The sequence below is a fragment of the Schistocerca nitens genome, chromosome 2 (assembly GCF_023898315.1).
Source record: "Schistocerca nitens isolate TAMUIC-IGC-003100 chromosome 2, iqSchNite1.1, whole genome shotgun sequence".
Lineage (NCBI taxonomy): Eukaryota > Metazoa > Arthropoda > Insecta > Orthoptera > Acrididae > Schistocerca > Schistocerca nitens.
The window spans coordinates 491,162,930-491,451,287 of record NC_064615.1 but is presented as its reverse complement, the minus strand read 5'-3'; the positions used below and the strand labels follow the sequence as shown (position 1 = coordinate 491,451,287).

Below are 288,358 nucleotides of genomic sequence, written 5' to 3'. Positions count from 1 at the left end.
AGTCGCAGATAGGCACAAAAAAAAAGACTGTCACTAATAAGCTTTTGGCCAGTATGGCCTTCATCAAAACTACACACACACACACACACACACACTCACACACACACATATAATACATTAGGATACTATAGGCCTATGTTAATATATGTTAACAATGTTAAATGATATTTTCCGACATCTGCAACACACTGTGTATCATCAGATCACATGGAATAAATAAATAAACTATTACACACACACACACACACACACACACACACACACACACACATACAAGCAAGTGAGTTGTAGTTGTGTGAAAAAGAGAGAGAGAGAGAGAGAGAGAGAGAGAGAGAGAGAGAGAGTGTGTAGTCTACTTTAGCAGTAGGACTTTTAGTGAAAAGCTCATTTTTTTAGCAGCTTTTTGTTGTGCCTGTCTGTGACTCAACATCTCCACTACATGGTGAGTTGAAATTTTGCCCTTTCATAAAATGTCATTATTCTATCCTGAATTTTCTACATAAAACAGGTGTCACAAACTTATTTAATCTAAGTCTCTCAGACCAATCTTGCTCTTGTCGTTGAAGAGAATCTGACAGAGTGGACCCAGTTTCCATTTTAAATGTTCCCTTTCCCATCTTCTTTGTGCACAGTGATGCTGAAAAGGGGGGGAGGGAATGTGTTTTTTTTCATAATGGATGTCGAGTGGCCAAATAGATCTTGTATAGACAGCTGTTTACTGCCTGAGTTGACACTGCACTCTCAGTTGCTTCCAAAAGAGCAGTGCAGAATTCTATTGCATTCACTTTGGGGTACTTATAAGCCATAATTAGTAGGCACTAATTATCATTGGTGTTGTTGTCCATGGGAGACCACAATGGGAAAATCTTCAATGCTTTGTGTCTTACAAGAGTAGTTAAATATCTATTATATGCCATTTTCGATGGGCAACTCTTCTTGCTGTAAAGTGACAATGTATGTGCAGTCTAAACTTGATTCTTTGAGGCTTGTTGACAAATTGAACACTGTACACAAGCCACATTGTCCTACAATATTATGAAAGGAAAGCTGCTACTCACCATATAGCGGAGATGCTGAATACACACACACACACACACACACACACACACACATACACACAAAGACGTGCGCGTATTCGGGCACACGAGTGCATAAATGCAACTCACACACATGGTGTCTATCGCTGACGAAGGCCTTAATGGCTGAAAGCTTTAATTGAGAGAGTCTTTTTGTTGTGCCTATCTATGACTCAGCATCTCCACTATATGGTGAGTTGCAACTTTCCTTTTCACAATATTGTTACATCACATCTGGGATTTTCCACATTGTCCTACTCGCGATAAGAGACATAATGTGATTTACTGAACTGCACTGACAGCTTTCACATCCGGAACACTTGTAGGTGTATGTTGTGATTATTTGTGGTTTTTGAGTGTTGAGAAAAGGCCTCTCATCAAAATACATAAACTATGAAAGTCATGAGGTTGGTACAAAACTTTTTTCAACAGTTTATTTTGAAGGAAGCAAGAGGGAGATACATGTAGAGAGCATGGGGCTCAAAATCTATCTTCTCGCTAAGGATGCAATAGGCAGCAAGACCTACCAGGCTGTTGCCCATAAGGTCCTTGTCACAGATAACTACACAATATTAACAAAATTTCATCCTGTAATCTCCATATATTGTTAACTAGCTGTAAACTGGAAGAAGAAAAGGATAATAATAATAAAAAATTATACTAGTGCATAAAACTAGATGGAAAATTCAATGTGATTTCTGTTCTGAAGAATTCCGAGATGCCATATTACAAAAAGCTGTGCACAAAATGTACTAATGGTGATGCTGGATTTGCAGACTACACTAAAAGACTACTGCCATGACATGACTGCAGAATTTACCTATGGAGAAATGTCATACCTGCCAAAGGTCTTTCTCTCCGAAACATCAAAAAATACCACAAGAGTTTCAATCTTTGTTCAACTTTTGTAGCCTTATACCAGAATGTAACAACCAACAATATTAAAGAATCATGCTACAAAATGGCTCATCATCTTCCATGATATTTGGTCAGATGAACAAATTTTTGTTTGTCATAATGCTTTTTGAAAGCTGTTACTGCTACCGTATAATGTCCCATTCATGGTGATTACACACTGCAAAACTCGCAATATTGATGAACATGAGACCTTGCAAGTACTTCTTTAAACATTCGCAAATGGCAGTGCTGGTTTAGTATTGCCTCACGTGTTCCAACATTTCTGCGAAATCCAAACTGATCTTCGCCAAGGTCGGCTCCCACCAGTTTTTCCATTCGTCTGTAAAGAATTCGCATTAGTACTTTGCAGCTGTGACTTATTAAACTGATAGTTCGGTAATTTTCACATCTGTCAACACCTGCTTTCTTTGGGATTGGAATTATTATATTCTTCTTGAATTCTGAGGGAATTTCGCCTGTCCCATACATCTTGCTCACCAGGTGGTAGAGTTTTGTCAGGACTGGCTCTCCCACGGCTGTCAGTAGTTCCAATGGAGTGTTGTCTACTCCCGGGGCCTTGTTTCGACTTAGGTCTTTCAGAGCTCTGCCTTACTGAATAGAATTGGGGAGAAGAGGAGTTTGTTGCACAATTTGACTAGAAGAAGGGATTGGTTGGTAGGACATGTTCTGAGGCATCAAGGGATCACCAATTTAGTGGTGGTGGTGGTGGTTAGTGTTTAACGTCCCGTCGACAACAGGGTCATTAGAGACGGAGCGCAAGCTCAGGTTAGGGAAGGATTAGGAAGGAAATCGGCCGTGCCCTTTCAAAGGAACCATCCCGGCATTTGCCTGAAACAATTTAGGGAAATCACGGAAAACCTAAATCAGGATGGCTGGAGACGGGATTGAACCGTCGTCCTCCTGAATGTGAGTCCAGTGTGCTAACCACTGCGCCACCTCGCTCGGTACCAATTTAGTATTGGAGGGCAGCGTGGAGGGTAAAAATCGTAGAGGGAGACCAAGAGAAGAATCCACTAAGCAGATTCAGAAGGATGTAGGTTGCTGTAGGCAGTTTCTATCTTACCCATCGTGAGATAAGCCTCTACATCCTTACATTTGTCCTCTAGCCATCCCTGCTTAGCCATTTTGTACTTCCTGTCGATCTCATTTTTGAGAAATCTGTATTCCTTTTTGACTGCTTCAATTACTGCATTTTTGTATTTTCTCCTTTCATCAAATAAATTCAGTATCTCTTCTGTTACCCAAGGATTTCTACTAGCCCTCATCTTTTTACCTACTTGATCCTCTGATGCCTTCACTATTTCATTCCTCAAAGCTACCCATTCTTCTTCTACTGTATTTCTTTCCCCATTCCTGTCAATCGTTCCCTTATGCTCTCCCTGAAACTCTGTACAACCTCTCGTTTAATCAGTTTATCCAGGTCCCATCTCCTTAAATTCCCACCTTTTTGCAGTTTCTTCAGTTTTTATCTACAGTTCATAACCAATAGATTGTGGTCAGAGTCCACATCTGCCCCTGGAAATGTCTTACAATTTAAAACCAGGTTCCTAAATCTCTGTCGTACCATTACATAATCTATCTGTAACCTGCTAGTATCTCCAGGGTGCTTCCATGTATACAACCTTCTTTCATGATTCTTGAACCAAGTAAGTGTTAGCTATGATTAAGTTATGCTCTGTGCAAAATTCTACCAGGCGGCTTCCTCTTTCATTTCTTAGCCCTAATCCATATTCACCTACTACGCTTCCTTCTCTTTCTTTTCCAACTGTTGAATTCCAGTCACCCATGACTATTAAATTTTCATCTTCCTTCACTACCTGACTAATTTCTTTTGTCTCATCATACATTTCATCAATTTCTTCTTCATCTGCAGTGCTAGTTGGCATATAAACTTGTACTACTGTAGTAGGTGTGGGCTTCGTGTCTATCTTGGCCACAATAATGCATTCACTAAGCTGTTTGTAGTAGCTTACCCGCACTCCTATTTTTTTTTTTTATTCATTATTACACCTACTCCAGCATTACCCCTATTTGATTTTGTATTTATAACCCTGTATTCACCTGACCAAAAGTCTTGTTCCTCCTGCCACTGAACTTCACTAATTCCCACTATATCTAACTTCAACCTATCCATTTCCATTTTTAAATTTTCTAACCTACCTGCCCGATTAAGGGATCTGACATTCCATGCTCCGATCCGTAGAATGCCAGTTTTCTTTCTCTTGATAACGACGTCCTCTTGAGTAGTCCCCACCCGGAGATCCAAATGGGGGACTATTTTACCTCCGGAATATTTTATCCAAAAGGACGCCATCATCATTTAACCATACAGTAAAGCAGCATGCCCTCAGGAAAAATTACGGCTGTAGTTTCCCCTTGCTTTCAGCCGTTCGCAGTACCACAACAGCAAGGCCATTCTGGTTAGCGTTACAAGGCCAGATCAGTCAATCACCCAGACTGTTGCCCCTGCAACTACTGAAAAGGCTGCTGCCCCCCCTCAGGAACCACATGTTTGTCTGGCCTCTCAACAGATACCCCTCCGTTGTGGTTGCACCTACGGTGCGGCTATCTGTATTGTTGACGCACGCAAGTCTCCCCACCAACGGCAAGGTCCATGGTTCATTTCCATTACTTTACATAAGAAAGCGTTTCTTTTTTGGTTGCAGAGTGATGTCCACACAGATATTATTCTGTTTTTGTTTGCACTGATTATTCTTTTAAATACCATCATAATTATTTTGCTGACCTACATTAGTATTCACATACCACCATCTGAAAACCAATGCCTAATCCCAGTCCTGCAAACTTTCTACTGCAGTTGCAACCTTTCGAAACACTAGGTGCCACAGGGATGTCTCTCATCATTTAGCCAGTGCAAACCATGCAGTTCATGAAAGAAAATAGAGAACACTCACACGTCAAAATCTGGTCTTGTTGGTAGGGAGGGAAAACCATAACATGTTAGCACAAAAAATAAATAAATAAATAATTAAAATAAAAAAAATAACAGTAACTGCAAGCAGGAAATATTGGTCCCTCACAACCTCCAACAATGGGCTAAAGCTAAGTTTCATGGCATAAGAACTTACAACACATAATAACAAATGAGGAAAACTTCTGAGACATGACAGGCTGCTGTTGAGAACACCAGTGACTCAAAAGTACACTACAATAATTATTAATTTTGGATATTACATCCACTTTATTCCAACATATTATTGACACTGGGGGTGAGGGGATTGAAGTTTTTGCACTATATTAAATCACTGATCTTCAAATATCATTGAAACGAATCGTTGATACACATCACCGTAAACTGACGTTCATTGATTTGTATAATTTCTCACAGTACATTACTGTGATTGCAACAACAAATAATTGCAAGCTATTTAGAACTAGGTGTAGAATCAAGTCAAAACTATCATGAATACTGTTATGAGGATAATCTAGAGATTCAAGAAGTTAGGAGGATAGTCTAGAGATTTGAGAAATTAAACAAAGTTTCAGGGAAAGAGCAAATGAAATTTCAGATGGAAATCAACAAGATGGCTTCGAACAGCACCAGTTAAAATCTGGAACTATAAAGGTTGTAGGCAAGGTCACACACAAACCCAAACTACGGCTATGAAACACTGGATAATAGAATTGAAACTGGATGTTTTACAAACCAGAAACAATGTTAGGACGGAGAGTAGCCTGGAACCTTACATGAAAATAAAAAAAAAAAAAAATCATATAAGCAGAATGTGCAACAATGCTAAGGAAAAGTGGACACTTAGCATTATAGAGGATACTGAATATGACAGAAATAAAATTAATACAGTAGAAAATAAAACCAAAATCACCAACTGTAAAGGGAAGAAATGGGAAATTGATAACAAATAGTGAAAAAGTACGTGAGAATGCTGGAAATACTGCATAGAAGATCATATAATTATAAAGATATCACAAATTAAAGGAAAAAATGTAGAAGCATCAAAACTAAATAATAATTAACTGGTAATATTATGAGAACGAAAGTAACTCAGTACCACCCAGGACTGAAGCAACTGAATTACATTCTCCACCAGGATTTCAATTACCTCTCTTCGTGCCCTGAAATGAGAAATGTCCTGTCCACTATCCTTCCCACCCCTCCCACAGTGGTATTCTGCCGTCCATTGAACATACACAATATACTTGTCTATCCTTACATAGCCCCTGTTCCCAATCCCTTACCTCATGGCTCATATCCCTCTAATAGACTAGATGCAAGACCTGTCCCATATATCCGCTCACCACCACCTACTCCAGTCTGGTCACTAACATCACCTATACCCTCAAAGGCAGGGCTAAGTGTGAAACCAGTCATGTGGTCTACAAGCTAAGCTACAACCAACGTGCTGCATTCTATGTAGGCATGACAACCAACAAACTGCCTGCCTGCATGAAAGGCCACCGACAAACTGTGGCTAAGAAACAAGTGGACCACCCTGTTGCTCAACACGCTGCCAAACATGCTATCCTTCATTTCAGTGACTGCATCACAGCCTGTGCCATATGGATCCTTCCCACCAACACCAGCTTAATTGCGCAGGTGGGAACTTTCCCTGCAATACGTCCTATGTTACCATAACCCTCCTGGCCTCAACCTTTGTTAGTCACTGTTCTCACCCATCCAGCCCCTTCCCTGTTCCCATTCCAGCACTACACAGACATCATTCCATCACCACACCCAGTCTTTTTATTTCTCTCATTTTCCGCTACTTCCTCCCCTACCATCCCCACCTCTCCCCTGCCCTCCATCTAACCTGCAGCACTTCACTGTCCGCCATCCGCACCATACTATCCCTCCCCCTTTCCGCCCCAGCCTCCTCTGTTGGTGCCACTGCTCACAGTGTGGTTTCAGATGCCTTGAGACTGCAGTCATGTGTGTGTGTGTGTGTGTGTGTGTGTGTGTGTGTGTGTGTGTGTGTGTGTGTGTTTGTGGTTGAAAGCTTTTATTGTGAGAGTCTTTTTGTTAAGCCTGCGTGGGACCCAGCATTTCCGCTATATGTTGAGTAGCAACTTTCTTTCTCATAATATTGTTACATTCCATCCTGGATTTTGCATTGTTTGATTTTTGCTTGATGGCTTTCCTTCAATCCTAACCAGTGCTGTTTTCCTTTGTTACTATTTTCTTTTGCATCACTATACTTCTTTATATTCTTTCCTGTGTTTCTTTTGTTGCCTTACAAACCACACTGCACACTCTACTTACGAGCCACACTGTAACAACTGTCTCAGCAGCGCACAACAGACGGCTACAGGACCACGCTGATTGTTGGTGCAGCATCCAATGTCCCAAATTACTCCCACTGTTATAATTAATCCTGTACTTTCAAACTGATCACTCTCCTTGCCTCATTACCCTTATTTTTGCGTGTTAACTCCCACAATTTTTTGACCCCTCCCCATCCCCCGTACTTTCTCCATTCTATCCCAGTTCGCACCCACCAATTCCAGCATTCAGTCTCACCTGCCCTCCCCCTTCTTCACATTTATCCACTCTCAAACCTGCTACACATAGTAATATATATTTTTTTATTAGTTATTCTTTACTTTGGTCCTTGTAGCTTCTCGCTAATTTTAGTGAGTTTTTGCCTTTTGCTATTGTCGGCTTCCTCAGTTTTAATCTTTTTTTCCCTCTTTGCATCCATTTCATTGTTTTCATGAATTTCCACATATATTTGGGTGTACTTTGGTAAATTTTTCGGATGTAATTCTACATTATTTACATAATATATCACATTTTTCTACCACCGTGGATCCTTGCTCCTTCCATTTGTGTCAATACAGAAAAATTTCCTCATTTCCTCATCCCTAGCCAAATCCCAGTCCCACATACTGTTCCTGGTTGGGGACATGGAATCCAACCCCCCCCCCCCCCCCCAAATGGCCTTACCATCAAATTACCCATTTCTGGCTGCCAACCCTCCTTCCACAATGACCTCCACCTGTTCAGATTCTGTCAATCCTTAATCCTAACCAACACAGTCCTGCAAAACCATATCAGCCAAGTCCAAACCTCCTGCAGGACCTTCTCTCCATCCACAAAATTCTCCTGCTATACAATCCCAAATTCCTGGAACCTATAACACACATTGAAACTATTGTCCTGCAGAAACTTGAGCAACATGCACAATGCCACCTCAAAAATCTCTGTATCCTGCTCACTTCCCACTCCCACCTTGGAATACCACTGTCAGCCACCTCTACAACAACCTCCAAACCTGCCCTACGACTCTTCATAGCTGACAAACCTAGTCTCGCAGACCTACTACATTCACTCCACCCTCCAAAACTCCCTCCCACCACCACACAGAATCCAGAACCTAAACAGACCCGCAACACAGTAATGAATCTTTCCTCCAGAAGCCTTAGCCCCACAGATATGTCAGGCCTTTCAAAAGACTTCACCTTTCGCCCCATTCCCGAAATCAGTCAAGCAGGACTTGTTAAAGACCTTCTCTCCTTCTCCCGGTCCCTGCAGTGGGAACACTTTTTCACCACCAACCCAACCAGTCAAACTCAACCAAAGACCAATATTGAACCTTGGCTAACTCAGTTCACTCCTCCATCCAACCGTGATCCATCCCCACTACCCTCAAACCACCCCCTGTGAACTTTCCAGAAATTCTTAATCTCGAACCTTGCCTCACCATCTTTCTCCAAATCCCTCAACATGCAAACTAATCTTACATCCACAGAAGAATTGCAGTCCACCATCTGAAAACTGATCCTAACCTTATAATCTTACCTGTGGACAAAGACTCCACCACTGTAGTTTTGAACCGCAAGGATGACCTGGCAGAAGGACTCCACCAGCTGTCAGATACTTCCACCTACAAACCTTGCCACACTGACCCCATCCCAGTAATCCAGCAGGATCTGGAGTTGCTACTCAAATCCTTAGGCCCATCTTGGTACCTCTCACTGAGGTCCATCTCTCTACTCACCCCTACCACTCCCACATTCCTACCTTCTACATTCTTCCTAAAGTCCATAAACCTAACCACCCAGATGCCCCATTGTGGCCGGTTACTGTTCTCCCACTGAGAGAATCTCTGCTCTCGTAGACCAACACCTTCAACCTGTTACACGGAACCTATCCTCCTATATAAAAGATACCAACCATTTCCTCCACTGACTTTCCACAGTTCCTGTCCCTTTACCACACGGCACCATGCTCGTCATTATTGATGACACCTCCCTGTACACTAACATTCCTAATATGCATGGCCTTACCACTATTGAACACTACGTTCCCCAATGCCTGACGTATTCCAAACCAACAACCTCCTTCCTAGACACCATGACCAACTACATCCTCACACACAATTACTTCTCCTTTGAAGGCATTACCTGCAAAAAAAATCTGGGGTATGACTACGGGCACCAGCATGGCACCATCATATGCCAAACTATTCATGGACCATCTAGAGGAATCCTTCCTAAAAACCCAGACTCCTAAACCCCTCACCTGGTTCAGATTCACTGATGACATCTTTGCTCTCTGGATCGAAGGTGAGGACACACTATCCACATTCCTCCAGAACCTCAGCAACCTCACCCCCATTTGCTTGACCTGGTCCTACTCAACCCTACAAGCCACCTTCCTAGATGTTGACCTCCACCTCAAAGATGGCTACATCAGTACCTCTGTCCGTATCAGACTTACTAACCACCAGCAATACCTCCACTTCGACAGCTGCCACCCGTTCGATACCAAGAAGTACCTTCCGTACAGCCTAGCCACCTGTGGTTATTTCATCTGCAGTGACGAGCACTCCCTCTTGAAATATACCAAGAGTCTCACTGAAGCCTTCAATGACCGTTATTATCCTCCCAACCTTGTACAAAAACAAATCTCCCGTCCCTTATCTTTGCAGTCTCCCACCACCTCACAACGTCCCACCATCTGGTCACAGAGGAGCATGCCTCTCATAACTCAGTACTACACAGGACTGCAGCAACTGAATTACATTCCCAATCAGGCTTTCGATTACCTCTCGTCATACCCTGAAATGAGAAATGTCCTGCCCACTATCCTTCCCACCCCTCCCACAGTGGTACTCTGCTGTCTACCAAACCTACACAATACACTCGTCCATCCCTACATAACCCCTGTTCCCAATCCCTTACCCCATGGCTCATCCCTGCAATAGACCTAGATGCAAGACCTATCCCATATATCTGCCCACCACCGCCTACTCCAGTCCGGTCACTAACATCACCTATCCCATCAAAGGCAGGGCTACCTGTGAAACCAGTCATGTGGTCTACAAGCTAAACTGCAACCACTGTGCTGCATTCTATGTAGGCATGACAACCAACGAGCTGTCTGTCCACATGAATGTCCACTGACAAATTGTGGCCAAGAAACAGTTGGACCATCCTGTTGTTGAACACATTATCGAGCACAGTATCCTTCATTTCAGTGACTGCTTCATAGCCTGTGACATATGGATCCTTCCCACCAATACCAGCTTTTCTTATCTGCGGAAGTGGGAACTTTCCCTGCAGTAAATCCTATGTTCCCATAACCCTCCTGGCCTCAACCTTTGTTAGTCACTGTCCTCACCCACCCAGCTCATTCCCTGTTCCCATTCCAGCACTATACAGATACAGCCATCATTCCATCACCACACCCAGTCTTTTTATTTCTCTCCTTTTCTGCTACCCCCTCCCCCCCTCCCACCTCTCCCCTGCCCTCCGTCCAACCTGCAGCACTTCACTGTCTGCCACCCCACCATACTATCCCTCCCCCTCTCTGCTCCAGCCTCCTCCTTAGCCCGACCCATTTGCCACTCCTATCATGCACTGGTGAGGTTTCAGTTGCCTTGAGACTGCAGTCGTGTGTGTGAGATGCGTGAGCGCTCGCGCACGGGTGTGTGTGTGTGTGTGTGTGTGTGTGTGTGTGTGTGTGTGTGTGTGTGTGTTACTGACAAAGGCCTTAACGGCTGAAAGCTTTAATTGTGAGAGTCTTTTTGTTGAGTCTATCTGTGACTCAGCATCTTCACTATATGGTAACAACTTTCCTTCTCATAATATCATTACATTCCATCCTGGATTTTCCATTGTTTGATAATAATGAACTGGAGGCCACATTCAAGATGGATTTAAACAAATTATGTAGAATTCAAGGGACAGAAAAGTGGAGGACATTGACGACTTAGCAAAATTTCCGAAGAATTTTAAGGAAATTATGATAACTTTATAGTTCACATAATATCTCAGAGCTACAACTGACTGAGGCAATGTAAACGTTCAAGAAAGTTTCTAATCCTTCCTGTCTGGTGCCCTTTATACGTCCAATTGAGTTGGGACTATTAAGGTACGTCTCCTATTTCACAGAGAACCAACCATACTCTTATGTAGGCTGTTATTATGACACAGCTACTGTCAAAGTCCCCAGGGAAGAATCCATTTATCTCTTCTGCATCTAATCGCATGGTCAAATATGACAACATTTTACAAACTATTTGGAAATTGTGTATCTGAGGTCGCATGTGGAAACCAGCCCAGTACTTATCTAGGCGTATGTGGAAAACTGCCTGAAAACTACAACCAGGCTGGCCAGCACACCAGATCCCATTGTTAGGGGCTGGTGCAACTCCCAGTGAGCAGGAAGTGGGCACTTTAACGTGCTTAGCTATCCAGACAGGTGTCAAGGAAACTTCTAATATTTGCTGAAAATGTGCACCATCAGATATTTTGCCAGTTTGTTTGTGGTTGTGGAAATATTACTATTAGTCCAAAGTGAGTTCTCAGTGAATATACGGGGGAAGTGTATACATCACGTTCATGTCTCCAATGAGTAAGCTGAGAGCATTATGTGGGTGTGCATTTCATAGAATAATAGCATAGTAAAGAAAAACCAATACATGTTATAGTAAGTGTTTGACATTAAACTTGCCTGTCAACAGAGATGAGCCACCAACAATACTTTACATTATGGTTCGAGCTCATACAGCAAGCAGAATTAACTTACAGCAACTAGGGCACTCATCAAAATATTGTGCACAAGAATAAAGTCAACTTAGATGGAAACGCAAGAGTAATCATCATTACTGTCATTTTTGTTTTTGTATTTTACAGCCCCAAATTTATATTTTTAAATTTATATTTTTTGGATTTGTAATGACATGCTCAACAAAACTGTATCACAGGTAAAGAAATCAAACAGAATAACAATAAAATGAAATAAATATAAATGGGTGGTCTTACAAAATCAAATCAGAGGTCTAGTTTCAAGGTGAAGCCTTGAAAGATGATCTCATGAAAATAACAATAAACAAGAGTGTGTTATCATCTAGCCTCTTCAACTCAAGAAAAGATCATCAGAAAGGAATAAAAGCTCTCAAAGAAAATGACATAAAAATTGACTCAATACCAGACTGCCCAAAGTCAGACTGAAGATGGTGTTTTTTAACTTGCATCTTCAGCCAAAGTAACTAAATAAGAGGCAGAACTGCTATACAAATTATCACTTGAAATATTATTCAGAATTTTAAGCAAAAGAACAGTGTCAATGACCACCATTAAGCCTAGACTGATTAAAATAAAATTTAAATAAAGTTATGCATGGTAATTTTCAATATGATTACATCGTCACTAGATAATAGTGTGGCTAGAAATGAGGAATATTAAGGTACAAGATATCAGACAATGGAAAAACCAGGATGGAATAATGACAGTATTATGAAAAGGATAGATTGCTACTCACCATATGGTAGAGGTGTTGAGTCACTGACAGGCACAACAAAAAGACTGTTAAACAAAAAAGCTATTGGCCAAAAGGCCTTCTTCTGAATTAGACACACACACACACACACACACACACACACATATATATATATATATATATATATATATATATATATATATATATATATATATATATATTCATGCAAACACAACTCACACACATATGAGCACTGTCTCCGGCTGCCAAGGCCAGACTCTCCTCTATTTGGTGAGCAGCAATTTATCATTTTCATATTACTGTTATTCCATCCTGGATTTTCCATTGTTTGATACTTGTAAATTATGTACCCTTTGTCACACAATACACAGTGGCTTGCAGCATACAGATGTAAGTGCTGATAGAATATACTGTTCTGAAAAACTTAAAGATGACTAGTTAAAGTAACATATTAACTTCCCAGTGGAAATGAATGAAAGTACGGGAACATGTTACTAGAGATCTTCTACTAATGCACAGAAAATTGGATGTCATGTAGCATGAGGGCAGCATGACTATAGTGCTCAATAGGGCTGGCCTCACAACATAAGGCAGTTGAAGGAACTGGGAGAGATGGTATGAGTGAACCAGTTAGCCATTATGGTGCACAGGGAGGAGATGGTTGACCACTGTCAACTACAGCAGATGGTGATTGCTACAGTGTACAACAGGCAAGAAGGGACTCACATCAAACAGTAGGTGCAACTGCAACAACATTTAACAAGACTGCATGGCAAGCAATCTAACGCTCTTCAGTGGCACAGTGACTGCAGGGGACAGTCTCTTTGTCCAATGCCGAGTATGTTGTGCTCTGTTGACATCACACATTGACAATACTCTGTTGACATCACACATTGACAATACAAGACAAACGTGTGGTTCCTGAAGAGGGGTAGCAGCCTTTTCAGTAGTTGCAGGGTCAGCAGTCTGGATGAATGTGTGATTTGACCTTATAACATTAGCCAACAAGGCCTTGCTTTGTTGGTGTTGTGAACAGCTGAAACAAGGAGAAACTGCAGTCATTATTCTGCGCAAGAGCTGGTAGCTTTTCTGTATGCTTAAATGAAGATAACATGCTCTTGGGTAAAATATTCTAGAGGTTAAATAGTCCCTGATTTGGATCTCTGGGCAAGGAGTACTATGGAGGATATTGTCATCCAGAAAAACAAAACTAGTGATCTCCAAGTCAGAGTGTTGTGTTAGATCATTTATTTGGGGAGGCAGGTTAGATAATTTGAAAAGGGAAACAGTTAGGGTGCTGTTATAGTGGGAAGTAGTGAAGTGCACTGACAGAAAGAACTCCTGTTTAGGTAAGCACAGTGTTATAATTACAAAATCAAACAGGGATAATGCAGATGTACAGGTAATGAATACAAAAATAGGAATGCGGGTAAGCTACTTAGTGAACACATACTCATAGCCAAGACAGACACCATACCAAAACTCACAACAGTACAACAAGTTTCCATGCCAACTAGCTCCACAGATGACAAAGAGAGTGAAGAAATATATTATGAGATAAAAAAAATTATTTAGACAGTTAAGGAAGATGAAAATTTAATTGTGATGGAGGACTGGAATTTGATAGGTGGAAAAAGAAGAGAAGGAAAGACAGTAGGTGAATAAGGAATGGGGGAAAGGAATGAAAGAAATAGCTGCCTGGTAGAATTATGCACAGAGTATTACATAATCACTGCTAATAGGTGGTTTATGAATCATGAAAGACAGTTTTGTATGTGAAAGACAGATGGAGACACAGGAAGGTTTAGGACTGATTACATAATGCCATGACAAAGATTTTGGATCCAAATTTTAAAATGTTGAGCATTTCCAGGGGCAAATATGGACTCTGATCACAATTTATTAATTATTAACTGTAGATCAAAACTGAAGAAATTGCAAAAGAGAAGGAAATTAAGGAGATGGGACCTGGATAAGTCGACAGAACCGAGGTTATTGAGAGTTTCAGAGGGAGCATTAGGCTATGACTCACTACAATAGGGCAAAGGAATACAGTATAAGATGAATGGGTAACTTTGAAAGTTCAAATAGTGAAGGCAGAAAGTATCGAATAGGTAAAAACGACAGGGCCTAGTACAAATTCTTATATATCACAGGAGATATTTAATTTAATTGGTGAAAGGAGGAAAAATAATAATGCAGCAAATGAAACAGGTGAAAGGGAATATAAATGTCTAAAAAATGACATTGTCAGGAAGTGGAAAAAGGCTAAGCAGAAATGGCTAGAGGGCAAGTTTAAGGATATAGAACCATATATCACGAGGGGAAAGATGGATACTGCCTACAGGAAAATTAAAGAGGCCTTCGGAGACAGGAGAAGGAGCTCTATCAATATCGACAGCTCAGATGGGAAACCAATACTAAGTATAGAAAGGAGAACTGAATGGCGGAAGGAGTTTATAGGCGGGCTACACAAGGAAAATGAACTTCAACACAATATCTTAGAAAAGGAAACAAGATGTAGATAAAGCTGAGGTGAGTGATATGATACTGCAAGAGGAATTTGACATGGAATTCAAAGACCTAAGTCAAAACAAGGCCCAAGAAGTAGATGACATTCTGTCAGAGCTACTTATATCTATGGGAGAGCCAGCCATTACAAAACTATTCCACCTGGTGTACAAGATGTATGAGATGGGCAAAATACCCTCAGACTTCAAGAATAGTGTAATAACTCCAATTTCAAAGAAAGCTGGTGCTGTCAGGTGACAATATTACCAAACTATCAGTTTATACTTGAGGATTAAAGGAGACCATTCCGCAAAAAGCAGAAATGTTGACTTGTCGATAGTCACACATGAAAAAAAGGAAAACTTGCTAGATTTCAGAGTTATCCTTAGGTACCACAAGAGTGACAGTGCCAATGCTGTTTTGAAGTAGGTGGACTGGTTGTGGTGAGGTTAGTTTCGAGTAGGGTGGTTGAAGGGAGAGGCAATTGGGAAGCAGGGAGAGGGACTGGGGTCGGGTGGCTACCAGCTTGAAGGGAGACTGCCAATTTTCTGGCTAGAAAAGTGGGAGGGAGGGATGGCAGGTATGTGAGCTGGCACAGTCATAGTGACCGATGGGGAAGGGCACATGCTGAAGGTGACATGTGGGAATGAGCCAGGAGGGGGTGACAGAACAGAGGAAGGGGAATCATTGGGTGGAGGGAGCAGGGACTGTGTGTTACCTGAGAGTGAGGCCCAGGACAATTATGGGAGTGGAGGATGTGTTGTAAGGATAACTCCCATCTGCGTAGTTCATAGAAGCTGATGGTGCAGTAAAGAATCCAGACGACTCGGCTTGTGACGTAGCCACTGAAACTGAGCATGTTGTGCTCAGCTGCATTTTGTGCCACTTGATGGTCAACGTCGTTCCTGACAATAGTTTGGCAGCACCCATTGACCCTGGTGGATAGCTAGTTGATTATACCAAAAAAAAAGGGTTGTGCAGTGTTTGCAGCAGAGCTGGTATATGACGTAGCTGCTTTCACAGGTGGCCTGGCCTCTGATGGCGTGGGATAAGCCTATGACAGGACTGGGCAGGAGATGATGATAAAAACACACACACACACACGCCTTGTACCACAAGAGTGACCAGTGGGTGGGTCTTGCATCTTGGCCTGCCACAGGAAAATGATTCCTGCGGCAGGGGGTTGGGTGTGGGAGCGGCACGAGGATGGACTAGGATATTGTGTAGGTTAGATGGGAGTTAGAACACCACTAAAGAAGGGTTGGGAAAGATCTTGGGTAAGATGTTCCTCATTTCAGTGCAGGATGAGAGATAATCAAAGCTCTGGTGAAGGATATGGTCCAGTTGTTCCCATCCAGGGTGATATTGGGTGACAAGGGAGGTGCTCCTTTGTAGCTGTTTTTAGGGGTAGTGGGAGGATTAGGGTTGCTTGAGAATATTGCATCGAAATCTGTTTGTGGACTAGGTTTGCAGGATATTGCCAGTTTGTGAATGCCTTTATGAGTTCTTAGCCGTATCTGGCAAGGGAGTTCTTGTCACTGTAGATATGTCATCCTCAGTGGCTAGGCTCTAAGGGCATGGGAGAGATGTCAGCTATTAAAATGCAAGTACTGATGGTGGTTAGTGGGTTCAGTGTGGACTTAGGTGTGGATGGTGCCATCAGGAAGGTAGAGGTCAATGTTCAGGAAGGTGGCACATTGTTTACAGTAAGATCAGGTGGAGCCATGGGGGAAGAGGTGTTGAGGGTGTGAAAGAATGAGGATGGGGTGTCTTGGCACTGATCCCCACTGGCTGCTACAATTGTGCCAGCCTCTACACCTGCCCCCCCCCACCCCCCCCTTTCCCCACATTCCTAGCTAGCAACCATGTAGGGGCATATGTGTGTGTGTGTGTGTGTGTGTGTGTGTGTGTGTGTGTGTGTGCGTGTGCGCATTTTGCTCTAGCTCGTCAAAGGATAACTCCAAAGGCAAGCAAGTTCCTTCTTTCGTGTGTGCCCATCAACAACTTAATGCTTCTGCTTTTTGGTAAATGGTCTCCTTTAATCTTACAATATTTACATTCTGCAAGAACTTTCCTATAACATTTATGAACTACCAGTTTAATAAGACATTGTTGCAAATCACTAACATGAATTCTATACAGACAAATGGAAAAGCTGATTGAAACCATCCTTGGGAAAGATCAGTTTGGATTCCAGAAAAATGTAGGACCATGCGAGGCAACACTGATCCTACGACTTTTCTTAAATGATAGTTTGAGGAAAGGTAGACCAATGTTTATACAGAGTGTATACGTGGACGACGAAAAAAAATTCCCGGATTTACCGGTTAAAAATACACTTTCTCCCGGATGAAAATACATTTTTTCCGTGTTAAGTAACAGTACCCTATACTTTTCCTCGAAAGTGTAAAACTTATCAATCCTTTAAATGGTTGTGGTTTTATACACCGGCGTAGAATCTCCCTGCACTTTAGAAAACGAAACTCAGGGGAAAAAACACGTTTTAGAAAGATGTCTGATGTGCAGCAACATGTACACTTCATATTTTCGTATTACGAAAGTATAAATTCGAACTCCACCGAACACCCTATGTTACTTTCCAAAGGAATGAAATCGAGATTGCGATGTGCTTTTGTAAGCCAGTTGTAGCTCATGTCAAGCGATCTCGCTAGCCGATGACAGCGGATATTCAGATCATAGGACACGTGATGTAGTCAGCTAATAACATCACTGTAAAGTAGCGCGAACACACAAATAGGAAAAGGTAATGGTTTAAATTAATATACATATATACATAGTGTTGATGCAAGAAAAGAAAAGCTTTAGATTAGATTAGATTAGATTAGATTAATACTAGTTCCATGGATCATGAATACGATATTTCGTAATGATGTGGAACGAGTCGAATTTTCCAATACATGACATAATTAGGTTAATTTAACAACATACTTAAGTTAATATAACAACTTTATTTTTTTGTGTTTTTTGTTTTTCTTTATTTTTTATTTTTATTTTTTTAATATTTTTTCTTTTTTTTCTTAATTTATATCTAAAAATTCCTCTATGGAGTAGAAGGAGTTGTCATTCAGAAATTCTTTTAATTTCTTCTTAAATACTTGTTGGTTATCTGTCAGACTTTTGATACTATTTGGTAAGTGACCAAAGACTTTAGTGCCAGTATAATTCACCCCTTTCTGTGCCAAAGTTAGATTTAATCTTGAATAGTGAAGATCATCCTTTCTCCTAGTATTGTGCACACTGCTATTACTTTTGAATTGGGTTTGGTTGTTAATAACAAATTTCATAAGAGAGTATATATACTGAGAAGCTACTGTGAATATCCCTAGATCCTTAAATAAATGTCTGCAGGATGATCTTGGGTGGACTCCAGCTATTATTCTGATTACACGCTTTTGTGCAATAAATACTTTATTCCTCAGTGATGAATTACCCCAAAATATGATGCCATATGAAAGCAATGAGTGAAAATAGGCGTAGTAAGCTAATTTACTAAGATGTTTATCACCAAAATTTGCAATGACCCTTATTGCATAAGTAGCTGAACTCAAACGTTTCAGCAGATCATCAATGTGTTTCTTCCAATTTAATCTCTCATCAATGGACACACCTAAAAATTTGGAATATTCTACCTTAGCTATATGCTTCTGATTAAGGTCTATATTTATTAATGGCGTCATATCATTCACTGTACGGAACTGTATGTACTGTGTCTTATCAAAATTCAGTAAGAGTCCATTTACAAGGAACCACTTAGTAATTTTCTGAAAGACAGTATTGACAATTTCATCAGTTAATTCTTGTTTGTCAGGTGTGATTAATATACTTGTATCATCAGCAAAGAGAACTAACTTTGCCTCTTCATGAATATAGAATGACAAGTCATTAATATATATTAAGAACAACAAAGGACCCAAGACTGACCCTTGTGGAACCCCATTCTTGATAGTTCCCCAGTTTGAGGAATGTGCTGATCTTTGCATGTTATGAGAACTACATATTTCAACTTTCTGCACTCTTCCAGTTAGGTACGAATTAAACCATTTGTGCACTATCCCACTCATGCCACAATACTTGAGCTTGTCTAGCAGAATTTCATGATTTACACAATCAAAAGCCTTTGAGAGATCACAAAAAATCCCAATGGGTGGTGTTCGGTTATTCAGATCATTCAAAATTTGATTGGTGAAAGCATATATGGCATTTTCTGTTGAAAAACCTTTCTGGAAACCAAACTGACATTTTGTTAGTACTTCATTTTTACAGATATGTGAAGCTACTTTTGAATACATTACTTTCTCAGATATTTGGATAAAGCTGTTAGAAGGGAGATTGGACGGTAATTGTTGACATCAGATCTATCCCCCTTTTTATGCAAAGGTATAACAATAGCATATTTCAGTCTATCAGGGAAAATGCCCTGTTCCAGAGAGCTATTACACAGGTGGCTGAGAATCTTACTTATCTGTTGAGAACAAGCTTTTAGTATTTTGCTGGAAATGCCATCAATTCCATGTGAGTTTTTGCTTTTAAGCAAGTTTATTATTTTCCTAATTTCAGAGGGAGAAGTGGGTGAGATTTCAATTGTATCAAATTGCATAGGTATGGCCTCTTCCAGTAACAGCCTAGCATCTTCTAATGAACACCTGGATCCTACTATATCCACAACATTTAGAAAATGATTATTAAAAATATTTTCAACTTCTGACTTTTTGTTCGTAAAGTTTTCATTCAATTTTATGGTAATACTGTCTTCCTCTGCTCTTGGTTGACCTGTTTCTCTTTTAATAATATTCCAAATTGTTTTAATTTTATTATCAGAGTTGCTGATTTCAGACATGATACACATACTCCTGGATTTTTTAATAACTTTTCTTAATGTAACACAGTAGTTTTTATAATGTTTGATAGTTTCTGGGTCACTACTCTTTCTTGCTGTCAGATACATTTCCCTTTTCCGGTTACAAGATATGTTTATACCCTTAGTAAGCCATGGTTTGTTACAAGGTTTCTTACGAGTATATTTAACTATTTTCTTGGGGAAGCAGTTTTCAAATGCATTTAGAAAAATGTCATGAAATAAATTATATTTTAAATTGGCATCAGGTTCACGGTACACCTCATCCCAGTCTAACTGCTGTAGGCTTTCCCTGAAATTTGCAATTGTTAAATCGTTGACTGAACGAACTACTTTGGAGGACTGTTTAGTATTGCTGAATGGAGCTATGTCATATATTGTAACTAGCTGTGCACCATGATCAGAAAGACCATTCTCAACAGGCTGAGCATTTATCTGGTTAAACTTATCTTGGTCTATAAAGAAGTTATGTATCAGTGAGCTGCTGTCTTTTACCACCCGAGTAGGAAAATCAATAACGGGTGTCAAATTGAAAGTACCGAGTAATACTTCAAGGTCATTTTTCCTATTACCCTCTTTCAGAGAATCTACATTGAAGTCCCCACAAATAATAATATGCTTCCCCCTGTCTGACAGATAGCACAACAAGGAGTCCAAATTTTTCAGAAATAGATGAAAATTTTCTGATGGGGACCTATATACAGTTACAATTATAAATGTGCCTTTCTTTAATTTAAGCTCACAGGCACATGCTTCTGTATGTTTCTCTACACAAAACTTTTTTGTTTCTATACTTTTTGCACAATGATAACTTTTGACATATATGGCAACTCCTCCTTTCTCCATATTTTCTCTCATTACATGTGCAGAGAGCTTATATCCACTTACATTTACCTTTTCCATATCAGTAACAATGTGATGCTCAGACAGGCATAGTATATCTATTTCACCCTCAGCTTCTAAATCTTCTAAACAAACCAGAAGCTCATCTATTTTATTCTTTAAACTCCCGATATTTTGATGAAATATACTTACATTATTTTTAATTATACTTTTATGAGAACATTTCCTTATTCTAACATTTGCAGTACTCTCCTGTCTGAGTTTCTCATTGTGCTTAGGCCTAGTTCCTATACCAGTGGTCACATGGTGTTCAGAGAGGCAGATTATGTCAACTGGGTTGGGTGACTTTAATTCATCAATGCAATTACCTAGGACTGAGATACAACTTGGTGGAGATAAAATTTCTGGTGATTGGTGAAAATTTATAATTGACAGCTGTGATTGGTGATAAAATGTGCTAGAATTGTGCGGTTTAATTTCTTTCCTAAACTGAAGATTTGTTTCAATCCTGACCTCTCGTAGAACTTGACATCTTTCTGTCTTACCTATCCTAAAAAAGGTGCTGCTCCAACACCTGTAACCACTGGTATTTTACCATTCATGGCAGTGCCTCCCCCCCTTAAATTTCCTGCGATTACCCCAGCCAGCTTCCCCTTCCCTTTCCTGTTGAGATGTAGGCCATGCCTGGTATAGTCCCACCTACTGAGAGAATCAACAGGAACCACACCAATATGAGCCCTCGCACCCAACCCAAGCAGCCGTTCCAACTCCAAATTAACTCTCCCAACAGAAGAGGTCAAATGAGGCCGGTCATGGCGTCTCAGGACAGATACAAATTCAACACTGGTGTGTCTCGATGCCGACGCAATCTTTACCAGGTCACACTCTATACTGTACCCAGGATCTCTGTCGATGCTGTTCCCTGGCCCTCCCACAATAACCACGGTGTCTTCCCTGGTAAATCCTTTACAGAGTGAACCTAAATCCTCTGTCACCTGATCCAGACTAGCACTTGGTTTGAAAAAATTTGTGACCTGGTATTCTGGTCCTAATTCCTCCTGCAGAAGTTGGCCTACACCTCTGGCATGAGAACTGCCTAACAACAAAACTTTCTTCCTTTTCGATGACTTTCCTACATTCTTTTTCAATTTCCTATTGAAAGTTTGTTGTGTCCTGTCTACACCTACCTCTGCTTGAGGCTCATCAGTTTCTAACTGAAGCAACAGGTCAAACTTATTTTTGACATTCACCACAAAACTGTCAGACTTAGTTCTAGGCCTGTTCCTTCTGCTACCTGTTGCCACTTCCCACCTCTCTTTGCCCTTCTCCCTCCTTAACCTGTCCAGATCTTCCCTAGCCTGATCTAGCTCAGCCTGAAGGGCAGCAATTTTCCCCTCCTGTTCCACTATCTTCCTATCTCTGCTACAAATCCTACATAACCATTGATGAGCCTGATCCACTTTCCCAACACCCACGCCACTACAGTCCCCCCCGTGAAAAAAGCTACGGCATCCATCACACCAAACCCCGGAACTAACAATTCTACGGCAAGTCAGGCACTTCTCACTCACGGCAAAAATAATACTTTAGCTAGAATAAATCAATTAAATTACCGAAAATCAAAAAAGACGTTACAAGAATTAAGCCTATTCACAAATGTATATAAGCAAGTTTCTGATTTAAAATTCCGCTGTTTTTCTGAGATCTGTATTAAAACAATGAAGGTATACGCCATTTATTATACATTTCACTCGATGGAATGAAAAAAAGGACAATTAAACGAGATACTTTAACTTTGATTCTCCAAAAACGTTTCGAGAATTAGGCCTATTTACATTTAATATTGGCCACTAAGATTAATAAGCTGCAAGAGAAGCTAAGCTTTAACACATAATGATCATTTTTGCGCGTGTTACACTGTAAAGATACATCACAAAAGTGTGCCAGTAAATTTTTTAACAAAGACGCAAATGTCCGATCTCCGCTCGAAAATCTAAATGGTCGCCCTCAAACACTTGATTTTTGAATGAGAGTAAAATGCTCTGTGACTTAAGAAATTCATCGGAGATTCGCGCGCACAGCGTTCATCTTACGTAAAAGGAAATTTACTTTGAAAGTAACGCTTTCCAAACAACCATCCGCAATATTTTCCCGCGACCTGTTAGAATCGTTTCAGCAGTTGCTAGAGCGCGCCAAATAACAGACGTCGCAGCGCTTGCGCAGCTACGATGACGCAGGAAGCCCGTACGTTCGTACGTGTAAAACATTAAAAGATCTTACATTATCTCATAAAAGAAACAAAACATTAGAGGACACTCCAAGAGCATGGGAATTTTGTGAACTATACTCAAATGCATCATTCGGCTTAAAGTGCACATTCGTATGTCCAGATTCAGATGCAAATTTTCTTGGAGTACCTGTACTGTATTAACCCATGTTTGGTTCTTTATTAAGGCATAATGCCATACATGCTAGAAGATGAAAACGTGAACTTGAAATGCAGCGAACGGTTGAAACTAGCCAATAGTGTGGAATTAAACACTTAGTTTCAAATAAATTGACTGCCTCAGCAGAAAAGATTAGTAAAAGTCAAATTTCTTTAAAAAACCGACAAAAATAACTTCAGTGTTCTGCAAGGCGATTAACGCCTGACTGTCAGAAAGGTGGAAACAAAATAAAATCTGAAACTAATTACATATTTTAGCCTTCCGTAATTACGTGAATGTATTTTAATTCACTTGATAGTTCCCGGCCACAGAAATTCGTTTTGTTTTCATTTGAAGTGGGAGCAATAAACGAAGAGGAAACGGCAAAATCACTTAACGAAATACGGGTCACGTGAAGACTACCACCTCCCCCTGCAACTCAGACTGCTCTGTAAATCAGGTCCGGGTCTAGGATATTTCCGAACCGGGGCGATATTAGATAGTGGCGCTCCCCCCTCCCTTGAGCATTTGAGGTAGGAGGCCAAAAATTTAAAAATCGACTTTTCAAAAATATCTGCATTTTGTTGCACACATCCTTCTGAAGAGTCTGATACACAAAACATATATATTCGAGGGAACGTAAGACATGTTATTTGGTGGCAAAGTACAGCCATGCCTCTCCAAACAGCATTCTTCCATCGCACGTCTCTTGTATTTCGCTCTGTGGAATTCAAACATGTAATATTTTGTAATGGAATGGGTGCCATCAAACTATATTCACGCCAGTGGAAATTAAAATGTCCTGTGGTGCCTCTCCTGCTCCCAGTCGACCCGTTAGACGTCCTGCTCCTCTTTATTTACATCAGTCTTCACTGCCTATTAGCTAATAACTTGCTGATTTGTGTAACATAAAATGAAATATAGGATACATAAAACGACTAAAGACAAGAGAAAAGCAAGACAGTACACGTTTCTTCAACCGTTAAGTCTTAGCTTCTTTTCTCTCTAATCTTGCCACAGCTTTATATGTTGTACTTTCCTTTCTGGGAAAGAAAGGAAAGCTTTTTTGTCGGGAAACAGTTTCACATTTCATTCATAATCTCTAGCTTCTCAAGCGTGAGATCGAAAAGTAGTAGTACAAAAATTTTAAATAAATTTCGAATCGTCATCTTCTCCCGTAATTTGTGTGAGTCCCCATTTCTTCTCCTTCCTCGTTCTAACAAACAATCTTATCACTAATTCTGTAACTATTCCTGCCAGTGTCAAAACTTATTCTCTGGTTAATATAGTCACCGGTTTAGTTATCCGGTTGGGCGTTATTACGTGTTCGTACAACGCGTTTTCCACGATACTCCCAGAATAGAACTTTAGCGGCTGCTAGCCGGGGACTGTATAACTGGTCCTTAGCAGTGTAGCGGTCTGGCCAAAAATTTTCTGTCAAAATTTCATTTTCTTGGACACACGGAGACAATACGCAATCTTTGTTGCCTGTTATTCCTGTAAGTCGTTTTTTTCCACTCCGGTAGTCTGAATCTATGGAATTCGCTAGTAGTTATAGCAACGCTGATCATTTGCAAACCCAGTCAACCACATAAACAGCGACTGGCATTCATCCGTTCGGCTTTATTCCGTTCAGCTCGTATAGACCCGTCCCCATTTGTCTGCAGGAAAGTTTATTTCTAGATGCGACGGGGATTCCCCTGGCAGAGACATCACGTACACTATGCACGCATTCAAAAATCAACTTACGATTCTTTCAGAAATCGACTTAGAATCTGTTCAAAAATATTCAAAAAAATGGTTCAAATGGCTCTGAGCACTATGGGACTCAACTGCTGAGGTTATTAGTCCCCTAGAACTTAGAACTAGTTAAACCTAACTAACCTAAAGACATCACAAACATCCATGCCCGAGGCAGGATTCGAACCTGCGACCGTAGCGGTCTTGCGGTTCCAGACTGCAGCGCCTTTAACCGCACGGCCACTTCGGCCGGCTCAAAAGCCAACAGGGATGCGTTCAAAATCATATGAGAAATCGATAGACCAACGTGCGATGGGTGCTAGGGGCTATGTGAAACAAGGTCTCTTTCATCAATAATATGAATTTGCCCCCCCCTGAAACTATCGCCCGGGCGGATAACCCGGTTTGCCCCCGCCCCCTAGTTCCGGGCCTATTGCGCACCAGTAAAATTTTTCCGGATAGCATCTGGCTGTTTGCTGCTATTGCCTATACAGCAAACTATCACACTTCTGTAGCCAGAAGCAGGAGATGGTACTACTCATACAAGACTCAAATGCACATGCGGATAAGCTTGCTCGCAACCGCTCAAACGAATCTAATGTAAAGTTGTGACGTCACGCCCATCGGAGTCAATTTGTTGTTATGAAACATTGCATAGTCTTCCTAAAGCCTTTGACACATTTTGCTGTTGGCAGACGCTTGTAAGAGCACTGTGTTTTGTTGTTGTATATGGTGAATTGCCTTTGCAACCTAAATTTTATTTTCGTTTCTTTTTCTCTCGTTCGTTTATTATTGCTGCAGTAACGAGATACAGTAATATTCTTTGTGAAAGTGTTGGTTCTTACCAGTCAAAGTTACAAAAATTTAACTGATAACTAAAACAATGAAAAATTCCCGGAATTCTACAAAATTCCCGGGTTTTTCCCAGTTTTCTCCCGGATGAAAAAATTCCCGGGTTTTTCCCGAATCTCCCGGTTGTCCCGGGTCGTATACACCCTGTTTATAGCATTTGTAGACTTAGAGAAAGCTTTTGAAAATGTTGAGTGACTACACTCTTTGAAACTCTGAAGGCAGCAGGGGTAAAATACAGGGAGCAAAAGGCTCTTTACAACTTGCCCAGAAACTAGATGGCAGTTATAAGAGTTGAGGGGCATGAAAGCAAAACAATGACTGAGAATGGAGTGAGACAGGGTTGTAGTCTATCCCCAATTCATTCGAGCTGTACACTGAGTGTGCATTAAGGGGACCAATGAAAAATATGCAGAAAGAATTAAGAGTTCAGTGCAAAGAAATACAAACTTTGAAGTTTCTGATGACATTATAATTCTGACAGAGACAGCAAAGGACTTGGAAGATCAGTTGAATGGAATGAACACTGTCTTGAAAGGAGGATAAATGACCAACATCAACAAAAGCAAAAGAAGGGTAATGGAATGTGGTTGAATTATATCAGGTGATGCAGGGGGAATTAGATTACGAAATGAGACATTAGAAGTGGTAGATGTGTTTTGTTATTTGGGCAGTAATGTAAGTGATGATGGCTGTAGTAGAGAGGATATAAAATGTAGACTGGCAATTCCAAGAAATGTACTTCTGAAGAGGAGAAATTTGTTAACTTTGATATAGATTTTAGCATTAGGAGGTCTTTCCTGTAGGTATTTGTCTGGAGTTCTTGTGTGGAGGTGAGACATGGATTACAAACAGTTTAGACAAGAAGGGAATACAGGCTTTTGAAATGTGGTGCTACAGAAGAATGCTGAAGATCAGATGGGTGGATCATGTAAATAATGAGGAGGCACTGTATAGAACTGGGGAGTAAAGAAATGTGTGGTGCAACTTGACTGAAGAAGAGATCAGTTGACAGGATGCATTCTGAGCACATTATGAGACATCAAGGGATCACCAGTTTAGTATTAGAGGGAAATGTGGTAGTAAAAACTGTAGAGGGAGACCAAGAGATGAATATGGTAAGCAGTTCGTAAAAATATAGGTTGCACTATTGTGTAGTATAAGAGAGCTGCATCAAACCAGTGTTTCGACTGAAATCACAACAACAGTGATTCTGGATGCACTCTTATACGGCAAGAGGTGGGAACACCTAAAGCATCTATGAAAATTTTTGAACATGATCATTTTGGTAGTCCAGGTGTTATAGTGTGGAAAGCATAATGATGCATGGGCGTACAAACCTGCAAATCTTTGACACTCTACACTCACTGGTCAACATCATCAAGACACTGTACTCCTTCCTCATGTGTGTGTGTCTTTTCAGGGTTGCATTTGGCACTGACTACATTTTTATGGACGACAATTTATGACCAATCAGTGCAACTGGAGCTGCTCTTGGAATAAGATATAACCGAATGGACTGGCCTGCTCATGGCCCCTCCTCCCCAGACTTAAATTCCATTGAGTGCATGTGGGATTTGTTGGGGAGACATATAGCAGTACTACACACCAATAACCATCCAGCAGTTGTGAACTGTGCAGGTGGAGGAATGGAATGCCCTACCACAAGAACTCCTCACCAATCTTATGGCTAGCATAGCAGCACATTGTAGAGCATGCATTGCCATCCGTGGTGCTCACCTTACTAAGAACCACGTCATGTCCTTTGTAATGTCCAGAAAACCATCTATAAATGCAATGACTTCATTGTAAATATTGTCCTTGAATAACAGTGCCCTTTCTGTTCATCTCACTGTGTATATCTCTCAGTTACCTTCTGTACTATACTGTAGGAGTTCTTTCTATGTTTGATTCAAGTTTTGTCAAGTCACAACAATATTATGAAAAGGATAGTTGCTACTCACCATATAGTGGAGGTGCTGAGCCACAGCAACAAAACGACTGTCAGAAAGTGAACACACACACACACACACACACACACACACACACACACACGACCACGTCTGTGTGTGTCTGTTGTCTATCTTTAACAAAGGCCTTGTTGGCCAAAAGCTCACTTTCAATAGTTTTTTTGTTGTACCTACCTGTGACTCAGCATCTCTGCTATATGGTGAGTAGCAATTACCCTTTTCATAATATTATTACAATCCATACTGGATTTTTCATTGTTTGATTTCATCAAGTTGTGTTACTTGGCTGCAACACATCATGCAAAAGTTACTTTCAAGTTATGCACACCAGTGTAACTATTAATTTGCTAAACATACCAGAGTGGAAGAATTTCTGTAGATAAAGAAATTTAAAATAATATCTAATATAGATTATTGATGATGTTGGGCATAATGAGAATGCAGAGACTGAGGTAGAATAGAAAGAAAGGACAAATGACAAATCAGCTGACTGACTGGTGACAGTGTTTGTCCTCAAGAGTTTGATTTGAAAATGACATTTGATCAGATTGTGTATATTTCATGTGTTAACAACTAAGGTAATTAGATAATACGATAGCCAAGTTTAGTACTTGCAGTGAATCAAAGAAATCAGTAAAATTACTCAAGTTTAAAATTTGCTTAGATGAGCAAAGAAATACTCTTGTCAGTAAATTCAGTGGTTTTTCCAATGTATGGTGGAGAGTAACGGAATTTTTCTTATTTAACAAGAACTTTTTATGTTGCAACAACACATTTTATCACATGGCATTAATTGTAACATTCAAGCTTATGGCTATAATTTAACTTTTGTAAAACATGTGCTGTTATTATCATATTTAAAAACTAAATCTGTACGTTATGGCACATTGCAGTTTGTATTTTGCACAGGGTGGTATGTTCATGAATTTGGCCAATCCTCCTCCTTATGATGGAATCATGACTCTGGATGACTTGGACAAATCTGGGCAACCAGTTATTGTGAGAGATATTGACAAGATGGATGTTTTCGATAATGTCAACATTTCTTCATGGAAGAATTTACAAAGGAAATTGGTATTCAGGCCACAGCTTGATGAATTGGAAGTAATTAACTGGATTATATATGAAAGAAATGTGTCCTACATCATTGCTGAAGCACACATAGAAATTTATAGGAAAATAATCCCTAACAGAATCAGAAGAATCCATGTGTTGTCTGAAACATTAAAAGTATTTTTTCGAACATATGTTCTCACGAAAAACTCACATTTCGAGGAGAAAATTAATAAAGTCATTGCTAAAATTTCTGAAGCTGGTCTATTTGACAAATGGGACAGTGACACAACATATGCAATGAATGGCAGTGTAGTGATGTATGATGACATTGCCTTGGAAGTGGGTGAGTTGCTTTCTTTCTCAATCTTAGACCTCTCTCTGGCTTTTGGTACATATATTCTTGGAAATTTATTTTCTATATCAGTTTTGATTTGTGAATTACAATATAATAAAAAATGCAATAATAGACAATAATCAACCTGTGTTGCAGATCGGCTGAATGCCGAGAGATGATGTAGTAATCAGCTTCATATCTACAGTAGATAAGAAAATGAATAACAAAAAGTTTCACATTATGAAAAAGATTATTTTCTGTTAACACTGCTGCTTTTATTTAGAAATATTAATCATTTATGATTGCACTAACACAATAAATCTTTATAATGAAAGCTTTAAGAAATACAACTGCATAACTCATGCTAGTTTACCAGTGTCCGTCCATTCTGTTTAAGAGGAAAGCTTACAGAAGATTTTCAAGTGACAGTGTAGTCCTCTCCTTTCTTTCCCTTAAGAGAGACATAAAGACTTTATTAAATTGGATCTTTATATTGCACAAAAATTAGTAGAAGAGTCAGACTTTATTAGAAATTATTTTTGTAATGGTCTATAACTGTTGTTATGGGTTATAAATTCTTTCATTTTGTATGACATCTGACACATATCACATGCAAATCTACAGACCTCCATATTTTCTATCTGGGCTCTATAATGTTATTGAGGGAGTCAAATTTGAAAAGCGTCTAGTTTACCAAATAAAAATAAATTAGTATTTTAAACATAGCTGCACAACAGCAATGGTTCCACGTAATAAAATTATAAACAGCCGACCAGTTGCAATGGATAAAGAATTCTTTACCTAGGTTTCAACAAATTTAAATTTGTCTTCTTCAGAAGGTGGCAATTTTACATTAGTAAGGACTAATGTAACATCGCCGTTTTTACAAATGTCGGCATAGATCCATTTGTCAAAATTAAAATATAGCCCTAGAAGTAGGGTTTGTCATGTAAATATAAATTAGTACATGGATCTTGCAGAGCTCACAACCGACTCATAAATTACTTGCTACTGATCTGATTTGTTAAAGTAAAATCAGACCCTTTGATCTGGCCAACAAAGATCTATTGCCTATGAAACTAAGCTTCTCGAGGGATTTTAAGTCCTATCTTCCTGAGTCTACAGCAGGTAGAAATATGAATTGAGTTTCTCAGCGTATAATAATTTCATTTATGGAGAACCTAAATGGCCCTTTATTGCGATTCTTGTCATTAGTGGTGATTACAAATAATTAACTTTATCACTTAATAACAGCAGAGGCACTATTGGTAGTTATGAATGATACTACTAGCTTCATTGACAGATACATTACATTTGACTTACAACAAATTGTAAGGAAAGGAGAAAGTTGGTTTAGGGATAGCCAATAGCTTGTAAATGACAAGTAAAAAGTCCTCAAAAACTGGTGGGGAAGAATGCAGCTATTGAGATAAACTAAAATAAAGAAGCAATATAACATAAGATTTGTGAAATTTTAGTATTGAGCAAATATCTTACACCAGATTTAAAACATCAGTACAAAAAAGGTTCTTTAAAAAGATTGGAACTGTTCATCAAAAGATTCAGCAAATGTGGTTCTAAGAAGACTGCAGTACCAGAACTGTATTACATGTTTACTACTGCAATTCACACAGTTTGCTACAATATGGGAAAACACAAGTTTTGTGCACCAATTATAATCTTTAGATGACAGTACCAATGATAGTATCTAGTTACATACCATTACGATATAAGTTATTCATAGTCTTTAGGCATATTTGTGTCTTGTGTTAACTTTAATAAACAAATGTTTTATTATAAATGCCAGATTTCATACCTGATTATAATTTGATGAAATCCATGGAATTGTGCAAGAAAATTGAAGGATAAAAACAAATAATAACAACATGTAAGTGTAAATAACAAAAAAAGATGATACTATGTGAAATAAGGTGCATCCTTCATATTAAATACATGATTCCATTTATTTTTTGTAGATCTGAAGCAATTTCAACAACTTGACTGTTAGTTTACATTTAAGTTTCAAATAAATGGCTTCATGAATGATACCAAAAAAGCACTGCAATGTAAGATATGTGAATATGTTTTTGAGGCCAAATATATCTATATCTCTATATATAGAGGTGGCAAGCAGTGTAGAGCTTTCTGAACTAAGTGAGATTGTAAAATTACCCAGACACAGCTCTGCACACATACACACACAACCTGTGTAGGATAATATGGGATTTCATACCAGTGCAAAGAGTGGGACACCATGTTCCTGTTCAGTGTTTAAGTTCTTATAGCTAACTGTCAAAAAAATTTACAAGTCCTACAATTCTGTTCAAGTGTTAAAAGCTCATCATACTAGCTGTCAAAGCATCTGTAAGTCCAGTTGGGTTTTAGCTCAGTGCTAGAGTGCACAACTAACTATTAAAGCTACGTTTTTATAACTCCTGCACAAAATTTTACAAGTCCATGAAACTGTCGCTCAAAACCTTTCAGTGATAGAGACACTGTTCATACAACCACACATCTGTTCTTAGCCAAATCTGAAAGTAAGCTCCTTACAGCCAATATGGCCACCATCCTTAGTACATGCGCTCAGCTGCAATGAAATTCTCAAATTTACACTTAAGTTATTGATATTACACATATCACATATAAAAAAAGGAAGGAAGATTACTGTTTAACATACCATCCACAACAAGGTCTTTAGAGACAGAGCACAATTTCAGATTAGGAAATATTGAAGAAGAAAATTGGCCACACCATTTCAAAGGAACCATTCCGGCATTTGCTTAAAACAATCCAGGGAAATCATGGGAAATCTAAATCTGGATGTCATTTTGAACCTGGTTTTCATTAGCTTTCTCTTGGTGTCCACAGATTTTAACTGGACTCCTTAGTTTTCTTGTTATTTACATAATATTCAGTGAGACAGTTTACTTCCCTTATTACCTATTAATCATTATTAAATTCACATGACTCTAAACAGCTACTGATGTGGCCTGGTATAGACTCACACAGAAAGAACAAACTTCCAGGTGGATAAATTATTTCTTAGCAATAACATAAACAGAGACATTTCTTATTAACAACAAGGGTTGCTTAAATCAGTCACATTGGTAACTGTCTTACAACTTGATAATCAGGGACCAGTCTTACTGCAATATAACATAACAAACTATCACTGCAAGTCTAACAGAATAAATTTCTTTGCTGAGATGGATCCCAGTTTGGACAGCTGTCTGAAATGCACAATCATGGAAAAAAATCTAAGACCATTAGATACCAGGTCCTGGCATTAGAGTCCACAGAGAAAAGGTCACAGTGTATCGATCATGTTGGACAGCTGGTGAATCCTAGGGGACTCCGAAGGCACTGGCATCCAGAAAGAGCATCAGCTTCAGCTGGATCCTGGTTTAGAGCTGGAAATGATGGCTGTGTGGACACTTCATAGAGGAGATCCTTGTTCAATTCAGGCAACTGAACTGTCCTCATAGCAGACAGATGGCACCCTAAATACCTACCCAGCAGAAAGGGATCCAACTTGTGGAGGAAAAGTAATGCTCGTGATTGCAGCGCTGTTGACGGTGATACCAGTGCTGCTGGTGGCGAGGCTGATGACTCTCGTGGTGAGTCCAGCGCCACACTTTTCTGTGACATCTGCACGAGGTTCTTTTGACAACAAACTGGACTGCTGATATTGATGTCCAGAACGTGTCCATATTCGCAGTGCTAGTGCCAGCTGTATTTATATTCCTGGTACATGTGATGGCTCCAGGAGGAGACACTTGCAATACTGTGCTACCTGCCGGTTGCGGGTGTGTGCCAGGTAGCTGTAGTGGCACATAAATAGTCATGATGCAGCAGCTGCTGCAGTCTACTTTCTCTTACTCACCACTACTTTTACTGATTTATAAACTATTTTGTGTTAAGATAAGATTTTTAGTTCTTGGAATGAACATTCCGACTCATAATTCAAAACGTATTACATGAATAAAAATTCTAACACTATATTTTGATAGTACTGTTCAAGTGTTATCTTCAGACACGTGCTTCTTTAAATCACTTAAGGTATTTGGAAGTTATTAATTTCTTAAGTTCATAGTATTTTAAAATCTTACATCTACAATATCTTAAGTACCATTCTGTACACCAAATGGATGTTTAAAGTCACTGTCTTGTCTCATTTTTCTTTTTCATTTGGTGTTCTTGCTTAACTTGTAACTGTTACGTACGACTTTGTACACAATGCTGAGGAGAGGTGGGCTACTGAATGGTGCTGCTGCTGTCATCATAGGAAAGCTGCACAGGAGCAGGAATGATGAACGAACAAGAAATTACAGTAAACAAAATATTTACTTACTGATGGCTTTCACCTATTGTATGAAGGTTCATTACACACAATGCAGCAAGGAATAGAGTACAGCTAATACAACAGCAATAAGGATAGGGCTCTCTGAACTAAAGCATGAATGATGGTGTCAGAGCCATGCTACGTGGCATCTGCATAGTTTTATTTTGAGTCTGCCAGTCGTCCTATATCGTGACAGCAGAGGGTGCTCATGGTATGGAGCTGCTGGAGGCGTGACAGAGGTGTGGTTCAGAGAGCACGCATAATTGGGTCCACCAGATCCTGCATGACCACTATTGGCATGTAACAGAAACTTGTGTTGCTGTTGCCAACTTATAATGCCCGTGGGGTGGTATCTATTTGTGAGACCACTGTAACTATAATGGTTTAGATTTTATTTATTTTGTGGCCACGAAATGAATTTTGAACCTCTGAGTCTGTGCCACAGTTCCATCTCAACCACCAGTGTCCTGTAACAACCAAGTGTCCAAGTTTTACACATTCGTGGCATTAATTTTCCGGGTTCCCTGCTACCCTACTGTTAGGTGGTTTACTTCACGGTCTCTCATTCCACCAGTTGCGGAGTCTGAAAATGTTGTCTGCTGCCAGCAGAAAGTTCCTGTGTTTAATGTCTCAAATCACTCTCATTACTGCTCCACGAATGCTGGAAGTGGAGTCGCAAGTAGCACCATTTGCACTTAGAATTCCATGCCTGGCAACAATTGTACTTAGAATTCCATGCCTGGCAAACATAATTAATCAAAAGGAACACAAATCTCAGAAGTTACAGTACCACAAAAGATTTAAGTCTATAACTCTTGCAGTTCATTTTTATATTGTCTGGTTATTAGTTTGTTTTGCATTAGACGTGAGATTAAGTTTCATAGCACAATTAAGTGTTTCTCATTGCAGGAATATGCTTTTCCACTACACCCTTCATCATCTTTCTGGCAACTCTTGTACTCATTACATGGATGCAGCTTAATCATCAGTACATTTGGAGTCTCTCCTGCCAGCCATGCAATTTGGTCACTAGCAATAATTGAACAGATAACCAAATGAATTACCTGCAAAATGTGAATCTGAATAAGAGAACAACCAGTTAGATTGAAATTCATCACCTACCCAGAAATGTAACAATCAAAACAAAATTTTATGGACAGACATGACACAAACAGACTGATAATGTTCACATGGTATTGGTTAATACAGACTTTTCATTTGCTTTCCAACTTGTGACTTTCAATGAAAGAAATAACCCAAGCCATTGATACTGTACAGCACTCACACAAAGCCTCTCCGGTCAAAATGAGATAAAAACATGACATGGTCAAAGGTCAAAATATATAGATTTTACATGATCAAAGTCATGAGCAAGTGTTCAACTCAATAATCCAACTCTCTCGTTTTTAAAAAGACAATTGCAAAGCCAGTCCTGACCACAAGTTGATATAAAGTTAAACATAAAAAATTGTAGCACTGGACTTTAAAAAAATGAATTAGTATTAATCCAGAAAAGCAAGTAGATCTGACAAAACAAATTCAATACTGAACCTAGCTTCCTATGATGACAAATCTCTGAAAAATCCCACTCACAATCAAAAATCATAAAATTAGCTTTCAAGCTGACATTCAATCTGTTGCATAGGACAATCCCCACATACCAAAGCTTTGGCATATAACCAAAAGAAGAACCTCATCACAACGAAATTATCCCACATCACAACAAAATTATCCCACAAAATTGACTAAACTTGTACACAATAAGTCATTAGCTTCGTATCTAACATCTAAAATTATCACGTCCCTGACTTAGTGTACTTGCTGCTTGTACTGATCAATTCATCAACAAAGATTTCCACCTAAATATAATTCAAGAATATAGCTGAAAATGCATCTACAAATTAATAACTAAGCTACATTACAGGTACTCATCACTGATATGCTTACCCTAACCTTTCTCTCTTCACTTTTGCACTTACTTGTTAAATTTCCTTCAACTCATCCCTGTTACATTGTTCTACATACAAACTAGCCACTAAATTCTCCCCAGTGAATGTACTCTTCAATGTCAATTTCTTTCCACTGCCTAAAGCATTCAGTTCTAGTGTTTTGTCTTCACAACACATGCTGCCTTCTGTTTCCCCTAAAAGCTGTTTTTGATTTATGTAAGTGACATAAAATATTGCACCCAAAGCTACAAAGTAGTTCTTTATGTGGATCATACACCCATCTGTGTAAAAAGGAATCATTTAATGAACTAAAGATCCATTGTAATAATGTAACAAATGAAACAGTTCAATAATTTAAAGAAAGCCACTGAAATGTAAGGACCAGTAAAACATGTCTCATGTATTTCAACAACAGTAGTATTATGATGAAATTGAGTTATACATAGGCAATGAATTAGTAAAAAAAGAGTTTAGTGTGAAATTCATTTTTTAACAATTCAAAGCAATCTAAAATGGAACATACATGTTGACACTCTAGCATGTATGTTGTCTATGAATATATTTGCGCTTACAATATTATGAAAAGGATAGTTGCTGCTCAACATATAACAGAGATGCTGAGTTGCAGATCGGCGCAACAAAAAGATTATCACAAAATGAGCTTTCAGCGAACAAGGCCTTTGTCAAAAAAACAACACACACATACGCACGCACACACACACACACACACACACACACACACACACACACACACACACACACACAAATGACCCGTCTCTGGCAGCTGAAGCCAGACTACTACAAGCAGCAGCACATGATGGGAGGCAAGCCTGGTGGGAGTAAGGAGGATGCTGGTGTGGGGAGGGGGAAGGATAGCAGCATAGGGGTGAGGCACAGTAAAGTGCTGCTAGTGGGAGCATGCAGGGATAAGGTGGAGAGAGGGTGGAGCAGCTAGGTGAGTTGGGAGGCTAGACGCTGGGTGGGGGAGAGAGGAGGTAGCGGAAAAGTAGAGAAGTTAAAACACTGAGTGCAATGGTGGCTGTGTAGTGCTGGAATGGGAACAGGGAAGGTGCTGATGGGTAAGGATAATGGCTAATGAAGGTTGAGGCCAGGAGGGTTACAGGAATGTGGTATATACTGCAGGGAGAGTTCCCACTTGTGCAATTCAGAAATGGTGGTGTTGGTGGGAAGGGTCCATATGGTACAGGCAGTGAAGCAGTCACTGAAATGAAGGATATAATGTTTGACAGCGTGTTCAGCAACAGGGTGATCCACTTGTTTCTTGGCCACAGTTTGTCGGTAGCCATTCATGCGTACAGACAGCTTGTTGGTTGTCATGCCTACATAGAATGCAGCACAGTGGTTGCAGCTTAGCTTGTAGACTGGTTCCACAGGTAGCCCTGCCTTTGATGGAATAGGTGATGTTCATGACCGGACTGGAGTAGGTGGTGGTGGGCAGCCGTATGGGACAGGTTATGCATCTAGGTCTATTACAGCCATATGAGCCATGAGGCAAGGGGTTGGGAGCAGGGGTTGTGTGGGGGTTGATGAGGGTATCGTTTAGGTTCGGTGGGCAGCAGAATACCACTGTGGGAGGGATGGGAAGGATAGTGGATAGGACATTTCTCATTTAAGGGCATGAGAGGTAGTCAGAAACATGGTGAAGAATGTAATTCATTTGCTCCAATCCTGGGTGGTACTGAATGACGAGGGGAATGCTCCTCTGTGGCAATTAGGGAGGAGGTTGTTGGTTTGGAATCTGTCGGGCATTGGGAAAGGTAGTGTTCAGTGGCGGTAAGGCCATGGGCATTATAGACTTTAGTGTAAAGGAAGGTATCATCAGTAGTGATGAGCAGAGAGCACTGTGTGGTAAAGGAACAAGAACTGTGGAGAGTCGATGGAGGAAATGGTTGGTATCTTTTATATAGGAGATATAGGAGGGTAGGTTGCGGGTAATAGGTTGAAGGTGTTGGTCTGTGAGAGCAGTGACTCTCTCAGTGGAGGCACAGTAACTGGCCACAATAGGGTGACCTGGATGCTTGAGATTATGGGCTTCAGGAAGCATGTAGAAGGTAGGAGTGCGGGGAGTGGTAGGGGTGAAGAGAGAAATGGACTCTAAGGAGAGGTTCTGAGATGGGCCATAGGATCTGGGAAGAGACTGGAGATCCTGCTGGATTTCTGGAATGGCAGTTTTTTATGTGGATGAATCTGACAGCAGAGTCCGTCTGCCAGATAATCCTTGTAGTTCAAAACAACAGTGGTGCAGCCTTTGCAACAGATAGGATTATGAGGTCGGAATCAGTTTTTAAGTGGTGGATTGTGGTTCTTTCTGCAGATTTAAGGTTAGTTTGCATGTTGAGGAATTTGGTGAATGATGGCGAAGCCAGGTTTGAGGTTAAGAAATTCTGGAAAGTTAACATGTGGTGATTTGGGGACAGTGGGAGTGGATCACAGTTGGAGGAGGAATGTACTGAGTCAGGCAGTGTTCAACATTGGTTTTTGGTTGAGTCTGATCGGTAGAGATAGTGGCAAAAAAGTGTTTCCATTGTAGGGATCAGGAGAAGGAGAGGAGATATTTACTAAGTCCAGTCCTGCAGGATTGAATTTCGGAGTGGGGCAAAAGGTGAGACTTTTGGAAATGGCTGATTTTCTGTGGGGCTAAGGCTTTTGGAGGAAATGTTCATGACTGTGTTTCAGGTCTGTTTAGGTTCTGGATTCTGTTTGGTTTTGCAACCCCAGACATTACTCTGAACAGTACTAAGAAACCCAGACTGTCTGGGCTAACCCCAGATGTATGGTAAGCCTATCACTCTTCAAACCACCCATAGAATCATCCAGATCTTTTTTTTTTTTTTTTTTCAAATCATCTTTCAAATCTCTAATCGTAACACTTAGTTGACTTAACACTAAAAGAAACAGTGACGACTCTTGTAAAATTTTACCAATGTGCTATAGTGTGGTGGCCTATGGCCTTTTCACTTACAAGGGTAATAATTGTAACTATATTAAATATATTATACATACATAAATTGAACTGCTTAAATCTACTTAAATTTAATAAGTAATAATTTAACATAGCGAGGAATAAAATAAAGGAGAAAATGGAAATAGTGGGAATCAAACACAGTCCGCTGAAGCAGAAGTATGCAAGTCGCACTCTTAACCACTCAGCTACCTCGCCTGTCTGACATCTGTCAGTTCAGTTTTCTTCATACTCTACACATAAATCTTTAGAGAGCATTTTACCTTTTCCTATAGCTCAATCAGGTGAAATATATCAAGGAACTTGAAATGGGCATCTACCTGCTTGTATTAACATAGTTTGAGCCAAATTGGAGAGCCTCGACTGACATGCACCTGCTGTTAGATTTACATTTGGAGAAGATGCTATTTAAATTGCACTTACTCTTCATAAGATCTACTGGAAAAGGGCCTCTTTAACAGATCATCTAAAGAAAAGACTTTCATTCTAAAAGAAGGTGGCATTTTCCACTTTTGTTGCATTAATTATATTTGTTCACCACTAGTTTCAGCCTTCTGTGCATCTCAAGTGACTTTGTGGTTCTGCATGAGGAAACTATGCTTTACATGTTGAAAGATCAGTGACTTTAAAATTTAGTGTTTTCTGTTCATTTTGGTTCACAAATGCTGTCTTGTTGCTTTGAAAGCTTGACATTTGCAGAGGCATATAATACCTTTGTAAATGGCAAGCTGTCAAAACAACAAGAAAGCACTTGTGAACCAATAAGAAACAAAAATATAAGGACCCTGACATTTCAGTATGTAAGGCATAGTCTTCTACTGTAGAACCACAAAATCACTTCAGTACACCCTAGAAGGATGAAACTAGTCCTGAACAAATAAAATTAATACAGCAAAAGTGGGAAATGCCACCTTCTTTTAAGAAATTCATTGCTGTGGTACACACTATAGAAAAGAAAACAACTTTCATTTTAAGTTTGTTACTATATTCACCTTTTTTAACAACCATCCATAGCCTTTTGACTTACAAGGGCAGTAATTGTAACTAAACTGAAAATATTATTTATGTGAATTGAACAGTTTAAATATATTTAAATTTTATAATAATTATTTAACACTGTGAGGAATAAAATAAAATATGTTACATGCAATTTCAAAGAAAGATATAGACCTATTGCTGTGAGCAATGTAGCATTCATAGTGCCGGAAGGGGTGACATCATATAAGAGAATACGCAATCAAAAACACACAACAGCATCTCTTCTCTGAGCTGATTGTAGTGCGGTTGACCATTATGTCAGCACTCAACACTGGTTTCTAGTTACCACAGAGAGTGCACTTGAAATAAGTTTTTATCCATTTTATTTGCATATCAACACACAATCAAAGAGAAATTGTGTAATTTTAGCATGATTTTGGCTTACATTCAAAAGAAATGGAGTAATTTTAGTGTGATTTTTGGACTGCATTAGAACAGGAATGGCATGTTTTTAGTGGGATATTTACAGTATTGGCAAACAATAACCAGCCGCCACTGAACAGAACATACAGCTAACTGAATTTTTGCCTACTGCATCCTAACTCCGTGCGCTTCTAGGCTTGCTTCCACTAGTGACCAACTTGCAATCATTGCGTGATTTCTTAATTCCTTGCTGTGTCACTGGGTGATAAGAGAACTGAAAACCAGGAGTTATTCAGAAAACCTCAACTCTGTTCCACTGTCACAACTCATGGTGATGAGACGAGATGCCCATGCATACCAGCTGTTACTGCCACCATTGCCAACCGCTTGCTTTTCTGTGATGGTTTGATTCTGCTTCCAGAAACTGTCAAATGCTGCCACCATCTGCCAGATGCTCAGGAACTATTGCTTGCTGACTACTAATACCACTGCACCTTTCTCTTGTTACCTTAACACACTCCTTCACTATTTAGCCAGTTTGTAAAACAAACAAATCCCAGAAATGCGAGTAAACCCGTGTTAAATATCGGGTGATCAAAAAGTCAGTATAAATTTGAAAACTGAATAAATCACGGAATAATGTAGATAGAGAGGTACAAATTGACACACATGCTTGGAATGACATGGGGTTTTATTAGAACCAAAAAAATACAAACGTTCAAAAAATGTCCGACAGATGGCGCTTCATCTGATCAGAATAGCAATAATTAGCATAACAAAGTAAGACAAAGCAAAGATGATGTTATTTACAGGAAATGCTCAATATGTCCACCATCATTCCCCAACAATAGTTGTAGTCCAGGAATAATGTTGTGAACAGCACCGTAAAGCATGTCCGGAGTTATGGTGAGGCATTGGCATCGGATGTGGTCTTTCAGCATCCCTAGAGATGTCGGTCAATCACGATACACTTGCGACTTCAGGTAACCCCAAAGCCAATAATCGTACGGGCTCAGGTCTGGGGACCTGGGAGGCCAAGCATGACGAAAGTGGCAGCTGAGCACACGATCATCACCAAACGACGTGCGCAAGACATCTTTCACGCGTCTAGCAATATGGGGTGGTTTTTTTTTTTTTTTTTTTTCTAATAAAACCCCATGTCATTCGAAGCATGTGTGTCAATTTTTACCTATCTATCTACATTATTCTGTGGTTTATTAAGTTTTCAAATTTATACTGACTTTTTGACCACCCAGTACTTGCCTTCCTTAAAAACTTTTCGGTATTCTGTCGATTCAATGGCCTTAAGTGCATGACCGATTTAATGTTCATTAGTTATGATGGTGTCTAGGTGATAGTCACACACCTGTCATGTGCCCCAGTACATAGTTAAGTTTAAAAAAATTTTAAAAATTCTATCAAACACCAGATGGTCAATATTAAGAAATAAAATATTTATTTAAACTTTAATAATGGCAGACAAATTTCCTTGCAATTATTAACGTAATAAGTGCAGCACACCTCACTACAGTTCAGTGTTAAAAGTCCTTGAAGCTTACTGATAAAAATTTTTACAAGTCCAGTGGTTCTGCTCAAAAGTTAAAGTTCACTATGCTAGCTACAGAAACCTTTACATGACCGAATGCATAGCTGCTCAGTGTTAGATCCACAACAAACTATTAAGACTTACATATGGTTTCAGAGCTCCTGCACAAAATTTTACAAGTGCACAAAACTCTCGTTCAAAAATTTCAATCACCTTAATCTGTGATGGACACACGGCTTATGCAACATACATCTATCATAAGTCAAATCTCAAAGTGAACTGCCAACAGTCATTATGGAAACCACCCTTAAGTAGACACGATCTGTCATAAAGAAATTCCAAAATTCACATTTAATTTCTTGCTACTACAGATATTTTACTCATGAAAAAAGGAAGGAATATTAGTGTTTAACACTCCATCAACAACAAGGTCGTTAGAGATGGAGGCATTTGTTTTAAGTAATTTACAAAAGTCACATAAATACTAAAACTTGATGGTTGGATGGGGATTTGAACCATTGTCCTCCTGAATGCAAATCCATATTGCATAGAAATTAGGACCTGAATTTCACCAGCTTTCCCTCACTGTCCATGTATCTTAGCTGGGTTCCTTAGTTTTATTGATATTTTCATAATAATCAGTGAGCTACCTTTATTTACTCTTATTTGCTATTAATTATTATTAAATGTAATGAAATATGCATGACTATATGGAGCTACTATATTCTGGTGTCTCATACTGCCATTACTTTTACTGATTTATAAACCATTTGCAATAAGATAGATTTTTTAGTTCTCAGATTGAATGCTCCAACTCATAATTCAAAATGTATCTCATTAAGAGAAATTTTAAGATTATATTTTGATGACACTGTCCAAGTGCTAGCGGTGCACATTTGGTTCTTTAAAACTGATTAAGGCATTTAGAAGTTATTAATTTACTGAGTTTGTAGATATTTTCAAACCTCACGTGTATAATGCTGTTCTGTCTACAAAGCGAATGTTTAGACTCATTTTCTTGTCTCATTTTTCTCTATTATTCAGTGTTCCTGCAAAAGTTATAAATATAAAGGTTTAGATTTTATGTATTTTGTGACTGTGAAATGAATTTTCAGCCTCTGAGACTGCGCCATGTTTGCACCTCACTCCACCAGATTTCTGCAATGACCAAACAGCCAGGTTTTATCTGCTGTTGTTAATTCTCCATTTATTAATTAATGCTGCCCTCCTGTTAAGGTGGTTTACTTCACAGCCTCTCATACAGCCAATTGTAGAGTATGAAAGTGTCATCTGTTGGCAGCAGAAAGCTACAGTTTCAAGCAATGCTTGCCTGTGTCAGAAATCGCATGCCACATCCTGGCATGTGTCAAACCAGTGAGCATCTAGGTTCATCAGTGTCTCAATTGGGAATAAACATCCTGACCACTGTGTTGCAGAGAGTGCTACAAAGTAAAAAACTGGCCTGCTGTTTCTTTCATCAAAACTGTGACTGGGCTCTTGGCACTGTGAACCTTTCAAGTAATAACTTGCTCTTAATGTGTGCTCAGATCCCACAACAAAAAGAACCTTAACTTTCGCCAAGAAGCATATACAGGGTGACCCGTTCAGCTTTACCATCCCAAATAACTTTTTGTCCAGAGGGAAAAAAAAGAAAAAAAAAGTATCAAGCAAATGTTATTTAGCTACCAGAAGGACATTACCCAGCGTGACTGCTTTCTTGTAACTTTGTTCATTATCCCCCCCCCCCCCCCCCAAAAAAAAAAAAAAAAAAAAAAAAAAAAAAAAAAAAAAAAAAAAAGGAACCTTAACTTTCGCCAAGAAGCAAATACAGGGTGTCCCGTTCAGCTTGACCATCCCAAAAACTTTTTGTCCTGAGGAAAAATAAAAAAAATGTATCAAGCAAAGGTTATTTAGCTACCAGGACATTACCCAGCATGACTGCTTTTCTTGTAACTTTGGTCATTATCATTATCAAGAACTGAATAGCAATATGTGTTTTTTTTTAAATAGCATCCTATTTTTTCTTTTGCTAATACACTCCCTCTCCTCAACAACTGTTCAGTAATGTAGCTCAATGTACCATTCATGTAAAAATAATGTTATTAATAATGTAACCCCAAACTGACCTTTGACTGTCTTGTACTACACACAGTGCTGATAATCAGGGTAAGACAACACATCTCCTTGCTGCAGTTGACAATAAACAAATGGAAATACATGGAAAATGCACATTGGTCATTCAGTCAACCTTCATTTGAATGTTTATGTGAGTACAATGTACAATTGTGAACTATTACTGATCACAAGAGTAGTAAGTACACAAATATAGTGCAAGGAGCAATGAAACATTCAGGCGGTAATAGACCACTAACTCCAAAGTTAACAGCAGTAAAGTAAAGGGGCCTTATTAGCAAAATAGAATGTACTGTCTTGTTTAGCCTAAGGTCTTTACAGAGAGCATGGTGACATGAATACTACAGTAAACTTGCAGGTTTTTCTTAAATTTTCTTATTGAATGATAACAAATAGTTTTATACAGAGATATGTATACTTTACAGTGATGATTGATTAAACATGTGGTTGGGTTGGTACATAATTTTTAAGGGCGATAAGTGTAACCAGGAATGGAGTATACTCACTACCTACATATCTGTCTTACTTGTAGGAAACCAGAAGCAAGTAAGAGGTCAGTAGGATTTTTGTAGTTTGAAGGTATCATGGAAACGTAATTGGAAGTAAACATGTAGCCCCTGGAGCGAGCAGAAAAAGTTGAAGAGTAAAAGTTCAATTTTCTATATTCAATTCGATACGTCCTGGATCATGACCCTTTGACCAGGACGTCAATCATTTTCTGTTGCTAAAATTGTTTGGGTTGACGTAAAGGGATGTACAATTGTAGCTGCTTCTTTCTTGTCAGCCTTGGGCTGTGTGCTGGTATGTTATACTTAACCTCATGCACCAAATACTTAAATAAGTTGCCATCTGAACACTCCTTTTATATATAATGAATGTTTATTACTATATGTTCAATCGCTGTTAAGTATTATTAATTGGGGTCCAGCTTGTCTGTGTCCTGAATCTGTGTGCTGCTTCCTCCAACCTGGCTCAGACTTTGTATCCTTACAGGCTGCAGATAAAGCTGCTGAAAATTAACTTCTCATTCTCATTTACTCCACTACATAAATAAGAAGTGAGTTTCAATTCACTTTGTTATATTAACTTCAAAATTACAAGTCAATATATGACAAATGAGGACCGCTACCAACTTGTATACTGCCTCTCTGTACTACATATGTAACAGATCTGATATTCAACTTGATAATTAACAATTAAAATACATTTCTTGTCTTTGATGTTTCTTGCTCTTAGATTTCATGGAGCTCTTTCTTCTGCACCACCCGGTCTGTGGAACTCCTATCTCCACCTCAGCAGGTAGGGTTGTCTGACTGCGACCCACTGCCATACAGTCACTGGATAGTTAGCTGTGGTATGAGCATCTATGATTTAAAACACCTCCCAACAGTGAGGTGATCACCACTTATCAACTACTCTTAATCAAGAACATCTTTTCTCTGACATTTGTATTTCAGGAGGTGATGCCTCTCATTCAAGAAATGGGATGTGTCACTACAGTGTTTGTATGAATGGTATGCTGTGATACACTACAGAACAGTTCTTGGGTAGAGGAAGTACCAGGATGCTACTTTAAAAAGACTTGTTGTATGTTATATGTTAACCGGGGACCTAGAAATGACGGAGAGGCTCCATCTCCGCCACAGCTGCAGCGGTCCACAACCCCACGACGACTACCGCAGTCCACTTCACTCCTCTGCCGCCCCACACCAAACCCAGGGTTATTGTGGGGTTCGGTCCCCTGTGAACCCCCCCCCCTCCCTCCCCCCAGGGTACATCTCACACCAGACGAGTGTAGCCCCTATGTTTGTGTGGTGGAGTAATGGTGGTGTAGGTGTACGTGGAGAACTGGTGGCGCACCAATCACCGACATAGTGTAGCTCAGGCGGAATAAGGAGAACCAGCCCACATTCGCCGAGGCAGATGGAAAGCACCTAAAAACCATCCACAGACTGGCCAGCTCACCGGACCTCGATACAAGTCCGCTGGGTGGATTCGTGCCGGGGACCAGGCGCTCCTTCCTACTCCAGAAAGCCATGCGTTACATCGCTCGGCTAACCGGGCAGACCTTAAAAAGACTTACTGCTGTTCATACCTTTCCAATGAAAATAGTTATAAGAAAGACAACCCTGGTGCTTAATGGTCTTCTGGTAGCTAAACAACATTTGCTTGATACATTTTTTAAAATTTTACTTTTGGACAAAAAGTTATTCGAGGTGCCAAGATAAATGGGATACCCCACACAAAAGTGATGATATTATCCTAGCTTTTGAAACTATTAGTTTCTTCCTTGGGGTCAGGTTGGGGAAGGTTAAAAACGAAGGTATGTCCCTTGCCCATTATTCTCCTTACTCATGGCATTGCACTGATTCCCTTAACATTTCGAGTCTGGTGTGCACGTGCACTTAAGAGATCATTGGCCTTCCTTGCTGTGTGTGTGTGTGTGTGTGTGTGTGTGTGTGTGTGTGTGTGTGTGTGTGTGTGTGTGTGTTCTTTCGGATGCGTCCAAAAGAACAGACACCACATATATACAATTACAGTGAAGACAGCCAATGATCTCTTCAGTGCGGATGCACACCAAGCGAGATTCCTTCCTGTCCGAGATTCCTTCAATGCCTGCAATGTATTTTACAAGTGTTTGTTAACAGTAAAGCTTTTGCTGAATTTCCTTACTGTTCTGGTGACAGAACTCCATTAAATTCTGGTACTGTATTAGAAAATGCAACTTTTAAATTGATCCATAAATTTTGTGCTAGCCAACCCTAATCACATTAACCGAATATCCATAGCCAATCACTGCAATGATTGGATTGTTCAGGTACAACTTTAGTTTAATGTCCCTCACACAGACAACACAATAGCTCAAATAATGCTGAACATATGCATAACCTTAGGGATGAAGTAACTTATCCACCTGGAAGTCTTTTCTTCCAATATTTCTATTTCATATAGGATTTTCCACTATTATATTTTCATATTAAGTTTTCTTTTTCTCAAAAGTATTATTGCTGATTGCCTCTGTTTAAAATTATGTTGCATCTTACTATCATTAATGTATCTTTCTGGAACCAGAAATTTCTCTCACAATTCCAGAATTCTAGACATTTTATAACAGTCCACACTGTGATATCAGTGGAATAATGAATACCGGTACACCTGGTACACTGAATTTTCTCATTGGGTAATGTAGATGCTCTGAAGAGTTTCTGTTAGTCATTGAGGACACTATATATGTGATGTTGGGGTTGTTTAAGGAACATATCACATGGCAGAACCCATTAAATAAAAAATTCTGATTAAAGTACTGAAACACACACTAACCCTTACTCCTTCCTTTCTTTCCTATGTGAATATGCAAAATCTAATATGGGAAATTAGAAAATAAAAATTGATGAGTAAAAAATAAAAGTTCATTTTTATTTAAGATAATTTTTCATATAACTACTTTCTAATTTCACAAAGTAGAAATGGCAAAATGCAGAAATAGCGGACTCAGGGTCAAAGGGTAACAAATATTTTTTTTAAAAAAATAACTTCCTATACAGTCAATAAATATCTGCATGAAACAAAATGAGAGATTCATATAAAAACTATATAAAGAGCTAGATTTTCCAATAAACTGATTTTTTTACGTAAGTTAGAGCTGTACATAAAACAGTAATAAATAACAAATTTTGCATGTAAAAAGCTCAAACTTAATTCAATACTATGCCTTTTACAGCAATTTTTCAAGATCAACTGTTTCTGGAACATTATGATTAACACTATTATAACAACAAATATTCTCTCTGCAAATATATAACAATAATAACAACCAGTCTGAAATATAAATGCTTCCAAAACTTTGGTGTGTAGGTACTTGTCAACAAAATAAACGTAAACTGATACTCATCCAAATGGCAAGGAACTATAGTATTTAATTATATGACAGCAAATGCAAAAGAACATTGTTTTCACATCATCTGAGTATTGTTTTGCATGGAAAATGCAACACTCCTGATTACCTTTCAAAGGTACATTTGTAGTCACCAGCAACAAAATGAGCAGTCTCAGAAAGTGGAATGTTTCATTCAATATACTTGTGATATTTATTTTTCCATAGGTTGAGGTGACAGCTCTCCAGTCAGGCATTCAGGAAAGAGCTCTAAAGCAACAATATCCAGAAGAGTATATGCAAGCTGCAATAAAATAATAGTTTATTATTTAACACACTGTAGACTGACAGAGAGGACATAAACAATGGTTTTTTAATTTAAAAAAAGGGGGAGTGGACATATGGACACACATATCTACAAAAGTGATTGAGCAGAAAATGAATGTTAGTAGTGGAATGAATAAAAGGGGAGAGAAAAATGTCTGCAGGTAAACTGTGAAAACAGTGTTCTGGAAAAATTTAATGCAAAGTAAAAGAGGAAAGAATCAAAGCTGGCAAACCAAGAGAAGTACAACAAACAGAAGGAATCCCATGTAAAAGCAAGTAATGATGAAACGAAAAGATTTTGGAAAAAGCAAGTAATGATAAAACGAAAAGATTTTGGAGTTAACACACTAGGAACTCCAACAAGAGAAAATTGAGGAACTTATATATAATGGGCATATGAAGAGAATGGGGGAGACAAGGAACAAGTAGCTAAAAGGAGTGGAAGGCAACATTCAGAAGAGAGGAGAAGACTAGTCCAGAGTAGTAACAGAGGGGTGGTGTGCAAACTGGGGAAGATAGAGAGGCTTGTGTTCCAATAATATGAATAAAAGGATGAAGAAGAAGAAGAAGAACATGAAAAAGAAGGTGGTGGTGGTGGTGGTGATTATGATTATTGTCAGCTTTCAGCATAAAGGTGTGCCCCACTGTTAGTGAAATATATCTGGGATTATTGATCAACACAAAACAGTTTCAGTATAGTACATTAATTTATTGATTTATGCGCTTGCTTTGTACATGACACGTTAACAAGCAGAAGACCTGTTACTGAGTATTCACAGTTTTATGCTTTGCTTTGAAGCATTAAGTTTTAATATATGCAAAAAATCACAATTTTTATTATACTTATTGGTGTTAACATATTTGTAAGAGGTGCAGAAACATTGTCTACTTCTACGTACAGATTCTATTGTTCACAACTCTAGTGTACGAAAATATGGAAATATGTTAATTTTCTAGATTGTGTGAGAAGCTGATGTGAAAAATTAGTTAGGTGGAAAAATGACTTGGCTACATATATACTTGGGAATTGACCAAAGACTTATTACTAATCATAAATTCATGAACAATTAGATAAAAACTTCTGCTCTGCAGTGATGAGGGACTTTAAGTAAAGCTGGATGAGAAGTTAAAACTGTCTGTCGGTCTAGGACTTGAATCTGGTATCTGCCTTTAACAGGTAGTATGTTACTGCCTCAACCACTAGAGAGGTAACTGAGGAATGAGACTTTGAGTTGGTCCTTGAAGTATTCCCGGACTTGATTCTGGCAAGAGGCAAAGGTCTGGGTTTCTGCCCCAGTCCAGTACACCATTTTAACTTCTCAGGAAGGTTAACTTCAAGAACTCTGTAAAGAGTTGTATCTTTCTAATAAATTAAAGCTTTGTTTTTGGGCAGGATTTCTGCTTGATCTCGGTTCTTCACAATTTATGCACTGTGAATTTGGAAAGCATGACTAGTAAAATACAACTTCAAAAGTACTTTGGTCCCAATTCAGTGCACAGTTAGAATTTTTAAGAAAAGTACATTCTTTAAACATTCCCTTAGGCCAGTATTAAACTATAAAATTTCTCTGAGAAAGACATTTGATTGAATGTTTATCATATTTCTTTTACAAAGATCTTTGTAATGGAGCAAAAAGGGGTATTACGTTGTTATCAAATATTTTGTCATATTTCTTTCAGAATGGCCAATGAAGACTTGTTACCATACTTTGCAGTTGTATTCACTACAGCTACACTGTGATTATACCAGGGGGGGGGGGGGGGGCGCAGAAAGCACTGTGCAGAAGCAAGTATGTTTCTGTCATTGTGCCCATACTTGTAGGTTGGAGGCTGTGCTTTTTTGTGAGTGCTGTAGTTTTTGTGTTGTTACTTTCATCTAGGGAGTGATTTGCAACTGGAAGTGTTTTTAGTGTGTGCACACAATGCCAGGTTGTACTGTCATTGGCTGTAATTCTAACAACTGCAACACAAAAGGATGGAACCTATGCTTCATGTATTTCAACAGCATGCTTCATGCTGTTGAAACGCCACAGAAAAGATGCTGTGAATGTTGCATATGATAGAATATGTTCTCATCAGTTTAAAGACACTGATTATGACACAGAATTGTGTTTGGAACTGCTAAATTTACCGTGGAAATAAATGTTGAAGAGTGATGCATTTCCATCATGTAATTTGCCTTGCAGTAGTAGTGCCGATTTTGAAGGATGTTTTAGTGATGATGAAATTGCAGGCTGGAATACTGATTGACAGGGAATGTATTTGTGTATTGTCATTTGATGAAATAAACACTGATAGCAGAATTTGTTATGATCAGCAAGATGACAGGATACTTGGACCCCACAGAAATGTCCTCATTTTACGGTGCGAGTGTTGTTTGCAACCTGGAAGCATCCTATCAACTTCAATTTTGATATTCAAATGACAGTGGCACTCTAGACCAAAATAATTGTTTCCTTGGCCAGTATTTTCTTTGATGTCATGGCTGTAGTAGCAGACATGGGTGCAAAAAATACTTCTGTCTGGAAAGAGTTTGGCATTACTCACAAGAACACTTGTTTTCTGCACCCAAGTGATCCTCTGAAGTGTTTGTGGGTCTTTGCTGGAATCCCACACTTGCTAAAACTCTTGAGGATCCATTTATTTGATCAAGGCAGTACGCTGGAAAACAAGGCAGTTACAAAAGCCATGTTCGAGAAACTGTTAATTTTGGATAGTGGCGAGATAAAAATATAACCTTAGTTATCTTAGTAACAAATTACAGTGAAGGGCAGAGAACAACAGCAAGTGTGCCCAGCAGCTCAATTACTATCTCAAACAACTGAACAGGCAATTCTCTATTTAATGCCTGAAGAAGGACACACCAGTGATTTCATACTGATGGCAGATGAGTTCTTCAGTGTGCTCAGTTCAAGGACTCACAAAAGTAATAAACCACTAGCCTGTGGATTTGGTACAGGCCCAAGAACAACAATGCCTACATAAATTTTATAAATGCTATGAGAACTTGCATGTTGGCTCTTCAAAGCATCTTCAAAACTGTTCGGTTACTTCTGGGCCTGTCTGGAGAATTTTTCCCTTCCAAGAGGCCCTGAACATTTTTATGATCATCCATCGCCAGTTGTGCTAAAGAGCTGGATAAGACCGTTGTTGGGAGCAGACACTTGCTGTATACCTCTTTCAAATGCATTGTCTGTTGAGCCAGGTGAGGAAGGAAGATTTGTGGCTGCAACAGTGTTTGGCAGCATCCAGCCAGATATGTCTGAGGCGTTGGCAATGGCTGAAGGACAGAAGGAGAGCAAAGACCTAGATCTCACAGTTGCAGATTGGCTTCTGACTGCAGTGTCGAAGGATCAATTATCTTACTGGATACATAGCATATTGGAGCAGACAGCATGACAGATCACTGGCCACATCCACTGGTAAATTACTCATGAAGCCCGAGGACACATTAAGTGGATGGCTGGGCATAATTTCTTGCACGGATTTCTTTGTACCCTCAAAAAATTGGCTTGAAACAGCTAGCAAACTTGAAGTAATTTTTTCCCAGATCCATGGACACAACAATTTGTCCAGGAAAAGTGGCACCATTAAGAACCTGTGTGCTATACTTTCTGAGCATTTCCCCACTATTCACCCAGAAATAATAAAAATTTATGCCAGAATGAAAATTTTTATTTGACTATTCTGGCTGTCATCAAAAGACAAGGCAAAGAAGACAGGGGCAGCTCACCATTGCAAAGCAAAGAAGTGGCACTTGTTATCACCTTAGGGTACAAATCAACAGTATTTTCAGAAATTAAGTTTGCATGAACCTAGATTAGAGACATAAGTGAAGGTCCTCTGACAGCATTTGTTTGACAACTACCTAGCAAGATTCCAAGACTGATGGTGCCAAGGTTTGACTTATTTCCTAGCTTTGTTGAATAGTAGGCGTGGTAAGTAAAATCGTATTTAGCAGTGCTATCATAAAGGTCTTGATCTAATGTACACGACAGTGTCTACCTATTAATTGAAGTTGTTTTAAGCTTGTGATGCATACAAAATGAAAATGAGCATTAGTTGTACAGCTCTGTTTATTTGTTAAAACTTTTCCTCTGAGGCAACTTGGAAAATTGCATTTATTTTGACAGAAAACTTTAAAATAGAGTATACTGTGCACTTATTTTCGGATAGTTTGATTCGATAGGGGCTTGAATCTTTTTAAGTCAGTAGTGTCTGTTTAAAATTTGTAGAAGTTACAGACTGTAGCAATAATGTTCTAGCAATATGGGAATAGCAATTTACATTTCATTATTCCAGTAGAGACTAAAACATACCACAAATACATTGCATACATGCACGGCCTGCATGCTATAGCACTGTTTTTGAGGCAGACACTGTTCCATATTGGTGTCACAGCATCAGTCAGCATCCCAGCTTCCCAGAATGCTTACTGCCTAACCTTATTTTTCTATGGACCTTGCATTTACATTTGGAAGAAGAATGGAAAAAAAGGAAACATACTTGAGTGAAGCCTTGGGTGTCACAGTGAGATGATAAAAGCACTCAACAAATTTGTTAGTGGGGTTCAACATTGAGAATGTAAAGTTGTATAAAAATTATCTGCATATGGCAAGAGCACATTCCACTATGGACTCAGCAAAGTGGTTCCTCATATTATGAAGCAGGATAAGCACCTCAGAAATGCTATATCCATGTTCATAAACAGTACATTAAACCTATGGTAAAATATCTTATGTGGGTGTCAATCAACAGCGAGCTTCTGAAGCCCTTTGTTGTATTACTATTATGTCTTGAATTTATGTTTTGTACTGCATGTACATTTAGCTGGCTAAATGGCCATTAGCTGCTGGAGGCAAAATAAACAAATAAATAATAACATTTAACTAATGAAGTTAAGTTTGTCCTTGCAGTATACAGAAGACGATCACTTTCTTTGATCAAATCTGAAGTCAGAAGACAGATTTAATTAAATAATATTAGAGAGGGAAAGTTGTTACTCACCACATAGCAGAGACGCTGAGCTGTGATAGGCACAACAAAAAGATTCACACAATTATAGCTTTTCGCCATTACGACCTTTGTCAACAGCAGACACATATACACACACACGCACACACACACTCACACAAACGCAACAAGCACACACATCTGCTGTCTCAGGCAACTGAAACCACACTGCGCAAATGCAACTCGCACACACGTCTGCAGTCTCAGGCAACTGAAACCACACAGCTGTGTGGTTTCAGTTGCCTGAGACTGCAGACGTGTGTGTAAGTTGTGCACACGTGTGTGTATATGTGTCTACTGCTGACTTAATGGCTGAAAGCTATAATTGTGAGAATCTTTTTGTTGTGGCTATCGTGACTCAGCCATGATATCTATGGTGAGTAACAACTTTCCTTCTCTAATATTGTTATATTCCATTCTGGATTTTCCACTGTTTGATTTAATTAAATAAATTTGACAAAAGGCAACATTTGACAGAAGTTTCCTATTATGTTAAGTCAAATATACTGGGTAAACCAACATTGTCAAAAAATTTGATAGTGTAATACTGGCTTTAAGTAAAAAAGCGTAATTTCGTACTTTCTACACATAGCGCTTATTTTAGTAATTATCAAAGTAGTTATTCCCAAGTATTCAATTCATATGCTACAAAAGTTTCTGCTCATTCTAGAGCTGGTGGCACACACAATTTTTTTTTTTTTTTTTTTTTTTCCCATCACACATTCTTCTTCATAATGAGGATGGTTGTCTGCCACACACTACAGCTTTCACAAATTAGCAAGGGGGACTGGAATGAACCTCCCTGACAAGATACAGCTGAATGCTGGTTCAGATTTTATCATTAGTTCTAATGTTGAGTATCAACTTTGATCTGTCAGAATAAAACCTATGAAAAATCAGTTGAGTGAGCAACAAACAGTGCACATCTTCTCCCTACCAACTGCAGCTTTTCCCACCACCTCCAATTTTTAATGGTCTTAGAAACAGCTGCCGATCTCATGTCCGTACTGAATATGGCAGCAGGTGTTATATGAGCCCCCTTCAATCATTCTCTGAAAGCTAATCACATTTTCTTATTGGGCACACACAAAGATTTCCACTATGTGGAAAATTTCTTTAACTTCGATATTTGTTGAAATAATAATAATAAGACTATGGCCATGGAAGAAGGAGGAATCTCTATTGCCAAACACATTTTTGATTCACTTAATTACACTGAACTCCTGCTCGAAATTGTACAAATTAGTGATGCAGGAATGATCTCGTTTCAGCTTCAAATATGTAAATAAGAAAACTCTATGATAGGTGAGATAAAGGATATTTTTTTTACTTCATAGAAATTTGAAACACTGATGTTGGTGTCATTCTCTGAAGGTGGCAATAAGTCATTCTGAATAATCTCAATTTCAACTTCATACATAAATATAATGCTATCATCTGAGATATGCAGTATTCACAGTGAGTTGTTGTTGTTGTTGTTGTTGATGATGATGATAATATCTTCAGTCTGAAGACTGGTTTGAGGCACCTCTCCATGCTAATCTATCCTGTACAATCCACTTACAGTTAGCTACATCCATTTGAATCTGTTTATCCTATTCGTCTCTCAGTCTGCCTTTACAATATTTTAGCCCCCATGCTTCCCTCCAGAACCAAATTGATGATTCCTTGGTGTCTCAGAATGTGTCCTATCAACTAATCTTTTCTTTTAGTCAAGTTGTGCCATACACTTATTTACTCCCAAATTAAATTCAGTGCCTCCTCATTAGTTATGCAAGCTATTCCTTTAATTTTCAGAATTCTTCAATTGCACCACATTTCAAAATCTTCTATTCTCTTCTTGTCTGAACTGCTAATCATTCACTTTTCACGTTTAAACAAGGCTGCACTCCAAACAAATAACTTCATGGAAGACTTCCTACTAATTAAATGCATTGATGATGCGAACAGGATTCTCTCATCCAGTTGTCAACCTCACCTGCACAGGGTGTACACTGCCTAGCAGGTGAGGCTCTGTTGACCAAGTATTGGTCATATAACCATAGCATCAAGTGCACAGCAATGCTGTACCATACTCACCCAGTTGAGTTAAAAGCAGTGGCCGGTAAAGTTCAGAGATAGCAGCCTCCTCACCAGTCTTATATGTGATGGGCCAATGTCCCATTCAGGGACTCAATAAACATATTTACAGCACTCAATTAGCCTCAGAAACAGGAGACAGATTACTGTGATATGACATGGGCAATAATGGGAATAAGAGGAAATGGTTTAATGAAACTTGGAAAGTTGCAGCTGGAACATTAGGAGAATTGCTCTTAAGGACAAAAAAATGTGTGTGAAATCTTATGGGACTTAACTGCTAAGGTCATCAGTCCCTAAGCTTGCACACTACTTAACCTAAATTATCCTAAGGACAAACACACATACCCATGCCCGAGGGAGGACTCGAACCTCCACCGGGACCAGCCGCACAGTCCATGACTGTGGCGCCTTAGACCGCTCGGCTAATCCCACGCAGCTCGTAAGGACAGGACACTGAATTAGATAAACATTTGAATGAAAAGGAAACAGATTTTTTGGCAATTACAGACACAAAGGAGAAAATGTGGAAATATGTAGATGACTATATAATGACCTACAGTGGAGCACAACAGGAGCAAAGAGCAAGTAAAGGTGTTGCCATCTATATTCAAATAAAATTGTAAGGTGAAATACTAAATAATGAATAAGTGAATGAAAGCGGGTTGCTGGTAGGAATGAAAGGTCCAAGAGGATTCTTAACAATAATAGTGTCACATGTCCCTGAAGAGAGCAAAACTTACAAGTGCAAAACCTTGGATAAACAATCACAAATGACATTAAACAGATACAATAAAAATCAATTGTACTCATGAGATATCTCAATGCTCAATAATAAATGAGAAATTTCCTAAAAAGGTTAGAGATACCACAGTTTACCAAGAAGAAGATATTGAATTAGATTACTTCTTATCAGTGTCAATAACTGACATCTACATGAAGTGGAGAAAATCAAAGAAAGCAACTAGGGAACTAAAGGAGCAACAAGTTTTTAAGGTGTATCTTTTGGAAGATAGCAGTATGAGAGATCTATACCAAGCTCAGATGATAAAAACGTTAGCAAATTTTGAAATGGTACAAGACTTGGAAGAGGAATCAAAAAACTTAAAACAACTGTAACTAATGAGGCACAGGGGAAGAAATGGAAATGCAGGAAATAATGAGTAGTAAGGATTTGGAAACAAGAAATGGAATCGGCAATAAAAGAAAAACAAGAAGCTTTCAACCTGTACATAAATAATCTCACAAATGAAAGCTATAATGCATATAAGGAGGAAAGACGTAATGTGAAACACTTAACCTGTAAACTATACGTAGAATCATGGGAATGCATTTTTAGCAAGACAATTGGTTTAAAGTGATTAACAAACTCAGTGCACAAGAAAAGGATAGTACATTTGTCAATAATACATGAGATGAGGGATGGATAGACCACTATAAAAAAAATTATGGTGTGATAATAGTGCAATTCAGACATTAGCTGAACTAAATGACATGAAAGACCTGGATGATGGTGATATAAGTTAACTGACGGAAGCTCTAAAAGTTACAGAGAAGAAGAAAGGCACTGGTTTATACTGTATTAAAATAGAACTGTGGAAATATAGAGTGTTATTTCTACATGATGAGACAGAGTGTTATTTCTACGTGATGACAGATGAAATAGTAAAGACAGCAGAGATCAAATAGGGAAAAAGACTAGGCCTAGTAGCAATTGTTGCATATCAAAGGAGATATTGAATTTAATTGATTAAAGGAGAAAATACAAAAAGGAGCAAAAGAAGCAGGCAAAAATGAACAGAAATGTCTAAATAAGGAGAGTGATAGGAAGTGCACAATGGTTACACAGGAATGGCTAGAGAACAAATGTATTGTTGTAGATATGTGCCTGACTAGGGAAAGGCAGATGCTGCCTTTAGGAAAATTAGAGAGATCTTTGGGGAAAAGAGAAGCAGCTGTATGAATATCAAGATGCTGAGATGGAAAACCAGTACTAAGCAAAGAATGGAAGCTGCAAGGTGGAATGAATATTGTAACTTCAAGAAGAATGTAGTAATTCTCATTCCAAAGGAGGCAGGTGTTGACCCGTGTGAATACTACCAACTATCAGTTTAATAAGCCATGGTTGCAAACCACAGACACAGTTTATTTACAGAAGAATGGAGAAACTGGTAAAGGGTAGAAGCCAACTTTCTACAGTATTTATAGGTTTGGAGAAAACTTTTGACAATGTTGACTGACATATAATCTTTAAATATTTGAAGGCAGCAGGGGTAAAATACAGGGAGCAAAAGGCTGTTTGCAACTTTTAAAGAAGCTGAATGGCAGTTATAAGTATTAAAGGACATGAAAGGGAAGCAATGGTTAACAAGGAAGTGAGGCAGTGTTGTAGCCTATCCTCAATATTATTAAATCTGTACATTGAGCTAGCTGTGGAGAAAAGCGATGAGAAATTTGGAAGTGGAATTTTTAACTTCAGGAAGAAGAAATAAATATTTTGAGGTTTGCTGTTGACATTGTAATTGTGGCAGAGACAACAAAAGACTTGGAAATGTAATTAAATGGAATGTACAGAGTATTGAAAGGAGGATATAAGCTCAACATAAACAAAAGCAAAACAAAGGTAATGGAATGTAGGCGTAGTAGAATTAAATCACATGATGCTGAGGTAATTAGATTAAGAAATGAGAAACTACAAGTTGTAGATGTGTTCTGCTATTTGCGTAGTAAAACAACTTATGATGGCTGATGTAGAGAGGACATAAAATGTAGAATGACAATCCAAGAAAATTGTTTCTAAAGAAGAGAAATTTGTTAGCGCAGAATTAAAATTTAAGTGTTATGAAGTCTTTTCTGAAGGCATTTGTCTGGAGTGCAGCTTTGCATGTAAATGAAACATGGACAATAAGCAGCTCAGACAAGACGAGAATAGAAGCTTTTGAAATATGGCCACAAAAAAAAAGCTGAGTAGCATGTGGTGTAGTGGTTATGATACTAAACTGTTGTAAGGAGGGTCGCGAGTTCAGAACTCACCTGGGCTGTACAATTTTAATTTCTATATTCAGTTCACATTCTATAAGTATCCACAAATGTCAAGAACCATTGTACTAGAATGTTCTGTAGCTGTATACATACTGTAAGTGTTCTGGCCGAAGGCAGTTCGCTCGCGCTCTTATATGTGCAAGTGCTGAATAAACCTTCGTTAAGTGAAGTTAGTGTTCATCATTCATCGAATTACACCTTTTTCTATGCTACAATATGGTGTTACAGAAGAACACAGAAGATGGGTAGATGATGTAACTAATGAAGAGGGGCTGAACGGAACTGCGGAGAAAAAAAATCTACGACATAACTTGACTGAAAGAATGGATCAGATGATACGATGCATTCTGAAAGGTCAAGGAATTTTCAGTTTAGTATTAGAAGGAAGTGTGGAGGGTAAAAATTGCAAAAGGAGACCAAGAAATGATTACAGTAAGTAGGTTCAAATAGATATGGGTTGCAGTAGTTATAAGGAGATGAAGAGGTTTGTACAGGATAGAATAGTGTGAGGAACTACAGCCAACCAGTCTTCAGACTGAAGACCACAACAACAGCGATAACAACAATATTCCTAAAAACAACAATATAGGAAACGTGAGTCTGTCTTGATGTAAAACACTTTTTGTTATTTATTTACTTATTTATTTCCCAAACATGGACCAAATGGGAGAGTTCCAAAATAAAACAATATTCCTACACCTGAGGCTTCTTAACATTTTTAACAAATGTTGGAGAAGCATGAAGGTACAAAAAGACTGGCTAAAAGACAAAAATCCATCTTTAAAAGTAGCAATACAATGTATGTAATAACTGTAGAGCTATAAGCCTTCTGTACTCAGACTATAAATTACATGCCAAAATCCTGAATGCAAGACTAAAAAATATCATGGAAAAACTAATATCTGAAGCACATTCAGGTTTTAAAAAGGGACAATCAACTATTAGCTTTTATACTACAAAAAGTTATGGAGAAGAACCGAGAATTCAATAGGGAAACCCATCTTGCTTTTATAGTTTTCGAAAATTAAATTTCATAATGCGAACAGAGAAATACTATGGAATATATGGCTGAATGATATTATAAATCTCATCTCTATATGTTATTAAGGGTCTTTACTCAAACACTGAAACTGTTACTGATATGGGAAACAATCACAAAGCTAATAAACACAACAAAGGGGAAAGACAAGGATGCTGTATTTCACTAACACTCCTCAGTATATACATATATGAAGTGATCAGCAAGTGGGAAAAGTGACCAAAAAAGCAATATTTTCAGATGGTGACATTAGAATAGACACAATCCTATATGCAGATGATATAATACTGATTACAGGGAATGTAGATGACTTAAAGATGGGTTCTATAAAGTTATTTATGGATTCTTCCATTACTTCTTGGTAGAACAATTCCATATTTACAGTTGAATAACAAGTACACTGTTTTTGTTCAACAGCAGAACAAAAACAGTGTATTTGTTACTCAACCTTAAATACAGAATTCTATAAGCTGCAACAGACAGTCTCAGAATATAATCTAAAAATGTTTGTAGATAGAATTCAGAACACATAATCAGCAAGATCAAAAATTGTCTTTAATAATAAGTTAAATATTTTAAATAGCTAGCACCCAACATCAAATATGAATATAACCATGCTGTGACTCAAAAATTATATAAATTTACTTCCATATGTCAAATGTTTGTAAGAAATTTGCAGAATAAAGTCAGGAAAGAAACTCAGCTCAAGTTTTACAAAATCACAGCGGTACCAACACTTACCGGTGGAAGTGAAGCATGAGTAACAAACAAGACACCAAGAAAGTAGAATCCAGGTTCAAGAAATGAGCTTTCTAAGGTGAGTTGAAAGACGTGCAAGAGAAGATCAGAAAAGAAATGAGGATATAAGGAAACGTTTACGAATATATAACCTAAAAAAAAGAACGTAGTAGAAAAGGCAAGGAATTTATAGGTCGTATGGGCGGAGACAGACTCACAGTAAGGGCTCTCGTTTATAAATTCACTGGAAGAAGAAATCTAAGGAGGTCATACAAGAAAGGAAAGAAGATAGATAGACTTGAGTCCCGTTGACAGTGAGGTCACTAAAGAATGAGCACAAGCTCACATAACAAAATGATAGTGATGGAAATCGGCATCTGTCTGGACCAATTTAGGGAAATCACAGAAATCCTAAATCCGGATGGGGATTTGAACCACTGTCCTCCCAGCTGTAAAACAGTTGGAGTACATAATAGGCAATTTGCCTAATACACAGAGAGGAGAAGAAGAAGAAGAAGAAACGCTTAAATTTATTTTCAATGTTCATAAATTTATCTCTTTCAAAAACAATTTCTTTGCTACAGCCAGTCTGCATTTTAATATAACTTTCCTATTTTGACCATAATCAGTTATTTTGCTGTCCAAATAACAAATCTCTTGTACTACTATTGGCATCTCATTTCCTAATTGAATGCCCTCAGCAATGCCCGATTTAATTTGACTACATTCCATTTCCCTTGTTTTACTTTTGCTGATACTCATCTTATTAACTCTTTTCAAAACACTGTCCATTCCTGCACATCAAAGTCCTTTGCTGTCCTTGGCAGAATTAGTGTGTCATAGGAAAACCTCAATGATTTTATTTATTCTCCCTGAATTTTAATTCCTTCTTCAAATTTTCTTTGTTTCCTTTACTACTTGCTCAATGCACAGATTAACCCTAGAATCACCAAGCATGAGCAAAAATTGCCCGTACATTTTTATTTTTTAAAAATGTCTTGGCAAATATCCTTCTATGTTTTTGGGTCTTTTTCTATTTGTCTGTTACCTTGTAATACACTATGCTGTACATTTCTACGGTTAAATTTTTATAATTGCAAGTAGAAAATAGGAATTTTATGCCCAAGGGCACATTTTGCCGGGGTTGGTACTCCATGCGACCATAATTCTTATTATCTTCCCTACAACCACCAAGCATGGGCAAAATTTGCCCGTACGTTTTTCTTTCTTTTATTCAATTGGCAACCTCGAACATGTTTTACAGTGGTTTGTTGAGTGTCTAATTGTTGAGTTTCACTTTCATTGTTGATTTTAGGCTTGCCATTATTACTATTAGCAGTTTGTCACAGTAGAGCGACGCCTTTATTGTAAAGTAGATTTTGTAAGATGAGTTACAGAAGCTTAAACGCCGCAGAAGTTCTTGCAGAACTGTTACTCGATGACGAATTATCAGATTTAAGTGATTTTGAGTCAGATCATACAGAAGTAGAAAAGGTTTCCAGTGAAGAAGTGGAGGACAATGAAGAAGAAACAAAACATGCAGGTAACACTCCAAATAAATATGTTACAAGTCCTGGCAGAGTGTATCTTGCAGAAGCTCTGAGACATAGTAAAAGGGATTTTGGTAACATAGTCCGTGAACGTCAAGGAGTAACCAGCGCTGGGAAAGTAACAAGCATATGTGAATCATTTAAAAAAATTTTCACTCCTGAATTAGTACGGAAAATACTTTACCATACAAATGAAGAAGTGATTCTGAAATATGTGCATTGATGGGAATTTTTATTCTAATGGGAGTTTACCAGGACACCAATATTTCTTTATCTGATTTATGGTCAAATTTATTGGGAAGAGCGATTTATAAAGGAGCTATGGGTAAGACAAGAGCATATCAGCTATTGAAATTTCTTTGCTTTGATGATAAAGGCACCAGGTCAGAAAGACGTGTACGTGACAAACATGCGCCGCTGCATGAAGTATTGAATGGAATATTCTCACGTACTTCAGAAGTGGACCTGACAATACAATTGATGAAATGTTGTGTCTTTTCAGAGGTCGTTGTCCTTTGAAAGTTTTTCTCAAAGACAAACCTGGAAAGTATGGAATATTAGTCTGAATGCTTTGTAGTGCAACTGAACGATACATAATAAAAATGGAAGTGTATGCTGGAAAAGACAGTAGACCTGCCAGTGAACGACGTCCTCTTGAGATTGTGAAGAGACTGGTGGAGCCAATAAAGAATACAGGCTGCAATGTCACAACTGACCGCTTCTACACATCTGTGGGGTAGGCGGAGATTCTCTATCAAGACTACAAACTTAGATTGGTTGGGACACTCAAATCAAACAGAAAACATGTACTGCAGGAACTTAAAGATGACAGCAGGCAGAGAGCTGTATTCCTCCAAATTCGCATCTTCTAAGAAGCCACCAGTAATAATTGTCTCTTACATCACAAAGGAAAAACCAAAGAAAAATCTGTTGATGTTGTGTGCGCAACATCGTAATGCAGGAGTAGAAGTTGATACACCAAAAAAGAAAACACACATAAACCTGTACTATAATTCCACTAAGAGAGGAGTGGATGCCATAGGTCAAATGGTTAGGACATACTATACAAAAAGGGGTACAAGAAGATGGCCACTGTCAATGTTCTACAGCCTACTTGATATAGCTGCAGTTAACTCATACACACTGTTCAAGATGAATGCGCCTAAATGGAACGAAGGGAAACCAAACGCCAGAAAACAGTATCTCCATGAATTAGGCTACGAACTTTTGAAACCATAGAAGAGCGATCCATGGATTTGAAAGGACTCCAGTTGCCTATTATTTGCACGATGGGAGAGATCCTAGGAAAGAAACTAGAGGTAAGCAAAATTGCTGCAAATGAAGAACCAACTAGGAAAGCAAGGTGCTACTTATGCTTGAAGAATGCAAGTAACCAGAGAGCAAGAGACAACATCACAAAAACCAAGTTAACATGTGGAAGCTGTGGGCGGCATCTGTGTAAGACTCATTCAGAATCAACCATTTTGTGTGCAGGAGGTAAATGTCATCTGTAAGTGAAAATATTCTCTCCAAGTGAAAAGAGTTTTCCGAGAGTTTTCAATGTACAATAACATGTATTTAGCAAGTGGTTTCATTTCTGTTTTTGAAACTTTTTCTCAATAACAAAGCTGTATTATTCAGTTAATAGATCAAAGAGTGCATAGAAACTTTAGACAGCCTTTGTATTTAATTACAAACCTTCTTATCTCGTTTACACAAACTTTCATTGACCAAGATTTGACCATTCTTGATTGTTATATTCACCCTATGAGTGTTAAAAAATTAAGCTTTCAATTATGTTGTCACTATTTCCTGTTAAACTAATATCTCAATGGAAACAGAATTACATAAAATAAATACATATTACAACAAATTACAAGATTTACAACTTATTGTAACACGGGCAAAATATGCCCTTGGTTGGTGCTCCGTGTAACCTAAAATACCTTGGTGTTTCTAGGGTTAAATAATGTTAGCAACAGGCTGCAGCCATATTTAAAACCCTTGCCAATGCCATATTTCAAACCCTTGCCAACTACTGCTTCCCTTCTCAGGCCCCTGTACTCTCGTAACTGCAGTCTAGTTTCTGTACAACGTGTATTAACATTTCGCTCCCTGTATTTTATCCTTGCTACCTTCAGAATTTCTTGAATGTCTTCCAGTAAAAACTGTCAAAAGCTTTCTTTAAATCTACAAATGCTGTAAATGTAGATTTGGATTTCTTTAACGTATTTTCTGAGAAAGGTAATAGGGTCACTATTGCTTCGTGTGTTCCTACATTTCTCCAGAACCCACAATTAAGGTTCCCCAAGGCCAGCTTCTACCAGATTTTCCATTACTCTGTACATAAAATGTGTCATTATTTTGCAACCAGGACTTATTAAACAAATATTCACATCTGTCAACACCTGCTTTCTTTGGAATTGGAATTATAACATTCTTCTTGAAGTCTGAGGGTATTTTGGCTGTCTCAGATATCCAGAGTTGGTGGAATAGTTTTGTCATGGCTGGCTCTCCCAAAGATCTCAATATGTATGATGGAATCTTATCCACTTCACGGGCCTTATTTTGACTTAAATCTTCCAGTGCTCTGTCGAATTCTTCTCTCAGTATCACATCTCCCATTTCATCTTTGTCTACTTCCTCTACCATTTCTATAATATTGTCTTAAATTAATCACTTTTGTTGATGCCCTCTATACACTCCTTCTACCTTCCAGCTTTCCCTTTTCTGCTTAGTGCTAGCTTTCCATCAGAGTTCTTGATATTCATAAAATTGCTTCTCATTTCCCCAGAGGTATCTTTAACTTTCCTTTGCATGGTATCTATGTTTCCCAGAATCATATATGCTCCTGCACCAGTGGTCGTCAAACTTTTTTGCTCAAGAGCCAACACCGACATTGTGCAGCAGCACCTTGGGCTGCTTGTGTATTCATCTTATTATTAACTAGTAACCTACATAAACTGGAGTGTTATGAACCCCAACAGACTAGTATCGTAAGGAAGTGATAAGCTGGCCGTTGGCCCTCAAGTACTGATTGTTAAAAGTCGTCACCATTCAAAACACTTCGTATCAACTGTTCCCTGACCCCAAAGTTGTGACACTGTTATTGCCTGATGAAATGTTGTGGTGTTGGCTGCGTGAGCAAATGATTAATAACAATAATTGTTCTTATATTCAAATGCATTATGCAACATGAAACATGATCACAAATATTTACTAAGCATCTTGAATGTGTTTTCTTGTACTCATTGTGTTATATTACAACAGCCTTAACTTAATTTCACATTTCTTGCATTTGAGGGTGATTGTGTAATGCACATTCACAATTCCATGTTATTTTCGTGTGAAAATTTATACCACACCAGCTCCTCAGTACGAGTTGACAGTACTGGAAGACAAGCATTCCCATTCTCACATTCTCTAACCCAGCAGTGGTCATGCTACACATCCCTCTGACCCTGAGGTAAGCAGCCAACTTCACTTAACTCAGGACAGAATTCACCAAAAATTAAGCCCATCTTTAAAAGTTACTGTCTCATTAAGTGCTTTCATTCATATGTTACAAGGGTGGTTCATAAACGTGCAACGAGTCGTTCACATGATATTCATTGGACTGTTGCCTGTGAACACGAGCCACGCCAGTGCTCTTGGAAGAGACGTGGATCTGTTGCTGTTCTCGTGTAGTGATTTGTGAAGATGGAAAGAATAGAGTGATTAAGTAGTGCAAGGTACGAAAGCAAAGGACACTCATGCTGATTTCCAGAATACACCGGTGGACTCTGCTCCTTCATATTCAACTGTTGTCAAGTGGACAAATGAATTTAAATTTGGTCGGGAGAGCTTAGATGATGATCCAAGCAGTGGTCAGCCAAGATGTGTCACTACTCCAGAAATCATTGCAAAAGTGCACAAAATGGTCATGGAGGATCGCCGACTGAAAGTGAGTGAAATTGGTCACGCTTAGCAGATGTCATCTGAAAAGACATGTCACATTTTAACAAAAGAATTACAAATGAAAAAATTATCCTCAAGATGGGTGCTGCGGCTCTTGATGCTGGATCAAAAACACAGGAGAATGGACAAAGCAGAATTACACGAACTAAGGCATGGATTGTTGCCACACCTGCCTTATTCACTTGACATGACTCCATCAGACTTTCATCTCTTCCCAAAACTGAAATTTTTTTTTGGTGGACAGATTTACTTCAAACAAAGAACTGATAGCTGGAGTTGACAATCATCTTACAGGCCTGGAGGAAAGTCATTTTCGGTATGGCATCAAGGCACTGGAACACTGTTGGACCAAGTGCATTAATCTACAAGGAGACTACATTGAAAAATAAAAAAAAGTTTCAGTGATGTAAGTGCATTTTTTTCTATTCCATTCTGAGAACTTTTCAAACCACACTTTTATTTAATGATTTCTACTAGGCTATGGCTTTTTACCTAATTGATTCTCTGTTGCCTCTCAAAGCTGTCCATCCACCTTCTACTGTTTTCCCTTCCTCTGTTTCAGTCAAACTTTGCCTAATGTTCCCTCTGAAACTCTCATATCTGTCCTACCATAAAACAACCAATCTAAAACCTTCCAGTATCCACAGGGTCTCTTCCATATGCAAACAACCTTCTTGCATAATTCGAAAATTAAGTGTCAACAATGATTAAATTCTGCTCTGCACAAAGTAGTGCCAGTGAGGTTTCTCTTTCATTTCTTTCCTCAGTCGACATTCTCCACTATTTTTCCTTCTCTTCCTATCAAATTTCAGTCCCCCATCACAGTTAAGTTTTCTTATCTATTAACTATCTGAATAATTCCTTTATAGCATCATAATTCTTTCAATCTCTTCAGCTAGTTGGCATATAAACTTGGTGTGAGTTGGTTTTATGTCTATCTTGGCTATGATAGTGCATTCACTATGCTGTTTATAACAACTTACTTGTATTCCTATTTTCTTATTCATTATTAGACCTACTCCTGCATTACCTCTACTTAATTTGTATTTATAACACTTATCTGATCAGAAGTGCCATTCTTACTGCCATCACACTTCACTAATTCCCTCTATATCTGTCAGCCTATCAATTACACTTTTTAAATTCTCTAACCTCCATACCCCAGTAAGTGATCTGTTCTGGCTTGTGGAATGCCACTTTTGTTTTTCCTGATGCCAATATCCTCCTGCCAAGAGATCTAAATGAGGGACTATTTTCTCTGGAAAATTTTACCCAAGAGGACATCATCATCATTTAACCATAAAGAAAAACTACACACACTTGAACAAAAAACGATGACTAGTTTACCCTCACTTTCAGCTGTTCACAGGTCCAGCACAGCAAGCCCATGTTGGCTAATTTTATAAAGCAAGTTCAGGCAATCATCCAGACTGCTGTCCTTGCAAATACTGATGAAGACTGTTGCTTCTCTTCAGGAACCACATGTTTATCTGGCCTCCCTGCAGACACCTCTTCATTGTTGTTACGCCTATGGTATGGGTATCTGAATCTCTGAGGTACCTGAGCCACCCCACCTCAGCACAGTCTATGGGGGGTGGGGGTCAAAATATGAGTAATAAACGCTTTCTCTACCCCCATGAACCATGGACCTTGCTGTTGGTGGGGACGCTTGCGTGCCTCAGTGATACAGATGGCCGTACCGTAGGTGCAACCACAACGGAGGGGTATTTGTTGAGAGGCCAGACAAACGTGTGGAACGTGTGGTTCCTTTTCAGTAGTTGCAGGGGCAACAGACTGGATGATTGACTGATTTGGCCTTGCAACACTAACCAAAACGGCCTTGCTGTGCTGGTACTGCGAACGGCTGAAAGCAAGGGGAAACTACAGCCGTAATTTTTCCCGAGGGCATGCAGCTTTACTGTATGGTTGAATGATGATGGCGTCCTCTTGGATAAAATATTCTGGAGGTAAAATAGTCCCCCATTCGGATCTCCAGGCGGGGACTACTCCAGAGGACGTCGTTATCAGGAGAAAGAAAACTAGCGTTCTATGGATCGGAGCGTGGAATGTCAGATCCCTTAATCGGGCAGGTAGGTTAGAAAATTTAAAAAGGGAAATGGATAGGTTGAAGTTAGATATAGTGGGAAAAGTGAAGTTCGGTGGCAGGAGGAACAAGACTTTTGGTCAGATGAATACAGGGTTATAAATACAAAATCAAATAGTTGGGTAATGCAGGGTAATGCAGGAGTAGGTTTAATAATGAATAGAAAAATAGGAGTGCAGGTAAGCTACTACCAACAGCATAGTGAACGCATTATTGTGCCCAAGATAGTCACGAAGCCCATGCCTACTACAGTAGTACAAGTTTATATGCCAACTAGTTCTGCAGATGATGAAGAAATTGATGAAGTGTATGATGAGATAAAAGAAATTATTCAGGTAGTGAAGGGAGCCGAAAATTTAATAGTCATGGGTGACTGGAATTCGAGAGTAGGAAAAGGGAGAAAAGGAAACATAGTGGGTGAATATGGATTGGGGGAGAGAAATAAAAGAGGAAGCCGTTTGGTAGAATTTTGCACAGAGCATAACTTAATCATAGCTAACACTTGGTTCAAGAATCATAAAAGAAGGTTGTATATGTGGAAGAATTCTGGAGATACTAGAAGGTATCAAATAGATTATATAATGGTAAGACAGAGATTTAGGAACCAGGTTTTAAATTGTAAGACATTTTCAGGGGCAGATGTGGACTCTGACCATAATCTATTGGTTATGAAGTGTAGATTAAAACTGAAAACACTGCAAAAAGGTGGGAATTTAAGGAGATGGGACCTGGATAAACTGACTAAACGAGAGGTTGTACAGAGTTTCAGGGAGAGCATAAGGGAACAATTGACAGGAATGGGGGAAAGAAATACAGTAGAAGAAGAATGGGTAGCTCTGAGGGATAAAGTAGTGAAGGCAGCAGAGGATCAAGAGTAGTGAAGGCAGCAGAGGATCAAGTAGGTAAAAAGACGAGGGCTAGTAGAAATCCTTGGGTAACAGAAGAAATATTGAATTTAATTGATGAAAGGAGAAAATATAAAAACGCAGTAAATTAAGCAGGCGAAAGGGAATACAAACATCTCAAAAATGAGATCGACAGGAAGTGCAAAATGGCTAAGCAGGGATGGCTAGAGGACAAATGAAAGGATGTAGAGGCTTATCTCATGAGGGGTAAGATAGATACTGCCTACAGGAAAATTAAAGAGACCTTTGGAGAAAAAAGAGCCACTTGTATGAATATCAAGAGCTCAGATGGAAACCCAGTTCTAAGCAAAGAAGGGAAAGCAGAAAGGTGGAAGGAGTACATAGAGGGTCTATACAAGGGCGATGTACTTGAGGACAATATTATGGAAATGGAAGAGGATGTAGATGAAGATGAAATGGGAGATATGATACTGCGTGAAGAGTTTGACAGAGCACTGAAAGACCTGAGGTGAAAAAACAAGGCCCCGGGAGTAGACAACATTCCATTGGAACTACTGACGGCCTTGGGAGAGCCAGTCCTGACAAAACTCTACCATCTGGTGAGCAAGATGTATGAGACAGGCGAAATTCCCTCAGACGTCAAGAAGAATATAATAATTGCAATACCAAAGAAAGCAGGTGTTGACAGATGTGAAAATTACCGTACTATCAGTTTAATAAGTCACAGCTGCAAAATACTAAAGCGATTTCTTTACAGACGAATGGAAAAACTAGTAGAAGCCGACCTCGGGGAAGATCAGTTTGGATTCCGTAGAAATGTTGGAACACGTGAGGCAATACTGACCCTACGACTTATCTTAGAAAATAGGTTAAGGAAAGGAAAACCTACATTTCTAGCATTTGTAGACTTAGAGAAAGCTTTTGACAATGTTGACTGGAATACTCTCTTTCAAATTCTAAAGGTGGCAGGGGTAAAATACAGGGAGCGAAAGGCTATTGACACTTTCTACAGAAATCAGATGGCAGTTACAAGAGTCAAGGGGCATGAAAGGGAAGCAGCGGTTGGGAAGGGAGTGAGACAGGGTTGTAGCCTCTCCCCAATGTTATTCAATCTGTATATTGAGCAAGCAGTAAAGGAAACAAAAGAAAAATTTGGAGTAGGTATTAAAGTCCATGGAGAAGAAATAAAAACGTTGAGGTTCGCTGATGACATTGTAATTCTGTCAGAGACAGCAAAGGACTTGGAAGAGCAGTTGAACGGAATGGACAGTGTCTTGAAAGGAGGATAGAAGATGAACATCAACAAAAGCAAAACGAGGATAATGGAATGTAGTCAAATTAAATCGGGTGATGCTGAGGGAATTAAATTAGGAAATGAGACACTTAAAGTAGTAAAGGAGTTTTGCTACTTGGGGAGCAAAATAATTGATGATGGTCGAAGTAGAGAGGATATAAAATGTAGACTGGCAATGGCAAGGAAAGCGTTTCTGAAGAAGAGAAATTTGTTAACATCGAGTATAGATTTAAGTGTCAGGATGTCGTTTCCGAAAGTATTTGTATGGAGTGTAGCCATGTATGGAAGTGAAACAAGGACGATAAATAATTTGGACAAGAAGAGAATAGAAGCTTTCGAAATGTGGTGCTACAGAAGAATGCTGAAGATTAGATGGGTAGATCTCATAACTAATGAGGAGGTATTGAATAGAATTGGGGAGAAGAGGAGTTTGTGGCACAACTTGACAAGAAGAAGGGACCAGTTGGTAGGACATGTTCTGAGGCATCAAGGGATCACAAGTTTAGCATTTGAGGGCAGCGTGGAGGGTAAAAATCGTAGAGGGAGACCACGAAATGAATACACTAAGCAGATTCAGAAGGATGTAGGTTGCAGTAAGTACTGGGAGATGAAGAAGCTTGCACAGGATAGAGTAGCATGGAGAGCTGCATCAAACCAGTCTCAGGACTGAAGACACAACAACAACAAATGCTTTCTACGACACAGTATGTCTGTAGTAATTCAAAGCGCATTATGTTAACATTAAGTTATTAGCTTCTGTTTTGAGCACGAGTAAGAAAGATCCTTTCTTTTACTGACATCTCAATTCGACCACAAACTGATTATTAAAAAGACAGTTGAATTCTGATTGGCTCACTGTCATTTCTGTTGTTAAAGTATCTGAGATATACCTATCAATAACATAAAGTGATAGTGTTTTGAAGCAAAACTAATAGATTTAATAATGAAATCTACACTAGTCGAAGAAAAGACACAATAGTGACTAAAGTCTGGTTCAGAGTCACTATGTAATGTTTCAGTTCTTCTTCATCTTATATGCAATTGGAAATCACACTGACGTGATGTGAAAGCACTTATTCAGATTTGACAGCACACATTTGCATGTATCATCATCATCATCACATCATCATCATCATTGCCATCATCATCTGCTGCAATGAAGAGTTACAGGTAGCTGCTAAGCATAACACAAAGTTTAGAAGTGCTCTCCCTTTCTTGCTCAACCACTCTTCATTCTGCACTATTCCCCATTCCAGGTGTCTACATCTCTCTTTCGCATCTTAAGACCGTGAACGCAGTTTGAACCACACTGTCTGTCAAGCTTATCATCAGGCATGAGCCAAAAAATTGACTGACAGCTTAGGCGTAGTAAATCCAACATCCTTTTCTAGACATTAATGGACTGGATGGCACAATGATTTTGTGTTTAGAAGTAAGCCCTGACAAAACAGTGAGTTATTTTGAGCATTCATACATATTTTGTAGTGTGCATGAACATATCTACATAAGAAATATCCTTAAATCTGCATATTATAATTACAAAAAGTACTTCTCTGTCTACCTTCAAGTCATAGTTGAGGGCAGCTATACATTTATAACAGTCGATGAAGGAGCATATGGAAGGTGGAATGACAGCAGTGTCTTTGAGGGTGCTGCCATCTTATTTACTCCTAGGCATTACAGCCCATGTAAGGCCTTGACCCCTCTGATGGTTGCAACTCATACTTTATGACCTTCTGCTCATTTCCTCCATCTTCTTGCTCCCACCTTTCTCAAGTCATTCTCTACATCATCCAACCATCATTTCTGTGGTCTCCCTTTCCACCTTCTGCCACCTGAATTTCCTCTGTAGACCTTGACAATCTATCCTTTGACATCTGTTCTACATGGCCCAACCATCTTAATATTTTGCCCCTCCAATTCCTTATTTTTCTGTATTCTCCACTGCTCTGCTTCGCTCACTCCTCCAAAAATCTTTCTTAATAGTTTCCTCTCCCAACTTCTCAGAATTTCTCTTCTGTCACAGTCACTGTCCATGTTTCTGAGCTATACATTACCACCAGTCTTATAACCATTCGATTAACAGTCACCTCTGATTTTCTGGTTATTCAGTCATCTTGGAGAGCACATGAAAAATGTGAAATATTTACATATCAAAATCAGTGCTGCAGACTTTGTTGTGATTGCATAATTGTGCTTGTCACTGACAAATTAAACTGGTTTTTGAAATCATATACTAGTCACATTTAAACTGTGTGCAAGACTGTGACTTGAACCTAGAACTTTGTATTTTGTGGGCAACACAGTTACTAATTGAGCTATCTGGGTACTATTCATGGCCTGCCCTCATGGCTGTACTTCCACCAGTATCCCTGTCCTACCTCCCAATTTTGTAGATGTTCTCCTGAATATCTTTTGAGACTAGCACTGCTGCTGGAAAGAAGGATAGTACTGAAAGGAATACAGGAGACCTTCCATGATGTCTGGATGGGAGGACAGGGATACTGGTACAAGTACAGCTGCAAAGCTGGGTTGTGAGTAGTACATGGGTAGTTCTATCAGTAAGAGCATGTCCACAAAAGGGCAGGGTTCAAGTCCCACTTCAGTACACAGTTTTAATCTGTCAGAGAGTTTCAAAACAGTGCAAACCTGCAGCAGCATGGAAGATTTATTCTGGATACAAAACTTAACTTTCTTTAATTACAAAAACCTTTAGAACGAAAAAAAAAAAAAAAAGTTCAAAATGGTACACTCCTGCAAAATTAACAGCCCCTAATTAACATTTTAGAGCATATGTTGCAAGTCTTTGAAACGTGCAAAAAATTGTGAACCGTTTAATATTCTGACTGACAGGTGTCACATATAGGCAGTCTTCATTGCATGGAATGTACATGAACCCATGTTGTGCTTCTGGAAAGGTATTGGTGGAAATCTTTTGCTGCTGAATTTCCCTGAGATGTGTCAATAACCATCAGATGTAACACTGCATAGTATACATTAGCAGAACGAATGCTTCTGAAGAGCAGTGGTTTGTTTCTGTTTATATAGATGAATGTCTGCCGCTCGTGGTCTCGCAGTAGCGTTCTTGCTTCCCGAGCACGGGGTCCCAAATTCAATTCCCGGCGGGGTCAAGGATTTTCACCTGCCCTGAGATGACAGGGTGTTGTTAGGTCATCTTCATCATCATCATTCATCTCCATTATGGTCAGAGGAAGGCAACGGCAAAACACCTCCATTAGGAGCTTGCCTAGTACGATGGTGCGGGTCTCCCGCATCGTTCCCCTATGCTCTGTCAAGAAGCATGGGACTTCATCATCATCATACAGATGAAAATGGAAAAGAAGTAGACGATGTAGGTGAGACACACTGCTAAGCTTGTCATCTCCCTCTGACACATCATAAGCTTCAAAAATGTTTTGAATGTATCTTAACACAAAGCACTGATACATAATGTACTACAAGAAACTGAATTATTTTTTGGCCTGTCTTCTGATATCTAAAATAGGACAGCAATTTTAAAATTCAATATTTAAGAAATGTAAGTTTTTCAGAAGTCATTTATGTAATTCACTGAGAACTTTATGATTTTTTATCATTTTGAACAATGTCTACTTTAATCTCAGATGTAATTATTCTTTAATTTATAATTCATGAGATTACAGCACATAACATTCTTATTAACAATTACCCTACTGAAAAGTCTGATATGATCATTAAATATTTATGTTTATTATGCATAAATATTGGTTGTGTTCATTATAATTCACCACTATGACAAGATTATAACTTCAAGTTTTTGATCTTAATGTCCTTTTTACATTACCTGTTTGTTGAGAAGTGGGCTCTGAAGTGCAGTGAAAATTGTCAAAATCCCATCCTTGTATCTGCTGCCAAGCCATGAGTTGAGAACCCCTGGCAACAATGACTGAAGCTGACTAAGAGTAAAGGCGGCTCGTGCTTTTAATTCCAGTGCTGTCGGTGATGAAGCTTTATGGCCAAATACAGCTCCTGTAAGTGAATATTCTATATCTAAGAGACAAAATGAAATATGGGCTAAAAGGTAATGACTGAAAGAACAGAACGACACATCAATATACACAGATTACATTGGCAACAGCAAAATGTATCTGAACTAAAAATAATAGTACTTTCGTGCTTAACAACCACAAGTAATTCTGCACTTATCTTGCATCTTATAGTGTTGTATCTTTTGGTGGTCAGTCCATGAAATCTAGAAGATTGTGAGGTGACAAAATCGTTGTAGCACACCACAGGCAAGTGAATTGCCTAAACCTATTATGTATCATCAGTTAGATATCAACCTGGACTTTTCATAGTTTTGTCTGTTAGATAGGTAATGATGGATAGTACTTTGAATTATTATTGTTTTATTGATTTCGTGCACGAAAAAATGTTGTTGTAGAAAGACGATGTACACTGGGACTGCAGTCTGAGAGTGTACATATGTTCTCCAGCCAGGCAGAGTTTTACAGTGCTGCACACCAGGGAGCAAGCAGCAAGAGTGGGCTGGCCACCAGAAACATTAAACAACGGTTGAATAATTGTTAAAAGAAGTAATGATACCGTTCATTCGTACCTTTTAATGGTTCAGGATGATTTTAAAATGGTCTTATTGGACAGTATTAGTTTGACTGAGAAGTGGATTAGAGGTAGCACCAGTCTGGACAAATGGCTGAGAGAGAGCTGTTTGCTCCATGGATAGCCATGTGCAAGAAAGACTATGAGGTGGTAAGTCAACTATCTGGTTTGACTTTGTGTAGTTTAACATCGAAATTCCAGAGAAGGTGCAATTTGTTGGATAAAGTTATCCAAGGTTCTAACTAATACTATTATTGAATCGAGGTTCCCTGACAGATGATGTATTGTGGAAAATTTGGTAACTTTGTTAAGAGCTATTAAATGTTGGGGCATAAAGAGCTGGTTTGTGGTCTGGTGGAATTCAGCCACAGATTGTTGGTTTGATGAAATGCCTTTGGATGCATTACTGTCTGACCTTGATGACTGATTAGAAATCAGCATGGCTTTGACTTGTTTCTGTAGCACGAGAATCATACTACTGCTCAGTGAACACTAAGGTGAGTGAGTGGTTTCTGGTGTTTTTGCAGGATATTAAAATGAGTCTTGAGTACATTACTCAGCTTGAAGGAAGCTTATTGTTTAGCAGTATCCATTTTGTTGCAATTACGGAATGTAATAGTGGTGTGGGAGTTTTGGTTTGTCCCAGCAGAGAATGAAATCAAGGTCGAGGTGAGTAGTAAAAGTTGGTTACAGGAGGAGCTATTAATTGAAGCATGAATGTGTCATTCTCTTCAGAAAACCAGAACCTGATTGGCCCAATCTGCAACAACATCAGTGGGATTTTGTGCAAACAGAGGCCAATGTCTGAAGCAGCTCAGCTTTGTTTTCCCATGTTAAATACAGGTATAAAGTGATGGTAGCACTGTTGTTGTTGTGGTCTTCAGTCCTGAGACTGGTTTGATGCAGCTCTCCATGCTATTCTATCCTGTGCAAGCTCCTTCATCTCCCAGTACCTACTGCAACGTACATCCTTCTGAATCTGCTTAGTGTATTCATCTCATGGTCTCCCTCTACGATTTTTACCCTCCACACTGCCCTCCAATGCTAAATTTGTGATCCCTTGATGCCTCAGGACATGTCCCACCAACCGATCCCTTCTTCTAGTCAAGTTGTGCCACAAACTTCTCTTCTCCCCAATCCTATTCAATACCTCCTCACTAGTTACGTGATCTACCCACCTAATCTTCAACATTCTTCTGTAGCACCACATTTCGAAAGCTTCTATTCTCTTCTTGTCCAAAATATTTATCATCCATGTTTCACTTCCATACATGGCTACACTCCATACAACTACTTTCAGAAATGACTTACTGACACTTAAATCTATACTCGATGTTAACAAATTTCTCTTCTTCAGAAACGCTTTCCTTGCCATTGCGTCTACATTTTATATCCTCTCTACTTCGACCATCATCAGTTATTTTGCTCCCCAAATAGCAAAACTCATTTACTACTTTAAGTGTCTCATTTCCTAATCTAATTCCCTCAGCATCACCCGACTTAATTCGACTACATTCCATTATCCTTGTTTTGCTTTTGTTGATGTTCATCTTATACCCTCCTTTCAAGACTCTGTTCATTCCATTCAACTGCTCTTCCAAGTCCTTTGCTGTCTCTGACACAATTACAATGTCATCGGCGAACCTCAAAGTTTTTATTTCTTCTCCCTGAATTTTAATACCTACTCCGAATTTTTCTTTTGTTTCCTTTACTGCTTGCTCAATATACAGATTGAATAACATCGGGGAGAGGCTACAACCCTGTCTTACTTCCTTCCCAACCACTGCTTCCCTTTCATGCCCCTCGACTCTTTATAACTGCCATCTGCTTTCTGTACAAATTGTAAATAGCCTTACGCTCCCTGTATTTTACCCCTGCCACCTTCAGAATTTGAAAGAGAGTATTTCAGTCAACATTGTCAGAAGCTTTCTCTAAGTCTACAAATGCTAGAAACATAGGTTTGCCTTTTCTTAATCAATCTTCTAAGATAAGTCGTAAGGTTAGTATTGGCTCACGTGTTCCAACATTTCTACGGAATCCAAACTGATCTTCCCCGAGGTCCGCTTCTACCAGTTTTTCCATTCGTCTGTAAAGAATTCGTGTTAGTATTTTGCAGCTGTGACTTATTAAACTGATAGTTCGGTAATTTTCACATCTGTCAACACCTGCTTTCTTTGGGATTGGAATTATCATATTCTTCTTGAAGTCTGAGGGTATTTCGCCTGTCTCGTACATCTTGCTCACCAGGTGGTAGAGTTTTGTCAGGACTGGCTCTCCCAAGGCCATCAGTAGTTCTAATGGAATGTTGTCTACTCCCGGGGCCTTGTTTCGACTCAGGTCTTTCAGTGCTCTGCATCTAGAGGAATTATTTCTAACCACCCAGAATTGCAAACCTCTCACCTGGTTCACATTCATGCAAGTGGCTCTCTTTCCTCCAAAGGTCTCTTTAATTTTCCTGTAAGCTGTATCTAGCACTAGCTGTTTATTTTTGAATAGGCCACATTAGTTATGGTGTCTTGGGGAACCTGGGACTTTGAACAAAACATCTTGTATTATAGACAAGCTTTTCTCAACAGAGCATCATATGTGATTAACAAAAGCAAAATTAAAACTGGTTTTTTTTCAGGCTTTTGATCTTCTCTTGTCTAATGTTCAGTTTGACCAAAAAATCTTAAGATCATAGTAATAGGAAAGAAAATGTAATCTAAGTAGTAAGTAAAGTGTCAAGCAAAAGACTAAGTGATCAGAGATTATAGTCAGCTTCCATAAATGACTAAATGTGTTTGATATTAATCTCCAAAACAGATAATGAAGCACAGAAGTAATGAATTTGCCCTATAAAAATTATATTAATTTTAGTTATTGTATTGAAGGGTGAAAAGAAGTAAGCAATACAAATAAAGCACAAGAAAAGTTCTTGTGTAATATGCTAAGCAATAGGCAATAGAATGGATTATATCTCTCACTCTGTAATAGAAATATCTTTGTCCAGTTTGGCAGTAAATTTAAAAGAGAAGGCAGTGCAGTGAAGCCTATTTAATATTAACACAAACCAGATAAATGCATTAAACGGTAAATTAGAGGTTGAAAGTACAAATACATTTTTTTTTAATTTTTTTTTTATTTTTTTTTTTTTTTTTTTTTTTTTTTTAGTATCAGTGGTAATATACAGTAGAGTTAGCTCAAAATGGGTAAGTCTCTTCTTTATTCTTGCTCAGTGAGACAGTAATATGACAGTTATTTAATATTCATGGTAGCTAGCAAAATATGTCTCTTCTTATATTCACAGGCAATTTGCATGAAATCAGAACTCAACATTAATAATCATGTTATTAACATTAATAAACTATGTTATTAATATTAATAAAGTATGTAGATCAGCCATATCTAGTGCTGAGCTTTTGTGAAGTGGCAGTAGTAAATAGCTATTTTAGTGTCATACTGAACTGATCAAAACTAAAAGCAAATACTGTATCTTTACAAACCTATACTAAGTTATCTTAGACCGAAATATGCAAACAGTTGAATAGAAAATTTGTTGGTTTATAAAGCAGGGTGTGATTAACTACATTCACATAGAAGTTGGACCGAAATATGTTAGTCGAACGATACCGAGTTACATTGTTATTCTCTTTCTATTGCAACTGAACAGCACATTTTCTTTAGTAGCTAGAGGATAATGTGATACTATTAGATTAAACATTATCCATAAGGATGCTCTATATAGTTCACGCAGAAACAAGCCTGTACTTGTTACTTGATCTAAGTTATTTTAGATGTGTCAATACTGTTGCAAGGCTAATCTAACGGAGCCTGGAATTTTTGCAAAATCAGATATGTAAGGCAGATAACGGCATATTTAAGATTACTGATACGAGTGATTGACACAAAGTAATAACAGAAATAAAATATTAGTATTGGGACAAAGGACAGGTTTTCCAAGTACAGGGCTAGACAAGATGGATACAAACAATACATCCTCTCTGGGCAAAATAAATTAACAAATAAATTATTTTAAAAATATTCAGAACTGTTGATAACTATTTATAACTGTCTGTAGAATCCAAATAGCATAACATCTGAAACACAATGAACTGTTGGAAAATTACTTATGTGTCCTGAAAGGAAACTGTTACTAACAAATACCACTTTCTTTGAACAAATAAAGCTGTGCTATCTATACTGATCTATTTGCAGGGCAGAAAATACAGCCAAACAGGAGGAAACTAGCATTTATGTTCACCTTAACAAGAAAAAGTAGCATAAATCAGAGGAGAATGTAAATGAAATGAACCTTAAATCCCCATGTAATGGCGAAGCTCTAAGACAATAATTTACACAGTGATGAGGGAAACTGAAACCAGACTGAAAAGTGAACTAATTCTCACACAAACCAGTCAATAATGTAACCAAGCAAAGTATGTTCATGGAAGGATAGCAAACCACTACTTGAGATACACTATGTCCACGTATCTTTGAGACAAAAATAACAAAAAATGAAACAGAGAGAAATGCAAAGGATGATGGATGTTAAACTGAGAAGAAAAATTACCAGACAAATCAAATACACTGCATTATCTACACTAACAACATAAATATATCAAAGGTCATCTGTGCAGTACTTTGATTCTCTCTCACTCCTCTGTTTTACAATGACAAGATAAAAGCATACAAAAAGCATCTAAAATCTTTGTTTTACTGATGTTCACCTGTTTCCCATGATATTTAATCAACAAGTGAAAAACATCCTGTAGAAACTCCAAATGATGCAAACTCTCACAGCTCTCAGGTGATTGCGCAAAGAAGCCCTCAACAAAAACTAATCACTTCACTATGTCTTCAGATGAGCTCAATTAACTACACATAGGGCCTCAGAAGGCCATTATCTGAGTTTTTCAGGCATTTACCAAGTTGTTTTGACATTTCTGATGATTGCGTAGGTGTATTACCTGTACGGTGCATCCTATCTGTTCGAGGCTATGCACCAAATAGCACAAATATCTGCGAAATGACTTACATTAATGGAAATACTATAAGGTATGCTACAGTTTTAGGGAACTAAACTGCTATGTCATCAGTACAATTACATAAAACACAGATGAGTGTTGTTAAAACTGATTAAAACAATGACATTCTGTAAAACTAAGCAAAAACAACAAATGAATGATGAAAAAGGATTAAAATACAATACTGGTGTAAAAAAGGCCATAAAAGACAACTATATGAAACACAGGTAAAATCGGCACTGAATAACTGCTGATAAAACATATTATGAAACAGCAGGACCAAAGAATTTAAAAAGAAATGAGAGCACTGTGACTAGATGCATGCTTAACCTTCCTGCCACACAGTCAAATATCAGGATACATGTCACAAAGTCATGTCATAACGACACTTAGCTAAAAAACTGTTTTTACCTTTTAACTCTTTGAGGGGCAGTGGCTATCACCAGGCATTATCTCTTTCAAGGACGGTGGTTATCAATGTTAACCACCTATTTTACGACACCTGGTGACCGAATGGGGCAGCAGTTGTCTCTGCGAGTCACTCAGTTAGTAGAGGGAGTTCTCCCTAGATGGCATGGCATTGGATATCACGCATTTTGCTTTCCTATTGTTGTTACAGCACAATTTGTTTGTTGCCTTGCAGCAGCTTTGTGCCGTTTAGCTAGTGTACGTTTTGAAGAACAAATTTGGCCCATATATACTACTTTCATTTCCAAGTAAGTATTTTCATATGTAAATTTAGTTTATGCTAATGACCTCCAGTGCAATAGTTACGTGAAACAAGTTTACTTATTTCATATTTTTGTTACTTTAATCTAGTTTAGGGCTGCTAACCACCGTGCAACTGGGATACAGCTTTCATTCAGTATGGCTAGGAGGTGTCTTAGTGATGATGAAATACGAAAACTGCTTTTCGAGGACCTTCCATCAGACTCAGATAGTGAAATAAGTTTGTTAGAAGACTCTGACATTGATCCTACATATGAACCTGACTGTGATAACATTGTGTTATCATGTTCTGAAGAGAGTAGCAATGAAGCAGATGATAATTTACCAGAAAGTAATCATCACTTGTGTGATAATAAACAACCTTGCATGGCTACAATTCCATCAAATGATGATTCATCTGCCTCTGAATCAGTTTCTCTGTCCATGCCTAGACATTCGAGATCACCACCACTGGCTAAAGCAACGACATCTGTGACAGTTAATTCTTCACATATACAGCCAAACATCCCAAATCATTCTGGTACCTCTGGTGGATCTGGAAGTGTACCCATTGTTCAGGATGATCCTCCACAATGGAGCCAAAATTTCAGAGTTGAAGCACTGCCTAATTTTGTGGAAAAAATTGGCCCTACAGCTGTTTTTACACAGATGTCAAATCCATCACCACATAAAATATTTTGTGAATTTTTTACTGATGAAATGGTAAAACATATTACATTTCACACCAATTTGTACGCCACACAAAAAGGAAAGCCTTTCATCCTAACTACTGAAAATGAGATAAGGGTTTTCTTAGGCATCAATTTATTTATGAGTGTCAAAAATTACCCAGTTATCGAGATTATTGGTCTTTATCTCCAGATTTAAATGAGTGACATATATGTGACTTGATGACTGTAAAACGATTCAGTTTTCTCCTCAGTTATATCCATTCAAATGACAACTTGATGATGCCTAAAAGGGGACAGGCCAATTTTGACAAGCTATTTAAAATAAGGCCTCTTGTTGAAATGTTGAATAAAAGGTTTGAACAATGGTATCAGCCTCATCAAAAAGTAGCAATTGATGAGTCAATGGCGAAATTTAAAGGCAGAAGCTCAATGAAGCAATACATGAGGGACAAGCCTGTGAAAAGAGGCTATAAAATATGAATGCTGTGTGATGAATCTGCATATAATTTGAAGTTCCAAATTTATACTGGAAGATTAGCTACAGAGAACTGGGACTGGGTGCACGGGTAGTAACAGATTTATGTGAAGAACTTTATGGCAAAAATCATATTGTTTTCATGGATAATTTCTTCACATCTTATAATCTTTTTGTCCTACTAAAAGTCCAGAAAACATTTGCAGATGGAACTGTGAACCCTGCACGTAAATTCCTCCCAAAACTGAAGGAAAATAAAAAGATGAAACGAGGGGACTTTGACAGCAAAGTCAGCAATCATGGTGTAGCATTTTACAAGTGGATGGACAAATGAGCTGTGAATTTGATCTCTACTATGCATGATCGTAGTGACACCACAAGTGTAAATAGGAAGGAAGAAGATGGATCAACTACTGTAGTGGCATGTCCCCGTGTATTGAGTGACTATAACAGGAGCATGAATTTTGTTGACAATTTTGATCGTCAAAAAGGAGACTATGGTTGTGATCGCAAAAGTAAAAAATGGTGGCATAGGCTTTTTTTCCACTTTATTGATATGTGTGTAGTGAATGCGTTTATCATACACAAAGAAATTGAAATGGAACAATTCACGAATAAAGACTTCCGAAGGAAAGTGTACAAAGGACTGCTTGCCAAGGCCATTGCAGTGGCCTAAGTCAAAAAGGGAAGAGCATAACTCTCAGTAAACATAAACCACACATGGACAAACAAATCAGATTGGAAGGTAGTGCACATCAGCCAAAACAGGCCATCTCAAGACGATGTGCAGTATGCAGCACACGTGCTGTTCCTGTTAGAACAGTGTGGTGGTGGTGGTGGTGGTGGTGGGAGGATGTATGGGACATGTCTTGCATCTAGGTCTGTTACAGGGATATGAGCCATGAGGAAAAGGGCAGGGAGCACGAGTTGTGTAGGGATGGACGAGGATATTGTGTAGGCTTGGTGGCCAGTGGAATACCACTGTGGGAGGAGAGGGAAGGATGGTTGGTAGGATACTCCTCATTTCAGGCCACAACGAGAGGTAGTTGAAACCACAGTGGAGAATATGATTCCGTTGCTCCAGTCATGGGTGTTACTAAGTTACTACGTCCTGAGGCGAATGCTCCTCTGTGGCGTTCTTAGTACAGAACAGGTGGCAGCTGTCGAAGTGGAGGGGATTGGTGATGGTTGCTAGGTTTGATTTGGGTGGACGTACTGATGTGGCTATCTTTGAAATGGAGGTCAATATTGAGGTAGGTGGCTCGATGGGTGGAGGAGGACCAGGTGACGTGAATGGTGGAGAGGGTGTTGAGGTTCTGGAGGAATGTGGGCAGGGTATCCTCACCCTTGATCCAGATCACAAAGATGTCATAAGTGAATGTGAACCAGGTGAGAGGTTTGCAATTCTGGGTGGTTAGAAATAATTCCTCTAGATGATCCATGAATAGGTTGGCACAGGGTGGTGCTATGCGGAAGCCCATTGCCATAACCTACCTGTATTTGTTTATGTCTTCAAAGGAGAAGATATTGTGGGTGAGCATATAGTTGGTCATGGTTATTTGGTTTACATACGTAATACATACTAGTGCATACTAACACTATTTTCTATGCATACGAAAACAATAAGATGTGCTTGATCTGACACCATCTTGTGGTAGGAATGTTAACAGTAATGGATAACCCACTTACTATACAGCACATCAAAATATAACATTAAATATTTTGGGAAGGCAGCTAGACAACACACAGAACTATAAAACCAGTACCACATGCTTCTCATTGTCATTTGAAACAATGGGAAGGCACACACCAGCCCTCAGGACAGAAATTAAAACATGCTCATTTCAAATAGGGTGTATCAACACTTATGTTTTAGGTGCCCTCCTTCTCTATTTGGAAGACAAGGAGAGCATCAAGGATATTCTACATGATACAGTTTGCTTGATACAACTGTCCAGTGAAAAGATAGGCACTCTGAAAATGAGAGAAAATGAAGAATTTCTTGCCAACATGTCTGATTTGCTCCAGTGCCTACATGACAGCAAAATAATTATAGACAGCAGATAGGAAACTTCTGGGAGCCCCAGCATGAGAATATATTCGATGAAGCAACAGAGATCCCAATGGCCCACGCGCCTGTAGGGGTGGTTGTTTATAAAGATTCTAGTGGTGTTCAGCATACAAAGATGGACACTGACAATTTGGGAACAAACTCTGCCCTACATGCAGTGGTATAACTATGGTAACTGGCACCCAGAGCACTCTTTGAATTTGCAAGCCCCTTCCTCCTGCCAACAACTCCCGACTATTTTTTTTTTAGATCTCATTGCCACTTGGCCCATTTACTAAGATCAGCATGACCTTTCTGTTAAGTAAAAGGTGCACATTTTGATAATATTGATAAACTATAGCTGACATATTCATCCCAAGAGAATCAGCAACTGTATTGATATTTAAAACAATTCTCACTTATTCTTCATTCTTAATAGCACGTTTTTAATTACAGATGTGTTTCAGTCTCTCTGGTTTTTCTTCAGATCTAAAACAAAGTAAAACTTAATAATGAAACAAGTCAAAGCATAAAACAACACAGAATCAAAAGTAGCATCAAAAGTAGCACTGCTTGCAAGAGTATTGCAGTTCATTTTTGATTGTTTCAAAATAAAGCAATAAAAAAGCAAACTTAAAAAATATAATCTTTACTCCTTGCTCCTTTGGCATAATGAAAGTGGCTCTATCTAGCACTCAGAAAGAAGAAACAAGCAGCTCTGAACCAGGGAGAGGTATGTACTATGGAACCTTTGCTCAACACAGTCCACTTCAGGTATGCTCTTGATTTCCTTTAGTACATCCATTCCCTTTCCCATTTTAGTGGCTTAAAAAACAACCATTCCCTTCTCCACCTTCTTCTCCCTCCCTCTTCCAGTGGCAGCCCCATGGAAACAGTGCCCAATTTACGTATCCCAGTTACCATACTCTAGTTCTATCATTGCTTATATGCTTGCCAAACCATGGAAAGAATCCACTGTGAGAATAGTGATGGCTTCCAAGAGCGCTAGTTCCACAAAGTAAGCAGAATTTCTGTGGAGTCTGGAAAGTAGAATAGAGGTACCTGCAGAAGTAAAGCTGTAAGTGCAACTCAGAGCAGTGTCTGAAATGATCAGTAGGTAGAGTACTGCCCATGAAAGGCAAAGTTCCCTGTTCAGTTCCAAGTCCGGCACATTGGTTTAATCTGCCAGGACTGCCAGTTTCAAAACAGCAGACACCCCTTGGCAGAGTGAAAGATTCATTCAGGAAATATCTTATATGATGGAAGGGAGAGAAACTAATTATTAATGCCTAAAGTACTTCACAAATGATAAGTAAAATAAAATATTATCAAATAGTACTTACCCTGAAGAAGTCGTATTAAATGCGCAACACGAGGGGGCACAAGAAGATTCCGAAGCTTGGAATCCAGGTACACACAACATAAAGAATTAATGGTATTGTGGCATAAGGAACGTACGCCTAATGCAAGTCGCAGTACAGACTGCGAGGCTCCAAACACACGTACAACTGAAACATATGATTTCATTTCTGTATTTCTTTCTTACTGAGTTTAGAAAGACTATACAAACAAATTCTGTGAACAAAACTTCATTAAAATATAACATATTTTCAAGAAATACACATCTAGAATAGTCGTCCATTTCAACCTTCAGATTTGCTCATAAGCTCATTGCAATGACAACACAGTCATAAGGTGCAAAGGGAAAAAGGCCACCGACTGACATACCGTGCAGCAAGCCTGCGAGTTCCCACTGTTCTTGTAAGACTCGTGAGACTCATTGACACACAAATGCTGTTTGTCACAATGTTATTACAATGAAGAAGAAAGTTCTATAAAAGTTAACAGTCTGGATGTACATTCTACTGGAGAGACCCAGAATACACCGGTATATTTCCAGATTGGACAATTTCAAGCTAGTAGTTGTTTAACTTTGTTAGAAATTTGTAACATTTAATGTCAGATGAATGAGGTACACAAGCCAATGTTATCAAATTTTTTCTACAATTTTCCTTGTTCACCCTATCACCCATTTGAAATGAAAGTTTGTTTTCACAACTCTTGCAGTTTCTGAACATAGGCTTGTTAAAGTAATGAAGACTGACGAATTTCTTTTGACCGTCAACTTTAAGTTATTTCAGTTCCATGTAACACTAAAAATCTCAATTGCAAAGGTTTGGAGATATTGCCAGATTATCACATTGAAAAAATAAGGTAAAACACAAGCTGAAACATAAAGTAAGTTTTGCTACAGGATTTAGGAAAAGTTTTCTTTACTTCACCAGAAAATGTGAATAATTTTCTTATTTACCAAAGCAACTGTCCACCACATTTCAGCATGTAACCATGTCGCCAACAATCAGCATAATATTAACGATATTACTGTGTCTGCTTTTTTCTTGCCCTTTAGTTTTGAAAAGTTGCTTTTTATTTTGAAGTGGTAAGAGAATGAGATAGGGAATTGTATTTGACAGAATAAATATTTTATTATTATTTTTAATTGCAGATCAAGATGAAAGAATATTGTGTTTTATTGGTTAGAACATTAGAAAGGTTTTACATTAAAGGTATCCCCATCAGACTGTCAAAGTTGATTTTTGGGAGAGAAGAACTTAAGTTTCATGACCACTTGGTAGGCATAAATGGAATAAAAGCATCTCCACACAGGATATGAGCCATAAGAGAATGTCCAGAAACTAAAAGTACAAAACAATTGAAAGCATTTCTGGGATTAGCAGGATACTATAGGAAATATATCCAACGTCAACCTAAGAATAATCCAAAGTTACTAAACTTATTGAAGAAAAACACTAAATGGATTTGGGGTAACGAGAAGAGTCAGGCCTTTAATCAGATTAAAGTAGCCCTAGTAGAGGCACCCATTTAAAAATGCCCACAGATGGCCAAACTTTTTAAGTTAAGTACTGACACCTCAGAGTATGGAATAGCGTGTGCATTGTTCCAGGGACAGTGGGACTACAAAGCAACAGACAAATAAATTACTTGCTGTAGTGTAGAGTATTAAAAAAATGGGGCGAGAATGATTAGGTACAAACAGAAGGATGTGGAGTTCCCTTCAACATTAATTTTTTACCAATAAGTAATACTAATAATGAAGTATGAAACCTAGCCTTAAGAATAAAGAAAGATGTCACTGACGATCCATATTTTGGAGATAAGAGAAAAACCTTAGGCCAAGGAGGAACAATAGATAATGGTATGGTAGAATTGGCTAGGGTAAATCATATTTTGTTTTGGAGAGTACAGAAAATTAGACTCAAATGGAGACTGTGTGTACCGAAACCCATACGACTTCATTTAGTTACATTTGTTCATCATGGTTATGGATGCTTAGGGGTAGAAAATGTGTTCAGTGTATGGTAAAATTTTACTGCTTTAAGAATTTAAGTAAAAATGTACTGTCTGTACTACATACATGAGAAACTTGCCAAAAGCTGAAAGACAACAATCAAGCAATAATATATAAGTTATATCCGCTAATACCTAAATGTTTACATGGCTTCATGGCTGCTGATTTCTTTGGCCAATTATCAACGAGTAGAGAAGGGGTAACTTTTGTATTTGTATGAGTTGAGTGTTTGTCTAAGTATATTAAACTCTATCCTATTAAGTATACCAACACAGAGGTGGTGATTAGAACAAGAATATTCCTCAGAGATAGGAAAGCCATATAGATTGTTGACCGTCAATGGCCCAGAGTTTGTGAGTAAAGTCTTTAACGAGTTTCTAACATGGGAAAATGTTAGACACACTGTATCTTGAAATACCACCCACAAAGTAACCCTTGTGAACTTACCATAAAGAAATTGATAGGTTATGTAGGAAGTACTGTTCAGACAGACATACAACATGGGCACAGAAAATACCACAGTTACGAGTAAAACTTAATGAACAATATCTATGGTTTGTTTCTCCTAAAAAAATGCCAGATAAATTCATAGTCTAGTGTTGAAACTGTTTAAATAGTCAGACAATGATAATAATGTACATGTAGACAACTTAAATGATGTTATAAAAGAAAATTTACAATGAACAGTAGATAAAGGCTGCATCAATATTATTAAAAAGCTATGACACCTACTTTTGATGTGGATGACTTGGTACTAATCAAGGAAGTACACCACAGCTCAAATTTGAAAAAGGAAACACACAAGTTTTCCCCTCAGAATATTGGTCCTTACAGTTTTAAATGTACTACATCCCAAAGCAGTTTTCTTGGTCAATCCAGAAACTGGTCAAGGAAAGGGATTATATAATAATAATAATAATAATAATAATAATAATAATAATAATAATAATAATAATATACAATACTGATATGTTACAGCAGTATACAACACCATTAAATTAAAGTTGGGAAAGAAAGACAGTAGCAAAAAGATAGTTCCTAATGGTGAAAGTGTGTAATCAAATACTGTCAACTGTTATTTAATCAGCTGTTAAGTATTTCTTTCATGCAAGATTGCTGACCAAAGAGCCAAGTTGCTGGGGCCCCCCCTGTTCCTTATTTATATAAATGATATGTCCTCTAGCATTACAAGTAACTCCAAAATATTTCTGTTTGCTTATGACACTAGCTTAGTAGTAAGACGTGTTGTGTGCAACATTGATTCAGTTTCAAATAGTGCAGTTCATGACCTAAGTTCATGGCTTGTACAAAATAAACTAAAGCTAAATCACAGTAAGACTCAGTTTTTACAGTTTCTAGCGTACAATTCAACAAAACCTCACATTTTAATTTCACAGAATGGGCATATGATTAGTGAAACTGAACAGTTCAAACTTCTAGGTGTTCAGATAGATAGAAAACTGTTGTGGAAAGTCCACATTCAGGATCCTGTTCAAAGACTTTTACTATTCGAACGGTATCTGCAGTCAGTGATCGTTCGACATGAAAATTAGTCTACTTTGCTTATTTTCATTTGCTTATGTCATATGGTATTATATTTTGGGGTAACTCTTCCCATTTTAAAAGGATATTTTTGGCTCAGAAATGAGCAGTTCGGGCAATAAGTAGTGTGAGTTCACAAACCTCTTGTCGACCCCTGTTCACGAGACTGGGTATTTTGGCATTGGCCTCTCAATGTATATATCCCTTACTGTCATTTCTTGTTAATAATATTAGCTTATTCCCAAGAATAAGCAGCTTTCACTCAGTTAATACTCAGCAGAAATCAAACCTGCATTTGGATCGGACTTCCTTAACTCTTGCGTAGAAAGGTGTGCAGTATACTGCTGCATCCATTTTCAATAAGCTACCATTTGAACTCAAAAATCTTAGCAATAATCCACGAGCTCTGAAATTGAAACTGAAGAGTTTCCTCATGGGTCACTCCTATTCTGTCAAGGAGTTCCTTGAAAGATTAAGCTGATTCTTGTTGTATTGTTGACTGTGTTTACTTAAATTTATGAGCTGACTTTTTGGGTTCATAAACATTTTATTTTTATCTGTTATTCCTTTTATGTTGTAGTTTTATGTACTGACACATTCCATGACATTGGAGCTTTGCTCCTCAATTTGGTCCTACGGAATTTGACGTGTCAATAAAATAAAAATAAAACAGGATTGCATGGGAAGGGCGATTTCACATATAATGACTACAATGGCCTACTCTCGACACAATGTCATGATTATCAAGGACATCATGATGATTTTCTTTTAACCGTGTAGTAGTTTGATGCATTGGGGGTGGGTTTATAGGGGAGGCGTGGGATTTGTGCGTACTACATGTCACACAAGTGTGTCTCCCCCCCCCCCCCCCAAACACACACACACACACACACACACACACACACACACAGACAGACCATGCACAAACAACGCTAAGTTTGGGGTTTCTTTTGCTAGGCTTGTCACTGTTTCAAGGGGAGGGAGGAATAGGACAGGGTGTCCCACTAATGAGTTTGCTATAGAAATGATAAGCAAACGCTAAAAAGGAAAAGGGGTTTTGGAGGAAGGAAAATAGACAAGAGAACTCGTGGGAGAAAAGTAGGAGCTAGCTGGAGTTCCATGGAGGGTGCAGCCTTAAGATGAGGTGAAGTTACAGGGGAGAAGTACTGAAGTACTCAAAGTAGTAGACAAGGAGGATGACGTACTTCAAACTGGGAGTTTTGGGTAAGTAATCCCCAAAGACAGGAGCTTTTGCCATGTTTGGGAGGACCCACAGAAGGGAGGACTCCAACCACTTTAGGAGAAAGGAGAAGCACATCACACCGACCAGCCTACAAAATAAGAGAAAAAGAGTAACGAATCCCTGGAAAGATAGCCTTCAATGAGGGAGAAATGCTTAAGGGTAATATTCATGAAGAAAAGGAATACCGACCCTGGTTTAGGAAACATCTCCTCCAAACTGGATAGTAAACTGAGAAAGTAAAAATTAGCTAAACCTGTAGTTTACCATGAGTATTTAAGTCTCTGCATAATCTGATGTTTGATTCTAAAATGATGTACAACAAGTGCTTCATCCAAAGACAAGAATACAAATTAATGGTTAAAGAGGTGAAAGTACTCTAAAAGAAAGCAATGTAATTATGGTTCGCTCTATGTCAATATGCTACAAAAAAGAGGAGCTTATGATGAAACAGGCGCTGTATCATTGGAGAAATACAGAGGCGAACGAGTATGCCGGGATTTACCCCAGTGCACTGCTAGTAGCGCCACGTCACCACAACACATCTGTGCATAGCACACAAGTATTGCACCATAATTTAAGAATGGAATTAAATGTTAAAGTTGCATTTACAAACTTTATTAGCATGTGCTTTAGTATATTAATTTGTAAACTGTCAAATCTCAGGATGATCAGATCAATATTTTTCCCTAAATACGTCATTTTAAGAAAAAAATAAGTGGCACTAAATAATAAAGCTAGAAACTCAAAAATTGATCATAATGTGCAGATGTATGTCAAAATTAACTGGTACAAGACTCAACGTGATAAAAGAAATATTTCGCCCAGAATCCGCACTTTTAAGAAAAATTGAAGGTGCTAAATATTTGACTTAGAAATATGAAAATTTGTATGAAGCTTCAGTTCAACACAGAAACATTAATTATGTAACCTCATTGAGCTAACTCTAACAATTTTCGTGTAATTTGCAGAAAACTAAATTTGGAACTAAAATGTCCTTATTTGTAGTAGATTAAGTATCTGCTATATTAATGTTAGAATGTTTCGGTTACAGCATGTGATGAAACCTAGTAAATAATAGAGCTATAACAAGTTTCAAGACCTGGATGTAAATCATAACAATACAAGGTCTCTTAAATTTGTAGTTCAGAGGTGAGGTTCTACTGTCAGTTCTGCGTGGGCATAGGGCGGATGACAGCAGGTGTTCCCTTGGCCATCTGCTGCGCTACATATATAAATACAGTCCAAGATGCAAGACTAGGCTTCACTTCGCACCCAGCTACTGTACGATCCGCATCAGTCAAATGCCGGAGCGCGCACTGCCTCGGATGATGTCAGAGACAGGCAGTTACTAAACATATATTTTCAGTAATAACAGAAAGTGAACTCGCGAGGACTGTACACCATCCTGGATCACTTGGATTTCACAGAAGTAACTGTTAGTGTGCTGCCCGCAAAATTAACAAATCCACGTGGCAAAAGGTGATACTTATTTTCCAGCTTTGTGTCGAGCAATTAATTTGAGTATCAAAAGTCCCCTAGGGCGAAAGACAACCTAGTAGGAACTTACTGTAGAGGTCGCCTCTGAACTGCTCATAGAGCTTTTTAGGATAGAGAGATTTATTGTGGACATTAACATTATGAATATTACAATGTTGAGCGTGTGAAACTTTACCAAATACAGCTATCAATTAGAACTCAAAATCTTCATTTACAATCATAGTCCTGATCCCGCTGAGCAAACAGAGAATAGAAACATATCTTTCAGTGGACTGGACAAGAATGTGGACTTGCAGACTGGTAACTATGGTCAGTATGTTCTCCATTGCTTTCTGGTTGACCACAGAAATAGTTTCCAGGCTCTCGTAAAATATGGCGAACAATATTCTAATATTTCCAATATTATTTCCTATCACTTGTGAATTATTATTACTAGAAACCTACCGCCCCAAAAGCTATTAAATACAAAACCAAGTTACTGAAAATTCTAATTAGAGGATATGTATGTTTGTAGTGATTGCTTGTTAAGTGTATGATCACATCTTTTATCTTGGTAGAGGAATATGTAGTGATCCATACCATTCATGGAAGGGCATATATCATGTATGTTAAATATAGAGCTCAGAGTAGTTTGTAAACATCAGGCCCATACTGTGGAAAAGTGTTACTCAACAGGTGCAGAGTCTATCGATTGGGGAACATTTGTAATCTCCGTGGAGCAACGAGGAACAAATATGCTCTGGAACCATGGAAGATCTCCAGCACCAAGGAAGATGAATGTGATGTACATAAGTGATTGTCGTTGTACACTATTCACAGAATGTTAATGAGAGGTCCTTGAGACAATAAAGTTAGTTGGTTCCCATGTAACGAGTAACCTTTTTGTGAAAGTTTGTGACAATATACAGAGGTAAATTGGAACCAATCTAAATTTATTTAAACAGGAAAGCAGTGTTTATTTTATAACCACTTCACTTATAGAAATCTGCACAGAAGAAAGAAGATCGCTCCTGAGGAAGAACAGGGCACAGCATGGCAGGGCCCTTAGGTAAATCACAAGAGTTGCAAGGCTGAATATCTACACCAATCTAATAAGGGACTGGTAAGGCAGCAGTGATAGGTGTAGCTGCATAGAGTAATAGGTCTAGAGCAGATGTTGCTCCAGCAGTCAAAACAACACCACAATAGCTAAATGCAGCAGTCATCATCCACTAATAAACACTCTTTATCAAAGTGCACTCTTCCATACACTGCTAATTGCAGATCCAATGGCTCTATTTAAGTTTTTATCACGCAGTTTAATTTCCACTGCTTGTCTAACCATAGAGTTCCAACAGCACGTAACTGCTGCCACACTCATCAGGAGTATTATAAATCCATGGTACTCTCAGGCTGAGATTATCTTTAACAGGTTGCAACATATCCTTAACTTTATTGGGTGGGTGAAAGACTGGTCTGAATAATTGCCTGTTTAGATCTCGAGCTACATTGCACAATGACAGCTGCATTGTGTGTTGGTTCTCTTGACTTTGTTGAATAGCGTTGCATCTTGGGCTTCCTCAACAGAGTCGACATAATACCACGAACTGAATACCTGATCCTTCTGAACAGCAACATCACATAAATAATCACAGAACAGGTCCTGGCTCTGTGTATTAGGGTGTTCGGCTTAGCTCTCTGTAAGTTAGATGGTGAAAGCAATGCTCATTTTGATGCAAGTCTATATGCATTGGTTTTTGTACAAAGAATGGCTTAGCCATCTATCTGCTTCGCATTCGACCAACACATCTGAGAAAGGCAACTTTCTGTCTGTCTCCATCTCTGTCATAAATCTTATGTTTGGATGCATATTGTCCATATGGTCAATGAAATGTTGCAGCAACTCACTGCCATGCAACCAGATGAAAAATTTATATGGTAGAAGCAAGATGGATGGAGGGGGCATTATTCAACACTTGTTCCTTAAAATGGTCCATGAAAAAAATTAGCTGTGGTTGGTGTCGGCAGCAGAGCACAGCCTGTTAAATTAACATATGATTATGTTTCAGAATATGAGAATTCTGGCCCATGCATCATACTACTGGAGCTCCATACATAGAAAAGCAGTGGAAATTAGGCTATTTGATAAAAACTTCAATAGACACACCAGTTACGCACTTAATAATGCATGACAGATGCATGCACTTTATGAAGAAAGAGCGCAGAGGGAGAATTCTCATAGTTTACGACCTGACACTAGTGGTGGTGCTGCAAGTTATGCAGAGCACAGGTGAATGTACACAGGGTCACCTACCTCAGTATGTGCCATTTCCATGATATTTACATTTACATACATACTCTGCAAGTTACTATACAGTTCGTGACAGAGTGCACCCTGTACCACTACTAGACATTCCCTTGACCATTCACTCACGAATGTAGCAAACGAAAAACAACTGTCTATATGTCTCCACATGTGCCCTTCTTTTCATCTTCATGGTCCTTAATTGAAACATACATTGGTGGCAATAGAATCATATTACAGTCAGTGGTATTTGTTGGTTCTCTAAACTTTCTCTATAGTGTTTTGTAAAAAGAACATCCTCTTCCCTCCAGGTATTCCCATTTGAGTTCACAAAGCATCTCCATAACATCTGTATTCCCGTCGAACCTATGGGTAACAAATCTAGCAGTACACATTTGAATTGCTTAGATGTCTTCCAATAATCTGACCTGGCAGGGATCCTAAATGCTTGTGCAGTAATCAAGAATGAGTTGTACCAGTGTTCTATAGTGACATCCTTTATAGATAGGCTACATTATCCTTATATCTCCCAGTAAACTGAAGTAGACCATTCGCCTTTCCTACTGCTTATCTTACAATCTCATTCCATTTCATGTCACTTTGCAATGGTATGGCTAGATATTTAATCAACATGACTGTGTCAAGCAGTAAACCACTAATTCTGCATTTGACACAACAGAATTGTTTTTCCTACTCACTCATTTCAACTTAGATTTTCCTACATTTTGAGCAAGTCGCCACTCATCACACCAAATATAAATTCTTTCAAAGTCAATCTGTATCCTCCTACAACCATTATATGACAACACACTCCCACACACTAAAGCTTCATCAGCAAACAGTCACAGATTGCTGCTCACCCTACCTGTTAGATGGTTTATGTGTATAGAGAACAACAGTGATTCTATCACACTTCCCTAGAACAACCCAGTTAATACCCTTGTCTCTGATGAACACTCACTGTCAAGGACAACACACTAGAGTCTATTACTTATGAAGTCTATGAGCCGCTCACATATCTGGGAACCTATTATGCATGTTCGGACCTTCATTAACAGCCTGCATTGGTGCACTGTGTCAAATGCTTCCCTGAAATCTAGGAACATTGAATCTGCCTGCTGCCCTTCATCCATGGTTTGCAGGCTACTGTACAAGAAAAGGGGAAATTACACAAGAGATGCTTTCAGAATCCACTCCGATTTGCGGACAGAAGTTTTTCCATCTGAAGCACATTTATTATATTCAAACTTAGAATATGCTCAAGAATTCTATAATAAACTGACGTTAAGGATATTAGTCTGTAATTATGTGGGTTCATTCTTTTACACTTCTAATATCCAAGCACTTTTTTCCAGTTGCTTGGGACCTGGTGCTGGGTGAGAGATATGCAATAAATGCAAGCTAAGTAAGGCACCAATGCCAAAGAATACTGTCTGTAAAAGTGAACTGGGAGTACATTTGTACCTGGTAACTTGTTTTCAACTCTTTCTGTCGCTTCTCAATGCCAGGGATGCCTATTTCTATGTTCTCCATAAGGCAGCCTATGCAATGATTATGACTGTGGAAGTTGTACGATTTGCACATCGATTTATAGACACACGATCTATATTAGCTTTTGTCTGTTAACATTTCCGCATTCTATTTTGAATTGAGAGTGTAACAATCTCTGCTTCCTTAGCATTTTCTGAATTTTGTTATTGAACAATGGTGGGCCTTTTCCATCCTTAATCCATTTACTTGGCACAAACTCCACCAGTGAGCAATTTACAATCAGTTTAACTTCGGCCACATTTCTGCTATATCTGCTATCCGAATTAATTGATCTCCATTCAGTGTTTAAGTGGGAGGCTAACTACTGCTTCTCTGCTCTTCTGAACATAAAATCCCTCCTAACATTCTTGATGGACTGATTAATTTTGGTAACCAATGTGGATACAATGACATCATGATCATTAATTCCTGTCTCCAACCTGACACTGTCAATATGTCCTGCACTTTTGTAACTACAAGATCTAAAATTCTTCCACTGCATGTGTGTTGTCAAACTAGCTGCTCAAGATAGTTTTCAAAAAATGTCTTCATAACTACTTCACAAAACTGTCTGCCCACACCACATGCAATGAATCCATAGGTGCCCCTGGTCTATACTCTGTAGATTGAAGTCACCTGCGACTAATGTTGCATGATCATTGTATTTCCATGTTACTGAGTGTAAACTTTGTTTGGATGATTCTACAACTATTATGGCACAATAGGGTGACCAGCATAAACGTTTCATTACTAACTTGAGTCCACACAGGCTGGTTACTACAGTCAAACTTAATTTCAACTTCTATACACAAATTATTTTTGTTGGCTGCAATGAACTCTTCTCCTCCTATGGCATTTAACCTACCTTTTCAAAATATGTTGCATGCATGCCTTGTTAAATATTTTGAAGCTTTCTATTTCAAATTTCCTGGAGAGCGATAAATTCAGGAACTCGATTATAAATGATTTGACAATTTATTGCTAAGATTTTGACATTCAAAGTGTCTTTATTTTGCACATAGTCTGATTTTGCCCTCCACATATCTACACTCCTGGAAATTGAAATAAGAACACCGTGAATTCATTGTCCCAGGAAGGGGAAACTTTATTGACACATTCCTTGGGTCAGATACATCACATGATCACACTGACAGAACCACAGGCACATAGACACAGGCAACAGAGCACGCACAATGTCGGCACTAGTACAGTGTATATCCACCTTTCGCAGCAATGCAGGCTGCTATTCTCCCATGGAGACGATCGTAGAGATGCTGGATGTAGTCCTGTGGAACGGCTTGCCATGCCATTTCCACCTGGCGCCTCAGTTGGACCAGCGTTCGTGCTGGACGTGCAGACCGCGTGAGACGACGCTTCATCCATTCCCAAACATGCTCAATGGGGGACAGATCCGGAGATCTTGCTGGCCAGGGTAGTTGACTTACACCTTCTAGAGCACGTTGGGTGGCACGGGATACATGCGGACGTGCATTGTCCTGTTGGAACAGCAAGTTCCCTTGCCGGTCTAGGAATGGTAGAACGATGGGTTCGATGACGGTTTGGATGTACCGTGCACTATTCAGTGTCCCCTCGACGATCACCAGTGGTGTACGGCCAGTGTAGGAGATCGCTCCCCACACCATGATGCCGGGTGTTGGCCCTGTGTGCCTCGGTCGTATGCAGTCCTGATTGTGGCGCTCACCTGCACGGCGCCAAACACGCATACGACCATCATTGGCACCAAGGCAGAAGCGACTCTCATCGCTGAAGACGACACGTCTCCATTCGTCCCTCCATTCACGCCGGTCGCGACACCACTGGAGGCGGGCTGCACGATGTTGGGGCGTGAGCGGAAGACGGCCTAACGGTGTGCGGGACCGTAGCCCAGCTTCATGGAGACGGTTGCGAATGGTCCTCGCCGATACCCCAGGAGCAACAGTGTCCCTAATTTGCTGGGAGTGGCGGTGCGGTCCCCCACGGCACTGCGTAGGATCCTACGGTCTTGGCGTGCATCCGTGCGTCGCTGCGGTCCGGTCCCAGGTCGATGGGCACGTGCACCTTCCGCCGACCACTGGCGACAACATCGATGTACTGTGGAGACCTCACGCCCCACGTGTTGAGCAATTCGGCGGTACGTCCACCCGGCCTCCCGCATGCCCACTATACGCCCTCGCTCAAAGTCCGTCAACTGCACATACGGTTCACGTCCACACTGTCGCGGCATGCTACCAGTGTTAAAGACTGCGATGGAGCTCCGTATGCCACGGCAAACTGGCTGACACTGACGGCGGCGGTGCACAAATGCTGCGCAGCTAGCGCCATTCGACGGCCAACACCGCGGTTCCTGGTGTGTCCGCTGTGCCGTGCGTGTGATCATTGCTTGTACAGCCCTCTCGCAATGTCCGGAGCAAGTATGGTGGGTCTGACACACCGGTGTCAATGTGTTCTTTTTTCCATTTCCAGGAGTGTATTAGCAAATATTGATCAGACAACCTCAAGCAAATGCATGGCCTAAAAAGACCCTATGTGCACTCTGCAAGTACTTTTCTACCCCAATAGTTGCTTCCTTTGAGTAGTACACTGCTGACCTATTGAAGGGAGTCCTACAATTCTCCAGCTCATACAGAAAAAATTTGAGGGTACAACCATCCCAGAATCAATGGAGCCTCTGGTTGAGACCTTCCACTTGGCTTCAAACCAAAATACTCCAATCCCTTAAGGGTACAATACTGCAAATAGTGAGCTCTGCTTGCATCCTGCGCATGAGGCCAGCTGTCTTTCCCACTTCCATCAGCACCCCATATGAACTGAGAATGGCCTCAGAACCCAAGCAACATGGTTCATTGGTGCCAACATGAGCCACAGTAAGACAATGACTACCCTCTGCAACCTCGATAGCCACAGGCAGGACCACCTTTAAACCTTGGATGAGGTTCCCTGGCAGACATTAGCACATACTGGACTTCTTTCCACCCTTGGACATTATTTTCCTAAAGTGCTCGTTAATACACCTAACACTGGAGCTCCCAATAACTAGTAAACCCCCTCTCTCCATGTGCCTACTCAAACTCTGCTGAAGGAGCATCCATTTGTTCACACACAGGGTGAATGGCTGGGGCAGTGAAAACAGTTGTAAATCTCAGATAGCAGGCTGTGTAGTCAGTTTAGCGTCCCCAGTCCTACTGAAGTTTACGAATGGTGCGAACTGACATTGACAGTGGTGATGACTCACTATCTACTGGCAATATGTGATCTACATTAATGGTGGCAATCTATAGCATAATGGGCTGAGTGACTATAATGTCTAAGTGTCACTGGCAGGTGACAAATCAACAACTGAGCTACTTGCTGACAGAAAGACTATAAGATACAAAAGGAACATTCAAAAAGAAATGAGCCGGAGGCATAATTACGGACACCAGTACCTGTATGTTAGAAGTATTGACCCTGGCTGTTGAGACACTTGTCCCACTGTGACACAAGGCGGTGAATGGCTGTCTCATAAAATTCCCGGGACTGCGATGTTAACCAATTCCGCACATACTACTGTACGTCGTCGTCCGAGGTGAATCGTTTGCCCCTCAGAGCCTTTTTAAGGGGACAAATAATAGCATAATCACAAGAAGAGAGGTCCGGATTGTATGGAGGGTTGCCGAGAACCTCCCATTTGAATTTCTGCAGGAGTGCCGCAACTGTGTTTGCAATATGAGGCTTTGCATTGCCGTGGAGCTGAATGACCCTACAGGTGAGATTGCCTGGTTGTTTTGACTTGACTGCTTGACGAAGGGTGGTCAAGGTTTGTGGGTAACACTGGGCATTCACTGTTGTCCCGTGCTGCAGGAAGTGAATCAGAATGGGCCATCGTGGTTCAAAAAAGAACGTTAGCAAAATCTTTCCTGCACTCATTTGGATGGCCTTGGCTTTTATTTTTTGTTGGTGGTGATCCTGGATGCTTCCACTGGAGACTTTGTCATTTTGATTCTGGTTCAAAATGATGACACCATGACTCATCTCCAGCCACCACTCGTGCCAGGAATGCATTCCCTTCCTGAGCGTAGCGCTGCAGATGAGCAAGACAGTGGGCCATTCGACATGCTTCCTGGTGTGATTGAAGTCTGTGGGGCACCCATTGGGCACACACTCTGTGCATGTGCAGTCTTTCCTTCATGATGGCGTGAACACTTCCAATGCTCAACCCGACCATGGCGCCTATGGCTTTCACTGTCACTTGGCTGTCCCGGGTAATGATTGCATCCACCGGCTGGACGATTCCATTGGTAATGTAGTGTGGTGCTCCAGACTGTGCATCATTGGCTAACGACACCTGTCCTTCCCTGAAGCGCTTGTGCCGCACCTTGACCCTTGAAAGGGACATGCAGTGTTCGCCGTACACTTGCGAGATTCATCGATGAATGTTCGTTCCTCCTACTTCTTCACCTGTCAGAAAACGAACAAAACCTCTTTGCTCTTCTGCTGATGCCTCTATGTCACTGTTTGCAATGCGACTGGCAGCGTTGGACGATTTATGCATGCTGCTGCTGGCTCTGTATAGTTACGTGATGTGCACACGTGCCCTCTAGTGATGGGCTGTGAACTTCCATGCTCTGGTTGGAACCACACCTCATTACTCACGCCATGATATTGGCTTCCCATCACTGGTTTGCACATTCCCGACTCTGGTACATTTCTTTTTGAACGTCCCTTATAATTTGGTGCCAGGATGAAGCAGCATACAGAACTGTGTCTGTATAAAAAGCTCAAGTTCAGAGGAAGGTACCAGTTAGATTGTTGGTTACTTTTATGCATCATAAATTATGATCATTAACTTGTGATACCATGTGAAATGTATCATTGGGATTTAAAGAAATTATTGTTTCTTACCAAAAATATCAGCTCATGTTTGATCAATTGTAAGAATAATGGAATAATGCTCTCTCTCTCTCTCTCTCTCTCTCTCTCTCTCTCTCTCTCTCTCTCTCTCACACACACACACACACACGATATTTATTCAAAAAATATTATATGACATAGGAGGTGGGAAGCAAACGTGATTTCAGTTTGGATGAAAAGTTCTCAATGAACTTGCCGCATTTCATTCAGATAAAATCCCAAGCTTTCTATGACTGCCTCCATCATCATCACAGTCATCATCAGGGGCCACGGCTGACTCATGAGTCATGAAACTGAGGCTCCCACTTTTATGCCAGAGGATGGCATCTGATTGGCTACATTAAGTAGAAAGCTCAGTCGGATGCCACATGCAGTTCGAGAACCAACAGGAGAGCATATATCACTCGCTCCTTGGTAGAAGAGAGTTTACTTATATAGCTTTTTCTATGCCATTCTGTAGTTGTATTCTCAAATTCCTTGCATGCTTCTGTGTTTCAGAGGTGTAGTCTTGTGTTTTAGTAATGGTGTGGTATACATTTTCACCATCCACATTGCCAATGTCGTGTTTTGTTTGAACAGCCAGTGACTACTGTAGAAATCTCAGTGAGGTGCCAGTCTCCATTCAAGAACCAGCAAGAGAATAGACTGTTTGTGTCTGTCATTGTGGAGTGAACTAGCATTAGCTGACAGGCTCACTGTTTTTCTAGTGCCTTGTATTTGTGTTCTTGTCAAGTGTGGTAGTGCAAATCTTTGCCTAAAAGCCAACAAGGCTCATTTTCATCTTTTTTTTTATTTGCCTCTTGTTTCCAATATAATTTTAGTAATAGGATGGATAGGGAGGGTGCAAGCAGTTGTGGATGCAGGAGGAGTTGTCCACAATTTACGAGCAGCTGAAAATGCTGTCGGTTGTGGTCAGCCTTGGGGTGCAGCAGTGGCAGAGAAACTGCTGTGTTGCATGGAGCAACTCAGGTTGCATTTGTTTTTTTTACAGGCTCTGTTGCTGAGACATGTACCAGCATACCAGACATAGGGCAACCACTCTCACAGCAGAGTGTGTGGCATGTTTTAATGTGCTCGCATTGCTTGAAGCAGAGATTCAATGTGGGCAGAGATTCAACTTGCACTTAGAATCGTTGCAAATATTTGGGAGAGACAAATCAGTAAGTTTACATATTTTGCACATTTTCATTCAATAAAGTCATATAGAATAATGTTCCGGGATGACTCATCTTTAAGAAAGAAAGTCTTCATTGCGCAAAATTGTGCTGTGACACTAACATCTTGTAGACTGCATCAGAGTACCTTTATTCCCTCATGAAGTTTGTTGTTAATAGCCCACTGCAGTTCAAGAGGAACAATGAGGCATGTAATTACAATACCAGAAGGACAAATGACATTCATTACTCCACATTAAGGTTGTCTTTAGCACAGAAAGGGATGCACAATGCTGCAACAAAAATTTTTGATCATTTACGCAGTGATATAAAATACCTGACAGACAGCAAAGTAAAATTTGATAACAAACCGAGAAAGTTTCTGCTTGACAATTCCATCTATTCTGTACAAAAATTTCTGTTATGGTAATGTGTAAAAAGAGGTGAGTAGGAATTATTAACCCACATGTGTCTAATTTTTTTCTATTTGTAAATTATATGTTCAGAATGTAACAGTATGTACATATTAATTTGCGATGTGAAATGTATAATGACTTGTTCTGCATCATTAGGATCTATCGTGCAAAATGATCCATGAAACATGTTACTAGCTAACTGTTGTTGTTGTTGTTGTGGTCTTCAGTCCTGAGACTGGTTTGATGCAGCTCTCCATGCTACTGTATCCTGTGCAGGCTTCTTCATCTCCCAGTACCTACTGCAGCCTACATCCTTCTGAATCTGCTTAGTGTATTCACCTCTTGGTCTCCCTCTACGATTTTTACCCTCCACGCTGCCCTCCAGTACTAAATTGGTGATCCCTTGATGCCTCAGGACATGTCCTACCAACCGATCCCTTCTTCTAGTCAAGTTGTACCACAAACTCCTCTTCTCCCTGATTCTATTCAATACCTCCTCATTAGTTATGTAATCTACCTATCTAATCTTCAGCATTCTTCTGTAGCACCACATTTCAAAAGCTTCTATTCTCTTCTTGTCTAAACTGTTTATCGTCCATGTTTCACTTCTATACATGGCTACACTCCATTCAAATACTTTCAGAAACTACTTCCTGACACTTAAATCAATACTCTTCTTCAGAAACGCTTTCCCTGCCATTGCCACTCTACATTTTATATCCTCTCTACTTCGACCATCATCATTTATTTGGTCCCCAAATAGCAAAACTCCTTTACTACTTTAAATGTCTCATTTCCTAATCTAATTCCCTCAGCATCACCCGACTTAATTCGACTACATTCCATTATCCTTGTTTTGCTTTTGTTGATGTTCATCTTATACCCTCCTTTCAAGACACTGTCCATTCCGTTCAACTGCTCTTCGAAGTCCTTTTCTGTCTTTGACAGAATTCCAATGTCACTGGTGAACCTCAAAGTTTTTATTTCTTCCCCATGGATTTTAATACCTACTCGGAACTTTTCTTTTGTTTCCTTTAGTGCTTGCTCAATATACAGATTGAATAGCATTGGGGAGAGGCTACAAACCTGTCTCACTCCCTTCCCAACCGCTGCTTCCCTTTCATGTCCTCCGACTCTTATAACTGCCATCTGCTTTCTGTACAAATTGTAAATAGCCTTTTGCTCCCTGTATTTTACCCCTAACACCTTCAGAATTTGAAAGAGAGTATTTCAGTCAACATTGTCAGAAGCTTTCTCTAAGTCTATAAATGGTAGAAATGTAGGTTTGCCTTTCCTTAATCTATTTTCTAAGATAAGTCGTAGGGTCAGTATTGCCTCACGTGTTCCAACATTTCTACGGAATCCAAACTGATCTTCCCCGAGGTCGGCTTCTAGCAGTTTTTCCATTCGTCTGTAAAGAATTCGCGTTAGTATTTTGCAGCAGTGACTTATTAAACTGATAGTTCGGTAATTTTCACACCGGTCAACACCTGCTTTCTTTGGGATTGGAATTATTATATTCTTCTTGAAGTCTGAGGGAATTTCGCCTGTCTCATACATCTTGCTCACCAGATGGTAGAGTTTTGTCAGGACTGACTCTCACAAGGCTGTCAGTAGTTCCAATGGAATGTTGTCTACTCCCGGGGCCTTGTTTCAACTTAGGTCTTTCAGTGCTCTGTCAAACTCTTCACGCAGTATCATATCTCCCATTTCATCTTCATCTACATCCTCTTCCATTTCCATAATATTGTCCTCAAGTACATCGCCCTTGTATAGACCCTCTATGTACTCCTTCCACCTTTCTGCTTTCCCTTCTTTGCTTAGAACTGGGTTTCCATCTGAGCTCAAGTGGTTCTCTTTTCTCCAAAGGTCTCTTTAATTTTCCTGTAGGCAGTATCTATCTTACCCCTAGTGAGATAAGCCTCTACATCCTTACATTTGTCCTCTAGCCATCCCTGGTTAGCCATTTTGCACTTCCTGTCGATCTCATTTTTGAGACGTTTGTATTCCTTTTTGCCTGCTTCATTTACTAGCTAACTAATTAACTCAGAAAATATCCTTGAACAACCTATGAAATTTTGTCATTGTATTTTAGGCTCATTACATAAATTTTTAAAGGCTTCTTCATGAACTGAAGGATGAAGTTACAAAGCACAAGTTTTCAAGCAGATGTTGAAGATGTTTGTTACGAAAACTCCATCTATTATTTGCAGTAATACTTACAGCCCATGTCACTGCAATTTTTGTTACTTTACCATATTAAACTGAAAGGATTGCTGCTAATACTATTGTTACATAGCCGCACCAGCAATGTTACATGGTCCAGCCACTCTTATTTGAGTTTTATACAGCATTCTCAAATCACTGACTATTAGTAACCTTACACTCATGTACTACACACACACACACACACACACACAAAACCACCACCACCATCACAACACCATAATAATAATAATAATAATCATTAACAACAACAATATTAACAACAACTCAATGTATTTACGGTTTTTTGTTTTGCTTCATGTAATGCCGTGTTCCAACATTATAAGATAATATTATAAATGTCTCAATGGGTAAAAAATAAAATAAAAGCAATGAATGTCATATGATATCAATTGCTGACTTGCTTTTTCAAGTTATTTAATCACTCATTCACACATTGTGCTCCATATATCCCACCACGACAGAGATGCAGAATGGATCAAGTTATATACTAACAGCAGAAGTAGGCAGTGCTGACTTCTTCTGTAAAATATATCAACAGATTATGACTAGTACTAATCTGCTCATATGACAATTATTGGAATTACTTTTAGTGCAAATATGTATATTAGGAAACAAATTGCTATTTTATTTACTTTTTTTTTTAAGGCACTGCTCCTCTGCTTTCACTACTCAGCTACTGTTTTCACCCAATACTTCAAGCAAAGCATTAACCTTACACAGAACACTATCAGCTGGCTATCTACTGAATGTTTCAAGTTCTGTTTAATAGAAATTACATCTAGAAAAAATTCCTTCTATTTCTGTCAATGATCACAAAACGTTTGGTCCTGAAACTAATGATTTTGGTCAGCAATGACCATCTTCAGATCTGTTTTACAATGTGTCCTAAAATTCTCCTGAATCCCCCAGGATCACTCTTTTAATCAGCGACAATGTCTCGGCTTTGGAAATTATATTTACATTCTTGAGTCCCACTTTTCCAATAAATTGTTAAAGGAGTGGCTAATGAGATATTCTAACAATGGAAAATCCAGGATGGAGTGTAACAATATTATGAGAAGGGAAGTTGCCACTCACCATGTAGCGGAGATGGTGATTCACAGGTAGAGATAACACAAAGACTCTCACAATTAAAGCTTTTGGCCATAGGACTTCGTCAACAATACACACGCATACGCACACGTGCACGTGCACATGCACACGCACACACACACACTCACGCAAACACAACACACACACGATTGCAGACTCAGGCAGAGGCCTGCAGCCTATGGCCGAAACCACACTGGTTTCAGTTGCCTGAGACTGCAGTCGTGTGTGTGAGTTATGTTGTGTGATTTTGTGTGTGTGCGTATGTGTGTCTATTGCTGATGAAGGTCTATGGCCGAAAGCTTTAATTGTGAGAGTCTTTGTGTTGTGCCTATCTGCGACTTAGCATCTCCGCTATATGGCGAGTGGCAACGTTCCTTCTCATAATAATGAAATATTCTTTTATTCTGTTTTTGAATATCTGGAGATTTTCAATTTCCAATTTGACATCTAACTGCAAACAAATACAGACTTTTGCACAAGAGTATAAAGCTCCATTATGACCTGTATATGGTGATGTGCAGTATTTATTGTTATTCTAGTATTGCAGCCCTGTCATTTTTATTTCTTTGGAATTGCCCAATATGAATTTTTGTAAGCTCAAGGGAAAAATCATGCACATGTTAATAGGAGAGAAAGCTAATGCATTGTATGTGGTAGAGATGATGGAGGTAGGTGGGGGGGGGGGGGGGGGGGATAGACAGGTCAGAAAATAAATGTATAGAAATTGAAAAGGGAGTGAAGAATGGAAACTGAAACTGAAGAAACTAACGTAAATTAAGACCAGGTGGGTGGTGAGAACCAAGGACATGCTGTAATGCCAGTTCCCACCTGCAGAGTTATGTGGAACTGGTCTCTGGGGGAAGAATCTAGATGGCACTTACGGTGGAACAGGCACCGAGGTCATGAAAGTCATGTTGTATTACATTTTGTTCAACAGGATATTGTGTGTTGCCAGTGTACACCATCTGCCTATGCCCATTCATTGTAACTGATAACTTGGTGGTAGTGATGCCAATGTAAAAAGCTGAACAGAACATTGTTTACAAAACAGTTGCTACATAACCTATCATTTCACAGGTTGCTCTCCCTCTAATAGTATTACTGTATATACTCAAATAATCCGCGCATATTTTTTACCGAATTTTAGGACGAAAAACTGGGGTGCGCGGATTATTCGAAACATTGTTGGTGCTGCTCCACCTTCAACAATACATCCCATTATACTATTGCATTGTTGCGGCCTCAGTCTGTGACGCATCAGTAGCACGTTAGGAGTGAAGTATTAACGTCTTCAAACTTGTTAATTATGGATACAAGTTCTCGTTATCACTCGTACACTGCTAAAGAAAAAGTGAAAATTATTGAAGAAGCCCAGAATATTGGAAACCGTGCAGCAGGAAGAAAGTACGATGTGAGTGACAGTTGCATTCGCGACTGGCGAAAAAATAAAACACAGCTTCAAGAAACTAATAGTAATCGCTGGGCATTTCGCAGCCAAAAAGCGAAGCATCCGGACCTCGAGAAAAGGCTCTGCGATTATATAGATGAGAAGTGACAATATGGATGCGCGGTGATGAGTGAAATGTGCCAACTTAAAGCATTGTCTTTAGCCAAAGAACTAGGCATTACCAGTTTCAAAGCTAGCCGGGGCTGGCTATCAAGATTTTTCAACCGAAATGGTTTAGAATTCCGGAGGAAAACAACTATTGCTCAGCAGCTTCCATGTGATTACAAGGCAAAAATAGTGAATTTTCATCATTATGTGATAAATCTGCGCCGTAAACAGTCCTATATATTATCGCAAATTGGTAATGAGGATCAAACACCAGTCTATTTTGAGATGCTGCTCAACAACACAGTGAACAGGAAAGGAGAATCCAGCATCATGAAACAAACTGGTGGCATGAGAAACAAAGATGTACAGTGATGTTGTGTGTAACTGGCGATGGACGAAAGCTACCACCTTACATGATATTTAAAAGGAAAACTATTTCGAAAATATCAGTAAAAGGCGTACCGGTATTAGTGAGAGCGAATCCGAAAGGGTGGATGGACAATGAACTTATAATTGACTGGGTGACACATGTTTGGCAACGTCGTCCTGGACAGTTTCTGCGGACATACAACTAAGGAAGTGCGAGACAAATTACAAAAAGGGAAAACTGACTTGGTCATTATCCCTGAAGGCCTAACATCCAACCTACAACCACTAGATGTGTGTATAAATCAGCCATTCAAAGCTGCACTTAAACAGCGATATACGCAATGGATGGCTGATGAAAACCATAAGTTCACACCTAGTGGAAAAATCAAACTGCCAGATTTGTCCCAGATTTGCGAATGGGTGAAAGGTGCATGGAACTTCATTCCACAACCACTGGTGGAAAAATCCTTCAAAAATGTGGAATCACAAGTTCATTGGATGGAAAAGAGGATGACGCTCTATGGGAAGATAGTGAAGACGACAATGGTTCTCCCGCTAGTGATGACGATGAAAGTGATGAACTGAGTAGTAAAAGAGGAAACGTACCGGTATTGACTAAAATATTTTATTGAACATAGCTTATTAACAAATTCTTAAACAAGATAATTCACATTTCTTTTTTTCTTTTTTTTTTTTTTTTGTAGGTATGCGTAGAGTCCCGGCTGGCAGTGATAATGTTCCCTGGCTGCCCGCCCGTCTAATGGGCCAGCCGGCCAGCTGCACGCTGCTGGCCGCCCGCCCGCCAGCTGGCCAGCTGCACGCCGCTGAATTGGTTGCGTTTTAACAATGTATCAACCTGTACAGCAGCGTTGCTTCAAACCAATAGTTATTATACATACTTTTGAATACATCATAACGTTGGAACAACTTTTTTTGTAAATAAAACAAATTAAAGCAAAAAATAGATTTTTTTTTCCTCTTCCTCAAAATTTGGGTGCGTGGATTATTCGAGGGCGTGGATTATTCGAGTATATACGGTATACGTTTTGCCATTTACAGAACTGGTATAGGTGGTGGTAGGAGGGTGCATAGTGCATGTCTTACAGTGGGAACGGTCACAAGGGTAAGGAATTTGGGTGCAGAAGGAGCATAGGATATTATGGAGATGGGGAGGCTAGCAAAGAGCTATTCCAGGCCTGCTGGGCAAAATCCCGTACCGAATGGACCTCCTTTGAAGGCATGATTTTAGGAATCACAGCCTTATCGATGTAGCTGATTAACGCTTTCAAAATCAGGGTAATACTGAGTGAGTAACATGAGGTGTACTCTTAAGTTGTTTTTTTGTGGGATCACCAGTACCAGGGCCACCACATCCAATCCTAGTACTGCTGAGCCTTCCCAAAAACTAACTTTGGAGTACATCTTTTGTCAATCAGTATTATTTTCATCTTGAATGTACTAATCAGTTATGTCGGCAAGGCTGTGACTTCCTAAAATCATGCCCTGAAATGAGGTCCACTCTGTACGATATTTTGCCCACAACACCTGGAATAGCTTTTCGTCCCCTTTCCAACCTCTACAATATCCTTATCAGACACTATGCTCCTACTGCACCCATTTCCTACCCTACAGAGCCCATCCCTGTGATTGAAGACTTGCTCTACGCACCCTCCTACCATTGCCTATACGAGCCCTGTAACTGGCAAAACATATACTATCAAAAGGAGAGCCACCTGTAAATGACACACAATGTACCAGCACTGTTAGCTTTGTAAATTGGCATGATTACCACCAAGTTATCAATTAGCATGAATGGGCATAGTGTAGTGTTACCTTTTATTATCTTCTCCTCATTAGCTATTGAAACAACCTCGCTTTGTAATGTAATTTTAATTTTCACCAAAAGCACATTCAACACATCGCGGAAAAGAGACACGTCTTTCGTATCAAGACAAGAGAGAGAGAGAGAGACATCCATTAGTTCTTAAAAAACAAAAAAAACTACGCAAAAGTAAAAAAAAGAACAAAATTATTTATAAAATCGGTCGCTGGCGCAGCGCTCTTCTGCGTGCGCGATCGTAAATTATAACTTTGCGGAAGTCAAAGTACCATTACAATAGGCTGAGGGTATACACCTGCAACACACAAAATCCTGTTGAAGAGCATATTCTACACGAAGACAATCATGACCTTGGTGTCTGTTTCTCCGTAAGTGCCATCTGGATTCTTCCCCCAAACACCAGTTTCTTGCAACTCTGCATCTGGTAACCAGTATTACAACATGCCCTTGGTTCTCACCACCCACCTGGCCTTAACCTTGGTTCTCACCACCCACCTGGCCTTAATTTATGTTAATACTTCCGTCTCAGCATTCCATTCTTCACTTCCTTTTAGTTTTCTACAGCTTTTCTGACCTGTCTATTCACCTCCCCCTCCTACCCCCCCCTCTCCAACCTGTACCACATACAATGTACTTAGCTTTCTGCTCTTATTAAATCATATATGACTTTTTGTCAGTAATCTTTGTATTGCATATTTCCCTATCTTCCACCTTTAAGCTCTCCAATTTTCAAATCTTGTCAATTGCAGTCTTTCCTTCTCATCCTGTCTAGTATGTCTCCTTGAACTGGTTCTGGAAGATTTTTTCCAAAGTCTCTCCATTTCCTAAACTTGACCAGGCCTTTTCCTTAACCCCTCTTCCTTCCCCTTCGACCCTTCTGCCAAAGAAGTAGCTACCGGCTCTGAAATCTTGCAAATTTCTGTACCTTTATATGTGGGTTCTCCTCTTGCTGCTTGGTCGGTAGATCTTACATATATTTCCTAAGAGACTTTGAAATAGTTTGACTACCTGAAAAGTAATGTTACAACTCAGAAGATTGTGTCTTCACTTTTTGTCAAGCTTTCTAAAAGATCAATGACAACATCTTATTTTCGACGTGTCATCTTCGGCCCCTCTCATTCCTTCACTTCTTTCTCACGATGCCATGTATCTCACATAGAATAGTGCTTACTTCAGCAAACTATAAAATGTACTCAATCTCCATCAGAGGAATATGACAGACCACTTGGAGTTGCACAATTCACTTCATACATAAACTGATATAACATTTAAATTTTGTGAGGTGAAGAGCAATACATCTTTTGAGAGTCCACCAGTAATTACTACTTTTTATTTACTTGTCTGACAATCAGCACTTCATTGTAAAGATGAGGTGTGGTCTGTCATTTCAAATACCATTCATCTCTGAGTTTATGGATTTTATTTGACGAGCCAATGGCAGAAGAGAACAAATGTGTGTCACAGCACGTGAAAAAGATGTGAGCAGTATGAATAAACATAGTTAGTTTTGTATATATCCAACAGCAAAGTGGCAGTCAATCAATTATATAACACAATGACCTTAAGTTACACTTCACAAATCACATTAGCTGCAAATGCAGCAACTTACGAAGATAGAGCACACAGTCATAGAATCCTTGAATAGGCAGTGCACTTCCACCCATTCCTGCCCCTGCCAGAGCAAATAGTGGTTGATGACGGTCTAACCCAAAGTTGTCTCCAAATACAGGATGAGTGAGACAACGTACTTTCTGAGGCTCTTTAGCATTAACATCTTTCCATTCGTACTTGCTGAAACAGGAAATACAGGCTTACACAATGTCAATCGAAAAAGCTTACTAATTTGCATTTAACACTGAATAAATTAAGACTTGGGTGAATGAAACACACACAAAATACATCAAATATGTAACCAAAGCTACTTATTCTTCGAAAGCAAGTAACAAATATGATACTTTTATCTTCTTTTAGAAAGAGACATGTTTAAGAACTGATTTCCAACTTGCATTTTGTTGTTGCAGTGTTCCATCAGAAGGCTGGTTTGATGGAGCTCTTCACACTAGTCTATCCTGAGCAAGCCTCTTCACCTCTGCATAACTGCTGCAACCCACATCTATTTGAACCTCTTTACTACAGTCAAGCCTTTATTCCTGTCTGCAATTTTTTCCACTCAAACTTCCTTCCATTACCAAATTGATAATTGCTTGATGCTCCAGAGTATATCCTATTACCTAATACCTTTTTTTTTTTTTCAACTGTGTCATAGATTTCTTTTCTCCTTAAGATTGATTCAGTACCTCCACATTAATGATTCATTCTCCCCACTGAATCTTCAGTATACTTTTGTAGCATCACATTTCAAAAGCCTCTATTCTCTTCGTGCCTGAACTGCTTATTGCCCATGTTTCACTTCTGTGCAAGGCTAAACACCACACAAACACCTTCAGAAAAGACTACCTAACACTTAAATTTATATTTGATGTTGACAAATTTCTCTTTTCAGGAGTAATCTTTTGCCGTTGCCAGTCTACATTTTATATCTGCTCTAGTTTCGTCATTGCCTGTTATTTTTTAGTCTAATTTCCTCAGTGCTATCTAATTTGAGCGGAGTACTTTCAATAACCCTTGTTTTTCTTTTGCTGATGTTCACCTTTAATCTCTTTTTCAATACACTAATCACTCTTACGGTACTTTGCCTGTTTTACTTACCTTGTAAGCCAGGTGGAATAGTTTTGTTATGGCCTCCTCTCCCAAGGATCTCAATAATTCTGAGGAAATGCCACCTTCTCTGGGAACATTGTCTCCATTTGCGTCTTTTGGCACCCTGTCAAATTCTTCCCACAGTATTGTATCTCACATCTCATTTTCACCTACTTTCTCTTCTCTTTCTATAATATTGCCTTCAAATTTGTTTCCCTTATACAGACATTCCATATTTCCATATATTCCTTCTACATGAAGAGCAGATTGAAAGAAAGTATGGTGAGATAAAGGAAATTATTCGGATAGTTAAGGGAGATAAAAATTTAATTGTCATGGGTGACCGGAATCCAGCAATAGGAATATGAAGAGATGGGAAAGTACTAGGAGAACATGGACGGGAGGAAGGAATGACATATGAAGCTGTCTCATAGAATTTTGCATAGAGCATAATTTAATCATTGCTAACACTTGGATTGAGAATCATGAAAGGAGACTGTATACTTGAAAGAAACCAGATGAATTTTGAAGGTTACAGACTGATTATATTACAATGGTAAGACACACGTCAAAATCAGATTTTATACGGTAAGACATTTCAAGAGGTATATATACAAGACCATAAATATTGGTTATGAATTGCAGACTGAACTGAAGAAATTGCAAAAATGTAAAATAATAAGGAGATGGGACCTGGATAAATTGAAGGAACCAAAGGTCGTTGATAGTTTAAGAGGAATCATCAGGCAATGTTGGATTGAACTGGGGGAAAAAACTACAATAGATGATGAATGGATAGCTTTGGGAGATGAAATACTGAAGGCAGCAGAGGAACACAGGTAAAATGATAAAGCCTGGTAGACTTCCTGGATAAAAATGGAGATACTGAATTAATTTGATGAAAGGAGAAAATATAAAAATGCTTCAAATGAAGCAGATAAAACGGAATACACATGTCTAAAAAATGAGACTGATGGGAAGTGTTATGCAACTTTCTGAATATCAACAAATTTTATGGCAAGGCAGTATTAATCAAAAAAGGAAAGTTGGAAGGCGGAAGGAATATTTAGAGTGCCTCTATAATGATTATGAACTTTAAGACAATATTATACAAATGGAACAGGAATACATGAGGGTGATGTGGAAGATATGATAACTGCGAGAAGAATTTGACAGAACAACTGAAACACCTAAATAGTACAAAGCCCCTGGAATAGGTATATTTTCATGGAATTATTGAGATGCTTGGGAGTGCTAGCCACGACAAAACTACTCCACCTAGAGTGCAAGATGTATGAGATGGGTGAAATGTGCTCAGATTTCACAGAGAATGTAATAATTCCAATTCTTAAGAAGGCACGTGTTGACAGGTGGACTACTACCAAACCATACATTTCATAAGTCATGATTACAAAATGTTGATACTAATTATCCACAGAAGAATGGAAAAACTGATAGAAATCAACCTCGGGAAAGATCAGTTTGATTCCTGAGAAACGGAGGACACACACAGCAATACTGATCCCGTGACTTATTTTAGAAGACAGTTTAAGGAAAGACAAACCTACATTTATAGCATCTATACGTTGCTAAAAACCTTTTGCCAAGCCCACACTTTGAAATTTAAGAAGTAGCAGGGATAAAATAGAGGGAGAGAAAAGTTATTTACAACTTGTACAGAAACCAGACCACAGTTATAGAAGTCATAGGACATGAAATGGAAGGGAGTGATAAAGGGGTTGTCTATCCCCAATGTTATTCAATCTAAATATTGAGCAGGCTGCAAAGGTAACCAAGAAGAAATTTGGAAAGAAAATGAAAATTCGGTGAGAATAAATATTAACTTTAAGGTTTGCTGATGATAGTATGATTGTATCAGAGATGGCAAAGGTTTTGAAAGGTCAGTTGAACAGAATGGATAGTGTCTTGAAAGAAAATAAGATGAACACCAGTACAACAAGGGTAATAGCATGTCATTATCATCATCACTACCACCACCATCTTGCATGTGTTCCATGGCTGGCGATGCTCCTCGCTTCCTACATTCCACTTCCTCCAATCAAGCTAGTCTCCTTCTTGCTGTCCTCTGGCATCCATTGTACCCCGGACCTCTGATTCCATCTCCTCCTAGGTTGTCAAAACATTCTTTTGTCTGCTGGTGTCCACTGCCACACTTTCTTTGGCCAGTGGCTACTGTCCATCCTTTCTAGATGTCCATACCATTTCAGACATTTCACCTTTATGGTGAAATTGATTTAAATTAGCTGACGCTGAGGTAATTAGATTAGGAAATGAGAAACTAATAATTGTAGATATGTTCTGCTATTTGGACAATAAAATATCTGACGTAGACCAAAGTAGAGGGGATGTAAAATGCAGACTAGCAATAGCAACAAAAGCACTCCTGGAAAAGAGGAATTTGTCAACATCTAATATCAATTTAAATGTTAGGAAGTCTTTTCTGAAGGTATTTGTCTGGTACATAGCACCGTGCAGAAATGAAATGTGGACAACAAGCAGTACAGACAAGAAGAGAATAGAAGCTTTTGAAATGCGGTGCTATAGAAGAATTTTGTAGATTAAATCTTTAATTTTGTTTTCTATTGATAGTACTGTAAGCATTTGTAACATCTTGATGTGTGATACTACTGTTAGACAAGTAAGGAAGTAATAAAATGGGGAAGAGGGCAGCACACACCCGAGAGAGAGAGAGAGAGAGAGAGAGAGAGAGATGCTGCAGATATTAACTTTCTGTCTGCCATAATAGTAATAAATGTAATCAAATGTGCTTTCATTACTAATGAAGACTGCAATGCAAACGAAAGAAATCTTCATCCCTGAACAGAATCTTTTATTAGAATTATTCATCTTTGTGCAAGTATGGAAGTTATTAGTTTAATAGAGCATCAGCGATATCTGTAATTTGTATGTGGTCAAGAGGAATGCTTGCCATACATCTGGGATTAGCCCAGTCAGTCTTGTTTTTTTTTAGTTCTGTCTGGGGCTGTAAAAATGTCCAAGGTTTGATAATTTTATTACTAGTGAGGTTCTCTCTCTCTCTCTCTCTCTCTCTCTCTCTCTCTCTCTCTCTCTCTCTCTCTCCCTCCCCCTCCATCCCCTTCTACTTTTTAATTATCTTCGATCTATATGTTCGACAGCACATTTTGAAACATACTCTTATGGCCTCCCCCCACCCCACGCCCTATAGCTGATCTAGAAGCAAGCACTGACTCAATGGGGACACACAGCTAATGATCCTTCCACAACTTTTCACCTGGTCATTTCGCAACACAACATTGACAATGTGTTTATCTTGTTCCTGTGTGTGAGGTATCTCATCTACACGTTTCTCGTTTTTTTATCTCTATTTTACTTTTGTTTCATCACTTAGCAATGTATAAAAGAAAGTGTTTGCTTAATGTCAAAATGCAACAGGAAAACAAATTTTTGAAACTGTGTAATGACAGTAACAATGAATGTGTTTACTGCACACTATGTACCAGAGAATTTTCTATTGTACATAAAGGAAAGGATGAAATTAACTACCATGTTGAAAGAGCTGAGATCTTTTTAAAACTAAAGATGAGAATAACAATGATCTGGAGTGTGCTGCTAAAGAGTCTACATTTTTGTAGCATACTGTTAGGAATGAACACCATTTCTGAAAATAGTCACATCTAGTGAAAAATACACTGACTAAATAAAATTAATAATTCAGTAAAATGTTTTAACTAATTTCAAGAAGTATGCCCTGACTGGATTATTAAATTAAAAACAAAGGTTCAATCAGGATGAACACTGGTAGCAGATTTATAAAGCAAACAGGATAGTCAGAAAATTTTCGTCTTCCTTGAATATACTCCTACAACACTGAATCTTGTTTTCCATAAACCAAGCAAGGGTACAACTGAAAAGAAGCAAGGGGATGGATAACTCATGGGATTAAACAATATTGTGCTAGGAAGAGAGACCTTCCTTATTCAGAGAACATGTTATAGTGAACTGTTGAAATTCCATTACGACCAGTATCATAAGAGCCTGCAATCTGTCATTAAAAATAAAACTTTTCACTATGTTCCAAATATAAAACATCCAAGAATAAAACAAAAGCATTCTGAACCCTATTAAAAAAACAAATGAACAAAAACAGTAATTCAAATGGAACTGAGTACAAATGTTCATCCAAAAGAAACTGGTGCCCCAGAAAGCATCTCTGGCAGAAATGCTAAAGCATTCAAAACATTGGTGATGAAATTCAATTACTTCCTTACAGTGGCAGCAAGTATTACACCTACTAATAAATAAAAAAACCAAAATATAGGTGCAACAGATTTACTTTGGCAGACACTACATGCACCACCAAGTGACATTAATTTCAAAAATACTATCTCAAGCAGAATTACAAAATTCACCAAGTCACTAAAAAGTAGTAATGCTTGCTGGCTATCATGGTGTTTCTAGTGTAATACTAAAATCTTGTTCTGACTTGATAGGACTACCCTTAAGCTATCTTTGTAACCAGTCAACAATGTAAGGAGAAACATATATTGCTAGTCACTGCAAAGATGACAGACTGAGTTGCAGACAGGTACAATGAAAAGACTGTTACACATTTAACTTTTGGCCAAAGCCTTCTTCAGAAAAGGAAACACACACACACACACACACACACACACACACACACACACATTCATTCATACAATCAAGCACACCTCATGCACACATGACCGCCACGTGTGCATAAAGTGTGCTTGCTTGTATGAATGAACGAATGTGTGTGTGTGTGTGTGTGTGTGTGTGTGTGTGTGTGTGTTTTTTGCATGTTTTTCCTTTCCTGAAGAAGGCTTTGGCCAAAAGCTAAATGTGCAGTCTTTTCATTGTGGCTGTCTGCAATTCAATGTGTCATCTTTATAGTGAGTAGCACTCTATTTTTCTCCTTACATTGTTAATATTGCAACTGGGAATTTATATTGTTTGTAATCAGCCAATGACTCCCAATTTCCTGGTATGCTTAAATATTGTGTATCAACCTCCACCTATAAATGGCAAACAAGTAGCTCTAATTACACTTCTATTTCAGTCTTTTATCTTCTCAAACATTTTTGAGAAAATTGCTGGTTATAAAATACTGATTCAGTTACCTGAGCAGAATTTGCCAAGCGCCTGTGATTGTCTGTCATTTAGGGGTCTTCATACAGAAAGTACTACAGGACTTGAGCAATGAAATTCTGGCAGAGCTAAACAAAAAAAATTATACTGTTGGTATATCTTATGTGACCTTGCCATTGCCTTCATGCACACCATAAAATTGTATTTGCCAAATTAATTATTAAGGTGTTAAATGGCACAAGAGAGAGCAGTTTGCACTGACAAACTGTGTCACAGGCATGAAACAAACCACAAAGTAGAGGATGATAACATGGGGGGGGGCCACAATGATAGCATCTGGGCCTGTTCTTGTTAACCTTCAAATACGATTTTGCAATGACTTTAAAGATGAAGATGTTTTGTGGTGAAACAACCATCATAATTAAGGCTCAAACAGAACCTTAGCAGACATAGTGCAGATGATATGATTGCGTAGGTACTATGTTAGTCAGACTTGCAGTCAGATCCTCAAATCAATTTTACATAATGTTTCACTATTACAACTGGGTGCCATCTTCAAATGTGAAGCTGAATTGGTGAGAAACCAGAGCCATTGCACATCTATAGGCTGTGGAAGGCTCATGGTGTGTGTGTGTGTGTGTGTGTGTGTGTGTGTGTGTGTGTGTGCAGCAAGCACCACTGGTTATGAGTGATGGGATGAGTCATATATTGCAATAAAGATGTTTGGCTCTAAGATCTGCTGCTGACCTTGTCAAAGCACTGTGGGGTCATACATGTTAAATGTCCACAATATGTATGATTAGTTTGAAATGTTCACATAAAAGGCACACTAAGGTGGTCTGCACACAATGTGAAAATGACAACAAAGGATGAATGTTTTATACCATATTAGAATTCTTCCTTTAAAAGTTATTAAAGCTTCATATCAAAAAATCAGTTATGTGAAAATAAAAAATTATAAAAATGTCACTGACACTGTCATCAGCCTTTTAAAGGGGAATAAAAATGTATATTTTACATAATTATTTTGTGGAATGATGGAGTCCAGTTTTCTTCTGTGTGATTTAGTTTCTTGTCAAATAAACCCAATGAAAGTGTTTGCATGTCAAAGTATCATGTGACTACTTAAGGGTTAAATCCCTTTAAAATTCTCTCAGTTTTGGAGATGCTACCAGCACATGGACGGAAAGCAACTGGTTTACATCCACCTACTGGTCCACATTCCAAGGCATGACAAATTGTTTATTAGTGTAAACCCTCTGCTTGAAGACAGACCTCAGGTGTTTTTCTTCTGACAAGCTGTCAGAATCGGAGATTGCCTAACCCTTTTGTGCTAGCATCCTAAAAACCCCACTGTGGTGATGCAATGGATGGCAGCTCACTGGCAGAGGATACCTCACAATGTGTATGTGTACAGATTTGTGATAGAAACTGTGACCTCGAGTTCCGTCACCTCTTTTATAAACTAACACATCCAACAAGGAAGCTTCATGACATCTTCAAGTTTCACTTACTGCTGGGACAAAGAGAATTAAAGAGTTACCGGAACAGCCTGAGTCATCCACATATCTACGAAAACAGGTTGCTTTCCAAGCTATCACCTTCAGAGTCTTATTCTCAAAATCTTCCACAAATAAGTTCACAACTATGAGCAATAAATGCTTCTTCGCAGACACTCCTTTACACTGTTCCAATGATACATAAATAAAAAGTAAGCTGAAGTCAGCATATGATGGCAGACCTTTGAGGAAATGTCTCAACTACAATGTATTGCTCGTATCAGCACTCATCATCAATGGCATTTTCTTTCTAATTTACTACGTTAAATTTAGCTGGCATAAGCGAAAACGGTATTAAGTAGTATAGTGAATGTTTGTTGTTAAAGCGACATACGGATGATCTGCTTGCCTTCTGTTACTGTGTACATAGACTTGTTTCACTTTGCGATGAGATCTATGGAGCACCGTAAATGATTGAATTAATTATGTAACTAACTAATTAATTCAGGCACACATATAAAGCTATTTATGATGGAAAAGCACCACAAATTCAAATTTTAGACACCATAAATCATAAAGAACATTTACAGGCATATTCACTAATCAACTGAGTGAACAGAACACTGAAAACAGTATCATACTGGATATGCTAAATGAAATTTCTCACATTTCCAAAAGTATTATGGATGCCATACAATTCTGTGAAGGGTTAGGGCTGTAGTTTGATTTGTGTGGGAATGATGTAATTCAGAATGCTTGTTACAGCTTTAAGAGCACCCTGTGTTTCTGTAAACATACATGAAATTAGCTGTCTGAAAATGTGTAATTATAGCCAAACAATGGAAAATACAGGAAGGAATACGGACAATATTATGAAAAGAACATATCACTGCACACCCTACAGACGAGATATTGAGCTGCAGACAGGCACAACAAAAACACTGTCTGGGGTCACTGGCCAGAGACAGGAATCATGTGCGTGTGTGTTGTGCTTGTGTAAATCTGTGTCTGTTTTCTACGTTAGGAGCAAGACATTTAGCAGAAGCCTCAAAACGTACAGCAGCTTTTTTTGTTGTACCTGCCTGTGACTCAACGTCTCCTCCATATGGCAAATAGCAATCTATCCTTTTCATAATATTGTTGTAATTATAGTCATTTTGCAGCATAGTTCATATTATTCAATAATTTCTATTTTTGTTGATCCATTTCTCATCTGAAAGGAGTAAATCACAGCAAAATTTAAAAAGAAGCAGTTTTAGCTTCCAGGTAACACAAATATAATACCACTATTCCCACTTCTGTGGAAATGTCTTTGATGATTGGCATATGACATTGTCAGTCTAGAAATGGTTAATTTTAATTTAACATTCCTTACCTTGAACGATTTTTGCCTGTTTCACAGGTTGAAAGGAATGTAGCCAGGAAAGCATCAAGATGCTGACCTCTCTCTTTCCGTAACCTAATGGGAACTGTTCGACGAATCATTCGACCTAGACCTTCTGGTACTCCAACAGAAGCAGGAACAAATTCAGAAGGAGAACGCAGGAAAGCATGTAGTAAATCACTTCCACGCAGAGTTGGTTTCTGTAGCAGACGTTGCAAAAAGTCCTCAAATACCTGTGCAAATGGAAACCATGCAGTTCATTATTCTGATAATCACTTACTTGGATTCAAGGCCAATACTTACTTAGATTCGAGACCAGTCAGGTCACTGCTATTAATAATAAAATCACCACAGTAACAGAGTATTTCTATTGCACAACAAAATGTGCATAACACGTCAAAATGTCTACATAACAAACTCTCAAAATGCTTAAAAATTATAAGTTTTGAAATGAAATGTATACTCTATCCTGTGCAAGCTTCTTCATCTCCCAGTACCTACTGCAACCTACATCATAATAAGAGAAACAGTGGCACATAGCTGTCACAATTTACGTGTGTGTGTGTGTGTGTGTGTGTGTGGGTGGGTGGGTGGGTGGGTGTTGGAAGGGGGGGTTGCATGTGTGTGCTCATGCACACTCAACTGAATGATTCATACATGATAACAGATTCAGTATGTGGATGGAAGTATTTACCCATTCACTCTTCCACAACTTTTCAGTCTGATTATTTGATCTAATCTTTCCATTTAGATTTCTCTACAAATATGCTATGTCCACCAATAATGCTCTTGCCTGAAGTAAATTGGTACTGAAATCAATCACCATGTAAAAGTAATAATATGCTATGCTATACCATCATTCATGTTGTTGTTGTTGTGGTCTTCACTCCTGAGACTGGTTTGATGCAGCTCTCCATGCTACTCTATCCTGTGCAAGCTTCTTCATCTCCCAGTACCTACTGCAACCTACATCCTTCTGAATCTGCTTAGTGTATTCATCTCTTGGTCTCCCTCTACGATTTTTACCCTCCACGCTGCCCTCCAATACTAAATTTGTGATCCCTTGATGCCTCAAAACATGTCCTACCAACCGATCCCTTCTTCTAGTCAAGTTGTGCCACAAACTTCTCTTCTCCCCAATCCTATTCAACACCTCCTCATTAGTTATGTGATCTACCCATCTAATCTTCAGCATTCTTCTGTAGCACCACATTTCGAAAGCTTCTATTCTCTTCTTGTCCAAACTATTTATCGTCCATGTTTCACTTCCGTACATGGCTACACTCAATACAAATACTTTCAGAAACGACTTCCTGACACTTAAGTCTATACTCGATGTTAACAAATTTCTCTTCTTCAGAAACGATTTCCTTGCCATTGGCAGTCTACATTTTATATCCTCTCTACTTCGACCATCATCAGTTATTTTGCTCCCTAAATAGCAGAACTCCTTTACTACTTTAAATGTCTCATTTCCTAATTTAATTCCCTCCGCATCACCCGATTTAATTTGACTACATTCCATTATCCTCGTTTTGCTTTTGTTGATGTTCATCTTATATCCTCCTTTCAAGACACTGTCCATTCCGTTCAACTGCTCTTCCAAGTCCTTTGCTGTCTCTGACAGAATTACAATGTCATTGGCGAACCTCAAAGTTTTTACTTCTTCTCCATGAATTTTAATACCTACTCCGAATTTTTCTTTTGTTTCCTTTACTGCTTGCTCAATATACAGATTGAATAACATCGGGGAGAGGCTACAACCTTGTCTCACTCCTTTCCCAACCACTGCTTCCCTTTCATGCCCCTCGACTCTTATAACTGCCATCTGCTTTCTGTACAAATTGTAAATAGCCTTTCGCTCCCTGTATTTTACCCCTAACACCTTCAGAATTTGAAAGAGAGTATTCCAGTTAACATTGTCAAAAGCTTTCTCTAAGTCTACAAATGCTAGAAATGTAGGTTTGCCTTTTCTTAATCTTTCTTCTAAGATAAGTCGTAAGGTTAGTATTGCCTCACGTGTTCCAACATTTCTACGGAATCCAAACTGATCTTCCCCGAGGTCAGCTTCTACCAGTTTTTCCATTCGTCTGTAAAGAATTCGCGTTAGTATTTTGCAGCTGTGACTTATTAAACTGATAGTTCGGTAAGTTTCACATCTGTCAACACCTGCTTTCTTTGGGATTGTAATTATTATATTCTTCTTGAAGTCTGAGGGTATTTCGCCTGTCTCATACATCTTGCTCACCAGATGGTAGAGTTTTGTCATGACTGGCTCTCCCAAGGCCGTCAGTAGTTCTAATGGAATGTTGTCTACTCCCGGGGCCCTGTTTCGACTCAGGTCTTTCAGTGCTCTGTCAAACTCTTCACGCAGTATCTTATCTCCCATTTCGTCTTCATCTACATCCTCTTCCATTTCCATAATATTGTCCTCAAGCACATCACCCTTGTATAAACCCTCTATATACTCCTTCCACCTTTCTGCCTTCCCTTCTTTGCTTAGAACAGGGTTTCCATCTGAGTTCTTGATATTCATACAAGTGGTTCTCTTCTCTCCAAAGGTCTCTTTAATTTTCCTGTAGGCAGTATCTATCTTACCGCTAGTGAGACAAGCCTCTACATCCGTACATTTGTCCTCTAGCCATCCCTGCTTAGCCATTTTGCACTTCCTGTTGATCTCATTTTTGAGACGTTTGTATTCCTTTTTGCCTGCTTCATTTACTGCATTTTTATATTTTCTCCTTTCATCAATTAAATTCAGTATTTCTTCTGTTACCCAAGGATTTCTATTAGCCCTCGTCTTTTTACCTACTTGATCCTCTGCTGCCTTCACTACTTCATCCCTCAGAGCTACCCATTCTTCTTCTACTGTATTTCTTTCCCCCATTCCTGTCAATTGTTCCCTTATGCTCTCCATGAAACTCTCTACAACCTCTGGTTCTTTCAGTTTATCCAGGTCCCATCTCCTTAAATTTCCACCTTTTTGCAGTTTCTTCAGTTTCAATCTGCAGTTCATAACCAATAGATTGTGGTCAGAATCCACATCTGCCCCTGGAAATGTCTTACACTTTAAAACCTGGTTCCTAAATCTCTGTCTTACCATTATATAACCTATCTGACTATTAAATATTCGTCTCCCTTCGCTACCTGAATAATTTCTTTTATCTCGTCATACATTTCATCTATTTCTTCATCATCTGCAGAACTAGTTGGCATATAAACTTGTACTATTGTAGTAGGCATGGGCTTTGTGTCTATCTTGGCCACAATAATGCGTTCACTATGCTGTTTGTAGTAGCTAACCCGCACTCCTATTTTTTTATTCATTATTAAACCTACTCCCGCATTACCCCTATTTGATTTTGTATTTATAATCCTGTATTCACCTGACCAAAAGTCTTGTTCCTCCTGCCACCGAACTTCACTAATTCCCACTATATCTAACTTTAACCTATCCATTTCCCTTTTTAAATTTTCTAACCTACCTGCCCGATTAAGTGATCTGACATTCCACGCTCTGATCCGTAGAACGCCAGTTTTTTTTCTCCTGATAATGACGGCCTCCTGAGTAGCCCCGCCCGGAGATCCGAATGGGGGACTATTTTACCTCCGGAATATTTTACCCAAGAGGACGCCATCATCATTTAATCATACAGTAAAGCTGCACTTCCTCGGGAAAAATTACGGCTGTAGTTTCCCCTTGCTTTCAGCCGTTCGCAGTACCAGCACAGCAAGGCCGTTTTGGTTAATGTTACAAGGCCAGATCAGTCCATCATCCAGACTGTTGCTCCTGCAACTACTGAAAAGGCTGCTGCCCCTCTTCAGGAACCACATGTTTGTCTGTCCTCTCAACAGATACCCCTCCATTGTGGTTGCACCTACGGTACGGCCATCTGTATCGCTGAGGCACCATCATTCATGCTGTTCCAAAATGGGTCAGATTTACATGTCAGACACTGAAAGAACTTATGTACTGGACAGTACTATTAAACACCCTTTTAACAGTGTGGGTTACAATCTCATGCTATCTAATTGATGCTACTGTTCTGCAAGAGGAACTACAGGGAAGAATTACATGGGTATTTTAGGTGTATCCTATGAATACAGGAGTTGTTTCCTACATGGAACACTATTTTTGAAGATTACAATGTCTCTATTCACATTTTTAACTCTGCTTGTACAGAGTTTAATGAAACATAAATATTTTACTTTCACTTAATTTGTCCAGTTACCTAACTTGAAGACTATTCAGCATGTATGGTCAGTTTTAGAGCAGATTCACTCAACCCCTCCGCCTACCCATTTGTTGCATTCATTGTACATGTCACAGCTGTAAGACAGAGCATGTTCACTTGTTACACTAACCATATTTGTTCAGCCTTTACAATATTGTGATAACCATCTGTATTTGTTCTTAGCAGAAGGTTTTACCCTTCTCCTTTCTTCTATAAAGTAAGGGTAGTATCTTACAATTTTCTGCCACAAAAAAACTTAATTTCAGGTTGCTTGCAGACAACCACAATGAAAAGACTGTTGCACATAATGGCTTTTGTTTTGGCCAAAGCCTTCTTCAGCAAAAAAAAAAAACACACACACACACACACACACACACACACACGTGGGGAGAGAGAGAGAGAGAGACTTACACACAAGCAAGCTGACCTTATGGACATATGACTGCTACCACTGTCAGCTGTAATGTACCACACTTGTTTTACTGTGCCTCTCTGCAAGGTGTCACCTTTATGGTGAGTAGCAATCTATCCTTTTCCTAACAGGTTCATATTCCAACCTGAGGTTTCCCCTGTTTTGTTATAAGTTGAATACAGGAACTGTAAGTCATCTGTCAGCCTTTCTGACACAGTGTAATATCATCTGAGCTACTCAGACAGTGAACATAATTCAGGAAGTGATATAAACCATAAACCTACCATTATTGTTCTGAAGCATTTCAAGAACAAGTGTGTTGGAAAACTAACACAGTGGACAAGAGAATAGTAATAGAATGCTGAACAGTGAAGTTTGTTGAAATAGGACAGGGGCAGACTGAAATCTGCTCTCACCTAGCAAGCAAGATGTGACAACATGGAGGGAACAGTAAATCAACTTGGAGCAAACTGTAAATACCATCAATGGTAGAAATCCACATTCTAGGACTAGAACAAGACATACTCTCATTTTAAGAGCTACAAGATTATTTCTTTGTTTTGACACTACTGACCACATGATTAAATGAACAACATAGTTGGAGTGAGAGTGAAAATATTATTTGCATTCTGGTATAACTTGAGAAATTACCAAGACTTGAAACAATCCATATTTGCATCACTTTTTAGGTTCACTACTATGACCAATTTCTGGGGTTAATGTAGCAGGCATTTGCACAATGGCATATCTACTCTAGACATCAACCTCTGCTGAGATACTAAAATTGTTAATATACCTGTGAAACTTGTAGAAGGAATTCTTTGGCAGTTGGTTCTCATGGGAAAGGCCAATAGCTTGCACCTCTACACATAACGAATACAGCATATGTTTTTAATTAATCAATTTCAAAAATATTTTACAGTTGGGGTTTGGCTGACAGAGCAGGAGACCAATTGCTCTATTGGATGCAGTGTGTGTGTGTTTGTGTGTGTGTGTGTGTGTGTGTGTGTGTGGTGTGTGAATGTAAAATTACAAGTACATGGAATGTCACCTCCTGAAGATAAAGTACTGCCCAGCTATTCTGTCTATTTGTAATAATTCTGAAGTTTTCTTAAGTGCATTTTGCTTCTGACATGTGCTTACAAAGGTGAATTTTCTATTTGACACAATATCTTATAAATCATATTTGTTAACCTTCATTTCTGACTGTTTGTGGCAATCAGTTATTAAAATTTGTCTTCCATCACCTGTCGCTTTGACTCCATAAATTCCACACCCCGTGGTCCAGATATTACTCTCTTTGGTGGAAGGTGTATGTCAGTAAATTCACCATGAAATTCGGTCAGCTTTGATTCAAGTACATAAAAATCATTGTATCTTCTGTCCACAGTCCAATGATATGATTCCGGATCATCTAAAGAAAAAAAGAAGACTAGGATTTTAGCACCTACATTGAAAGAAGTACATATCAAACATGAAAAATACCAGGAAAAAAGCACTTTTAATCTGGATGGGACAAGTGGAGTATATCTGCAAGTGGGAGGAAATTAAGGTAGTAAGTGAATAGAACAATAAACAGAAATTAGCAATAATGGAGCAGAGATTTTGAAAGACAAAAACAGTAATATCTGAATAAAACATTGGTGTCAAATATTAGAGAATGTAGGCATTTTGTACGCAGATAGGCAGCAGGCACTAGGCAAGGCATTCCTCTCCTACAAGCCTGGATAGGAAAGTCTGAAGGGTCTTATGAAGTGCTGCAGATATTTGCTTGACTTGTAAAAAAACTTCAGAAATTTGGGACTAAAATAATTTTTGTAATAACAGAATTCTACAAGTCTTAGAAAGTAAGGATATCGAGTTTTATAATCAATCTGGATATATAACAAAACAGTACCACATAATGAAAGGAGTAAAAGTAACCACGCATTGTATAGTTGTAACGTAGAGCGCAACACTCGTATAGGCAAAAGTGAAACTGAGCTTTTGAGCAATGTCCCTCGAAGTTAACTAATATAAACACACAACACAAACATGGGTACACTGGCCTAGCTACCTATACTGTCTGAGTGCTGAGAAATAACTGGTGGATGGGTTGGTTGGTTGGTTGATTGGTTTGTGGTGTAGGTAGTGGTGGTGGCAGTGGTGTTTAAGGGACTAAACAGTAAGGTCATCCAACTCTTGTCTGAAGGATAGTCCACCTGGAGTTGGTGCTTCAATTATGATGTTGGAGTGGTAAAATCAAGGCACTGAAAGCAATACCAATGCCAGAGATGAGATACAGGTGTATCCCCACAAGCTTATTTGTACTGAGAGGCACCTTCCTCCCATCTGCCCCCTCTCTACCCTTGCCCGTCCAATGCAATGTAAGACAGCAGCAGAATAAGTTAAAATGCTAAAACTTCCAACAGTAAAACAAGGCATGAGAAATAATCAGGTCACTAGGTGTGTGAAAACAATCAAGTGACCCTGGGGATCAGCATGGGGTGAGAGGCATCTCTTCCACAACTGTCCCACCCCAATCTATTATAGTCAATGTGATAAAAGATGAGAACAGAACCCATTCTCAGAGGGAGCATACAATCCTGTTCAGCTGTTCTTTCACAACTAGTACCAAGGGCAAGGAATCCTTAAGGTCTTGCCTTCATCAGAGTGCCATATGAAAGGAACTCCCAAAAAGTAAAATAGGGTGCAGCATAGGAAAGGGATATTCACATCTAAATGTAATTAAAGCAGTGTAAAAGAGGGATGACCATGGCAGCTGATGGGGAGGTAGAGTCCAAGGCCCCCAGACCCAGCCGGCAGCGGTGATACCCCAAACCCAAGCACACCATCTTCGTCCAGATAGGAGTTCAACACATTATAACTGAGAATAACTACCACTTTTTCCCTGGAAATAAAGTATCAGTTCAACTGTAGAGGCAAGAATTCCAGAAGACCACACTTGTGCTGGACAGTCAGAAGGAGCAAGCATTTCACCAAGATGTGAGCTACTATGTGCCAAGCTCCACAACAACTACATGGGGGTGGCTAATTAGATAAGATAAAACTACTGGTTAATCTGGTGTGAAGATGACATCAGGTGATGTATGTCTTCTGGAAGAAACAGAAGCAGGATAGGACTGCAGCTACAGTCTCCCCAATACTATGGAGTTTATTGGAGGGGACAGTTGCCCACTAGATCTGTTCCCTCTACAAATGAGTAGACACCTTATCTGATCCCATAAATCTGCACCTGAGATCGTCATAGTAAATGTTGGGTAAGTAACTAGCCAGACAGTTGGCCAGTTTGTTCCACAGGATACCTGCCTAACCTGTGGTGCACAGAAAGACAACTGAGCAGCTAGTATGACTAAGGTCAGAGAGAAGATTATGAATAGTGGATATTATAGGACGGCAAGAATATCATTTGTATGTAGCCCTGAGGCTATCAACTGAGTCACTACAAATTAAAACACAGTTGAGGGCAGTCTGTTTAAGGCAGTCTGTTTAATAAAATGTAGGGCTCTGTTAATGGCCATCAGCTCTGCCCTAGAAACATATTGTTCATGACCGATGGGAAATGTAAAAGCATACCCTGTCTTATTCATGCTGTTACAGCTGTCAATGTAAATGATGGTAGCACCATGATATTCCAGAGGAACTGAGAGCAACAGACGCTGAAAGGTATGGGGTGAATGAAATATTAGGTCCTTGAAATAATTGGTCCTAATTATGGAATGGGTACCAACCAAGAATTGATAAGTAGGATGAATAGGAAATTGTCATACAGTGATTCCATATTAAGTGGGCAATACAGGGCTATTACAAATGACTGAAGCGATTTCATAAATTCACCGTAGCTCCATTCATTGACACATGGTCACGGCACACTACAGATACGTAGAAAAACTCATAAAGTTTTGTTCGGCTGAAGCCGCACTTCAGGTTTCTGCCGTCAGAGCGCTTGAGAGCGCAGTGAGACAAAATGGCGACAGGAGCCGAGAAAGCGTATGTCGTGCTTGAAATGCACTCACATCAGTCAGTCATAACAGTGCAACGACACTTCAGGACGAAGTTCAACAAAGATCCACCAATTGCTAACTCCATTCGGCAATGGTATGCGCAGTTTAAAGCTTCTGTATGCCTCTGTAAGGGGAAATCAACGGGTCGGCCTGCAGTGAGCGAAGAAACGCTTGAACGCGTGCGGGCAAGTTTCACGCGTAGCCCGCGGAAAATTGGCTCATGCCAGAACTGGAGACCGACAGCGCCGACTTCATCTTTCAACAGGATGGTGCTCCACCGCACTTCCATCATGATGTTCGGCATTTCTTAAACAGGAGATTGGAAAACCGTTGGATCAGTTGTGGTGGAGATCCGTTGGATCAGTTGTGGTGGAGATCATGATCAGCAATTCATGTCATGGCCTCCACGCTCTCCCGACTTAACCCCATGCGATTTCTTTCTGTGGGGTTATGTGAAAGATTCAGTGTTTAAACCTCCTCTACCAAGAAACGTGCCAGAACTGCGAGCTCGCATCAACGATGCTTTCGAACTCATTGATGGGGACATGCTGTGCCGAGTGTGGGAGGAACTTGATTGTCGGCTTGATGTCTGCCAAATCACTAAAGGGGCACATATCGAACATTTGTGAATGCGTAAAAAAACTTTTTGAGTTTTTGTATATGTGTGCAAAGCATTGTGAAAATATCTCAAATAATAAAGTTATTGTAGAGCTGTGAAATCGCTTCAATCATTTGTAATAACCCTGTAGTTGGTACTGTAGGAACTGAATAAATAATATCCCTGACCTGGATAGGATAGTGCCTACGGGACGTGTCCAGTAGGTGCCACTGGCCAGTCTACTCCACAAACGTGTACTGCATCCAAAAACATGCCAACCATAGTCCAGTTTGAAAGAGACCAAGACCTCATAAATACAGAGCAGTGTAGTCAAACTGCACCCCATGATGAGTGGGCAAAGAAGCATTACACTTTTGCCTGCAGCTAGTATTATGTTAATGAATGTAGGGAAGTCATGTCAGCTTTTTATCAAATCAGGACTGTGTAATATGTCCATGTTCTCTGTCCCCAAGCAGAGTTCTGGGTCAGAACAAATCCTGATCCAGTGTCAAAAATGCACAATTCACATTTATGCAGGAGAAAACTGGAAGCAATTGGAAAGGGCCCAAGTGGAGGTCCTTCAGATGATTCCTTGGAGCTGGTATTCAGCTAAGCCTAAAGCCTGGAGGCTATACCAAACACAAAAGTCATCAAGATAGAGCGTGGTGATAACCATTGGCCTGATGGAGGTCACTAGCCCACTGATGCCGATAAGGAAGTGTGTGACTCAGAGCGGAGAACTAAAGGATGCTACTCTCTTGGACCCATGAGGACTGCCTGTAACCTAAAATGATCAGTGATATAAAAACTGGCAAATTAAAATATGAAGGAGGCCTCGAAAGCTCCAGTCTTGAAGGGTAATTAAAATATAAAGGCACCAAGGTGTGTCTTATTGACTGTGTAGGTGACAAAAAAACTCAAATTATTTATTTATTTATTTATTTATTGTTCCGTGGGACCACATTATGGAGAAGTCTCCATGGTCATGGAACGAGTCAATACATGAAATTATAACACGATTGTAGAAACAGATAAACTGAAATAGAAGAAACATATTCAGTTGTAGATTGTAGAAACAGATAAAATGAAATATAAGAAACATATTCAGGCGACAAGTCGTTAGTTTAAATAAAGAAAATCAAGAATGTAACACTGGAATTTGCTTAATTTTTTAGCTCTTCCAGGAGCTCCTCGGCAGAATAGAAGGAGTGAGCCATGAGGAAACTCTTCAGTTTGGACTTAAAAGTGTTTGGGCTACTGCTAAGATTTTTGAGTTCTTGTGGTAGCTTATTGAAAATGGATGCAGCAGAATACTGCACTCCTTTCTGCACAAGAGTCAAGGAAGTGCATTCCACATGCAGATTTGATTTCTGCCTAGTATTAACTGACTGAAAGCTGCTAACTCTTGCGAATAAGCTAATATTGCTAACAACAAATGACATTAAAGAAAATATATACTGTGAGGGCAATGTCAAAATTCCCAGACTATTGAATAGGGGTCGACAAGAGGTTTTCGAACTTACACCACACATAGCTTGAACAGCCTGTTTTTGAGCCAAAAATACCCTTTTTGAATCAGAAGAATTACCCCAAAAAATAATACCATATGACATAAGCGTATGAAAATATGCGAAGTAGAGGTTGGTGTTTAGAAAAAGCCTGTTGGATTGCCTTTTCCAACCTAAGCAGAGGGTTGGTTGTGGATCACCTTTTCCGGAATCCGCACTGATGAGGACAAAAGACCCCATGATTGAAGAATCCATCATAAAGCATAGTTGACAAACTACCATACTTCAAGCAGTTCGTGGACGATGTTGGTGAGGCTAACCAGTTGGTAGCTGTCAATGAATGTTGGATTTCTCCTTGATTTAAGAATTAGGGTGATGAGACTCTCTCATCACTGTGAAGGGCAGAAACACAATCTAACCAAATATGGTTGAATATCCTGCGTAGATGAAGTCTGTGAGTTGCATTCAGATGTTGGAGCACCTGATAATGGATTGAATCAGGACCTGGAACTGTATCATGTGATGAGTCGAAAGCTTAAAGTAATTCCCAGTCAGTAAAATGTTCATTATAAAATTCAGAGTTAAGGGGGTGATGTCTTCGACTTCTCATTTATGCGTTCAAACGGTAGCTGGGAAGAAAGAAGACATCAGTGTTGTTGAGACATTCAGCAAGAATAGACGCATCAGCAGAAATACCACCACAGCGCAGGAGAGACAGAACAGTTGTTGATCTCTGGTGACTAAGTATGCTATAGGGCTTGACCCACACCTGCGATGAAGAGGCATATGTTCCCACAGAGGAGGCATAGCACTACTAACATTATTTCTTACCACATTTAATTATGTAGCCTTTGCATGGGACTGCTTAAAAGTGTAGAGGGGGGCCTGTGTTAAACCCCCTTAGGTAGCAGCAAAGGTACGCCAACTGCCAGTTGGCCCTTCAGAGATTTGGGGGGGCGGAGGGGGGGGGGCGTATCCAGATACCACAGGTTGTTAAGCAGGGACAATCACAGAGCGGCAACAAAATATTTTTACATCAAATAAATATCCTGTAGCCCATAGTATGATATCCTTTAGCATTCTCGTTGCGCATCCTATAAAATTGTTATCAACAATCACTGATATGTTTATTTGTCTACTCTCTATGTCGGCTTTACACATTTATTTGGCATTTTCCCATTAATGTTTAGGTCTCAGTTCTGTCTACAGTCTTTCTTGCAAGGCTCCCCTCCAATGATTGCTCTTTTGACTCCATTTACATTCTTCTTCTCTTCATACAGCTACATACCACTTGCAATGGACACTTTTGTCCACCTACCTACGTATGTGAATTCATTTCTGAAAAGAATCTGCACTTCTAGCTAAAACTCAGTTCTTCATCCTGTCCCTGGAATGCTGTTTTCATGGAATTTCCCCAAGGGCCTAATCATTAAAATTCCCTTCTATGTGTACCACACCATCCTCACCTTTTTCACAATTATCTACAAGTTTTCAGATTCCACCAGCCACACGCCACCAACCCAGCAATACAAAATCAAATTTCCATGCTAAATGCAATCATAATTTTACAAACCCCATCACTCAAATGGTAGTCTTTGCTCTCCAATAACTGGAGGAGCACTCCAAACTACACCTCCAAACATTATTCAATCTTTTGTTACCCTGGGCCCATCTTGCAAAGCCACTGACCAACAGTACCTATCCTGCTCTCAGTGAACCTTCTCACCCAAATGTCAAAGCACCCAGACCATCCCTAGCTGACTTCTAACATATGCCATATTGCCTGAGACTCCCAAACAACATCCCACAAAAATTCAGATAAACCCAGAATACTGTTGTCAGCCTATCCACCATGAATCCCAATACCACAGCAGTTTTAGTCCTTTGCAAAGATCTCACACCTTCAGCCTCACTCTCAGATTCAGTTACACCAAACTAGTCAAAGATCTATTCCCCTTCACCTGTACCCTACAGTGGAAAAATTTTCTTGCAAAACAACCATCTGACCAAAATTGAGCAAAAGCTAACACGGAACATGTTTCTCCCAGTTCATACCCCATTCAACCATGATTACTTGGCAGAAGAAAGAGTAGCCATCCACTGTCTTAAAACACTCCCTAGTTTGAAACTTTCTGGCAGATTAAAACTGTGTGCCCGACCGAGACTCGAACTCGGGACCTTTGCCTTTCGCGGGCAAGTGCTCTACCAACTGAACTACCGAAGCACGAATCACGCCCGGTACTCACAGCTTTACTTCTGCCAGTATCTCGTCTCCTACCTTCCAAACTTCACAGAAGCTCTCCTGCGAACCTTGCAGAACTAGCACTCCTGAAAGAAAGGAAACTGCGGAGGCATGGCTTAGCCACAGCCTAGGGGAGGTTTCCAGAATGAGATTTTCACTCTGCAGCGGAGTGTGCGCTGATATGAAAATCTCATTCTGGAAACCTCCCCCAGGCTGTGGCTAAGCCATGTCTCCGCAGTTCAGGAGTGCTAGTTCTGCAAGGTTCGCAGGAGAGCTTCTGTGAAGTTTGGAAGGTAGGAGACGAGATACTGGCAGAAGTAAAGCTGTGAGTACCGGGCGTGAGTCGTACTTCGGTAGCTCAGTTGGTAGAGCACTTGCCCGCGAAAGGCAAAGGTCCCGAGTTCGAGCCTCAGTCGGGCACACAGTTTTAATCTGCCAGGAAGTTTCATATCAGCGCACACTCCGCTGCAGCGTGAAAATCTCATTCTGGACTCCCTAGTTTGATCATGCTTCCTACTACAGAGGATCCATCATTGTTGTGTGTGTTTTTGGTTTAAGATTTTAACATAATTGTCTCAGTGCCAGCTAACAAAGAGGGCAGATCGGCAGGTACATTAAACTCGGTCAGACCTCTTAATTGAATATAAAAAACAGCCATTTAAATTGTGGTACACTGAAACTACCACAACGAGCACTATACACTGGAGGATCGTCACACTGCAAAAGAAAGCAATGGCTCTCAGGACTGTGTTCTACATGTAGATAAAAGGGGAGCAGTTAAACTTGCCTTGTGGGTAGAAGAAGGAAAACCATGGTCACAATGTTGATTTTATAGCTGAATACATTATTATTTTGTAGACTTAGAGAAAGCTTTTGACAATGTTAACTGGAATACTCTCTTTCAAATTCTGAAGGTGGCAGGGGTAAAATACAGGGAGCGAAAGGCTATTTACAATTTGTACAGACACCAGGTGGCAGTTATAAGAGTCGAGGGGTATGAAAGGGAAGCAGTGGTTGGGAAAGGAGTGAGACAGGGTTGTAGCCTCTACCCGATGTTATTCAATCCGTATATTGAGCAAGCAGTAAAGGAAACAAAAGAAAAATTTGGAGTAGGTATTAAAAGTCATGGAGAAGAAGTAAAAACTTTGAGGTTCGCCAATGACATTGTAATTCTGTCAGAGACAGCAAAGGACTTGGAAGAGCAGTTGAACGGAATGGACAGTGTCTTGAAAGGAGGATATAAGATGAACATCAACAAAAGCAAAACGAGGATAATGGAATGTAGTCAAATTAAATCGGGTGATGCTGAGGGAATTAAATTAGGAAATGAGACACTTAAAGTAGTAAAGGAGTTTTGCTATTTAGGGAGTAAAATAACTGATGATGGTCGAAGTAGAGAGGATATAAAATGTAGACTGGCAATGGCAAGAAAATCGTTTCTGAAGAAGAGAAATTTGTTAACGTCGAGTATAGATTTAAGTGTCAGGAAGTCATTTCTGAAAGTATTTGTATGGAGTGTAGCCATGTATGGAAGTGAAACATGGACGATAACTAGTTTGGACAAGAAGAGAATAGAAGCTTTCGAAATGTGGTGCTACAGAAGAATGCTGAAGATAAGGTGGGTAGATCACGTAACTAATGAGGAGGTATTGAATAGGATTGGGGAGAAGAGAAGTTTGTGGCACAACTTGACTAGAAGAAGGGATCGGTTGGTAGGACATGTTTTGAGGCATCAAGGGATCACAAATTTAGCATTGGAGGGCAGCGTGGAGGGTAAAAATCGTAGAGGGAGACCAAGAGATGAATACACTAAGCAGATACAGAAGGATGTAGGTTGCAGTAGGTACTGGGAGATGAAGAAGCTTGCACAGGATAGAATAGCATGGAGAGCTGCATCAAACCAGTCTCAGGACTGAAGACAACAACAACAACAACATTATTATCCGTAATTTCTCGCATGATTCTGTACCTGAGCAGTGATATTATCGCATGTATGGCTTTCTGGTTTCTATGTTTACCAATTAATTTCTATGAATTCTACATGCCCTTGTACCCAGCAGAATGACACCTCTTTTCCCAACATTTGCAGGTTGAGAAGGGCTCCCTGAATAATGCGGACTACATCGGTTGGATACCATCATTTTAAAGACTGAAGAACTCTCAGGGAGTCAAAGTGTGTGAGGACTTTTGCAGCCTGAATATATCTAAACTGCTGAGTAGTGAACTATCCTTTTCATAATAATGTTGTTATTCGATCTTGATTTTCCACTGATACAATTCTGTGATACGTGTAATGCTGAAATTTATATTTGAGATTCTGATTTAAAAGCTGCATAACTGCTTTGAAGATACTTAATTTGTACATGTAAGATGACCATAATTTTCATATTTTGATCACTACTGTAATGTACTATCACTGAGAAGCCTATTCTACAATATGTGGTCAAAGGCATATAAGGAATGTCAATCTGACATTCACACATTTCATTAAAGTGTCCCTGGCAGAGTTTAAGCTATCATAAAGACAAAGGACAACACACCACACATTTATGTCCAATAACAGACGTCCAGATACTTTTGATCAGAAGGTGTAACTGTAGAAATGTCATCAGATAAAACCAATACTAAGTGTTCAGATGGTTTTGGCCTAAGTCCTATATGTTTTCAACTTTTTATTCCTTGCTTAACTATTGATGATAATTGTACTATTGTGCAGATGTCAGTATATCTGTCTTTATCTCTTCTTTGGGTGCACAAGGTTTACTATGCATTGTTACCAAGTATAGGTCTCTCTAGCTCCTTAGGGAAGGTTTAGCTACTGCACTTCTACGAGTGCAATTTTTTTCCCACAACTGGTCTCAGTGTCAATATGTTAACTTTTTGTGTCAGGTTTTCACAGTGGTCGCAAATGATGTTGCACTGATAGGTGCCTGTTACACCTGATATGTGTCTTTTCTTTCTTTAATTTTTTCTCCACTTTGCTGTAAGGTACTCAATGTGTTACGTTAATTTCTTGTATCTTTTACATCTTCAAGCGATGGGACAATCTTGAACCCAGACTGTATGACTCTCATCCCAATTAACGCACGAGGGTGGAGATGAAGAAGCTGTGCTGGGTGTTTGGACATCTTAGTCACAATTTCTGTATGTTGGCTGACCTTTACACACCAGTAAAGTGTCTCCAAAATTGCTGAAATTTTAAGCACATTAAAGCGTTTGATATACCAGATCAGACTTTGAAGCACATATAACCTGCTTTGATATATTTGGGATAACTGAAAGTCAAAATAAATGCAGCTAGTTGTCCTCCTCAATTATTTTTTTTCATGTTTAGTACATCAGTCACTCCATTGGCTCCCCACTGTTCCTTTTAATTCACTTGTGCTGAAATTTAGTGTGTGTTGGGTACTCACCAAGTTGTTTCAAATTCTTTATCAGTGTTGCTTGATGTGAAGCAGCAATTTCCACTACAAATTTCCCATTTTGGAGGCATTTTATTGACTTCAACAATTTTAGAATCCCATAGAAAGTCCTCTGAATATAGAAAGACAAAACTTTTCTAATGTACTGTTGTCTCTCTTTATGATTAGAAACATATTCTGGCAGTTGATCTACATTCTGTGACTATTACCTGTTGAATGTGTGTGTTGAGAAGATGTTGAGAAGAGCTGAACTCCTCACTACCTCTATTGAGTTCAGTGTTACTACTATCCAATGGCCCAGCTGATCCACTGGTAATATTTTTATTTGATGTAGGCAACATGGACATTCAGAGCAGCTGTAGATATACATACTAACTCAAGCAGAGCCCTGATTACCTGGGCAAGTGTTATACAACCCCACATGTTGCCTTATAATGACTGTTTAACCACAACCACCTCCCATTGTCTTAGCGTGTGGTACAACTTTTTCTGTGATATTCTATGGTCCATTGCTGCAACCAAAAGTGGTCACTGAAGTATGTAATGAACTTAAAATTACAGAGGACCAGCTGTTCTGAGTAGCACAAAGATCTGTATTCAACAGACATGAACTCAGTCACCTGAGATTGTGCTCTCTGAGGTGCTTACCATTTAGAACCACCTAAGGGGCACATATAACTACAAATACAGTGATAATTATGCTCTCTCGCTGTCATGATGAACCACAACATCACTTTGCATAAGGCATATGCTAATTTTATGACTCTTTCACCTACAGGCCTTGCCACAATTATCCCATCCCAGATGTCCAGTATAACCTCCAATAACATCAAATCTCAAGATCCAACCCACAACATCTCTCCTGACTCAGTCTTCCTATTCTCCGCATCTAGGACTCTGTCCTCTCCCTGCACCCCACGCATCCACCTTCTTTATGCTTCCTAATATCTATAAACCAAACTGTCTGATATCAAACCTGCAGAATGTCCAAGGGCAGCCTCTTATGCCAACCTGCTTATTGGTCATCTGGAATATGCCTTTCTAGCTACCCATGTAGAAATATGTCTAGTTCAGGTTGAATTATGGTTCTTTGTGCTATGAACTGAAGATGAAGACTCACCAGTCTCATCCTTACAAGCCGCAACTACTCCTATACTTACCATTTCATCTGATCCTATCTGGCTCAGCATTCTACCTACCTAAATGTCGCACTCCACCTGTCAGGTACCTCCATAAATATTTATGTCCGTATACAGTCCACCAGCCACCAGTACCCCCACTTCTTTTAGTGCCACACACCCCACATTAAACACATTAAAAAATATCTCTCCTACATCATGTAGCCATCTGTTGTTCTCCTCTTCCAATGTTTTATAACCCCCACAAACAAACATGACCAGTTCACTATATGCCACACGATACTTTCCCTGCTTGTGCTACAATGGGTATATATATTGCCACATTTCAACTGTTTCCCTGCTGCCTCTACCTCACAGGCATCAGTATCCCTTCCTCCCCCTTGTTCTTCCCACGTCATCTGATAACTCCTCACCCCTGTAGGATTACAGTGCCAATACAATGTAGCCAATCAGGACAAAGCAGCTGTGTATGCGTCTGTTTAGTTTTGTTAGTTAGCTCTGAAGGTCATTGTCCAAATGCTCAACAAGCATATCAGTCTTGTTTGTGTGTCTGTCGACCACTTAAAAACTCAAATATGGGATAAGAGGTTATTTTTACTCCTTCCATTATTTGCATTCTACTCACAAATCTCTGTCATATAAATAATATGTGATAATGGTTATTCTAAATAAAGTTCACAAACAAGAGTTGACTAAAAATCAGTAGCCAAGCTGATGAAAATGTGGCGTACTGACGTTAACAGCTGTAATTTAAGTAGATTAAATTCACGTTATGTGGTAGCAGCAGACATTCACCTGAACAAAATTTGTTGGAACATTTAGCTCCAGAATTAGAGCCCATAATTTGACAATAGAGAAAAAATATTTAGTGACCAAGTACATGAGTCTTCTAGTACCCCAAATTATTGGATAAACAACAGGATAGCATAAAATGGAAAAAGACAGATGGACAAAGAAAAGAAAGGCAAGAGTACTAGGATATTTGTTTAAATTGAGGTGTTTACAAATCAAGTGTGTCATCTACACTGCGTACCACTTATCAAAAATAAACCTTTGTAACCCAAAGTTGTGAAATAGCAGTGCTTCTGCAGCTGAAAATTCATGTCCTGGAGATCTGTTTTGTTAATGTTTTAGAAAAGCTTTTGCCTTAAATCATGTAATTTTGTTTCACTCTGATAATACAATATATGTGGTATTTAATTACCTTGCAACTTAAATTAAAGCTAGTATCTGAACCATATTATGTAAAAAGTAGTCCCACAGAAATGATCAGCTGGGTATAAAAAGATCACGCCATGCTAGAGGATGGGAGACAATTGGTGAGTGACATAATAGTGCGTACACAGACAAAGCGACACATTGAAACTGTGTCTGTAGAAAAGATTGCTACACTGATGGAAAAAATCACAACACCAAAAGATAATTAATGTAGAGTAATGAAAGTTTGGGAATGCATTTGTCCAGGTAATGCCCGAATTTCTCTAAGGCTATAGATATTGCGATAAGAAATAGCTCAGTAGGCAGTTCAGTTGAAGATGATTGAACATCCCTAGAAAGGGCAATAACAGAAGTTGGAAAGAAAAACATAGCACGTAACTGTGAAAAACCACGGGTAACAAGAAATACTTCAGTTGATCGATGAAAGTAGGAAGTACAAAAATGTTCAGGGAAATTAAGGACTATAGAAATACAAGTCACTTAGGAATGAAATAAATAAGAAGTGCAGGGAAGCTGAGGTGAAATGACTGCACGGAAAGTGCGGAGAAATCGAAAAAGAAATGATTGTCGGAAGGACTGATCCGGCATATAGAAAAGTCAAACCAGCCTTCGGTGAAATTAAAACCGAGGGTGGTAACATTAAGAGTGGAATGTGAATTCCACTGTTAAATGCAGAGGAGACAGCAGATAGGTGGAAAGAGTACACTAAAGGCCTCTATCAGCAGGAAGACCTGTCTGATGTGATGTAAGAAGAAATAGGAGTCAATACAGAAGAGACAGGGTATACAGTATTAGAATCAGAATTTAGAAGAGCTCTGGGAGACTTAAATAAGGCAGAAGGGATAGATAACATTTCATCAGAATTTCTAAAGTCATTTGCGGGAAGCGGCAACAAAATGAGTATTCATATTGGCGTGTAGAATGTATGAAACTGGTGATACAATATTTGACTTTCAGAAAAAATATCATCCACACAATTCCAAAGACTGCTAGAGTTCACAACTGCGATAATTATCGCACAATCAGCTTAACAGCTCAGGCATCCAAGTTGCTGACATGAATAATATACAGAAGAAATGAAAAGAAAACTGAGGGCGTGTTAGGTGACGATCAGTTTGGCTTTAGGAAAGGTAAAGGCACCAGAGAGGCAATTCTTACATTGTGGTGGATAGAAGAAGAAGAAGAAGAAGAAGAAGAAGAAGAAAGAAAGAAAGAAAGAAAGCATTCGGAAATGCCAAATGGTGCTAGATGTTCGAAATTCTTAGAAAAATAAGGATAAGCCATAGGGACATATACAACTCGTACAACAGCCAAGAGGGAATAATAAGAGTGGAAGACCAAGAACGAAATGCTCAGATTAAAAATGATGTATGACAGGGATGTAGTCTTTCGAACCTACTGTTCAATCTATGCATCAAAGAAACAATGATGTAAAAAATGAAAGGTTCAAGAGTGGAATTAAAATTTGAGGTGAAACAGTATCAATGATACGATTTAAATACTGATGACATTACTATACTCAGTGAAAGTGAAGAAGAATTACAGGATCTGCTGAATGGGATTAACAGTACAGAATATGGACTGAAAGTAAATTGAAGAAAAAGAAGTAGCAGAAATGGGAACTGCGAGAAACTTAACATTAGCATTGATGGTCACAAAGTAGATGAAGTTAAGGACTTCTGCTACCTAGACAGCAAAATAACTCATGACAGATGGAGCAAGGACGAAATCAAGAGCAGACTAGCATGGGTGAAAAGGGCATTCCTGGCTGAGAGAAGTCTGCTAGTATCAAACATTAGCCATAACTTGAGGAAGGAATTTCTGAGAGTGTACATTTGGAGCACAGCACTGTATGATAGCGAAACATGCACTGTTGGGAAACTCGAACAGATGAGAATCGCAGCTTTTGAGATATGGTGCTACAGACAAATGTTGAAAATTAGCTGGCCTGATATGGCAAGGAATGAGGAGGCTCTGTGCAGAATTGCAGAGGAAAGGAATATATGGAAAACACTGACAAGAAAAAGGGACAGGATGATGGGACATCTGTTAAGACGCCAAGCAATAACTTCCATGGTATTAGAGGGAGCAGTAGAGGGTAAGAGCTGTAGATTATGACAGAGATTGCAACACATTCAGCAAATAGCTGAGGATGTAAGTTGCAAGTGGTACTCTGAGATGAAGAGGTTGGTGCAGCGACGGGCCGTATCAAACCAGTTACAAGACTGATGATTAAAAAAAAAATAACCTATCTAGGTGATTAACATTGCAACGTCACAGGTTAATGTAAGCACGAAATATGCCCCTGCAAATGTGAAATGATGGTACATTAATTACTGGTGTAACTACCAGAATGTTGAATTCATTTAAATATGTCTGCTTGTGTCTGTATATGTGTGGATGGATATGTGTGTGTGCGCGAGTGTATACCCGTCCTTTTTTCCCCCTAAGGTAAGTCCGCTCCCGGGATTGGAATGACTCCTTACCCTCTCCCTTAAAACCCACATCCTTTCGTCTTCCCTCTCCTTCCCTCTTTCCTGACGAGGCAACCAACACAAACTTACAATTTGAATTTCGTGTGTATGTTTGTGTTTGTTTGTGTGTCTATCGACCTGCCAGCACTTTCGTTCGGTAAGTCACATCATCTTTGTTTTTAGATATATTTTTCCCACGTGGAATGTTTCCCTCTATTATATGGGGAAACATTCCACGTGGGAAAAATATATCTAAAAACAAAGATGATGTGACTTACCGAACGAAAGTGCTGGCAGGTCGATAGACACACAAACAAACACAAACATACACACGAAATTCAAATTGTATGTTTGTGTTGGTTGCCTCGTCAGGAAAGAGGGAAGGAGAGGGAAGACGAAAGGATGTGGGTTTTAAGGGAGAGGGTAAGGAGTCATTCCAATCCCGGGAGCGGAAAGACTTACCTTAGGGGGAAAAGGGACGGGTATACACTCGCACAAACACACATATCCATCCACACACATACAGACACAAGCAGACATATTTAAAGACAAAGAGTTTGGGCAGAGATGCCAGTCGAGGCAGAAGTGCAGAGGCAAAGATGTTGTTGAATGACAGGTGAGGTATGAGTGGCGGCAACTTGAAATTAGCGGAGATTGAGGCCTGGTGGGTGACGGGAAGAGAGGATATATTGAAGAGCAAGTTCCCATCTCCGGAGTTCTGACAGGTTGGTGTTAGTGGGAAGTATCCAGATAACCCGGATGGTGTAACACTGCGCCAAGATGTGCTGGCCGTGCACCAAGGCATGTTTAGCCACAGGGTGATTCTCATTACCAACAAACACTGTCTGCCTGTGTCCATTCATGCGAATGGACAGTTTGTTCCTGGTCATTCCCACATAGAATGCGTCACAGTGTAGGCAGGTCAGTTGGTAAATCACGTGGGTGCTTTCACACATGGCTCTGCCTTTGATTGTGTACACCTTCCGGGTTACAGGACTGGAGTAGGTAGTGGTGGGAGGGTGCAAGGGACAGGTTTTACACCGGGGGCAGTTACAAGGGTAGGAGCCAGAGGGTAGGGAAGGTGGTTTGGGGATTTCATAGGGATGAACTAAGAGGTTACGAAGGTTAGGTGGACGGCGGAAAGACACTCTTCGTGGAGTGGGGAGGATTTCATGAAGGATGGATCTCATTTCAGGGCAGGATTTGAGGAAGTCGTATCCCTGCTGGAGAGCCACATTCAGAGTCTGGTCCAGTCCCAGAAAGTATCCTGTCACAAGTGGGGCACTTTTGTGGTTCTTCTATGGGAGGTTCTGGGTTTGAGAGGATGAGGAAGTGGCTCTGGTTATTTGCTTCTGTACCAGGTCGGGAGGGTAGTTGCGGGATGCGAAAGCTGTTGTCAGGTTGTTGATGTAATGCTTCAGGGATTCCGAACTGGAGCAGATTCGTTTGCCACGAAGACCTAGGCTGTAGGGAAGGGACCGTTTGATGTGGAATGGGTGGCAGCTTTCGTAATGGAGGTACTGTTGCTTGTTGGTGGGTTTGATGTGGACGGACGTGTGAAGCTGGCCATTGGACAGGTGGAGGTCAACATCAAGGAAAGTGGCATGGGATTTGGAGTAGGACCAGGTAAATCTGACGGAACCAAAGGAGTTGAGGTTGGAGAGGAAATTCTGGAGTTCTTCTTCACTGTGAGTCCAGATCATGAAGATGTCATCAATAAATCTGTACCAAACTTTGGGTTGGCAGGCCTGGGTAACCAAGAAGTCTTCCTCTAAGCGACCCATGAATAGGTTGGCGTACGAAGGGGCCATCCTGGTACCCATGGCTGTTCCCTTTAATTGTTGGTATGTCTGGTCTTCAAAAGTGAAGAAGCTGTGGGTCAGGATGAAGCTGGCTAAGGTAATGAGGAAAGAGGTTTTAGGTAGGGTGGCAGGTGATCGGCGTGAAAGGAAGTGCTCCATCACAGCGAGGCCCTGGACGTGCGGGACATTTGTGTATAAGAAAGTGGCATCAATGGTTACAAGGATGGTTTCTGGGGGTAACGGATTGGGTAAGGATTCCAGGTGTTCGAGAAAGTGGTTGGTGTCTTTGATGAAGGATGGGAGACTGCATGTAATGGGTTGAAGGTGTTGATCTACGTAGGCAGAGATACGTTCTGTGGGGGCTTGGTAACCAGCTACAATGGGGCGGCCGGGATGATTGGGTTTGTGAATTTTAGGAAGAAGGTAGAAGGTAGGTTGCGGGGTGCCGGTGGGGTCAGGAGGTTGATGGAGTCAGGTGAAAGGTTTAGCAGGGGGCCTAAGGTTCTGAGGATTCCTTGAAGCTCCGCCTGGACATCAGGAATGGGATTACCTTGGCAAACTTTGTATGTGGTGTTGTCTGAAAGCTGACGCAGTCCCTCAGCCACATACTCCCGAAGATCAAGTACCACGGTCGTGGAACCCTTGTCCGCCGGAAGAATGACGATGGATCGGTTAGCCTTCAGATCACGGATAGCCTGGGCTTCAGCAGTGGTGATGTTGGGAGTAGGATTAAGGTTTTTTAAGAAAGATTGAGAGGCAAGGCTGGAAGTCAGAAATTCCTGGAAGGTTTGGAGAGGGTGATTTTGAGGAAGAGGAGGTGGGTCCCGCTGTGACGGAGGACGGAACTGTTCCAGGCAGGGTTCAATTTGGATAGTGTCTTGGGGAGTTGGATCATTAGGAGTAGGATTAGGATCATTTTTCTTCGTGGCAAAGTGATATTTCCAGCAGAGAGTACGAGTGTAGGACAGTAAATCTTTGACGAGGGCTGTTTGGTTGAATCTGGGAGTGGGGCTGAAGGTGAGGCCTTTGGATAAGACAGAGGTTTCGGATTGGGAGAGAGGTTTGGAGGAAAGGTTAACTACTGAATTAGGGTGTTGTGGTTCCAGATGGTGTTAATTGGAATTTTGAGGTTCTGGAGGGAGTGGAGCTGGAAGTGGGAGATTGAGTAGATGGGAGAGACTGGGTTTGTGTGCAATGAGAGGAGGTTGAGGTTTGCTGGAAAGGTTGTGAAGGGTGAGTGAGTTGCCTTTCCGGAGGTGGGAAACCAGGAGATTGGATAGTTTTTTGAGGTGGAGGGTGGCATGCTGTTCTAATTTGCGGTTGGCCTGTAGGAGGATGCTCTGAACAGCCGGTGTGGATGTGGGAGAGGAAGGATTGAGGACTTTTATTAAGGATAGGAGTTGACGGGTGTGTTCATTGGCTGAGTTGATGTGTAGGTGAAGAATTAGGTGGGTGAGGGCAATGGATTGTTCAGTTTGGAACTGGTATAGGGACTCATGGAAAGAAGGGTTACAGCCAGAGATGGGAACTTTAAGTGTGAGGCCTTTGGGGGTAATGTCAAATGTCAGACAAGCCTGAGAAAATAAAATATGGGAGTGTAATCTGGCTAGGGCGAAGGCATGTTTGCGGAGGGAATGTAAATAAAACTTAATGGGGTCGTTGTGGGGATGTTGTGGGGTGACATGGTATTAGAAGGTGGAAAGTGTAACATGAGGCTGAAATGAAAATGATAATAAAAATATATGGCGAGAGATAAGGTGAACTAGAAAGCAACTGGAGATCTGGTGACAAAAAAGGTGAAAAAGTGTTGGTTATAGTTGGGATATGTTGATCCTGTGGTGAACTTGGGTTGGTAGACAATGATGTGCACAAAGGTTATGTGGTTGTGTTGCCGCCAAAACACGTTAAATGGTGGAGCAATTCGGGAAAATTTTGAAAAAACTGTGTGTAAATGTATTAAAAGGAGTGGTTTTGTGGTGGCAGATTGTGAAAATGAGGCTAACAATTGTCTGACGAACAAATAATGACGTTAAAACCTGTGGGAAGCGGCTAAAAAAGATCAGTGATGTGGGAAAAACGGAAATGGAAAAAAAGCGAAAGTTATTAGAACTAGCCGAAATGGCTGTTTAATAGCTGAAAGGAACTGTTTGTGAACTGGAAACGGTGGATTTTGTAAGAGCGGTAGTGTTGAAAGCGGAAAAAAATTTTTTGGTTATGGTTTGGCAGTGGGTTACGTATTATTGAGTATATGTAGGCGGGATAAAATTGTATGGTAGGTTCGGTAAAGAGGAGAAGGTGAATACAAAGTGAAACTACTTGCAAAAACAGAAAGAGAAAATAAGATGACAGGAAGGATTTCGAAATGCAACAGTGACAATAACAAACGTAATTGTTGGGTTCAAATTAAGGGGCTCCGGAAAGGCTCAAACTCATGAAAAGTTCAATTTTTACTTTTTTGCGTTTTCTGAATCTGCAGACTATTACCTTTTAATAGATATATAATTTATTCCAATTCCGAAGACTACAACTATTTTTAAATTTTTTTTGAAATGTGTTCTACATGGGTGTTACCCACTGTGGCGCTGTTAAACTGCTGTCAAATGGTGTTATTATTAACGTCCGTGTTCATCAGGTACATTTTAGTGATGTGAGATAAAGTATGTGTTGTGGCTAACCTGTGATGGTTCAATATATATCGCTGGTGTGATTGTCGATTGTTTCATGTTTATTTACTCTGTCGTTATCTCGAAAATATTCGTAATTAATTCTGTTTCTTGAGTCTCTGTTTTGTTGAAGTATAATAATGAGTAAAAGTAAAGTTATTAGAAATCCTCTGAAGGCTTTTAAGAAAAGGAGAAATGTTGGAAAGCCAAAGGTATGTGTTATTACTGTAAACAATAAAGACGATGAAAATCCCCAACATAGCTTGTGTCCCAAAGAAGAAGACAGTTGGTGTAAATATAACAAAGGATTGCTAACTGGTGAAGTGTACACTCATAAGCATGGTCTGCCTCATGCAATAATGGAGGTGATAAAACCTATTTTCAGAGACTTAGCAGCACCTGAACTGTTGAAAAAGTGTATTCACGGAAAAACTCAAAACCCCAATGAAAGTGTAAATAGTGTTATATGGTCGAGAATCCCCAAGACTGTATTTGTTGGAATAGAAACACTTCACTTTGGTGTGTATGATGCTGTTGCGACTTTCAATGATGGCAACGTTGTAAGGTGCAAGGTATTTAGAAATATGGGAATGAAGATAGGTTGTAACATGGTACGAGCGACGCTTGCTTTAGACAAGGAACGCCTTTGGGCTGCAGACAGGGCTAAGAGTCTAGAAATACAAGCAAGAGTAAACAGGAGGAGGAACAAGAGGAAGCTGGAGGAGGAGTTTGCAGAGGATGAAGATAATCCATCCTATGGACCTGGAATGCACTAAAAAGTTAATCCAATCTTTGTCGCTCGATTCCCAAAACTTTTATTTTCTCATACAAATTACATGTTTTCTAAGGATCTTCCGAACATATTTGTTTTAAACTTTCAGTAAATGTTACACAGTACCTTCTGCATAATTTAACACAGCCTTTTTCCAAAAAACTTTATATTTTTGAATATATAAATAAAAAATTGCAAAAAAATGTTGTGAATTTTCATTACAATTGAAAAAAATTATCTTTAATAACTGAACAAAAATTTTGTAAAATCCCTGTGTTAAGTTGTAGCCCATATTCCAATAAATAATCTGTAAAAAGTTCAACTTCCTACCTCAAATACTTTGTGAGGAAAGATGTAATTTATAAGCGTTATTTTAACATTGCAAGTGTAGGGCGTTCCGGAGCCCCTTAATGATATGAATATAATAGAGGGAACCGTTCCACATGGGAAAAATATATCTAAAAACAAAGATGATGTGACTTACCAAACGAAAGTGCTGGCAGGTCGATAGACACACAACCAAACACAAACATACACATGAAATTCAAGCTTTAGCAACAAACGGTTGCTTCATCAGGAAAGAGGGAAGGAGAGGGAAAGAAGAAAGGATGTGGGTTTTAAGGGAGAGGGTAAGGAGTCATTCCAATCCCGGGAGCGGAAAGACTTACCTTAGGGGGGAAAAGGAAAGGTATATACTCGTACACACACACATATCCATCCGCACATACGCAGACACAAGCAGACATTTGTAAAGGCAAAGAGTTTGGGCATAGATGTCAGTCGAGGCGGAAGTACAGAGGCAAAGATGTTTTTGAAAGACAGGTGAGGTATAAGTGGCGGCAAATTGAAATTAGCGGAGATTGAGGCCTGGCGGATAACGAGAAGAGAGGATATACTGAAGGGCAAGTTCCCATCTCCGGAGTTCTGACAGGTTGGTGTTAGTGGGAAGTATCCAGATAACCTGGACGGTGTAACACTGTGCCAAGATGTGCTGGCCGTGCACCAAGGCATGTTTAGCCACAGGGTGATTCTCATTACCAACAAACACTGTCTGCCTGTGTCCATTCATGCGAATGGACAGTTTGTTGCTGGTCATTCCCACATAGAAAGCTTCAAAGTGTAGGCAGGTCAGTTGGTAAATCACGTGGGTGCTTTCACACGTGGCTCTGCCTTTGATCGTGTACACCTTCCGGGTTACAGGACTGGAGTAGGTGGTGGTGGGAGGGTGCATGGGACAGATTTAACACCGGGGGCGGTTACAAGGGTAGGAGCCAGAGGGTAGGGAAGGAGGGGAGGTACAGCTGCCACCCATTCCACATCAAACGGTCCCTTCCCTACAGCCTAGGTCTTCGTGGCAAACGAATCTACTCCAGTCCGGAATCCCTGAACCATTACACCAACAACCCGAAAACAGCTTTCGATGTCGCAACTACCCTCCCGACCTGGTACAGAAGCAAATAACCAGAGCCACTTCCTCATCTCCTCAAACCCAGAACCTTCCACAGAAGAACCCCAAAAGTGCCCCACTTGTGACAGGATATTATCCGGGACTGGATCAGACTCTGAATGTGGCTCTCCAGCAGGGATACGACTTCCTCAAATCCTGCCCTGAAATGAGATCCATCCTTCATGAAATCCTCCCCACTCCACCAAGAGTGTCCTTCCGCCGTCCACTTAACCTTCGTAACCTCTTAGTTCATCCCTATGAAATCCCCAAACCACCTTCCCTACCCTCTGGCTCCTACCCTTGTAACCGCCCCCGGTGTAATACCTGTCCCATGCACCCTCCCACCACCACCTAGGTCCTGTAACCCGGAAGGTGTACACGATCAAAGGCAGAGCCACGTGTGAAAGCACCCACGTGATCTACCAACTGACCTGCCTACACTGTGATGCATTCTATGTGGGAATGACCAGCAACAAACTGTCCATTCGCATGAATGGACACAGGCAGACAGTGTTTGTTGGTAATGAGGATCACCCTGGGGCTAAACATGCCTTGGTGCACGGCCAGCACATCTTGGCGCAGTGTTACACCATCCAGGTTATCTCGATACTTCCCAGTAACACCAACCTATCCGAACTCCGGAGATGGGAACTTGCTCTTCAATATATCCTCTCTTCCCGTTATCCACCAGGCCTCAATCTCCGCTAATTTCAAGTTGCCGCCACTCATACCTCACCTGTCATTCAACAACATCTTTGCCTCTGCACTTCTGCCTCGACTGACATCTCTGCCCAAACTCTTTGTCTTTAAATATGTCTGCTTGTGTCTGTATATGTGTGGATGGATATGTATGTGTGTGCGAGTGTATACCCGTCCCTTTTTCCCCCTAAGGTAAGTCTTTTCGCTCCCGGGATTGGAATGACTCCTTACCCTCTCACTTGAAACCCACATCCTTACGTCTTTCCCTCTCCTTCCCTCTTTCCTGATGAAGCAACCGTTTGTTGCTAAAGCTTGAATTTCGTGAGTATGTTTGTGTTTGTTTGTGTGTCTATCAACCTGCTAGCACTTTCGTTCGGTAAGTCACATCATCTTTGTTTTTATATCTTACCAAATGAAAGTGCTGGCAGGTCGACAGACACACAAACGAACACAAACATACACACAAAATTCAAGCTTTCGCAACAAACTGTTGCCTCTAAGGAAAGAGGGAAGGAGAGGGAAAGACGAAAGGATGTGGGTTTTAAGGGAGAGGGTAAGTAGTCATTCCAATCCCGGGAGCGGAAAGACTTACCTTAGGGGGAAAAAAGGACGGGTATACACTCGCACACACACACATATCCATCCACACATGTACAGACACAAGCAGACATATTTAAAGACAAAGAGTTTGGGCAGAGATGTCAGTCGAGGCAGAAGTGCAGAGGCAAAGATGTTGTTGAATGACAGGTGAGGTAAGAGTGGCGGCAACTTGAAATTAGCGGAGATTGAGGCCTGGTGGATAACGGGAAGAGAGGATATATTGAAGAGCAAGTTCCCATCTCCGGAGTTCGGATAGGTTGGTGTTACTGGGAAGTATCCAGATAACCCGGATGGTGTAACACTGCGCCAAGATGTGCTGGCCGTGCACCAAGGCATGTTTAGCCCCAGGGTGATCCTCATTACCAACAAACACTGTCTGCCTGTGTCCATTCATGCGAATGGACAGTTTGTTGCTGGTCATTCCCACATAGAATGCATCACAGTGTAGGCAGGTCAGTTGGTAGATCACGTGGGTGCTTTCACACGTGGCTCTGCCTTTGATCGTGTACACCTTCCGGGTTACAGGACCTAGGTGGTGGTGGGAGGGTGCATGGGACAGGTATTACACCGGGGGCGGTTACAAGGGTAGGAGCCAGAGGGTAGGGAAGGTGGTTTGGGGATTTCATAGGGATGAACTAAGAGGTTACGAAGGTTAGGTGGACGGCGAAAAGATACTCTTGGTGGAGTGGGGAGGATTTCATGAAGGATGGATCTCATTTCAGGGCAGGATTTAAGGAAGGTGTATCCCTGCTGGAGAGCCACATTCAGAATCTGATCCAGTCCCGGAAAGTATCCTGTCACAAGTGGGGCACTTTTGTGGTTCTTCTGTGGGAGGTTCTGGGTTTGAGAGGATGAGTAAGTGGCTCTGGTTATTTGCTTCTGTACCAGGTCGGGAGGGTAGTTGCAGGATGCGAAAGCTGTTGTCAGGTTGTTGGTGTAATGCTTCAGGGATTCCGGACTGGAGCAGATTTGTTTGCCACGAAGACCTAGGCTGTAGGGAAGGGACCGTTTGATGTGGAATGGGTGGCAGCTGTCGTAATGGAGGTACTGTTGCTTCTTGGTGGGTTTGATGTGGACGGACGTGTGAAGCTGGCCATTGGACAGGTGGAGGTCAAATATCAAGAAAAGTGGCATGGGATTTGGAGTAGGACCAGGTAAATCTGACGGAACCAAAGGAGTTGAGGTTGGAGAGGAAATTCTGGAGTTCTTCTTCACTGTGAGTCCAGATCATGAAGATGTCATCAATAAATCTGTACCAAACTTTGGGTTGGCAGGCCTGGGTAACCAAGAAGGCTTCCTCTAAGCGACCCATGAATAGGTTGGCGTACGAAGGGGCCATCCTGGTACCCATGGCTGTTCCCTTTAATTGTTGGTATGTCTGGTCTTCTGGACATCAGGAATGGGATTACCTTGGCAAACTTTGTATGTGGTGTTGTCTGAAAGCTGACGCAGTACGCAGTCCCTCAGCCACATACTCCCGACGATCAAGTACCACGGTAGTGGAACCCTTGTCCGCCGGAAGAATGACAATGGACCTGTCAGCCTTCAGATCACGGATACCCTGGGCTTCAGCAGTGGTGATGTTGGGAGTAGGATTAAGGTTTTTTAAGAAGGATTGAGAGGCAAGGCTGGAAGTCAGAAATTCCTGGAAGGTTTGGAGAGGGTGATTTTGAGGAAGAGGAGGTGGGTCCCGCTGTGACGGAGGACGGAACTGTTCCAGGCAGGGTTCAATTTGGATAGTGTCTTGGGGAGTTGGAGCATTCCACCACCTACTCCAGTCCTGTAACCCGGAAGGTGTACACGATCAAAGGCAGAGCCACGTGTGAAAGCACCCACGTGATCTACCAACTGACCTGCCTACACTGTGATGCATTCTATGTGGGAATGACCAGCAACAAACTGTCCATTCGCATGAATGGACACAGGCAGACAGTGTTTGTTGGTAATGAGGATCACCCTGGGGCTAAACATGCCTTGGTGCACGGCCAGCACATCTTAGCGCAGTGTTACACCGTCCGGGTTATCTGGATACTTCCCAGTAACACCAACCTATCCGAACTCCGGAGATGGGAACTTGCTCTTCAATATATCCTCTCTTCCCGTTATCCACCAGACCTCAATCTCCGCTAATTTCAAGTTGCCGCCACTCATACCTCACCTGTCATTCAACAACATCTTTGCCTCTGCACTTCTGCCTCGACTGACATCTCTGCCCAAACTCTTTGTCTTTAAATATGTCTGCTTGTGTCTGTATATGTGTGGATGGATATGTGTGTGTGCGCGAGTGTATACCCGTCATTTTTTCTCCCTAAGGTAAGTCTTTCCGCTCCCGGGATTGGAATGACTCCTTACCCTCTCCCTTAAAACCCACATCCTTTCGTCTTTCCCTCTCCTTCCCTCTTTCCTGAGAGGCAACAGTTTGTTGCGAAAGCTTGAATTTTGTGTGTATGTTTGTGTTCGTTTGTGTGTCTGTCGACCTGCCAGCACTTTCATTTGGTAAGTCACATCATCTTTGTTTATAGATATATTTTTCCTACGTGGAATGTTTCCCTCTATTATAACCATCTTTGTTTTTAGATATATTTTTCCCACGTGTAATGTTTCCCTCTAATATATATATATATATATATATATATATATATATATATATATATATATATATATATATATATATAGAGGCACGTATAGCATAGTTTTTTAGGTGGTCTCAGTCAATGGTCCATGTCCATTCAGCTGTATCTCATGTTTGGGTTTATGTTCTTGCTCTGCAACTCAGTATTTCGTCTTGAGTACCTCCTCCTCAAGGTCTCCATATGGTACCCATCATGTACCCTCATAATTAAGGAAGGAAGAAAGGGAGTGAGGGAGAAAAATTAAATTTAATTTCCTAAACATGAAACGGTCATTAGAGAATGTGGACAAACTCAAGTTGGGTACAGAAATAGATGTATCCTTTCCAAAGCGGCCATCCCAGCATTTTCTTTAAGTGATACAGGAAACCATAGAAGTCCTCTGGACAACCATTCGGGGATTGGAACTGCCATCCCACCCCCCCTCCCCCCACCACCAAATGTGAGCACAGGTTTCTTAGGCATGGTACCATCTCACTCGGTCACGTGCCCTTGAAATGTTGTCTAGTTGAAAACCAAACTAGTACAGTTGATGTCTTTTGTTATTGTTATCTGTACTTCAGTTTGTCCAGCTTTCATGGGCTGAGTTCCCTTAAACTAAAAATATTTGAGTAGCAGGCAACAACATTAACAATTAGTTTGAAGAATCTTCTACACTACTGTTAGAACTTATCTAGATCATTCACTACAGAACATAATAATGTCAGAGAAATACTGTGCAAGCAAACGAAATCAGTAATCCCATGAAGAGTGTAGATAAAGTAAAAAAGTAAATTTTGGGAGCAGTATAGCCTGACTCAATGTTTATTTGAGAGACTACACTATCTGAATTAATTGAGAAAGTGAATATTTTTTCTAGATTTGCTGGTAAGTGTGATGAGAGCCTCCATTTAGTGTGCGCACCAAGCCACTTCTTAAAACCAGATATATTAATTTTTGACTAGATATAAGCTACATTTAATACAGTTTAATAATTATTATTTTTATCTATTATGTAACAAGATTTTTCAAGTTTCATTGGTGTCTCTGTGTGTGGCATAAAAAAGTGAAACTTACGCCTGAAACAGGAAATGCTTTCACAATACTGACTTCTTTCACAACGTTATGATAGTACACAGAATGGAGCAAGAATCTAGTCATTAACTGTCAAGAAGCATGATCAATTAATAATGGGGGTTTCATGTTTTTCTAGAGCTTAGAGATGTTTATGCTGTATGTTAAGCATTGAACAAAGGAGATCAGTAGAGTTTCCAAATGTTTCAGACAGCTTAAAATTCTCTGAAAATATCATGTATGGAATCAAACATTAAATAATTTTCTAATAATGATAAGTAAGTATATTAACTTAAAACATAAAAAAGTGCATATACATACCTTCTTCTCGAACATCTATCCGCTGAACATCAATACGGAACACAGGAAAAGATTTGCTGTTAATGTCTGTCTGAGTTTCGACAGAGGGTATTGATATCCTCCATGCACTCAGGTCACGGTACGTAGAAACCTCTGAGAGCTGGAGTTCTTCTGCCTGCCAGTGAATAAAAACAATAAAAGTAATTCATTACCTACTTACATAAAAATTTCAAAGTATGTACTATATGATAGTCCACTGTATTCCATTAATGATTGGGCAACACATCCTCTGGAATTATCATGGAGCCAGTATTGTGCAAGTGTTCTCTTTACTGTCACAGCTTCTCACTTTCTATGGAATTGTCTGCATGACTTGTTACAAGTGTCTGTTTTCTTCAATTCCTGCTGCAACTTGGTAAATGATACCTGATCCAGTTTAGTGACTTCGATCTAGTTACCATTTGAACTAAAAAGCTGACACCTATCCTTAACCTTGTGTGGCAAAATAAGGATCAAAATTCCCAACACCACCAAGATTGGAATGTGCTATCTCCATATCAAGCATTCCTGCACTAGTGTAATGCTGTGGAGATGGACACAATCAGTAGAGCCAACTGTTATTATAACTGATTATATTTTCAATCATTTTTCTCTTATTTCAAAAAGAGTGGGCCAAATGCTTAATGGTACCGTAACTCTACAATGCAAAAATGGTGATGAATCTAACTCTATAACCCCACTTGCATATGATAATATTTTAAGGTATACATGACAAATTTTTTCTCAGTGTTCTTTTAATATTGTAACATATACATGGCAAGATGTTTCTCAGTGTGCTTTAACAGCCTGTAACTTCAGCAATTGCATTGTGCTACCTGTTCTTTCTGGGAATCCACTCACTAGTATCGAAGACTGTTTGTCTTTGGTTTCTTACTTTAAAGAAACCAGCTGTTAATAAAACAACATGCAAGAGGGATTACAACTAATTTATGCTGTAACCACTTTGAGTTGCATGTTGATATATACAAAATGTTTAACTACTTTATAGTAAATATCCATTAAAATTGTTGAGTAGACTGGTTTCAGTGAAAAGATGAAATAAAACTCTCACTCTCTCTTCAATAATTCAGCAACTGCCTTGGGTGATGTTAACAAATTGATTACAAGATAGATTTGGAGAAAAAACAAACAATGGAACTCCAGGTAGGAATATGAAGAACATAGGTAAAGACAGATCGCTACTTACTGTAAACAAGACACGTTAAGTTGCAGACAGGCACAATTAAAAGGCATAAAGCTTTCGGCCACAGCCTTCATCAGTAAAAGAGAAACACACACCATTCATATACACAATCAAGCATTCCGGCCCGAGATACTGGAGTTGGTGGTCATCTGTGCATGAAGTGTGCTTGCTTGTGTGTATGAATGGTGTGTGTCTCTCTTTCACTGATGAAGGCTGAGGCCGAACGCTTTATGTAAGTGTCTTTTTATTCTGCTCGTCTGCAACTTCACGTGTCTTCTTTACAGTTAGTAGCAATCTGTCGCTCCCTACATTACAGACTTAAAGAATGTAGACTTACAATTAATGTGTGTGTTGGATGCTTCAAACATGCACTTTGGTCAATTGTCAACTGTGAAATTGTGTGCATACAATTAAACCTCAAACAGTTCTGCTGAATGCAAATGTTATCTAAGTATATTTGTTACATTTTTACTGAGCCCTGGTCATATTCTATGAACATTTACAAAATTTGTTCCATTTCTATACTTACAAATTCTGATTCACCCAAGTCTAATAACGCATCATTGTCAAATGTATGTCCTTCTACAGGCTGGGCTCTTAGTGCACCTTTGATCTTTCGAAGGTGGCTACGAACTTTTGCTACTGTATCTCCTTCAGCTGCTTTCTTGAATGCTCTGTTAATTAAAAACAGGATGTTATTATGCTCAGATCAATACAATCTGCCCATAGAGTGAGCTGGAATCAACAAAACTATTGCAGTTATGGTCTAATATCAAATAATCTCTCAGAAATACACCTTTGCTACATGGAGGAGCCAAAACATTACAACCACATGCTTAACAGGGAGTTGGTCCATCTTTGGAATGCAATACAGTAGCAGTTCTGTACAGCATGGACTCAAAAAGTCATTGATAGGTTCCAGAGGTATGTGGCACAAAACAACTATGCACAATACACAAAATTCCAGGATAAGAGCCAGTCATTTGTGGCCATGGAGCTGGAACCCAATAGTGTCCCAAATGTGTTCAACCGAGTTCAGATCTGGCAAATTTGCTGGCTAATATTCAACATAAGTTCACCATCATGTTCCTCACACCAGTATAGATAGCACTATTTTGGCCTTCTGACACAGATAGTTTTGCAGCTGGAAGACATCACCAACACTGAGGAGATATCAAACATGAAGAGATGCAGATCGCCTGCAATAATTTCATGTAGCCTACAGTTGTCATCACACTTTTGATTACTACCACAGGTCCCACGGAAGCCCGTAGCATAATACTGCTCTCACCAGCCTGTGTCCATGGTGTAGTACATGTTTCAAGCAGTCATTCATCTGGATGACAGCATCTCTGGACATGACCACTGACCTAGAGCAACAAGAATGTGATTCATCCAACAAAGCAATATGTTACTGCTAATCTACACTCCAATGTCAATAATCTGATGCCCCACTGCAATTGTACCAATTAAGTCGACATGGGAACAAATAAGGGTTGTTTATTGCATACACACATCTTCAACCCTGTGTGCTGAATGGTGTGCTCTGAAACATTTGTACCAGCACCAAGGCTGTACTCTGCCACAGATTGGCACCTACCTTTCTTTGCAGAACAGGGAGGCCTCCGTTCTCCACGAGACGTGGATGTCCGACACACTGTCACCTACTTGTGGTTTCACTGCTCTTCAACCACTTTCCATAGGTGTTCTCACACAGAAACATGCAAACAGTTTGCAATTTCCAAGATGCTTATTCCCAGGTATCAGATGATAACAATCTGCCCTTTGTTAAGGCCACACATGCCAGAGGATTTTATCATTTGCAGCCCATATCATCAATCATCACTAGAATTATTTCTCGTTTGTCCCTACTCTACTTTTTTACTTTCCTTTTTGCATCATATGCCAGCAGTGTCACCAGGTAACATTCAGTGTCATGATGGGCAGTGGTCATAATGTTCTGGCTCATCAGTATGTTGGTCTGCAGCAATTTAAGAAAATAAGTGCAAAGATTTATGTAATTTGTTTTGTGTCTGTTTCACAATTACCAGACCCTATGACAATGTATTGGCAGAATCCACAATACCAAAGAGGAAATTAGTAACTTAAAAATTGCTGTAAAGCTCAACTGATTTACTTTATTTGTAACATTATGTAATTCCATGCAGTAAGTACCGGAGAATGAACTTACAATAGAACAGTTATATTCCTGACAAATGAGACAGTCAGCTAGTAACAAGTAACAAAATAAGAAGAACTGGAGCAGGGCAGATACACACACAAAAATTAGAATACGTAGAAAACAATCATACAACTTGGAGGCATGTTTAAGGAACACCATGAACTTAATTCCTAACATGAAAGATAAGGCAATGTCAGCATTCTGTCTCCACAACTCAAACTATCTTCCTCAATGTTGCAATCCACTCTTAAACACATCAATAAAACATACCATTACCGTGTAACTCTTCTCTTTATGAGTATTGATACTGTGAAACCTATTGTACGCTTCAGTTCACTAAATATAACACTTTTGAGTGAGAGTTAATCTGTTATAAAACTATCATTATCAGCATATGTTCCAGTAAATCACTCTTGCCACTGTCACTGCAATTATGACCTAAGGCTGATATGATGTCATGGTCCATACATTTACATAAAGTCAATAAAATTGAGAGAGAACACCTCTGAGACCAAGACTCCCATTTTCCACTGATTACTCTTATGTCAGAGATGGTTAATGAAAATTTTATTCTGCTCATTGTGCCACTGACTGTCCAATCTGGCTACTGTATTTGACCCTTACATGATTTTTTTTTTTCTTTTTCTTCCATCACCTAGAAGTTCACATCGACACATGTCATCGTGGAACGTAGGGCAATTGCAGGAGGCATTATGCTAATACAATGATTTTACTCTTCATGAGCTGTAAATAAGTCTTATAAATTGTTTCAAAAGTGTCTCATTAATGAGGCCTAATACTTAAGTTATGTCCCTTTCAAAAGTGGTCCAAAAACATAGTATGTGTTTTAAATAAAATATTTTTTCCTTTCTTTACTGCCCTTCAAAATATAGAAGGCATTACACCAAATATAGCGAGATATTTCTGTTACATACACTCCTGGAAATGGAAAAAAGAACACATTGACACCGGTGTGTCAGACCCACCATACTTGCTCCGGACACTGCGAGAGGGCTGTACAAGCAATGATCACACGCACGGCACAGCGGACACACCAGGAACCGCGGTGTTGGCCGTCGAATGGCGCTAGCTGCGCAGCATTTGTGCACCGCCGCCGTCAGTGTCAGCCAGTTTCCCGTGGCATACGGAGCTCCATCGCAGTCTTTAACACTGGTAGCATGCCGCGACAGCGTGGACGTGAACCGTATGTGCAGTTGACGGACTTTGAGCGAGGGCGTATAGTGGGCATGCGGGAGGCCGGGTGGACGTACCGCCGAATTGCTCAACACGTGTGGCGTGAGGTCTCCACAGTACATCGATGTTGTCGCCAGTGGTCGGCGGAAGGTGCACGTGCCCGTCGACCTGGGACCGGACCACAGCGACGCACGGATGCACGCCAAGACCGTAGGATCCTATGCAGTGCTGTAGGGGACCGCACCGCCACTTCCCAGCAAATTAGGGACACTGTTGCTCCTGGGGTATCGGCGAGGACCATTCGCAACCGTCTCCATGAAGCTGGGCTACGGTCCCGCACACCGTTAGGCCGTCTTCCGCTCACGCCCCAACATCGTGCAGCCCGCCTCCAGTGGTGTCGCGACAGGCGTGAATGGAGGGACGAATGGAGACATGTCGTCTTCAGCGATGAGAGTCGCTTCTGCCTTGGTGCCAATGATGATCGTATGCGTGTTTGGCGCCGTGCAGGTGAGTGCCACAATCAGGACTGCATACGACCGAGGCACACAGGGCCAACACCCGGCATCATGGTGTGGGGAGCGATCTCCTACACTGGCCGTACACCACTGGTGATCGTCGAGGGGACACTGAATAGTGCACGGTACATCCAAACCGTCATCGAACCCATCGTTCTACCATTCCTAGACCGGCAAGGGAACTTGCTGTTCCAACAGGACAATGCACGTCCGCATGTATCCCGTGCCACCCAACGTGCTCTAGAAGGTGTAAGTCAACTACCCTGGCCAGCAAGATCTCCGGATCTGTCCCCCATTGAGCATGTTTGGGACTGGATGGAGCGTCGTCTCACGCGGTCTGCACGTCCAGCACGAACGCTGGTCCAACTGAGGCGCCAGGTGGAAATGGCATGGCAAGCCGTTCCACAGGACTACATCCAGCATCTCTACGATCGTCTCCATGGGAGAATAGCAGCCTGCATTGCTGCGAAAGGTGGATATACACTGTACTAGTGCCGACATTGTGCATGCTCTGTTGCCTGTGTCCATGTGCCTGTGGTTCTGTCAGTGTGATCATGTGATGTATCTGACCCCAGGAATGTGTCAATAAAGTTTCCCCTTCCTGGGACAATGAATTCACGGTGTTCTTATTTCAATTTCCAGGAGTGTATTTCACTATTGAGGAGAGAAAAAAAACTGACCTGCACATTCTAACATATTTTCTATATTGGCATGACCACAACAAAGTTTTCCAACTGAATGAATGGCCACAGACAATGTGTCTCCACAAACAATATCCAATATTATCTTGCCGAACATGTTATGAAAGTGGTCAATTGTTTTTTTTACACTGGTTTCTTGACTCTTCTTTTTCCCATTGCCTCCTGCAGTCTTCCTTTTTACCCTTTCATATTTAAATGAGCCAGATTCACTTTAATATATTTTATGTTTCTTTTGTCTCTCCCTCTTTCAACTTTGCCAGCCTTTCTTATGCTTATTGATATCTTTAATTCTATTTTCTAAATAGTGTTTTCTTTGAAGAATAGCATTCATCCAAAACTGATCACTTACTACTAATTTGTAGCAGGTACAACAGTGTTTGAAGCTTGGTTGTTACTCCAGTGTTAATGGTGAGTGGTTCTCTACATCTTCTCTCTCATCTGATCTGGATTTTTTGAGCGATTTTCTTTCTTCCCGTATCTGTATATCTCACCACTTGTTTCCATCCTTTCCTTTATATAAATAACTTTAAAAAGCTCCAATATGGAGAGAGACAACTATGCTTTCTAATTTACTCACTTTTGCCTTGATTAAGTATTAACTGTGAATGATTTAAGCATTTCTGAAATAAAATGTCCAGGAGAGCACATCTCACAAATATTAGCACAAACAAGATTATATTTGAAACAACAAATTTAATATAACTGAGGAAGCAGCAACTACCCTGTTAGTTTGATTATGTTACATTTATCTTGAGTAAGTGCAGACAGTTTATATCAATTTAAAAATAATTAACATTAATGCATTTTCTAACAGCTGTTTAACATAGGTTTTGGCATTTACTAACACCCCTAAAGGTTCTTTTTCAGGATACAGCCTATGGGACATGATGGATGAATGAAGGAAGGAAAGAAAGAAAGAAAGAAATAATGAATGAATCCTTGGAATAGTTACTGAATTATTTAAGCAAACTAAAAATAATGAAATGAAATGAAAGCCTGATCAAACAAGCACCACAGACAAAAGACACCCATGTGCCCTTCCGAGGTCAACATTTCTTTGTAAATACAAACCAAATACTATTTACCAGTGGACTGTGAAGTCTACCTATCTGTTTCATTACATTAAACTTACTACAGAGTAATTACTTTTTCTCTACAGTGAATCCTCACATTAATTTTTTCCTTGAAGTATTTAGAATACATTGCTGATGCAGCCACTCAATGTGAACGGAATGTTTGTTATTGAAGTTAATGTTAATGATATCTTTAATTGTTTATACTATTTTAACAACATTAAGCTAAAGTAATTTACGAACATCATACAGCAATTTGACTCACTTGGTCAAGAAGAAAATCAAATTTTTCACCACACTGATAATACAACAAAGAGTCACAAAAAATGTTCCCATAAAGCAACATTTGCAGCTGCAATTTCCCTGACAAAAGTGAGTTTTTTTTATTTAAAACAACAATCATGCATATATAGACACACACACCACTGTGGCAACAACAATGATTGTTAACATGCATTTGGAAGGGCAGACTAGAGAGTGGTAACTCATGTAGAGAAAAGAGAGACTGGAAAAAAATTCAGAAACAGGTGAAGGGCAAACAGATTATTCTCAGATATCTCCTCCACCCTTCTGTCCTAATTCTGTCATTTTCCACACTATTTTTCTCCTGATCTGACAATATAACACACCTCCCCCACACAAAAAAGAGAGAGAGAGAGAGAGAGAGAATTTTTGTATTTGGACTAAAAAAAGGGTGCACGGCAGTGTAATTTTCAGCACATTATATCATTCATCTAAAAGTGACTGATTACCTTGCACATCATATGCTCATTTCTTATTCTAAAAGTTACTACAACACTGCCATATAATTGCAAAGATTTAACTACAGTTAACTGCACATGCAGAATCACACAATTCAAATACGGCAGACAAATTATTACAAATGAACCCAAAAGCCTAACTAGAAATACAGCAAGAGACATTGATAAAACACACAATTATAAAAATGCATACAAGAAATAAATTTAAGTAAAGACTCCTTACACATTATTTTATTGGATGAAAATAAAAGAAGCAAGCAAGGGTAGACAGTGGGGACATTCCTTGTTAGAAGACATATGTTAGTATAAACAAAGGTCTTAATTTGTGGAAGAAATTGCTCGAACTGTACAGTTGGAGCACAATATCATACAGAAGTAAATATAGGACTGTGGGAAAACCAGAAAAAAGGAGGACAGCACATGTACCAGTAAATCAAAGACACAAAAGCCACTAATAAGTACTCTCGCTTGTCAATTAAAGAAAATAGAAGTGCCTAAGAACGAGATATAAAGCCAACAGTAAATTTCACTTAGGAATGAAATTAACTAGAACTGCAAACAGGCTAAATCAGAGGTGATAAGAGATACATGTAATGATATAGGGAAAGAGATGATCATACAAAAAAATCAACACTGTCTAGAGGAAATTTAAATATAACTTCAGAGAAGTAATAAGTGAAAGGTTTAATCTACTTTGAGTAGTTGTGAAACCTTTGTTAAATGTCCAAGAACAGGGACGAGCTTAACGTAAAACTGGAAATGACAGAGCAGCAAAAGAAATGAAAGAATTATTCCATCTAGTAAACAAGAACGTGCAGTACAACCAAACTGACAAAGATATCAGAATTACACTGGTGCATGTGAAAACAACTTTCTTCACTAAAATACATTTCTGTGAGAGTACAACAGTAAAACATGTAAATAAAACACAAGCTGTGATGAATGGAGAGGAGGAGAAATTAGAACATTTAATAGCGGTCCTATTTAAGAATGCTATATATTATTTCGACAGGTGAGGTATGAGAGACAGAAGTAAGGTACGAAGTCTATGGAATACCCTAACCAACAGAAAAGACTGGCAGAAGGAACATCAGTTATAGCATCCAGAGTTCACTTTGTGGTGGAAAGAGCTTCAGTGAAAAAAAAAATTAAGGGTGGGCAGAGATTGGAGGAAGCAATACAAACTACAGCCGTTTTTTTGTGTGAAGCAGTTGTGTAGAGATGATTAGCACAAGAAGAAAAAAAAATGAGGAGGCTCACCGGAGAAAAAAATCAGTCACCTGCTGCAATACAAAGATGAATCATTAAGCCTTTACAGATGGTACAGAACTGAGGATGTGGTGGTGTTTCGCGGTACACTGTTCAACCTGTCTACAAGCGGTGGTGTAGCCACATGGCCATGAGATATGGTGTCAGAATTGTGGACAGAAAAAGATCCTGACAGAGAGAGAGATAGGAGATGCATTTAACGGCTTGTGACACAAAATCACTTCCAAACCTGACAGGAATTGCTGCATGCAGTGAATAAAGGTCCAGCATCACCTGTTAGCAGTAGAACATTGAGACAGGAACTGCACACAATGAACATTTGTAGTCAATCACCTTGCAAGAGTACATTGCTCACACAGGCACATAAAGATGGTTCAAATGGCTCTGAGTACTACGGAACTTAACTTCTGAGGTCATCAGTCCCCTAGAACTTAGAACTACTTAAACCTAACTAACCTAAGGACATCACACACATCCATGCCCAAGGCAGGATTCGAATCTGCGACCGTAGCAGTCACGCGGTTCCAGACTGTAGCGCCTAGAACCGCTTGGCCACTGCGGCCGGCACATAAAGATGGCAACAGTAAAGTTCATCAGGCTGCAAGAATATGTGACTGGAATGCAGAACACTCCCCCTCCCTATTACATCGTGATGACCTGAAAAAGTATCTGATTTGAACTCCATAGAAAATTTGTGGGACATCTTAGAACAGCAGGTAAAATGCTGATATCAGCATCCCAACAATTTTGTGGAATTGTGCGATCAATATCCCCAGGAGTGGCTTAACCTGGATGTGATTTACTTGCACAACCCTGTGGACTCACTTCCTAACTGAATCCAGGTTGTTATAAAGTTGTGACTTATTTTTTGTCAGGTGAGCTTCAATAAAACACTGTTTTAATGGATGCCGGACACAGTGTACATTCAGCACTAGTAGTAATTGCGGAAAATTAAAGACATTTTGAGTTTTACAAACTTCAGACTGAGGATGAGCACTTCAGTGATTTTAATGAGGACAATCAAAATATATTTTTATGGAACTTTTGAGAATAATTGCAATGTTTCTGATGGTAAATAGAAAAATTAGTACAATAATGGAAATTTCACAATAGAAATGATAATAAAAAATATGGAAGGCTACTATTCACTTACAGATAAATGATGTGTAACGCACAGAAAAGCAAAACGCCAAACTTATTTTTTTCTTCTTCAGCACTGCTGTAACTCCTTTCAAGAGAAATGATCTTAGGATCAAGTGTAGTGCAAGTGCATGAAGAACACGCAAAGCTTGAACATGGTCAGGTACATGCATATAATTTAGGCTATCGCTTGCAGGTGGGGGTCACACAGATCACTCATAATTGAACAAACTACATAATTTGGCTCATTCTTTTGAACAGATTTTATATATACACTAAAGCATGTTCATGGTTTTTCTGACAGTTTTCAGATACTCATCTTTTATTCCAATACAATTTGTATGTATCTAGTGATAAGCAACAAAACTAGTAACAGCTGATAAAAAAACTGCAAGGACAAAACAGCATGCATAACTGTAATACACCACTTATAACATCAAAAATTCATCTAAATATTGAAATGAGGTGTATTTCATTGTACATTATAATTTCGCAGTACCTTCCCTTTGCTGGTGATCCTTGCTGCATTGGGGAACTGAATAAAAAATGATGGTTAAGACAAAATATACTGCCTATAATAAATAAGGTAATAATGGAGATCAGACAGTACAATGACATATAACAAAGTATAGTGAATATATTTGTTTTTAAGCACAGGGATATTTAGACACATAATATACTGACGAAAGGCATAAAACCAAATCACATTGTCAACAAAAAACATAAACTTTGGAGAGCACTATGCAAGAATTGTATGGTCGACCAAAATGTGAAAAGTGTGAGAGACGGAAGGAAGGCAGTTGACAGATTCCTCATGTTTTCTGTACAGTTTTGAGGGATTCAGAGATGGAGCTAAATCTTGGATCATCAAAAGAAATTGGCAATGTTCTCTTCAAGGGAGTCATCCTAGTACCTGTCTAAAATTGCTTAGGAAGATCACAAGAACCCTAAATCAGCGTAGCCAGATGGGAATTTGAATAGCCATTTTTCCCAAATGTGAGCACATGCTCAGTATGTGTTCTATGGAATAAAATGTGTGAGATATTGTTAACTACACTATTCTACAGATAATACACTCCTCCAATAGTTATCTAGCTTAACAAACACATCTGTCACTCAGTTTCACAGATGGATGGGAAGTAATGTGTATCGAAAACACTTTTGCCAACCACTACAACTTGATTATTAAGATTGCTTTTCACTTGTTCTGTTGGGAATTAATACTGTGCCAGTTGTCCAATTGGGAAGTATGCACAGTTCAATGAGCTATCTGGTTTTCTCCTTGTAACTGAATGACGGTATGTGTACAGGTTTTCAGCTAAGTTTACAATCTCATTTTTGCATGTATTTCAAGACTGACAGAGTGAACAGTAAAAGTAACTACACACAATACAGTTGAGGTGCCCCAAGATGGGTTGCAGTGCTGGGATAACACAGCTATGTGTGTTTTGGTTATTTACTACAGTATAATTTAAACTAGTTGTCACTTAATGTTTAAGGTCCAAAGTTACGGCATTGTCATATCAAGTACTGTCTGCAGGCAGCTGCAACAGTGCTTCACTCTCCACTGTGATAGGAAACTGCTTTAAAGCCTTTAGCTTCCAAAAAGAATCAAGTAAAAAATGTCTAATCCACATAAGATGTATATCTCTATAGTGTCTCTCATCATCTCAAATCTCTGCTCTTAGTTTTAATTAGAGCAAAAGTTACATTAATTGTTCTGAAACAGATTAAATTTTCCCATCAGCTTCAAACTTATCATGTCATATCTCAAAAACTATTGCTCCCATACCAATACTTCCCCCATTGCTGATGATTACCAAAATATCTCACTCAGCAATGAATCTTTTAAAATTTTTGTGTGCAATGCGTTTTTTATAAACATGCTTCTGAAAACCGCATTTTTATGCAATTGCATCAGTATTTCACGTATAACAAGTATGAAGTTTAATGTCTCTATCTCCCACAAAATAATGTAAAAGTTCTGGAATTTAAATATAGTATCACTCTCCGTGGTATCTCTAAGCACATCAATTTTTTTTAATACTCATTAGTGCCAGAGTTACATTGGTTATTGAAATAGGAGAAATTTTTTAAACTGTGTCCCAGATTCACCCAAGTTTCATCAAGCCAAACAAGATTTTCAAAATGTGTTCTCAGTAATTCCCTGAGAAAGCAGCAATACCAGGCAGCAACATCTTGGCATCAGATATCTGGGTGGGGACTAGTCAGGAAGATGTCATAATCAGGAAAAACAAAATTGGCATTTAGGAGTTTGGGGCATGGAATGTTAGATCCCCAGGTGGATAGGTTAGAGAATTTAGAAAGGGAAATGGAAACGTTGACATAAGATATAACGGAAATAAGTGAAATGTGGTGGCAGAACAGGGCTTCTGGTCAGGTCAGAACAGGGTTACCAACACAAATCAAACAGGCAGTAGTAGGCCAAAACATGAATAAGAAAACAGCAATGTGGGTATGCTAGTATGAACAACAAAGTGAACAAATTATCATAGTTACAATAAACACAGAGCAAGCACACACCACAGTAGCACAAGTTTATTTGCCAACTAGTTCCAGAGATGAAGATTAGATTGAAAAAAAAGTATCATGAGATAAAAAGAAATGGTTGAGATAGTTAGAGGAAATGAAAATTTAATTATGTTGGGTATAAACTTGGTAGCAAGAAAAGTAACAGAAGGGAAACTAGTAGAACATGAAATGGGGAAGGGAATGGAGGAGGAACCACTTGGTAGAATTTCGCACAGAACATAGAAGGCTGTATATACAGAAGTGACCTGGGCTCTCTAGAAGGTTTCAGATCGATTATATAATGGTACAACAAATAATTTGAAACTAGATTTTAAACTTTAATACATTTCCAGGAGTCGATTAGGCTCTGACCATACTTTATTGTTTGTAAACTGTAGATTAAGATTGAAACAGGTGCACAGAATACAATAGAAGATGAAGTAGTGGAGTCAGCAGAGGACCATGTAGGTGAAAAGGCAATGCCTAGCTGTATTTGGATAACACAGGAGATACTGAATTTAACTGACAAAATGAGAAAATATAAAACTGCAGCACATGAAGCAGCTGGATGGGAATACAGGTGTTTAAAAAATGAGACTCTTAGAAAATGCAAAATGAAAAAAATAGAAATGGTTACAGGATAAGTGTAAGGCTGTGGATATGTCCTTGACTAGGGGAAAATAATATTGTAGAAAGGGAAGAAGTAGTAGATGAAGACAAAATGGGAGATATGATACTGCAAGAATAATTTGACATAGGACTGAAAGACATACACGGAAACATGGCCCTTGGAATATACAGTATTCCCACAGAATTATTGAGGTCCTTGGCAGAGCCAGCCATGACAACATTTTCCACGTGGTATGCAAGATACACAGAAGAGACAAAAGACACGGTGTACCTCCTAATACCATGTTGGACCTACTTTTGCCTGGTAAAGTGCAGCAACTCTATGTGACTTGGACTCAACAAGTCATTGGAAGTCCCCTGCAGAAATATTGAGCAATCATCCATAATTGCGAAAATGTTGCTGGTGCAGGATTTTGTGCACGAGCCTACATCTCAATTACATCCCATAAATGTTCTATGGGTTTCGTGTTGGGTGATCTGGGTGGCCAAATCATTTGCTTGAATTGTCGAGAACATTCTCCAAACGAATTGAGAACAACTGTAGCCTGATGACATGAATGACTGCACATGATATCCAAGTAGCTGAATGTAACAATTTCCAGTCAATGACTGGTTCACTTTGACTACAGGAGCCAGTCCTTTCTTTGTGAACACAGCTCACACCATTATGGAGCCACCACCAGCTTGCACAGTCCCTTACTGAGAACTTGGGTACATGGCTTCATGGGGTCTGCATCACATTCAAACCCTACCATCAGCTCTTATCCACTGAGACTGAGAATCATCTAACTTGGCCACCGTTTATCAGTTGTGTATGGTCCAACTGAGATGGTAACAAGCTCAGGAGAGGTGCTACAGGTGATGTGCTGCTAGCAAAGGCACTTGCATCAGTCGTCTGCTGCCATAGCCCATTAATGCCAAATTTCATTGCACTGTCCTAATGAATAAATTAGTTGTATGTACAACATTGATTCCTGCAGTTATTTCATGCAGTGTTGCTTGTCTGTTAGCACTGACAACTGGATGCAAAAACAGATTTTCTGTTGTTAAGAGAAGGCCATCGGCTACTGTGTTGACCATGGTGAGCAGTAATGCCTGAAGTACGGTTCTCTTGACACTATGGATCTCAGATTATTATTCCCTAACGATTTCCAAAATGGAATGTCCCATGCATCTACCTCCAACTACCATTTCACATTCAAAATCTGTTGATTACCATTGTGCAGCCATAATCACATTGGAAACCTTTTCACATGAATCACCTGAATACAAATGACACCTCTGCCAATGCACTGTCCTTTTATACCTTGTGTGTGCAATACTACCACCATCTGTATATACACTCCTGGAAATTGAAATAAGAACACCGTGAATTCATTGTCCCAGGAAGGGGAAACTTTATTGACACATTCCTGGGGTCAGATACATCACATGATCACACTGACAGAACCACAGGCACATGGACACAGGCAACAGAGCATGCACAATGTCGGCACTAGTACAGTGTATATCCACCTTTCGCAGCAATGCAGGCTGCTATTCTCCCATGGAGACGATCGTAGAGATGCTGGATGTAGTCCTGTGGAACGGCTTGCCATGCCATTTCCACCTGGCGCCTCAGTTGGACCAGCGTTCGTGCTGGACGTGCAGACCGCGTGAGACGACGCTCCATCCAGTCCCAAACATGCTCAATGGGGGACAGATCCGGAGATATTGCTGGCCAGGGTAGTTGACATACACCTTCTAGAGCACATTGGGTGGCACGGGATACATGCGGACGTGCATTGTCCTGTTGGAACAGCAAGTTCCCTTGCCGGTCTAGGAATGGTAGAACGATGGGTTCGATGACGGTTTGGATGTACCGTGCACTATTCAGTGTCCCCTCGACGATCACCAGTGGTGTACGGCCAGTGTAGGAGATCGCTCCCCACACCATGATGCCGGGTGTTGGCCCTGTGTGCCTCGGTCGTATGCAGTCCTGATTGTGGCGCTCACCTGCACGGCGCCAAACACGCATACGACCATCATTGGCACCAAGGCAGAAGCGACTCTCATCGCTGAAGACGACACGTCTCCATTCGTCCCTCCATTCACGCCTGTCGCGACACCACTGGAGGCGGGCTGCACGATGTTGGGGCATGAGCGGAAGACGGCCTAACGGTGTGCGGGACCGTAGCCCAGCTTCATGGAGACGGTTGCGAATGGTCCTCGCCGATACCCCAGGAGCAACAGTGTCCCTAATTTGCTGGGAAGTGGCGGTGCGGTCCCCTACGGCACTGCGTAGGATCCTACGGTCTTGGCGTGCATCCGTGCGTCGCTGCGGTCCGGTCCCAGGTCGACGGGCACGTGCACCTTCCGCCGACCACTGGCGACAACATCGATGTACTGTGGAGACCTCACGCCCCACGTGTTGAGCAATTCGGCGGTACGTCCACCCGGCCTCCCGCATGCCCACTATACGCCCTCGCTCAAAGTCCGTCAACTGCACATACGGTTCACGTCCACGCTGTCGCGGCATGCTACCAGTGTTAAAGACTGCGATGGAGCTCCGTATGCCACGGCAAACTGGCTGACACTGACGGCGGCGGTGCACAAATGCTGTGCAGCTAGCGCCATTCGACGGCCAACACCGCGGTTCCTGGTGTGTCCGCTGTGCCGTGCGTGTGATCATTGCTTGTACAGCCCTCTCGCAGTGTCCGGAGCAAGTATGGTGGGTCTGACACACCGGTGTCAATGTGTTCTTTTTTCCATTTCCAGGAGTGTACGTATATCGTTATCCCATGACGCCCGTCACCTCAGTGTTTGTAAGACAGGGCAACACCCTCACACTTGACGAAAAATAGAATATTTCTAATTCTAAAGAAGGCAGGTGTTGACAGGTGAATACCAATACACCATTAGTTTTGTAAGTTGTAGTTGCAAAATACTGGCATCAATTAGTTACAGAAGAGTGGAAAAACTGGTAGAATCTGACCATGGAGAAGATGAGTTTGGGTTTTGGAGAAATGTAAGAACATGTGAGGTAATGTCTTTGAAATTTTGAATGTCACAGGGATAAATACAGGGAACAAAAGGTTATTTACAGCTTTTATATGAACAAGACTGCAGTTACAAGAGTTGAAGGACGTGAAAGGTAAGCAGTAGTTGAAAAGGGAGGAGATATGGTTGTAGTTTCTCTCTTACATTATTGGGTTGGGTTGTTTTGGGGAAGGAGACCAGACAGCGAGGTCATCGGTCTCATCGGATTAGGGAAGGATGGGAAAGGAAGTCGGCCGTGCCCTTTGAAAGGAACCATCCCGGCATTTGCCTGGAGCGATTTAGGAAAATCACGGAAAACCTAAATCAGGATGGCCGGATGCGAGATTGAACCGTCGTCCTCCTGAATGCGAGTCCAGTGTCTAACCACTGCGCCACCTCGCTCGGTCTTACATTATTTAATCTGTACAATGAGTAAGCAGTGAAGGAAATCAAATACAAATTTGGAGAAGGAAATAAAGTTCAGGGAGAAGTAATAAAATCTTTGAGGTTTGCTGACGGCATTATCAGAAACAGAAAAGAACTTAGAACTGTTAAATGGACTGGATGTTGGCTTGAAAAGGGACTGCAAGATCAACATTGACAAAAACAAAACAAGGGTAATGGAATGTAGTCCCATTAAACAAGGCGATGCTAAGGAAATTAGATTAGGAAACGAGACTTTACAACAGAAAGCTGAGTTTTGCTGTTTTGACAGGAAAGCAAATGATGAAGCCTGAAGTAAAGAGGATGTAAAATGTAGACTGGCAACAACAGATAAAAGTATTTCTGAAAAAGAGGATTTTGTTAACATCTGATGTCAATTTAAATGTTAAGTCTGAAGATATCTGTCAGGAGTGTAGCCTTGTACAGAAGTGAAATATGGGCAGTTCAAAATGTAAGCTTTTGAAATGTGGCACAATGAAAGAATCCTAAAGATTAGATGGGAGGTTCAAATAACCAATGAGAAGGTACTGAATCAAATTTTCAACGAAAAAAAAGGCATAGCTTGATTAAAAGAAGGGATAGTTGATAGGACTTCCCCCATGAACCATGGACCTTGCCGTTGGTGGGGAGGCTTGCATGCCTCAGCGATACAGATGGCCGTACCGTAGGTGCAACCACAACGGAGGGGTATCTGTTGAGAGGCCAGACAAACATGTGGTTCCTGAAGAGGGGCAGCAGCCTTTTCAGTAGTTGCAGGGGCAACAGTCTGGATGATTGACTGTTCTGGCCTTGTAACATTAACCAAAACGGCCTTGCTGTGCTGGTACTGCGAACAGCTGAAAGCAAGGGGAAACTACAGCCATAATTTTACCCGAGGACATGCAGCTTTACTGTATGATTAAATGATGATGGTGTCCTCTTGGGTAAAATATTCCGGAGGTAAAATAGTCCCCCATTCGGATCTCCGGGCGGGGACTACTCAAGAGGACGTCGTTATCAGGAGAAAGAAAACTGGCATTCTACAGATCGGAGTGTGGAATGTCAGATCCCTTAATCGGGCAGGTAGGTTAGAAAATTTAAAAAGGGAAATGGATAGGTTAAAGTTAGATATAGTGGGAATTAGTGAAGTTCAGTGGCAGGAGGAACAAGACTTTTGGTCAGGTGATTACAGGGTTATAAATACAAAATCAAATAGGGGTAATGCTGGAGTAGGTTTAATAATGAATAGAAAAATAGGAGTGCGGGTTAGCTACTACAAACAGCATAGTGAACGCATTATTGTGGCCAAGATAGACACAAAGCCCATGCCTACTACAGTAGTACAAGTTTATATGCCAACTAGCTCTGCAGATGATGAAGAAATTGATGAAATGTATGACGAGATAAAAGAAATTATTCAGGTAGTGAAGGGAGACGAAAATTTAATAGTCATGGGTGACTGGAATTCGTCAGTAGGAAAAGGGAGAGAAGGAAACATAATAGGTGACTATGGATTGGGGGGAAGAAATGAAAGAGGAAGCCGCCTTGTAGAATTTTGCACAGGGCATAACTTAATCATAGCTAACACTTGGTTCAAGAATCATAAAAGAAGGTTGTATACCTGGAAGAATCCTGGAGATACTAAAAGGTACCAGATAGATTATATAATGGTAAGACAGAGATTTAGGAACTAGGTTTTAAATTGTAAGACATTTCCAGGGGCAGATGTGGATTCTCACCACAATCTATTGGTTATGAACTGCAGATTGAAACTGAAGAAACTGCAAAAAGATGGGAATTTAAGGAGATGGGACCTGGATAAACTGAAAGAACCAGAGGTTGTAGAGAGTTTCAGGGAGAGCATAAGGGAACAATTGACAGGAATGGGGGAAAGAAATACAGTAGAAGAAGAATGGGTAGCTCTGAGGGATGAAGTAGTGAAGGCAGCAGAGGATCAAGTAGGTAAAAAGACGAGGGCTAGTAGAAATCCTTGGGTAACAGAAGAAATATTGAATTTAATTGATGAAAGGAGAAAATATAAAAATGCAGTAAATGAAGCAGGCAAAAAGGAATACAAACGTCTCAAAAATGAGATCGACAGGAAGTGCAAAATGGCTAAGCAGGGATGGCTAGAGGACAAATGTATGGATGTAGAGGCTTGTTTCACTAGGGGTAAGATAGATACTGCCTACAGGAAAATTAAAGAGACCTTTGGAGAAAAGGGAACCACTTGTATGAATATCAAGAACTCAGATGGAAACCCTGTTCTAAGCAAAGAATGGAAGGCAGAAAGGTGGAAGGAGTATATAGAGGGTTTATACAAGGCCGATGTACTTGAGGACAATATTATGGAAATGGAAGAGGATGTAGATGAAGATGAAATGGGAGATAAGATACTGCGTGAAGAGTTTGACAGAGCACTGAAAGACCTGAGCCGAAACAAGGCCCCGGGAGTAGACAACATTCCATTAGAACTACTGATGGCCTTGGGAGAGCCAGTCATGACAAAACTCTACCATCTGGTGAGCAAGATGTATGAGACAGGCGAAATACCCACAGACTTCAAGAAGAATATAATAATTCCAATCCCAAAGAAAGCAGGTGTTGACAGATGTGAAAATTACCGAACTATCAGTTTAATGCCACGGCTGCAAAATACTAACACGAATTCTTTACAGACAAATGGAAAAACTGGTAGAAGCGGACCTCGGGGAAGATCAGTTTGGATTCCGTAGAAATGTTGGAACACGTGAGGCAATACTAACCTTACGACTTATCTTAGAAGAAAGATTAAGAAAAGGCAAACCTACGTTTCTAGCATTTGTAGACTTAGAGAAAGCTTTTGACAACGTTAACTGGAATACTCTCTTTCAAATTCTGAAGGTGGCTGGGGTAAAAGACAGGGAGCAAAAGGCTATTTACAATTTGTACAGAAACCAGATGGCAGTTATAAGAGTCGAGGTGCATGAAAGGGAAGCAGTGGTTGGGAAAGGAGTGAGACAGGTTTGTAGCCTGTCCCCGATGTTGTTCAATCTGTATATTGAGCAAGCAGTAAAGGAAACAAAAGAAAAATTCGGAGTAGGTATTAAAATTCATGGAGAAGAAGTAAAAACTTTGAGGTTCGCCAATGACATTGTAATTCTGTCAGAGACAGCAAAGGACTTGGAAGAGCAGTTGAACGGAATGGACAGTGTCTTGAAAGGAGGATATAAGATGAACATCAACAAAAGCAAAACGAGGATAATGGAATGTAGTCAAATTAAATCGGGTGATGCTGAGGGGATTAGATTAGGAAATGAGACACTTAAAGTAGTAAAGGAGTTTTGCTATTTAGGGAGTAAAATAACTGATGATGGTCGAAGTAGAGAGGATATAAAATGTAGACTGCCAATGGCAAGGAAATCGTTTCTGAAGAAGAGAAATTTGTTAACATCGAGTATAGATTTAATTTTCAGGAAGTCGTTTCTGAAAGTATTTGTATGGAGTGTAGCCATGTATGGAAGTGAAACATGGACGATAACCAGTTTGGACAAGAAGAGAATAGAAACTTTCGAAATGTGGTGCTACAGAAGAATGCTGAAGATAAGGTGGGTAGATCACGTAACTAATGAGGAGGTATTGAATAGGATTGGGGAGAAGAGAAGTTTGTGGCACAACTTGACTAGAAGAAGGGATCGGTTGGTAGGGCATGTTTTGAGGCATCAAGGGATCACAAATTTAGTATTGGAGGGCAGCGTGGAGGGTAAAAATCGTAGAGGGAGACCAAGAGATGAATACACTAAGCAGATTCAGAAGGATGTAGGTTGCAGTAGGTACTGGGAGATGAAGAAGCTTGCACAGGATAGATTAGCATGGAGAGCTGCATCAAACCAGTCTCAGGACTGAAGACCACCACAACAACAACAACAACAGATGATAGGACACATCAAGGACCATTCAGTTGGATAATGGGGAGAAGTGTGGGAGACCTAGGCATGAATGCAGCTATTAGGTTCAAAAGGATGTAGTTTGTGCAGCAGTTATTCAGAAATAAAGAGTTTTGTAGATGCACAAGTAACTTCAGGTGTGCCCCAGAGAAGAGTGTTGGGACCTTTGCTTTTCATATTTTATATTAAGGACCTTGCAGACAATATTAACAGTAATATCAGGCTTTCAGAAGATGATGCAGTTATCTATAATGAAGTAATGTTTAAAGAAGCTGTGTAAATATTCAGTCAGTTCTTGATAAGATTTCAAAGTGGTGTAGGGCTTTGCAGCTTTCTCTAAATGTTTAGAAATGTAAAATAGTGCACTTCACAAATCGAAAAAACATAGTATCCTATGATTATAATGCCAATGAATCATTGCTGGAATTGGCCTACTCACACAAATGCATGTGTGTAACACTTTGTAGGGATATGAAATGGAAATGATCACATAGATTCAGTCAAGGGTACAGCAGGTTGTAGATTTCAGTTTAGTGATAGAATACAGGGGACATGCAATCTATCTACACATGAGATTACTTACAAATCACTCTTGTGACCGCTTCTAGAATATTGCTCAAGTGTGTGGGACACGTACCAGGTAGAACTAACAGGGGATATTGAACACATACAGAGAAGAGCAGCACAAATAGTCACAGGTTTGTTTGATCTGTGACAGATGGTCACAGAGATAATGAAAGAAATGAACTGGAAGACCCTTGAAAATAAACATAAAATATTGTGAGAAAGTCTATTTACAAAGTTTCTAGAATCGGCTTTAAATGATTACTATAGGAATACACTATGACCTCCTACGTATCACTCACATGACGATGACAAGATTAGAATAATTAGAAGAATGAATGCACAGAGGCATTCAAACAATCATTCTCCCCAAATTCCACACACGGATGGAACAGGAAGAAACCCTAAAAACTGATACAACGGAACATACTCTTGCCATGCACTTCATGGTGGTTTGCAGAGTATAAATGTAGATGTAGAAATCAAACAATGGAAAATCCACAATGGAAGCTAACAGTATTATGAGAAGGAAAGTTGCTACTCACCATACAGTGCACATGCCGAGTCACAGATACGCACACAAAAAGGTTCTCACAATTAAAGTGTGGTTTCAGCTGCATGAGACTGCAGCCTTGTGTGCGAGTTGCATTTGTGTGTGTGTGTGTGTGTGTGTGTGTGTGTGTGTGTGCATGTGCGTGCCCTCATGTGTCTATTGTTGATGAAGGCCTTACTGGCTGAAAGCTTTAATTGTCAAATTCTTTTGTGTTGTGCCTATCTGCAACTTAGCATCCCCGATATGGTGAGTAGCAACTTTCTCATAACAACATAGATGTAGATAGACCAGCAAGGAGAGCTGCATCAAACCAGTCTTCAGACTGAAGACCACAACTACTAAATGAAGGCTACTGTCCAAAACCTAAGCTTTAAGTCTCAAATCTTATTTACGTATCTGCCGACTGACAAATCCATCAACGTTAAGGTTTATAAATTATAGAGTGCAGGAATCAGTCGTCTTTTTTTGCAGCTTTTATCTGGCAAATCCAGATTTTGGCTGGTGCTCAGCCATTATCAATGCACTATTTTCTAGTTTCAATGCATGTCCTTTCAAAGAACTGTCACCGATGCCCGAACAGCAGGGAATGGACATGCATTGAGACTTTTCTAGTTTCAATCCATGTCCTTTCAAAGAGCTGTCACTGACGCCCGAACAGCAGGGAATGGACACGCATTGAGACTAGAAAAGTCTCAATGCATGTCCATTCCCTGCTGTTTGGGCATCAGTGACAGTTCTTTGAAAGGACATGCATTGAAACTAGAAAACAGTGCATTGATAATGGCAAAGCACTAGCTAAAATCAGGATTTGCCAAATAAAAGCTGCAAAAAGGATGACTGAATGCCATGCTCTATAATTTATAAGTCAGATCACAGTCGCTGAGTGCACCCACACTCCTAATGGGAGGTAACCTGATAAACTTTAAGGTTAGTGTTAGGTTTCACTCTTTATGATCTGTCCACAACTTTCAAAATGAATGTCCCAGTAATGCTGATATTTGCAGCCATTCTTCCTCAGTTGCTACTTCAATTACATTTATCATCTAGATGAGGACAGATTTATCAGTCTTCTGCAAGTGAATGCTAATTTTTTTTTACAAAACATGCTTATTCATGTTACGCATTATCAGAGGTTTTTTTTATTCTTTTGGTGTGTCCACAGACTCTTCTGTAGGCACTGACTGCACACAGTAAAGGTTTCATTTAATAGTATGCCATACTCATGTATTTCAGTTCGCCCTCCTTGTACCACACTGCATTTGGCCTTGCTAACTTGCTGTAATCAACCCTGCAGCAATTTAACAAGGCCATAGTGAGGGATCTGAAATAATAGATTCATATAGGGAATAATTCACAGCGGAAACTCCAGGTTGGAATATCAACAGTATTCGGAAAAGGACAGATTGCTACCGTAAAGATGACATACTGAGTTGCAGACAGGCACAATGAAAAGACTGTAGCAGTCTTTTTATTGTATCTGTCTGCAACTCAGTATGTTATCTTTAAGGTGAGTATCAATCTACTCTTTCCATAACATTGTTGAATAATTCACAGCATCATTTATATTATATAAATGTTATGCTCAGAGGCACTGCTATGGTCGGCGAAACAAGTTGGTAAATGTCTGTACTCTTACAATCTAATTACTTCCCGTACATAAATAATTTAAGTTCCACACTGTAAAAATTCAGAAAATACTCGAGTGAAAGCCTAGAGACCATAAACACATAAAACTAGGATTACGCTTTGTAATAATTATGAAAACTGCAATTCTGCTGAATGAATGATTTACTTATCTATAATTAGTTCTGAAATCAAGCAACACTTGACAGAAGAAATACATGTTGCCAATTGAAGGTGTTTTTGAGATCTAAAACTAATTATGTATAAATAAATTGTTCACTGAACACAACTGTAAGTAGTAACAATGTTTTTCATATTGCTCTACTTCTAAATATTTGTGGCAATGGCGCTATGAAGAAATTGTTCATTAATTTTGCTCCCTCTAAGGAAATCTGTAAAATATTTTACTCATTACAAGCTGAATAGTATTTGTTAACAAAACTAATAATTATCTATCATGTTGCCCCAATTACGGGACACAATATTTGTTACCTAAAAAATAGAAAGAGCTAAACAAACAGCAACTTAAAATTCTTTATATTATACATAACTGCCACAGAAGTTTGAATAAAAGTAATTCTGCAAGAAAATAAGAAATGGTAGACAGTATAAACAAAGCAATGCAGAAAATTTTCCCTCATGTTTCTGATACAGAAAAATTATAGGACACTGATTTGCAATAGCCAAGTAACTAGTTAGATACTAGTTTAGTTGGCAACTGCAAAGATAATGATTAACAATTAATGAGAAATAACATGACATTTGGCATACAACAGTGATCAAAACATTTACAACAGTTTTCAAAACATTTAACAAGAAAATTTCTGAAAGTAATGACACACATTTAAAAAGAAAAGTAACAAAGGCTGAAAATCTCTTCCACAGAGTATATGTTTACCTCTAGCTGTTACATGCACTTACAAGTGACCTAGCATGTTCTCTATGATGAGGTTCTGTAGCTCTTTCGGCAACTCATCCCATTCTTGAGACATAACTTTGACAAAATCTTGGAGATTCTTTGGGCCATAGTTCCTCAGCTCAATACATCCCTGACCTGCCCTCTACTAATCAGATCTAGAAGACTTGTCTGGTCAGTATATGGTACATAACTTCATTTGTGAGAAATTAAACACCCAAGCAGCTCAATGTGCAGATGTTTTTCAGTCCATGAAAATGAAGTTTGTACAAATACCACCTATGAAAAATCTTACATGTGGTTGCAGTACCTCAGAGCTGTAAAAATGAATGATAGCAATACATGTCCAATCACCAATGAAAATATGATGTATCATTTGCTCATCTAATATGATGTCTTCCTACATCAGAACCCACTCAACAGCAAACTGGTGCTCCTGTGATTTTACTTTTAGAGGCACCACCCAATGTCACTATGGAAACCAAGTAGCTGGTATAACATTACTGTTGGTCATAATGGTGCCACTACCTAGATGACGCGCATCATCAGAATTGCCCTCTGATGAGGCCACGTCGGACTTCTGCATTTAACATGGCCCGTGGCCAGTCGGAGTCCATTGTAATATCATCTGTAGAGCGTGTGGCAAGTGTGCTTTTGGTTTGGCTAAGATGTTTATATTGTGGAATCTATTTGTCACAAGCAGAACGTTGACATGGTATGGACTGGACTTTGCAAGGAGTGAGTACTACTTTCCCACCAGGCAAATGAGAACAATTCTGCAAAGTGATCGGTGAAGAGCAGCTTCATCCCTTCATTTATAGTCCAGTCTTAATTTTGCTCAACCTTATCAGTCCACCATCGTGAGTGGGACTCATACTGTCAGGTTTTTAGTATTCAGAGCCACTGCTGGGAGCTCCTGACATACAGCGTGTCAAAAAACTAGAACTACTGAGGCAGCTAAAGGATATGCAGATAATTGTATTGCAGGCATCGTTGGATTTAACTGAGAAATTAGTGTCAGGTACGTGTCTTTTTGTGAACTGGTTATTCTTAGTTGCACTGGGCTATCACAAACATTTCATGTGCTTAACAACAGTCTTCAAAGATTGGTAATACGTTTGGGGCACATCCTGTGCTTTCGAGATAGCAAAAACATCATCAAACTCTTGAAATGACATGTTTTGTACATTCAAGGCTGTTGAGATGGCATCTGTGTGTGACCCACTTCAAGGCATCCAAAGATCCTATCTTACAAAAGGGGATCATTGCAGCATGACACTGCACTTCACCAACTTATGACACTGTTTACAAAGAAAGTACAAACATTATAGATTGAATGCACTGCTTTTCACTACATCTGAATCATAAGTTATTCAAAAAAGGGGGAACCCCTCTGCAATAGAAACAGTACATTCCCATTTATAGACAAGTCTTGTGGCTCATTTTTCTCATTTTCCCATTTTCCTCTTTCCTTGATTATGCTTAACTTTTGGATACTAGAACATGATGGCAGAGAAAAACTATGATCATCATTTACAGTAAGGTAGTGCCAGTTTAGTATAACACAAGAACTGTAAATAAACTGTTCAGTAATTGAATTAACAAGAAACTTTAATGGAGGCCAATTGTTACTGTGAAAGAAACAATAAAAGCAGACACTAAAAATATAATGGGAATAAGCTTTAGCAACTATAATGTGCAGATGGTGTGGAGAGACGTTCAACGACTGAAACAATCTGGCTGGTAGCAATACATTGCTGGACAATGCTTTTTTCTATAACTTGACTGGGCGGAAGGCAGAAAATGATTATTGATAGCATGGAAGAAATATACATTTTAATCTCATGTCTCAATTTGTGTTCCTCTGGTAAAAAGCAGGTTTCAGATCCGATTTTTTAACTTCTTGTTGAAAAATATTTACTGCTGATTTCAAATTTTTAATGATATATGAATTATGAGAAGCTACGGTATGGAAATTCCAGAATGAGATTTTCACTCTGCAACGGAGTGTGCACTGATATGAAACTTCCTGGCAGATTAAAACTGTGTGCCGGACCGAGACTCAAACTCGGAACCTTTGCCTTTCGCGGGCAGGTGCTCTACTACTTGAGCACTTGCCCGAGAAAGGCAAAGGTCCCGAGTTCGAGTCTCGGTCCAGCACAGAGTTTTAATCTGCCAGCAAGTTTCATATCAGCACACACTCCACTGCAGAGTGAAAATCTCATTCTGGAAACATCCTCCAGGCTGTAGCTAAGCCATGTCTCAGCAATATCCTTTCTTTCAGGAGTGCTTGTTCTGCATGGTTTGCAGGAGAGCTTCTGTAAAGTTTGGAATGTAGGAGACGAGGTACTGGCAGAAGTAAGGCTGTGAGGACGGGGCGTGAGTCGTGCTTGGGTAGCTCAGATGGTAGAGCACTTGCCCTAGCCCGCGAAAGGCAAAGGTCCCGAGTTCGAGTCTCGGTCTGGCACACAGTTTTAATCTGCCAGGAAGGTATGGAAATCGTTAACAATGAGAAGATTTATATATTTGTCATGGCAACATTGTCTCCTACAAGCATAGCTTTTATGCAAATGGATGCCATAATTCTACATACCTTGAGCCACTCTTTGAGAAACCACTGGGAAGTCTTTGGCCACACAACAGAACGAAGTACTGAAAAAAAAGAGTTATTTTAAATTGATAAGTTGATGATGTCTATATACACTACAATTTGTGAATGTTGCAGCACCATAAAATTACAATTAGATTAAATACAGTTGGCCCACACACGGTCTACAATAACATAAAGGAATTATGCAAAATACTGAGTAGGGAAGCAAATTACAGATGCAAAATACATATTGTGGGAGGCACCAAGCACTATTACTTGTTCAGTAGGTGTCATGTCAAGTCAATGAACAGACAACTAAATTATTGTCTTTCCAACTGAAAATTATTCCTCACTTTTCTGTGGAAAATGTGAAATGCAGTGAATAGGTGGGCCATGTAGCGCGCGCTCGCTCTCTCTCTCTCTCTCTCTCTACGACTCTCTCTTTCTTTCAACTATAGCAACTGTGAGTAGCCACAATTTGGATTATCTGTGAACATCCACATAATATCCAATTACATCCAACCCCTCACATCATGTATTGTATAATGTCAGATAATACACATTCTTTAGTACTGCCGATTAGTCTAGGGCTCTTATCAGAGTGGCGTGTTTCATCATGGTTTTATGTAGTAAGTTTGAGAGTATTACAATACTGCTGATTAAAATTCAGCGGTTGTTTCTATAAGAAACACATTGTGAATTACAGTGAGGTTTATTGTTAAAATTCAGACAGCATATAATGAAAGAAGAATGGGCAACATATTACTACTTCTCAATATATGTCTCTCAAAATGGTATTGATACGAAAATCATAAAAAAATTTGTAGTAGTCGTATTTGTCATGCTCCTTTTCTGAATGGAATAGGGAAGGGGGTTACATTAGTGGTGCCAAAAGTACATCTCATCACACACTGTTAGATAATTTGTGGAGTAGAGATGTATATGTTAGATTCATGTGCTATCCTACAGTTTCTACTACTTTACTATATGATGTATAAGGCATATTACTCCACCATCATAGAGGAGACGTTAAGAAGTTCAGGAAATGAGCACAAGGTATTGGAGTTAGTGCAATAATAGTATTACCATATCATTACTGAAATGAAATTCTTAAGTCACCCTTGGTTTTCAAATGTGTGATAATCCTTAGGCACAATGCAACCAAAGTTCAAGGTGAAACTAAATTCCCTTTACAGACTTTGACGACATGTTCCTTACATCAAAAGAAGAAAAAATGTCAGTAAACATGGGCTCTAAAATGCATACCTGAAGAGCTATGAGCATTGTTCAATAGGAGAGATGTTTTTCTCACTAGCAAAAATGAGTGAGAGCTCATACCGCTTGAAGTACTTTAGAGCTCACACTTACTGGACAATTTTTTCTTGTTTTGGTCCAGAGCACCTCATGTCATACTATGAAAAGCAAAGAGCTTGTAGTAGAAGAGATGTGTTTCGCAATATTGAACATGAACAAGTGCTTATAGCTCTTAAAGCACGCATTTTACAGCCCATGTTTACTAGACTTCTTTATTATTTCTTTGTAAGGAACCTGTCCTTATAGTCTGTAAAGGGAATTTAGTTACTCTCTGTAATGTAACACATTTGTATAAACCATGTTTTATCACATATGGTAAATGGGAAAAATGAAAAGAAAGGTTTAACTCTATGTCCCTCAGAGTGAAAGACAGTGCAAAAGAGAAGGGACATTCCTTTAGACTCTTATCTGATGGACAGAAATAATAACCAATAGGTGCTAGTACGTTTCACAAAAATGTGTGTACTTCAAAGAACCAGTGAGATCTTTTATAGGGTATTCCTCAGTTCTGTAGAACTAATTACATCATCGCACGATCACTTATAGAAGTAATACCGGTTCACAAATGATATCTTCTTGCTGAGATCTTAACAGTGAGGAAGTCTCCAAGTAAGATAAATTCAGGCAACAGTGTTCTGTAAATCTAACAACAAATAAATTTCATGAACGTCAAATCAAGCAAGGTGTACATTAACAAAAAGAAGCAGCTGTCTGTAGCTTACTCTGTACATGGTATTAATAATGGCTTAGCATTAGACTGCTAAATTCTATTTCTGATTATGTGGTTTAAAATGAAATAAGAAATTAACAACAATGACACTGTTTTGAAAAAGGCTTACGATTTATCACATGTTCTTAGCAACAGTTCTTTATCTATTGCTGTTTACTAACTGCATAAACATTTGTGAGCCATCTGATAGCAAATACTTCATATATTGTGATCAGTAGATAACAGGCCAAGGAACATGCACACCAGTGTCCTAAATAATGCCAAGCCGGCTAGAGCCATAAGAATAGAAGTCATGCTGCAGTGTTTACGAAGTATGGCCCTTAGCTATTACATCATAATCAGTCTACTACAGGGTGGTACAGAATAACAGGACTGTTTGAAATGAGTAGTGGCAGCCATGGGCAGGTGGCAGCACAGTGGGTCTGTGACAGTTAGTGAGTAAACAGTCCACCATTTCAGTAATCATGGATCACTGGAACGGACAACAGCATGCTTTAGCCATAAAAATGTTTTATAAAAGCAATGATAGTTTGATAGTGGCACAGAGGGAGTTTCAACATTTTTGTAATTTAGGACATCATGATGCCATTCCGTCGAAACAACAAATAACTTCGAAGAGACTGGATCTGCCCTCAAGAAGAAACCAACAGGACGACCAAGAAGTGTGTGTTCTCCAGCGAACATTGATGATATATGTGAGTCTGTCTTACGGAGTCCATGGTGTTCAATTCATACGCAAGCAGCAGTGGTTGGAATGTCCCAGGAGAGTGTTCACAGAATTCTACAACTTGATTTAAAATTCCATCCATACAAACTACAGATGGTGCAACAATTGAAGGACAACGATTACCTGTTACGATTAGGATTCTGTCAACAAATGATAACAAAAATAAACAATGACAATGAATGTCTAAACAAGTTGTGGATGTCAGATGAAGCACATTTTCATCTCACAGGTTGTGTGAATAAACAGAACTACCATTACTGGGCAAAAACAAATCATAATGACGTTCATGAGCGACCTTTACACACTAGTAAAGTGACAGTATGGTGCGTTGTTTCATCATATGGGATTACCAGACACTATTTTTTCGCAAATGAACAGGGAAACACAATAACTGTCAATGCTGATCATTACGTGGAGATGTTACGAACTTTCATTAAACCTGCATTGAACAACTTTCCAAATGTCCAAGAAGCCTGGTTTCAACAGGATGGAGCCACATCACATACTTCATGGCAATCAATGGCATATGTGCAAGAATTGTTCTTCAAAGAATAATGTATACCACAAATTCCTTGGTCTACATTCTCCCTTAACACGTCACTCATTGAAGATGTCTGAGATGTAATTAGCTGGCAAGTTATGTGTCATGACTGTACAGTAACCATTACTGATGTTTTGTGAACAAACTTACAAACCTTATGTACAGAGATGCACAAAAGATATATAGAGGTTCTCTATTATTGTATCCCAGAAAGTGTAGAACTCATTTGTTTTTCTTTACACTTCATCAGTGTATGATGCTGCTGTTGTCTTCAGTCCGAAGAGTGGTTTGACACAGCTCTCCATGCTACTCTACCCTGTGAAAGTCTCTTCATCTCCAAATAACTATGCAACCTACACCCTTTTGAACCTGCTTACTACATTCATCTCTTGGTCTCCCTGTACAATTTTTACCCCCCCCCCCCTCCCCCCAATCCAACAAACACACTTCCCTCCAATACTAAATTGGCAACCTCTTGATGTCTAACAATGGGTCCTAGTAACTGATCCCTTCTCTTAGTCCAATTTCTTTTCTCCACGTTTCTATTCAGTACCTTCCTCATTGGTACATGATCTAGCCATCTAATACTCGGTTTCTATTCTTTTCTGCCTGAACTGTTTATTGTCCATGTTTCACTTCCATACAAGGCTACATTCTAGACAAATACCTTCAGAAAAAACTTCCCTAACACTTAAATCTGTGTTCACTGTTAAAAGATTTCTCATCTTCAGAAACACTGCCAGTCTCTGTTTTATGTCCTCTCTACTTCGGCCATTATCAGTTATTTTACTGTCCAAATAGCAAAACTCGTCTATTACTATACAGGGTTATTACAAATGATTGAAGCGATTTCACAGCTCTACAATAACTTTATTATCCGAGATATTTTCACAATGCTTTGCACACACATACAAAAACTCAAAAAGTTTTTTTAGGCATTCACAAATGTTCGATATGTGCCCCTTTAGTGATTCGGCAGACATCAAGCCGATAATCAAGTTCCTCCCACACTCGGCGCAGCATGTCCCCATCAATGAGTTCGAAAACATCGTTGATGCGAGCTCACAGTTCTGGCACGTTTCTTGGTAGAGGAGGTTTAAACACTGAATCTTTCACAGAACCCCACAGGAAGAAATCGCATGGGGTTAAGTCGGGAGAGCGTGGAGGCCATGACATGCATTGCTGATCATGATCTCCACCACGACCGATCCATCGGTTTTCCAATCTCCTGTTTAAGAAATGCCGAACATCATGATGGAAGTGCAGTGGAGCACCATCCTGTTGAAAAATGAAGTCGGCGCTGTCGGTCTCCAGTTGTGGCATGAGCCAATTTTCCAGCATGTCCAGATACACGTGTCGTGTAACGTTTTTTTCGCAGAAGAAAAAGGGGCCGTAAACTTTAAACCGTGAGATTGCACAAAACACGTTAACTTTTGGTGAATTGCGAATTTGCTGCACGAATGTGTGACGGTTCTCTACCGCCCAGATTCGCACATTGTGTCTGTTCACTTCACCATTAAGAAAAAATGTTGCTTCATCACTGAAAACAAGTTTCGCACTGAACGCATCCTCTTCCATGAGCTGTTGCAACCGCGCCGAAAATTCAAAGCGTTTGACTTTGTCATCGGGTGTCAGGGCTTGTAGCAATTGTAAACGGTAAGGCTTCTGCTTTAGCCTTTTCCGTAAGATTTTCCAAACCGTCGGCTGTGGTACGTTTAGCTCCCTGCCAAACCGTCGACTTCCGCGGGCTACGCGTGAAACTTGCCCGCACGCGTTCAACCGTTTCTTCGCTCACTGCAGGCCGACCCGTTGATTTCCCCTTACAGAGGAATCCAGAAGCTTTAAACTGCGCGTACCATCGCCGAATGGAGTTAGCAGTTGGTGGATCTTTGTTGAACTTCGTCCTGAAGTGTCGTTGCACTGTTATGACTGACTGATGTGAGTGCATTTCAAGCACGACATACGCTTTCTCGGCTCCTGTCGCCATTTTGTCTCACTACGCTCTCGAGCGCTCTGGCGGCAGAAACCTGAAGTGCGGCTTCAGCCGAACAAAACTTTATGAGTTTTTCTACGTATCTGTAGTGTGTCGTGACCATATGTCAATGAATGGAGCTACAGTGAATTTATGAAATCGCTTCAATCATTTGTAATAGCCCTGTATATATGCTATAGCTGTAATGAACATTTGTTAGGATATATATATATATATATATATATATATATATATATATATATATATATATATATATATATATATATATGTGTGTGTGTGTGTGTGTGTGTGTGTGTGTGTGTGTGTGTGTGTGTCATCAGAGCCAGTCTTAGGTTATTAATATGTCACTATGGTCACCAAACATTGTTTCCAAACTTAGCAGAGGTTTCTCACTACAGTGTGGGACAGGCACCCCTGGTGGAGAGGATAAAGTGCAGAGTTTGAATTAACCACAACTTTAAGGAGGGTGTTTTTTTTTTTTTTTTTTTTTTTTTTTTTTTTTTTTCCCCATGTGTAGCACAACATATTTCAGAGATTTATTTCCATTATCAAGTACTGTGGGAGTTCAGATAAGTGTTGGATGTGGTGTCTGCTTGTGTATTGTTCTGCCTACACTTCCCTGAAGTTGCCTTTTTATGTCCTCCAGATGACTGCTGGGAAAGAGGGGTGGAACGAAATACACAAGCAGACATCACACCCTTTACTTACATCAACTCCCGCAGCACATGAAAATGGGAATATTTCTGAAATGCATCATGCTACACATGCTGTCTTATTATTTAAATCATACCTGACTCAGCTGAAGGCTTCCTAAAATCATCATTTATGACTGATCTGATTAGTTCAGAGAGGTTACTGAGATGATTTCCTTTTCTAATTTTTTACAAGGTAATATACACAATGAAAAATTGGCATGCTATAACTGTCTGCCAGAGTGTGACACGGCACTAGATTCTGGGCTTTCAGGATCAGTACCTTATCTCTAGTGATGATACTGCATTGATCTTTTGACTAAGAAAAGACACTGTAAATACTATACACTTCAACATGATTTGTGTGAACGAGATTAGATTTTAGATTAGAAAGTGTTTGTAAGAAACAACGATAAACTCTTGTTACTAAGTAAATTCAACAATCCATGGCAAGGCGCCTCAGACCACTCAGCTACCCAGCGTGGCTCAAAGGTATGTGCCGCTTATAGATAGTCACTTGAACATCTGAATGAAGAGACTACTGTTGTGAAGAAGTCTCTTCACAGCAGTTATAAGGTTGTAACCTTAGTCTTTTCTCACTCCATGCACTTTTCACAATTATGAAGTCACTGTCTTTAATCCTCAAAAAATTCTTATCTGCTTCAATGTCTTTGTGCCAAGAGCAGTCAGATTCTTCTGATACCCAAGAGTGCATTTTCATCTGACAACAAATCTGATTCTTCTAGAGTAGATTTCTAGCTTTATTTTTTTATTTTTTTTATTTATTCCCTAACAAAGGCTTCTTCATCCACGTGGGCCATAACAGGTGAAATTACAAGGATAAGATTTCTCCTTTCTTTCAGCCATGACTATCTCTTTCACGGGGACCACACTGTGGGAAGCAAGGCTTCAGGAAGCGAAAATAATTCTGTTTGGAGATTTACATGAGGACAAGAAGGAAAGAGTTTATGAACCAAGGTACCAGAAACTGAAGGAACTGTATCACAGAAGGTGCCAGACAGGATGGAGGAACTGGACCTGGAACTGTCGTAGGGAAATTAATATTTTCCGAAACAATTCCTTCCTTCTCAGATTGCTCAAAAGACCAGTCTGTCACAGATGAACACAGAAAATCTGTTTCACCAAATGTTTCATCATAGAGAGGCATTATTTCTATAGGTTAGTAAACTTTGCTGATATTAGAGGAAGTTGAAGCACATGGAAATGCTTCACGCACTAAGCCTGAAACGTCATTGATACAAAGTGCCTGAGCAGGATGATTTAGTAGCGACCTATCACAAGCTCAGCCATTTTGTTTGGAGAATATTATTTCTCTTATTGACATGTGGCTTTCGGGATTGTCAATGATGAGCTGTTTTGACTTTTCTTTGCTTGGTCATTCGTGTTCAACAAAATGTGTCAATCCATCCATAAATATGCCTCCAGTCATCCATCCTGAGGTGTGAGCTCTCCCTGCACTTTCAGAAGAGCTGTTGTGGAACATATGATCTTGAAACTGGATACATGGGAAGACAAGAAACGGAGGAACTACTTTTCCAGTGCTCCTGAGAATGCCACACATGGTTTCAAGTGTGCCTCTCTCTGCTGAAGTTATCTTCCCCACTTGCTTCTAGCCACATGGAGACACTATCCTCCCAGCTTCTGTACCATTGTGAGGCTTCTTTCAAATTGATATAAAATTTACCAACATCTGACGTATTGAAACTAGTTGCATGATGCAGACTAGTAAGATATTATGCCTCCCATAAAAGAATGAAGCCATTCCTTACCAGCCATTTTCTTCTTGCCAGTTTGGCAGAAGTTCCCTCTTGTTAGTTGCCGCAAATTCATTTGCTAACTTCCTTGTAAGTGTGAAAGATAAACCACAATGCATACCAGCAACTTCTTTTATGAACAAAAACAAGTTCTTCTGCTCGTGGGAACAACTTTTTGTATCCATTTCAAGGCCTAAAGTTTACTGCATATTGATCAATACATTTGCTGAGAACATGTTTTAGCATTATTTGAGGAATTTGAAACTGATTAGATGCTGCATGAATATTAGTTCCTTCTTGGATATCTGCCACTGATAGTTTCAAATCTTCCATTGAATATGATCAGTGGTTGGTCGTGCGATTACGAGCTCATGACATCTGAAAGAAAAACTTATAATTCAACAAACATATGTCTACAGTACACATCACAATTTGTACAAAGTATGATGCAAAATGCTTCTGCAACTAAAAAATTTTTTAAATTACCAGAGTCAATTATTTGTTTGGGATTATATGGGCAAGTCCACACAACCTTAATCGAACCACATAATTTTTCTTTCTAAGTCACTAAAACAATTGCTTAAAATGGGTTAATAAAAATCAAACCAATCTGCTGTATAGAGCAAACACGTAAATTTTTTGTGGCTTTTCCAGTACTTTTCTTGAAATAACAAATAAACAATAAACTGAATGAGTGGGACAACAGTTTCTGGCCTCTGGAAATGAACAAAGCCACTTAAGACAATTGCTTGTTGCTTTTTAACCGTTTCTAATAGTGTATGTTGTATGCTCCAAGAAGTTTCTTTAGCCATCTGGTGGAAGACGGAGGAAACAACTTCCCCTACAATAGACATAATTCTTGAGTAGCAAGATTTTCTGTGCAAAGGGCGGAGGGGGGGGGGGGGGGTGCAAGAAAGAGAAAGAGGGAAAGAGAGAGAGAGAGAGAGAAGATTATTTTTACATATGATGCAGAGACATGCATACACTTTATTTGTAACAATAGTAACATGCAGATCATTGCCTCACACTTACATCATCACTCTGATGGAAAAGTGGGCCCAATGTGTTCTCCAAATGACTGTATGCAAATTCATATGCCTGAAAAAGAGGTGGTGTTGTGCGTAGTTTAACAATATTTCGTGCTGGCTCTTGTAGAACTGCAACATAAAATACCATATGCTACTGAAAGATATTTAAATGTACAGTGCTGTAATAGTTTCATAAATGTATAATTCAACGAGAAACTAAAAACAGTTATGAGTGTGCATGTTTCACCCCAACATTTCTCTAAACAAAAGCCTGTTCCTCTTTTTAGACTTTTTTGTTTTCATATTTTAATTCTAATAATAACTATTGATACACAAAAATTAATACAAAAATGCAGAACAAACACATCTGAATTACAAAACAAAATAACAGAAAAACAACACAAGTTTGAGTGAGCACACAAAGCTCACTGAAGAGTAATTCCCTGAAAAGTATTGAGAAGTCAAGCTTGAAGTCATTAAACTGAAATGTACATGACTGAATTAGCAAGGCCAGCTTGCTTTAGTGGGTGAATGATGTTTCATTCTTTGAAAATATGTTTCAAAAAGTTACTTGTACATCTACATCCATACTACTCAACCAACCTTACGATCATGGCAGAGGGTATCTTGTACTACTGCTGCTCATTCGCTCTCCTGTTCCACACACAAATGGAGCAAGAGAAAAATAACAATCTGTACACCTCTGTACCAGCCTTATTCCTTGTATTTTGTCTTTGTGGTTCTTACACATGATGTATGTTGATGGCAGTACAATCGTTCTACAGTCCATCACAAATGTAAGAACTTTAAACATTTACAGTAATATGTAGCAAAAAGAACGTCTCCTTCACTCCAGGGATTCCAATTAGAGTTCATGGAGCATTTCTGTAAAACTCGCATGTTGATTGAACCTACTGGCAATAAATCTAGCAACATGCCTTGGAATTGCTTCAATATCTTTCATTAAACCGACCTAGTGGCGATCCCAAACATTTGAGAAGTACTCAAGAATGGGTTGCACAAGTAGTCTGGGTTGCACAAGTAGTCTGTACAGAGTCTCCTTTGCAGATGAGCTACACTTTCCTAAAATTTTCCTCCTAAACTGAAATCTATCACTCACCTATCTACAACTTACCATAAGTGATCATTCCATTTCATGTTGCTGCACAACATTGCACCTACATATTAACAGATGTGACTGTAGTTGAACGTGATTGATTTTCCTACTCGTCTGTATTAACTCACTTTTCTACACATAGAGAAAGTTGCCATTCATTGTGCCAAATACGAGTTATGTATCCCCCTACAGTCACTCAACTACTCTGCAGAATCGACAACAAACAGTCGTAGTTTGCTGCTTATCCTATGTATCATATTGTTTATGTATACAGAGACCAAGACCTGTCCTATCAAAATCCCTGGCTACTCCTGGCAGTAAATTTTTCTATGTTGAACATTCACCAGTCAGGGCAATGTAATGGGTTCTAGTACTTAAAAAGTTTTTGAGCCATTCACATACCTAGTCCATATGCTTGGAACTTTCTTAGCAGTCTGCAGTGTGGCACTGTATCTAGTGCTTTCTGGAAGTCTAGAAATATGGAAACTGTTCGCCCTTCATCTGCGCATGCATTTTTATCCAGTCACTTGTGACTTTGTGGTGGGCATGAGGTTTGTGATAAAGGAAAGTTAAGTAAGGAGCCACAGCCAATGCCTCTATGAAACTGAACTACAATTCCATCTGGTACTAGCCGCTTGTTTGTTTTCAGCTCTTTCAGTTGTTTTTCAATGTGAGGGATGCCTATTTTGATTCCTCTACACAGGAGTTTGTGCAGTAGCAAATGGTAGTGTGTTTATATGATTCTGCTGTGTGAATGATTTTTTTCTTTTTAACATACAATTTAAAATTTCAGCTTTTCTTTTGCTGGTCAAGAAGTGCCTGAATAGAAATCTTCGACCCACCTGGTGATTTTTACACAAGACGAATTATTACACAGCAAGCTCATGGAATAAATTACCTCACCCAGCAGGTCAACCCAAGGAACAGACTCAAACAATTCAACTACAAAATTATATGGGTGTATACAAACAAAATCTTCTCATCATAATCGTATGTGTAAGTCTTGTAAAATGCATAAAAATGTATGTTTTATTTGATGTGTGCTTTTCTGTTTTTCTGTGGTGTACAAAAGCTCATTAATGCCAGCAGTCTAACAGTAAAGACAGAAATCAAGATTGAGACACTCGTGTGATTTAATCACTGTGCAACTAACCTGAAACAATTCAGCCATGTGTTACTTTTTTCATTCTTAAGTTACATACAGAGGAGGTAATCTATAGCCTTCTGATTTCCTTTCATAGGAACATAGACATTAAAGCCTGATCTTTCAGATTGTATTTCAGTTCAAAAATGAGTCAATGTAAACACAAGTACAATTTTCATGTGATTTGATTAGACTTTTTCATAAGAGTTACATAACCAAACAAACAACATACACAGATCCAAAACTAGAGATCATTCATATTCACTCGTCAAGTGCCTAAAGCATATCTCCCCCGCCCCCAGTGTGTGTGTGTGTGTGTGTGTGTGTGTGTGTGTGTGTGTGTGTGTGTGTGTCTCCTAAGACAAACACTGAAGCAAAATCTTTACAAACGTTAAAAGCATTTGACTAAAAATAATCAGTTATCACATACTACTTTTACATACTCTAATCAGCCAGAACATTATGACCACCACCCTACTACCAACATAAAATCGTCCAGGAAACAGCAGCATCACATGGAGAGGAATGACTGCTAGTCAGACACACGAATGGTGCATGTAGTATCAGTGAGCGTGCTGTCTGAGTGGAGAATGAGGAGGGCCACACAATCTATATGTGTTTGACCAATTGACAGGTAACTGTGATGACCCAGAGGCTCAGCACAGGCATTTCAGAAAGGGCACAACTTGTTGGGTGTTGGAAGAGTGCTATGGTGAGTGCCTTCAACACATGGTGGAACCACGGTGAATCTATGTCCACATGTCGTCGAGTTTGGGCATCCACCCCTCGTTATAGATGTTGGAAATTGTAGGGTGTGCAGACTGGTGAAACAGGACAGGCAATGAACTGCAGCGGAACTAACATCATATTTTAATGCTGCAGGGTACAAGTGGGTCTGAACACACAGTGCACTAAGCATTCCTAATGACAGATCTCCACAGCCAACAAACCAAGCACATTCAAATGTTTACAGCACGACATCGGCAATTCCGAATGAAATGCACGTGTGACCATCGGCACTGGATGCTGGGGCAGTGACAGAGCATTGGATAGGCTGATGAATCCCAATACCTTCTTCTTCTTGCCAATGGGAAGACACAGATCTGTCATCTTCCAGGGGAAGAGCTCGTTGACACCTGCACTGAAGTGTGGATACAAGCTGGCGGTGACTCCATTATGCTGTGGGGGAACGTTCGTATGGGGATCCACAGGTGCAGTGGAGCTCACACAAGGCACCATGACAGCCAAGGAGTATCACATACTGGTTGCAGAGCACTTACACTTCTTCATGAGGATCTTGTTTCCCAACATAGTGACATTTTTCAACAAGATAATGTGCCATGTCACAAGTCCAGGAGGAACACAGTGGCGAGTTCCAATCGATTTACTGGCCCCCCATTCACCAGATCTGAACTCGATAGAACACATCTGGAATGTGAATGAATGTGGTGTCAGAGCTCGGCGGCCCCACTCCACGAAATGTACAGGAATGGCATGGGTTTTCAAAGCATTCATTGAAATTAAGCAAGATGCACTCAGCAACATGTCTTGCCACAGTTTCGTGGTGGCCATTCATTCAGGTAAGCAGCTAGTTGTTTGTAATGCATACATAAAATGTTGTGCAGAAATTGAACCAAGTGTATGACATGCCTGCTTTCACAGGTATCCTGCCTCTGATAGGATAAGATTTGGATATGCATTAGGTTGGTGTATTGGAGAGGTCTCGCATATCGGTCTTCCACAGTGATATGACCCATGTGGCAAGGCTTTGGGAGTGAGTGTGGCATAAATATAAACTAGGATATTTTCTAGATTGTTCAGAGGAGTGAGAAGGACTGCTGATAGAATGCTTCTCAGTCCTGGGCACAGTGACAAATAGTCAAAGGCTTGACGAAAGATGTAGTTCAGTTGTTCCAGTCCAGGATAGTATTGAGTGATGAGGGGGATCCTCCTTTGCTTCTTGAGGTGGTCATAGCATTATGGATGTGTGAGGATATAGCACAGTAAATTTGCCTGTGGACTATGTTTGGGACATAGGGCCAACCATAGGAAAACCTTCAGCAAACTAGGTTACAGATCTCTTGTCATTGCAAATGCACTGTCATCATTTTTATCAAAAGCAGAGTTTGATTTCACATAACTGATCGGAAACACACATTATGAATGAAACCATGTATGCAATACTAGTTGTTGCACAGCAACCTGTTGGTTTCCTATGTGATGTACATCATCCACATGCCACTAATGTACTTAATGGTTCAAGTAAAGTAAGTGTCACAATGTCACAATAGTTGTTGCAAATTTTGTGTCACACTTTCATAAAAAAGTTAGTTCTTGAATTGATGGTTAACATGAGCACGTGTGTGTGTGTGTGTGTGTGTGTGTGTGTGTGTGTGTGTGTGTGTGTGTGTGTTAGTTTTTTAGGACATTTGTTGGAGACCTAACTGTTGCACACCCAATCATTGCTCATGCGAGGTAATACAGTCGTGTATTTTTTATGCCTTCCTACAACTATTACAGGAAAAACACATTTTAACAAGAGTTTTTTTACGGTCCTGAGATCGTTTTCATGTGATTCCACGCTACCATTATTCAACTGACTATAAATCCAAACTCGAAGATCTTGTTCATCTGTGTATGATCATCTTACTTGTGGAGGATTCAATCTTACAGAAAACTAGTGTGTAGTATCAAATAGCTACAAGTATTCATAAAATGTTGAAAGAACTAGATAAAGGTTTCAAAATATGTTCCTATAATCTACCAATTGAGTAACAACCTATTTGTCTAGCTTCAGTGCATGCTACAAATAATAAATATTCTGGATACTAGTAGATGATGCCAATAATGCAGTCACATCTATGCCAATGATAAAACTGTAAAACCATCATCTCTGTCTATTTGAACACGCTAATTTCCAAAACTTCTAGATGAATTTTCATGAGTCTTTTACAGGTAACTTTTATCATACCTTAGGGCAACATATAGGCTTTGTTTCATCAAAATTGGATACATAAAAATCGTAATTTAAAGTTTTACCTAAAATTGTGTGGTTAGCGTAGTGGTTCAGGTGATTATATCACCAAGACATAGAACCAAAGGAGGGCACTGCGAGATTTGTAGTACACCAAAGAACCAATAGATGGTGCTGTTAGGTTTTTATTTTTTTTTTTCCTTTTAAATCTGAGTGACAGATGTATTTTCATAAGTTTATCTCAGTAATAAAATTAAGTGCCGCAATCTTTCCTTTACAAATACAAACTAGCAGCGAATTTATGGAGTTAGGATACACAGATTTACCGATTTTGCATTGTGTATTAAAAACTTGACAACATTGCTTAGCTTCTTTCGATATGTTTTATTTATATTTGACTGTTTTCCTAGAAAAGTTATTTTATTTCAGTGACAGGAGTATTTTTGGAAGTTTACGTCAGTGACAGAATTAAGCACTGCAGACTTATCTTTAAGAATACAGACTAGCATTGAATTTACTCGGTTAGGAATAAGGAGTTACTGAAGTTGCTTTGTGTACTAAAAACTTAGCAACTTTGCTTTGCTTCTTTCAAAAGGTTTCATTTATATTCTTTGCCAGGAAAAACAAATTTGTTAAGTTCATTTTGTGATTTGGGTGCCTATGCACTACATTTTGATTTCATTTTGTTTATGTATAAAAATGCCTAGAAAGTGGTCAAGTCTTTCGAAATACAGCAGAATGGCTAAAAGACAGATCTATGTGGTCTCAAGAAGCCAATTAAGATCATGATGCGAGACTTGCTGTGACTCAAGAACATCAAGCCTTAACTTGCTATCTGAAAACTCCTTCCGAAAGCGAGATGAGATATAACTCTGATGGACAGCATCATGCATTATCCCACTCCTCAGAACCCTCCACTCACAGTGGCTTAAAGTTAGTAACCAATGTTTGGATCTTGTACTATGGAAAGTTTCAAGAAGCTGTGATAAATTGTTCAAAATGGTTCAAATGGCTCTGAGCACTATGGGACTCAACTGCTGAGGTCATTAGTCCCCTAAAACTTAGAACTAGTTAAACCTAACTAACCTAAGGACATCACAAACATCCATGCCCGAGGCAGGATTCGAACCTGCGACCGTAGCGGTCTTGCGGTTCCAGACTGCAGCGCCTTTAACCGCACGGCCACTTCGGCCGGCTGATAAATTGTGTGATGTCTTGGTAACTGTGGAAGATGTCTCCAATATAATTCTGGAATCCACAAAAAGGAAAACTGTGTATGCAGATGTTTGGCCACCATCTGCTGTCGACAAGATGAATCCAAATCCAAAAGATCAGCAGCTGATGCAAACGTGTTCCGACCCCATGAGCTGCAATGGTAAAATCATTGGAACATTTCAAGGAAAGTTATGACTGAGTCCAGAAAACTGGCTGAAGTACTGAATGCACAGAGCTAAATTATGGACAAAAGATGGTCAGTCCTGCAGAGCAACATGAAGTGGCTCGAAAAGTTTGAGACTTAATTTTTATACGCAACGATAATGTGTGAACTATTCAAAGGACTGGTAATGTCTCTACAGAATCCAAATTTTAATGCAGCCAGAATGAAATGTTCTGCATATTTTTCAAAGGCAGCTCCTGTGAAATAGGACTGCAGAATCATTTGATATGCTGTTAGAGAAAGCCAAAAATTATTCTAAGAACCTATATCTGAAAGGGTCAATCATCTCAAATCTAAGAAAAATTGATTTAAACGCACAGAAATATTGTCTGTTCCTGAATAATTGACTCATGAATGAAGATTTATGAAAGGTGTGTTTTAAATTGTTGATCTTTTCCCAGTGAAGACTGAGCAAAGGTTTAAATTAACAAATGACAGAGCTGATCCTCCTTGTTAAACAAAACGGGTCTGAACACTGTAGCAGAAACAACAAAATAAACATGCAAAATTCAAACAGATGCAAAATCTCCAAGATTGGTGATCTTTTATAGTCAAAATTTAGCATGGACTTCAATGTGAGATGCTTATAATAGTTTCCACAACGAGACTTTGTCTTGAAACCTGGCAGAAGATCCAAAGAGATCCTCGTCGTACCGGAAGTATGCTAGTGGCAAGACACAATCAGTGCCTTCTTTGCATGATAGCAATGGCAATACTATGGAAGACAATGCTGCCAATGCAGAATTACTAAACACAGCCTTCCAAAATGCCTTCATAAAAGAAGACAAAGTAAATATTCCAGAATTCGAATCAAGGACAATAAAGAAGGTAACATTATTCTCAATAACCAGTATAGGTTTAGGAAGGGACAAAACACTTTACAAGCTGTAAATGAACTAATCTCTAAAGTAAATGCCTCGACAACAAACAAAGTGTATCTGGTATTTTTTGTGACCTCTCAAAGGCGTTTGACACAGTAAACCATAAGATGCTGCTCCAAAAATTGGGTACCTATGGCTTCCATAGAAAATCTATAAGATGGTTTTCATCTTATCTCAAAAACAGACACCAAAGGGTGGTGATACATCAAAAGGGAGAGAAAACTTGCTCTAGCTGGAAAGAAATTCAAGCAGGCATGCCCTAGGACTTGATATTAGGACCACTTCTGTTCTTATATTACATAAATGACATGCCTAGCAAAGTAAATACAGATACAATACTTTACGCAGATGACTCAACTGCTCTAGTCTGCTGCAAAAACACTGATGAATTAGTACGGACCATGAAAAAAACTCTACAAGAACTTGAACAATGGCTAAAAAATAATGCTATGAAATTAAATCTTGAAAAAACCCAAATCATACACTTCAGGACCAAACAAACTACTGAATATATATCGCAAATAGAATATTCAGGTAAAGAACTGATCACAGTTGATTCTGTAAAATTTCTTGGGATAACTTTAAATAAAAACTTGCAATGGACCGGTCATGTGGACAGTTTACTAAAGAGACTAGTTTATGCAATGAGGGTACTACACAAAGTAACGGATTTAATGGTGAAGAAAACTGTATACCACGCGTACTTCATAACAGTTATAAGATATGGAATAATTTTTTGGGGTGCAGAAAAGACAAACCTGCTTTGAATCTTCAAACTACAAATAAATAAATAATTAAATAATCAGAGCAATGACAGGAACCAATAGTAGACATTCATGCAGACTACTATTCGAAAGCCTGGACTTCATGACAGTCCCTGCCATCTTCATATATGAAACACTTCTCCTTGAACAGAAAAACTCGCATCTGTTTGAAGGAAATACATTCACACCAGCCTATGAAACTAGACATAAATTGAAATACACGCTACCTTGTCACCGACTCACATTATATGAAAATACTCTATATTACATGGCTCTGAAAATCAGAAACAAGATAAGATCAATATTTGGGGAATCCACATTGGAGACCACTGGCACATACTTAAAAATCAAATGTTATTATAGTCTAGAAGAATTTCTAAATGAATAAATAGCAAATGTTATAGTTTAGAAGAATTTATAAATAGGAATAGGGAGTAAGGATACAAGTACAAATGGTATACTTTCGAAGTCATATAGATACAAAGTAAACACGTTCACTGTATATTCATGTTTATATATAGAATTATAGTTTGAATGGCAGTTTGTATTCCGTTCAGTAAATCCATACTTCATATAGGTGTGTGAAGTCTACGGTAATGATTCGATGAGCTACAAAAAGATTTAAAATACAAAGTTGTATTTTCATTATAATAAGCAATGTGTGTATTACGTATTTCGTGTAGTATATAAAATACTGTAATAACTTAGGTTAAAGACTGACGAGTCACCAATGTTCTCAATCGAATGATTGTATAAAAACATGTTATGTGACAATAAAGTATCTTATCTTATCTTATCTTATCTACCACCATGGGTAATGTAGAAGTAGATATCCTCGGAGTAGTGACGTAACTTAAATCACTTAATAAAAGCAAGTCTTCTGGTCCAGACTGTATACCAATTAGGTTCCTTTCAGAATATGCTGATGCAATGGCTCCATACTTAACAATCATATACAACCGTTTGCTTGACAAAATATCGGTACCCAAAGACTGGAAAGTTGCACAGATCACACCAACATTCAAGAAAGTTAGTAGGAGTAATCTCCTAAATTACAGGCCCATATCATTAATGTCAATAAGCAGCAGGATTTTGGAAGATATATTGTGTTCGAACATTATGAATTACCTTGAAGAAAACGATCTATTGACAGACAGTCAACACAGATTTAGAAAACATTGTTCTTGTGAAACACAGCTAGCTCTTTACTCGCACAAAGTGTTGAGTGCTATCAACAAGGGATTTCAAACTGATTCCATATTTATGGATTTCTGGAAGGCTTTTGACACTTTACCAGACAAGTGGACTCTAGTGAAATTGTGTGCCTACAGAATATCATCTCAGTTGTGTGACTGGACTTCACAGATGCCACATTTTGTAGTAATTGACGAAAAGTCATTGAGTAAAACAGAAGTGATTTCTGGCATTCCCCAAGGTAGTGTTGTAGACCCTTTGCTGTTCCTTATCTATATAAATGATTTGGGAGACAATCTGAGCAGCCATCTTAGGTTGTTTGCAGATGAGACTGTCATTTATCGAGTAGCAAAGTCATCAGAAGATCAAAACAAACTGCAAAATGACTTAGAATAGATATATACTTAATGGTGCAAAAATTGGCAATTGCCTCTAAATAACAAAAAGTGTGAGATCATACATATTAGTGCTAAAAGGAATCTGTTAAACTTTGGTTACAAGATAAATCAGTCAAATCTAAAGACTGTAAATTCAACTAAATATCTAGGAATTACAATTATAAATAACTTAAATTTGAAGGAACACACAGAAAGTGTTGTGGAGAAAGCTAACCAAGGACTCCATTTCATTGGCAGGACACTTAGGAAATTTAACAGATTTACTTAGGAGACTACCTACACTATGCTTGTCCATCCTCTTTCAGCAAACTACTGCACAGTGTGGGATCCTTACCAGATAGAATTGATGGAGTACATCAAAAATTCAAAGAAGGGCAGCATGTTTTGTATTATTGCAAAATAGGGGGGAGAGAGAGAGTCCCTGATATGATACGGGATTTGGGATGGACATCATTAAAACAAAGACTTTTTCATTGTGAAGGAATCTTCTCATGAAATTCCAATCACCAACTTTCTCATCCGAATATGAAAATATTTTGCTGATGCTGACCTACATAGGGAAAAATGATCACCACAATAAAATAAGATAAATCAGAGCTTGTACGGAAAGATATAGGTGTTCGTTCTTTCCACATACTATACAAGATTGGAATAATACAGAGTCACGAAGGTGGTTCAATGAACCAACTGCCAGGCACTAAAACATGATTTGTAGAGTATCGATGTAGATGTAGATGTAGATGATCTAAAGCAATTATCCCATTTCGAAGAGATACTTGTTATGTCTTCCGTAACCAAATGTCCTTAAACAGAATGTTTGTGAGAGTTGCTTGGAGTACACACACAGTGGACTTTAATCTGAACAAGCTTTATGTACAGCCTGAAATTCTGCGAACCACTGTGACTGGTGTACAACCATGTATGGATCCTTTATTCAGGGCTGGTTTAAACCACAAGAAATACAAGCCGCTGTTTGGTGTGCCAAGCTAAGAGGGCACCACAACTGCAGGACTTCTATACAGGACACATGACAATTAATAGTAACCTGTAACAAAGCAAAGTTGCCCACTGCTATCCTGTTTTGGTTTTACACTCCTTCAGTAACTTAGTTAAGCAATGAACTTTTATTTTTTTTTTCATTTTCACTACCCAGATTCTGACTACAGATTCTGTGGCCTTCAACCTCATAGTACAGAATTCAGAAATAGTTTAAATAAAATTCCCCTAGTAAAATCTATTATTTCAGTACATTCTAATGTCTATTCTGAAAGTAATGAGCTAATCAGTTTTATTGGAAATGCATACTATTAACAGTTATGGACAATGACGTATATTGTGCAATACATATTAAGTAAAATTCAAGTGAGCTAATAGATCAAATTCAGCTATAAGACTGCATCCACAAGAAAGCCTAAATTTTACTGATTCCAACAAAGTGTTTAAATTAACCTAAAGTCTATTAGTTAAATAGATATTAAGACTTAAAATCTGCAGGCTGTATGACTTTCAGTGCCAATTGTGACCAAACTACCAAATAATTCCGAGATCTGTTTCGATACTTTTGCTACCTTTATTTTTCTACTAAAATAACTCCAGTCTCAACTTTGTAAGTGCATTAATTAAGAATTTTTGAATATGTAAAAATTATTGTTCAAAAGGGCTGCCGTGGTTATAAGTTGGGAATTCCCACGGCGGATGCATAAGTTAGTTCCACGTATTTAAATTGATACAGCTCACTCATGTTATTTAAATAATAAAACCCAATAGTTAACTTCAAAACCAGTTAGAAAGGATCATTTTAACCCTGGGAAATTATAGTTATTAACAGAAATAGTCAAATATTCAAGCGCTCATCTATATAAGGTCCGAGCTGGTGCAGTTTTCAGTTAGTTCTCAGTCAGATTCTCTTGGAGCAAAAGTGCGGCAAGTTGGTTAATTTTTCGGTAATTGTAATTGTGAACTTTGTTAAAGACTGGAAGTTTTTGACCTACGTAATGTGACGATTAAGTGTAAGAGGCCTGATCACATGAATAGTGTGTGTGCGAGTGATAACAAATAAATCGCACTGTGGTTGACATAAATTTTCAACAATGAATACGATCCTGACTTTTGATTTTGGAAAACTTAACCTAGGATCCTGGCTTCTTAATTTCAGTGTGAGTTAGGTAAGACGGACGCAGCTACCGGGAAGACAATATTGAATAAGCAAAGCAAGGTAGGTCGAGAACACTGCGCACTATCTACTGGGTGAGGAAATGTTTCAGTACCGGTACACCCGGTTGTGATGTGAACTTTAAGTGGCACTAATAAAAGGACATGTCCCGGCACGTTACAAGTGGTGCCCCGGGTGAGAAGACATGTCACGACACGTTACATGTGGTGCCCCAGGAGAGGAAACAGCCTGGCACGTTACATGTGGTGCCCCTTTGGCTAAGAATATCGAACTTACGAGCCTTAAGACTATATTTGGAAGACCGACTTCGAGTGAGAGTGAAATCAGTGGCAACAACGGCAGAAGTGAGAACCGTGCACGTATAACTACATCCGATGCAGTTTAAGAATAGCCGCAACAGTAGCAGCCAATCAACGCGACGTGTTTGCAGCAGCAGCGGCCATGATGGAAGCAGCAGCCAACCCACGCAAGCCGGACAAAGCTGACCAGGGTCAGTGACAGCAGGCGCCAAATACGAATGGGAACAGTTTGGCAGATCGCGAGTTTGCAGCAACAGCAGCAGTAGCAGACCACGGACATCATAAAGAAGACACTGGCTGACGACCGACAGCCGACAGAGAAGACACCCGGAACTTTTAAGGTATCGTACAAGCAGTATATATATTGTAACTTTCGTCAAAATGGAAAGTAAGGAAAACATTAGTGACATTGCGAATGGAATCAAAGGGAGTGACACTTTAGCGGGTAGAAAAGTTGAGGTATTAAAATTCACAGATGATAGTGGGTATAGGTCAGAATTAAATTTGACCATAACTGACAGTGAAGTAAGTGGTATTCAGGACGAGGAAATTAAGGCTTCGTTCACTGCAATTAGAGACAAAGTGGGAAGAGAGGGGAGTAGTGTTGATGGAAAGGACTTCAGTGAGGAAAAGAACACTGATAGTGATGTTCAAAGGGCACAGGCTTCGTCAAATGAGAATAATTTACAAGATATGTTCATGCAAATCATGGGGGCTGTGAATAATATGGGTAATGATATAAGTAGTGAAATTAGAATGAACTTGGTAAGGTGAGGAGTGACATGATTAGCATGGGTACCAGAATGACCATACTAGCTAATGACATTAAAAAGGAAGTTAGTCTCATTCTGGAAAAAGTGTCTGGATTAGAACAACATGTGAATGAAGTAGAAAAGAGCTGTGATAATAATATGATAAAAGTAAGGGAAGAGACTGATGACAAACTTAAAAAAGTGAGTACTAATTGCGTTGAGGGGAGAAGGAAGTTATGTGAGGACTTTGTGAATACAGTACAGGCTATTGAGAAAAAGGGTAAGGCCGACATTATAAGCAGTGCAGATGAAATTATTGTTGATGGAGAGGTGTTTTGTGGTTCTGATGCAGAAGGGTCTGGTAGGAATTTCGCATGGTTATCTGAAACTGATAGTAAAGGAAACAGTGAAATGAAGGTTATCAATGTATATGGCGATTATACTAAGTATGAAGTTAACACTGAAATCATTCAAAGTGATACAACAGAAGTGCCTGCGTGTGCAAACCATGTGCAATGTGTAGAAAATAATTCAGAAAACAAAGTGGCTGAAACGTCTAGTGATAATCTGCTCCACTGTCAAAAAGTTGCTTTCCTGCTAGAATCTGATGACGAAAATGATATCGGTGATAGTTCAGATGATGAAGGGTACATGAGTACAGATAAGAATGAACATACTAACTTTTCCTATTGTTCAAAAGTTGCGTACTTAAGTGAATATGGTGGTGAGGAAGAGAGTAGTGATGACTCCAGTGAAAATGAATTTTCAGGTGTAAAAGGAAGTGAATATACTTCTAATGAAAGAGGGTATGAAAAAATTAATGACATTTTACCAAAGCAAGATACAGAAAGTAGAGGAGAAATGCGTACCATCACATTTCCGACTTTGATAAAGGTCGGATTGTAGCCAATCGCGATTGCGGTTTATTGTATCGCGACATTGCTGCTCGCACTGGTCGAGATCCAATGACTGTTAGCAGAATATGTAATCGGTGGGTTCAGAAGGGAATACAGAACACCGTGAGCTGGATCTAGGTTGATGACACCCTATTCACATTCCTCCAGAACCTCAATATCTTCTCCCTCAACGGCCTCATATCACTAGCAGTCGAGAAGACAGGCATCTTATCCGCATGGCTGTAACAGCCACGTCTCGATCCCTGAGTCAACAGATGGGGACGTTTGCAAGACAACAACCATCTGCGCGAACAGTTCGACGATGTTTGCAGCAGCATGGACTATCAGCTCAGAGACCATGGCTGTGGTTACCCTCGACACTGAATCACAGACAGGAGCACCTGAGATGGTGTACTCAACGATGAACCTGGGTGCACGAACAGCAAAACATCATTTTTTCAGATGAATCCAGGTTCTGTTTACAGCATCGTGATGGTCGCATCCATGTTTGGTGACATCACGGTGAACGCACATTGGAAGCGTGTATTCGTCATTGCCATACTGGCGTATCACCCGGCGTGATGGTATGGGGTGCCATTGGTTACACGTCTCTGTTACCTCTTGTTCGCATTGACAGCACTTTGAACAGTGGACGTTGCGTTTCAGATGTGTTATGACCCGTGGCTCTACTCTTCATTCCATCCCTGCGAAACCCTACATTTCAGCAGGATAATGCACGACCGCATGTTGCAGGTCCTGTACGGGCCTTTCTGGAAACAGAAAATATTTGACTGCTGCCCTGGCAAGCACATTCTCCAGACCTCTCACCAACTGAAAACGTCCGGTCAATGGTGGCCGAGCAACTGGCTCATCACAATACGCCAGTCACTACTCTTGATGAACTGTGGTATCATGTTGAAACTGCATGGGCAGCTGTACCTGTACACGCCATCCAAGCTCTGTTTGACTCAATGCCCACGCGTATCAAGGCCGTTATTACGGCCAGAGGTGGTTTTTCTGGGTAATGATTTCTCAGGATCTATGCACCCAAATTGCATGAAAATGTAATCACATGTCAGTTCTGGTATAAACTTAAAACTTGAATCAGGTAAACAGTGACACATATGAGACTTGCCCATCTACTTTTCCTTCATGTTTGTCAAGCCTATGCTGGAAAAAACAATCTTATGGATGTCATGAAAGAAGCTGTTTGCAGAACTGAGGAAAGGAAAGCTAAGTTTGAAAACTGTATGTAAGAACTGTGGAATCCAAAATGTAAGAAATAAATGCCTTCTTGTTCACAGAAATTATGATTCCTCTCTTCCGTTAAGATGTGATCCACAGTGTTTCTAAAATAATAATAATAATGAGGTTTCTCAATGACTGATTGTTACTGTGGCCTACAGTAAATCTGATCTGCCATTTGTAAACGGTCTCAAAGAAAAGTACTGTAAAATTAATGTCTTCCCAGCTGTGTGATATCTTTCTCAAGCCTATAGGAAGGAAATTATTACCAAGAAGCAGGACCTATAAAGTTGGGCCCATATTGATGACGCTGAACACTGAATTGTTTCTCTTTGTAGAATGACATAGTACTCACTGCTTAACACTTTCACACACAGTCAATATTATATTTTTGCCTAACGATTTTGGTGACAGATTATTTCTAATTCATATTAGACAAAAATCAGTGATTAAGTTTTCATGCCCCTCACCCCCAACCAACAAACAGTAAATTGGTTTGTGAAAGTAGGCTTTCCTAGTATACACTGCTGATGAAATCTTCTTGGGCTTCCATCTGGGTAGCTGCATCCAGATGGAAGCACGAGAAGATTTCATCAGTAAACTGGTTTTCTTGCATCCCCATCTCCCACTTTTAAACTGTTGTTTTGCCACTGTTCACATATCATGTTCCATAAATCTCATTACAGATAAGAGCATTCAAGAATGCGAAATGCATTAAGTTGTGTAGCTCTTCAGAAACTCAAATCTGCCCTCAAGGGCAGGATTTCGAGGATATTGAATCAAGTCCACAAAATAAGATGGTGATTCTGAAGAGCACTGCAGTCAATGCACGATCGATGATACGACTGAGTGGCAATAAGAAGGGAAGTACATTGGAAATTAATGCTCAATGTTGAGGCAGTTCGGGAACTTACTGAACCTACGGTGCATTTATTTTTTCGTGTCACGCATGGCATTACCAACATGTCAACTCTTGCTGTATTGTACTAAATAATTCTCTACACCATCTATATCATTTTTCTAATTTTAGTACAAATCTGAGAGAAGGAGGGAGAGGGGAGGGAGGGAGAGAGAGAGTTAGTTTTAGCTCCTAACTCTACTGAATTAGTTAATTACCAGTATTAAAATAAGTGCATGATAGCAAATTAAGAATTTCTTACTTGAGAACATTTCCTCCACTACAGAAGGGCTGAACTCAATATGATCAGGTGACGCTGGACTGAAGTATACTGAATATAGATCCCAAGCCTCTCTGTACAAATTTTCAAGATCCTCGTCACTCAAGTCAGGTGTTATCATTTTGCGGTTGAATTCTTCTACAACACAGAATGGGGAAAAACTTCCTAAGTACATACAATATTTCAGACATCAAAAAAGTGAATATAACATAATGACCACAAAAACTAAATAAACATGCATCACAACAAAGTCTAAAAGTTAAACTAAAGATGCATTTACACTGAGCTCAAAACACGTTCTGCAACAATGATCACAACATTGTATGCAGCTAGTACTGGACTACCTATGTTTGCAACACGTTGCCAACACGAAAATGTCTTCCACTGTTGTATCGATACAGATAAAAGGAATGTTGTTTCGGGATCTGCTTCCACTAAATGCTGCTATTCAGTGGTAATGTTTGTTTATGCTCTGTCCCACTTTGTGTAGTATTGCATTTTTTTCTTCAGCTGCAGTGTGTGTTCCTTTTCGAAACAGAAGTGGACAAAAAACAAAATTTACAAATTTGTCACAGTGTTGAGATAGAGGAATACCTTTGGAATGTTCGAAGTTCCAGTTACAGAAATACTACATTTAAGCATAATTCTCTTCAAAAAACAGCTACACTGCTTGGCACCAGTAGCAATGGTGTAGATAAAAAAACTGATGCCTCTTGTATCACAGTACCGATGTGAGAAACAAAAACTGAAGACAGCAAGAGATCTGGAAGTGTGACGGATTCTTTGTATCAACCGAAGTTATTTGGTTTCAATTGTCTATGGTTACTGCATGATACTTAGAAACCAAATGAAACAAGGGATACAGAGGATAAAGAGGTAAGCAAAGTTATGCTTGCTTACTTATGTTTATTTGTATTCTATATTAAACAACAATACTCAGTTGTAATTATTCTGCCATGGTAAAAGTCCTTATGGGCTTACAAAATAATTGCAATTCATCAGAAATTTCTTTGTATGTGTTTGAACTTCCCGTGATATATTTGGAAGTGCAGTAATAAATGATTCAGCAGCACCTCTTCTCCATGTTCCTGGGATCACTTCCCCTGTAAGTAGGAAATAAAAATCAAAGCTTCGTTGTGGGCTGTAATGGCTCCTCGACTAGGCATTTTTCCTTAAGAATATACGGAAACACACTGCTATCATGGTCTTCTCTGGTTGCAACAACCTTGGTTTTCAAAATACATAAAACACTGAGGCTGTAATACCAAATGTATTTTCTACAACTTTCTTTGCCTTGGTTGTCCTTTCACAGGTATGGCTTCAAGATGTTTTCCTGCAATGGAAAAGCATCTGCCATGAATTCGTGTGGTAGTGGCTTTGTTCCTCCAGGTAAACATTTACAACATAGAAAGTTTGTTTGTTTTTGTGAAATAGGTCACTTACAGAGGCATTCTTAAAAACACTTCCATCTGAAATCCTTCCTTGTCACATAACATAGGCACACAAAAAGTTGTAATTGGTGTCAACAACAGCATGCAACACAATGCTGAATGACCCTTTGTAATTGTAAAATTCACTCCCACTAGCAACAAGACACTTTAGGAAAATATGCCTCCTGTCAGTTGCTCCCACACAATGAAGGAAGTGGAATATCTGGCTCAATACACTTTCTTTTGCCTGCCATTCACCCTCAGTCACCAGCAACTGAAACAAGTAAATTTGACTTATGGTTCCACAACAGATACCTGCAGAGGGTGCAGAAGATGCCGCAGGTCCAGGTGAACTGACAACAAGTATGTATCCTCCACAAAAACAGATATAAGTGACCCTTTAAACCAAGTCATGTCAGTGTTGCAGACTGATTTGCACAAACAACAAAAATGAGAACAGGACTCATTAAGTGAATTTGGGACATATGTCGTCAGCAAATTACATGAGTTGCCACACTATGAAAGGGCAGTGTCAACATTTATGATACTCTCTATGAGGCAGAAATGCATTCCTTTAGAAGGGAGCAGTCAATATTGAATGTGGATGTGGCAGATGGATCATCAAATCCAGATTCCTCCATCATCTTCACTAGAAGTGCCAGTGACATTGGAGTCGAAGAAGCATTATTTGTTGAAAATAATAACGATGGTGGTGATGATGATAGAACTGTGAAATAATTATGCAAGGCTATGATAGGAATTTCCTGTAGCCAAAAATAGAAGAGTAACAGTAATTATTGGTTTCATTGGAACTACTCTACTGAAAATTGTGTCTTTCTTTTAAATAACTTCTCCTATTACATACATTAGAATTTCAAAATCAGACAATGACATCCTCATGAAGTTATGAAAACCAGAACAGTCTTCCAAATTCAGCTCATGTCATTCTTGCCATGTCTTCTATAATATTCGATGGCTACATATTTTTCTTTGTCTGCTTTTTTTGTCGAGTAGCAGCATCACCTATCTTTAATTCTTCCTCTTCACTTGTCACAGTCTTGCTCTTGTTGCAAATACATAATGTGAAATGTTTTCTGGCAGTTCAGTGCAGCAGAAGATGTGATGCAAACAATAAACACTGTTGCTGATGTTGGTGGAACAATGTTGGGAACAGAAATGTTTTTAAACTCAGTGTAAACATAGCTTAATGATTAGTAAAAGTAGTGCCCGGGAGAGGTAGGTCAGTTCTCCTACCTGTTGTTTTTCGCTCATTTTTAAGTGTCAATGAGAAACCTTTGGCCTAGAATGGATTGGCCCATGACTCTAAGCACACACTGTAGTCACAGTGATATTTCTGCTACAGGTGCTATCTAGTGTAGCATCGTAAGCAGCAATGATTACTGGATGAACACTTATTATTAATGGGGTTAATGTGGCAACATTGTGCAATAATCATTCTTCATTTGGCTTTGGAATAGTTTGCTTAGTTGGGTTCAAAAAGCGAGTGCCGAAGGCATCCAATTTGTGACCACTGAGCTGTTAGGCAAGAACACTATTGTGGAAATGTGCAGAAAAGTGGAGAGGTATCTTCTATGCTTGCCACTTCCGCAGTCGGTTTTGCTGCTCCTTAATATAATGCTTTTTGATGTCACAGTAGCACAGAGTGTCCACTTCTTTGCAGACTTTATCAGCGGTCATTGTTGTTGTTGTTGTTGTGGTCTTCAGTCCTGAGACTGGTTTGATGCAGCTCTCCATGCTACTCTATCCTGTGCAAGCTGCTTCATCTCCCAGTACCTACTGCAACCTACATCCTTCTGAATCTGCTTAGTGTATTCATCTCTTGGTCTCCCTCTATGATTTTTACCCTCCACGCTGCCCTCCAATACTAAATTGGTGATCCCTTGATGCCTCAGAACATGTCCTCCCAACCGATCCCTTCTTCTGGTCAAGTTGTGCCACAAACTTCTCTTATCCCCAATCCAATTCAATACTTCCTCATTAGTTACGTGATCTACCCATCTAATCTTCAGCATTCTTCTGTAGCACCACATTTTGAAACCTTCTATTCTCTTCTTGTCTACACTATTTAATGTCCATGTTTCACTTCAATACATGGCTACACTTCATACATGGCTACACTTCATACATGGCTACACTTCATACATGGCTACACTTCATACAAATACTTTCAGAAAAGTCTTCCTGACACTTAAATCTATACTCGATGTTAACAAATTTCTCTTCTTCAGAAATGCTTTCCTTGCCATTGCCAGTCTGCATTTGATATCCTCTCTACTTCGACCATCATCAGTTATTTTGCTCCCCAAATAGCAAAACTCATTTACTACTTTAAGTGTCTCATTTCCTAATCTAATTCCCTCAGCATCACCCGATTTAATTCGACTACATTCCATTATCCTTGTTTTGCTTTTGTTGATGTTCATCTTATATCCTCCTTTCAAGACACTGTCCATTCCATTCAACTGCTCTTCCAAGTCCTTTGCTGTCTCTGACAGAATTACAATGTCATCGGCGAACCTCACAGTTTTTATTTCTTCTCCATGGATTTTAATTCCTACTCCAAATTTTTCTTTTGTTTCCTTTACTGCTTGCTCAATATACAGATTGAATAACATCAGGGAGAGGCTACAACCCTGTCTTACTCCCTTCCCAACCACTGCTTCCCTTTCATGTCCCTCGACTCTTATAACTGCCATCTGGTTTCTGTACAAATTGTAAATAGCCTTTCGCTCCCTGTATTTTACCCCTGCCACCTTTAGAATTTGAAAGAAAGTATTCCAGTCAATTTTCTTTAAATCAAACATATTTTGTGGAGATGGTTTTCCCTATTTGGAAAGTATTAAAAAACAGATGTCCAAAAGATGCTTGTCCGCTGTGAGTATCTAGAGTTAAGCTAGTTAATTCTGCCAATCTATGAGTACTAACTAATATTTGCCATCTTAACACTGAACGGCCATGCTTTAGATAATCTATTCCTTTATTTAGTCACATTGTAGTTCAATGCAATTTGTCCAATGCTTTCAGTGAATAGATTCCATCAGTGAAATGTGATTCAAGGAAGTCGTCAGTACAATAACCATCTATGGCTAACAATGGGCATAAAATTTTATTCAGCTGCAAATTCCTTTAGGCGCATGGCAAAGGGGAAAGCTAAGTGTGCAAATTCTGGTGAATAGGGGGCTGTTCCAACAGCTCATACTTCAGAACACTCAAGTTTTTTATATCCAGGCCTCTTATCAAACAATTTTTCTATGCCTTTCGCCTTGGGACAGTGTAGTACCTGCCAGTCCTTCCTTTGCTCTTTGGAAGGTAATCAGTTTGAAGAACACCTTTTATTACACAAGAAAATACTTTTCTGGCAGACAAAACTAATTTTCCCAATCCTTGAATAGTGCCACAATTTCCCACAGATTACTTTGCTATTACATTTCTGGCGTGAAGGGGAGATCATGTCTCACCTCTAGTAGGAAAACAGAGTAGAAAATCAATTTCTTGTCAAAGTTGCTTATACATTGCTGAGAAATCTGGTTTTGCATTCAAAAATGGATTATTCTTCTTGCACAAAACTATCTTGTGGTTATTTATTCTTATCAATTAGAAACTCCGTTTCTTCAAAGGATCACATGGTGCTTTCGTACAGATCTTTCAGCCCATTATCTGATCTTCTGTCATTCATTTTCGTCAGTTCTTTGTGGAAAATCACTTGAAGTGAATTGAATTTTCCTGCAGTTGGGCAGGAACTGGTGTATATTGTGCAATACTGCCCTTAGGCCTTACTGTAAACTGAACGAGTATCAATACTTTTAAAGTTTTTCAGTCTTTTTCAGTATAGCTCATATGGTGAACATTATTGCACAATACTCATGAATATGCAATAAATCTTGAGTGTGTGAGAGAAGTGGGGGTAAATCTTGTTGTTAAGTTCCTCAGTTAATGTAGAATGTTCTTTTCATTTCAGATCATTATTCTTCACACAAACTTTTCATAACTTTTACCTGATGTAAGACAACGTCCCACACCACATACAATACGAGTTTTATTTTCTCGCAATTCTTATTTATAACTACATTATATGCTGCGCACAGAAGATCGACACCCAGTTTTGTTTGCTGACCAGTTCTGCAGTAAATTCAGCTTTTGGTACTCATGCTTCTTTATCTGTTATCCTTGAAAATGAGGAATGTCAGAAGAGAATGATATAAGTGTTTTACATACAGAATCAAGGATTTTTTTCCATTATCCAAGCGTACCTACATCCAAACAGAACTGTAGAATGTTGACTGATCCCACTCCTTTTAGGAACTGAATAAAAGGATAAAGTAAACTCTGGTCTTTCAGCACCCCTGCCATATCAAAACGTAATGCCTGGAAATAAAAATCCACAAGCTGTAAATATCATCACATAAATGTAATAACTGTAAAAAAATTAATTACAATTCTTAAGCATTAAATTTTAAGATCAGAGAAGGAAAATGCAGTCAACGAATGAAATATTTAACAGCCAAAAATTGATGAAGAAATTGTAATAATTAGAAATGCAGCACTTAGCAATTAACAATGTAAGTCACATTTGCATAGCTTACTATTCGATGAAGCAAAAGAGGAAAATGTTATAGCACTATGAAAGGTGTAAAGAAAATGGGGAGGGGGTCATTTACACATAGTTAAGGAAGATGCTTCAGTAAGGTAAGAAGGTGTGATCAAATTTTCACCTTTCCTAACTGCCACATGTTCCTTAGCTAGAGTTCTGAATTTTCTCCTTTACAACTTTTAAATATTTCATTGTATTCCTCTTAACCACTCATCGAACATCGTGTTTTGCCAGTTCATGTTTCTTCACTTTTTAAGTGCAGTTTTTTATTCTTTATGGTGTAAACATCAAATCATATTCAACGCAGAGCTTACAGGAGTCCACAGCAAAAGTAGGTATACATAGTAAATATGTGCTATTCACTGAATATGTTTGGAAAACATGAGCATATATCAAATAATTCTAAACAATGCAACCTTCTTAGGTACAAGGGAAGCACCACGCAATCAGCACATCAGTCTCCTAAACAACATGTTTCCTCTGACCGTGCATCACTGCTATAACTAGTTTTTTAATTAACATTTACCAATATTTTGATAGTGTGGTAACAGTTAACCACAAACGGAAAACCTAACCAAAATATTATTTCAGTGAGAATATGATACAGAAAACTGAAGTGACACGAAGGTGCAACCAACTGATGAGATAATTGCATACATTTTAACACCTCTAGCTGTATCAATTACTGATACCAGCAACAGCAGTAAGTACAATAGAATCATCACTTATGGGCATCACTGTAGTCACTTTTGGGTAATTACAGGCATTACATGATGAACCCTATACAAACTTGCCACTGCAATCAAAAGCTGCTGTGTAATAGCAGAACCTGTATCTTGATGAAAACATCAGACTAGATACACGGATAACTTTTTCTGTATCAGATAATCTTTTAAGCAATGGAAAATCCAGGATGGACTGTAACAATATAATGAAAATGACAGTTGCTACTCACCATATAGCAGAGATGCACAAGGCCTTTCTGCGACTCAGCATCTCCACTACATGGTGAGTAGCAACTATCCCTTTCATTATATTGTAATTTAATTAAAAGTATTTACATGGAAGACCTGGAATATACATGTTGTAAAATTAACAAAGATGAATTTTAAGTCTGTAAGAAAACTATAAACCTTCACTGTTTTGCAGGAAAAATTAGTTATGCTGGTAGTGCTTTTCACGAAAATAACAGAGGCATTATAACAGCTATGAGAAAATACTAAATAAAACAACACGAGATTTGAGGTATTCAAGATGAAAACATTACACACTTCAAATATCACAGTGTTTTTACAAATCTATGTTTTTGAAAAGTACTTTACAGAAGGGTAATTGATGTACACAGAATAAGAGTACTGCAGTCACAATACAATGTAACAGCAAAACAGTATAGTGTTAATTGCACTAACATTTTACCTTATTCACTGTCAATGAGGGCTCAAAATAAGACCTGAGAGCATAAAACGTAATTATCAGCAAAGCATTAGTTTCGGGACATCTGCTTTTTTATAATAGAATTTGCAGACATATTAAACATGGACATTAACATCAACTTTTACTTAGTTAGCACTTTAATGTAAATGTAACAAAAACTGATTTTTTTCAAATGCATACAAATACAAAACAATTTAAGGGAATCTACAGGGTGTGTTCATAAAGTAATACAAGTATCATCATAAAAAATATTCGAGACGTAGTTTAAAATGTTTATAAATCTTAGAAGAACTTGGTAGATTGTGCATCTACACATTTTTACAGAGTGTTCCCAAGGCACATGCCTGGAAGGCCTCTGTGAGAATCTTGTTCAGAGTAGTTATCAAAGCCGCTTTGATTGCTTCAATGCCATCAAAGTGGTGTCCTTTGAGGGCAGCCTTAATACTTGAATAACAGAAGAAGTCTGCCAGAGCCAAGTCTGAATTCTTAGGAGACTGAGGCAGAATTGCATGACTTGGAAGATTGTCATGATGGAGCACCCACACAGTAGCCGTCTCCTTTCGCATGCAAAAGGACCCTTTTTCTAAATCTTTCAAGAACATCCATACAGTATGCAATGATAATGATCTGTCCTGGATGTACAAACTCCTTGTGGACCAGACCCTTAGTGTCAAAGAAGTCAACAAGCAATGACATGCCCATTCTTACCTTCTTTTGATGCTCATTCTTGCCTTCTTTTGTTTGTGAGATGACAGTGTGTGCTGTTCAGCACTCTGGTGCTTTGTCTCCTGGTCGTACTAAAATGCGTGTTTCACCCCCAATAATACACTGCCTGAAAAAAATCATGCTCAGTTTGAACATGTTCTGGAAGTTCACTCATGATTGTTACTCAATTGGCCTTTTGCTCACATTACTTGAAGGATCAATGTCAATGCGATCATCGTAGCACTTGTTCAATGGTCAGAGTTCAACAAATCATGCACGCAAGTCACATTTTCACCAGTAAGGCTACCTGTTGGCTGTTCAGAGTGGGGTTGCCCTGTTTGGTGCATGACTTGATCATATTCCACAGTTTGATCATTTTCTCCATTGCACAACAGACACCTTTTAAGGTGAGTTAACAAAATCAACAGTACTGACACAAGCACTGCTTGGAGCCAACTGACCTTGGGCTGGTTGTGAAGCCAAGTGTCTCCCAATCTAGCCCAAGTGTCCAAACACAATGTCACATGCAGTAGCTTCCCAATAACATCACTTGTGTTACTTTATGAACACACTCTGTATATGACAAATTAAAGGAATAGTAATGTGCTGAAGCAAAGTTTAGCTCTCCCACACCAATTTTAATAAGCTGAGTGGGAACTAGGCTAAATTTGTTTCAAATATGTCACATCAAAAGAAGTTCTATAAATAACTGATCTTACTGATGCATGTTTTGGAGGTGCCACAGAGGAAACAAAGTGTGCCAGAAATGGAACAGTATCAGGCACTACAGCTGGATATTGTGTTAGAGGCTGTTTATCCACCAAAAGTAGTAGCAGACTGTTAACAATGGCTGGATCAGCCAGTACATCCATTGTAGGTAAAAGCACCCATCCTGACAGAATCTCTCGTATTAAGACATTAAAATTTCTGTAAACAAAAAATATAATTATTAATTACACACAGTGCCGTACAGGTTCAGTGTGAAAAAAAAAACCTATTGTTTAATAAGTGTCACAAATGTTTTAGATTTTCATGGATTCGGTAAGCTGTGGACATTCTGTTTACAGCCCTAATCTAAATAATTACTCCATACTCCTTTTGATGACTTGCTATATGTCATTTTGGAATTACTAATTTCTTCTTTCTGTTCCTTTTTCAAGCTGCCAACTGACAGTTCAGATCAGTATACAACACTGCTCATTGAGAGTACAGTAAGTAAATGTTTATATTAATTGATGTTTTGGAACTGCAGCTGGATGACATAAACTTCACACTGTGATATTTCAGCTGACAACCAGACAGTTATCTTGAGGCCGAGTTAACACAGAATTCACAAAATGCTTATTTTTATTTATTTATTTACTGTTCCGTGGGACCACATTAAGGAGAAGTCTCCATGGTCATGGAACGAGTCAATACATGAAATTATAACACGATTGTAGAAACAGATAAACTGAAATAGAAGAAACATATTCAGTTGTAGATTGTAGAAACAGATAAAATGAAATATAAGAAACATATTCAGGTGACAAGTCGTTAGTTTAAATAAAGAAAATCAAGAATGTAACACTGGAATTTGCTTAATTTTTTAGCTCTTCCAGGAGCTCCTTGACAGAATAGAAGGAGTGAGCCATGAGGAAACTCTTCAGTTTAGACTTAAAAGTGTTTGGGCTACTGCTAAGATTTTTGAGTTCTTGTGGTAGCTTATTGAAAATGGATGCAGCAGAATACTGCACTCCTTTCTGCACAAGAGTCAAGGAAGTGCATTCCACATGCAGATTTGATTTCTGCCTAGTATTAACTGAGTGAAATCTGCTAACTCTTGTGAATAAGCTAATATTGCTAAAAACAAACGACATTAAATAAAATATATACTGTGAGGGCAATGTCAAAATTCCCAGACTATTGAATAGGGGTCGACAAGAGGTTTTCGAACTTACACCACACATAGCTCGAACAGCCTGTTTTTGAGCCAAAAATACCCGTTTTGAATCAGAAGAATTACCCCAAAAAATAATACCATATGACATAAGCGTATGAAAATATGCAAAGTTGACTACTTTTCGTGTTGAAATGTCACTATTTCAGATACTGTTCTAATGGTAAATAAAGCGGCATTTAGTTTCTGAACAAGATCCTGACCATGGGCATTCCACAACAGCTTACTATCTATCCGAACGCCTAGGAACTTGAACTGTTTCGTCTCGCTTATAATATGCCCATTCTGTCTGATTAAAATATCAGTTCTTGTTGAATTGTAACTTAGAAACTGTAAAAACTGAGTCTTACTATGATTTAGCATCAAATTATTTTCCACAAGCCACAAACTTATTTCATGAACTACATTATTTGATAGTGTTTCAATATTACACACAAGATCCTTCACTACCAAGCTGGTGTCATCAGCAAACAGAAATATTTTTGAATCACCTGTAATACTAGAAGGCATATCATTTATATAAATAAGAAACAGCAGTGGCCCCAGCACCGATCCTTGGGGAACGCCCCATTTAACAGTGCCCCATTGGGACTGAACATCACTACCACTCTCAATATTGCGGAGAATTACCTTCTGCTTTCTGTTCTTAAAGTAAGAGGCGAACCAATTGTAAGCTACTCCCCTTACTCCATAATGTTCCAACTTCTGCAGTAATATTTTGTGGTCAACACAGTCAAAAGCCTTCGTTAAATCAAAGAAAACACCTAATGTTCGCAACCTTTTATTTAATCCATCCAAAACCTCACAGAGAAAAGAGACTATACCATTTTCAGTTGTTAAGCCATTTCTAAAACCAAACTGTACATTTGACAGCAAATTATGTGAATTTAAATGCTCCGGTAACCTTGTATATACAACCCTCTCGATAACTTTAGCAAACACCAATGGCATAGAAATAGGCCTATAATTCTCAACATATCCCTGTCTCCCTTTTTATAAAGTGGCTTCACTACCGAGTACTTTAATCGGTCAGGAAACCGACCACTCCTAAAGGAAAAGTTACGGATATGGCTAAGTACTGGGCTAACATACATGGAACAATACTTCAGTATTCTGCTAGATACCCCATCATATCCAGGAGAGTTCTTGGTCTTTAGTGATTTAATTATTAACTCAATCTCCCTCTTGTCAGTATCATGAAGGAGCATTTCAGGTAACTTCCCTGTTGGGACTAGGTTTCTATTTAGTTCACCTGCTATATTCAGAAAGTGATTATTAAATACTGTACATATATGTGACTTATCAGTAACACGTACATTCCCACTATGCACTTATTCTATATCCTCGACCTGTCTCTGCAGACCAGCCACTTCCTTTACGACTGACCATATGGTTTTAATTTTATCCTGAGACTTAGCTATTCTATCTGCATACCACATACTTTTTGCCTTCCTAATAACTTTTTTAAGCACCTTACAATACTGTTCGTAATGGGCTACTGCAGTTAGATTGTGACTGTTTCTAACATTTTGATAAAATTGCCACTTTGTGCTACAAGATATTCTTATCCCTTTAGTCAGCCACCCAGGCTGCCTGTTTGTGCTAGTACCCTGTTTTGAAAGTTCTAACGGAAAGCAACTTTCAAAGAGCATAAGAAGAGTCTTGAGGAAAGCATTATATTTATCGTCTACTGTATCAGCACTATAAACATCTTGCCACTCTTGTTCCTTGATAAGGTTTACAAAAGTCTCTACAGCAACTGGATCAGCTTTCCTAAAAAGTTGGTAACTATATTTAACATGTGTTGCAGCACAAAAATCTTTTAGACTTAAAATTTGTGCATCATGATCTGAAAGGCCATTCACCTTTTTGCTAACAGAATGCCCTTCTAGTAATGAGGAATGAACAAAAATGTTGTCTATGGTTGTTCTACTGTTCCCTTGCACTCTTGTTGGAAAGAATACAGTTTGCATAAGATTATATGAATTAAGGAGGTCTACCAGCATCCTTTTCCTTGCACAATCACTTATACAATTAATATTGAAGTCACCACATATAACTAACTTTTTGTTTTTCCTATAAAGGCAGCAGAGGATCAAATAGGTAAAAAGACGAGGGCCAGTAGAAATCCTTGGGTAACAGAAGAAATATTGATTGATGAAAGGAGAAAATATAAAAATGCAGTAAATGAAGCAGGCAAAAAGGAATACAAACGTCTCAAAAATGAGACCGACAGAAAGTGCAAAATGGCTAAGCAGGGATGGCTAGAGGACAAATGTAAGGATGTAGAGGCTTATCTTACTAGGGGTAAGATAGATACTGCCTACAGGAAAATTAAAGAGACCTTTGGAGATAAGAGAACCACTTGTATGAACATCAAGAGCTCAGATGGAAACCCAGTTCTAAGCAAAGAAGGGAAAGCAGAAAGGTGGAAGGAGTATATAGAGGGTCTATGCAAGGGCAATGTACTTGAGGACAATATTATGGAAATGGAAGAGGATGTAGATGAAGATGAAATGGGAGATACGATATTGCGTGAATAGTTTGACAGAGCACTGAAAGACCTGAATCGAAACAAGGCCCCCGGAGTAGACAACATTCCATTGGAACTACTGGCGGCCTTGGGAGAGCCAGTCATGACAAAACTCTACCATCTGGTGAGCAAGATGTATGAAACAGGCGAAATACCCTCAGACTTCAAGAAGAATATAATAATTCCAATCCCAAAGAAAGCAGGTGTTGACAGATGTGAAAATTACCGAACTATCAGTTTAATAAGCCACGGCTGCAAAATACTAACGCGAATTCTTTACAGACGAATGGAAAAACTAGTAGAAGCCGACCTCAGGGAAGATCAGTTTGGATTCCGTAGAAATACTGGAACACGTGAGGCAATACTGACCTTACGACTTATCTTAGAAGAAAGATTAAGGAAAGGCAAACCTACGTTTCTAGCATTTGTAGACTTAGAGAAAGCTTTTGACAACGTTAACTGGAATACTCTCTTTCAAATTCTAAAGGTGGCAGGGGTAAAATACAGGGAGCGAAAGGCTATTTACAATTTGTACAGAAACCAGATGGCAGTTATAAGAGTCGAGGGGCATGAAAGGGAAGCAGTGGTTGGGAAGGGAGTAAGACAGGGTTGTAGCCTCTCCCCGATGTTATTCAATCTGTATATTGAGCAAGCAGTAAAGGAAACAAAAGAAAAATTCGGAGTAGGTATTAAAATCCATGGAGAAGAAATAAAAACTTTGAGGTTTGACGATGACATTGTAATTCTGTCAGAGACAGCAAAGGACTTGGAAGAGCAGTTGAACAGAATGGATGGTGTCTTGAAGGGAGGATATAAGATGAACATCAACAAAAGCAAAACGAGGATCATGGAATGTAGTCGAATTAAGTCGGGTGATGTTGAGGGTATTAGATTAGGAAATGAGACACTTAAAGTAGTAAAGGAGTTTTGCTATTTGGGGAGCAAAATAACTGATGATGGTCGAAGTAGAGAGGATATAAAATGTAGACTGGCAATGGCAAGGAAAGCGTTTCTGAAGAAGAGAAATTTGTTAACATCGAGTATAGATTTAATTTTCAGGAAGTCATTTCTGAAAGTATTTGTATGGAGTGTAGCCATGTATGGAAGGGAAACATGGACGATAAATAATTTGGACAAGAAGAGAATAGAAGCTTTCGAAATGTGGTGCTACAGAAGAATGCTGAAGATTAGATGGGTAGATCACGTAACTAATGAGAAGGTACTGAATAGGATTGCGGAGAAGAGGAGTTTGTGGCACAACTTGACCAGAAGAAGGGATTGGTTGGTGGGACATGTTCTGAGGCATCAAGGGATCACCAATTTAGTATTGGAGGGCAGCGTGGAGGGTAAAAATCGTAGGGGGAGACCAAGAGATGAATACACCAAGCAGATTCAGAAGGATGTAGGTTGCAGTAGGTACTGGGAGATGAAGAAGCTTGCACAGGATAGAGTAGCATGGAGAGCTGCATCAAACCAGTCTCAGGACTGAAGACCACAACAACAAACAACATAAAGTGAACCAAGAACCTCCTCTAGCTTTAGCAAAAATGTAGTGAAATCGGAGTCTGAGGATCTATAAATAACAACAGTAAGAAGTTTAGCTCCACTAAATTTAACCACACCTGCACAACATTCAAACACCTTTTCAGTGCAGTACTTTGAAACATCAGTTGACTCAAATGGGATACCGTTTTTCACATACATGGCTACTTCCCCACACCGCAAAGAGCTCCTCGAAAAGCTGCCAGCCAACCTGTATCCTGGTAAAGGAAGCCTCTGAATTATCTCCTTATTTAAGAAGTGTTCAGATATACCAATAATTTCAGAGTCAACATCTATAAGCAGTTCACTAACTTTATCTCTAATACCTGTAATATTTTGATGAAATATACTAATTCCTTCATTAATCGGGTACCTAAGCTTTGTTGAAAGTGGTTTCTTTGTTAGAGAGACTTCCCTTAAGCAGGAATACCTATCAGCTGACTTCAATCTAAAAAAGGTACAGCTCTAACACCCACAACTACCGGAATTTTCCCACGAGTGATCCCACCACCCCCACCTATGCTGTCACCTATAAGCTTTGCCAACCACCCCTTCCCATACCTGTTGAGGTGCAGGCCATGTCTAGTGAAACCCATCCTGCTGATAGACTCCACCGACACCACTGAAATGTGACTCATGCCTTCTGTCATTAGCGCACCCCCAAGTCTCATGTTATTATGCCTGACGGCTGTATTAAGATGAGGCCGATCGTGACGCTGAAACAGTTCCACGAAATGCACATTCGTGTTGCCAATCTGAGTGGCTATCTTTTCCAGGTCACCATCTATGTCATACTCCCCATCCCTATCAATACTATTACCAGCCCCACCCACAATCACTACCTGATCCTCTTTAGTAAAATCCCTACATAACCCCCCTATGTTAACAGTCACCTGAGCCAATCCTGCATTAGGCTTCACAATACTGGTGATCTGGTAAACACACGTATTGATCTACAATACAGCTTTATATGATACAGCATCATATGACACAGCAAAAAGTTAACATGGCCCCAATTTGAAGAAAAGTTTGGATTCCTCCAGTCCTCCTGATTAAGGTTGTTGTCAGTTTCCCCAAATCGCTTGAGGTAGACGATATGGTGATGAACAAGATAATAGCTGATTTTCTTTTCCATAGTTATCAATTCTGTTATGATGTAGGTAGTGATTTTTGTGTGGTAGTGATTTTTGTGTTCATGTCTTAATCACTGTACGAACATAGTCAAGGCTCATTTAATATTCATCCTCTGGAAGTGAAATTTCTATCCAGAAAAGAAGACAAAACAAAGTTTAATATCCAATTGATGCAGACATCATCTGAGACAGACCAAAGCTAGAATTGATAACTATGGAAAAGAAAATCAGCTATTATCTAAAAAAGTTTTCCCGGCGTGCTGATTGTTCCATAAAAACACGGGAGAACTGCCGGATATCAGTAACTTCCTGCCCCGATATTTCGGTGCAGAATCTTCTGGCCATCTTCAGGTGAATGCCACTGTAGTTGTACTGGCGAGTACGCCCTGAGCTCCGCTATTTAAAGCCTTCTGAGGTGACTTTGCGCATGCGCTGCTCAGCGTGCACGTTCATAATGGATCCGTGCGCTGCGCCTCGCGCCCTCCACTGTGAAAGCCTGGCGTATCGGTGTCAGGTCGATTTCCATCTTTATGCAGATAACTACGTCGACTACGAAGTTTCTCTATAACAGGATTCCAAGCAGAGTTCAGCTGATAACCGCAATCTCGATTGATGAGAGTCTCGTTGTCAGACAATCTTATTTCCACAGATTCATTGATAATCGAGCTCCAAAAGTTGGATGTATGGGCCAAAATTTTTGTGTCGTTGTAATTCATGGAATGGTCTGTGGAAATACAATGTTCGGCGATTGCGGACTTGGTGGGTTGGAGAAGGCGAGTATGGCGTTGGTGTTCCACAATGCGTTCTTGCACAGTTCGTGTTGTTTGCCCTATATATGATTTGCCGCATTCACATTCTCCAAGAATTTTTACGTCACATGAACTCCATACATGAAAACATAAAGTTTACCATGGAGATAGAGAGAGATGGTTGTCTGCCATTTTTAGACGTCTTGGTGCGACGGAAGGGTGACAGCACACTTGGTCACTCGGTGTACAGAAAGCCCACACATACAGACCTGTATCTACAAGCTACTAGTTGCCACCATCCAGCACAAACAATGGGCGTTCTCAAAACCTTGGTCCACCGTGCCCATACTATCTCTGACGCCGACAGTCTTCAAGCGGAACTGGAACACCTGCAAAAAGTATTTTTGAAGAATGGCTTTTCACCTAGGCAAGTTAACAGAGTGATGAAAACCTACAAACGCCGGAACAAGGAAGAGGAAGAGGCCTTCAGGTCGACTGTTTATCTACCATTTATTGGGAATATTTCTTCACAGATAGGCAGAATATTGAGAAAGTATCAAGTGAGAGTCATCTTTCGCCCTCCTTCCAAAATTTCATCACTGGTGGGATCCGTTAAAGACGACCTGGGCCTGCGTAAACCAGGTGTTTACAAAATTCCGTGTGAATGCGGCAAATCATATATAGGGCAAACAACACGAACTGTGCAGGAACACATTGTGGAACACCAACGGCATACTCGCCTTCTCCAACCCACCAAGTCCGCAATCGCCGAACAGTGTATTTCCACAGACCATTCCATGGATTACAACGACACAAAAATTTTCGCCCATACATCAAACTTTTGGAGCTCGATTATCAATGAATCTGTGGAAACAAGATTGTCTGACAACGAGACTCTCATCAATCGAGATAACGGTTATCAGCTGAACTCTGCTTGGAATCTTGTTATAAAGAAACTTCGTAGTCGACGTAGTTATCTGCATAAAGATGGAAATCGACCTGACACCGATACGCCAGGCTTTCACAGTGGAGGGTGCGAGGCGCAGCGCATGGAGCCGTTATGAATGCGCATGCTGAGCAGCGCATGCGCAATGTCACCTCAGAAGGCTTTAAATAACGGAGCTCAGGGCGTACTCGCCAGTACAACTACAGTGGCATTCACCTGAAGATGGCCAGAAGATTCTGCGCCGAAATATCGGGGCAGGAAGTTACTGATATCCGGCAGTTCTCCCATGTTTTTATGGAACAGCTATTATCTTGTTCATCACCATATCGTATACCTCAAGCAATTTGGGGAAACTGACAACAACCTTAATCAGGAGGGCTGGAGGAACCCAAACTTTTCTTCAAATTGGGGCCATGTTAACTTTTTGCTGTGTCATATGATGCTGCATCATATAAAGCTGTATTGTAGATCAATACGTGTGTTTCTCTAAGTTGCTCTGTCAGTTTTGTCACTGTTGCAGAGTTTTGTAATGCAGTATAACAATCATTTTAAGAATTATCATTTACTTTTGTTTAAAATAACTATATTCTTGTTTAAATACACATCACTGCCATAAATATTTCTGCCATAAATATTTCCTGTCAGTTATCTAAGCTAGAAACAAATCCATCATTTTATGTTTCTATGAGCAATTTTTAATTGTCATGGAATCTCTAATTTTTGCAAACTCAATGTGCCTCTAACTTCTTGGCTCGAAAACAAGACAGATGACTGAGGAGTCTCAACTGAGTGTTTTAAATAAATAGTCAAAGCTCAAAAATAGTGGAAGAAAAAGCCTTAACTTGCATCGAACATTAGCAATTGCCACTCAAGAAAATGAGTAAGGTATAAAGAGAAGATTCCAAATATACATAATTTGGATTTTCTAGCCAATAATAAGAACTTGAGTAAAGTGGATGACTAAAAACAATGACAGACAACCAGTGTATATTGTACATATTAAGCTCAGAGGTGACTGCACAATATTTTGTGGATGAAATGACAACCCCCCATGTTTTGACATATCTTCTGTGCTCTAATCAAATGATTAGCACATCTATGGTATGAGAAAAATAAAATCACAATTCATCATTCATAACATTCGTTATATGCATTTGAAATATTAATTAGTTTCTGATCTGTGCCTTGAGGCAGGCTTTACATGAAGGTCACTAAAGATAGAGCACCAGCTCAGTCTCACAAGTACAGGGAAATGAATATGGCATGGTCTTGCTGAAGGAATCATTCTGACATTCACCTAAATGGATTTACAGAAATGACTGTAAAACTTAAAATTATGATACTTAAGTTACAACAACAATATGGTGATCTGAGCTCCATTCCCCCTGAATATGAATTCAATATTGTTTCTGACTTTTGCCTTCATATCTAAAAGTACTCAGGTTGCACTGCTCTATCACTTGTCTGATGATAATATAGGTTGGAGGCCACATTGCATTATTGAAAAAAGGGAAGAGAGCATGCACAATAATAAATCAAACTGACACACCTGCAGTTAAGCTGCTGCTGCTGAACAAGTTGCGGTAAGAGCAAACATGTGAGTTGACGCAGGTACATGAGCTCAGCTTCTCTATTGTGCACTGCTGGGTGAAGACGTGGGCCCAAATAACGTAGAGCAGCACGTTCTAACACAGCTCTGTCTAGATCTTCCAATTTTCCACTTGTGGCCTGTGTTCCACCAGCTAGCCGAATACTACCTAGGAAATCATCTAGGTGACGCAATCCTACTGGCAGTAACTTGTATAGTATAACACGAGCAACATCCACCTGCCAAAAACACATATTTAAAAAAACTGTTACAGCTACAAAGGCCCAACCTTCAGTTGCACAACTCAGGTAAAAATATGCATTACAACGGAAAAATATTAAGAATATAATAAGTTAAGAAATGGTGACCCATTATTCCATGTTAAGTCACTTACTGCTAATGGATATTACACATTCAGAACCGAGCTGAAGTATTTTATAGTACACAAGAGTTTACACCCTCTATCTCCTTAAGTGCACAGAAATTTACATATTAATGTATGTGTTAATAAAGAACATTTTTTGGTGATATATAGCACTCCAAAGGAGTGGTGTGGCAATTAATTCTGATAGATGATGGATGTCTTCAAGATGGAACAGTGATAACATACATGTTTGAATGTGAATACTGTTTATGTGAGGTCCAGGGATCAATGACCTATTTTGAAGAGGTACAGAAGTCCTAAGGAGATATATAAATAATTTTGATGTTTGGTTATTATATAGGGTAAAGAGACAAATGAAATATTCTTTTAATATTAATGCTATGCTGAGAGTTAGGATGTCATGACTAACAGGGCTATTGATGTATTAACTTTAATGAAGTAAAAATTTCTAGTAAATATACTGTTTATTAATGGAAATGGAATTCTAATATTCCTTGAAAGAAGTTAATACTGTGGTACTGAGTTTCTTAGAAGCAATAACAGCCTTTCAAGAGGTCATGGTCAAGAATAAAATGATAGTACTGACCATAAATAAAACATGTTATGTTCCATCCATTTCATTGTACATGATTTAATTAATGATGATTTAATGTTGTTTCTTTGTTACCAGTTAGTTGCTCAACCATGGTTTTGTGTAACCTTTTTGTCACTGGACTGTGGCTTTGTGTAAACTTCATAGACTGCACAATTATTGCTGTAAGGAAATTCAATACTGCTACTCTAACTTCTCTTGACAGGTATACAAAGATAATTTGTATTTATAATCTGTAATTGTCCATAAATATATACATCAAATGGATAAGATCAAACTTCTGTCAAATCATAATGTCTGTGGTGTTGTCCGAAGAGCAAGGTGCCAAAGCAAGGTTGGTACCTCACAACACAACCACAAGAAAAATGAGCGACACTGGTGTAGCCACACCCAGAAAAAGTTCACTACGCCGTCGCAACAGCTCTTCTACTTAGGCTGAACACAGCACCGCTCAGCCCAGTCCATGATCATCAACTAAGAGGACAGCACTGTCTTCTAGTAAGCCACGTGTGTAGTCACTGTATTATACAGAACACTAAGTGCAAGTTATTGTGAAATGTACTCCGAGTGAGAGATTTGTATTTTGTCTGTATCAAGCGATATGTTAATGTTCAGATACAGTTGTGAATACTCATGACATTCCTGTGGCAGTGAATGTACAAAGTTAAGTTACTCTTTTTATCTATGTTGTAATAAAGTTAACTAGTTTTCTGTGTTATAGTATCCATTTGGTCTCCTCTCAGAGCAAGATAAAGAACCCACCTTTGTACTGATGAGCATATTTTCATCTGGTACACCACTGTCCAACACAAATTCTCTATACAGAAATCCATCCAATGAAAGAAAGAATATGAATGACACACTTCATTTTCTGATCAAAATCATAACTATTATCAAAAATTTACATTCTTGAAGGACTTCACTCTTTTCTGAAGTAGGCTGCCAATGTTAGGAGCTTCTATATTTACATCAATGCACATACTTTCTGTTATGGAGTTACTGCGATAGCTGTCCCATCTTGAAGACATGTCCATCGGCATGCTTCTCAACATGCAAATGAAATAACAGATCTGCACAGTATTTGCGCTCTCCTCTATGATAATTTATTTTATGATTTTCCTTCATGAGTAGTCATTTGTCAGTAATAATGGAGAGGGATAAATATCACTTCTGTGAGTGGCACGTAACACCACAAATAAAATTCTTAAAAGTGTAAATTCAGTTTAAAATGTAAAGGTGCACATTTGGTTGGATACATACACCTCTTTATTTTGGAATATAGGAGTAGAGAAGTAGGGTGTTAATAATTTTGGGAGATACTAAATACAGTTATATAGTTTTAATGAGTTTGAACATCCACAATCAGAATCTCGACTTGTGTTCAAGTCATACTTACCTGAAGTATTCTACGAAGTAATACTGATGAAGAATAGCGTATTGCATGTTTAAGCTCTTGAATGAAGCTCTCATCTGTTGACAATTCTTTATACCAGGCGTACACAAATTCCTGCAGAGTTCTGTCCAGAAACTAAGAAAAGGAAAAAAAGTAGCATGTTTTATTACTATGTTGGTGTTACTTTATTAATTTCAGTTCTATATGCATGAAAAACTCAAATACTTCAATTGTTGCTGTTAAGCTATACTAGGCATTAAACACAGGGACAGGGCATTACTTATTTTCACACAGTTCATCTCATGTTTTGATCAAACTGCTATTTTCTTTGTCTCGTTCTTTGTCTCTTATGGGGAAAAAATAGGAACAATGCCCACAAAAAAGAAGCTATTAAATAACACAACTGTAAACATAAACCTCAAAGATATATGTAGTCATGTTGTTGTCACATCATAGAGAAGGAGGTGAAATACGAATCTAGTCCACATTCTGCACAATTGTAGTTCAGACTCTCAGAATAAAAGGAGAGAATGGGACAAGGGTGTTTGGGGGAGAGACAGCAAGAGCAGAAAGCTATACAATAGATGTTCAGGTTATGAGCATGAAAGATTACATGAATGGCGAGACAAAACCACATGATAGGGAGAGGGTTTAAGTCATGTTTGACAAAAAAATTCAAATGTTTTGTGAAATTATGTGTCTAAAATTAAGAAATAAAACAGTTTAGAGAAACATTTGATGTGGCTTTGAATGATGCTCTAAATCATCTCCTTTTTATCAGGAAAAGCAAGAACAATGACGAGGACAGCACTCGTACTGGAGACATTACTTCTTGCACAACACATATTCTCTTTCCTGATATTTGAAGGATTCTCTATTCAAACATTTTTGAGACTGGAAACTGTTGGAACTTTTGTATACGTTCAGATATATGTGGTACAGGGCAACATAACAGCAAACTGCACAGTCTACATAAACTATCAGATAAATATGAACTGTTGTTGTTGTTGTTGTTGTTGTGGTCTTCAGTCCTGAGACTGGCTTGATGCAGCTCTCCATGCTACTCTATCCTGTGCAAGCTTCTTCATCTCCCAGTACCTACTGCAACCTACATCCTTCTGAATCTGCTTAGTGTATTCATCTCTTGGTCTCCCTCTACGATTTTTACCCTCCACGCTGCCCTCCAATGCTAAATTGGCGATCCCTTGATGCCTCAAAACATGTCCTACCAACCGATCCCTTCTTCTAGTCAAGTTGTGCCACAAACTTCTCTTCTTCCCAATCCTATTCAATACCTCCTCATTAGTTACGTGATCTACCCACCTTATCTTCAGCATTCTTCTGTAGCACCACATTTCGAAAGCTTCTATTCTCTTCTTGTCCAAACTATTTATCGTCCATGTTTCACTTCCATACGTGGCTACACTCCATACAAATACTTTCAGAAACGACTTCCTGACACTTAAATCTATACTCGATGTTAACAAATTTCTCTTCCTCAGAAACGATTTCCTTGCCATCGCCAGTCTACATCTTATATCCTCTCTACTTCGACCATCATCAGTTATTTTACTCCCTAAATAGCAAAACTCCTTTACTACTTTAAGTGTCTCATTTCCTAATCTAATCCCCTCAGCATCACCCGATTTAATTTGACTACATTCCATTATCCTCGTTTTGCTTTTGTTGATGTTCATCTTATATCCTCCCTTCAAGACACCATCCATTCCGTTCAACTGCTCTTCCAAGTCCTTTGCTGTCTCTGACAGAATTACAATGTCATCGGCGAACCTCAAAGTTTTTACTTCTTCTCCATGAATTTTAATACCTACTCCGAATTTTTCTTTTGTTTCCTTTACTGCTTGCTCAATATACAGATTGAATAACATCGGGGAGAGGCTACAACCCTGTCTCACTCCTTTCCCAACCACTACTTCCCTTTCATGCCCCTCGACTCTTATAACTGCCATCTGGTTTCTGTACAAATTGGAAATAGCCTTTCGCTCCTTGTATTTTACCCCTGCCACCTTCAGAATTTGAAAGAGAGTATTCCAGTTAACGTTGTCAAAAGCTTTCTCTAAGTCTACAAATGCTAGAAACGTAGGTTTGCCTTTTCTTAATCAATCTTCTAAGATAAGTCGTAAGGTTAGTATTGGCTCACGTGTTCCAACATTTCTACGGAATCCAAACTGATCTTCCCCGAGGTCAGCTTCTACCAGTTTTTCCATTCGTCTGTAAAGAATTCACGTTAGTATTTTGCAGCTGTGACTTATTAAACTGATAGTTCGGTAATTTTCACATCTGTCAACACCTGCTTTCTTTGGGATTGGAATTATTATATTCTTCTTGAAGTCTGTGGGTATTTCGCCTGTCTCATACATCTTGCTCACCAGATGGTAGAGTTTTGTCATGACTGGCTCTCCCAAGGCCATCAGTAGCTCTAATGGAATGTTGTCTACTCCCGGGGCCTTGTTTCGACTCAGGTCTTTCAGTGCTCTGTCAAACTCTTCACGCAGTATCTTATCTCCCATTTCATCTTCATCTACATCCTCTTCAATTTCCATAATATTGTCCTCAAGTACATCACCCTTGTATAAACCCTCTATATACTCCTTCCACCTTTCTGCCTTCCCTTCTTTGCTTAGAACTGGGTTGCCATCTGAGCTCTTGATATTCATACAAGTGGTTCTCTTTTCTCCAAAGGTCTCTTTAATTTTCCTGTAGGCAGTATCTATCTTACCCCTAGTGAAACAAGCCTCTACATCCATACATTTGTCCTCTAGCCATCCCTGCTTAGCCATTTTGCACTTCCTGTCGATCTCATTTTTGAGACGTTTGTATTCCTTTTTGCCTGCTTCATTTACTGCATTTTTATATTTTCTCCTTTCATCAATTAAATTCAATTTTTCTTCTGTTACCCAAGGATTTCTATTAGCCCTCATCTTTTTACCTACTTGATCCTCTGCTGAACTAGTACTCTTAAAAATTTTAAGGTTATAAGTTAAACACTTAACTTTAAATTCTTAATTGGTACCTCATTTGCTGTACATGATTTCAAGTATCATTCAAAGGCACATTATATGCTTCTCTATTCCAAGTTACTTCTTACTTTTTGGCATATGGTTTCAGAAAACATGTCCTTTTTTTCCATTTTCTTTTATTTTCCAGTTTTCTTCAGAAAGTGTGAAATACAACATATTCAAATACTGATCCTAATGCTATAATTCTTAAGGATGTATAGATCAAAAGAAAGCAGTAGTAGTTTCAATTTTGCTTTGATTTGATATTTATTGCGTTTTTCAACAAAAAAGAAAGAAATCCACAATTACAAAAGTGATGAGAAGTGGAACTCTCATAAGCTCTTCAAGCTCTTCAGACGGTCAACCTTCATCAAAGAATTGTCTGATCATATTGGTAGGAACTCCTTCCATTCTAAAGCGTTGCTCTGCATCAAACAGGGGAAGGCCTCTCGGACATGCCTTTGACAATTTCTGGGGAGGTGCAGTCATAGAACAGTCAACCTTTGTCAGTGAGTACAGGGTGCAGAAAAGTATTTTGACCATCAGACAAAAGAATTTGAATTTTTGTTGTTACAGAAACATAACTGAAATATTATGTATTGATGTCTTTATTCAAAATGAAGTGTAATTAAGAGAAAATTTATATGTTAATAAAATGTTTGGATTAACCATTCATCATGAAAACAATCAGATGACCATATTTCAGATTTCATTATGTCCTAAAAAGAAAAATGAGCACGCTCTTGTACACAGCCTTGCCATCAATTAATTAGCCAAAGTATGTCATAGCAAATGTTCAAACTGACCACTGTTTTCACACTGGCATAGCGCAATATAATTATAGCAGTAAATATTCAATTGTGATCCCTAGTTCCTACACTCAAATTCCTTCATTTTATGCCGTCTTTCTGCCTTACACTTTTGGTAAAATTGTATTTCTGCACCAAGAAGCAGCAGATAAAGAGTGAGACAGAGTGAATGAGAGAGAGAGAGAGAGAGAGAGAGAGAGAGAGACACTGGAGGCAAAGTAAGCCCTTGTCACTTGTGTGCAGTTATCGCTCAGCTCAATGTCAAAGGCAGATGATGTCATTGAATTTTTGTGCTGAATCTGTTCACGTAATTGACAGCTAATGGCTGAATAGCATAAAGATGTTTATCATTAGTTAAAATGTTAAGAAGATAATTGAAGTTAACGAGAACTTCAAGTGGTTGTTGAGCTTCGTGAAGCTGATCTTGCTGCATCCACTGAATCTCAACGCACCATTGACGAGATCAGCGCTACTGAAATAATTACCCTCAACATACCCCAAGCACTGACTGTGACGCTGATTTTCATTTCAGTCTTCCATAGCCATTGGTATTTTGTTCATGGCGATTTTTCGGTACTGGCTTTCTGTGTATTCTGACATTTCAGAGTACATGCTTATGGCACAAACTTTATGAACTTCTGCAGCCTGTTCTGCAAGTTGTTGCTTGTTCCAGCAATGCACTGTGCATTTGTTGGATAGTTATAAAGCAACTGCTTCACTCTCTCTGATTTCAAATAAACTTCTGATTTAATTCTGCTATAGAGAACGTCATTATCATCAGAAGCGAAGTTGCCTTTGCGAAGTTAGTTAAGCAAATCAGTGAAGACATTATCTTGCAGTCCCAAACTCTGAGTTCCACAAAATTGAAAAGGTGCCACAGATTAAAAATATGCTCATAAGACTCTGGCTGATCAATCACAGGTAACATTTCATGTGAATAAATCACTTATGTGCCATTTGCTGAATTGGATTATAATGGATGAACATCCATTATAATCCAATTTAGCAAATGGCACATAAGTGATTTAGTGTTGCTGGTCATTTTGAAGGGTAAAAACACAATGGCAAGTCATTCCATTTATGTTCTCAGTATCTACACCAGTTGGAGCACCGCGAAGAATGCTTTCAGCCTTGACAGCATTTGCAATTTGTATCAATTTGTGCAGTACTTTAGGCATGAAGCTTCTGCCAGTTCCACCACCTCCATAAATGAATAAATGTAGGGGTAGAACATCTGCACTATTCCTGTGCAAATCAATTTGACATTCAACAAGTTTGTGGATTTTTCTTTTCTTGCTTGCGAGTGCATGGCGCCTGAATGTTTGTTCATCGTACACTATGAATTCTGCTAGAACGCTGTACACAAAGCCCATACTAAATTCAGGCTCTGCCACAGTCATAACTTTGTTGACGTGACAATCTATGGCTCACAATATACTAAGAGCTTCATGAGCATTCAACAGCTCACAACACCTATTCTCAAGATCTTTTTTACCTGCATCAAGCAATGATGACTGCAAAGAATCTCTTTTTGAATCAAGTGCTTCCTGAGCACTCCTAAAAATGCAGCACTGTTGCTATATGCAAGATTTTCTCCGTTTCAAAAAAAAACAGTACAAAAGTAACTGTTTGTATGTAGTGTTTTAAGCACTGATGAAAGCTTTCTTTTCCAAATCTTCATTTTGCAATCTAAAAATCGTGATTTTGGCCCCTTCAGTGTGACCTGAAATATCAACCTCATCATCACTAGATTCTGTTTCATGGGGTCTACTAATGGCCACCTTTCATCCAATGTCAGATTCTAATGCATTTTGTCATTGACACTGCAGTACAGCACCAACAGAATACTAATCACTTCAGGCCACAAAAAGTAATTAGGCCTGATAGTGAGGAACCAGGGACGAAGTTTTAACCATCTGACAATTATGACAAAATTGCTTGATACATTTCTCCAATAACATAGATACGAATGCATATTCTTGAAATGAAGGCTCAGATCTGTGACCTTCACCACATTTGATGGTCCATAAAATGATATTAGTATTCACGCACTCTTCCTCTGCTCTTCTATGAGGACATACAAGTTATTCACTGAACCAGAATCTTTTATAACTAGCCACTGCAAGCTGCTAGAAATACTCATACAGGTATGTCATTACGGAAGTTTTGCGTTTTTCTGCAAATCCATTTCTACCACCTGGATAAAGATACCAGACATCATATTCTTCCGAATATTTTTGGCATGATGGACAGCAAGTTCTTTTCAGTTTTAAATTGCATGACAAACTGTTTTCTCCCTCTTTCTTCAAATACTTTGTTTATGAGTGTTGGCTGGAATTCTTTATTCACCAGCAGAACATGATGTCAATCACATTTCTGCCTTTGTCAGAACCAGGCATTCCAGACATTTGAGTATCTGTTTCAGTTTCAGCAGAGTCTGAAACAGCATCCCCATGAGCAGCTATTAGTGAAATACTTCAATTTTCCTTTACAACTAATTAAGTTTTTCTTAATCACCCTGATTCCTTTCAAGAATTTTCCCCCAAAACTACACCTTACACTGGCCCATTTGATACTCCATTCGTCAATTTCCCACTCTTCACTTGACTATGAAAATTTGGACTAAAATCAGTAATTTAAAAATTTTTAATTGCCTTGATTACATTCAACTCATTAAAACCTTTTTTGCAAAATTATACCCTACACTAGTCAACCCATTTGCTCATTTCCCATTCATCATTTGGCTGAATATGCAGACAAAACTAATGTAATTTATTATTAATGCAATGCAATTTATAGGGAGTTTTGTTTTCATTACAGTCCAACATTTGACCGAAAACAGTCTCACCACTGTTCAAACACTGGTATTAGTTTAAAAAAGAATAATAAGGAAAAGGTATTAAATGAAGCATGCTGATAATATGGATTGTGATCAAAAATTTTCAATTTTTTTTTTCTAAATAGTTAGCATTTCAAAACCTCATTGTTAAGAAACTAAATTAAAATAAAACAGCAGTTTTTATATGCTGTTACACTTCTAGTGCATCCAGTCAGTAGCAGTGTTACCACATTAGTGGCTTTCCAGTTAGAGACAAATTTTATGGAACACAAATTTCACTGTTGTAACTTTTGTAACAGGAGAAAAATTCTTCAGCCAACTCTATCTGTTCTTGAAGGCAAGTTATACTAAAAATCAGACATCAATGAGAGAGCTGCAGTAAATTATCTCCAACAGTTACATAGACAATCTAGTCAATATGATTGGCAACAAAGAGAACTGTCTTCTTAGATAGTGTAGAGGAGGAAATAGGAAAATGCGAGAGTAATTATGTAAGTTATAGTGAAGCATAAAGAAAGACAGGAAAATTTTTGTTACCAATGCAAAAAATGGTTGTTCAAAATGTGAGTGCAGCTAGCAGCAAACATTCAGTCATGAGCAGGAATATGCAGAAGATTTAATCTCAAACTCATATTGTAAGATGTATGCTTGGTACTGAACATACAAAGAAGAGAAATTTTTGTCTTTGTGATGGCACTTTTGAAGACAGTGTAAAGGGGCATCCTTCTCTAGCATTACTTTTCCTCAACCGTTGTAGTCGATATCAGAAATATTTTTCGAATTTTGGACAGGTCAATATTATATACGCTGCTTTTCTGAAAAGTTTCATATAATTTTATTCACACTATATTATATTTCAAGCTAAAATGTATGAAAAGGAATTACTTTATTTTCACTGTCACAATCGATATGTACTAGCTCTAAATGCACAGTTAAAAAATTTTTTTTTGAAACATTTGACATTACAAAATATTTAGTATGCTTAAAATTTCTATTATTAATTACATAATCTAGTATTGTTTATTATGTTTATTTCTGGATTCATCTATAAAATAATAATCTAAACTAATGGAAATTCATTTGTCAAGAAAAACTGTAAACCCTTTGGAATATTGTTATTACCGCAAAGTGGGCATGCTTCTGATGTAATCGGGTGCATTTTTGTATTTTGGACGAACAATGTAATTTCGGCTTTGTTAATGTGAAAATTCAATAGAGGGTGTGATATAGTAAAATGTGAGACAATAAATTATAGTAAAAACAAAATAAAGCTCATATTCATGAGAGTTGGAGGCCATAGACAGAAAATATAATGCAGATGCTCCACTCCCACCATGTAATTGGTGTAATCTCAATAATTTCAACTTTGCTGTCAAGTTATTGATATTATTTTTCCCATTTTATTTAGACAGCTTTTGCAGGCTTCTCTTCATGCATAACCAGCACACACATATTGGATGCTGACTGCCTGAACTACAAACAAATTGTTCACAGGCCAGGCTGCTACCTATCCTTTTCTAACAATGATACTGCACTTAAAGTCCACTACCAAAGCATTTCCAATTAGAGATTCATATCATTTCTCATGAGATCCAAGCACTCTGAGAACTGATCCCAAAGTTAATTTAATCTAAATACTTTGCCCCTTTTTTATTAAATTACCCAGTGTCTCAATATATCAATTGCATCCTTCAATGTACTGTGGTGCAGGCACCAAACTTCATTTGTTCTTAAAAGTGGAGAGCAAATTCCAGATCACATCTTCAGAGATGATTCAATGAACATGATGTTACTCTCAAGTACATATTCCATGTTAGTTAGTTACTTACTTACTTGTTCCATTGATCAATCTCACGGTGACGGTTATGATGCGGAATGTGCCAAGAGCATAAGAAAAGCACACATGAATTAAGAATTTTTTTTTTTTTAAGCTTAAAATTTTTAATAGCTACCCCATTCCACAAACAGCACAAAATGCATATATTATGCCTATAGCTTTATTTTTTCCTACTCAAGAATTCATCTATGGTATAGAAAGATTTGTCAAGGAGATATGATTTCAATTTATTTTTGAAACTATTACTGCAGTCTGTCAGACATTTTATTTCATCTGGTAATTTATCGAAAAGCTTTACAGCTGCTTATTTTACCCCTTTCTGTGTCAAAGATAGGTTAAGTAGAGGCCAGTGTAAGTCTTTCTTTCTTCTGGTATTATAATCATGAATGTCACTGTTGTTTTTAAACTGGTCCATGTTGCTGAGAACAAATTTCATTGCCGAGTAAATGTACTGCGAGTTGTTGTAAGAATTCCTAACCTTTTAAAAAGATGTGCGACTATGAGCCCCACACATTATTCTAAACACTTTCTTTTGAGCAGTGAATATTTCTACCATAAGTGTTGAGTTAGCCCAAAATATTATACTGTACGACATCAGAGAGTGAAATTATAAAAAGTATGTTTGCTTACTAATTTCGATATCCTCAAGATTAGCTGCTATTCTGGTTGCAAAAGTTGGCAACCTTAGCCACTTTAGGAGATCCAAAATATGAATTTTCCAGTTAAGATTCTCATCCATATGTACAGTCAAAAACTTAATATGCTCTACCCTGGCTACTAATTTCTGTTGATGCATTATATTTACTGAAGGTACTGAACTCCTTGCAGTAGAAAATTGGATGTACTGTGTTTTATCAAAGTTCAGAGCAAGCCCACTCGCAGAAAACCAGTCAATAACTTTTCCAAACACATTATTTGTATCATTTTCTGTTGGAGTTTCTTTTGCGGGATTAATAATGATGCTTACATCATCAGCAAACAATGTCAGTTTAGTTTCTTGTTTCACATAAGAAAGGCGGTCATTCACATACATCAAGAACACAAGGGAACCTATGATAGAACCCTGTGGAACACCTAATGTAATTTCACCCCATTTACATGAAGTGGCAAACCTTCTTAAATTAGATTTAAAATTTTCCCGGTGTACATATTGTTCCAAAGTATTTCGGGAAAACTGCCAGATGTTTATAACTTACCGCCACAATATTTCGGCAGAATCTTCTGGCCATCTTCAGGTGATACTGGCAAAAACACACTGAGCTCTGGTATTAACCCCCCCCCCCCCATTTATACCCTCTCACCACACATCATATGACAGCTTGTGAAATATGAACGTAGATGTAGAGTGAGGAGGCTGTCCACCATAAATGGAGCAAGCCATTGTAGCTCACATCTTCCACAATAAATAGGCATAAGCCAGTCAGACAGGAATGTGAAGTAAGAAATGGAAACCTTGTTAATGTTTGTTTGGACCAAAGTGAAGCACTGCCCAAAGCTGCAACTGACTTCTAAACTCTGCCTTTAGAACTTTATACATTCATGGTGAAGTAGCAGTCTGACTCTAGAGTGGTGTTTCAATCTAATTAACAAATGCCTTTCCAACAATATACTGGTCTAAATAAGATGGCTTCCAATTGTTGAACCAAACATCTCTTACCTACAGGGCCACTGACTGCTAATACCACTGTACAATGAACAGCATCTGTCTTGCAGCTGACTAGAGCTACCGATCTAAAAACCCAGTACCTCAGCCCACATGGTCTAAGTAAGGCTGGCATTATTGACATATAAAACAAGCTTGATTTAATGCATTTAGTGTCAGCAGTGGGATTGAGAGGCCATTTATGGGCATATGTGGGCATACTCATCAACATGGAGCATGGCTCTTACTATGGCAACAGAAGAACATCAGAAGCAGCAATATGTATGACACTGCTGCAAGAAAGAACTGCAGCACTGAGTGCACATGCTTGTTAATTATAGTTTCCCTTTTCCTTTGCAACAATTCGGTTGATTTTAGTGAGAATACCTGCAAGCACTGCAGCAGAGAAGTTTATGCTTAAGATACAACACAATATTAAATTTAATTTTAAATTTGTGGTAAGTTCCTATGGGAGCAAACTGCTGAGGTCATCGGTCCATAGGCTTACACACTACTTAAACTAACTTACGCTAAGGACAACACACGCACACACCCATGCCTGAGGGAGGACTCGAACCTCCGACGGGGGGAGCCACACGAACCGTGGCAAGGTGCCTCACACCGCATGGCTACCCCGTACGGCAACACAGCATTAACTTGATGGGGTTGCACAATTGTGTGGTGAAAACTTGGCTCTGCAGAATGAGCTAGAAAAGCTAAAAGCAGGTAAGGAGGTGGAAGTCTCAAACTGAAGTATTCCATAACCCTTGCCTTAAGATTTCAGTGGTTAAGGGGATGTTTTTCTTGTGCAGTAAGGGTTGAATTCCTGAATAAACTAAAGGAGGCAGCGTTCACTATCACAGCTTTTACAGAAATCAAAACAGTAATATAACCCTGGGATATAGTTTTGACAATAAAGTCGTATACTAAAGCTGCGAACAAATGTGTCACACAGAAAAAAATTGATACTGCACTCTGTAAGAAGTTTGGAAGTTTCAGCCACAGGAAACAAGAATGATAAAGTTGATCTTCCCAACCAATACATAAAATGGAGATCTATTGTTAAAGAGGCATGGGAGCCCTTAGAAAACTGGGCAAAACCCTCCATAAATGAAACTACCAAACAAAGGACAGTGCTGCTATGATATCAAAATTCTGTATTGCTAGCCAAGTAAAAGGCAGGAAATTTAAATTTTGATTGGGTACTGGGTGGTAAATATATGTTTTTACTCATATGATATATAAGGCTGCTACTGTGACCTCCCACATTGTAACATATATGGAATCAGAGGACACAGAATGAATACAGTAAGTTCAGCATTAATGGTTCCCAAAACTGGCAGATGAATTTCCCAGTTATGGATGGATATCTCTCTCAATGCTGACAACAGATATAATACTACTCTCATGATAGATTTTCTGTCAGTAGATCATAATTTAATTGAGCTGAATCACTCATATCATAGAATTAGTTGAGGGAAGGCTCAATCAGGTTCTGCAGCCAAAATTACAAAAATGTCCCACGCACTCCAGAAGGCAATAGGAAAACCAAATAATAAATGAACATGATCCCAGAGACTCAGTTCCCATAACAGGATTCAGCAAAAGAACAGGAAAAAACACACAGAAAATGTGTAGAATGAATGTTAGAATTGAAGCCAGCCAATGTAAGTTTTTTGTAGAACTTTTGCCAGAGAATGAGGATCTGAATAAGACACAGTAGTTTGTAGCACACAGAATATCTTAAGCCCAAGAAGGGGGCACAAATTTCATGGTGCCGATCAGTGTTGATAATTGTAGTGAAGCAGATGTAAAACTACCTCATGGGAGAGGCATGGGAGCCCTTAGAAAACTGGGCAAAACCCTCCATAAATGAAACTACCAAAGAAAGAAAAGAAAAAGATGAACCAGAGGTTGATGTAGACTGTAATGGTAGCACTCCCTCAAAATGGGGGAAGGCATGGAAAGAAAAAGGAGAAACCACATGCTCTCGCACAGACCACACACACAATTTCGTATGCTTTAAGAGCACACATGAATGAGTGATATATTAAGATGTTTATGTCCTTGTGTGATTTATGATGTCATGATAATTCAGGGATTGTTATGACACAAAGAATGTGGGACAACAGGAGCACAGCTTTTTTTGTTATGCTGTGGGGAATATAGTTATGGGCTTTATTTGTAGATAATGGAGCTAGATCAAGGAAAGTGAATCAATATAGCTTCTTTTGTCGAGGTAACATCACAAGCAAAAATGACCGTGGGGTGCCTCACAGTTCTGGCAGTGCTGTGCCTCAACAGCTGCAAAAGGGTGAGTGCATTGCAGGACCAACCAATGGAGGAAGTAGTACTCTTATTTAGGCAGAGAGACATCATCCTAACCAGCCACCACTAAATATTAAAACTAACTCACAATGCATGGGAAGTGAGAACAAGGTACAGGGGCAGGATGAGGCTTCCTCGGAGCTGCAGCTTAGGAACAGGAAAAAGGGAGTATTGGTGAGACACAGGGAGAGTACCAAATACTGTATGTCTCCTATGAACATCTCTGAGAGCAACTGCAGCAAGCTGTGGATTTGCTGCCACACACATTGCAATGAAAGAAGTAGGGGTAGTTAGATACGGGATGTAGTTTACTGAAAATAGTATTTGGCACCAGAAACACAGATGACACACAGGGAACTCAATGACACTCAAAGTGCAGGGGAATGTACTAATGCTTTGATAGAATGGCACATGGCAAACTAACAGATCTAGGGCAAGGAGTTCTGAATGACACCAGAATGCTGCAAGGGTAACAGCAGAACTAATGTGTTATGTAGAAACTGGCACCAGTACAGTGAACTGGGATTTAGATACAATGTAGATCCAGTTAGACCTACTGAATACCAGGTTAGCTGTAGTGAGACTTTCATGAACACTGGCCGACAGTGTAGGGGAAGCCTGGTTTGAGATAGCAGAATTACAGGAAGCTATACACCATACAGTGCATTGTCAGTTAACACCTATACTGCTGTCACCAAACAGTTTCTGGCTGGCCTGTGTAAGATGCAAACAGATACATTGGAATTTGTTACTCCTCTGGACAAGAAAGCCTTAACATTATTCTACCATCTCATGACAGTAAAGGACCCGTTCCCAGTAGCAAACACCATTCTCAGTATAACTACTACATAATTCACCCATACCTGGTGAGATAGGAGTCTGGGCAAAGATGTCCAAGTCAGAAAAATTAAGTTTCGCCAGGAGCAGTATATTGGTAAATGGTATAAGTTCTGATATTTTACGGCCAACTTTACATCTTCCAGCTACCATAGCAGAAGCTATGACAAACAGAACACATTATCTATGATGCTGGCCTGACAAACATTTAGATAAACTTAGTGCTCAAAATCTGAGTTCTCTACACAGTGCCTTAGAACCCAACTTCCTTAACTCTCTGGACAAATTCATAGCAGCACAGAAAGGATGTATTTGTGCTGAGCAAATGCTTTAGCAAATGCAACAATATCTTGATGAATACAACCACAAAGTCATGGTAATAAACTTATAAGTATTGGGTACAAGATTAGTTTGGACTTTCATCTGGGCGGCTTACATCAATTAAAGACAGGGAAGTTCCCACCCTGTTAACTGCCTGATAACTGAGTACTGACTGAGTGGGCCACCCTTAGCAAATAATTATTGATTAAGTATACCAGCCCATCCACTGGACATTGTATTTCAGGCTGGCTTAGCATAAGAGAAAACTGAAAGGAATGTTCATAAATGTAAAAATGTAAGCATATTGTTAAGGGACTTCCAGACCGTGATCCAGTGGACCGTATCTTCCAAAGAGGGAAAGCATGTTGTGCCACTGCCTTTCCAACTGGTGGCTGTAACTTTTGGCCAAGCAAACAGAAAGCTGTCTCTGTGTTCTGATAAAAGAGAATCTGTAGAGAGGCCAAGCAGACATGACAGAAGCCTCTGCCTTGGCCCTAGAGTCAGACTAGTTACCACATATCCAGCCCCTGTTGCTGCAGGTGGCGCTGGGACACTGCTGACACAGCACAGTGCAGGGGTCAGGCCTGCAAAAGTGACCCGAATTTCTCCACACTCAAGCATGGGCCAGCAGCACTTCCTTGGTCTGCACAATCGATAAAGACGTCCTGTCACATCAGGACTGGGACAAACAACAGTAAATAACAACCACCCACCATGCAGTATCTGTCATTGGCTGCAGCCAGCTCTGAGAAGTACTCCATGACAGTCATCAACCTGATATGGGTCGTCCAGAGTACAGCTACTACATCCAGCTCACACTAGCTGCAAGACTATGGGATGCACCTTGTATTGATACTGCTGGGAGACAGACTGGTGTCTTCCAGCTGGTATCCATGTGCTGGCTGGCTTCAACTAACTTTAGGACACCTACCTGGAAGCCCATAGTTCACAGATGCACCCAACTCACTGCTGAGCTGCCACCTGCAGTGCATGCTCACACTCAGCTACTGCAGTCTTGTGTTCACTGGGCATTGTGCTGTATCCTACAGTGGGGCCCTCGGCCGACTGCAGTGCTCAGGTGATCCCTGTACTAGGCTCACCCCGCACAGTTAGCTGGTCATGCATCTGCACCAAATGGTGTGACCAACTTACTACGGAGCTTGCCATCACTGTGTGCCAGCTGTCTACCCGAGCTGATGCAACCCTGCACTCAACGAGTTGCTGAGAACATTTCACCACTGATGCCATCGGCTTGGCTTGGCAACTCCGTGAGACAACCACATCCTGAGGCTGTGTACAGAGTTAAGCACACACCACTGGCCATCACTTGTCTCTTACTGCATTTAATAAACTGGGTACGATTTTCTCATTGCTTTTATGACTTTACAGCTGCTGTCCATCTGGCTCTACATACCTGCTGCCCTGCCAAACATCCTGTATCATCACCATGGCCTGTAACGAGGTCAATAAACACTTGAGCCATCCTGACTCCATTGCCAATAGGATGGTCTCGCTTGTACAGAATAAACAATTTGAATCATTAAGACATATTAATTTGAGTATGAGCAATGGATAATTACACTCAGTTCAACAATTTGCTGTCGCTAAGAACTCCATTTGCTGGATCATATGAGGACGGATTTGAAAATCAGTTAAAATTCTATTAAACAGTTGGACATTTTGCAAAGTAACAGGACTGCTAAAACACATATAGATTTACTACATCATCTACACAGATGTGAAATGTTGTTTATTGGTAGCTATCACAAGTGATTGAAACTGCATTTTTCATAGAAATGGACAAAAGTAAGTCTTGCGCAGTGACAAAGTATTTTTTTCGTGCATACGGACTGCAAATAAACAAAAATTTGAGAGAAGTTTATAGCAACTTTGCATCAGTGATCAACGCAGTCCATTTCTGGATTAATGAAACTACAAGTGCACATGCCAGCATTGCTTTTTTGTATCCATATTTTGCAAACCATCTTGACATATACCACGGAGGATACTTCCCATTGTACAACTTATTAGAGAGTCTTCTCTTACAGAGGTTGGGATGGATGACTGCTCAGTTTCTCTATGAGTGCTGAATATTGGTTCTCAAACTTTGTTCAGTAGGCTTTCACAAGATAGTTAGCATCTTGTTTGAAGCACCGACCATTTCAACTTTTTTGGCATTTCTGAAATGCCCTCCCATGACTCAAACAAATCTGTAACCATTCATACTGCCCTTCTTTGTATACATTCAGTATCCTCTGTTAGTACTATATGATATTGATCCCACACCCTTGAGCAATATTCTGTACTCTGTTCATCATAAGAATAAACCTGATGTAAACAAACACAAATGTGATGATTAGTCAGCAGCTGTAGCACACATCCGATACAGTTGAAATACACACACACACTGGATGTAGCATAATAGATGCCAGCATGTTAGCTCAGCCTGTTTGGTCAGAGGTTTACCTCCTCTCTGTAATAATAATAATAATAATAAAAGAAAAAAACTGAGTGAACAGATCAACAATAAAGTTGAACAGGTGTCATGGGGTGTCCACCCTGAACAAAAGCAACAAACAATAAGGAACAAAATGAGATTTACAAAAAAGAAAAAAAAAAGAAAGAGTACATTGATAAACTGGTGCAGTTCATGGATCGCTGGTTCATGAGTCGCCTTGGTCAACCTTCCCCCCCCCCCCCCCCCCCCTCCCGCTGCCCCGCCCAATTACCTGCATCTCACAATCATAATTGTAAAATTCATCATCATTTTTGTGAATAATGCTTCTCTTCTTATTTCTAATTAAATATTGCACATGAAATTCCTGCTTTCACTTCAAATATAAATTCTTAGTTACCGATATTTTATGAAAGATTGTTAATAAATGTTGCTTAAATTAAGAAAACATAATAATTTAATTTTTTAGGAAAAAATGAAAAACCAAATACTCTTTATTTGGACTATGTCCATTGTTTAATACCACAGATGTAGTCTCACATGAACCACAGCAATAAGTGTCATAGAAACATGAAAAACAAATCATTTTCACAGCATCGAGCAAACCACATGTATGCTGCATTTTTACATTTTGCTCTGTACCATTACAATATGAACCCAACAGAACTGGTCTGGTGCCGAGTTAAGGGATTTGTTGGGAAAAATAACAAGACTGTTAAGGTGCCTGACGTACTGGAGTTAACGCATGCATTTTTTCCACATGTCACTGCTGAACGCTGGTGGGATACGAACGGCACATTATAAAAGAAAAGGAGAAAAAGTGATGGATGGCTTTCTGGATTCTGTTGTCGATTGGCTCATTATCAATGTAGCAGATGACAGATACCGAACTGAAATATATTTATCAGACATGAATAAGAAGGAGCTAAGAGATTACCAGACAACTGACTATATTTAATACCTTCAGTGGCTTCAGTACTCAACATTACAATGAAATCCCTGCAGTATGATTCTAGATCACAAATAGCTCATTCATAAAAATTACCCTGTGATTAAGTTAGGAATTTTCATCACTCTTGTTCACGATTAGAATACTATGTTAGGTGAAGACGAGAGCATTTTATGATTTCCATATGGTCACATAAGAAGTGTGCGGTTTTGCTACAGTTTTCACAAATATTATTTCATTGTTGTTGTGGTCTTCAGTCCTGAGACTGGTTTGATGCAGCTCTTTATCTCCCAGTACCTACTGCAACCTACATCCTTCTGAATCTGTTTAGTGTATTCATCTCTTGGTCTCCCTCTACGATTTTTACCCTCCACGCTGCCCTCCAATACTAAAGTGGTGATCCCTTGATGCCTCAGAACATGTCCTGTCAACCGACCCCTTCTTCTAGTCAAGTTGTGCCACAAACTTCTCTTCTCCCCAATCCTATTCAATACTTTCTCTTAGTTATATGATCTATCCATCTAATCTTCAGCATTCTTCTGTAGCACCACATTTTGAAAGCTTCTATTCTCTTCTTGTCCAAACTACACTACTGGCCATTAAAATTGCTACACCAAGAAGAAATGCAGATGATAAACGGGTATTCACTGGGCAAATATATTATACTAGAACTGACATCTGATTACATTTTCACACAATTTGGGTGCATAGATCCTGAGAAATCAGTACCCAGAACAACCACCTCTGGCCGCAATAACGGCCTTGATACGCCTGGGCATTGAGTCAAACAGAGCTTGGATGGCGTGTACAGGTACAGCTGCCCATGCAGCTTCAACACGATACCACAGTTCATCAAGAGTAGTGACTGGTGTATTGTGACGAGCCAGTTGCTCGACCACCATGGGCCAGACGTTTTCAATTGGTGAGTGATCTGGAGAATGTGCTGGCCAGGGCAGCAGTCGAACATTTTCTGTATCCAGAAAGGCCCGTACAGGACCTGCAACATGCGGTCATGCATTACCCTGCTGAAATGTAGGGTTTTGCAGGGATCAAATGAAGGGTAGAGCCACGGGTCGTAACACATCTGAAATGTAACGTCCACTGTTCAAAGTGTCGTCAATGTGAACAAGAGGTGACCGAGAGGTGTAACCAATGGCACCCCATACCATCACGCCGGGTGATACGCCAGTATGGCGATGACGAATACACGCTTCCAATGTGCGTTCACCGCGATGTCGCCAAACACGGATGCGACCATCATGATGCTCTAAACAGAACCTCGATTCATCCGAAAAAATGACGTTTTGTCATTCGTGCACCCAGGTTCGTCGTTGAGTACACCATCGCAGGCGCTCCTGCCTGTGATGCAGCGGCAAGGGTAACTGCAGCCATGGTCTCCGAGCTGACAGACCATGCTGCTGCAAACGTCATCGAACTGTTTGTGCAGATGGTTGTAGTCTTGCAAACGTTCCCATATGTTGAGTCAGGGATCGAGACGTTGGTGCACGATCCGTTACAGCCATGCGGATAAGAAGCCTGTCGTCTAGACTGCTAGTGATACGAGACCGTTGGGATCCAGCACGGCGTTCCGTATCACCCTCCTGAACCCACCGATTCCATATTCTATTAACAGTCATTGGATCTTGACCAACGCGAGCAGCAATGTCATGATACGATACACCGCAGTCGCGATAGGCTACAATCCGACCTTTATCAAAGTCGGAAATGTGATGGTACGCATTTCTCCTCCTTACACGAGGCAGCACAACAATGCTGCACCAGGCAACGCCGGTGAACTGATGTTTGTGTATGAGAAATCGGTTGGAAACATTCCTCATGTCAGCAAGTTGTAGGTGTCACCACCAGCGCCAACCTTGTGTGAATGCTCTTTAAAGCTAATCATTTGCATATCACACCATCTTCTTCCTGTCGGATAAATTTCGCGTCTGTAGCACGTCATCTTCGTGGTGTTGCAATTTTAATGGCCAGTAGTGTAGTTATCATCCATGTTTCACTTCCATACATGGCTACGCTCCATACAAATACTTTCGGAAACGACATCCTGACACTTAAATCTATACTCGATGTTAACAAATTTCTCTTCCTCAGAAACACTTTCCTTGCCATTGCCAGTCTACATTTTCTATTCTCTCTACTTCAACCACCATAAGTTATTTTGCTCCCCAAATAGCAAAACTCATTTACTACTTTAAGTGTCTCATTTCCTAATCTAACTCCCTCAGCATCACCCGACTTAATTCGACTACATTCCATTATCCTCGTTTTGCTTTTGTTGATGTTCATCTTATATCCTCCTTTCAAGACACTATCCATTCCGTTCAACTGCTCTTCTGAGTCCTTTGCTGTCTCTGACAGAATTACAATGTCATCGGCGAACCTCAAAGTCTTTATTTCTTCTCCATGGATTTTAATACCTACTCCGAATTTTTCTTTTGTTTCCTTCGCTGCTTGCTCAATATACAGATTGAATAACATCGGGGAGAGGCTACAACCCTGTCTCACTCCCTTCCCAACCACTGCTTCCCTTTCATGCCCCTCGACTCTTATAACTGCCATCTGGTTTCTGTACAAATTGTAAATAGCCATTCGCTCCCTGTATTTTACCCCTGCCAACTTCAGAATTTGAAAGAGTGTATTCCAGTCAACATTATCAAAAGCTCTCTCTAAGTCTACAAATGCTAGAAACGTAGGTTTGCCTTTCCTTAATCTAGCTTCTAAGATAAGTCATAGGGTCAGTATTGCCTCACGTGATCCAATATTTCTACGGAATCCAAACTGATCTTCCCCGAGGTCAGCTTCTACCACTTTTTCCATTCGTCTGTAAAGAATTCGCGTTAGTATTTTGCATCCGTGACTTATTAAAATGATTGTTCGGTAATTTTCACATCTGTCAGCAACTGCTTTCTTTGGGATTGGAATTATTATATTCTTCTTGAAGTCTGTGGGTATTTCACCTGTCTCATACATCTTGCTCACCAGATGGTAGAGTTTTGTCAGGACTGGCTCTCCCAAGGCCATCAGTAGCTCTAATGGAATGTTGTCTACTCCCGGGGCCTTGTTTCGACTCAGGTCTTTCAGTGCTCTGTCAAACTATTCACGCAATATCGTATCTCCCATTTCCTCTTCATCTACATCCTCTTCCATTTCCATAATATTGTCCTCAAGTACATCGCCCTTGTATAGACCCTCTATATACTCCTTCCACCTTTCTGCTTTCCCTTCTTTGCTTAGAACTGGGTTTCCATCTGAGCTCTTGATATTCATACAAGTGGTTCCCTTTTCTCCAAAGGTCTCTTTAATTTTCCTGTAGGCAGTATCTATCTTACCCCTAGTGAGATAAGCCTCAACATCCTTACATTTGTCCTCTAGCCATCCCTGCTTAGCCATTTTGCACTTCCTGTCGATCTCATTTTTGAGATGTTTGTATTCCTTTTTGTCTGCTTCATTTACTGCATTTTTATATTTTCTCCTTTCATCAATTAAATTCAATATTTCTTCTGATACCCAAGGATTTCTACTAGCCCTCGTCTTTTTACCTACTAGATCCTCTGCTGCCTATTATTTCATTATTTTTCCAATTTAAGTGACATTCAAAGCTATACCGTTTCTCTGCTCATCTCTTTTTATATCTGAACTGCAACTGCTCATATCATTGCAGGTTAGTTGGACTACCTGGCTCGTCAGTGCTGTACACCTTAAATGTGCTGGTAAAGCTGTTGTCTTGCATTATCGCTCTGTCTACGTGCGTGTAACACAGCATAAAATGTATCCTTATGATTGTATTCACTGTACTGGTCACAGCTTGGCTTCCACTTCACGTGAAACAAAATCCAATGAGATTCAAGCAAACACAGAAGCATACATGGTATAATGTTTACATCAGGTTTGTCCTTATGATGTACACTGTATAGTGTGTGTTGTGTGACGGTTTTGTAAACCACCTCCTTTGTACAGTTGCTACATTTTTGCAGTATCCCAGCAATAAGCTTTAGCTACATCTAAGCCAATGGTAGTTAATTCCAAATGTGACTCATTGATATTGTAGTCATAGGGTACCACTTTTCAAATATTTTAAACCACGTTGCCAATCTTTGCATTATTTTAAAATCTTATGAAGATCTCAATGGATATTTGCTCAATGCCTTGCAGATATTACTACATTATATGTAACTGCATTATCTGCAAAAAGTCTGAGGTTAATATTAATATTATCTGCTAGGTCATTAACATACAACACGAATAGCAGGGGTCCCAACATACTTCTCTGGGAATGTCTGAAGTTACTTCCACATCTGTCGATGACTCTCCATCTGAGAAAATTTGCTAGATCCTCCATAAGAAGCAATCCCCAAACCAGTCAAATATTTTGTTTTCTTTGGCAGTTTCTTTAGTGACTGCATAACATGGAGCATCCCTCCCATCACGAACTATCAGCTATTCTTTTGGGCTTTAGTCATACTTCCTCTACATCCTCATGCCCACAGCTACATGTTTTGAGTTCCTGTGAAAATGCTGAAGATAGATGACCTCAAAATTTGAGGCATATCTTTTTTGTAGCCAAGGTCACATTCAAAACTGTTTTTTATTAATGGGTTTCGACAGGTAAGACTATCATCTTCAGATGTCAGTTCTTAAGATATTGATGTTTCTCATACTGAGAATGAGAAGGAGCGTATGTGGTTTAAAGAATTTCTTTGTAGCCAAGATCACATGCAAACCTGTTTTTTATTAACTGATTTAACAGGTAAGACTATTATCTTCTGACTGAATATGACGGTCTTACCTGTTGGAACCAGTCAATAAAAATAGTTTCGAATGTGATTTTGGGTACAGAAAATTCTTTAAAGTATATTATAATCACTCCTCCTCATTCTTATTATGAGAAACTTCAGTACCTTAAGAAAGTTCATAAATTGTGAACCAATGTCTCACACACAGAATTTTGTCAATATGTTTATAGGTGCCATGTCATTGCTTATTTTTAGTAGCCAATTGAAGGTTAATTTATGAATAGCCCTCATATCTCACAAGCAGCTTCAGTCTGAGTGATGAACTCACCTCCTCTATTTTATTTGCCGTTAGCCTATCCTTTATTACAAACTTAGTTTTATGCCCAAAAATCTCAGTACTGTCAATTTCATGTTGCAACAACCTTTCTGTACCCAGTATTATGTAAGATCCACTGCTTTTGAGGAGTACTTCAAACTACTTACTTCACGGGGAATGCTTCAACAACAAATAACAGGAATTATGATAGTCTCATCTATGGGGGACATTTATTTGTGTCTTATACTAATACTTCGGGGTCTCATACAGTTACCATTATCTGCAATCGATGGCGAGTCAACTAATCTAAAAATCCTTGCTTGCACCCCATACACAGGTGATTACCTGGTTAGCAGTCTCTGATGTGTAGTGCATTGTAAGGGAACACTAAAGTCTCAAAACTAAGGTGCGAGTCTAGAACGTCCAGTCTAGGTTCTCGCAGACCTCTGGATGTCTTTGGTTTAAGCCTTTCACTTCAAGAACCAGAGAGACAGGTTTGGTTCTAAGAACAACACTGCAAATTTTGAGGCTTTGATGGAATTTTGTGTGCAAGACTTGTGATTTCAACCTTCTCTGCCAGTCACTGGAATGATCCCAGTATGACCTCCGAGCCCAGGCAATACATATTGGCCATTCCAATGAGCACTTTAATATGCAGCTGCTTGCATCTTGTTCCTTCAGTGCTTGTTGGAATAGCCTCTTCAACAATGGACATCCAGCCAAGGTTCTTTCTGCAGAATTTGTCTGTAACATTCATGTCACTGTCACAGAAGACCATAAAAGGTTTGTGAGATTTTAAAGATGAAATGTAGTTCATATGATGTGACCTGATTTAATAATGATGTAATGTACTGCATGAAGTCTTGCACAAGAGGTGATTGAGTGTATAGTGAGTGAAGATTTGTTAATTTCACTTCAAAACATTAGAGGGAACACATTTCAAAACTGTATGGGTCAGTTGTGGCGTAATCTGAAGGACTTATGTAATATACATCACGTGACTAAAGACAAAATGAGTATTCACCATTATGTCTTGGAAGCACATTCAATATCAAATAGTTGGTTTGCATAAGTAAAAGCACGTGAAAACAGTGACAAACTTGTTTTTTTTTTTTTTTTTTTTTTTTTGGCAATAAAAGTACTCACCACTGCTTATTTGGTTATTTGGATTTAAAGGGTATAATCACAATTGACAATCTGTAAAACAGTTAGACACTGGTTCTTATCACACAGTGTTGCTGAATATTTTCATAGCGAACGACCAAGATCAGTATCCAAATAGGTCGTCTTGTGCCTGAGCAAAGTGCCTGCATAAACTTTGGATATTGGAATGGCTGATATACAAGGAACAATACAGTACCTCATCAGTTACCTGTTTGTTCGGTGTTACTTTCCCTTTTTCCTAACCTCATCAATGAGTTTGTTGGAAGACCATTTTGCCAAATGAATAGCATCACTATGGTGCAAAAGGGCACTATTCGATGAGAGAAACACATTTCTTTTCAGAGTAATGAAATAACTGGAACTTCATGGGATCAGAAGTATTGAGCTTTTTTAAAAAATTATCAGTCCACCCTTGTACCAGAAGAAAATTTTATTTTAAGTTTTGGGACTGTCAGAAAAGGAACAATCTAAATCTCTTTAACAGATAACATCAAAATAATCTCAGCACTTCTACATAATATCTGAATTTTCTCCTGTCTATCCTGCATATACAGTATTGCTAATGACCATGTGAAATTAGATGAAATAGTTGGAGCATTCAGTGCACTATCTCTGCTTATAATCCAGAACCTTATACGAATATGAATTAAATGCACCACTATTTACTTTCATATGTCTTCCTTTCTGCTTCAGGGTGTCACTATCTTCTCCACCTGCCATAGTGTGAAACTAAACAACTTGATACAATGCGAGCAATACAACATTACAAAGAGCCTACATGATGTGGAAAGCTTACATACAATGTTGTTTATTTTCATAAATGACTTAATGTAGACTATATGAAAATAAACTAAAAACAAGATTCAATAATGTTGCTACAAATTTATGTCTGCCCAAACATTTTCTTTTCCAATAAGTTACCATTAAGAATTTTCGAATAGTTAAATCACTCAATGGAGATATTCTAATGCTACAATAGGATGGTTTCGACATAACAATAGCATAAAAGAGTAGTCATGTTTGTGGGGGAAGAGCAACACAATTACGCAAGTACAGAGAAATAGATAATTCTGCCATAATCCTGACCTCTTCCAGGGCTGTATCAATCTCCCTCGGTACATCGAGACCAAGCCAGGGCTGCTGTGTAGCAGGCTGATGTCGTTTGCATTGTCCTCGGCCACACACAGCACACCGTTGGGACTGTGATTTCAGCATTCCTGCTTTTCCACGCACCACAGCGACAATGTCTGGTAGTTCCTGCCATTGGCTAAAAAAAATCAAACAGAACAATTAGCACTACGATTCTTGTTGCTGAAAATTACATGTCAGCCGACTTTTTAAAATCTGTACAATATGTTTGATCAGATGTTTACCTCATAATTAATGTTATACATCATGTATCAAATCTGATAACTGGACATGTGGAAACTTACACAGTTTAGTGAGTGTCAGTAGTAGATTTCTGCATGTGTGGGTAGCACTACTGTCACACACTTATACCAAGTTAAGCAAGAACATGTCCTGAATGCAGACGTAACATAGCCAAAAATAATGTGATCATAGTCAATACTACTAAGAAGGTAAAATTTAAAAAACAAACAATGGAAACCCCTGGTAGGAATATTAGAAATGTAGGAATAGACTGCTGCTCACCATAAAGAAGACACATTAAGTTGCAGACAGGCAAAATTAAAAGACACTTAAATATAGCTTTCGACCACAGCTTTCATCAGCAAAAGCCACCAGAGTTGACAGTCATGTAGGCATGAGGTGTGCTTGGTTGTGTTACATTAACATTTTCGTCATAGTAAGGTCATTATTTTTATTGACAGAAATCTCACAACTCTTAAAACTTTTTGAACCTTCCAAACATTTTGTTACATTTCACAAAGTAACAAATGTCAATTCATAAATTGTAGTAGTAGTAGTAGTAGTAGTAGCAGCAGCAGCAGCAGCAGAAGAAGAAGAAGAAAAAGAAGATCCATTAAAACAAACAGTGGACAAACAGTTTCCATTATATTATAACTCACTGTGCAGATTACGTTTTCCAGAATAGTATTTCAGCTTTCTTTATCCTTACTTATAAAACTGAAATGGAACGAATAACAAGAGAAATCATTAAGAAAAGCAATTTTTCAAAAGAATTTGATCTCTAAATTAAAATTGTTTTCTAATCCGTAAGTATGAAATTAGCACTAATACTCTGTTCCTTTCATTACCTAAAATGACTACACATAAAAATAACAGCATATAATGCTGCACCAGAAGATTAGTTAAAAATCTGAAATCTCTCTCTGGGACCACAACTAACTCAAGGAGTGATCCTTACGATTTTATGATTATGCATTTTTATCTGCTGGTATACAGAGGGAAAATATTAAATTTTAAAATTGGAACATGGAACACCCACCATTTGCATTAGGATATGAGACAGAGACAGCAAAACACAGTGAAATGGGAAGTAACAATGCAGGGTGTATGGACAAAAAACTGACATACCAGGATCGGAGTCAAAATGAAGATGATGTGTGATTACATTTCAATAAGTGTCTCCTACTTTCTGTATTGTAAGATTTGACCCAGTTGAACTTATTCACGTTTCTTTATTGCATTCCTCCAAAGACTGCAGATTCACTCCTCAACATTTTTAAAAAGTTAAAAAACTCTCCTTTAAACAAAATGAATTAACTATCTTCAGTCAATATTTGCTATTAAAAACTTCCAACTTTTTAAAAATAACAGTTAGCTTATGTTACATGAGAGTACAGCCATATGACATGAACAAATGCTAAGCTTGAATCCAACTAATAGCTTTACAAAAGTTTTATTCTCTTCTCTTTTTCCAAAAATATTGTTGTGTTACATCTTCACTGAAGGCTCTCGTGATGCAGTATTCTGAGGTCCTCCCTGGCACTCTCCATATTCCGTTGGTAGTTCCACACAGCACTTGCTTGGACGTAGGGAGCAAGGGCGCATGTACTCGGGGCGGGGGGGGGGGGGAGCACTCTCCCCCTTCCCCCCAGCTTTTAGGGAAAATAAAAATAAAAAAGTAGTGTAATCGGGTGTTTTTCTTTCAATAAAATGATTTAAAACTTGGTATTGTGTAGGTTTTTAACAGGGTCAGAAATAGAACTTTTTAATGGCTACTTACAAGTCACCATTCGTCTTCCAAAATATTAAAAATACTCCATATCCCAAGTCTTGTCCCCCCCCCCCCCCTCCCACATAAACACACATACAAATCATTATCTGGGCATTCTTTGTAGGGAGTTCTGCTTCTGAACTCCATCTGTCACACAAAGAGTACCCATAACAAACAACATAATAGGAAACAAATATCTAAATGTAAACAAAGAACCACATATCTATATAGACCACCTTTTGGGAGTACTCTGATCTCATTTCATTATTATTAGAATTATAACAAAACTAACTATATACATGTTTTTCACTGATAGACAATAATGTAACAGAAAATTTTGCAAATCTTTGTATAAGGCAATTGAACCAGACTACAAAATGGATTGACTGACTAATTAGTGGCACCTGCAGCCCATTCTTAAATTCATTAGATATGGCAAAATAAGAATAAGGTTAACTATCTATACCGGCAACGGCCTTGCCGCAGTGGATACACCGGTTCCCGTCAGATCACCGAAGTTAAGTGCTGTCGGGTGTGTCCAGCACTTGGATGGGTGACCATCTGGGCCGCCATGCACTGTTGCCATTTTTTGGGGTGCACTCAGCCTTGTGATGCCAATTGAGGAGCTACTCGACCGAACAGTAGCGGCTCCAAAAACCACCATAACAACCGGGAGAGTGGTGTGCTGACCACATGCCCCTCCTATCCACATCCTCATCTGAGGATGACACGGCAGTCGGATGGTCCCGATGGACCACATGTGGCCTGAAGACGGAGTGTTTTTTATCTATACCACATTTAGATAATTATACAAACCCAATCACATTATTCAAATGAAATGACACAACTTAAGAGACTTTACTGGTCTCTTTCAGATATGTTTTTATGTATACAGACTGAAGCAGTGAGTGAAAATTTGTAACAAGGCCAGGAATTGAACCTGGGTCTCTTGCTTACTAGGCAGGTGCGTTAGCCCCTAAGCCACATTGGTATAGCGGTTCACACAACTGCTCAGATTACCTTGGCACACCTCCCTCCTCGATCCAAATTCTCACTGTCACCATATTATCATTTAAAAAATTTCAAACAGTACAAATTCCATTTTTACACAACCTACACCCTGGTTGTCATTGTTTAATAAATATCATCTACAAAACCAACCTACAGAAATGAATAAAATTATACACCAGTAACCCAAATGTAGAAACTCATCAAGGGATTGACACAATCATTAATTTACAGCATGCCTCTCATAGCAGAAGACTTTCAAAGGATGTTTTCCTTTTTTCAGTATTGCCATACTATCATTACCATTACTGGTGGGATCTCCTATATGAGCTAAATTTCAACCAGAAAACTGGTACTGTCCCGAACAAGGGGAAAAAAAAGGTAATACCCTGCACAGAGAACAAAAAGTACTAAAATGACAGTAATCATTTATACTCTCTACACATGTCTCCACCCGCTCACAATACATCAAAACCGCGATCTGTGTCCTCCCCTTAAAGGGTGAAAGAAAATGATTCCAAGACCATAATATTGAATGCTGCTACAACTCTTCATGACTCTCCACACAAAAAATTATCAAAATATGCTTGACTTGATGCTGCCTCCTAGCAAGATTGGAAGAGGTCCTCAGATCACAATACATTTATATTCATGCTGATGCCACACACCTTCACTTCACTTTGCACTAGTCAGCTTTCCTGCTCTTCATGCTATAATCACACATTCATTTTTTATTCTCTAATAATGACGTACAGTTAATAGAAAAACAGATGTGATTATCTGAGAGGCTACCTTAATAATATCCAATCAGATTGTGACAGTGCCAAACGCTTACTTCTCCAAAGTGACCACCCATGGTTTGAATATTATGAACATACTTGAATGCTCAAAATTTTGAAACTGTGCACAAAGGTCCCATGATCCCATCTTTCCTTCGGTTTCTCTCCCTCCTTGCTTAAATATTTCTTAATATTTGTTACCTGTATTACTACGCCACATTCTGCAATATTTGCTGTTGGTATTTCTGTCACACATTCTGTAATATTTTTTGTTTGCATTTTTGTGTCTATTACAAAAACATATGCCAGTTCTCCGCAGCCAAGAGACAGTGGATGAAAAAGATATACAACCACAAGATTCTGAAGGCCATCTGGTATTACTGAACATAAAATATTATGCACACCTGAAGTAAATATTTTCAGTTTATGACTTATGTTACAGGTTCTCAGAAGTTTCTTTACAATTCTAAATATAATCTCAAAGAAACAATTTTTTTTTTTTTCATATGCAGAACTAAAACGTAAACACTTTAATTGTTTGCTTACCTCTTGTTCGACACATTCAAAGTTTTGGTAGTTAGTACTGTATGTACCCAGTAGAGTAGATGATGCACCCCCATCATTATGTAATGAGTTCCTACCTCAGCTTGTACAGTAGTAATAGAAAATAATGTTTTATCATCTACCAAATTTATAGTGCTATCAGTTCCTTCATTACCTTCCCAGTTGGGGTTCTATTTAATTTCTAAATCCTGCAAAAACTTACACATTCTGATTTGTGACTTGTTCTATATTACCTTTTGTCTCTATAACTTCTTCTTCTACTATTTGCACTTTATTCATTGGAATATCCTGTACTGGTTTAATGGTATGTAACTGCTTAAAATTGTTTTCTAATTTTCCTTTCAATAAACCTAAACAGTCACTGAAATCTTGTACATGTTTGATAGCATTCCATTCACTTTTCAGGTTTTTCCATCCTCCCATTTAACTGATAACGCAAATCAAGCAGTTTATCAACCATATTACAACATCTTTCGTCCATTTTAGGAAATCTGTTGTCTATTTGAGAAAATCTTTCAACTACCTGAGAAAATTTTTTTGTTCATAAATTGAACAATACTTTCTAAATGCCTCCTCTTCTATTGTGAAAGCCATGGTCATAAATCTCAACACAAATATAATTAAAAAGAGTTACAGAAATGGTACTGACAATAATTAAGAAGGTACTAATAATGGTGATATATATTTCTTTATCGAAATCATTGAGAAACCAATGAAATTCACTGAACACATTCACCATCTGTATTGAAATTCATCAAACACTTCCACTATATAAATTGTCATTTACCTAACTAGATCAGTGTAAAAATTAAAAATTAACTGAAGAGTAACTGATATCTTACTTAAATCGCACCCACCAGATTTTGATAAAGTTCGTAGAGACTGCACCAACTGCTCATCAGCATGTGCTCGTTCGTCACTGGTAGCCCACTGCACTGGCTGCTGGTTGTCCCTGATATGTGGAACTGTTGGCAGTGAAGACCAGGTACGAATTGCCGCTGGACAATTATAGCATGCCCACTGCACTCTCTTTCACTGCTGTCTCAAAGCATTCTTCCCGAAAAAGGAGCTTGATGCCTATCATGCATATACTGCACACGTTGCTTCCATTTGTACTGTTGACTTCCAACTTGTGAGTCTTTGTTGCTGAAGACTATTCAAAATTGTATTAAATTTCCAGAACATCATCTTGTTACTTACTAGTGCCCACTAATCCAGTCCAGAGAATTTCAAGAGTTTAGCATTGAGGTGGGCCATGGACAAGAAAATGTTGACATTATGATTGTTAACATCAGCTGTTTCAAGAACTTATGATTTTGGAAGTATGGTCATAGTGGGAGAAGATGCTAACCTCCTTATCTGATGACTTGTTGAGGATGAGGCAGGAAGAGGAAGCGCAGGAGGCAAGTGGTTTTGCATTGAATCTTAAAAGTTTGACAGTGAACATATTCTCTTTGCTCATGCCGTTATTGGATGTCATACAAGACCTGCTTTTTTTCAATCAACGAAAAATGAAGTTTTGCAACATTATTAAGAAACATGAACACAAATGCAGCACATGATACAGTCTCAATCGCATTGTATAGTGAAGGTGTCAGCAGTTCCCGGATTCTAGATGATTTCCGGTACCAGCTATTTACCAAGTCTGCCACAAAAAGCCAATTTAATCTTGCGAGGTTGCCACCCAGAAAATATGCTGTGCAACTGCATTTGTTACAGAGTTCCAGCAAGTTCAACATTAGATGGGTAACTGGAAACCTCCTGACAAATGTGCCTCAACTTAACAGCAACCACAGTCTGAAGCCCATTGCAATGAGTCATGATCCAGCACCTGAGTCAGTTCTCTACACTGCTTCGTGCTCATGAAGCTGGGCTGTGTTGGACTACACTAATGCAGAAAATCAGGCTGGAAATGTTCTTCCATTTGCAAGAACTGCAGTGGAGTCAACTGTGCAAATGTGCCGGAATTTTTATATGAAGAAAGTGAAAAAGCATATGTAAAATTAGGTAAAGGCAACAACTTGCAATCATTGCAATAAGTTTTTTTCATTGCAGTCAGACCTTTTCACAAAATTTCAATCACAACTTTCTCCTCTGAATGCCATAATATTTTGTTGACTCCCAAGCAATAGGGAGAAATGTCAATCATAATAAAATAATATACATCAGAGCTCTAATGGAGAGATCTACATCTGCATCTACATGGTTACTCTGCAATTCACACTTAAGTGCCTGGCAGAGGGTTCATCAAACCATTTTCATACTACTTCTCTACCATTCCACTCTCGAATGGTGTGTGGGAAAAAGGAACACCTAAATAATTTCGTTCGAGCTCTGATTCCTCTTACTTTATTATGATGATCATTTCTCGCTATGTAGGTGGGTGTCACCAAAATATTTTCGCATTCGGAAGAAAAAGTTTGTGATTGAAATTTTGTAAATAGATCTCGCCGCAAATATAACCTTGGCACTGAAACAAAGGCCTTTGTTTCAGTAACTGCCACCCCAACTCGTGTATCACATCAGTGACACTCTCACCCCTATTGCACAATAACATGAAACGAGCTGCCCTTCTTTGCACTTTTTCGATGTCCTCCGTCAATCCTACCTGATAAGGATCCCACACCGTGCAGCAATATTCTGGCAGAGGACGGACAAGTGTAATGTAGGCTGTCTCTTTAGTGGGTTTGTCGCATCTTCTAAGTGTTCTGCCAACAAAGCGCAGTCTCCGTTCCGCCTTCCACAAAATATTATCTATGTGGTCTTTCCAATTTAAGTTGCTCGTAATTGTATTTCCTAGGTATTTAGTCGAACTGACAGCCCTTAGATTTGTGCGATTTATCTTATACCCAAAATTTATAGGATTTCTTTTAGTATCCATGTGGACGATATTGCTCTTTTCTTTGCTTAGTGCCAATTGCCACTTTTCGCACCATACAGAAATTCTCTCTAGATCATTTTGTAATTGGAATTGAGTGTCTGATGATTTTATTAGACGGTAAACTACAGCGTCATCTACAAACAATCTAAGGGGGCTGCTCAGATTATCACCTAGATGATTTATGTAAATCAAGACCAGCAGAGGGCCTATGACACAACCTTGCGGAATGCCAGATATCACTTCTGTTCTATTTGATGATATACCATCTATCACTACGAACTGTGACCTCCCTGAGAGGAAATCACGAATCCAGTCACACAACTGAGATGATACTCCATATGCAAACAATTTGGTTAATAGTCACTTGTGAGGAATGGTATCAAAAGCCTTCTGGATATCTAGGAATATGGAATCCATTTGAGATTCCCTGTCGACAGCACTAATTACTTCATGGGAATAAAGAGCTAGCTGTGTTGCACAAGAATGATATTCCAGAGTGAGATTTTCACTCTGCAGTGGAGTGTGCGCTGATATGAAACTTCCTGGCAGATTAAAACTGTGTGCCCAACTGAGACTCGAACTCGGAACCTTTGCCTTTCGCGGGCAACTGCTCTACCATCTGAGCTACCGAAGCACGACTCACGCTCGGTACTCACAGCTTTACTTCTGCCAGTATCTCGTCTCCTACCTTCCAAACTTTACGGGTTCGTGGGAGAGCTTCTGTAAAGTAGTGTTCACCCGCACTCTAAATGTGCGCTCTGCCATAAATTTGTGAAGAAAAAGGGGCAGCAGACCTCGAAAGCCCCAAGAGAACAGTGTGCGAAGGATGCCTGTCCTCCAACAGGTATCGTATCCTCTCTCCAGATCAAAAAATATTGCTACTGTTTGGCGTTTCCGGAGAAAATTGTTCATGATATACGTGGAGAGAGCAACAAGATGTTCAACTGCAGAACGATGCTTTCGGAAACCGCATTGGGCAGGTGTTAAAAGACTGAGGGACTCCAGCCACCAAGCTAAACGGCAATTCATAATACGCTCCAAAACCTTACATACACTACTCGTGAGAGAAATGGGGCGATAGCTAGAGGGGAGATGTTTGTCCTTTCCAGGTTTCGGAACAGGAACGACGATAGCTTCCCGCCATCGTCTGGAAAAAGTACTGTCAGTCCAAATTCGATTATAAAGGTGAAGGAGGTATCGCAGACTATGGTATGGTAAATGCAGCAACATTTGAATGTGGATACCATCCGGTCCTGGGGCGGAGGAGCGAGAAGAAGAGAGTGCATGTTGGAGTTCCCGCATGGAGAAAACAGTGTTGTAGCTTTTGCGATTTTGAGAGGAGAAGGCAAGAGGTTGTTTCCGCTGCGCGTTTCTTCGGGAGAAACGCAGGCGGGTAATTTGAAGAGCTCGAAATCTCAGCAAAGTGTTGACCCAATGAGTTAGAAATTGCGACGGGGTCCACTAATGTATCATGCACAACAGTGAGCCCAGAGGCCGGGGAGAAACTAGGCGCGCCAGATAACCGTCGGATCCGACTCCAAACTTCCGAGGAAGGAGTGAAGGTGTTAAATGAGCTAGTAAAGAAGTCCCAGCTTGCCTTCTTGCTATCGTGGATGACGCGACGGCATCGCGCACGGAACTGCTTATAGCGGATACAGTTGGCCAAAGTAGGATGGTGTCTGAAAACGCGATGAGCATGTCGCCGCTCAAGTGTTGCGTCACGGCATGCCTCATTCCACCAAGGAACTGGGGGGCGCCGGGGCAATTCGGAGGTGCAAGGTACTGAGCGTTCCGCCGCTGTAAGAATAATGTCTGTAATATGAGTGACCTCATCGTCGACGCTACAAAAGTGACGGTCATCGAATGTCGCTAGAGACGAAAAAAGTGTTCATTCGGCTTGGGCAAACTTCCAGTGTCGCGGGCGCATATATGGCAGTTGTGGCTGCGATCGAAGGACATATGGAAAGTGGTCACTCAAGTGTGTATCAGCAAGGGCGAACCATTTGAAGCGCCGAGCTAGCGGAACAGTACCGACCGAAAGGTCCAAATGAGACAAATTTGCATGGAGGCAGACAAAAATGTAGGGTCCCCAGTGTTGAGGCAAACAAGATCCGCTTGGTGGAAGACGTCTATCAATATTGAGCCACGCGGACAAGGATGTGGAGATCCCCAAAGCGGGTGGTGGGCATTGAAGTCCCCAACCAGCGAATAGGGGGGTGGAAGCTGACCAAGAAGATGAAGGAGATCAGCTCGTGCCATTGGTGTGGACGATGGAATGTATACAGTACAAAGAGAGAAGGTGTATCCAGAAAGGGAAACACGGACAGCGACAGCTTGGAAGGAAGTGTCTAAGGGGATTGGGTGATAATGGACAGTATCATGGAGAAGAATCATGAGTCCTCCACGTGCTGGAGTGCCTGCAACAGAGGGGAGATCAAATTGGACTGACTGAAAATGGGGGAAAACAAAGCGGTCGTGGGGACGCAGCTTTGTTTCCTGAAGACAGAAGATGACCGACGAGTAGGATCGTAAGAGGATCGACAATTCATCCCGATTGGCTCGAATGCCGCGGATATTCCAATGGATAATGGACATAGGGTGGACAGAAAATGGAAAAAGTGACTGCTCAGAGCTTGCGACCGACAGCGTGGAACAGCATTCAGCCGAAGGCAGAAGATCCTGATCCATAGGATGTTCAGGAGCAGCTCCTGCCACCACCGATCAGCTGGTTGATCGGCCGCCAGCAGTGTGCCTCGGTGACACAGAAGACGGCTGAGGCCGGTTACCGCCAGGTGGTGCTGTAGATGAGACACGCCTTGGCGGAGAAGGAGAGGAACTGGGTTTCTTAGTAGCCTTCTTGGAAAAAGGATGAAGGAGGAACCGATGGTTGTGAAGCTGGGGTAGATAAAAAATCTTCACAAGTAGGCTCTTTTTTTGGAAGTCCGGGTGTCTGACTTTTGGGCTCGAGATTTAGCAGAACCCAATGAAGGGTGAGCCATAGAGTGAGCAGACAAAAGTGGCGAGGTTGAATGGGCGATCTTTGTGCTGACTGATCTCACGACCGTGGCACTAAAGGTGAGATCACAAGTCTGCGTGGCCGCCTCCTTTGTTGGCCGAGGAGAGGCAAGGACAGTGCTGTATTTACCTGTCTGAGGCACAGTGGCTTTCGACTGGCAAATAATTTTCGAGCAGCAAAGGTTGATACCTTTTCCTTCACTCTGATTTCCTGAATGAGCTTTTCGTCTTTAGAAATGGGGCAATCTCTAGAGGAAGCAGCGTGGTCACCCATACAGTTGATGCAACGAGGGGATGGAGGTGGACAAGCACCCTCATGGGCCTCCTTGCCACACGTAACGCATTTGGCAGGATTGGAACAGGACAGGCTGGTATGATTGAACCGCTGACACCAATAGCAACGCGTAGGGTTTGGGATGTAAGGGCGAAAGGAAATTATCTCATAGCCTGCTTTTACGTTCGATGGGAGTTGAACTCTGTCAAATGTCAAGACGACAGTATGGGTTGGAACGATGTTCGTGTCAACCCTTTTCATGACTCGATGAACAGCCGTTACGCCCTGGTCAGACAGGTAGTGTTGAATTTCCTCGTCGGACAATCCGTCGAGGGAGCATGTATAAACGACCCCACATGAGGAATTTAAAGTGCGGTGCGCTTCCACCCGGACAGGGAAGGTGTGTAGCAGTGAAGCACGCAGCAATTTTTGTGCCTGGAGGGCACTGACTGTTTCTAACAACACGGTGCCATTTCGTAATCTGGAACAAGACTTTACAGGACCTGCAACTGCGTCGACACCTTTCTGAATAATGAAAGGGTTGACCGTGGAGAAGTTGTGACCTTCGTCAGACCGAGAAACAACAAGGAACTGTGGCAACGATGGAAGAACTGTCTGTGGCTGAGACTCATTGAACTTACGCTTGTGAGCAGACATAGTAGAAGATGAGGAAACCATTGCGGAAGTATCCCCCATGATTACCGGCGTCTCTGATGGCGCGCTCCTCCCTTGTGGGGGCCCTCTCTGAGGTCACTCCTGCCTTAGGTGATTGTTCACACCTCAGGTCACACCTCCCGAGAAACGGACGGAGGGACCAATCGGCACTTTCGGAAGGTATCAGCTCGGGTAATCACCCCTCCCTGGGCCTGGCCGTTACCAGAGGGTACGTACGTGTCCTACCTGTCTACCCGGAGCGGGGAATTACGCGTTACCCCGTCACCGGCTATGCATGGAAATGCATGGGTCGGCCTTCAGACACGCACAGGAAGGAAAAAAGAGAAAGGGAAAAACCAAGGGAAAGGAAAGAAGAGAGGTCTCAAATGCTGCAGCGGAGAAAAGGGTAAAGAGAAGAGATAAGGAAAAGAGAAGGACAAAGACTTGCAAGCAGAGAAAGCGAAGAATGTGTTACATTTTCGAGTGTCCGTCTCCAGACGTAGGCATAAAACATACTTCCAGAGGGGGAGAAAGGGAAGGAAAGAGGCCGTAGTGAGGGGGGGGGGGGCGAAGATGGGGGATGGGGAAGGATGCGGAAAAGGAAGGTATGCAGCCCGGAAAGGAAGGAGGACCACACCAGCTCGGGGTCCCGTGCTCGCTATGCACGTATCCACAAAAGAGTTGTGGACCCCCTGGGGGGTGGTCAACGTGTTGCGATGCCCTCCCCTCAGCAGTGCGATTGATGGGGAGGCTTCAGCCATTTATACTCTCAATTACAGTTGGCACCTGTTTCAGCTGGCAGCCAAACCAGCGAGCTCAAAGAGCTCTGCCAGGCCAGGAGCGTTGCGCCAATGGATGGCCTCACATCGGCCAAAGCAGATGTGGCAGAGTTCTGGGCTGACAAAAGTGCAAAAACTCTGTCAGACTCTTGTCGCAAAAGAGGGGTGAACCTATAAGAACTAGGGAATCAGTCAAGAGCTACTCCCAGTGACATATCCAAAATGTATTGTTTCATCTGAGTCTTAAATGTCCATAAGAGTCATTCTGCTTCCCCATTCAATTGAGGGTGAAAAGGAGGAGCCGTCATACAAAGAGTACCACTTCTTCTACATAAATCTTCAAATTCCTGAGGTATCTGTAACTAACACAGACTGAAGACTTCCCACTGCAAAATTTTTTGACAAAGCTGAAATTGTTGTCACCACAGAAGTGGACAGACAATGCACCACATACATAAACTTAGAATAATTAAGACAAGCCAGTAGGAATTCAAAAGAGGTATCACAAAATCTACATGAACTCCTTCCCAAGGCTGCTATGAATATTGCAACGGTGACAAAGCAGCATGGGGAGCCGCCTGCTGGGTGACACACTGTGGGTAGACCCCAACAACTCACACTATTTTCCCATCAATGCCTGGCCAGAAAACATGTCTGAGGCTAACGCTTTTGTACATGACACACACCACTGGTCCACATGTAATAAATGCCTAACTTCATGACAAAGGGTGGACAGGACTACAACCTGGGGAGCAGTGTCCCGCATAGCTAACAGCAGCACTCTGCCAAGCGCAAAGACGATTTTGTAATTAAAAATAATTTCTCAAAGGATCAGGAGCACAGCCCAAAGATTTGTCCAGCCAGTCATGTTGCACAAAAGAAACAGTTTTACTTAAAACAGGATCTGCAGCTTCAATTTCAGTGCTAGCAATAGGAAAACTATCAACAACATTTTGAGCTCGTACATCTAAATGAAAACAAAGTAATTTCTCCTTATCAAACTCTGGATTCAGATCAACCAGCAAATGTGATATGACGTAGATCGAAAATGTATATCATAATTGCATAGTGACAGGGAGAGCACCTGCCGCTGTAACTGGTGAGCAGCTTTGTCTGGCAAGGAGGCCAAAGGGTTAAAAAGAGAAACCAGTGATTTGTGGTCTGTGATCAGGTGGAACTTACACACATATAAAAAAAACATGAAAGTTTTTTAGAGCATATAAGATCACTAAAGTCTCTTTCTCTATCTGAGAATAATGCTGTTGTGCTGAATTTACGAGTTTAGAGGCGTATGCAATACAGTGTTCAGATACATTTGCATACTTACGAACAAGGACAGTGCCAAGGCCAAACTTAGACACATCCTTCACTAACATGGGGCCTGGCCCAACTGAAAAGTTACCAAACACAGGACTGACTGCAGCTTACATTTCAAAAGCTTGAATGCCTGGTCCCAATCCAGGGACCAGTGGAAAGGAACATCTTTTAAGTGATAATGTTTGGAGTGGTTGTGCCACAGAAGCAGCATATGGTACGAATTTGTAGTAGTACACAATTTTGCGTAAAATGCCTGTCATTCCTTAACAGACGTGCAGTGTGGCAACATGGCAATAGCATCAATATAATGGCACAATTGTTTAATGCTACCACGCAACACTTCAAAACCCAGATAAATATTAGATGATCGAAAAAACTACGTCTTGTCCAAATTGCACTTTAACCTTGCAGACTGTAAAACAGAAAACGGAGCATGAATGTTCTGCAAATGTTCCTCTGTAGAGACATCAGACACTACTATGTCATCTAAATAGTTGATGCATCCTGAACCTGATGCAATAAGTTGCTCTAAATAGCGTTGAAAAATAGCAGATGAGCTTACCACGCCAAAACGCAAATGCTGGTACTGATAGGGCCGGGGCATTGATAACTAGAAAGCGTTTAGATTCCTCGTCATGTGGGAACTGTAAATACACCTTTGCCAACTCAGTCTTTGAAAAATAATAACTCCCTGATAATTTTCCTGACAGCTACTCAGAGCGCAGCAAAAGATAGACATCACTGATGGACTGCGCATTACTTCAGTTTTTAAAATCACCGCACAGGTGTAATTTACCTGTCTTTTTTTTTACTATCACCAGTGTGTTGATCATTCACTGGAAGAAATAGACTGAATAACATCAAGGGATTGGAGATGATCTAATTCTGCTTTCCCTTGATCCCGTTAAGTTATGGGTTCTGGGTGGACCCGAAAAAAACGGCAGCGGACAGACTGTTTCATCATAATAAGAGCCTGAAATACTGTTGCACAACGCAGTCCTGGGAAAAAGAGAGACAAAACCAAATGCACTTCATCATCAATGGAGAATCCAAACAGTTTACAAGTGTCCAAACAAAACAGATTTTCAGTGTAAGCATTGTCCACAATTAGGAACGTTAATGAACGAAACACAGCCTTGAAAGTCACAAGGGCAGAAAATTGTCCTAGGATGGGAATCTGTTGTTCATTATAACTCTTATAACTCATCAGCCTCCATGACACTGGAGTCAGATGGGTAGAACCCAAATTCACACAAGTCTGAGAAATGACCAACATTGCTGCTGGACCTGTGTCCACCTGTATTCTCAGTGGTCTCTTAAACATAAAAACAAACTTCAAAGTATAACTTGCTCTAAGACACCATCACAGCTGATACACTGCTCACATCCATGTTCATTTCAAACTCAATGAAGTTTGGAAAGGAGTTACATACAGAAGCACTGTGTCCTTTCTTATGCCACCTATTAGACGTTGCCTGGCACTAGGGACACATGGTCCATTTGTGTCAAATGAAGCAGTATGGGCATGAAGCAGCAGAGCACGAGGCTGTCACTGTTGTGACGCAGACTGTTGTTGTGGTTAATACTGATTACCTATATGATGCTGAGATGTCTGCTGGACTTGTGCAATAGCATCTGCATTTCCTTGTAAACACAGGTGGGGTCAGAGCAACTGATTTCTGAAAATTCTGGCCAGGCTTCTATCTGGATGCCTGTAGCTGTGAAACTTCAAAAGACTGAGCTACATTCAATACATCTGTAAGTGTAGAATTTTTACACCATAGAGCTCATTCTCAAACTTCCCTACCAGGAAAGAAACATATTATTGCATCATGACCCATCCCATATGGATACTTGTCACAAAATTACAATTATGGCTAAGTCCATGTAGTTCTGCTGCCTGTGCCCTGTTTGCCTGTTTCGGCTGTTTTTGGCTGTGGTAAAACTCCACATGAGCTGCATTAATATAAGTATGTTTACAGTGATAGGTACAAAGTACCTCACAGATCTAAACGAAAGAAAAGCTTGAAGGTTCTTGTAGGGAGGCGAGCTGACACAACTGATACCCATGAGGTGAAATACATGACAAAACAAAGGGACCTGCACAAGTTTACGTCTCTTACCTGAAATAGCTGGAAATGTTGTGGCAGGTGTTCTTCGTAAGTGTGCCAGTCTTCTGCTGCACGGTCAAATGCAGGAAACAGTGGCAGATATGTTGTTAGTGGGACCGAAGATTGTGACAATGCACTCACTGAACTGGAAATGGCAACAGTCAGCACCTGCTGTTGCTCGAGAAGAGATTTAAGCACTGCCTCCATGGAAATTGAACTCAAAGGACAGAAGTGGAACACATGGTCTTGAATACCATACTCATCACCAAAAAGATTTCTAACTCAAGAACACTGTAATTTATTGCTTGAACAGTTCACACACATGGGAGACAAGGTACAATAAGATAAGCAACACACAAGGGGCCGGTGGAGCCCTGCACTCCACACCATATAGACAAAAGTTCTAAAGGGTGGTGCTGCCAGCAGGCTGCACATGCAACTTCTGTCATATTAGCACACCAGGTGCCCCCTAGCAGCCGAATCATGCACGAACTATGAAGTGGTGCACACACAAAACTGGTAGTTGAAAGTGATTGACAGTACTTCATTTTTACAAATCCGTCTTAATCACACAGATTTCTTACACTTTATTACTGGTTTTGGCTACTGCCATCTTCAGATCTGTTACAAAAATAAGTATTGTGTAAGCAACAGGTTCAATTAGTTAGCACTAAATCTAACAAGTCCTAGTGGTACACAACATATAAAAGGATAAAATGTTTATAGCCACATATAGCAGCCATACATACGATTAAAATATTCTGAGGTAAATCATCATCACGTTAAACAAGTGAGTACATGGTATATGCTGAAAATACTCAGTTTGCACCTGATATTTATATATGCCAGCAGAGGGCGCTTTAGCTAGAGTGCATACTAAACCAGTGTCACCAATGTGATGATTAAATTGTGGTATGCACAAAATATAATAAAGCTACGAATTTGCGAATGAGATTAAAGATGTACCAATCCAAGCTGGAGCTACATGGGCTTCCTTTGACATTGTTAACCTATATACCAACGTCCCGATAAACGATATGTTGGAAATTATAAGGAAGAACTTGCTAACGTATAAGAAGATTACTCAGGGTGAAATAGTAGAACTTTTGGAAGTTTTAGAACTTGTGTTGTCATTTAATTATTTTAAATTTAACAACAAGATGTTTTATCAGAAGGACGGACTCGCAATGGGCAACAGTTTGTCTGGTACTTAAGCTCAGATATTTGTGAATGAACTAGAAAATAAGTTTTTTGAACTAAATCCTGACATATGCGAGAAAATTGTCTATTACAGATTATATGTAGATGATAGCATACTACTGTACAACGGTGACGAAAGTGAAATATGCGAGAATGCGGAAAGAATGGGTGGGATGCACGAAAAAATTAAATACACAGTTGAATTTGAGAAGAAGTATGTATAAGTTTTTTGGATCTCAGGTTAACTAAAAGAGATGAAAGACATAAGATTAGCATATTTAGGGAGGTAAAAGCCACTGACACAATTATAAATGCGAAATCCTGTCACTCTGTGACGCATAAATGGGCATATTTCAGGGTTATGATCAACTGCCGCTTACCCTTAATGACGAGGTAGAAGAATTAAGCGCAATTAGACAAGTAGCTAAGGCAAATGGATATAAAGATTGTGATGCAATGAAACTTTATTACAAACTAAACTCAAAAATATGTGACAGGAAGGTGTAAATAGAACCAGAGGGCAAGAAGTTTGTTGCTATGAAGTACAATGGTGCATTTTCCGACAGAATTGCGCAGACCTTCAGAAAAACAAAAATGAAAATTGGGTGTCAAAGGGAAGGTACAATTGGTTGTAAGCTATGGCATATAGTTGACAAGAACAGCAATAAATATATGGGGTTTTGTGTTTATAAGATCAGCCGCCAAGACCGTGACAGTATTTATATTTGTCAGACAGGAAGAAATATCCAGACTCGTTTTAGAGAAAATACGTATAATCAGAACAAGAGTGCTTTCGGTACACATTTAGACAGAGAAAGACATTCAGTAGGAAGCACAGACAATAATATGAAAGTGTTGCATAGGGCACCAAAGGGACAGTTACTGAACTTACTCGAAGAAATGGAGATTTATGTGCACAGGAAATGACAATCGGAATTACTGCTGAATGAACAGAATGATGTATGAATGCAGCGTCTCGCGGCAATAACATTGAATAAAATGTTCTCAGGTTTCCAACCGCGTCAATTGGTTAAAGCTACACAAACTTTCGGCCAAGCACTCCTTGGCCATTGTCAAGTGTTATGACTGCCAGTGGGCTGTTGGTGCGCCCTTACATACGCTAGCTGCCGGCTGTGACGTCACTGGTGCCCGTGACATTGCCATATATGGGCATGTTTTGAGTCGGCGTTCGATGTGCCCTCTTCAACTGCGCGATCGCTGGGTCCCACGCAGCGCTGAGCTGTAAGCCACCGTCTCTATTCAGGGTGTTTGTGGTAATTTTTATTTTAATAGCTTCCTGTATTAAACTGCCCCAGAAGCCGTTAGTGCGAGCCACGACAGAGGTATCGTCAAATTTTATGTGGTGACCATTTTCTAACGCATGCTCAGCTAACGCAGATTTCTCTGGATAGCGTAGGTGATAATACCTCTCATGTTCTTTCCTGTGTTGTTCCACAGTGCGCACTGTTTGTCCAATGTACTTCTGGCCACACTCTAGCGGATTGATGTGCGCCAGCTGCCGTCGACAAGGAGACTGGGCCTTCCTCTGAAAGCTCCACCACAGGAAAAGAAAGATACCATGACATGTCACCACTGTGACAAGACACTGGATAGAATATCAACTATCGAGTTTTGACTTTAATGTAGAGTTACTATTTTATTAATTGTACTACAATTACATTTATGGTAACTGATATGTTAGGCTGTAAGATTTTTAGATATTTTATTTTATTGTTACACTTTTTATGTACTAGCTTTTATGTAAGTTGTATGTTTTACCTAGTCAGGCTAGTGGGTTCATTATATTAGTATTTGTATTTTTTATGGTATTTTAAGTATGATTCCAATTTCACATCAGTACGCTTTTTATCGTCAGACACTCATTTTGTTATGGGAAGTAATTTTAAAAAATAATTTTTAACTAATGGCTAAGTAATTTTAAAAAATAATTTTTAACTAATGGCTGTGCATACCACAATTTAATCATCACATTGGTGACACTGGTTTAGTATGCACTCTAGCTAAAGTGCCCTCTGCTGGCACATGTAAATACCAGGTGCAAACTGAGTATTATCAGCTTGTACCATGTACTCACATGTTTAACTTGACGATGATTTACATCAAAATATTTTAATCATATGTATGGCTGCTATACGTGCCTATAAATATTTTATACTTTTATATTTTGTGTATCACTAGGACTTGTTAGATTTGGCGTTAGCTAACTGAACCTGTTGCTTGCACAATACTTATTTTTGTAACAGATCTGAAGATGGCAGTAGCCAAAACCAGTAACAAAGTGCAAGAAATCTGTGTGATCAAGAAGGACTTGTAAAATTAAAATGCCAAAAAATGATTGAGAAAGCATTTATAGACTTTATGTCTTCAATGAATATATGAGTGACAGTAGGTTGAGTCCCTCAACCTATTTAGGATCAATATCCAACACCCGTTCTATATTTCTTACATAAAAAGATTAATTATTACAATGATGTATTTGACTACCAAGTAACTGAAACAGAATACAGACTGGACAGAAACAAATAATTCTACAGCATGTACTTGGTCTCAATGCATGTCATTTTGTAAAGTAGGTAAAATTACTAGTGAATGATGGAGTCAAGGTGACTTAGGTTTTCAATATCATAGTAAAGCATTCTATGCTCACTTTATCTCAACACTTGTATTATAGTACCTATTAAAGCTATAATTACAAAACAGTAATAACATACATACATATTAACATGCTGCAAACAAATCTAACTTTTAGTGAATATAATTTCAAGATGCGCAAGTTCTTTGGCGTGATTTGAGGTTCGTCCATTTCAAGGACAATGCAACTGCAGATAAAAGTGATTGTATATTCATGATGCGAAAACTCTTTGATATGATCCAGAGTAAATTTTGCTCACAATATGGACTGCGAGAGATGCTAGCAGTAGACGAGTCGATGGTGCCCTTTTGAGAACGACTTTTATTTCGTCACTACATCCACAGCAAGATCTGAAGATATGGAATCAAGGTATTCAAACTTTGTAACCAAGCCGGTTATACACATAGAATGATTGTTTACACAGGACAGTTGTACAATGTCAGCAAAAATCTTGCAGAAACAGTAGTTTTAGACTTAATGGAAAAACATGTACATAAGGGACGCACAGTTGTTACTGACAACTATTACACAAGTGTGTCATTAGCTAGACATTTTCTGGATGGAAATACCAACATTGTAGGTACCCTAAAAAAAACAGAAAGCATTTGGTCCCCACCATTACAGGACAAATAAGAAAAGGCAAACTCATTGGAAGAGAATCTAATGGAATAGTAGGAAAATTGCACAAGAAAAGAGATGTGATGTTTCTTACTACTAACCATGGCATCGAAATACACATCACTGGGAAGAAAAGCAAGAAAATCGGCGAGGAAATATTTAAGCCTGCTGCCATTTTGGATTATAATGCAACGTAGCAAGGAATCGATGTGTCACACCAGATGTCAAGTTATTTTTCACTACTGAGGAAAACAATAAGATGGTTCCATACTGTGGCGTTTGAAATTATGTTCAACATAGCAGCAGTAAGCACTCACTTTTTGTACAAAATATTTACCAAGACGAATATTCCTATAAAGAATTTTAGAGAGGAAATAATCATGAGCCTTTTGGAGAACATTGTTGATACACCAACTTCCAATCAATCTTCTAAAAGTTTCACGAGCCACAACCTAGTAGAGAGCATGCAAAGAGACAAGTGAAATACAAAAATCTGGAAGAGGTACAGAAGTCGCTACTTAAAGATTTCAAGAGATAAAGGAAGAAATGAAGGGCAGAAGCTTGTAGCAAAAACAAACACAATCTGTAACGAATGTCATGAATTTGTTTGCATTTCCTGTTTTTCAAAAACACACAAATTGTAAGAAAAACAATTTTTGTTCCTATGTTTGTATACTGTTTATTACATACACCTAATAAATAACAGTCAATTGGGTACATTTTCATATAAATTGTTCCCTTTTTCTTTATCACGTCCTGTATGAAAGTGAGATAGCCAGCGTTCTCACGGCTCACAATGACAACCTCTTTGAAACTGGTTTCACTTCTGGACCATGAGGATGCTGGCTACCTAACAATTTAAGCCCTCTTTTGCAGCTTTTCCAGCTTCCATATATTCGAGGTGCACTTCACAATATTAGAACATATGTTAATATTCACACAAACCTAAGACAACATATTAGTGACTGTGAAACCATACTGTATGTACTGACAGAGTTGTGAGATGAATATTCATGACATGCTGTCATTAAAAGACAACAAAAAGATGGAAGGATACTTTTCAAACATGTGTTTAAGTGTCAGTGTGTAAAATTGACTATGATTAAAAAAATAAAATAAAAACTACTTTGAGATTGTTACCTTAACTATTCTCTTGGAGTATTAAGGTTATTATTTATTAGGTGTTGTGTAATTTATGTAATGTTTTGCTGCGGCTCACGCCACCTGCATTTCAATAAATTTCCCTTACATACTTAAATATAAACAAGCAAGTTTTCAATTGAACATCCATTCTCTCTTGTTTGGCAATGTTCACCATGTTACATTACACATGAAGTCTGGAGTGGCAAGGTCATTATTTTACTGTGGATGAAACTGCTTTTGTTGGGTATTGTCCAACTATGCCAGAGGATCTTCAGTCATAAGCAGAGAGAAAACATTTGTCAAATAATAGCTTTGAGTCTTAGCTGTTCTACAATAATGTAAATCTTTGTTTCAGTCAGATAGGCCAGTAACTGATAGTAACAGTATTCAAGTTTGCTTTGTATGAATACAACTAAATAACTGATGTGCTTTCATGGCATACAGTTGAGCTATGAAGCAGTTGTTCAGTAACAGAATATTCTGGAGACATTAATGGATGGAAAATGTACTGGAATTGGAAGGAAGTTGGTTAATATGCAGCGGTACTAAATCAATGGTGTACACTCTACTGGGAGTAATTGTAAGAGGTCTGCTCTAATCAAGAAACTTTGGGTTGAGTCCAATGAGTCCAGGTAATTATGACAATTTATTCTGGGAACTATCAGACCTTTTCCTTTTCTGAAAACAACTTCATTCCATCAAGCAGCTTGGGAAATTATAGTTGCCTGAGGCAGAACACTGCCTTCCTTAGTAAGTCTAAAGCAGCTGCTGTGTAGCTGGTGCCCCAAGGGTTGCTTACAACGGTTCTTACTGCCTCAAGAACAACTCACTTCATCTATGCATGGCACATTGAGGTTTAGTGTATTTTTTTAAAATAATTCTACCCTCATTTAAGCTAAGACTATTATTTGCTGTGGCGTATGACATTCCACTGTTGTGCTGAATAATGGCTGCTGAAGCTTGTCAGCAAATTAGGGATAAAGAGAATTGGCAGTGTTGGCCATCCACATCCCTCAGTTCATGGAACTCAGCTTTGGCAAGTCTGAGTCCAACTGATGTTGGTTCCAGCTTCCCATGCTGCTCACCATTTAGCACTACACAGTAAGAATGGCTGACATAATGCTACAGAAACAGTGAGCAACAATGACGTAGGAGCACTTGGAAGGCTCAACACTAAAACATATATTGGAGATAATGCAATTTAACAATGTGAACTACAAATCTATTAAAGTAAAGAAAAGTCTTTACTCTTACCTGAAAACTGAGCTAAAAGCAATGAAACCTCCTATATATGCTCCAAGAACTAGTAGACCAGAAAGGAAACTGAAATAAACAGAAAACAATGACAAGCATTCATAACACAAACAGATAAATGAAGTTAAATATTCAAGTACTTAAAATGTCTACCAAGGAAATGTACTGTAGAATGGTAATGTAAAGCCCTTGGTGAAATATGAATAATTTAAGCAGTAAATATAACATATTACCAAACATTTTCATGCAAACATGTGGCGCAAACACACACACACACACACACACACACACACACACACACACACACACACACACACACACAAAGTAAGACTACACTGTTCTACTTGACTGCACCATACCAGTTTGACTGAGGTGAGAATTAGTGTCAGGTGGAATGGGCAACAGGGGAAAGGGTGTGAGGAAGGGTTAGAGACAGGTGGCTCATGGCTGGGAGGGAGACAACAGGTCCACAGCATAGGAACAGAGTACCCGTGAGCTTGTTCAGACCGCAGAAAGATGGGACTGGGTGCTACATTTATGTATTTATCACCATAGCTCTGAAGGAGCATTTGCCTGAAAGAGAGCAATATCTTATTTATGAGTCTACCGACAACTTGGCACTTCAACTATTCAATGAGTTGTAATTAAATTACTTGTGCACAAATATATAAAACAGTACAGCAAACTATATAAGTAGACAAGTGCAAATACAGAATTTTACTTTTTCTTCAATTTTGCCTTAATATTAATAACAAAGTTTAAAGGTATATTTTTACATCAAAAAGTATATTCACAAGTCTAGCTCTAGATTCAAGCAATAAATTGAAGTAACAGCCATAGCTTGTCATCGACACAACATTAAGATCAAGTCTTAAAGTACAATGAATCGGCCACAAGAAGCACATGAAAAAGATAATGAAGAAAAGAAGAAAACTGGTACTAAATCCTGATGAATGTAAGACAGAAGCAGCAGGAAAACATGTGATAGACAGGAGAAGAAAGAAGAAATAGTAGTAGGATAAACAAAAGTGGCAGAAGAAAGAGGAAAAGGAAACAGGGAGTTAAGTGCAGAAAGAAGAGGATGCGAAAAAGAATAAATCATCAGATCCATGCAACAATCTTTTTTTTCTCATGGACTGCGCTTGGACTATCTGCTCGTATATCTGGTACGGGAACTTGTGTTACAGACTGGTCTTATTTTGAACGTTCCTACACCAGATTTCTCTTTAGCCTGCGATGACTCTGCTGCTTTAGACCTATCATTGTTTGTGTCTGTACCCATTCCTTGGAGCTTCTAGGGTGCTACTGTAATAAATATATGTAGTTCAGTTGTGAAACCCCAAGTTCTGAGCTATGCTACAGACCCTGTTTCTGTCTGGACACACTTAGATTTGAACATGTGCTAAAGAATTAAACTTTCTTGAAACATTCTTACACCAGAGTGTGAGTTGGCTAAGCTCCATCATGTAAGTGTGTATATAAAGTGCATTCCATGGAGCTGCTGAAGAGCAAAATAAAGCTGTATAGTACTAATACACCAATAACAACAATGTAATAAATGAAAAATATAGCACTTCCTTATTTATTCAGTAGTGATTTCGAAGTCCAGGATAGAATTGGAATTTTTTAAGCTGTCATTGGAACAGATACCACCATAAGAAAAAACTGCATGAACATCAGGAATGATTAACATCAGGAAGAGATGATGGTGGAACAGGAACAGCCAGTTACATGGCAAATGCAGAATATAAAATTCTTTGAAAACAAGCAACAGCTGTTAAAGCAGATCCTACAGCACTAAGTCCAGGGATTGGACAAAGATATGGAAACACTGGAAGAAATGCATGCTTGAACATAAATGCAGATGATAGCCAAGCCCACACGTTGTGCTTCTGTATTTGACCACAGATGGCATCTGTGCAATGTCCTCAATACACTGCAAGTGTCAACTGTGGTCAGAACAGTGTTCTGTGTAGCTGTGAGTGCACTATGTTGGAGCTAAGGTAACTGAAATCATCTGCTAAGTCCAACACAAATGAAAGTGTCTGCTGAGTGATAGTGACAGACAGCCATTGAAGAGGATTGTAAGGAAAAATAAGGGGATGACAGCTTCAAAAGTCACTGCAGAACTGAATGTCACACTCATGAACTCTGTCAACACCAAAACAAAAAGAAGGAAGCTCTACAAGCAGGGAATCACAGGGAGAGCTGGAATTCCAGAATGACACATAAGTGATGCAAATGCCCATAACAGGAAAACGTGATGCCAAAGTCATAAAACCTGGACCTCAGGTCAATAGGAGAAAGTTATTTGGTCAGTTGAGTCTTGTTTCATATGGTTCCAGGTTCTGGCCGACTTTAAGTCCCAAGAGTGAAACTAGGCAGAGGCTCGGCGATACATTTGGGCAGCCATATCGAGGTACTCCGAGGCCCCCATGGTTACTCTGCAAGGCTGCGTTACTGCCAAAGATTATGTGACCATTCTGGCTGATCAGTTCCATTCCATTGTGCAATGTTTGCCCCAAGGGTGATGCTATGTCCCAAGATGACAGAGCCACTGTCCGCACAGCTCTCATAGTCCAGGACTGGTTTTGTGAGCACAATGATGAATTGTTACATCTCTCCTGGTCACCACAGCCATGAGATCTTAATATTATTGAGACTTTGTGGTCCACTTTAGCTAGAAGGTGCAGAATTGCATCTAACTCCATTGGCGTTACCTGAACTTCCCACCATAAAGAACCTGTATTTATTCATTCCCAGATGAGTGAAAGCCATTTCAAAACCAACAGTTTCCTTGACTGTATTTGGCACGGTAATGTGTTGCATACTTGGCGTTTACATATCTTTATCCAACCCTGTATATTCAATGAATTACATCAAATAGTTGCTACAATTTCTAATATTTAGTGAGGAAAGTAGTGACTTAACACTCTTATTAGCATTACCTGAATTTTCAGTCGGAGGTTGTTCGGGGAAATTTCCTGAGATTTCTGAAAACGGAACCCTGCTTTCTGATGGCCCATTACAGAGTAATTGCATTCAGTACTGCTCAGTTCTGTCTTGGGTTTGTTTATAAGACAGCGTTACTTGTATATTACTAGTGACATACAGTCATTTCGATAGGTTTACTGATGAACTGGTTGATAAGCACCACATGTAAGAGGTTGCTGAATGCAATGGAAGTCCAACATCATGATGCTATGCTGAGCTGTTGTCACAGTGATGACAAACACATCACATTACTTTTGCATCTGTACATAGCCTGCAGGTTGCTGCACTACTTAGTGTTTTGATCTGTTTATTTTGTTGACTGCATGTTATAAGCTTTTCAGCTGTTGTGAAGGTGGGTAATTGGCATAAAAAATTAAATAAATCACAATTACATTATTACTTGCCCTGAGCTACTGGAGACCACAGGTCCGTTATACCAAAATACCCAGAAAATATCTATGAACAACATCTGAGATTTTAAGGAATTCAGGTTCACCTTGTATATTTGAAGATTTGGAATGTGCTTGCCAGTTGTCTTCCAATACGACAATCAACAAGCTGATTCAGAAACTAAATCCTCTTTTAGAAGACCATTTTACCATGTTATCTAGTAATCTCAGCACAGATATGCGTACAGAAATGGCCACGTTGAAATTCATGCAGTGCCAGAAAAAGGATATAAATCACCCTCATTTTACTATGATACGAAAGACCTTTGATGGTGTTGCCACTGCTTATCTCTAATCTAAAAGTACAGTTATCAGACTTTAAAGTTGTCTAGTCTGTCACTGGAGGAAGACCTCACTATTCCAACAATTCACAAAGTCTCTGCAGCAACTCAAAGAACATTGACTGTGACACAGTAAGTGGCTGAAGTGTGAGAAAGCAAAAATCTATAACTAAGCTATCATTACTGTCTTCTTTATCCTCTAAAGCTTCATTCTCTTAACATGATACTCCATCATAAGAAAGTTATAGGAAAATTGCAAGTTAGTGCCATATGTAAATTACTTGGTGGTTACCCACTCAGCTAAATCTCGCATAGATTATTTTAAGATTCACATCTGTCTCTGTCTATTATCAATGAAGATGTGTATCAGTCTACTGCATCTCCAATGCAGCAATTAATGAAGTTTAGACAACTTACATAAAGCTATTACCCCCTTACAAAGCAAACTGTTATTTCAGCCAGTTATATAGAAGTTAAATGAGAATTAACATCATATGCTAGTTGAAATAATTTTTAAGGTTTCCAATATACTGAGTCATGGGGTAGCGATGTGCACATATAAAGATGGCGGCAGTATTGTGTAAACAAGGTATAAAAGGGCAGTTCATTGGCAGAGCTGTCAACTGTACTCAGATGATTCATGTGAAACTGTTTTCTACGTAATTATAGCCATGTGACAGGAATTAACAGACTCTGAACGCAGACTGGTAGTTGGAGCCAGATGCATGGGACATTCCATTCCAGAAATAGTTAGAGAATTCAATATCCCAAGCTCAAGTGTCAACAGTGTGCTGATAATACCAAATTTCAGGCATTACCTATCACCACGGACAGTGCAGTGGCCAACAGCCTTTAGTTAATGACCAAGAGCAGCGACAGTTGTGTACACTTGTCAGTGCTAACAAACAAAAAACATTGGGCAAAACAACTGCAAAAATAGATGTGGGTTATATGACAAACATACCGGTTAGGACAGTGCAGCGAAATTTGGCATTAACGGACTACGGCAGCAGACAACAGACTCGAGTGCCTCTGCTACCAGCACGACATCACTTACAGTGCCTCTCCTGGGTTTCTGACCATATCAGTTGGACTCTAGATGACTGGAAAACTGTGGCCTGTTGGGATGAGTCCCAATTTCAGTTGGTAAGAGCTGACTGTAGGGTTCAACTGTGGTGCAGACTTCACGATGCCATGGACCCAAAATGTCAACAAGGCACTTTGCAAGCTGGTGGTGGCTCCAAAATGGTGTGGGTTGGATTTACAAGGAATTGATTGGGCCCTCTGGTCCAGCTGAACTGATCACTGACTGGAAATGATTACGTTCATCTACTTGGGAGACCATTCACAGTCATCCATGGACTTCATGTTCACAAACAACAATGTCATGTCACCGAGCCACACTTGTTCATGACTGGTGTGAAGAACATTCTTGGCAATTCGAGTGAATGATTTGGCCACTCCAATCGCCTGACATGAATCCCACCGAACATTTACGGGACATAAACCATGCAGCAGCAACACTTTTGCAATTGTGGATGGCTGTAGAGGCAACATGGCTCAATGTTTCTGCAGGGGACTTCCAAAGACTTGTTGAGTCCAAGCCATGAGTTGCTGCACTAGGCGAAAGGATGTCTGACACAGTATTAGGAGATATCCCATTACTTCTGCACATCAGTAACATGTGTTACTTATACATCAAATTCGTGAAGTTTTTAGCATAGTTTCAGAGATCATCCCTCTTGAAGGTTTGAATTCTATGGCAAGATCACAAATGCCCCCCCCCCCCCTTATAAAAAAAAAGTCTTAGGTTGTGCAACTACTTAAAATGTCATGTCATAATGAAACCATCCACATTATCATGTTCTGTTATGGCTGAACTAGATTTATTTGTTCAGCAGACAATATAAATAAGGAATTAGATTGACTGCACCAATAAGTGGTTATACGTGTTTCATCAAGCCAGTGAGTCACATGATTGGTCACCAAGCATAACCTCAAAGGGTCATTATCACCCTTTGGCACTCTCAGATTTTTGGTCATTTCCCAATCTGAAGCTGTAACCTCCCAAATTCCGTGATCAGAGGAATTAATAGCCGGATTACCAGGAGGGATATATATTTCAAACATAGGTAGATGTCTACCTGCAATTCCACCCAGATTAACAGACAAAGAAGATAATGGTTATTAATATGCCTTTTGGGCTCTTCGAATACAACTGCTTACCACGTGGAACCAGAAGTGATTCTATGACATTTTAGCACAATTTTGAGCAATCAGTTTATCACTTTTTCAGAGCACAAAATATACTGATGACATCATCATAACAGGTGCAATCTAAACATTCATATGATAAACCTGCAAACATTACTTCACACTTTATAAACCAATAGTCTCAAATGCCACTACATGAGAGTCACTTACTTTCTACCTGCACTAAAATTCTTACACACTGCAAATCAGCAACAACTAGACAAGGATGGTCCCAGAGCAACTCAATGGCACATCCAAACAATCAACAAACTGCCTGCTTCTAACAGTCTCAAATAATTACAGTCCTTTATTAGCAATGTGAGTTATTGCACTGTTGCGGTATCAGCATGAGCGGGCCACAGCAGGCAGTCTACTGGGTGACCAGTTATGAAGTTCCAGTTGTCTGCACCATTAATACTGTTACCTCAGCATTCTGCACTCCACAAGCTGTCCTATAATGGGCCAGGTTGCCTCATGACAGTGCCTGGACAGCACTTTTCAAACCTACATGTCAACAAGCAAGGCTTTTTGCCACAATGACAATGCCTGCACGAGTATACCTAGGCCTCCATACAGTCGAAGTTATCTTGGACTGCAGACTTGTTTCTCATCACGCAATGTTGGACCTTTCCTGTTCTGACATCACACTAGGCTTCTGACATGTTTCCTACATGACTATGGCCACATGACAGGAATTAACAGACTCTGTTGGTGCCATGCTGCACTTCCACTCTGATCCTGACTTCAACTCCAATCTCAGCACAAGATAGGTGCCTCCTCTGCCACCACCAGCTACTAGATGCAGTCAGAGGCCTGCTACTTGCCAGAGCTAGCTCGATGCTATGAGATTTAAAATTGGGTCCAATCTATTTGAGCCATTAAGTGCATGCCAGTGCTTCATACTATGCTGAATCCAACTTGCTGCTTCCTTTACTGCCTACAGCACCTGCCACCTCTCTGTGTTCACACCACCTACTCCACAAGGCTGTCCCATCAGGCTGCTGCCAGCACTGCGAACATCACAGCCCGCCTCCTCAGTGGTTTCTGTATATGGACACTATCTGACTTTGCCATCATCACAGACCCAACATTACCCATTGCTTGAGGTCACACAAGCTCAACATCCTGCTATCCTTGGTTAACTACATAACAGTCAGCATCCTGGGCTGCTACAACACAGAGTTAATAACCAATATTGTTAAGCACTGTAATCCATTATATCAACTAAAGATGGAAGGTGTGACATTTGTAGAGCCTATGAACTGTCAGGAGACGTTTATTAGACTGAAAACTAGTCTGAAATCAGCTCTTTATAAAGCAATGTCTAACCCAAAAAAAATGTTTGATCATGTTGACAGATTATGTCCCAGAAGGGCTCTGAAGTATGTTTTTTGGACAAAAATGAGAAAAGCGCACGGCAATCAACAGCATACATGTCAAAGACAACAATAGCCCCCTGAATGAAGAAAAAGATCGCTATCTCTAACATGCAAAAGTTCACTGTCTTCCAAACCTACCTTCACCCACTCTGTAAAAAGGATGTGTGTGATGTCATTTGAATGGAAACGAGAAAGGAATACAACAATGACAATACTTTGTTTGCATCAATAGTTCTTTTATTTCTTATTTATTTTTAAATGTAGACTGTGGTAATGAACTTCTGAGATTACTTACTGCCAGACCACCGATCCCTGCAGCTGGCACAATTCAAGAGTTTGTTTTTCTGCACTGAGACACAGGTTCGAGCACAGACATTTTGGGTCATTTCATATTTGAGAATAAGAGAAGATCATGACTAGCTGGGCCATGGACATACACTGTAGCAGTGGTTTGACGTGGCTTGGAGCTCAGATTGTGGGCAGAAAAGAATCCGTATGGTGCTGGGTGAGATGGATACAATCACCACCTTCAAGGATGTCAGATGTTCTCTTTCACAGCCCAAGGCCATTGTACACTGCTCCCACTCCACATCAGGGCCACAGGGATTCTGTTATGTACACCATCCCACCTCCATCCATGTCAAAGCATTGTTACAAGCTGTGTCCATGACCTAACTGCCCTAAACAGTTCTTATTTCATAAACTTTAAATATAGGATTTTGACTATGGGTAACACCCACAATCTGAATGCGCTCCAATGAAGATCGCGTTTTGTCTTAGATTCCTGTGTAACAAAGGCCCAGTTGATACAAACGATCTATCATATGTCACAATGCCAGTCTCGCGGAACTATGCTTTTCACTGAGAATAATGTAAAACGAATTGTTATTATATCCAAGAAATATAATGTAATATCTCAGAGTTTTGTAACGAAATGGAGGAATTATGGAAAATCAATGTTTAACGCCCAGTCGACGAGAATGTCATTATAGACGGGACATCACCTCGAACTGGGATGTTAGCTGTGTCCTTTTCCTAGGTACCATACCAACATTCACTTTAATGGATTTACGAAAATCATGGAAAACGTAGATCAGCGTGGCTAGAACGGGATTTGTACTTCAACCCTGCTGAATGTGAGTATGAGTGTATTAAGCAGTGCGCCTCCTAACTCTGTATAGTTATAGGGGGCTTGTGGTTAAACGCTAATGGTAGCACCACAGATGTCCATCGGTGTTAACTGAAGCTACGCAAAACTTATATAAATAAGTTTACGTCATGCAATTTTGTGACAAAAAGTCTAACAGCTTACCTTAAAGATAGGATAACAATTAAGGCAAGAGTAAAGATGGATAAAACTGAGGTGCGAGCAAATCTGTCGTTCCACAGGAGAAAAATAATAGTTTTCACATGTGACTCATCCATTTTCTTAGAACAACAATACAATGTAATGAAAAAGAAATGACATCACGGCGCATTACAACAATGCAAACTTCGTATATTTGACACAACTGCCCCCATGTTTACACACAAATCAGAGTTCTTATACTATTGAGTATTGACCGTCAAAGACATCAAGGTAAAAATTAGTATAGTAGTCAGGACGCACGGCCGCCTATAATAGAGGCGGCCGTGTATGACGTAAAAAACTTGAAGCAGACGTCCGCCATCTTCATTGCCCCAGAGTTAACCAACAGATGATTTGATTGTTACGAGCCGTGCAAAATGTTTAATCCACGATACTGGCTTGTGATGTTTATAAAGGTACTACTCACTCTGATCGTAATCTAAAGTATAAAGGAATTACATTTGCTGGAATGCGTGTTTCGTCATATGTATAAAATACAGATTACTCAGAAGAAAGCGAATGAATATTGAATGAATAAAATGAGAAATGCCTGTGTTAATATGTTTCATTGGCTGACATATCAGGAAGCAGAAGTTTATTATGGTAAAATCCAATTCACACTGGCTGTCACAGCACAATCACATCATGGCACTGCCACATCAATGCGTATTCACACAGTCCATCACATAATGTCAACTCGCATGGCTATCCTTAAGTGTTATTTGCGATATTCACAAGATGAATTTTCAACTGGAATTTTATTTCCAACTCTTTTTACTCGTGAAGTGCACACTCACTATGCGATAGCTCATATATTTGGGTGCTGGAGCCCGCTTTGTACAAAAATGACATTTATTGGACTCACATGGTTTGTATCTGATCTACTTTTCGCACTCAAAGTTACAGCCACATTGCAATCCATTTAAGTGTAAAATATTAAATACGGTATTGGTATGTTTAAAAATCTATGCCAAGTAATGTGGTACACTCATGTGCTGCCTCATTGCTTCAATTACTTTCGTCAATTACCAAAAAATTACGAATTTTAACAAAAGAAACAATAAAAAAGCAATTTATAACAAATAATAAAAAACAAACAACAAGCAACTGTTATCAACCACGAAAACCATGGCAAATCGAAATAAGGATATGTTTGCATGGCCATGTTTCAGGAGGAAAAGAGCTTAACGGTCAAATTATCAACAATGGATGGATGCCATCAGCCAACAAAACTTTCTTCCCAGTAAACCTTGAAATGCTGTAATGTTACGTAATGTGACATTCACTGTGGAGGCTGCCATGTGGAATGAATGATTATGCACTACTTAGTTGCTACAGTAGAGAACATTACTTACACGGTGGTGTAGCAATATATGTAAAAACACGTAGTAATTGAGAGTATTAAGCCAGTATTCATAGTAGTGTACAGGTCACTCAGTAATGATCCACATATCTTCCTTGAGAAACTTGAGGAGCTCTTAATGAACTTTAGTATACCAAAATGGGAGAAATATAATATTGCCATTGGAGGGGATGTCAATTTACATTTTGTGTTCTGCAGAAGAAAAAACTGTGACAGAGCTCATATACTTGCTTCGACAGTTTAATGAATGCTACGTTAACTGTAGTCTACAATGGGTTCAGCCTGTCTAGACAATACATTTACAAATATTAAGAGGACTTGTATGTGCACTGATATAATTAGTTTCCGCGCTGATGACCTCGATGTTGAGCGCCCATAAGCCCCCAATTAGTTCCCCTTTCTCAGATCATGATACAGTATTTATCAGTCTTAGTAATGTACCTTCAGATCACGCCGACCCAAAAGCCAAAATTGTGACTACTACACCAATGAGTACAAAGAGGATGGACAGATTTAGACATGCCCTCACTTGTTTGAGTTGGGACTCCCTTTTTAGGAGGCTTCAACATTGTTCCTCTGATATTGTTTTTACTGAGATTTTCTGTGTATTTTTAAATGTATTCGAAAGTAACATCCCTTTAAAAAATGTACAGTTAATTTTACTAGTAATTACAAAAAAAAGAAATATATGGAATGGCATAGTCCACAATCAGAGCAATTGAAAAATACTGTTATGTTGTATTCTGGGCTGCATAAAATTGTAAATCAGAAGTGTATAAATAATTGTATGCAGAGCTAAGTATAAATAGAGACTGGCAATAAATGAAACAACGAAACTACATAATATAATTAACACTGAAAAGACCAAAAACAAATGCAAAAAAGCCTAGAGTATAATTAAATCAATTGCCAACTAAACAAAAAGATGACATTGTCATAACTCCAGAAGAATTTAATAAATTTTGCATCAAATCCATTGAAGAAATTAGTAGTTTGATAAGCAAACCTCTTGAAACTGCACCTAATATTATGGACAACTGCAATAAAAAGCCTTTCCCGACGACTTTCACTTTCGCCGCAGGTGTCCAAATACTATCCTGAAAATAGTGAAAAATTTCAAACCTTCAGCTAGTGTTCATTACTATGATTTGTCTTGTAATTTGCTGAAAAATGTTATAGACATATATAATTTATACTTTAACTAATTGTGTAAATGTCTAGTTGAAAGTAAGTTCCATGATAAGCTAAAAATTTCTAGAAATGTGTCTATATATATATATATATATAAAGTTTAGAAGAACTGTCCCACTAGCCATAGACCCATATCCATAACGCCTGTTTTTTTCTAAAATTTTTGAAACAATAATGTGCAATCAAGTTTGTGTTTACTTGGGCAAATCAAATGCGTTGTTGTTGTTGTGGTCTTCAGTCCTGAGACTGGTTTGATGCAGCTCTCCATGCTACTCAATTCTGTGCAAGATTCTTCATCTCCCAGTACCCACTGCAACCTACATCCTTCTAAATCTGCTTAGTGTATTCATCTCTTGGTCTCCCTCTACGATTTTTACCCTCCACGCTACCCTCCAGTACTAAATTGGTGATCCGTTGATGGCTCAGAACATGTTCTACCAACTGATGCCTTCTTCTAGTCAAGTTGTGCCACAAACTTCTCTCCTCCCCAATTCTATTCAATACCTCTTCATTAGTTTTGTGATCTACCCATCTAATCTTCAGCATTCTTCTGTAGCACCACATTTCGAAAGCTTCTATTCTCTTCTTGTCTAAACTATTTATCGTCCATGTTTCGCTTCCATATGTGGCTACACTCCATACAAATACTTTGAGAAATGACTTTCTGACACCTAAATCAATAGTCGATGTTAACAAATTTCTCTTCTTCAGAAACGCTTTCCTTGCCATTGTCAGTCTACATTTTATATCCTCTCTACTTCGACCATCATCAGTTTTTTTGCTCCTTTACTACTTTAAGTGTCTCATTTCCTAATCTAATTCCCTCAGCATCACCCGACTTAATTCGACTACATTCCATTATCCTCGTTTTGCTTTTGTTGATGTTCATCTTATGTCCTCCTTTCAAGACACTTTCCATTCCGTTCAACTGCTATTCCAAGTCCTTTGCTGTCTCTGACAGGATTACAATGTCATCGGCGAACCTCAGAGTCTTTATTTCTTCTCCGTGGATTTTAATACCTACTACGAATTTTTCTTTTGTTTTCTTCACTGCTTGCTCAATACACAGATTGAATAACATCGGGGAGAGGCTACAACCCTGTCTCAGTCCCTTCCTCACCACTGCTTCCCTTTCATGTCCCTCGACTCATAGCTGCCATCTGGTTTCTGTACAAATTGTAAATAGCCCTTCGCTCCCTGTATTTTACCCCTGCCACCTTCAGAATTTGAAAGAGAGTATTCCAGTCAACATTGTCAAAACCTTTCTCTAAGTCTACAAATGCTAGAAACGTAGGTTTGCCTTTCCTTAATCTTTCTTCTAAGATAAGTCGTAGGGTCAGTATTGCCTCACGTGTTCCAATATCTTTACAGAATCCAAACTGATCTTCCCCGAGGTCGGCTTCTACTAGTTTTTCCATTCGCCTGTAAAGAATTCGCGTTAGTATATTGCAGCCGTGACTTATTAAACTGATAGTTCGGTAATTTTCACATCTGTCAACAGCTGTTTTCTTTGGGATTGGAATTATTATATTCTTCTTGAAGTCTGAGGGTATTTCGCCTGTCTCATACATCTTGCTCACCAGATGGTAGAGTTTTGTCAGGACTGGCTCTCCCAAGGCTGTCAGTAGTTCTAATGGAATGTTGCCTACTCCCAGGGCCTTGTTTCGACTCAGGTCTTTCAGTGCTCTGTCAAACTCTTCATGCAGTACCATATCTCCCATTTCATCTTCATCTACATCCTCTTCCATTTCCATAATGTCGTCCTCAATGACAACAAATTGACCTGGGAACAAGACATCAAAAACATATCAGGTAAGCGTTCAAGAGTTATTTATTTAATTAGAAATTTAAAAAGACATGTTCGAGATAACTATGTAAGATCAGCATACTTTGCTTTCTTCCAAAGCATTATATCATACTTAATTTTCTTGTGGGTAGTAGTTGTTACAAAAAGGACATATTAGTTTGGCAGAAAAAAATGTTAAGAATAATTATTGATTCCAGTAAATCAATAGAATTTCTGACAGTAATAAACCTATTCATTTATAATATTCTGTTGTACATTAGAAACAATTTTCAAAATATGTTTTGAGAATTGATATTATATTGAACATGTGTAGGCATGCCACATCATAAACTATATAAATGACAGAACTCCTACCTAGTCCTTGCACTAAGGATGTTTAACAGACTAAGCAAAGATTTCAAAGAATTGCCTGTAAATATTTTTATAGCCAAATTGTATAAGCTACTAGTAAACAATCTTTTTTACACTGTGGGTGATTTTTGGGGGATGAAAGTACTGCTTTGTAATATGTGGTTTCTTCTTTTAACCATTTGATGCACACTAAAGTACATGGAGAAATGTATGCTCTTAACTTTGTCTGTTGATGTAACGAACTGAATGACAGTAAATTATTATTATTATTGTTATTATTATTATCATCATACAAATAAATTCCATTTAGTGATCAATCTGATTCTACCTACAGTACTTTTTTTCAGTTCAAGTTGCAGCCAGATTGTAATCCTTTTCATTGTAAATTATTAAATACAGGACTGGTATGTATAAAAATCCACTTTATACTTGTAATGAATAGCAAGTAATTTAGTAATCCCATTTCATAGATTTCAGACTGCCGCCTCAGTGCTTCAATTAATCTTTCGTCATTTATTACAAAATTATAAATTTTAACTAGAGAAGTAACGAAAGCAAACAGTTTATAACAAATAACAAAAAGCTCAAACAACAAATAACTGATATCAATCCCAGAAACCATGATGACACGAAATATGGAGATGTGTGCGTGGCCATGTATCAGGGGGCAACATGCTTGGTGGTCACATGATAAACAATGCACAGATGACAGTAGACACCAAACATTCTTCCTAAGAAACTTTATGTGATGGGATGGCCACTGTAGATGCAGCCATTGGAAATACATTGCAGAATGTCCTGATGGGACGTGACGTGATGGTCAGTGTGAATTGGTCATAAACTATATTGATGGTTTTCTTAATCATAGATTTTCTGGGGTTCAAACGTTCAGAACGTTTAATCTTGTAAACATGTCTTCTTTCCTCCTACATAGGTCATGTTAAGTCGATAGAGGCTGTTGCTGCATGTTGAAAGTTTGTATCTGAGTTACATATTTCTTGTTGTTTACCAATAAATCAATTTCAGTACAGTCAGTTCCAAATCTGTGTCGTCTCTGGGGCACCGAAAACCTATATTGTAGTTAGCCATCAAAATCAGTAGTATTTTTGTGTGAGACTGTTTCTGGAGGATTTTTCTCTGAATCTAAACAGGTGCAGCTTCCAAATATTAAGGTATTCTTGTAAATATAAAGGTTTACACGAATGTCGTAAACCTACAATCTGTCATCATCACAGTTTCCCGACCTCAGACATATGCCCTATGACTTTTTTTTCGCTTCGAATTTGGTTTTAGAACAAACGCTAGTGTCTCAGTATTGTCTTGTGGAAGAAAAGGTATTGTCTCATGATGTTATTTTAAAAAAGCCAAATTACAATAACATGAATATTTACTTGATTAATTTGTGTGAATGTAGGCTTTCCCAGCATGTGCTGCTGATGAAATCTTCTCAGACTGCCATCTGGATGGCTGCATTTAAATTCTGCGACTTTTCAATGAGAGTGATTTTCATCATCTCCTGGTGAAGTTTTCATTTGTATTATTTTCGTTTGTTCTTATCTGATAATTTTAATGGCTTTCAGTAAATATTCATTGTTGATCATCTTAATACAATGATGCAATGGATTGGCTGCCAGTGTCACAGTCTTAAGTGCTCTCAGCAGATTCCAGAAAACGACTCTATCTTTATTCAGGTACATGATAATGGAATCCAATGCCGATTTATGAACATTTTTATTGAAAGTTAATTCTGACACACAAAATTGATTTATCATCTTTTCATGGCCACACATCATCATGTTAAAGATACACCTACAACATAGGCTACGCTGATTTTCATCGGTCATTTCATCATTATAGCTTGCCTTTCTCTCTTTTCCCTTTATATTAACTGTAACCAATATTAACAACTTGCTAAATGGAGAGAGCGTTTATAAATGGCTTGACAGCGAAAGGACTTATAATCATCTAAAGTTGTTTGTTATTCTATGCTGAACATAGCACATCTCAATAAAGAATTTACATTTAAAAATGGAAAATGAAATAAACACTATAAGGATGAAAATTCATGGTTAAATCTAGAGAATCCCATTCATCAAATTCAGGAAACATTTTGAGAATGTCAACACATCACTATCAGAGGCATGGGTAATCTGCATGTTTTAATTTTAGCATCTCATGCTGTGTACAGTGTGTAGTACAGAAATTTTCGTCCATGTCATTCAATAATAATATCTTCTGTGTTAAATTTGGACTTTGTCAATAAGATTACGCAAATTTAAGTGGTAAGATGGCTGACTCCACAACATATAATAAGTAATGCCTCATACTATTTTACATTATTGTACCACTCTTCCTGAGTTAGGTATTGTTACCTATAATCTGATTAAAATTACGAGATAGTAGACACTTCATGGGCTGGAGCTGGTTTCCCCAATGAGAGCACTCACCGTAATGTCCGCCCTCACCTGTCTCATTAATTTCATATTTCATCACACATGATACACGGAATTTTGTAAACACCTGATTTACGCAGGCCCAGGTCGTCTTTAACGAATCCTACCAGTGATGAAATTTTGGAAGGAGGGCATAAGATGACTCTCTCTTGATACTTTCTCAATATTCTGCCTATCTGTGAAGAAATATTCCCAATAAATGGTAGATAAACAGTCGACCTGAAGGCCTCTTCCTCTTCCTTGTTCCTTCGTTTGTAGGTCTTCATCACTCCGTTCACTTGCCTAGGTGAAAAGCCATTCTTCAAAAATACTTTTTGCAGGTGTTTCAGTTCCGCTTGAAGACTGTCGGCGTCAGAGATCGTATGGGCATGGTGGATCAAGGTTTTGAGAACGCCCATTGTTTGTACTGGATGGTGGCAACTAGTAGCTTGTAGATACAGGTCTGTATGAGTGGGCTTTCTGTACACCGAGTGACCAAGTGTGCCATCACTCTTCCGTCGCACCAAGACGTCTAAAAATGGCAGACAACCGTCTTTCTCTATCTCCATGCTAAACTTTATGTTTTCATGTATGGAGTTCATGTGACATAAAAATTCTTGGAGACGGTCCAGACCATGAGGCCACACTATAAAAGTGTCGTCAACGTACCGCCAAAATACTGTCGGTTTAAAAGTGGCAGAGTCGAGTGCTCTCTCCTCAAAATCCTCCATAAAAAGATTGGCCACCAGG

The 288,358-nt window shown here is 39.4% G+C and overlaps 1 protein-coding gene and 1 pseudogene across 3 annotated transcripts; one reads left to right on the top strand and one right to left on the bottom strand.

The window, feature by feature from the left end:
• Positions 1-47,276: 47,276 nt before the first annotated feature.
• On the bottom strand, positions 47,277-280,648 carry LOC126236441 (sorting nexin-14-like). Of its 3 annotated transcripts, XM_049945754.1 has the most exons (19): positions 280,429-280,648; positions 271,761-271,829; positions 249,455-249,635; positions 225,104-225,235; positions 222,692-222,969; positions 213,020-213,227; positions 209,821-209,935; positions 204,102-204,257; positions 187,671-187,795; positions 178,870-178,928; positions 162,591-162,626; positions 153,786-153,930; positions 152,035-152,188; positions 124,690-124,856; positions 118,787-119,028; positions 109,713-109,894; positions 84,436-84,600; positions 73,386-73,570; positions 47,277-47,857 (listed from the first exon to the last, which is right to left on the bottom strand). In XM_049945754.1, exons 1-19 carry the CDS (start codon positions 280,539-280,541, stop codon positions 47,768-47,770), a joined length of 2,802 nt encoding a protein of 933 aa, XP_049801711.1. In that variant the 5' UTR covers positions 280,542-280,648; the 3' UTR covers positions 47,277-47,767. The 3 variants fall into 3 exon arrangements, with proteins under 3 accessions (XP_049801711.1, XP_049801713.1, XP_049801712.1); XM_049945756.1 differs by lacking the exons at positions 271,761-271,829; positions 280,429-280,648 and adding an exon at positions 254,719-254,893 and having other exon boundaries at positions 47,280-47,857; XM_049945755.1 differs by lacking the exon at positions 162,591-162,626 and having other exon boundaries at positions 47,281-47,857.
• On the top strand, positions 251,978-252,095 carry LOC126238609 (5S ribosomal RNA; annotated as a pseudogene).
• Positions 280,649-288,358: the final 7,710 nt, after the last annotated feature.

Coding starts and splice junctions, on each gene's coding strand:
- LOC126236441 (XM_049945754.1), bottom strand. CDS start 280,541: ATGGATGAGTCACATGTGAAAACTATTATTTTTCTCCTGTGGAACGAC. Junction 271,830..280,428: donor ATTGTTATCCTATCTTTAAG/GTAAGCTGTTAG, acceptor TGTTTATTTCAG/TTTCCTTTCTGGTCTACTAG. Junction 209,936..213,019: donor CACCTCCAAAACATGCATCA/GTAAGATCAGTT, acceptor TTTTATTTCCAG/GCATTACGTTTTGATATGGC.